This window comes from Lissotriton vulgaris, chromosome 3_1, assembly GCF_964263255.1.
Source record: "Lissotriton vulgaris chromosome 3_1, aLisVul1.2, whole genome shotgun sequence".
Taxonomy (NCBI): domain Eukaryota; kingdom Metazoa; phylum Chordata; class Amphibia; order Caudata; family Salamandridae; genus Lissotriton; species Lissotriton vulgaris.
Window position 1 is genome coordinate 513,985,847 of NC_141689.1, and position 288,358 is coordinate 514,274,204.

Genomic DNA, 288,358 nt, shown 5'->3' on the forward strand with positions numbered 1-288,358 from the left:
TTTCCACACTGGATTTCATCTCTACACATACTGTGAAATTTTGCTGATGTTTTTTTTTAGTTTTCGTGGTTGCTTTTACTCAGGGCGCCACTCAGCACGGGCAGCATTGTTTGGCAGAGAAGCGCGCTCTTCACAGGGAGGCCCCTCCCTGTTACGGTACTTCTTAGAGTTTCTTGTTGCTGAAATGGGTCTCATTTTTGATAATTATATGTTTCTCCATATGTTTCATGCTTGATTTTTGCTTCCGATAAAGTGTCACTCTTAGTTGTTGAAATGGCACTCGAAATTACAATGAAATTATGAAAATGGCACACACAGCAATTTGAAACCTTGGCAGCTATGCTGTGGCCTTTTGTTTAAGTATTGCTGTTAATCAGAGCCCCTTCATGGGTTCCGATTAACAGCAATACTTAAACACAAGGCCAGAGTCTGCCCCGCGCTTTCCTAACAAAAGCGTAGGCAGTTTCCAAACACACGCTGTGTTTGGAAGCTGTCTACTCTTTTGTTAGGAAAGTGCGGGGAAGACTCTGGCCTTTTGTTTAAGTATTACTGTTAATCGGAGCCCGTTAAGGGGCTCTGATTAACAACAATACTTAAACAGAAGGCCAGAGTCTGCCCCGCCCTCCCTCATAGCCTCAAGCACCACAAGCCCTCCCCCCACCTCCTTACCTGCACGCCGCACGGCGCTCGCCCGCTCACATATTCGCGCCGCTCTCTTCTATCAAAGTGGCCGGCGGCGCGATGTCCTGACCGTGTGCGCGCTCCACGCTAGGTGGTGCGCGGTGAGGTCAGGAGTGATGCGCGCGCGCGCGCGCGCCTTAGAGGGAACGGTGGTCGTGTCATGGGGTCTTTACTCGGGCCTGATTGGGCTCCACAGTGTGGATGCCGCATCATGATTGATGCCTCACTGAGTTCCTGCTGTTTGTTTGTTACAATTGAGATATTCACTGACGTTTGGGGTTGACATGGGTGGAGGTGGGGGGTTATGTGTTTGAGGTGGTTTTGTTTTCTTCTTTATTTCTTGCAGTGCAAATAGGGATTGTTTCATGATCCATATATGCTTAAATACCTGGGGGGCAGAGCTCCTTGGTATCACTTAAGTGCTACTCAGTTTACCTAAAATGCTGCCAGAACACTGGTCAGTCCTGCTCACTCTGGAGAATGCTTCTTCACCACATTTCTTAGCTGGTGGCAGTAGGGATCTGAGTTATGGAACCCGGTTTTCTGCTCTGAGGTCAAAACTGTAATTCTTTACTATTTCAACCTCAATGAACACTCACTATCTACTGTGGAGACCTTATGGGAGACCTTAGGTCTATATCCATGGGGTCCACATATTTCAGGAGTTAGGTATCCTTAAGTCCCTGTGGGGCACACTTGACTCAGACCTAAAAACTGCATAAGGAGTTTCACTCAGTAATCCAAATAGGCAGCTGGAACTTTTTTTCTACATTACTATACACTTTACAAACATCAACAGAGGCACTCACAATGCAGTCGGACAAGCTAGATATCCAAATAGAGCTAATGGATATCCTAGCTTCTTACATTGCTTGGATAAACTCTAAATTGGGTAAACCAACTAATTTTATACCAAGAGTTGAATCCAGAGACTCATCTCTAGACAGATCCAGTGTGTATACAGATAGTAAGCTAGAAGAAAAGCTCAAACCTACCATAAAGCAACAAGATCCACGTTTAGATGCTCACAGCCATTGGAAACCACAAGTAACTTACAAAGACAACTGGAAACAAGGGCAGCAACGCCAGGGGTCAAACAAACCGAAGTAGACAAGGATACTACAGACCAATTTAAAGCCTTGAAACAATTGAGGAGACAAAAAAAACCGTGAAAGGAAAGCAAGAAGAGAAATGCTACAACTGGAAAAATAGCATGCACAAAAAGTATTTCCCATCTTCAGTTCAACCAGGGAGGGAATATTTAAGGCTGGCCAAACCAAGCCTTTAATCAATGTGGACAACGATTCAAATAGAAGCATAAGGGTCTGGGAGCTGGAGAGTGACAGCCTAGACAGGCCAAACCAAAGTAAGTTGACGAGTACTGACCACCCAACCATCGATGGCATGGACCACCTGATGAAATCCATCACACAGATGGATGGAGCAGTGAGTACAACTGCAAAAGAGGCAAGGAGAACAACATGGGGGGAGATAACAACAAAGAGAAGTTATGATACCAGTAGGAAGGACGATACAAACCTAAACAAAGACCCCCATAGCAACCACTCTCATGGCCTACATATGAAGGCTAAAGACCTACTATTATCACAGCAGGAGTGGGAAAGGGACCCATTATCCGATAACATATGGACGCATTGCTGTACATAGGTTTAACATATACTGTTCACTTACAGGCATAAATGACTGCATTGTACGTTTTTGCAGCACCAGAGTGTAAGCCATATTTACCCCAATGCCAATATTGCATGTAAGAGATGTGGTCGGACCAATGTGGGCATTGTGCATATGGCGTGGTCTTGTGCCAAATTATTTGCTTACTGGGTAAAAATATTTGAGACATTACAATCAATGGTTAAAATTTCTATTGTAGCAGATCTGAAGCTGGCACTGTTGGGAGCTACTGCTGATATTCCCAGCACAGTGTATCCCTTTGTCAGTATGGATCTTTCGCTGGCCCAAAGTTGAGTAGCAATGCTCTGGATGAGTAGCCTGGTCCAGACAAATACTCAGTGGATCCAAGAAGTAACCTGCTGTAGGACTCAGAAGGACTCCATCCACAATTCAAACCTCAGGACATCTGAGGCCCCTCCGATCCTATCTATTGGAGTACAACCTGTTGACGCCACACTGAGCACTGACATATTGATTGTCTTCCTCGTTTGTTAATATGCATCACTGCAATACTATGCATTTCCTATAGTGGTCACATACACAGCTGTACTTTTATAATCATGTATGGAAGGGGCTTATTGGAGCTGGATAGAAGAGAGCAAAGCAAACCAATGTGATAGGGCTGGTTGTTAGGGAAGGGGAAGTGCTGACAAGGACAGGTCTTAGGGCTAATACCACTGTAGTTGTGGTGGGAATGTGAGTCTGTTCTCACAATAGGCTTTCTTGACAGAGATGGGTTTGATGCTTCAAATGTTGGAGAGATTAGGGCTCTGGCACTTCTCTTTGCCAATGACATGCTATTAATTAAATACAATTCTCCCCAAGGGCTTAAACAGCTATTAAATTATTTTAAACATTATTGTGATGAGTGTGGTCTGGACCTAAATGACAAAAAAAAGTATATGGTATTCTCTAAAGGTAACTCGAAGACATCCAGGAGATGTATGTATGTAGGGGACTGCACTATTGAACTAGTCTCTGCATTTGATTATTTGGGGATCCATTTAACGCCGAATCTGTGTTGGACCTCCCCATACATAGAAGGTACACCTACACCTGTCCTTAAGTCAGCAGACAGCCCACATAACCAAGATCCATAAAAGTACAGTGTCTAGGAAAGTGGCTCCAGCTCTAGAAATATACAACACAAAAGCTCTAGGATCGGCTACGTATGATGCTGAATTGCGGGGGAGAGGGAACTAATTGCCTCTCTGTGACTGAACATCGCTTCATAAGATCACTCCTTAATTTAACAGCTAGCACTCCGCTGAACCCCATCTTTCTAGATCTGGCCCAAAGAAAAATTGTTCATCTATGGACAATTAAGGAGGTCGCTTCCTATCGAGTGCCAGTTAGGGATCTTATGATACTGCCCAGGATAAACAAAATTCCCTGGTCCCGTTCTATAAGGGAAATACTGAGAAAATAGGAGATTGAGGAATACTGGACAAGTCAGGAGAAGTTTGCTTTATCATGAAGAGTAGGGTTAACCCCGTCTATTGGAAATGTATTGTGGTCAAGAATGTGTCAAACCCCATGGGTTCACTCACAGCAGAGTTCATGGACTTCAGACCCTTCCCCGTCTTTTAGGAAACCATCAAACAAATTGTTCCTCCTCTTGCATGGAAATTGTTCCTTCAATTTAGATATAAGACTCTCACCACCAAACTGTTTTGTTGTAAGTGGAATAGTTACGCACCCTTTGATGTTCTCTGTCCGGCTTGTAAAGGAAGCCCCAAATCCCTAATCCACTTGCTATTCTTTTGTCCATACTATGAGAACTTGAGGGCTGAGTGGATCATTCCATTGTGCAGGCTCATTGGACCTCAACATTATCTAGAGGTTCTTTGGATTTTGAGCACAGACACTAGTAGAGTAGTAGTTTTTGGCCTAGCAAAATTTTCGTTGGCATTATGGATTAGACGCTCTAAATGCCTTGTGTAATACACCTAGCATGTATTATTTATTAGCATATATTTTTTATTAACGACGTATTTTTATATAGTTTTATTCTGTCTGACTTGGTATTTTAGTGTCTTTTTTTATAAAATGTTGTATTTTTGCATTTTATAATCATCCTGGCACTGGTAAATGTTTTTGGTTGTGACATACTTTTTAAGATCTTTGTGATAGATAATAAAGTTATAAAGATGATGAATCTGTTTTCCATCACCTTTGAGTATGAGGTCTGTAATGCACACAGGGTACACTTCTGCCCACCACATGCATCAACCATCTTCTGTCACAGCCCAGCACTAGGTCAGGTCTGTAATAGAGGAATAAAAGATGTGCCAGCCACAGATTACTGCAAAATGCGAAATTGATGGACAGAATGCAGAACAATGTCAAACATTCACCCCAATACAATTATCTGGGCCTAAATCCATCGTTTTTTTGCTCACCATGCCATTCCAGGTTAAACCCAGCCATATGCAAATCAGTCTTGACCCTACACCCAATGGGAACAGTCCAGCCCGAAATGTCAGGCCAGGTCCTCCCTGGACTGGAAAAAAGCATCCTAGGACCGGTTTTTGGCTTTCAGCCCTCATCAGCCAGGATAGCTTGACTCCAGTGGCATGGAGAGCACGGGGCCCACGCCTGGGCATACCCGTCCCACTCGGGAAGACAAATGCAAAAAGAACAATTGATGGACAGAATGCAGAACTGTTAGATCTGGGGGTCTCTAGTTGACAATGGTATTCACCTTTGTCCAAATAGGGACCCTTACTTCTAAGTCAGGATAAGGGGATTATACTCCTAAATAACCCCTACTTACCCCCTTGGTAGCTTGGCACGAGCAGACAGGCTTATCTCAGAGGCAGTGTGTTAAGAATTTGTGAATATACACAGTAATACAGTGAAAACACTACAGATGGACACAACACAGGTTTTATAAAAATAAGTATTCTTTATATAGACTTAACACAAGACCACAAACCACAAAAAATCCACAACACTATACTTAAGATTGACTTAAAGATGATAAAAGTTGCTTAGTTCAAGTTGATGATAAATGCGACACGGTTCTCAACAAAGTACCTGGATGCGTTACACAAAATGAACAAAAGGCTCGCAAAAGGGGAGATGCGTCAGCTCCGTGATCCAGGGTAAATGATGCGTCGTGCCTCAGTGCTTGCGTAGAGTAGGGAATACGTTGTGATCCTTACCGGTGCGGGGTTGATGCGTAGGTTCTCTGCTTGCGGTCCGATTGTGTTGCGCAAGATGGCGCCACAATGCGATGATCCTGATGCGATGCAAAACGATGGCGCCCTTGATGCGATGATGCAATGACGCTGCGATGGCGATGCGTAGGCGCCTTGGCAGCCTTGTGACGACTCTGTACTTTGGAGCCATGACAGGCCCTGCGACACGCTTTCTCCGGTGATGCGATGGCGACTCTCTCGATGGTGTCACGCTTCTCCTGTTATGCTACAGCAGGCAGCTTTGACAAAGACACGCTTCCAGGGAGATGCGGAGAAGGCTCGCATCTCCGGCGATGCGGCGATCTCAGCTGCGGTTCCGACACGCTTCCTCTCGATGTGTCGCGCTTCCAGCTTCCAGCGACACGCAAATGTCTGTAAATAGAATTACCAGCAAGGAAATTCACAGGGGGAGCTGGTAGTGAAGTAATTTATCCCTGAGACTTCAGCAGGAGGCAAACACAGTCCAAGCCCTTGGAGAATATTCTGTACAAGATGAAAGTCCTTAAAAGGTTCCTTCTCCTTTCCTTGGCAATGAAGAAACCACTGCAGGACAACCCAGCAAACAGCACACTGGCAGAGGGCGTTGAAACTCCTGCAGCTTCCTTGGTTCTTCTCCTTAACAAAAGGTTTCTTGTTCCAGAAGTGATCTAAAGTTCTTAGGACTGGGTCCCAATATTTATACCCCAAAATCCTTTGTTCTCTGAAGGCAGAGAATCCAAACCAGTTCCTGAGCACTTTGTTTACATGACTGCTTCCTTCCTGTCACAGTGCATGGCAGAGACATCAGCCGCCCCACAGGAGGTGGAGCCAGCATAGGGAAGGGAAGGCACAGCTCTGGAGCACTTTGTTGACCAGATTCCTTCTTTCCCTTCACAGTGCAGGGCAGATACATCAGACACACCACAGGAGGTGGAGCCAGCATTGTAGAGGGAAGGCCCAGCCCTATTCAGGTCCCAGGTGCAACTCCTCCCTCCCATCTAGATGCAGATCTCTCTATTCACCACTCGCAGAGACAGGTCTGGACAGTTAGGCAAGAAAATACCTACTTTCTAAAAGTGGTATTTTCAAAAAAAGAATATTAAAACCAACTTTACTAAAAGATGTATTCAGGCATACTAAATTCGAATTTCTACCATGTTCCCTGAATCAGTTAGGATTATAAGATGTAATAATCTAACTGCCCATTCTGGCCTATGGAGAACAGATAACCTTGCAATAGTGAAAAACGAAAATGGCTGTAATTCACTATTAGGACATGCTACACACACCAGGGCATGTCCTACCGTATACTTACAATTCACCCTGCCCTTGGGCCTACCATAGGGGTGTCTGATGTGAAGCAAAGGGAAGGTTTAGGGACTGGCAAGTGGGTGCACTTGCCAAATCGACATGGCAGTCACAGACTGCACACAGGCCTTGCAATGGCAAGGCCTGAGTCACAATTTACAAGCTGCTTCTGTGGGTGACACGACCAGTGCTGCAAGCCCCCCAGCAGCATTTGATTTACAAGCCCTGGGCACACATGGTGCACTGTACTAGGACCTGACAAGTGAATCAAATAACCCAATCATGGAATCACCAATGAGTACATCAATTTAACATAGGGAGCACTTGCACTGTGGCACTGAATAGCAGTGGCACAGTGCCCAAAGCATATAACCAGCAAAAACATATCAAAACAGAGGAGGTAATCAGTAAAAAATGGAAGGGAGACTCACCCCAATGATGCCAGGTCTAACAAGAACAATGTCATACATTCACCCCAGTACAGAGATCTGGGCCTAAATCCATTGTTGTTTTGCTCACCACGCTCTAAGTGCCTTGTGTAATACTCCTTGCACGTAGTATTTATTAACATATATTTTTATTAATGACATGTATTTTTATATGGTTTTATTCTGTCTGACTTGCTATTTTAGTGTCTTTTTATATAAAATGTTGTATTTTTGCATTTTATAATCATTCTGGCACTGGTAGATGTATGTATTTATGTATTTGGTTGCGACACACTTTTTAAGATCTTTGTGATTGATAATAAAGTTATGATGATGATGATGATGATAAATCTGTTTTCCATCACTTTTGAGTATAAGGTCGGTAATGCACACAGGGTACACTTCTGCCCACCACATGCATCAACCTTCTCCTGTCATAGCCCAGCACTGAGTCAGGACTGTAATAGAGGAACAAGAGGTGTGCCAGCTGCAGATTACAAAGCACATCACTGTGATCAAGGATGCACTGAATTCTACACCGGTCACAACTATTGGTTATGTTATGTTATGTTGAGTTAGCAAGAATTTCTTTAGTGCACATATACCGAAAGGTTTCATGGCGCTTGCAATGGGCAGTGTCAAGGCATCCCCATCTCCACATTTTCCACAGTTACAAGATGTATATGTGCACGCCATTTTATACTAGCAGATCTCATTTTATGCAGGCGCAAATTCTTTTTGTTTTATATCCACGTGCAATAAAGTGCCTATTTCTTCGTCTGCGGTATTGCGAGTGGGAAAAGTGTTGTGCTTCAAGTCCACCGTTTATGAATGTTAACCGTCTGCCCCAACAGGAGGCAGTTTATGGCCTACAGCGTGGTCTTAATGAACCCTGAAAATGTCATCTCAAATGCAAACCTTCTTGCTTGGCTTTGAACCAGCTGCTGCCAAACATTTCTAGTTCATCCTTTTACATGATTTCATTGTCAAAAAATTTCAAAGCTTTATTCGACAGCATGTCATAAAAGCATTTATACATCCTAACACTACACAATAAATACTACAAGGTTAAATTCATTATTTAAAAAACTCATTAAACCATAATGCTGTCTTATTCCAGATTATGATCAATTTGTACAATATAATTAAAATAATTCGATTCAATAAAACAATTCGATTCAATAAAACATGAATTTAAAAAGTTAATCTGGAATTAAGCGGTGTCATAAAATTCATTGGGCAGCATCTGAGAGCTTCAAAGTGGGGGTGCGTATAATCCAGGCCCACCCTAGAAATTTTGCAACAGCAATCGCCACGCAGGGTGTACAATCTGATTCCAGTACTCTTAACGCCTCTATGTACCTACGCGTTCCTAGATTTAAACACACAGATTTTATCCACTTGCGGCGGGGGCTTGCATAAAGGGGACATACAAACAGCAGATGAGGAATGTTCTCAATCAAGTCTTTAAAGTAGTGAGATTTGTCATCCTTAGTTGCTGACCATTTGTTGATAAATACCTTTAAAGGAAGGGTCCCGGTTCTGAATTGAAAATACAGTTTTCTATCAAACAGCCTTTTAATAATGTCCCAGTAGGGCTCACAAGATGGTAACGGTTTGATATCAAGAAAACGACCAGTTAAATTAGTGTTGGATCCATTACTATAAGCAGTCAACCAGACCATATCCCAATACATTTTTTTCAAAGTAGCCTTTGATGGAAAGCTTAAGGCATTGGGAGTGATCCATAGGTATTCTAATTCCAGCTTAATTAGCATACCCCTTAATTCCATAATCCATGGGATGGAATGAAAGCGATCTGCCCTTGTGATGTCCTTTAAGGCAGTAGCATAATGGGCTAATTCAGGGGTAGTCATAATACGTCTCCAGTACAATAAAGGTCGTAGCCGTGCCAAATCCTCTATGGTCTTCCTACCAAGATCATATACCAATGGGACGGTAGGAGTACTTTGAGGAACCCCGACTAGACGGAGTAGGAACCTGTTCTCCGCCAATGTTAGTTGTTTCAAATTGGAGAATCCCTATAATTCCGAACCGTACAAAGAGGCACTTAACACCTTCATAATATACATTTCTAAAGCAGGGGTGATTGTCCTAGACAATGAAGCTTTGTGCTTAAGTGCTACTACTCCCGCCAGCTGGTTGAATTTTAAAACAGCCATGTCAATGTGGTTTTCCCATCTCAAGTTGCACTGTAGGGATATTTCTAGATACGCAAAGGCCTCAACCTGTTCTAAGGGAGTTCTATTAAAATTAATTGAGCCTTTAAATGTATTACGCTGGTTCAAACACATGAACTTGGTTTTGGAGTTATTTATTTCAAGTCCACGCGTTTGGCAGAACTCACCGAACGCATTAACTGCCTTCTGGAGCCCACTCGGAGTTCGAGAGACTATCAGCGTGTCGTCCGCAAACATGAGAACTGGCACGCTTGCCCCTGCTAATACAGGAGCATTGGTGGGAGAGCGGCTTAGATGGTCTACAATGCCATTGATGTATATAGAAAACAGTGTGGGTGCCAAAACACACCCCTGCCGAACACCACGTTCGACAGGTAAAGTGTCGGTCACCTCACCCTGAGCTCCCCACGTGATTCTGGCATAATTGTTCTCATGCAAGCGGACAAGAAGTGTTAGTAGTTCCGGGGCCAACCCAACGTTGGCAAGTGCCATCCAAAGCTTAGAACGAGGAACTAAATCAAAAGCTGATTTTAAATCTACGAAAACAGCGTAGAGGGTCCCATTAGTTAGCGTCACGTTCCTAAAGTATAGAGCTATAAAAAAAAGACCTGATCAACTGAACTTGTACAGGGACGAAAGCCAGCTTGATATGGGGACAACATATATTTTTCTTCTATCCAAGATTGCAATTTGTTTTGCACTAGACGATCTATTAATTTTTGGGCCGAGTCTATAAGACTGATAGGTCTTTAATTGCTAGGCAGTGATTTGTCTCCCTTTTTAAAAACCGGAATTATTTCAGCACCCTTCCATGAGGTCGGTATTGGTGCACCCCTAGCAACAGAGTTGGCTAACCACTCGAAATATTGACACCAGGATAATCGATCACTTAAAAACACATCAGCAGGTATGCCATCCATTCCTGGGGCTCTGCCCCCTATCACATAGTCTAGCGCTATGCTAACATCTGTTGTTGTGAATAACTGACATTGATAGAGAACTGTGGGGGGTAGTATACACTCTCCTTCAGCTAGATCACAAGCATATTGTGGTTTGAAGAAGTCTACCCACTGATTTTTGGCAACGTTATTTTGCGGGGGTTGTGCTATCCCTCCTCTGTCCCACTTAACAATGGCCCAAAATTGCTTTTGGTCCTTTGCCGCACAGGCGAGTTTCAAATCACGCCAGTGATTCTCGTCCCACTGTTTCTTGGCTTCCTTCAGGGTCACCCTATATGTGTCCCGCGCCATTCTCACACCTAGGATGTTCTTATTTCTGAGTTCGATGCTAAGATTCCGGCAGGCTACTCTACAGGTCTGGTTGTACCACCCCACCTTGGGTAATTTTTTATGGACATTATCTAGTTTTGTAGACTTCATGAAAAACCCTTGGAGCTTGACAAAGAAGTTCGTGTGAGCCTCAAGCATAATTTCTGGAAAATTTTGTTTTTTACTGTGCGAGTTTATCTTGCCCACTTCTTCGACCACCACTTTTTTAAGATCCTCTAGCCTCCCCAGGTTCTCAATTAATCTACCCCATTTTATGTGCCGCTGGTTATTCGAGGCTTTAATATCTAGGGTGAATTTACCACCCCCATGAATTGGTTCTCTTACCCCCACGTTGGCTTGGAAGTCCATACAAAGAGGGTTGTGGTCACTCTCCTGCCTATTTTTTACAATCATATCAATCAGCCTATGCCATTCTCTAATGTCCACCAGGAAATAATCTATTCGGCTGGAAAATCTACCATTATCGAATGTTTTATCCCCCTGGCGATCTGACGGGGTACGCCCATTGGCAGCTCTAAGTCCTCTTGCTAAACATAAAGCCTTAAGTTGAATGGCCACCGCTGTCCATCTTCTAACTGCGGGTAATTCGAGCTGAGGGACACCCCATTTACTGTCCTCCTCTGCAGCTAGTATTTGTTCCTCTTGGCCAAGTGGTTCAAAGGTAGTGTTGACATCACCCCCCACAATAATGGACAGCTGTGTTGGGAGCACCTCAAGCTCGAGGTCGAGAGCGGTGATTACTTCAGATGTTTGACCCCCCGCTGCTCCCCTAGCATAAATGTTGGAAATGGCCAACCCCTGTCCATTAGCCCAAGTAAGGTTAACTGATAACATGTCATTTGATGGGGAACTCCTTTGCTGGATTCTACGGCATAGTGATTGGCGAATCCAGATTATGAGGCCCCCTGATGGGCGATCTTTAGGATTTTTCGTAGCTGGTACTTGGAAGTTAAGGAACCCAAAATGATGTACTGGGGTCAATGACCATGTTTCCTGGAACAGAATGATGTCAAATTGGTCGATAAAGTTACACCATTCTGGAGATGTTAACTTGTTAGCAATTCCGGCAAGGTTCCAAGAAAGAAAAGACAACCCTGCCTCCGCTGCTGGGACACGTAAAGGAACTTGAGTTGTTGTCATACCTAGGGTTTCAACCTCCAGCCCAGGATCAGGTTCTGTGTTGATAGAGTGATGGACTGATGATTCTAATAGAGGTACCTCTGGATCAGGGCTAATACATGTCTTCAACAAATTGGAGCAGGACTGTTGTTGGAATCTTTATTCTCTTTCCTCACCACTGGGAAATTAAGTTCACCCACCCGTTTTACTTGGGTCATAGGGATAACATTTGTAAGACCAGTCCCCTCAGCTGTGAAAGTACACGTTCTATCTAGGTCGGCTAATTCATTGAACACTACGCTGTCAGCCCTCCCAAGTCAGTCGCATTTGTTCAAGTCTGACAGTGCCGCAAACCTGTTTTCAAGGCTAATACCCCATTCACTCTTTTGGCCACCCCTTCCCCACTTATTTGGCATTGAATTCCACTTTGTCCTTAATATGCTTGGATTCACTGTACTACCTCTACAATAGAAAAAATCTAGGGTTAGCGGAATTATATCTGTGCTTCTACGTTGTGGGGGAAATATATTTGCCAAGACATTAGGGAGTACTTCTGGACATGAAAAATTCAAAACTACACAATCTCCTCCAAATTTTTTCGCACTATTCCCTATCCAGTTTACCCTTCTAGCCATATTGATTTCTCCTGCTAACTGCTTTTTACCCCATGGAGATATCAACATATTATTCGATAACCAGTGGAACACTTTGCTGATCAAAGAGGATGTAGATTCCACTTGACGAGACTTCAAGGGGGGTACGTTGGCCAAGACCAGGACAAGGGGAGATGCCTCTACAATGAGTTGGACAGGGCCTTTCTCTAGACACGATACAGTGGGATTTAATGGCAGGTCTTCGTTGGCCGTTTCCTGGTCACCTATACCTCCTGAGTGTTGAACAGGGGGAGGATTCGATACCATTTTCTCCTGACCCCCCACCCCATTCCCAGTAAGCTCCTCGTTAGATTCTGCTCTACTTGAAACTAAGTTTGTGTGTTACCCACCTCCTCTACTGTCTTATTTAAAAGTCCTCCTAGTCTGTTTACCTCAGCTGTCAACTGGTCAATTTTAGCTACCAATGGTTTAATAATACACTTAATCTTTGAATCCATCATGCTCACTAACTTCTTAATTTGATCATCATCCATGGTCTCCTTCCCACCACACACCCCGTTTTCTACATTTATAGCCATATTTTTAGGTGGAGAGGCTATCCTTTTTCTACCAGAGCGTACCCCACCGCGTTTAATCTGGCCTTTCCTACACGCTCTAACTGCTCTGGTTACGGGCACAGACACAGGGGGGGGTGAGTTTTCTTCTATCATATGCAGCTGATCTTCGGAATCATTCTCTAGGTCAACAACGGGATGTATACTTTGGTTAGGAATATCGTTTGGGGGAAGATCAATGTCAGGGCCATCACTGCTGTTATCCTGTACCGGGAGTTCTATCAGGGAGGATTCTGGCAGAGAACTTTGTGTAGGGGTTATAGGAGGAGAACTCAAACCCAGTGACTTCCTTCTCTTGGTGTTGATTTTACTAACAACCTGCACTAAGTAATTGTCCATGGTGTTGGATACTGAGGGAGTCTTTTGCTTGGACATGTTACACACAGTTAGCTGATAGCACGTTGGTACTTGGTAACCCCAAGTCAAACAATAAATAGCCGTTTCGAGTAAAATGAAAGCACAGGAGGTCCACAATAAATATGGAAAAATGTAAGTCTCACTAGAGGGATACCACAGGTGTCTCACAGCAACAGCAGGCAAAGATCCTGGCCCAGCCCAGTCACGGTCAGTCTCGGACGGTCTCAAACGGTCCCGCCCTTGTCCCGGGCTTCTCCCGGCGCGTCCCGCGCGCGTTTCCGCGACGCGGGGAGTGTGTCCGTTTCCAAGCGCCTCCTGGTACTGGAAATTGCGTGCGCGGCTTGTGCGCTTTGCCCCCTGGGAATTGCAGTCCTCCTCTCGGCGGCTGCGATGATGTAAAACGCGGCGGCGGGAGGACTGCAGGACTGGATGCAGGGAGACTGTCAGGAACAAAGTAGAGCCACAAAAATGCCCAGGTAGGATTTCAGAAGCACCCGCTCCACCGGGAGTGTGTCCATTTTTAAGCGCCTCCTGGCGCTGGAAATTGCGTGCGCAGCTGGTGCGCTTTGCTCCCTGGGAATTGCAGTCCTCCTCTCGGCGGCTGCGATTATGTAAAACACGGCGGCGGGAGGACTGCAGGACTGGACGCAGGGAGGCTGTCAGGAACAAAGTAGAGCCACAAAAATGCCCAGGTAGGATTTCAGAAGCACCCGCTCCACCGGGAGTGTGTCCGTTTTTAAGGGCCTCCTGGCGCTGGAAATTGCGTGCGCCGCTTGTGCGCTTTGCCCCCTGGGAATTGCAGTCCTCCTCTCGGCGGCCGCGATGATGTAAAACGCGGCAGCGGGAGGACTGCAGGCCTGGATGCAGGGAGGCTGTCAGGAACAAAGTAGAGCCACAAAAATGCCCAGGTAGGATTTTTCCAGTGCTGCAAGCCCACCAGCAGCATTTGATTTACAAGCCCTGGGCACACATGGTGCACTGTACTAGGACCTGACAAGTAAATCAAATAACCCAATCATGGAATAACCAATCAGCACATCAATTTAACATAGGGAGCACTTGCACTGTGGCACTGAATAGCGTGGCACAGTGCCCAAAGCATATAACCAGCAAAAACAAATCAAAACAGAGAAGGTAATCAGTAAAAAATGGAAGGGAAACTCACCCCAATGATGCCAGGTCTAACAAGAATAATGGCATACATTCACCCCAGTACAGAGATCTGGGCCTAAATCCATTGTTGTTTTGCTCACCATGCTCTAAGTGCCTTGTGTAATACACCTTGTACGTAGTATTTATTAACATATATTTTTATTAATGACATTTATTTTTATATGGTTTTATTCTGTCTGACTTGGTATTTTAGTGTCTTTTTATATAAAATGTTGTATTTTTGCATTTTATAATCATCCTGGCACTGGTAGATGTATGTATTTATGTATTTAGTTGCGACACACTTTTTAAGATCTTTGTGATTGATAATAAAGTTATGATGATGATGATGATGATGATAAATCTGTTTTCCATCACTTTTGAGTATAAGGTCGGTAATGCACACAGGGTACACTTCTGCCCACCACATGCATCCACCTTCTCCTGTCATAGCCCAGCACTGAGTCAGGACTGTAATAGAGGAACAAGAGGTGTGCCAGCTGCAGATTACAAAGCACATCACTGTGATCAAGGATGCACTGAATTCTACACCGGTCACAACTATTGGTTATGTTATGTTATGTTAAGTTAGCAAGAATTTCTTTAGTGCACGTTTACCGAAAGGTTTCATGGCGCTTGCAATGGGCAGTGTCATGGCATCCCCATCTCCACATTTTACACAGTTACAAGATGTATATGCGCACGCCATTTTATACTAGCAGATCTCATTTTATGCAGGCGCAAATTCTTTTGGTTTTATATCCACGTGCAAAAAAGTGCCTATTTCCTCGTCTGTTGTATTGCAAGTGGGAAAAGTGTTGTGCATCAAGTCCACCGTTTATGAATGTTAACCGTCTGCCCCAACAGGAGGCAGTTTATGGCCTACAGCATGGTCTTAATGAACCCTGAAAATGTAATCTCAAATGCAAACCTTCTTGCTTGGCTTTGCACCAGCTGTTGCCAAACATTTCTAGTTCATCCTTTTACATGCTGGCATCGTCACTCTACCAGTATTATAATGTAACAGTAGAAGAAATAACATCACATTCTTTTCGACGTTCAACCATGGCAGACTGTTTCAGTGACCAACCCTACTTGTGCCTCTGTGCATACTTCTTCAGTCAGTGACATAAATTGTCCCTGTGGCTAATGCAGCACAGCTGTGCGTGCATTTTCTTATAAATAATGCCACAGCAATAACAGTGTCCTTCATATGTGGCTCCCATTATATTGATTTTCACTGTCTGTATTAGAAAACCTATTTTGATTCTCTGGTCCTAAGAACTACAAGAGAGTATTGTGCATCTTTGTCGACAAAATCGAAATCTTTCAACCATGCCTCTCTACTAAATCTGCTTTTTTCTTTACGTGAAAAAAACGGATGTTTTTTGAAAATATCTATGTACAGCCATGTAAGAGGTCCATTATGGTATGCGATCGCGCTTTTTGGAATGTTTGATATTAATTAGGGATTTTTGTACCTTCAAATACAATTCATGCAATGAAAGGAAATAAAATAGATGTGCATTTAGATCATTATGCTTCAAAATTACAATTGTTTGCTGTAATCATCAGAAAACAATGATTTGGGGGATTGTCTGCACTCACGGGGGGACTATTGTAAACTGTTACTGCCAGCTCAGCGTCTCTGCTCTAAACAGCAAGTATCACTTGCTGTTAATCCAGTCTATTTAAAAGGAACGAAAGGTCAAGCCACGGTTAATTACATTTCTCTGACATTATGGAGAAAATATGGGTTCTTTATGCAGCTTGAGCACGCGGAAGGAGACGAAGCCCTGCTGCTGGGAGGCAGGCAGGCTGAAAGTACCAATCGATGCTCTGACACAAAGAGAAGCCCCTGTTAGGCTTAATTAGTGCAACGCCCCCAAAGTGTGCAAATTAGAGCGATGAGTAGATAGCACATTACTGCTGATTAACTAGGGGGGTCGGTTGTTTACGCCTTTTTTCGAATTCAGAAAAAGGGGAACGGGAATGCTGGTCTCGTTGCGACCAGAGCTTCACAGTGGGGTCCTGGGCGGAGGGGAGTCAGGTTCCCTAGCCCCTTGGGGACGTTGAGGGATCAATCAATCAATCATGACATTTGTATAGCGCGCTACTCACCCGGATGCGTCTCAAGGCGCTGGGGGGAGGAGGGTCCGTTACTGCTCAAAAAGCCAGGTCTTGAGTTGCTTCCTGAAGGCGAGATGGTCCTGGGTTAGCCGAAGGTGGATGGGGAGGGAGTGCCACGTCTTGGCTGCCAGGTAGGAGAAGGATCTTCCTCCGGCGGTGGCTCTGCGGATGCGTGGAACGGCGGCGGGGGAGAGGCTGGTCGACCGAAGCTGGCGGGTGAGCGTGAGAAGGATAGGCGGTTGTTGAGGTACTTGGGGCCCAGGTCTTGGAGAGCCTTGGGTGCGTGGGTGAGGAGTCTGAACGTGATCCTCTTGCTGACGGGGAGCCAGAGCAGGTCTCTCAGGTGGCCGGAGATGTGGCTGTGTCGGGGGATGTCCAGGACGAGTCGTGTGGAGGCGTTCTGGATGGTTTGGAGTCTTTTCTGAAGTTTGGCTGTGGTGCCGGTGTAGAGGGTGTTTCCGTAGTCCAGTCGGCTGGTGACGAGTGCCTGGGTGACAGTCTTCCTGGTTTCGGTAGGGATCCATCGGAAGATCTTTCGGAGCATGCGCAGGGTATTGAAGCATGATGATGAGACGGTGGTGACTTGTCTGGTCATCGAGAGGGTGGAGTCCAGGATGAAGCCCAGGTTTCGTGCGTGGTCCGTTGGCTTTGGAGTGGTGCCCAGGGCAGGGGCCACCAGGAGTCGTCCCAGGCGGAGGGCGATGACCCCAGGATCAGGACTTCCGTCTTGTCTGAGTTCAGTTTCAGGTGGCTGTTCTTCATCCACTCTGCGACGTCTTTCAATCCCTTGTGTAGGCTGGTTCTGGCGGTGGCTGGGTCGTTGGTGAGGGAGAGGATCAGCTGGGTGTTGTCGGCGTAGGAGATGATGTTGAGGTTGTGTTGACGTGCGATGGCTGCGAGGGGGCTCATGTAGACGTTGAAGAGGGTGGGGCTGAGCGATGATCCCCGTGGTACGCCGCAGATGACTTTGGTGGCCTCGGATCTGAACGGGGGGAGGCGGACTCTATGGATTCTTCCGGCGAGGAACGAGATGATCCACTCCAGTGCCTTCTCTTGGATTCCGATGTTGCTGAGGCGCTGCACTAGGGTGCGGTGGCAGACAGTGTTGAACGCTGCGGAGAGGTCCAGGAGGATGAGGGCCGCTGTTTCCCCATTGTCGAGCAGGGATCTGAGGTCGTCAGTGTCTGCGATGAGGGCGGTCTCGGTGCTGTGGTTGGCTCGGAAGCCGGACTGCGAGTGGTCGAGGGATTTGTTCGTCTCGAGGAAGGCGGCAAGCTGTCTGTTGACGGTCTTCTCGATGACTTTGGCAGGAAAAGGGAGGAGCGAGATGGGGCGGAAGTTCTTGAGGTCGCTGGGGTCCGCTGTTGGCTTCTTCAGGAGGGCGCTGAGCTCGGCGTGCTTCTAGCTTTCCGGGAAGGTGGCGGTGTTGAAGGAGGCGTTGATGATGTCCCGGAGTTGGGGTGCGATGATGGAGTCGGCCTTGTTGAAGACGTGGTGGGGGCAGGGGTCGGTTGGGGATCCAGAGTGGATGGTGTTCATCGTGCGGGTGGTGTCTTCGATGCTGACCGGGGTCCAGGCGCAGAGCGTGGTGGTGGGGGGCGTTGGTTTGGAGGTTGGGTGCGTAGTTGGTGCGCCAAAGCTGTTGTGTATTTCCGTGATCTTGCGGTGGAAGAACGGGGCGAGTGAGTCGCAGAGGTCTTGCGAGGGAGTGATGTCATTGTTTCGGGCGCTGGGGTTGGAGAGCTCTTTGACGATGCCGAAGAGTTCCTTGCTGTTGTGGGCGTTGTTGTCCAGACGTTCTTTGAATGCTGTCTTCTTGGTGGTGCGGATCAGCTGATGGTGTTTGTGGGTGGCGTGCTTGAGGGCGGTCATGTTGTCTGTGGTCTGGTCATTTCGCCAGGCTTTCTCGAGGGTGCAGCAGTTCTTCTTGGAGTTCTTAAGTTCGTCGGTGAACCAAGAGGCTTTCTTGCTGCCGTGTCTGCTGGGAGGGGTCTTCAGGGGTACGAGGTCACCTGCGCAGTTGGTGATCCACTGTGTGAGGTTGCTGGCTGCTTCGTTGGGGTCCGTTGTGCTGGCGGGAGGGTTCTGGCTGAGGGAGGTGGTGAGCTGGTTGCCGGTGCTCTTGTTCCAGTTCCTGCGAGGAACCTGTTGCGGGTGGTGGTGGGTCGTGGTTCTTCTGAAGCTGAAGTGGACACAGCTGTGGTCAGTCTAATGAAGTCCGGTGGAGTGGCTGAAGAAGATATACTTGCTGGAGGAGAAGACTGGGTCAAGCGTGTGGCCGGCATAGTGGGTGGGGGTGTTTACCAGTTGCTTGAGACCGAGGTTGGCGAGGTTGTCCAGCAGGGTGGTGGTGTTGCTGTCCTTGTTGTTCTCCAGGTGGAAGTTGAGATCCCCTGGGAGGATGTAGTCAGCGGAGGGGAAGCCGTGCGGGCTGATGAAGTCTGTGATGTCTTCGCTGAATTGTGTGCGTTGTCCCGGGGGTCTGTAGATGAGGGTGCCTCTGAGTGTGGTCTTGGGGTCGGTGTGTATCTGGAAGTGGAGGTGTTTGGCGGCGGTGAAGGTGTCGTCGGAGCTGGTTGTGATGCGGATGGTGTCCTTGTGTACGATGGCGATGCCACCTCCAGTCTGGTTGATGCGATCCCTCCGGGTGATCTTGTATCCGTCCGGGATGGCGATGTCGGGTGCTGAGGTGGCGTTTATCCAGGTTTTCCGTGAGGAAGGCGACGTCTGGTGATGTTGTGTCGAGTAGGTTCCAGAGTCGACGGCGTGTCTGTGGACGGAGCGGGTGTTGAGCAGGATGCACTTGAGGTGGTTGATGCTGGTGCTCGGCTTGGCGGGTGCGGTGCAGGTCCAGAGGTCGGTGAATTTGCAGGCTTGGCAGGTGAAGGCTCGTGGGTGCGTTTCGGGGTGGCTTGGTAGCAGGCGGGGGGTTCGGCCGGCATTGAGTGCGTAGAGGGTGGTGGCGTCGTAGGTTCGTCGTGTGGTGTGGCATCGTCGGGGGCCAGGGGTTCTGGCACTGGGCGCGGTCCAGGCGCTGACGGGCGTAGAGGCCCGCGTCCGCTGCCCGCGGTCGCGCAGCGGCCGCCATAAGAGGGAGGGAGGGGAGGAGGGGTCAGCTGGGAGGCGGGAGGGAAGATCCAATGGGTGCAGGGGGGCGGGGACGCACAGGAGGTAGCGGCGGGAGAAACCGGGCTGAGGAGCCAGTGGAAGAAGAAGAAAAAACCAGAAGGGAACAATCCGTCACAATCAATCACTCAGCCACAGAATACTCGGGGTTCAGAAATGAGAAGGGGGCGGGCAGGCACGCGGGGTACAACCAATCACTCAGCTACAAAATACACGGGGTACAGAAATGAGAAGGGGGCGGGCAGCCACACGGGGCACAACCAGGGGCTGACGCAGTACAGGCGGTGATCGAGCAGGGGCAGGAGAGCGCCGATCAGGATGGAGGAGCAGGCGGCAAGAGGTTCAGGCAGGGCGGAGCTGCAGCGGTGGGGAAGGGATCTACCCGAGGGTCAAGGGTCACTGACTCCGCCGCGCAGCGGCTGCCATATGAGGGAGGGAGGGGAGGAGGGGTCAGCTGGGCGGCGGGAGGGAAGATCCAATGGGTGCAGGGGGGCGGGCCGCATTGGAGGTAGCGGCAGGAGAGACTGGGCTGAGGAGCCGGTTGAAGAAGAAGAAAAAAACAGAAGGGAACAATCAGTCACAATCAATCACTCAGCCACAGAATACTCGGGGTACAGAAATGAGAAGGGGGGCGGGCAGGCACACGGGGTATAACCAGGGGCTGACGCAGTACAGGCAGCGATCGAGCAGGGGCAGGAGAGCACCGATCAGGATGGAGGAGCAGGCGGCAAGAAGTTTAGGCAGGGCGGAGCTGCAGCGGTGGGCAAGTGACCTACCCGAGGGTCAGGGATGGGTGAGAGAGCTGTTTGGTCGGCGAAAGTGTCACCAAAACACAGAGGCAGATGGGCCAAAAGGTGATGTCTCAGTCATTGCTTGAAATAGTAGTCGATGGTTTCTGGGCAACACTTAAACAGAATTAGAAGAAGTGAGCTGCAGTGGCGGCTCTCTGCTATGGCGGAGGATCATTGTCCCACTGTTTTTAAGCAGGGCGAAGTAAAGGAGACATAAAATTATAATAACTCTGAGTTATAATAATGTTTTGTTTGCATGCAGGTGGGCGGGTTTGCTCTGCTTTCGGAGCAAGACAGGGGAGGAGTGGTTTACCCACTCCTAAGTGAAGGCTGTTTGGCCGATCCTCTCGGGCTGCCCAAAACTGTCATGCGCATTTTCCCTGTTCTTCATGTAGGCTGCATAACATCCTGCTTGGAGAACATAACCAGGCCCCCATTCCCTGGCTGAGCATCTAACCAGGACACTCAGACCAATCATAACGCTGCAGTGCAGCATTGTGATTAGTCAGGGGAGGCTGGGTGCTTACCAATCACAACGCTGCATTGCAGCAGTGTTGTGATTGGTCAGGGGAACCTGGCTGTGCTTCCTGTTCCTCGACTACGACGAGGAGAGCAGGAGCAGTGACGCGTGGCCCAGTGGCAAGGAAAGTGTTTATTCATTTTTTTTATTGTTTTTTACATTGCACCCCCCCCTGCCACGCGCATTGCCCCTTGTGCCTTCCCCCCCCCCCCCGCTGACCTGCTAGCCATGCCGCCCGCCACTGGCGAGGTGGAGGGAAGTCCGGTGGGAAAGAGAGGTGTACACAAGATTGACACCAGCATTACTAGTTCATGAGATGCCAGCATCAGCAACGATGAGGGGACGACAGGCAGTCAGAGATCTTGGGCATAAGTGACCAGTGTGAAATTCCAAATCGCTGATCAAATCAATTAAAAAGTAATTGGAATTTCTCCCTATCGCAGCAAGGAAAACTGCAGCCCATTTGCTCATTACTGCTAGGGTAGGCTATTGCAGTAGGCTTCATGTAGGCCTCACGAAGCACCTACTTCACAAGCTGCAAGTTGTCCAGAATGCAACGGTTAGGCTGATGCTCAAGCTTCCCTGTAAGAGCTTGGCTTTCTTTGGGGCTTCGGGACCTGCACTGGCTGCAGTTCATAAGTGGGTGCTTTTTACATTTCTGACCTAGTTTTTAGAGCTTTTCCTTCAACAGGCCCAAAGTATCTTTCGGATCATTTCGTGAATTACAGCACTCAAAAGACTCTTAGAACCTCTAACACTAATCTTCTATGAATTCCAAATTCCAAGTTTAAAACGAGAGGTGAAAAGTATTTCACTGCCTTGGGTTCCAACGCCTGGAATCAGCTCTACTCCGCCTTGAGATTAGTGAAGAAGGAAGCAGATTTCAGGAAACTCGTGAAAACATGGCTATTTTTGATGTCAGAGATGCTATGGGGCGAAGGATCAAACTAGCTCGGATTTTGTTCCTTTTCAAGGCTGGTTTATAGTGTTGGTTTCTGCGTGCGGCTGTTGTATCTGAAATAGTGTCAGGATGCTCTGTTTTGAGCGACAGTGCACTTTGTAATTAATTCCTCATTTATTCATTCATTCAAATCGAACTGCTGCAAATTTTGTCCATGTAGCATATACAATTGTTGGCTGGAACAGGTCAGTGCATGGTAGAGTCTAGAAGGGCACTGGTAGTCAAACTGAAGTAGGTCAGGTGGCAAGGATGTTCAAGAGGCCAGCAGGATGGTTTTTGGAGATGAGAGGGCATTGTTGGGCAGAAACCATACATAATAAAGAAAATTGAATATGAGGAGTTCTGAATTAATTACCCAGGCCCTGACAAGTGGTAATTGCTAGTGGCTGGGGCATGGTCAGACAATCACACTTGCTGACCACAGCTGGAGAGAATAAATCTCTGGACAGTGGGGGATGGGGCAGGTTGAGTTGAGAAAACCCTAACCCTAACAAGGTGAATAGTAGGTGGATGGAGAGACATTGTTTACAACGAATGCGATACAATGCATTCCATTACAAAGCGTTGTTACAACAACTGCGTTGTTATATCACAAACTGTTCTATGTGTGATGAACAAACGACTGTTCTACCTTTACTTTATGTATTTGAGATGAGCAAATCACTGTTCTACCTGTACTGGATGAATTTGTGAGGAAATGAACCCCTGTTCTACCTGTACTGTATGTATTTGTGAGGAAATGAACCCCTGTTCTACCTGTACTGTATGTATTTGTGAGGAAATGAACCCCTGTTCTACCTGTACTGTAAGTGTTTGTGAGGAAATGAACCCCTGTTCTACCTGTACTGTAAGTATTTGTGAGGAAATGAACCCCCGTTCTTCTACCTGTACTGTATGTATTTGTGAGGAAATGAACCCCTGCTCTACCTGTACTGTATGTATTTGTGAGGAAATTAACCCCTGTTCTACCTGTACTGTATGTATTTGTGATAAACAAACCACTTTTCTTACTCTAGAATCATCAGCCACTGAATCAGGGACGCGTGATTAGGCTTCACTTATGACTACCACAAGATTCGGTTAGATACATTTACAGAGAATCTTGTCCAGAACAGAGAGATCTGCGGGCGCATGAACCTGCGGGTGATGGTGGGAGTCTCTCTGCCTCTGCATGTGTCTTCGCCACGCGGTTCATTCTTGCTTCTTTTGTCTGCCATTGAATACTTCCCGGCAAGGACTCCGGTAATACATGGCCGAATCTCTTCACAGCCGTATCTTAATGTTGCTGCAGTCTACACTGTGCCAGAAGGGCCAGCGGTTCTGATTTAGCATCATATCAATGCCTCTTGGCTGCCCTCCACCACTGATCCAATCACATTTCATCTGCATGCACAGCAAACACGGTATACATCAAGCAAAGGAATATAGGAGAGAAATACAGTGGAAAGTTATGAGTGTGGCCGAGAGGGTAGAAGGACGCAGAGGGCACAAGAACTGAAAGGATGACAGCGTGGGCCGGGCAGCGGACTCTTCATCATCTAGGAAGAGCAAAAACGCCATGAATGAAATGCTTGAATCAATCAAGATTACTGTGGTGCTCTTGGTATCTTTCAATTACACCGCAGCAGCAAAGCACAGGGGTTAGAGGGGTTTTAAGTGGCACTTCCAAAAAGATGAAGGGATGTAAAGGAACTGTCCAGGGAAATCGGATGGCCAAAGATCCAATAAAAGGGCGTGCAATGTTGGCTCGAACCTCTGACAGATTTTCAGGAGTTTCACATTTTTAAAAATGTATGCAAGTAATCAACATGGGATTCATTTACATAGTCAGTAGGGGCATATTACCAACAACTAGCGATAATTATCGCTATGTTGGCTTAGCGGCAATATTTTTATCGCCGAGCTGCGGCGATTTTTATCGCTTAGGAACCTTGCTATTATCAAGGTTTATCTCCTAAGCGATAAAAATCGGCCGAAATGCATGAATATCGCTGAAAAGTCAGCGATATTCATGCATTGCCGAGCTAATGCTCTTAGCCATGTTATCCACCTACCATTGGATAACATGGCTAAGAACTGCTCAGGGGCAGGTGTTAGCTTTTGGAGATATTCGCTCTTAGCGCGAATATCTCCAAAGGTTAGTAATAGGAGATAGCGATGTTAGCGACTGTTTCCAGTCGCTAACATCTTGGCACGCCCACTTTGCATGTCATTACTGATAAATTTCACTGACATGCAAAGCGGAGCCCAAGATGGTCGCTGTGTCCTACTAGCTGTCGCTAACTGGTGTTAGCGACAGCTAGGTAATAGGGAGATAATTTTATCTCCGCTTTCTTGGCTTTTAAAGCCAATAAAGCGGAAATAAACCCCCTTGATAATATGCCCCACAGTACCTAAAAATTCTGCCCTGGATCTGACCGTTGTGGTGCAATGTAGGAAACCCCCAATCTCAGAGACAACCTGTGGAGATCACAATCCTGCCTTTAAAGGTTAACACATTAACAATGGTGCATTCTTTAAGAGCAGGGCATTCAAGCAACGGCCATTATATACATTTGGTGTACTTTGTAAATGATAGCTGTACCACGGTTGCGGTTGTTGGGCCGAGACCCGAACAGAACGACTGTAAAGCCTGGTGGCAGAGGAGCTGGGGGTCTCGCGATGGGGCGAGGAGGGAGTACGGCCTTCCCTGCATCCTTTTGCATCACCTGGGGTACTGGCAAAGTGATGGGGCCTGGCAGCTGTCAAACACTAACAGGGATTGATAATAACAAATGGGCACAGTGGGTTGCCGCCAGGGAATATTAGAGCCGATTTATGACAATGACAATCATAACTCGTGATAGTTCCTGCCCCTTCAATTAGCTAAACGATATTAATCACTCTTAGTGTTTACCGAGAGTGATCAAGGCTATCTGTAGAGTGCCACCATACAAAGCTGTGCCCAGAACATGGGCTTTCATATTCATGTCAAATAACAAGACCAGTTCCTGAAATAGGACAATATCTAAACAGACTGACTGGGGTCAGACAGGAAATTCTAAATGGCACCATTTTCAATAGAAGACATTAAAAATGCCATAATCTGCGTACCTAACTGCATTGCACCAGGAGTCAATGGACTGGCAGTTAGCTTCAATGAAAGATACACACAGGAACTTGCCCCACATATCCTAGCGATGCTGTAAGAGGTGTTTTGCAGAGGGCAACTCCCTCTACACTCATGGAGGCAATAGTATTGACACTAGACACGCCTGCCAGGGGGTGCTCCTCATATAGACCTAGCTCTCTTCTGAATTCTGATCCTAAACTCTCCAAAAGAACATAGCAAACTGGATTCTCCCACCAACAAGCCAGGACTAGTGCTATCCAAACAGTCTGGATTTATACCAGGTCGGTCAACAGTGCACAACTTGCATACTTTATCACAATATCATAATAAAACCAAGACACGAATGCTGAAGCAGATTTTTAGATGCTGAGAAGGCATATGACTCATTGAAGTGGGAGGTAATGATGGCAGTGTTCCAGAAACTAGGACTCAGCAATATATTAATCAAATGGATCAAACAAATTGATACTGATCCAATTTCTAGGTTCCGTGTCCATGGCTACCTTCCTGATCCTATTCAAATCAGAAGAGGCATGCGACAGGGCTGAGCCTTGTGACCGTTGCTGTACACCAGAGCATCAGAGCCACTGGTGTGTGCACTCCTGAAATATCACACTCACAGGAGATTGAGATTTTCTGGTAAAAACTTGTTGGTCATATCCACAAATGCGCATAACATCCTAATTTCCATTAGAGACCCAGAAATCAATCTTTCCCCATAATACAAAAAATGCTAAAATATGAAGGTGCCCCAGGATTGAACATACATTGGAATAAATCCCTGATATTCCCATTCACAAAGATCACCAAACAGTGCTACCTAGACTTTTTGATGCAGTGGACCAATGAATGTATTTGCTATCTAGGTATAATAGTGCATTGAGACCCAATTTGGGTGTTCTGTGACAACTATGGGGTGGCAATGACTAGACTGGTAGAGAAAATTGAGCAATGGAATAAATTACCCTTATCCATAGCATGCAGTGTCGTAGTAATGAAAATGACAGTTCTCACAAGCATGCTATACATACCCACAGATTATATTGCAATAGCCACTAAGATGCCATTTTTCAATACACTAAATAGTCTTTGTTGTTGTAAAGCTTTATTCGAGATATATACTCATAAAAGCACAAACATACATTTAAAAATACATGTTAATTAAAATCCATATTTCATACATATAAATACATTTAAAACAATTGTGCAAGCTTTAACAAAAAAAGAAAAAGAAAGATGTAATTTAAACTTATATAACAATATCAATTCATATTAGCAGATAAAACCCTCTGCCTAATGGACCATGCCCACCCCAAGTACTTTGCTGTTCCCAGCACAATGGGCATATCAGTGGAGGTACAAATGATTCTTAGCCCCTCAACACCACTAGATTCCCCAAGGTTTCTACAAACTGGGGCCAGCCATTCTCTCCTTGGAATAGCATAGGCCTCGCACAAAAATAAAAAGTGGCCTACGCTTTCGTTAGTTGCTCTACACACCGGACAGCATGAGGTATTCGAGCTCCGCCACCTACCCGTCAAGGATCTCAAGGGAAGGGAACCCGACCTTAACTGGAAAAATAACTTCCTGTCCATTGGGACAGTAATGCTGTCCCAATATTGTTCTAATACAGGTCTCATTTTAATTTCCAAAAAGCTTCCCCCCGTTGTTTCAGATTTTGTACTCCTCCAAAGTCTTTCTTCTATGTAATCCCAATAAAGGGTCTTAATGGTGTTTTTACTTGGGAATACTTCCCCAGATGGATTATCCCAAAGGTTAGGGAGGCCAAGCTCACCCAGAACGACCCTGAGTTTCTTCAACCATGATATTTTATGGAAGGTATCTGCTTTAATCAATGCTAGAAACCCGTCGGCATAGTGTCGAATCTCTGGGGTTGTCCATAGCCGTCTCCAATAGAGAATAGGCCTTAATCGAGCTCGGTCACTAACAGATCTCCTCCCTAGATCAAGACCGAGCGGGATTAATGGCGCACTCTGGGGGAGACCCGTAATTCCCCTAAGAAACCTATTCTCTGATGTTTGTAGAGTAGGGAACCTCTCGAAACCCCACACTTCTGACCCTATAGCTTTGGCATCATAGACTAGAAGAACCGGTTATATAGGCTTGGTTTTTGATTTTGCTTGCTCCACCCGAAGTGCCCCTGCAATCTGCTGGTGCCTCAGTGCCGCCTTTTCTATATGGTGGGACCAACCTGGCTTACTAGATATCTCAACCCCAAGATAGGTAAAGACACTTACTACCTCGAGCTCAATGTTGTTCAGAGATATCCTTGGTCGGGGTCTACCCCTTTGGGAGAAAGCCATCAGCTTGGTCTTGCCAACATTAACTTCAAGGCCATACTCCCCACAGAAAACATCAAATATGTTTAGAGCACGCTGCAGTCCAGCCGGGGTTTTGGACACAATTAGAGTATCGTCAGCGAACATCAGGATCGGGACCCTGATGCCCGCTAGCGAAGGTGCATCCACACTTGCGTCCAACATTCTACCCACAATTCCATTAATAAATAGGGAGAAGAGCAAGGGTGCCATTGCACATCCCTGTCGTAACCCCCGTTCAACCGGGAAGTCGACAGTGGATTCCCCATTCAACCCCCATTGGACTTTGGCAAAGTTGCACTCGTGAAGCCTCATTATCGGAGTGAGCAACTCAGGCGGGACCCCCATTCCATTCAAAACCGTCCAGAGCTTGCTCCTTGAGACCAGGTCGAAGGCAGCCCGCAAGTCGACAAAAGCGACGTATAGGCTGCCTTCGCCAAGGGGCACCGTCCCCCACCTCAACATAGTGAAACGGAATATTTGGTCTACCGTACTGGTTGCTCGCCTGAAACATGCCTGGTAAGGGGAAAGAGCATTGTTCTCCTCTACCCAGTCCATCAGTTTGTTTACCACCATCTTCCCTACCACTTTTTGGACAGTGGCAATCAAACTTATTGGCCTATAATTGGCCGGGAGTGACCGATCACCTTTCTTGTAGATGGGTATAATTATTGCTCCCTTCCATATTTCTGGGATTACAGCCCCTTTTGCTATTGCATTTCCCAGTAGGGTCACATACCTGGCCCACCGTACTTTATCGTTTTTGAATATGTCAGAGGGTATCCCATCTAAACCCGGTGCCCTTCCCCCCTGTAAGGAGCAAATTACCAATTCTACTTCTTTAGGGGAAAACAAACTTTCCGTACAGAATACCACTGGAATTGCTTCTAGAGCCACGGCCTCCCTAATCTCAGCGTACTGGGGTTTAAAATACTCCACCCAGGATGCCTCGTCAAGATTGTTATCTGGTTTATTTGGGGTGCCACCTCTACCCCACTTCAGAACTTTCTAGAAAAGCCTGGAATCCCTTACCCCTGAGGCCTCCAGCAATTCATCCTAATACTCTTCATCCCATTTTTTCTTAGCCAGGCGAACACTAGCATTATAGTGTTTCCTGGCTACACCAATCATAGCCCTATCCCTGCTTCTAATTGCTCTACCCAGTTCTAATCTAGCCCTACACTGTTTGTTAAACCACCCAGCCGGTTTGGGTGGGACTTTCCTATTTGCCTTGGACGATCTCATGAAGTGTGGTTTTAAAAGGGAAAAAACTTGTCATGTATGGCTGTGGTTACACTAGACCCAGGAATTACGGGGCTTGCTATCTCCATGGCGGCGATTGCAGCATCCACCTCGGAACTTATATAGTCCATAGATGCAACATTCGCCAGCACATTTGGCCATTTGACTCTACGCATGTCATTGGCCATAACAGGTAATACTCCACCACGAGGTTGCGAACTGCCTGGCATGGCCGTCCACCAAGTGTGGGTGACACAAAGGGGATTGTGATCGCTTTCCAATCTTCCCTTTATTTCCATATCGCATATCCCCTGCCATAAATTGAGGCTACAAATGACATAGTCTATTCTACTTTTATTGTGGCCATTGTCGAATGTACAAACACCTCCCTGGTCACTCTTTGTCCTTCCATTAAGGGCCCTCAACCCGTATTCCAGGCACATTGCATTTAATAGCAATATATCCTTCGTCCACCGTTTGACCGAAGTTAGGTTTAGAGTCGGGACACCCCATTGGGCATCTTCCTCTTGCCCTAGTGGATTTTCCGTGTTATCCAACGGTTCAAAGGTCCTATTAAGATCACCAGCCACTACCACTCTGTTTCCCAGGGACTGTGATTTGAGAAAAGTGGACAGGGCCTCTAGGGTGGGGGAGCTCCTGGTATTAGTACCTCTAGCATAAATGTTGTATATGTCTATCACACCCCACTTATCCGATGCCATTCTTAGCAATTGGATATCCTTGCAACCCAGGTCCAGCACTTTCACTTTAATTTGTAAACCTTGCTTAACCCAAACTGTTAAACCTCCCATAGGTCGACCCCTGGCACCTCTAATCGCTGGAATGGAAAAATTTAAATAGCCTGGGAGGAAGGTGGGATCGCAAGCCCATGTCTCCTGAAATAGACACACTTCGAACCTGCTGACAAAATCTATCCAATTTTGGGACAATAGTCTACTACCTAGCCCGCAATATTCCATGAGAAAAACTTCCCAGGGCTAGGGCCATCTCTGATTCCCACCTCAATAGCTAGCGTGGATGGAAGGTTGGTCGGACTCTCAGAGTTCCCTTCCTGGTCTACAACAATATCCGCAGAATTAGCATCAGTTTCCTGGGTAACAGTGGTGCTTGTTATGGACGATTCGTCACCCCCCAAACTTTGCCTACACGCCCCACTGTCTCCCCTCCAATTCACAATCTTCCCACCACCGGTCACTTCTTTTGGATACACTATTGTGTCCAAGGTGGACCCCACAGAATTCCCACATGCGTCCCCCCCTTACCACACTACCCCCGATATTCAGGAAATCACCAGACTTTCGTCAACAACCCCAACCCGAATTTTTCATCCCATCATAGGAATTGTAGGTTTGGCCATTGTAAAAGTTTGGTTGTAACAAAGGCACAGTAAAGGGGGTGATCCCTGACAGTGATAGATAGCTAGAACTGCCTAGATCACTATTCCCACCAAATTGGGCACCAGTTGGTCTTGGGTAAATAAAGGTGAGATCCACAATACCAATCCCACCACTGCTAGTGCCCCAGCCCGGCCTCGTGATCCAACCTACCACCCTTGGAGCTTGGAAATTAATTATAATACATTCTCCTCCCAAATTTTTTGGAGTACAACCTATCCAATTAACCCTTCTTACCCCGATAATCAAACCATCAACTTCACCGGGCAATGGTCTATTAGCCCTTAACCAGTGCATGACCTTGTTTTTTAACATCTGGAAGGTTTCTCTTTGGCCTACCAATAAAGGTGGAACATTAGTAAGGACAGCTACATAGGTGTAAGAATCCGGGGTAGGATTTATGTGGGGTATCCTAGGGGGAGGCTTTGTCACAAGGAGTGTGGGGCGACTTGTATCTGGAACAGCAGGGCGGGGTATTGGGACATTTTGTGAAACCAGGGAAGCCTGGGAGTTATTTGGTACAGCATTACTTTTTCTAAAGCTGTCATTACCACCAGTTACAAGAACAACATTTTTGGAGCCTGGGGAGCCTTGGACTTATTCAGTACAGCATTGTTTTTTCTAGGATTGCTGTTACCACCAGCTACAGGACCTTGACAGGGTATCAGGGTGCTTGGTAGGTGTTGGATACCATTACTTAGAGGGGTGACATTTTTAGAACACTCTTTACTACCTTTAACCACAGTATCGGGGAGCTTAGTTTTCCCCCCATTGTTATTGCTTAAGATAACTGGCAGTTCAGTGGTAGTCTTACGGCTTTGTCCCTTTCCCTGTGTCCCAGTTACAGTGCTAACTACGGGAGAATGGAATTCCACCGTGGGAACACCTTCATCCCGCCCAGCAGGTTGCTGGGAGTTCCTACTCTCACCCGTCCTAAAATAGGACTTAATTAATGATTTTGTGGAGAAAAAAATATCCAGACTGGCCTGCTCCAAATGATCTAATTGGTCTGCTAGCTTTTTAACTCGTTCCTCAATGGGGGTCAGAAGAGACCGCATTAGTCTCTCCAACTCCAGGAACAATGGCGGAACGGGCGATACTATCACTATGGGGTGTGGACCTGGTGAAACAACTTCCCCATCGCCTATTGGTGGCCCACTAGGACTACTCCCAGTAAGATCCTGGGGTCGTGTACATATTCCTAATTTTCAAATTTTTTTTCGGGGGTTTTGGAACATAACATTTCTTTGGAACTACACTCCTCTTCCTTTTAGAACAGGGTTTAGATTTTACTACATGTGTTAAGACACTAGGTTGAGCCGTGGATAGCTGATCAATAGATGGATCCATAGAGGTACTAGAAGAAATTACAGGCAAAATAGGGGTTTCAGATTCCAAAGGCAAGACTACCGGTAGCTCTGTATTTGGAGGAAAGAGGTAGGGAGTTTTCCGATGCAACCGGCAGTGTAATAGATGATAAAGGGGTAACCAGTGCCGGAAAGCTTTGAGGGGGAAGTTTATCAACAGAGGTTTTCAAAAGTTCAATAGATAACCTACGTTCTGCATGTCTTGCCGCCAGGGCAATTTCTCTATCAATATCTTGAGGTACGGTACTCGTTTGAAATAGGTGTCCAGGGGACCCATAATGGCTGACCCTAAATAGTCTAATGAGCAAGCTTGCCTGGGCCAACAATAACTCAGAATTACTTGGTCTACACCTATCTTACCATACGAACCAGATGGGTTATCAAAACCATATTTTGAATTATATTTTTACTCAGCTCAAGCACAATATTCATATTACTGGGTCCATAGTCCATTAGATGTGACGCATCTCATGCCAGAGGAGGAGGCCTCTGCTCCAGCTGAGCTTGCGACAACGCTATTGCTTTAATCAGGGAGCCACTTCTGAGCCTTGACCCAGTACGATGTCCAAAATGTGCTTTGGTCTGGCTAATGAAACGTTACTCAATGGGTCTATTTTATTCACCTTCTTTCGCATGTGAAATGGTTTGCGTGCCTTTCACTGCTGCAGTACATGGCTGGCCCTTCTTCTCCAGTATCTTCATCCTTCAATGTCTTAAGCTCCAAGGGCAGACCTCCTGTGCCCACAAGCCCAGCCCCTACAGAGTGTCATGGTCCTGATGTTGTAAGTCTCCAGAGTCATGCCTCACATTCTGACATCCCTCCAACCCATCCTGGACGGCTTCAAGCAATAGAACATACCTTGATTTCCCTTTGACAATAATTATCAGCCTAACCGAAAACATCAATATGTACTTAACATTTTTTCCCAAAGTTTTTTTTACAGTTTCAAATGTGCTTCTTTGCTGTTGCACTACCTGGATGTAAATCAGTGGCAAACGTTCTTTTGTGTTGTCAAGCATAAAGGGGCCTTAGGTCCAAGTATCCTGTAGAAGAACATCACTGTCCTATTTATTGAATATTCATGCTATTTGTCATGAAAAGCTTGGTCTGAGGTCGTAGGGTGTCAGGCGCCAGCATAGACTGTCTCAGATGACCCGAATGCAAGATAATTTTTTGAGAACATTGCTGTTCCTTAATTTCTGTTCCCGCATCCAGTGCCTGCCTTCTTTCTCCTTCTCCAGGCATCGGGTTGATTTTGGTACAACAATTCATAATTCTTTGGGTGTGTGTGAGTGCCAAGTGTTTTCAAGGTTCTGCCAGACAGGGCACGAGATCTCAAACAATACACAACCCGATAGCCATCTTCGTTGCAGCTCTATTTAAACAATGCCCAGGTTAGAGAACAAGAAAGTGAGGAAGTCAGAATCAACTCCAGATCTGGAGAACTTACTAAGAAACTTGGTAGCCAGCCATTTTCACGCAACGAAAATTCTTGAAGACATGAAGTCGTAGAAAGAAAAGGCTACTGCACTAACCATTTGTCAATATTTTGTTACAGATCAAGAAACAAACCTCTTATTAAACTCCCCAGTAAGAAATCTGATTGTAACTCGGTCCCTGAACTTATTTACTAAAGAAGACAAAACGAAATGCAAACTGGCAACGCCTTAAGATGTGAAGGAACAGCTGGCCACTAATTTAAACCTGCAGCTTTGATGATTTTATTACACCAAACATCGTGTGGCTTCAAGTTAATGTATCAATATAAAAAAAGGTTAGACGTATGTGTATATATGCTTGTCAGAAATCCTCGATGGATAAATGGTTAATAAAAAGTTTTAGTGAAAGAGATGATTGCAACTCAACTGCGTGTGATCTAGCACTTATTACCTGATGACGGGAAGACTCTCAAGAGAATGACTGAAAACACTGTGACCACTGAGAATACAAAAGAGCTCCATTTCAGACACACACCTTGGTGCATCCTCCCTTCCCAGCTTGACTTTTGGATGAATTCACAGTTTTACTTGATCTGCTTCCGTAGTGAGATGGGGATAGGTGGGATTGCCATTGCTCCTGCTTAGTGGTCCTTGATGCTACGCTTGCCCTAGGTGGTGCACAAGTTCTTGGAGGAAGTACAGGAGTACAGTGGGCACTCTTGACCAAGAAGAAAGATGACAGACTCCTAGGCTGTAACCTCTGTTAAATTAATTCCTCAAAGAGTTCAACCTTGGGACCCTCAACTCCTGCACGAAGCATGACAGTGCATATAATAATACACCTTGAACTGTCTTTGGGCTCCTCCACTTTTGTCACAAGTTGTTGAGAGAGCGATAGTAGTCTTGGGATGGCATCTTGAAGCAACTTGGCCTCCACCCTAGATTTGGTAGAAAGGTTATCGACCATTCCGACTCTCTAAAAAATGTTGTGACATCAGTGTGTAAGAGATTTATGTCTTTACAGTTGAATCAATGTTCTGCATGCCCTAGGGTCTAGAAACACTTCTAGCACATCAAGTTGTGTGTTTTCAAGGATAGCTTTCCGTTCATGTTGTTTATTTAGAGTGCTTCCCTGAGGTATCTTCACACTGGGAGCAAATAGGAAGGTACACTTCAATGGTTTGTTTTGTTGCTGTGATCTGTTTTTCCAATGAGAAGCCATCTCTTTATATTGTATTCCAGTATGTAGTCTCTACAAATACTTTTCCAAAGTCTGAGGTGGTTTTAGGTTGATTATTCTGGTGGAACAGGCTACTGACGGTATCCTTCACTGTTATCTAGAGACTTCCAGTGTGAACAGCGTCAATATGGCAAGTGGCAGGATGGGGAGAGAAGAGCGGGTCTGAAGAAGAGGGGGCTGTATGTAAGCATGGGCGTAAAATCCGTTCCGCTCGTGGATTTTGCGGATTTTCGGTAAATCCGCAATCCGCGAACTCTTGCAGATTTACCGAAAATCCGCAAATCCGCGCGCTGTGGATTTTTTGCTTGTGTTCGCACTGCTCGCGGCCCGCGGCGTGGGCAGCAACAATCTCGCACTCGCGAAATTGCAAAAATTACAATTCTGCACATGAATTGAAAACCACCAGCAGGCACCATAATCAATTACACTGGTGAACCAGAGGGTGCTGTGATGACACAGAGGGTGACATGGGTGAGCCAGAGGGTGGCATGGGTGAACAAAGAGAGTGCCAGTGGTGACAGAGGGTGGCAGTGATGAAGAAAGGCTTGCAAACAGGCTGGGCACGTAGAAACAACAAGTTCGCAACACTGGCGACCCGACAAGTAAGTTTGCAATTTGCGAAATTGTACGAAACCCTCGCGAACTTGCAGAAACCCGTGCGAACACACAAAAAAAAAATCCGCGAGAATTCGCGGATTTTGCGGATTTTCGCAATCCGCAAATTCGCGAATCCGCAAAATCCGCCCATGCTTAGCGGTATGCCACCTAATGGGACAAACCGGTTTTCCTCCTGGTCAGCCTGCCTGTGTGTACTTTTCATATTACCTAAGGTTAATTTCCAAAGCCATATCTCTCTCCACTTCAGGTAACACCAGCGCACTCCAGGGTTCTCAGAGTACAACTAATGATAGAGGGAGCCCTGGGACCTAAAGAGTCTGACCTTTCTAGTGAGGTCTCAACAGTTGACCTTTCACAGCACTCCGTAACACAGGGCATACCAGACCTTAGCACTATTGTGTCAATTGTGGGAGTGGTCCTTCTGTGCCTTTTCTTCACAGCTGCTTCCCAGTTCAAGATGGTGGTAGCGAGCCTCACCGGCATGTGCTTTCATGTCTTTGAGACCCACTGGCTCCCACATGGTTCTTATCAGAGCGTCATTCACCCTCACCACCTTGAGTCTCTATCCTGGTCTCATCCTCCAATACTCACAGAAGGCCCTTTTGCTGTTTTCCCCCCACTGAATGCATGACCTACTTGCTGCTGAGCACAGGAGCCCAAGGCATATACTCATAGACACTGCACCAAGCAGGAAAGTGTTCTCAGCACCTTCTGCTGCAGTTCACCTCTCCTTCCCTCTGACCCCAATCTTGGCCTCCTCTGCCAACCACCACAGTTAACATTTCAGCCAGCCCCACCCCCTGACTCAAAGGGCATATTCATGGCTGAGTAATGGAGCCACAGCTCATCAACACGTAAGTTCCTATCTGAGGCAGGAAAAGTGTTGGTGTGTTGGTGTAAGTTAAGTGTTCTGCACTGTTTGAACGGGGTGCTAAAGATTTGTTGGACCTTGTTTTGTGACCTGAATCAGAAGCTTTTCTAAAATGTGGTTCAGTCCTTAACTCATTATTACTAGAGCTCCCAGGTCATCAGCTATTCCCATTTCCAAGAACCAACTACTACCAACGCTAAACTGGGAATTAGGCTTATCTTCATGGATGTTGTAATACAATTTCCCAAAGTCTGAGACTTATTTGTTTCCTGTGCAGTGTTATTGTAATAATACTCTTTAATTTGCTACTGCGTTGCTTTAGCTTTTGCTGTGTTCATCATTCATGATTACCAAAATCACCAGTGTAAGATTTGCAAATCCATATCAAAGTAACAAGTATTTGTGGCAAGATTGTGATACTTAATTTTAACTCATGATTCCGAACTTTACATGTTTACAAATATTGTAGGTGTAGTTTACTGTTGTTCTGTAGGCGATATGAGTTTCATTTGTTTCTTGTTCTCAGGATGTTCAGTGTTTTTTATTATCTAGCGATTCTCAACGATACATAGTGTTTTATCAAGTGCTCATATATTTATATAATGTGATTGTTAGGCCTGAACCCTTCAAGTAGCGTTTTCCCAAACATTTTGCTTTTTCCTCCTGGGTTTTGCTGATTCTCTAGTAGTGCCCTTCGGGTTCTGGGCACTTTCCCATTGTAAATGGAGTGTGTAAGTGTGCATGCCCTTCCTACACACATTAGGAAGTGGTGCTTACTGGAGGTTTCGAAACATAGAATAGATCTGCCATTGCAGCCCTGTGTTTCCGCAGTCGCACATAAGGTGTTTGTAAATCAGTGTCCAGCCTGTCAGTGCAGGCGGGTGTGCGCACTTGCACCTACTATGTTTTATAGCCTGTGACCCACCTGTCATTGTAGGTTGGTTTGCGCATTGCACCGATGGTGTTTCTAAACATGTGTCAAACCTGCCATAGCAGTTCAGTTTGTGTTCAATTGCGCGTCTACTCAGGCTGGCCCGCTTAAACGACTAGCCATTCTTAGAGGACCTTTCACTACCACCAGAGAACCTCAAATGTATGTCTTAAGGGGTCAAGCAAGTTGTAAGTGAAAGGCAGGGCAGGTACACATGGGGGTTCTCTGCCCAGGTAGTGAGGAATACCCATGTGTGTTACCTATGAGGTTTGCTCTTCCCATAGGCTAACATAGGGGAGTAGTTGAAATTACTTCAGGCTGCAATAGTGGATTGCAGTTGAGCAGCCCCATAATGTTTCCTGTCATTGGATTTGCATTGACAAACCCTTTCCAGTGGTAAAGGTGGTTTTGTCATGAAATGCTGCGACTAGACAGTGGGTATTTCTCTGCTCTGAAACTCTTTGTGTGAATTGCGCTTGGCTCCAGTCCACACTGGAGGCTGGGGGAGCACATCGGGTCATACCCCATTGACAGCTATAAAACATTGGGCATGCAACTGGAATGACAGACCTCTGCCATTTGTGGGCCTGGCTGGATGGATTGGAGGTTGAGGTTTTGACACTTACCCTCCGGAGCCAGATCATGGCCCCCCTAAAGATTAATATCTGCAGTCCATGGACATCTGGCAGACAGGACTGAAATTTAGGGGAGACATCTGCGGTTCAAAGGGAAACCATTTGACCGACCCCCAACCTCAAAGCCACACTTCAGTATAACTGCTGGTGCCATACTTCAACAAGACAGAGTTATACTTGTGGGGACATGGGACCGGAGATTCTGGAACTGCGTGGTGCACACTGTCAGAGGAGCCATTGAAAGGAATGTGTCCATTCCTGAAAGTGGATGGCCTGGGCCAGCTACCTGCTGCTGTATGCACCCTAAAGTAGGCTCTCCAAGGGCTTGTTGACTTGCCTCCTGTTCTTTCAGAGGTCTCAGGGACATCAAAGATCTCCTACGAGGGATCTACACCAACTACACCTGGGGAGCGGTGCCCTCTCAAGTGCCCACATCGTCTGCTGGAACCCAACTGGAAGTGAGCTGTGAGTGTGAAACAAAAAAATGTGCCTGCAGACTGGATTGCCTGGAGTGGAGCCCCAAACTCTTTCCCACACCTAAGTCGTGTGGCCCCCACATCGTGGGGACCTTGGCAAGCATATGCATCTTCTTGGTGGTGAGCAGATTCACCAGTTGCGGGCTCCAGGGTGACCCGTTTTGTCGATCATGTTGCATCTCTATCATCCGACACACCGACTGCATGCTCATTGTGTGTGGTGTCCAATTCACAGGTTGCGGCCCTCAGAAGTGGGGGTGTAATCACAGTAATTCCTCACTCTACCTCATGAGGTATTACTGAACTTGTGTCTGTGTGTATGACTGGAGCTGTCTGGTGCAACCAATATCAACTTGCACCAGATGTTGTGCTTCATTTCCAGGGAGGTACGGAAATTGCAGTTCATCATTATGTATTCTGTTGAGGTGTCTCCTTTTTCCATGAGGCTCCCATATTTCATTTTCCACTCATTGACTGTTCAATTTTTGGCCCTCAGCATTGTGGACCAACTGCCCTCCTCTCACCCGGCCTTTCCCGAGAACAGCATGTTGCCAGGTAGTATTGCTCGCTTGGGACTGGGTGGTGAGAGTGATTGACTGGGATGAAGAAATGATCGGAGGATCCCCCTGTGCTTCACAGAGCTGGGATGGTGCCGGAAGCCCTTGGTGGACCCCTTTGGTGTGACCGACTATTGTCCTGCTCTCGAGTGGCTGCCAAAACCCCTTTGATGACTGCCTCCTAATTAGTCCTGGTACTAACCCCCACCTACTTCCATGGGACCCTGACTAAGAATGACTTTGGCTCCGGGCATCCTAGTGCCTGGGGGTAGGACTATTTATCGGCAATCGGTGGGTATAGGATAGTCATGGTGAGCTGGAGGGTGGAGGGAGGCTTGGGGCCATGGGATCTGCAGTGTGTAATCAATTGACCTGCTGGGTATCAGTGCCTAGCATTAGGGTGCTGAGTGCATACGTGTGCAACTGCGTTCTGTACAGACCTGCCTGTGGAGAACATTTTGCATTGCATAAGGGTGCTGGGGAGTGGTGAAGAATAGCTTCTTTCCCAATTGTGCAAATTACTGATATCATTTGAATACGGTTGGGACTAGTACTGCTAGTAATAATTTCAAATGTGATTTATGCCCAGGAAACATAATGGTCATGTTGTGTTGATTATTATATGTGTGGAATACAAACATTATTTACATAATCCAGTGTGAAGTCTCTTTTGTTACACTCAAAGTATTTATCGTGAGTGAGTGCTGTGCAAATGCTTTACACACCATTTCCTCTGTCATAAGCCTAACTATGCAGTGCCAAGCTCCCCAAGCGTGAGCCCGGGTTATACAATGTGTGTAATCACCCTCCCCTGACGGGTGTGATAGGTTCTCCCTGGCTAGGGCCTCGCCTCAGCCAACCAGAAAGTGCCAGTTCCAACAGTGATGTTTTAAAAGTGTTGTGTTTTAACAAAAACTCATCATCACCCATAGGACAGTCTGACATTTATTTTGACTGTGTTGTACTACCCCTTGAGTAAACCCTACGTAACCTATTTGAGTTAAGATAACCTATTTGAGTTAAGATCTGCCTACATATCCATGTCTACCACAAGAGTTAAGTAGGCTTGTAGGACTATAAGTCCTTCACAGCCCCAGTGGCCAGTGTCCTGGTTAGTGGTGAAGACCATTACTTCAAACAGTGCTTTATTGTCCCTTCGGCTGAAAGAATCAGAGAAACTCTATCTGAGCAACCTGAAATGAACACATTACATTGTTTCAACTAAATCTGACTATTTTCAGAAGGCGTGGCCTAGAGATCCATCATGGTGGACGTGCGTTAGGCGAGCTCCACTCAGCCCGTGCCAAATGTTCTTTATTTATCCTGTCTCATCTGATTTTTTTTTTCCTGAAAAGTATCCCGCAGTAGTTGTGGAGTTAGGCGTTGGCAATTGTGGCACACATGCGAGCCGGGACACGTGTGATTGCAGCAGTGGTGTAAGAATTTGGAGACCTGGCAGGGGAAGCTGAGGTGGAGCCATCTCGGCAGCAGCCAGAGCAGTGATTGACGGATGTGGTAGCACCGAAGTGCTCCATCCGAGAAAGGGCTAGTCTAAGACTGTGTCAGAACCTGGCAGCCGGCTCAGAGTGAGGGCGGCAGCCGAGAAGGCATCCACAGGGCTGGGAGGATTTTTGCGGCGGCTCAGTGTCTGCACCTCATTCTCTCCTCCTCCATTTTTTCATGCAGGCGGGCAGATCGGGCCGCGTAGGGGTTGGTCCGGTGGACACATAGGGGGCAGGAGTCAGGCACAGGACTGATGGAGCCTGGGCTGATGGTGGTGAGGCCCCGAAGATTGCACGGAGACCCGGCTGGTTGTACATGGGCCAGCGAGTGTGATTATGTTCCTCGGCTGCTACAGCATACAGGTTTGCGGCGTGAGGGCCGGCTGTATAGCCGCGGGACAGTTAGACCTGCTCAGTGGAGAGACGTCCTATGCAGTGTTGTAATAATGAAGCACTAAACCTCAGATGCAGAAGTCAGGGCCAGGAGAAACAATCTACGCTTTGTAGGATTCCCTGAAGGATGTGAAGGGTGCACATTGAACAATTCCTGACTTAGTGGCTCACAAACTGGTTTCCCCCGAAACCTGGACCTGTGTGCCCTTGTTGAAAGGGCACACAGGTCCTTGACGCAGAAGCCACCTCCAGGAGCCAGACCCAGGCCTGTCATCACAAAGATCTTGAATTATCATGACAGAGACACAATCTTAAAGCAAGAAAGAGCTAAAGTGCCCCTGACATACGACAACTCCCTCATCCTTGTATTTGCAGACTATACGCGACTAATCCAACAGTAACGACAATCATTCATGGCAGCCCAGGCCCGCCTTCGAGAACGAAAACTTCCATATTCCTTGCTGTACCCCACCATACTGAGGATGGTATACCAATCACGCCCACTTTGCTTTGAGTCACCTGAGGACATCTTCAGCTGGACAGACAAGGCAGTGAAGATTCGGCCCCACACGCCACCCAGGATGTAATCCGATTCATCGTCCAGCGATGTTGTCCGTAAACCACCCAAGCCCAAAGTTAAAGGAAACAGAAGGTGACGGTCAAGACGCCAATCTCAATCCTGCAGCGATCCTAACAGATCCACATTGGTGCCCCAACAAGGGACTTCATACCAAAGTCCCAGGATCCACTGATGGCAGTTCCAATCGATAGGGCACGAACCGAGGACCGGGATCTTCGGATATTGAGTTGGAAAGTCAGAGGAGCGCTTGACAAAGTAAAAAGAGGAGCTATACTCCATGAGGCCAAACGCTATCGTGCGGACATCCTGATGCTTCAGGAGACACATTTAATGGAAACGAAAGTGCTGTGTCTCCTTAGATATTGCTATACTCAAGTGTTCCACTCTGGCACTCTGGCTTCACTAGGGAGTCTTGTGGAGTTGCGATTCTAATCCATCTCAGGGTCCAGCACACTAAGTCATGGACAGACAGTCAGGGGAGATACGTATTTGTTAGGGGCACCGTTTATGAGAAACAGGTAGTTTTGTGCTGTGTATATGCCCCCGCCGCTGTTGTGGGCACTAGTTGAGCGCATTACGACCCTGTGGGCAGGTATACCGGAAGGGTTGGTGATAGTAGGGGGGGACTGGAACGATGTGATGGACATGGCCAAAGATAGATAGAGACCAGGGGGATACTCCAATGTTCATCAAGCTATCAAAGTGAACTCCTCTCGACGACGCAGGATTCCTACTTGCACCTTGATTACATATTCGTACCATCAGGTGCCGCTAGTAGAGTAAGGCAACAAGAAGGGGGGGTTTGGCCCAGTAGGGAAGAGGGTAGGTAGGGCCTATTAATACCAAAAATGCAATTTACCTATGCCTCTATGTACATGATTGTGACATTTAATGTAACTCAAAGAGAAAACCACACTGTTAGTTAACTCAGACAATTGATTTATGTCAATTATTTTTCGAACTCATAAATTGTCAATGATTTGCGACAAGAGAAACACAAAACAAGATTTTTGCAAGGGAAAAAGCATAATAAACAACGTGTAAAACATAATTGTAATTGTGTGCATTATAGTGAACATATCACCAAAAAATACATACACTATAAATGCATCATCTGATGCAGCATACCTTTTACGACCAAAGAATTAGGGTCGATTGGTTCTTTTTAGGAAATAGTCATCATATGCCAAGGGAGTCGACCTGCAATGTAGTGACATTGGCGTGGTAAATATGTGTAAATTGCAGTACAGGCAGGCACTAAACCGTGTATACATTTATGAAAATTACCTCTGTTTGTGGAGCAGCCGCTCCGAGGTCGAGGCCAGGGGGACTAGTTCACGGTTCAATAATGTTCCTTAAAAAATCTACAAACTCGGGGGGCGTGTCCGAGATGGCGGCGTGATCGGACGCAGGTTCCGAGTCTCCCTGCCCGATCTCGCCGATTTGCCGATTCTACAGCCTATTTCTCTCCCCAGAGTGCTCAAACACTGAGGGGAGCACCCAGCGCTGCCTGGGGCCGAAGATATCACCGACGGCCCGCTCGGATGGGACGGCGGGAGCTGCTGGCGCTTGTAACGACACTGCCGGTAATGGCGCCCAAGCTACTGGGCTGAGGCCTGCCTGGAGACGGAGCTGTGCTCGCTTGCCTGGCGGCTGCCTCGGAGCGGTGCAGTGAGGAGGAGTTCCGGTCGGCGACACTGCGGCGGGTGACCCGCGGCGACGCCGCGCAGCACAGGAGCTTCGACCGGGAGCTGCAGAGCCCGGCCGGGGCATTCAAAATCGAGCCCCCGGCTTGGGGCCTGGTGCCGGTCCCCTGCGGCCGCGGAGCGGGCCGCTCACGGAGCACTGTGGGGTCGGAGGGCGCCCAGCCGCCAGCACTACATCGCCGCAACTGAGCACCACCCGGTGCAATACTTGACGAGGTACTGCCGGGGCTGCCGAGATCAAACGCGGCCTGCGGCCTCACCCCGCCGAGCCCCACACACCGAGGCGGGCGCAGTGGCGCTCGTGACCTGGGCCTGCTGAGGCCTACTTTGGAAGGCTGCTCCGGACCCCTGGTGACCAGACTGAGGTGAGAGGGATCTGGGCGGAGGTGTGGGCCTTGGCTGACTCGGGGGGCATAATCGAGCCCTCGGTGCGGGCGGCTGCGTGGGGCCTAATAGAGCCACGCTTTGGGCCTGGTGTCACGAGGGTGCGCCGCACTGGGGTACTGAGCACAGCGCTGTTAACTGTGGCCTTCGCCCCGACTGGCCTGGGCCGGGGACCGCCCACGGGGGCGCTGACCGGACTGCACCCACTGTGGACCTACGCGACACGGTGCAATACGGTGGGGAATTTCACAGATTGGCGGAGCGGGGGAGGACAACGTGGTCTGCACTGAGACTTTACTGCAACGCTAGCACCGACCTACTGGGGCCCCCAAAGCTGCATAGCCACCTGTAGAAAGGCCCTGCAGGAGTGGATCGCGAGATGGCGCAAAGAGGGAGGAAGGGAGCCCAGACGCTGCCGGAGATGCTGGCCAAGTCGCAACCCAAGGGGAGCAAAGATCCCCCCTCCCCGATACCAGCTAAACAGTCGCTGACCCCCGCTGATGACCAGGTACCTGTCACCAGGTCCTTCTTGGAGGGTCTGTTCAACTCACTTCGGGACGACTTCCGATCCCTGAAGCAGGAGGTGGCCGGAGAGGTCCGGGAGCTTCGCCGTGATGTGGAGGGGCTTGGAGAGCGGGTGGCCTCTGTCGAGGAGGCCGATCAGACTCGGAGCGGGGAAATCGAGCTGCTCCGGCAGGAAATCCTACGCCTCTCTGACCAACAGATGGACCTGCAGGCCCACACAGAGGACCTTGAGAACCGTTCCTGCCGAAATAACATTCGGGTCCGGGGAGTCCCTTCGAAAGAGGAGGGGACGGACGTCGTGGGCTACCTACAGTCCCTCTTCAGGAGCATCTTGGGGGAACCGGAGGACTTTGTCATTCGTATCGACAGGGCCCATAGAGTTGGACTGCCGCGGAGGGCCCAGGCCCCGACGCCTGACATCTTGGCGTATCTCCCAGATTTCCCACTTAAGGAGAGAATCCTCCGGGAGGCCCGTAGGTCCCAGCCCTTTCGTTATCAGGATCACCCCATCGCTCTCTACCAGGATCTTGCGGCCACCACCCTCCTAAAGAGGAAGGAATTCAAGCCGGTGACAGACTTTCTAAGGCAGAAAGAAATCCCATATTCCTGGGGCCACCCCTTTCGGATCATATTCAAGTGGGAAGGCCGGCTGCAACAACTGCGCTCTCTCAAGGACACATGTGCACTTTTGGGCCTTGAGCACACTGACACTGAACCGGTGTTCAGAAGTTCCCAAGGGACACACGGGGGGGTTGGCAAACTGTACGGCGCAAACGTTCACCGGTGCACCGCCTCAGGCCGGATGCCTCAGCCATCTCCCGTGAGAGAGAAAATGCACTAGCGGAGGTCGCCAAGGAAACCTCATCCCCTGAATGATAGCCCTATAGCGGGAGAGATTTCTTGTCGCACTTGCCCTGCCAGGGCGATGGGCGGGTCGGGTGGGGAGACCGGGGGTGCCGCCGTCGGTGATGACCCCTTCATTATTCCTTACCACGGCCCTGTGTGGACTAACAGGACTGGGACTATATGTTTCAAGGGATGTTGGGAGGGGTGGGGGGAGGTGGGGTGCTGGGGGGGGGGATTGGGCTTTCATTTGCCTTGACCTTAGCTTTCACACCCGGTGTTGTAGCCTTTGGGGTTTTTTGGTTGTTTTGGGGGGGATTGTTGGGCTAGGGAGGGTTTCGGGGTGGGGACCAGTGTGCCGATCCGATTTTGTTACTGATTCAAATGCCATGACCGCGCAGCGCTGCCTTGGTGGTCTCTTACATGCTTGGTTGGCGGATCGCTGTGCTTGCCGGGATGGTCCGACGTTATTTTCACTGTTCATCTACGACTTGTCTAGCTGTTCCCCCATCCAGACGGACACTACATGCCGAATAGACCATTCAGTGGCGGACGGTTTCATGCTGCGGGGGGCACGTCTGCTTAGAACACCTGCTAGGCGGGGGGTTGCACCACTACTCCACACTACGGCCTGCACTCACTCTGCGCTGCACCACACACACACTACACCATGACAGACACGACCCTTAAGGTAGTGACACTTAACGTGAAGGGGCTGAACAACCCGATCAAAAGGAGGGCTGTCATCTCCTACCTTGAAAACTCGGGGGCGGATGTTTGCCTGATACAGGAAACTCACCTACTGCAGAAAGATTGGCATAGAATGCGCTCCCGAGTCTTTCCACATCAATTTTTCTCTTCCCTCCCTACGAAGACCGCAGGGGTTGGCATTTTAATATCCAGGGGCTTCCGGGGGACTGTGGGGGCCAAGGTGGGGGAGATCAGGGGCCGACTCTTGGCGCATACATTCCAATTAGGCAACACAACTCTCACTATAGGCTCCCTCTACGCGCCGAACACCAGACAGGAGCCCTTCCTGAAGAGTGCTATTTCAGAAGCCCTTCAAACCCCGCAGACGCCCCTACTCATAGGCGGGGACTTCAACCTTGTTATGGACACGAATGCGGACCGATCAGGACACCGCTATGGGGAGACAGGTGCTCTTTCAGCCGATGGCCGAGAATGGCTTAAAGATAGAGACTTAACAGACCTCTGGAGAGCCCACCACCCGAGCGCCTCGCAGTTTACATTTTATTCACATGTGCACCACACCTATGCCCGACTAGATCATTTTGTGGGCTCCTCGGATCTTCTCAAAACCCTGAAAGAGGTGGATATAGTCCCGGCGGCTATCTCCGACCACGATGCGGTGGAACTTTCCCTCGCGCTCTGTGCAGACCGCCGCCCCCGGGGTCCGTGGCGCCTACGTGAAACCTTGCTGCAGAGACCTGCCGTTACCAAGAGGATCAGTGACTGCATCACTGACTACCTGTCCGTCAATGACACGCCTGGGATCTCCGCTGCGGCTCTGTGGGGGGCCCTGAAAGCGGTCGTCCGTGGGGAGCTCATAGCCATCGCAGCAGCGGAGGCCAAAGAACGCAAATGTAAGCGGGACGACCTTACGGCGAGGGTGGCTGAGCTGGAACGGGTTCATAGCCGCACCTGCGCCCCGAGGGTCTGGAAACAGTTGAAGGCGGCCCGGGCCCAATTGGCCAGCCTGGACACGGATCGAGCGGAATTCGCGGCTCTTCGCCTTCGGCATACGTATTATGTCGGGGGCAACAAGACGGGCCGATTACTGGCCAGCGCTTTAAAAGCAAAAACCCAGAGGGCCAAGATCAATACCCTCGTGGGGGGCGATGGAGCGGTGCTATCCACTGACACCCAGGTGGCCGAGGCGTTTCGCTCCTACTATGCTTCACTGTATGGGGAGGAGACGGCCTCCTCCGAGGATATCGAGGCCTATTTGGCCACGACAACCCTGACCGAGATCTCCAAAGCCGATGCGGAGGCCCTCGATGCCCCTATCCGCCAAGACGAGGTGTTAGCGGCCATATCCCGACTGCGCCCACTCAAGTCCCCGGGACCAGATGGGTTCTCAGCAGGCTTTTACAAACTTTTTAGCCAACAGCTGGCCCCGGTGCTCACGCGCCTGTTTGATTCTTTCGAGGGGGAGGGTGCCATACCCCCGGACATGCTGGCCGCGGAGGTGGTGGTACTACCGAAGCCCGGTAAGAAACCCACACATTGTTCTGCATTTCGCCCCATCTCGCTGTTAAACCTCGACCTGAAGCTTTTCACGGGCATTCTTGCTGCGCGACTCGGCCCATGCCTGCCTGGACTCTTGGAGCCCGATCAGTCGGGCTTCGTCCCCACGAGACAATGCGGGGATAACACCAAACGAGTGCTGCATCTCATCGATAAATCGCATTTTCGGGCCTCGGACTCGGCGCTGCTCGCCGTTGACGCTGAAAAAGCGTTTGACCGTGTCAATTGGACCTTCCTGCAGCATGTCCTCCGTCGCTTCGGCCTGGGCGACCGCTTTTGCTCCCGCGTAGCGGGCTGTTACCATCACCCACAGGCTAGGATCCGCCTGGGGGGCCTGCACTCACGACCATTTGACATTCAGCGAGGTACCCGTCAGGGGTGTCCTCTCTCCCCCCTCCTTTTCGCTATGTATATAGAGCCGCTGGCACAGAAAGTCAGGGATAACCCTCGGATTAAAGGCATCGAGTTCGGACGCGAGCCCCATGCCATCAGTCTCTACGCAGACGACGTGATTGTTACACTAGACCAGCCCCTCTCCTCTATACCCGCCTTTATGGAGGAGATTGCCTCATTCGGAACTGTTTCGGGATTCCGCATCAACATAGGTAAATCCCTGATTTTGCCCCTGGGCGGCAATGTGGGGCTGCGGAACCCCGCCATGGGCCAGGGGACTGGTCTTCAGCTGGCCACCCAGGTGCCGTACTTGGGGATCACTCTCACTCACTCAACAGACCTCACGGTCTCCACTAACTATACCACCCTCACGGCCCAGATTCGAGCAGACTTGGCGAGATGGTCCAAGCAGCCTCTCTCCCTGCTCGGGAGGGTGGCGGCGGTGAAAATGTCGGTCCTGCCACGGATCCTATACTTGTTCCAAACTATCCCTGTGATGCCCCCGGCGGGAGCCCTGACGGCCCTACAGGACGCCCTGAATGCCTTTGTCTGGGGGGGAAAGCGGGCACGAATCAACAAGTTACTGGCGTATAGGAGCCTGGACGAGGGCGGCCTGGGTGTCCCGAACCTCATGAGGTATTTCCATGCCTCTCAACTTCGATACCTGGTCGAATGGTACCGCCCTGAGTCTGAGAAGAGATGGCTCTTCCAAGATAGAGCCATGGCACAGACACCTCTATGGAGGGTTCCGTTCCTCGCTAAACAGCATAGACCGAAATACATGCTACGGTCGCCTATCACGCGCACGACTCTGCGGGTGTGGGATAAGGTGGCACGCAAACACGAGCTAACCTCCTTCCCCTCCCCATTCACTCCCATTTTTGATAATCCCGATTTCCCTCCGGGCGTAGGTGCGAACACATTCTCCCAGTGGCGTGGCACGGCGTGCCGGGCCGCTGGTAACCTCTTTGACCTGCAGGGATTTCTCCCCCTCGCGGATATTAGACAAGGGTATGGCGTGGAGAGGCCTCATTTATTCCAATACCTCCAACTTCGTCACTGGCTCAATCACCCCGATGTAGCTGCCCTGGTAGGTCGCCCCATGACGACTTTCGAAAAATGGCTGCTAACTAAGGACACGGATAAGCACCTCATCTCTGACCTATACCAAATGCTCACACCGCAGCGCGCCCCGGCCAAGACGCCGAGCCAGCGGCGCTGGGAGGCTGAACTGGGTAGGGCCCTGACACCTAAGGAATGGGGACACGTCTATTACAGAGCCTCACACACCACTCACAACACCACAGCAAGAGAATCGGCAGTGAAATTAGCAATGTACTGGCACCTCACCCCAGCTCGGTTGCACAGGGGTAACCCAGCGCGTAGCGAGCTCTGCTGGAGGGGGTGCGGGGAGCGGGGCACTCTGACCCACATACTATGGGAATGCACGGGTCTCGGGGACTTCTGGAAAGTCGTCTTGGATGATATTGACACTACGTTCGAGACTGAGGTCCCTAGATTTCCTGCATACACTCTGCTGGGGCTGCCTAACGCATTGACCTTCCCATTGCGGTCGCTGCGAGGCCGGCAAATGGGCATCGCCATGCAAGCGGCTACGCAACACATTTTGTCACTGTGGGGATCCCCAACTACACCTACGCACACAGGCTGGCTACATAAACTCTGGTTCACCCTCGGGATGGAGCGCATCCATGCTACACTCACTAATTCTACCGAAGCCTTTCGGAAGACGTGGCTTCCTATACTGAACCTCCTCTCCAAAGAGTTCAATGAAATTACGTGCCCTAGGTATCTTCGAATCCTACGTCTCACTGACACCACGGCTAACCCTCGGTGAACTACCGGACGGCCGTGCGGTTCGTCCCTGGTGCACCGATGATTCTACTACCTTTTCGGGGCACACTGGTCGGGGTGGGGGGAATGGGTCTGGGGGAGGGGGCGGGGAGTTCCTGGTTGTTGTTGTTCTTCTTATGTTATTTGACTGCCTCACAGCTTCATGGCACTTAAGATATCACATTGCTCCCTCGGCATGCGTCTATTGCATTATCATTCATGATAGGGAAGACATGCTTGTCTGTCCCGACCGATATGTATGCCACTTGCCTGGACTTATGATAGAGATGTCTTGTTATATGCTTGCTGATGCTTTCAATAAAAATACATTTGAAACTAAAAATCTACAAACTCAAGGAATTGTGTATTAGCGAGGATAAGTGGTGTTTCTTGTGCCCCAGGAAAATGACAAAATTGGTGGATCTCTTACTTGTCTCCAACCATTTGAAAGGCGAAATGTATCATCACCGTGTTTCTGGAAAAAACGGGACAGCGGGGAGCTGATCAATGCCCTGTCTAAAATTATGAAAAACAGAGAAAACAATGCGGTTATGCGCCGTGCGGCGTCTTACCGTGAAATGCGACCCTCAGTACATCGGGTCACCCGTCTGCTTGAAGGGGAATTTTCTTATTCAAAAATTGAATGAATCCTGTGAGAAGGGAGGGGAACCAAGCGGATTAGTGCCCGGTTACACCGTGAAGAGCGCGCGTATGTGTGCGCTAGTTGCACAGTGGGTCTCACCTCAGATTGATGGATGACAGCTTTGTATATTTCAAGTTTGGAATGGACACAACAGCTCGCCGCCGCGAGTAAAATGAACTAAGTTGTATCTGTTGGTCACATGATGTCAGAAACCAACCAGAGCGTCGGGCCATCTCGCTAGGGATTGTGGGAGATGTAGTTTATAGGGACATAAGTTAAAACAGGATGTAGGAGCCAACCAGAGCGACGGACCATCTCGCTAGGGATTGTGGGAGATGTAGTTTATAGGGACATTGGTTAGAACAGATGAAAAAGAAGCCAATTATATTCTGGTGACTTCACTGAGTACATTTAGCCCGTTGTTAACAGTATTAAATTTCATGATGAGATAGGCCTCCTTGCGAAGTAGTGCCGCCTCAATGTCCTGTACATACTGTTTAGGGTCCGCCCATGCGAGGACCGTCCACTTAAAATCATTTTCACCATGGTTATGACTTGTAAAGTGTTCAACCATGGGTGCAGAGGACACTTTTTTCTTTATTCGAGATCGGTGTTGTGTGATGCGTGAATTGACAGGTTGACAAGTTTTGCCTATGTACACTTTGTCACAGGGACACACAACGGCATAGATGACATTTTTTGTACGACAATTGGTAAACATCTCATGCTTCCATGTGACCCCATCATGGTCAATTATATTACCTTCCAAGGTAGAGGAACACGATATACAATTGCCACACTTGTGATGCCCGCTTATAGGTTTTAAGTTCCATTTCGAAATCAGGTCGCTTTTGGGTTTCGGAATGTAGCTGTCTGCCCTAATCAATTGTTGACCAATGCTTTTATTTTTGCGCATGGCAAAAATGGGCTTTTGTAAGGGACTTGGTAAATCTTCCAATAGATGACAATTTCTCAAAATAATGCGTTTAAACTGATTTGTGTGTGATCCATAAGTTGTAACACACACCAGTTCATTTGGTGCATTTTTGTCTTTTTTCACCAGGAGATTCTCCCTGGCGGTGCATCTGGCACGTTTCTTAGAATGGTTAAGAAGTTTCTTTGGGTAGCCCCTTGTTGCCATTTCTGCGCAAAAGTTTGAGGCATGTTGATCAAAGTCAGAAATTTCACTGCAATTCCTTCTTATTCTTAGCAGTTGCCCAAAAGGGAGATTTTCCTTCAGGCACTGTGGGTGCGAGCTTTTAAAGTGAAGGATAGTATTCCTGTCTGTAAGTTTCTTGTGTAGGGTCGTTGTGAGGATATTATCGCGGACGCCTACAGTGATGTCCAAAAAAGTCATTTTACTTGTACTGGATTCTATGGAGAAACTAATGTCTCTGTGCCTGGAGTTAAGCCAATTGTAGAACTGGTCTAGTTCCGTCTGGCTCCCCTGCCACAGGAGCCAGACGTCATCAATATATCTAAGCCATTTGGTTATATGGCCAACAAATGGATTGTTCTCAAATCTGAATCTTTGTTCATATTGTGCCATATAGAGTACCGCCATCTCAGTTGCGTATGGACAGCCCATAGCGATGCCTTTTACTTGGATGAAGAACTCATTCTCAAATTTAAAATAGTTGGTGCGTAACGTGATTTCAGCCAATGAAAGGATGAAAGAGGTGGGGACCCGGTGCGGTCTTTCCCGTTGTTCAAGGTATATTTCCAAGACCTGCAAAGCCTCATCCTGAGGGATTTGGGTGTAAAGTGAGGTGACGTCTAGGGTCACCATCAGCTGAGTAGTTTGATTGAATGATTGTCCCTCGATCTTGTTAATGAAATCAGTTGTATCTCTGAGATATGACTTGACCTGCGGTAGAAAGGGTTTGAGAAAAAAATCAATATATTTTGAGACCGGTTCAAGTGCAGAATCGCACCCCGACACGATTGGTCGGCCAGGCGGTGTTTTGTCATTTTTGTGAATTTTTGGTAAAAAATACAGGACAGGCGTCCTTGGTGCTTTTTTGTTCAAAAATTCAAATTCCTTAGGGCCTAGGAATCCCTCATCAAGTCCTGTCTTGGTGATGCTTGCGATCTTGCTTTGTATGGCATGCACAGGATCCTCCTTAATTGGTCTGTACCAATCAGGATTGTTAACATGCATTGTTCCTTCCTCCAGATACATGGTGCGGGGCCATATCACGACTGCCCCACCCTTGTCTGCTTGTTTTATTAAAATAGACGTATCTGATTTAAGGTTCTGAATGGCAGATGTTAACCCTTTAGACATGTTTTTATGGACAAAATTTTTTTGTTTCTCAAGTTTTGAGAGGGAGGAGAGGACGGCTTGTTCAAAGGCCATGACCTGCTTAGGAATGTTTTGGGTCGGAGTGAATCTGGATTTAACTCTAAGCCCTGTGGTTTCTGAATGGGACATCATTTCGGCATCCGCGAAAAACACCTTCAACCTAATCTTACGACAAAAATCTAATGCCTCTAATTTCAGTTGGGTGAAGTCGGTTCTTTTATTGGGGACAAACTTGAGGCCCAGGGATAAGAGTTTAACTTCATCCTGGGTAAGTTGTTTATCGGAAAGATTGACTATTGCTGATTTCTCTAGCTCTTGTAGGTTTTGTTGCGTGTGCGCATCTCCCATGGTTGTTTGAAGCGGACCCGTGACTGTCCGCCTCTGCCTAAAAAAGGAGATGATACAGCAGCCCCTCGTCTTTTAGAATTATCTTGTCGAGACTCAGATGAGAGTCAGACGATGTTGTATCTGAGAAAGTGAGGAACCTATTCCTGGATCTGCCTTGGAATGATGTTAAAGCCCCTCTTGATTCACCTGACGTGTAGAAATCCTCTTTCAAGAATGGATAAACTTGTTCCAATTTGAAGGATTTAGAATCCCTTTCAAATTGTGCTACTTTAGCGTTAAGTGTGTTGTCCTTGAAAAGTTGAATTTCTTTTTCAATCTTATCTAGAAGATTCTTGGCTTCAGTTACCGTTTGATTGTCAGATATGGTCTTAATTAACTCCTCAATTTCTTTCTCTTCTTGGCTACAGATACGTTGGGCTGTCTGTATAGTGTGGACCATGAGGTCCCTGCTGCATTTAGTATTGATTTGACTAAAACCTTTTTTATAATCTGCGTCCTCGGTGAAAATCACCGGGATGTTCTTCACCTGGAGTCCCCAAGGGATAGTCCCAGCTTTGAGGTGTTTGAGTAGAAAGTGGCCGTGTAATTCGGTTCGTATGTGTTTTTTTTGAAGACGAGTCAATTTATCTGCCTCATTTTGTTGTTTGGCTGAGGTACTCAATGTTATGTTAGAAAAAGGGGATGATTCAATGAGACTCGCAATGTGGCTCTCCGTAAAGGACAGCGTGTCTTTCTCTGCCATAGTATACAGGAGACGTATCCCCTGCAGTGAAATGAATCAATTGTTGATAAGGATGACGAGCAGTGTCAATCCCTACCCACTCGGGTAAAAACCCGCGCTAATAATGCAACAAGAAGGGGGGGTTTGGCCCAGTAGGGAAGAGGGTAGGTAGGGCCTATTAATACCAAAAATGCAATTTACCTATGCCTCTATGTACATGATTGCGACATTTAATGTAACTCAAAGAGAAAACCACACTGTTAGTTAACTCAGACAATTGATTTATGTCAATTATTTTTCGAACTCATAAATTGTCAATGATTTGCGACAAGAGAAAAATACATAGTCAACTTTACATTGAAAACACAAAACAAGATTTTTGCAAGGGAAAAAGCATAATAAACAACGTGTAAAACATAATTGTAATTGTGTGCATTATAGTGAACATATCACCAAAAAATACATACACTATAAATGCATCATCTGATGCAGCATACCTTTTACGACCAAAGAATTAGGGTCGATTGGTTCTTTTTAGGAAATAGTCATCATATGCCAAGGGAGTCGACCTGCAATGTAGTGACATTGGCGTGGTAAATATGTGTAAATTGCAGTACAGGCAGGCACTAAACCGTGTATACATTTATGAAAATTACCTCTGTTTGTGGAGCAGCCGCTCCGAGGTTGAGGCCAGGGGGACTAGTTCACGGTTCAATAATGTTCCTTAAAAAATCTACAAACACAAGGAATTGTGTATTAGCGAGGATAAGTGGTGTTTCTTGTGCCCCAGGAAAATGACAAAATTGGTGGATCTCTTACTTGTCTCCAACCATTTGAAAGGCGAAATGTATCATCACCGTGTTTCTGGAAAAAACGGGACAGCGGGGAGCTGATCATTGCCCTGTCTAAAATTATGAAAAACAGAGAAAACAATGCGGTTATGCGCCGTGCGGCGTCTTACCGTGAAATGCGACCCTCAGTACATCGGGTCACCCGTCTGCTTGAAGGGGAATTTTCTTATTCAAAAATTGAATGAATCCTGTGAGAAGGGAGGGGAACCAAGCGGATTAGTGCCCGGTTACACCGTGAAGAGCGCGCGTATGTGTGCGCTAGTTGCACAGTGGGTCTCACCTCAGATTGATGGATGACAGCTTTGTATATTTCAAGTTTGGAATGGACACAACAGCTCGCCGCCGCGAGTAAAATGAACTAAGTTGTATCTGTTGGTCACATGATGTCAGAAACCAACCAGAGCGTCGGGCCATCTCGCTAGGGATTGTGGGAGATGTAGTTTATAGGGACATAAGTTAAAACATGATGTAGGAGCCAACCAGAGCGTCGGACCATCTCGACCATTCTAAGAAACGTGCCAGATGCACCGCCAGGGAGAATCTCCTGGTGAAAAAAGACAAAAATGCACCAAATGAACTGGTGTGTGTTACAACTTATGGATCACACACAAATCAGTTTAAACGCATTATTTTGAGAAATTGGCATCTATTGGAAGATTTACCAAGTCCCTTACAAAAGCCCATTTTTGCCATGCGCAAAAATAAAAGCATTGGTCAACAATTGATTAGGGCAGACAGCTACATTCCGAAACCCAAAAGCGACCTGATTTCGAAATGGAACTTAAAACCTATAAGCGGGCATCACAAGTGTGGCAATTGTATATCGTGTTCCTCTACCTTGGAAGGTAATATATTTGACCATGATGGGGTCACATGGAAGCATGAGATGTTTACCAATTGTCGTACAAAAAATGTCATCTATGCCGTGGTGTGTCCCTGTGACAAAGTGTACATAGGCAAAACTTGTCAACCTGTCAATTCACGCATCACACAACACCGATCTCGAATAACGAAAAAAGTGTCCTCTGCACCCATGGTTGAACACTTTACAAGTCATAACCATGGTGAAAATGATTTTAAGTGGACGGTCCTCGCATGGGCGGACCCTAAACAGTATGTACAGGACATTGAGGCGGCACTACTTCGCAAGGAGGCCTATCTCATCATGAAATTTAATACTGTTAACAACGGGCTAAATGTACTCAGTGAAGTCACCAGAATATAATTGGCTTCTTTTTCATCTGTTCTAACCAATGTCCCTATAAACTACATCTCCCACAATCCCTAGCGAGATGGTCCGACGCTCTGGTTGGCTCCTACATCATGTTTTAACTTATGTCCCTATAAACTACATCTCCCACAATCCCTAGCGAGATGGCCCGACGCTCTGGTTGGTTTCTGACATCATGTGACCAACAGATACAACTTAGTTCATTTTACTCGCGCGGCGAGCTGTTGTGTCCATTCCAAACTTGAAATATAGAAAGCTGTCATCCATCAATCTGAGGTGAGACCCACTGTGCAACTAGCGCACACATACGCGCGCTCTTCACGGTGTAACCGGGCACTAATCCGCTTGGTTCCCCTCCCTTCTCACAGGATTCATTCAATTTTTGAATAAGAAAATTCCCCTTCAAGCATACGGGTGACCCGATGTACTGAGGGTCGCATTTCACGGTAAGACGCCGCACGGCGCATAACCGCATTGTTTTCTCTGTTTTTCATAATTTTAGACAGGGCATTGATCAGCTCCCCGCTGTCCCGTTTTTTCCAGAAACACGGTGATGATACATTTCGCCTTTCAAATGGTTGGAGACAAGTAAGAGATCCACCAATTTTGTCATTTTCCTGGGGCACAAGAAACACCACTTATCCTCGCTAATACACAATTCCTTGTGTTTGTAGATTTTTTAAGGAACATTATTGAACCGTGAACTAGTCCCCCTGGCCTCGACCTCGGAGCGGCTGCTCCACAAACAGAGGTAATTTTCATAAATGTATACACGGTTTAGTGCCTGCCTGTACTGCAATTTACACATATTTACCACGCCAATGTCACTACATTGCAGGTCGACTCCCTTGGCATATGATGACTATTTCCTAAAAAGAACCAATCGACCCTAATTCTTTGGTCGTAAAAGGTATGCTGCATCAGATGATGCATTTATGGTGTATGTATTTTTTGGTGATATGTTCACTATAATGCACACAATTACAATTATGTTTTACACGTTGTTTATTATGCTTTTTCCCTTGCAAAAATCTTGTTTTGTGTTTTCAATGTAAAGTTGACTATGTATTTTTCTCTTGTCGCAAATCATTGACAATTTATGAGTTCGAAAAATAATTGACATAAATCAATTGTCTGAGTTAACTAACAGTGTGGTTTTCTCTTTGAGTTACATTAAATGTCACAATTATGTACATAGAGGCATAGGTAAATTGCATTTTTGCTAGTAGAGTGAGGGCAGTAGAGATCCTCCCAAGAGGTTTGTCAGATTACTCCCCAGTTATTCTTATGGAACAGTTGGGTCCTGAGAAACGGCCCTTTCGTTGGCATCTCTCCCCCTGGAATGTGCAGGATGAGAAATATCGGGAGCATATGGGGCAGGCAATCAAGCAATACTTGGACACAAACGTAGGGTCGGTAGCGGAGGCTGAAATCCTGTGGGTGGCCATGAAGCCAACCATACGTGGAGTAGACATTTTGTTTTGCGCTGCAGCGCATCAAACCAGGAGGGAGTCACTTCTGAGATCGGAGGCCCACATATTAGAACTTGAGCAGAGTAGTAGGGAAAAGGGAGGAAGTCTGATGCGCCGACAACTGGTGCTGGCGCGAAAGACTCACACCAACCTTTTGATGGATGAGGACCATCTGGCGTGGCTGGCATCCCGCAGTAGAATTTACCAATGGGGCGACAAGTCCAGTAAACCACTCCATAGACTGTGTCAGGGAGCCTTGCACCCTCAGGCCCTTCCCAGTATGCCGGGCCCGAATGGAAGGCCTCTCAGTGACCACTCTCTAATAGCAGAGAGCTTTGCCAGTTACTTTGCAGAGCTGCCCACCCCTAACAAACTTCTACAGGAAGGCATAAAACGCCGCTTTATAGATGACTTACCACTCAGGCCCTCTCACATGAGGCACGCGCAGAGCTAGACTTCCCGCTCACTGAGGAGGAGCTTTGCACAGCGCTGGGGGACTTAAATTCTGGAAAGGCACCGGGTCCCAATTGATTCCCATGCAAGTTTTTAAAGAAATACTTCCCTAAGTTGGGGCCCCATTTCCTTAGAGTTGTTGATGAAGCAAGAGACCGAGGTTGCCTTCCGCAAGACTGGAGACACGTGGTAGTTGTTTTGTTTTATAAACCGGGCCGGCCACCAGACCAAAACGCCTCATGCCACCCCATTTCACTGTTGAATGTTGAGACCAAACTTTTGGCCAAAGCATTGGCCAATCGCCTCCAACCCCATATAACCATTTGATACATCCTGACCAGGACGGCTTTATGCCCCAGAGAGCTATGCACCACAACATCCGTCGAGCGCACATTGCCTTAGCCACCATCTAGGGATTAGAAGAACAGGCTGCCCTATTGCTGCCAGATATTAATAGGGCATTTGACTCCTTCAGTTGGGTATCCTGTTGTTATATTTAAAATTACTGTATACAGACCTGACAGCATCGGTGCGTGTAACGGGATCTGCCCTCTTCACATTCTCAATTGGAGGGGGGACCCACCAACGGTGTCACTTGTCTTGTCGCCATATCTTTTTGCCTTGGCAATGGAGCCCCTGGCGGCAAGGGTGCCGATGGATGCACAGTTAGCAGGCTTTGAGTGGGCACATGGGCTCCCGGACAGCATCTTATTATATGCAGATGATATTCTATTCTTTTTAACTGATATCAACAAGACAGGACCGAGGCTACTCTGTATCATGCAAATCTTTGGGGAGTCCTCGGGTCTATTGATGAATCCCAGTAAATCCACCCTATGGGTGCTTGGGGGAACGGCAGGATTGGGGCCTTGGGCATCAGCAGTACAGGGGACTTCGGAGGGAGTGAAATATCAGGGTGTTTTCTTGTCGGATTTGCCAAGCGTGTCATGGGACAAAATATTGTCCCAATATGGGCGCGGGTACGCGAGGAGAAGAAGGCTTGGTCGCACATGCCCCTGTCCATTTATGGCAGATCGGCTATTTTTAAAATGGTATCATTTACGCATTTACTCTACCAATTGCATAATCATCCATACTCAGTTCTCTCAAAGTGGTTTCGCCAAGGTAAAGCGGCATTAGGCCAATTTCTGTGGGCGGGGGGCGTCTAGAATTGCGTTGTGGACTTGCTTTCAATCGACGTAATGTGGCCGTTTGGCTACCTCAGATGTCCAATCGTACTATATGGCATTGCACCTGCTAGAACTAAATGAATGGTGGTATGGGGACCCCGCATATGCAGTGGAGCGAAGGTGCATGGGAGAGTCTACCATCCATACCATATTGTACTCGGCACACCTGCGCAACTCTCTACTGACGGCCACGAGGGTAATATTTCAGGTGTGGAAACAGTCCCTCCATAAGATGGGATGGTGGGACAAGCTGACTGGGGAAACTTTACTGTGGCACAGTGGACGACTGCCACAGCTGGCTGCTCTACCTGGATTTCGTGGGTGGGCCAATTATAGGAATCTTTACACTAGGAGATATAATGCGAGGCTCTGTCCTGAAATCCTTCCAAGACCTCCAGCAAGAGTATAAGATGCCAAAAACTTATTTCTATAATTACCTCCAATTTAGGCATGTCATCTATCCTAGCATTTCAGGGATAGAGGCTCTTCCTGAATTTAGTCCTATTGAAGCCAAGGTGTTTATGGGTGATCTACAGGACCATAGAGTCTCAAACATTTATCAGTCTCTGGTGACAAATAGCTCTACTACATTAGATAAACTTAGAGAAACATGGGTGGGTGATCTTGGCCCAATTGATGGAGATGATTGGATGGAGGCACTGGTTTCCCCTCAGGAGGCAGCGATCGCAACGCAGCTGCATCTTATCCAATTTAAATACCTGCACGGGTTTACTATACCAGATTATGGTTATGGAGGGCGAGTCTAGTGTCATGCCCGATATGCTTACGGTGTGGTCGAGAAGAGGGATCCGTCATACATACGATTTGGCATTGCACAGCACTCATGAGATTCTGGCGAGGGTTTCCGGCTTATCTTGCAGAGGTGTTAGGGTGGGAGCTCCCCTCCTCACCAAGATTGGTAATTCTACATATTATGGGGGACATTGGGTGCATTATGTATAAAAGGGAGATGTTATTGTTGGGGCTGAAATTGGCAAAAAAGGCTATTGCCAGGTTGTGGAAGGCATCAGCCACACCTTCTCTTCCGGCATGGAAGAATGGACTTGGCTTTTGTATGGGATTGAAGATACCAATATTTAAGGCCAGGGGTTGCCCACAAAAGAAGCCCAAGATCTGAAAAAGATGGGCAGACTACTGGGGACTATACCTGGACCCAGTGCCCCTAGCAGATGTCTTCATATCAGGATAGTTATGAAGGCTTATAGGGTGAACGACCAACAACATAGTGATTTAAGTCATTTGTTGGGGTGGGCGATGTCGTGGCAACCAAGATGTAGTAGAGGAATAGTGCAACGGGGGGGTTTATTACATTCATGTTGTCTTGTTTTATATAACTATAATTATGATAAAGTATAAACTGAATGTCAATGACAATACTTTGCAATGTATAATGTGGCAGATGTTTCCTGTGTTAAGGAGCCCTGCAATGTGCTTGTCGTTTAACACAATAAAATTTGTTCTAAAAAAAAAAAAAGAAATCTGTCTATTTCCAAGGAGATCTCGCAAATGCAGGAACCTTGATATCAAGATGACAAAAAAGCTACTGGGCTCAAATTTAGGTACATATTCACCATCTGCTGGGACTGGTATGGTGTGTGTGCGCAGGTGCACATGTGTGAGAGATCAGGCCCAGGAAATCCCTTCCTGCATGCAAGTCATTCAATCCTGATCAAATGGCCTAGGATTTTAAGGACAATGTTAGGCTGATTCTGTGAAAGAATGTCTCATCGCAGTGCTCGATTACCATGGCTCGAAGAAGCTGCGCTTCATGCTCGATTAATCCATCTAACATATAAAATGATAACTCTCGCTGCCTGCCTACGTCCCGCATGAGGCCATTGGGATGCATTGTGTTTTTGATGAATGTTGCAATCCCTTTTACTAGTGGATGTGACAGCAGATACAGATTAATGGTGCCCATTATGGTGCAGTCTCTGATGATTAAACAGAATCTATCAGCACAGCATGAAATTCTCAGGCAGCCAAAGCTTGTAAGGACATCTAGAGCCCTAACTCTAACTACCAACACTATCATTAGAGAATTTTGAGAAAAATGCTGGATTTCAATGTAATGTTGAGGCCTTCTAGAATGCTCTGTAAAGGTGATCTCGCGCACAAGGACACAAGATATGTGATATTCCCCATACCATGAACAGAAGATTAGCAAACCCAGAGTTGGTGTTCTGCGCACACCAAGGACCTCTCGTTGGCAGAAAGAAGGGTTTGCACTGATGCTGATCCTATGGGTTGAAGTAGAATGGGTCCCTTTACGTAGGCAGTGTCATAAAGTATCCTTGTTCAATTTGCACCCCCTTTCATAATACGTATGTTTGTAGATACACTCCGACTGCGTATATCATTTGTGAAAGGTGGGGGGTTTCAAATATTTCCCTTACTGATACTGATATATTTAAAAGAAGAGTATCTTAAAATAAATGTAATCAGTAAAGTGATAATAAGGGCCCGCTTACAAAGGAATTGTTCTATGGATTTTTATGGCTGCGAATAGCAGCAGATTTCAGTTGTATATGTTTCACCGTATTTACACTAGTTAACAAACCTGTTTAAATCACTGTAGCGAACGAAAGTGACATACATACGAATGCGTAACATTGTCATGCGCTGCTGGTTGGAATCCCATTGGCGTGTTGAGAAGCTCTCACAGATAATATGCTGCCCACTTACCCAAGTGTGACATTTTGGCCATTTACTACCATTTGTGTGATGTTTTTCCCATGATGTTTTTCCCACCCAGCATTGCGATTTGAGCTGGATTTCCAGTTGAAAGTGGTACAGAAGTTGGCTGGGGAGCACGAATTACTACTGTCATACCACTGATCTAATAACGTACATGTTATTGGAAAAATAGGTTTATGCCTGTTTGGGAAGGCAAGATTTCTAAAAACACACATAGGGGCATATTATCAAGGGAGTTTATCTCCGCTTTTTTGGCTTTAAAAGCTAAGAAAGCGGAGATAAAATGATCTCCCTATTACCTAGCTGTCGCTAACACCAGTTAGCGACAGCTAGTAGGACATAGCGACCATCTTGGGCCCCACTTTGCATGTCAGTGACATTTATCACTAATGACATGCAAAGTGGGCGTGCCAAGATGTTAGCGACTGGAAACAGTCGCTAACATCGCTATCTCCTATTACCAACTTTTGGAGATATTCGCGCTAAAAGCTAACACCTGCCCTGAGCAGTTCTTAGCCATGTTATCCAATGGGAGGTGGATAACATGGCTAATAGCATTAGCTCGGTAATGTATGAATATCACAGACTTTTCAGCGATATTCATGCATTGCAGCCGATTTTTATCGCATTTGCGATAAACCTTGGTAATACCAAGGTTTATCTGTGATAAAAATCGCCGCTGCTCAGCGGTAGATTTTTGGCTCTAACCAAGCAATAGCGATAATTATCGCTATTGCTTGGTAATATGCCCCATAATCCGTAATTGAAGAGGAGACCCTGATGTACTTACCAGAGTTGCAAACTCCGCATTTTCCAGTAAATTTGGCCCTAAGTGTTTACATTCACAGTTTACCTGTGTCTACATTAACGTGACTGGTAGAGTGTATCAGTACTATAGATACTGTTAACCTAACTTAATGTAACTGATACATCCCCCCTCGCTCTCATAAGCCTGTGCATGGCCTTCACTCAGCAAGGAACTGCCTATCCAGAACTTCTAAGACATCACTCTATGCTATTTATGTGCTTTAGTAAGGCGGCTTTTGCATTCAAACTCAGGTGCAGCTGTTTATAGATGCTTCTCCTGCTGGCCCAGAATGCATCTCTTTAGGTTGTTATCCTTGTGACACTACAAGTGTTCTCATTGTTCCATGCATGTAATCTTTCCTACCACATATTTACGCTGACCTTGTGGAGGGATTTCATACTTTGTGAATAGCAGACGCAGCCCTGCAAAGCCTAAGAAAAGCATGTCTGCTTCCAAAATATTGATTGAAAATGCTTCAGCAAACTTAATCGCTCCGTTTCATAATTACGCAATTCATAGAGAAATGCTGGCCAGTATACAACTTCTCGTATTTATATACAATTCATAAATAAATGACTCACATATAAGCTTTAACTCTTTCAGAATTATTTGTGCCTGTACAATTTTCCTAAAATGTTTGGGGGTGACCCACATTTCTGGTCACAATTTGGACCTCAAATTTGCATCAGCACATTCATTGGAGGTAAAGAGAATCGATCTCCCAGCACTGACCGATAGTTTGGACTTGGTACGAGGAAACCAGCAGTATTGCCGGGACTTGGTAAGAACAAACCTGGAGGATTTTGATGTCTTGTCCACATTCTGATGTGTAGCCCACAAATTCTTGGTAATGACAACTCTGGCTCTGTCTAGTAACCAACTATATGAAGGTGTATCATATGTGGGGAAAAGTGTGTAAGGTATATAGATGAAAAGAGAAACACAGCTAAGGAAAACTCGTCTAAAAAAAATAAATCTCTTGTGATCTGGTAATTGTAAGCCAAGCACAAAAATGGCTAATCGACCACGAGGGATGTCAGTGCACTTTCTAATCTAGAAAATCAAAACTGTGTGATCTCACGAAAACTCATAAAAAAAGATAAACATCCAAATCAATAGAAAAACTTTGAAAGTAATAAAAACACAAGTGGAGAGACCATAAGTTAGAGGAGGAGTGAGGAAGGACGGAAAGTGGAGGACTGAGAGGGAGAAAAGGGAGGCTGTAAGTAAAAAAAGTCATGAATTTTTCTTCTCTTCTTTAGCAGGAAGATGATGCCGTTAGACGATCAGTTTAATGCCCAAAAGTATGGTTTTCTGTCTTTTTTTGCAAAACAGACCAATATTCTCCGGGCATCATAAGTATTTGGGTAGAAAGTTACACAAATATATGGAAGTCCCGGAAAAAGATGTAGATATGCCTGAGTTAGATTTTAATCTTTTGGTTTTGAGTTGTAGAGTCTGCTTCTGATGCTTCTGTCCCCTATGCTAATGTTTAATGCAAAGTGGAGACTTGCTGTGACTGTTATTGCTTGATAAAGATAAGTACCTTTTGCTTCATCTCAGCGCCAAGAGAAGCAAGATTTATTATGGATAGAATTTGAGATGAGGAGATCTTTCCCTCAGGATAAAGACCAAGTGGACTGCAGTTTGAGAGAGAAAGAGCAGTGAAGATAGAGAACGCCTGACAAGAAGTGTCGAGGGGATCTTAAACCAAAGGTTAAAGTCAGTGAGAATCAATATAGTTTATTTTTTAATGGCAGACTCCTCTTGAGGTCGTTATGTTTGACTAGGATGGCTCTAAGTGTTGAGGGATGGCGATATACCTGTACACAGACAACTCTGTAAAGATTTATAAAAGAGAAGCTGATAAGTAATCTTTCCTTTAATGTATATATGTATGTATATCTATATATATCTACATATATCGATCTATCTATCTATCTATCCATATATATATATATATATATATATATATATATATATATATATATATTTTCGCTCCAAATCACCTCTCAATCCAAGAAGGTCACCCAGACACTCAGAGCTTGCTTGTGATCCTTTATTTCGGCAAGTAAAAAGTCCCGACGCGTTTCACCATTACGGCTTGTTCACGCTCGTCAAGCCAAGCTCTGAGTGTCTGGGTGACCTTCTTGGATTGAGAGGTGATTTGGAGCGAAAATAGAGGTCTGCCAGTAACCTGACCTGGACCGCTCATGACAACCGCAACGCTCATACTGGTATTGAGGGATATATATATATATATATATATATATTGCAGCTCCCGTGTTACTTGAACACACCACACTCGCGGGGGTTGTTTCAGAGGCGTTTATTTACAGCGTCATGCTCGATAGCGCAGGTCCATGGAAATGCCTCAAGAGGATTCAAGAGGCTGAGAGTTCGTCTTAGATCCGACGCGTTTCAAAGGTCCATGCCTTCTTCCTCAGGGATAGACGAACTTGGCTATTGGCCGCAGCTGCAAGTCCACTTATGATGAGATGACACGCCCCCCAATGGGCAGTGCTGTTGTCGCAGTGTCTTGTGGGACTTGTATGCTGACATGAATAATTTGCATGATGCGTTTCTCCTCCGGGTCCTGTGACGCTGTTCGTGAACCCCATCCGAGCACCCCCTCGCCTACCGCTGATCATGCAGATTATTGGAGACCGGCGCGGTATATATCCGACATCCGGTGAGTCTGAATGAATCCCTTTGTGGCTCCAAATTCCGGGTGATGCAGTGGCGGTGCTGAGCATATGCAGTATTGCTGCGACGCTCCTGTTTCCACCAAGATGCTCCGTGCACTCTTCATGGCGGGTGCAGACAGAACGGTGGTGGAACCGTTCCTGACATTGCAGCTCCCGTGTTACTTGAACACACCACACTCGCGGGGGTTGTTTCAGAGGCGTTTATTTACAGCGTCATGCTCGATAGCGCAGGTCCATGGAAATGCCTCAAGAGGATTCAAGAGGCTGAGAGTTCGTCTTAGATCCGATGCGTTTCAAAGGTCCATGCCTTCTTCCTCAGGGATAGACGAACTTGGCTATTGGCCGCAGCTGCAAGTCCACTTATGATGAGATGACACGCCCCCCAATGGGCAGTGCTGTTGTCGCAGTGTCTTGTGGGACTTGTATGCTGACATGAATAATTTGCATGATGCGTTTCTCCTCCGGGTCCTGTGACGCTGTTCGTGAACCCCATCCGAGCACCCCCTCGCCTACCGCTGATCATGCAGATTATTGGAGACCGGCGCGGTATATATCCGACGTCCGGTGAGTCTGAATGAATCCCTTTGTGGCTCCAAATTCCGGGTGATGCAGTGGCGGTGCTGAGCATATGCAGTATTGCTGCGACGCTCCTGTTTCCACCAAGATGCTCCGTGCACTCTTCATGGCGGGTGCGGACAGAACGGTGGTGGAACCGTTCCTGACATTGCAGCTCCCGTGTTACTTGAACACACCACACTCGCGGGGGTTGTTTCAGAGGCGTTTATTTACAGCGTCATGCTCGATAGCGCAGGTCCATGGAAATGCCTCAAGAGGATTCAAGAGGCTGAGAGTTCGTCTTAGATCCGACGCGTTTCAAAGGTCCATGCCTTCTTCCTCAGGGATAGACAAACTTGGCTATTGGCCGCAGCTGCAAGTCCACTTATGATGAGATGACACGCCCCCCAATGGGCAGTGCTGTTGTCGCAGTGTCTTGTGGGACTTGTATGCTGACATGAATAATTTGCATGATGCGTTTCTCCTCCGGGTCCTGTGACGCTGTTCGTGAACCCCATCCGAGCACCCCCTCGCCTACCGCTGATCATGCAGATTATTGGAGACCGGCGCGGTATATATCCGACGTCCGGTGAGTCTGAATGAATCCCTTTGTGGCTCCAAATTCCGGGTGATGCAGTGGCGGTGCTGAGCATATGCAGTATTGCTGCGACGCTCCTGTTTCCACCAAGATGCTCCGTGCACTCTTCATGGCGGGTGCGGACAGAACGGTGGTGGAACCGTTCCTGACATTGCAGCTCCCGTGTTACTTGAACACACCACACTCGCGGGGGTTGTTTCAGAGGCGTTTATTTACAGCGTCATGCTCGATAGCGCAGGTCCATGGAAATGCCTCAAGAGGATTCAAGAGGCTGAGAGTTCGTCTTAGATCCGACGCGTTTCAAAGGTCCATGCCTTCTTCCTCAGGGATAGACGAACTTGGCTATTGGCCGCAGCTGCAAGTCCACTTATGATGAGATGACACGCCCCCCAATGGGCAGTGCTGTTGTCGCAGTGTCTTGTGGGACTTGTATGCTGACATGAATAATTTGCATGATGCGTTTCTCCTCCGGGTCCTGTGACGCTGTTCGTGAACCCCATCCGAGCACCCCCTCGCCTACCGCTGATCATGCAGATTATTGGAGACCGGCGCGGTATATATCCGACGTCCGGTGAGTCTGAATGAATCCCTTTGTGGCTCCAAATTCCGGGTGATGCAGTGGCGGTGCTGAGCATATGCAGTATTGCTGCGACGCTCCTGTTTCCACCAAGATGCTCCGTGCACTCTTCATGGCGGGTGCGGACAGAACGGTGGTGGAACCGTTCCTGACATTGCAGCTCCCGTGTTACTTGAACACACCACACTCGCGGGGGTTGTTTCAGAGGCGTTTATTTACAGCGTCATGCTCGATAGCGCAGGTCCATGGAAATGCCTCAAGAGGATTCAAGAGGCTGAGAGTTCGTCTTAGATCCGACGCGTTTCAAAGGTCCATGCCTTCTTCCTCAGGGATAGACGAACTTGGCTATTGGCCGCAGCTGCAAGTCCACTTATGATGAGATGACACGCCCCCCAATGGGCAGTGCTGTTGTCGCAGTGTCTTGTGGGACTTGTATGCTGACATGAATAATTTGCATGATGCGTTTCTCCTCCGGGTCCTGTGACGCTGTTCGTGAACCCCATCCGAGCACCCCCTCGCCTACCGCTGATCATGCAGATTATTGGAGACCGGCGCGGTATATATCCGACGTCCGGTGAGTCTGAATGAATCCCTTTGTGGCTCCAAATTCCGGGTGATGCAGTGGCGGTGCTGAGCATATGCAGTATTGCTGCGACGCTCCTGTTTCCACCAAGATGCTCCGTGCACTCTTCATGGCGGGTGCGGACAGAACGGTGGTGGAACCGTTCCTGACATTGCAGCTCCCGTGTTACTTGAACACACCACACTCGCGGGGGTTGTTTCAGAGGCGTTTATTTACAGCGTCATGCTCGATAGCGCAGGTCCATGGAAATGCCTCAAGAGGATTCAAGAGGCTGAGAGTTCGTCTTAGATCCGACGCGTTTCAAAGGTCCATGCCTTCTTCCTCAGGGATAGACGAACTTGGCTATTGGCCGCAGCTGCAAGTCCACTTATGATGAGATGACACGCCCCCCAATGGGCAGTGCTGTTGTCGCAGTGTCTTGTGGGACTTGTATGCTGACATGAATAATTTGCATGATGCGTTTCTCCTCCGGGTCCTGTGACGCTGTTCGTGAACCCCATCCGAGCACCCCCTCGCCTACCGCTGATCATGCAGATTATTGGAGACCGGCGCGGTATATATCCGACGTCCGGTGAGTCTGAATGAATCCCTTTGTGGCTCCAAATTCCGGGTGATGCAGTGGCGGTGCTGAGCATATGCAGTATTGCTGCGACGCTCCTGTTTCCACCAAGATGCTCCGTGCACTCTTCATGGCGGGTGCGGACAGAACGGTGGTGGAACCGTTCCTGACATTGCAGCTCCCGTGTTACTTGAACACACCACACTCGCGGGGGTTGTTTCAGAGGCGTTTATTTACAGCGTCATGCTCGATAGCGCAGGTCCATGGAAATGCCTCAAGAGGATTCAAGAGGCTGAGAGTTCGTCTTAGATCCGACGCGTTTCAAAGGTCCATGCCTTCTTCCTCAGGGATAGACGAACTTGGCTATTGGCCGCAGCTGCAAGTCCACTTATGATGAGATGACACGCCCCCCAATGGGCAGTGCTGTTGTCGCAGTGTCTTGTGGGACTTGTATGCTGACATGAATAATTTGCATGATGCGTTTCTCCTCCGGGTCCTGTGACGCTGTTCGTGAACCCCATCCGAGCACCCCCTCGCCTACCGCTGATCATGCAGATTATTGGAGACCGGCGCGGTATATATCCGACGTCCGGTGAGTCTGAATGAATCCCTTTGTGGCTCCAAATTCCGGGTGATGCAGTGGCGGTGCTGAGCATATGCAGTATTGCTGCGACGCTCCTGTTTCCACCAAGATGCTCCGTGCACTCTTCATGGCGGGTGCGGACAGAACGGTGGTGGAACCGTTCCTGACATTGCAGCTCCCGTGTTACTTGAACACACCACACTCGCGGGGGTTGTTTCAGAGGCGTTTATTTACAGCGTCATGCTCGATAGCGCAGGTCCATGGAAATGCCTCAAGAGGATTCAAGAGGCTGAGAGTTCGTCTTAGATCCGACGCGTTTCAAAGGTCCATGCCTTCTTCCTCAGGGATAGACGAACTTGGCTATTGGCCGCAGCTGCAAGTCCACTTATGATGAGATGACACGCCCCCCAATGGGCAGTGCTGTTGTCGCAGTGTCTTGTGGGACTTGTATGCTGACATGAATAATTTGCATGATGCGTTTCTCCTCCGGGTCCTGTGACGCTGTTCGTGAACCCCATCCGAGCACCCCCTCGCCTACCGCTGATCATGCAGATTATTGGAGACCGGCGCGGTATATATCCGACGTCCGGTGAGTCTGAATGAATCCCTTTGTGGCTCCAAATTCCGGGTGATGCAGTGGCGGTGCTGAGCATATGCAGTATTGCTGCGACGCTCCTGTTTCCACCAAGATGCTCCGTGCACTCTTCATGGCGGGTGCGGACAGAACGGTGGTGGAACCGTTCCTGACATTGCAGCTCCCGTGTTACTTGAACACACCACACTCGCGGGGGTTGTTTCAGAGGCGTTTATTTACAGCGTCATGCTCGATAGCGCAGGTCCATGGAAATGCCTCAAGAGGATTCAAGAGGCTGAGAGTTCGTCTTAGATCCGACGCGTTTCAAAGGTCCATGCCTTCTTCCTCAGGGATAGACGAACTTGGCTATTGGCCGCAGCTGCAAGTCCACTTATGATGAGATGACACGCCCCCCAATGGGCAGTGCTGTTGTCGCAGTGTCTTGTGGGACTTGTATGCTGACATGAATAATTTGCATGATGCGTTTCTCCTCCGGGTCCTGTGACGCTGTTCGTGAACCCCATCCGAGCACCCCCTCGCCTACCGCTGATCATGCAGATTATTGGAGACCGGCGCGGTATATATCCGACGTCCGGTGAGTCTGAATGAATCCCTTTGTGGCTCCAAATTCCGGGTGATGCAGTGGCGGTATATATATATAATGCCTGGAATACCATTTGAATGAGCCAATAAATCTTCCCACTATATAAATCTGCTGCTTCGGGGTCCTTTATCTGTTTGGTGTGGAAAATCGCCGTGTGAACAGAAGGTGTCGAATGATATATATATATATATATATATATATATATATATATATATATATATATATATATATATATATATATATATATATATATATATATATATATATATATCCACGTTGCCTCCTCCAAAAGAAAGAGCAGTGACCCAAGGGGGAAGTTGAGGAAGCACTTTATTGCAGGAAAGTCCCGGGTGAATGCATTTCGGCGTGTCGGCCTTCGTCAGCACCCCTCTCCAAGTGCTTTCTTCGCTATTACGTAGGTAATCCTGTCTCGTGGTGAAGATATGCTCCTTGCTCCGCCCCCAGGTGTGATTGAGCTCTCCTGTGCAGTCCCTTGTGGATGGACTGCAAGACCCAGAATGCCGCAGTGTGGTTCATTCGCGGTCGGAGATGCTTGCGGGGTGACACTTGTGAATCAGGAAACGGGAACAGGCACAGCGGTGGAAGCAGTATGGGAGGTGAGACAGTCCAGCAGTCCGGTGCCTCCTCAGTCCCCCTTTGGTATCCGACGCCACCCTTCCGTCAGGAAACTTTTGCGGGGGCCCGCACAGAACACCGTGCTTGCCCAAGAAGGAGGTTTAAATACCTCCCGGCCGCCGTATCCTCCTGGCGTTGTGGTGAGTACTGGGCGCGATTGCTAACGCAATAGTCTTTGGGGGCTCAGCAGAGCAGGCCAGATCGTCCAGACCACTTATGCGTCGGGGGTGCACTGAAATGCGCTCTGGCTATGCGCATAATATATCCACGTTGCCTCCTCCAAAAGAAAGAGCAGTGACCCAAGGGGGAAGTTGAGGAAGCACTTTATTGCAGGAAAGTCCCGGGTGAATGCATTTCGGCGTGTCGGCCTTCGTCAGCACCCCTCTCCAAGTGCTTTCTTCGCTGTTACGTAGGTAATCCTGTCTCGTGGTGAAGATATGCTCCTTGCTCCGCCCCCAGGTGTGATTGAGCTCTCCTGTGCAGTCCCTTGTGGATGGACTGCAAGACCCAGAATGCCGCAGTGTGGTGCATTCGCGGTCGGAGATGCTTGCGGGGTGACACTTGTGAATCAGGAAACGGGAACAGGCACAGCGGTGGAAGCAGTATGGGAGGTGAGACAGTCCAGCAGTCCGGTGCCTCCTCAGTCCCCCTTTGGTATCCGACGCCACCCTTCCGTCAGGAAACTTTTGCGGGGGCCCGCACAGAACACCGTGCTTGCCCAAGAAGGAGGTTTAAATACCTCCCGGCCGCCGTATCCTCCTGGCGTTGTGGTGAGTACTGGGCGCGATTGCTAACGCAATAGTCTTTGGGGGCTCAGCAGAGCAGGCCAGATCGTCCAGACCACTTATACGCCGGGGGTGCACTGAAATGCGCTCTGGCTATGCGCATGATATATCCACGTTGCCTCCTCCAAAAGAAAGAGCAGTGACCCAAGGGGGAAGTTGAGGAAGCACTTTATTGCAGGAAAGTCCCGGGTGAATGCATTTCGGCGTGTCGGCCTTCGTCAGCACCCCTCTCCAAGTGCTTTCTTCGCTGTTACGTAGGTAATCCTGTCTCGTGGTGAAGATATGCTCCTTGCTCCGCCCCCAGGTGTGATTGAGCTCTCCTGTGCAGTCCCTTGTGGATGGACTGCAAGACCCAGAATGCCGCAGTGTGGTGCATTCGCGGTCGGAGATGCTTGCGGGGTGACACTTGTGAATCAGGAAACGGGAACAGGCACAGCGGTGGAAGCAGTATGGGAGGTGAGACAGTCCAGCAGTCCGGTGCCTCCTCAGTCCCCCTTTGGTATCCGACGCCACCCTTCCGTCAGGAAACTTTTGCGGGGGCCCGCACAGAACACCGTGCTTGCCCAAGAAGGAGGTTTAAATACCTCCCGGCCGCCTTATCCTCCTGGCGTTGTGGTGAGTACTGGGCGCGATTGCTAACGCAATAGTCTTTGGGGGCTCAGCAGAGCAGGCCAGATCGTCCAGACCACTTATGCATCGGGGGTGCACTGAAATGCGCTCTGGCTGTGCGCATGATATATCCACGCTGCCTCCTATATATATATATATATATATATCCAAACAGCTTAGCGAAAATCATGCCGGCGCCTCTTCGTTTGTGGCGGGCCTCGACGGGGTTTCGCCACACCCCTTTCAATCCAAACAAATTACCGTCTTTGCTTCACAGACAGAGAGTCGAGGCCCAGATTAGCTTTTCAAGTGTTTTTATTCCGCAACACTAACACTCAACGCGTTTCGCAGCCTCCGCCGCTTTCTCACGAGTGAATAGCAGTGTAATACAATAAAGTTTTATACAATAACAAAAAAAGGCTCATCATGTGACTTTTCAAATAAAAGTGAAAACATACTCTTTTGTCTCGTTTTTTAACTTTTTGCATATTTAGTCACGAGTAGCTTAACATTAACTAAACATAAGCGTGAAACATATTTAGTGATTTAGCAGTACATTTCGGGAAATTCAGTCCGTTTACCATTCACGGACTACTGTTCCCACAAGTCAGTGTTTCTAGAGGTTTACTTGCCTCACAGAGTGATTATTTCTCCTGAATTTCGTCATTCAGAATTAAAACTGTAAATTGCCGAGTATTGTGCATTCATTTGCGCAGTACCCCAAAAGTGTTCGCATTAGCGGATGAACATTTCATTTGCTCATGTGGCATTAAACCCGTTCCTTTACGTGGGACTAGATTGAGTTCTTTCACCCATTCTGCACACACTGTAACTACACTGATAATTCATCTCAGTGGGTTAACTTTCTAGTGGTATTGGCTTCTTGCATGAAGCCCCAGTGGGCATGATCCGCTAAAATGCTGCTGCGCGCACTTAATCCTCACTGATGATTGACAGTTTTATAATCACACATTCATAGGATAGTGTCCTCTTGCATAAAGCCCCAGTGGGCTTAATCCATTCGTATACTGCTCTTTCATTTTATGCTTGAATCATTCCGAGTTGTGCTTGTAACTTTCATTACATTCATGCCTTTAGCTCACCCCTCGTGACCTGCAAGATAAGAGAGCATATTCATTAAAATCATAACCTCAGTTATCATAAGTGCATTAAAACAAACATATGTCATAGAATACTCTGTAGGCTTAATGGTTAGATTCAACATCAGTTTCAACTAGACGCTTCTTAATGTCCCAAGTGAGATGCCAGTCCTTCATCAATATTGTGCCCTAAAGGAGACAATGTCTGGAATCCAATTATAAATCTGGATTCAAGTCTACGTAATTCTTTCATCCTGTCTCCCCCTCTCTCTCTTTTGGGAACACAATCCAACACCACAAACGACAGAAGGTTCGTGTTTTGGTTGTGCTCACTAAAAAAGTGACGGGCAATGGGGTATTGTTGGTCATGGTGGTTAACTGGATTCATTTTTTTGGGTACAAGTTTGGCCAACCTGCCCAAACTTGTACCCAAAAAAATGAATCCAGTTCAGGGGTTTTTTATTTGTGGCAAGTGCAAAGCTTGTAAAAACAGCAAAAATTGCAAAAGTGTCAGGTTATCCAAGAACACTAAACCTTTCAAAATTCACAAACATTTATCATGCGAGACTGAATACGCAGTGTATGCCCTCAAATGCCCGTGTGAATTGTTTTACATAGGGAGTACGATTCACAAAGCAAAGAAAAGAGTACTTGAACACCTGAGGGCCATTAACCACCATGACCAACAATACCCCATTGCCCGTCACTTTTTTAGTGAGCACAACCAAAACACGAACCTTCTGTCGTTTGTGGTGTTGGATTGTGTTCCCAAAAGAGAGAGAGGGGGAGACAGGATGAAAGAATTACATAGACTTGAATCCAGATTTATAATTGGATTCCAGACATTGTCTCCTTTAGGGCACAATATTGATGAAGGACTGGCATCTCACTTGGGACATTAAGAAGCGTCTAGTTGAAACTGATGTTGAATCTAACCATTAAGCCTACAGAGTATTCTATGACATATGTTTGTTTTAATGCACTTATGATAACTGAGGTTATGATTTTAATGAATATGCTCTCTTATCTTGCAGGTCACGAGGGGTGAGCTAAAGGCATGAATGTAATGAAAGTTACAAGCACAACTCGGAATGATTCAAGCATAAAATGAAAGAGCAGTATACGAATGGATTAAGCCCACTGGGGCTTTATGCAAGAGGACACTATCCTATGAATGTGTGATTATAAAACTGTCAATCATCAGTGAGGATTAAGTGCGCGCAGCAGCATTTTAGCGGATCATGCCCACTGGGGCTTCATGCAAGAAGCCAATACCACTAGAAAGTTAACCCACTGAGATGAATTATCAGTGTAGTTACAGTGTGTGCAGAATGGGTGAAAGAACTCAATCTAGTCCCACGTAAAGGAACGGGTTTAATGCCACATGAGCAAATGAAATGTTCATCCGCTAATGCGAACACTTTTGGGGTACTGCGCAAATGAATGCACAATACTCGGCAATTTACAGTTTTAATTCTGAATGACGAAATTCAGGAGAAATAATCACTCTGTGAGGCAAGTAAACCTCTAGAAACACTGACTTGTGGGAACAGTAGTCCGTGAATGGTAAACGGACTGAATTTCCTGAAATGTACTGCTAAATCACTAAATATGTTTCACGCTTATGTTTAGTTAATGTTAAGCTACTCGTGACTAAATATGCAAAAAGTTAAAAAACGAGACAAAAGAGTATGTTTTCACTTTTATTTGAAAAGTCACATGATGAGCCTTTTTTTGTTATTGTATAAAACTTTATTGTATTACACTGCTATTCACTCGTGAGAAAGCGGCGGAGGCTGCGAAACGCGTTGAGTGTTAGTGTTGCGGAATAAAAACACTTGAAAAGCTAATCTGGGCCTCGACTCTCTGTCTGTGAAGCAAAGACGGTAATTTGTTTGGATATATATATATATATATATATATATATATATATATATATATATATATATATATATATATATATATATATATATATATATATATATATATATATATATATATATATATATATATAACTTTTTACAAGACTTTGTCCAGAAGTTGCCTTCGTACCTAAGAGACACAGGAGACTTTTTGGCTAAAATCAGTAACTTAACATGGCAACCAGACTATTTACTGATTACGATGGACATTACCTCGCTATATACGAGTATTAGCCATAAAGATGGTATGCGGGCAACGGAATTTTACCTTAGACAAAGACAGGAAACCCACAAACAGCATAGCAGAATGATTCTTGATATGATGGACTTTTGTTTACACAATAACATCTTTCTTTTCCATCATGTTTTATACCAGCAAATACGTGGTGTAGCTATGGGGCCAGTTTCTACCAAGCTACGCCTGTCTCCATATGGGGTGGTGGGAGGAACTGGTCCTCCATAGAAAATTTGAAACCATATTGAAAGACCATGTAAAATGTTGGTGGCGATACATCGACAAGTTGTTCATTGTGTGGAGGGGCACACAGACATAAGCAGAAATGTTCATCAATAAACTGAACCAGAATGAAATCAACTTACATTTTACTTCAGAAATTAGTCCTTCTTGTGTAACATTCTTGGATGTTGAGGTGTCTATAGAGGGGGGTAAATTGGAGACAAAACTACACAGGAAACCGACAACGGTAAACTCCATTTTACATGCTAACAGTCACCACTCCAAACATCTAATACAAAGCATCCCGTATGGGGAAATGCTCAGATTGAAACGCATATGCAGTACACCACAAAAGTTAAGAATAGCCCAACAAACAAGTAAAATCTGATTCCTACAACGTGGATACTCGATATCATGTATTGAATCTGCCATAAGAAAAAGTAATGAGGTAGATAGAACATCACTCCTACAATCAGCCTTAGCACAAACAAATACGACCACGGAAGTACCGAACAAATCTCCACAATCAGCAGAGGATTTTAGGATGATTGTGAGGTACAATAAACAGCATAAGGAGATCAGACATATAATTCAAAAGAATTGGCCTCTAGTAAAGAATGGCCCAAAATTGGGTCCTCATTTACCCAATAAACCGACTATCAGTAATAGGAGAGCGCCAAATATGAAAGATCGTCTAGTGGTCAATAATCCGATAGAAATCCCCAAAAAGAACTGGTTTCATCAAAGGCAGGGCTTCTATAAATGTCAAACCTGCAAGGCATGTTTAAATGGAGTAAATACAAAGAGTTTTGCATTAGCATTTGGAAAGGAGAACATCAAATAAAACAAAGGCTAACCTGCAAAACAGAATATGTAATCTACGTCTTAAAATGCCCCTGCAAGCTAAAATATGTGGGAAGCACAAAGCTGCAGGGACATAAAAGAATTTTACAGCATATACGTGCAATCAAGAATCGAGACCCAACATATCCTGTAGCCCGTCATTTCAACGAGAAACACCAAGGGGATATCATACTTCTTAAGTACTTCCTAATAGACACTATACCCCCAAAGTAAGAGAGGTGGGGATAGGGAAGAAAAACTCAGAAAATTGGAAACCAGGTATATCCTGGAATTAGATTCCAAACATCCTCATGGATTAAACTTAACGGAAGACTTATATACTGGGTTATAGAAAACAGCAATAGACTTGGAGAAGTGAATAAATTTGATAATCCAATTATAATGAATTTAAAGACTGACATAAACCCCGAAGAAAAAATTGGTAATTACTCCAGTAGATTAAGTTCATTAATTAAATAATCTCACGAAATGGAAGAAGCTCTTTTTAAAAAAACAATGTCATCTTTTAAACTAATGCACACAAGTTATTGTTTATGTTTTTTGTTTTTTAAAAATCTTTCTTTTTCTTCCTCACCATTTAGATTTTAGCACAAAATCACACCAACTTTACTTTTTAGTCACTACTATATATATATATATATATATATATATATATATATATATATATATATATATATATATATATATATATTAAGCCTGGGCGTAGTTCGCGTAGCCGCACTCCGCGAGCTACGCGAAGATGCACTTGCACTCCGCGAACTACGCATAGCTCCGCGAGCATGCGTAGTAGCTTGCTTGACCCGTTCGCAAGCCATTTTTCGTCTTCGGGAGCGCCGTGGAACTCTGGAACCTGCTCGACACCACATCTCCAGACGTCGCCTTCCTCACGGAAACATGGATGAACGCCTCCTCAGCGCCCGACATCGCCGTCGCCATCCCGGACGGATACAAGATCACCCGGAGAGACCGCGTCAACGAGACAGGAGGAGGCATCGCCATCGTCCACAAGAACACCATCCGCATCACGACCAACTCAGACGACACCCTCACAGCCGCTTAACATCTTCACTTCCAGATACACACCGACCCCAAGACCACACTCAGAGGCACCCTCATCTACAGACCCCCAGGACCTCGCACACAATTCAGCGAAGACATCGCAGACTTCATCAGCCCGCTCGCCCTCGCCTCCGCTGACTACATCCTCCTAGGGGACCTCAACTTCCACCTGGAGAACAACAACAACAACACCACCACCACCCTGCTGGACAACCTCGCCAACCTCGGACTCATGCAACTGGTGAACACCCCCACCTACTACGCCGGACACACGCTTGACCCAGTCTTCTCCTCCAGCAAGTACATCTCATTCAGCCACTCCACCGGACTCCACTGGACAGACCACAGCTGCATCCACTTCAGCTTCAGAAAGACCACAACTCACCACCACCCGCAACATGTTCCCCGCAGGAACTGGAACAAGATCACCACCGACCAGCTCACCACTTCACTGAGCCAGAACCCGCCCGCCAGCTCAACGGACCCCAACCAAGCAGCCAACAACCTCACACAGTGGATCACCAATTGCGCTCGCCCAACCAGCCTCGACCACTCGCAGTCCGGCTTCCGCGTCAACCACAGCACCGAGACCGCCCTCATCGCAGCCACTGACGACATCCGAGCCCTGCTCGACAACTGGGAAACAGTGGCCCTCATTCTCCTGGACCTCTCCGCAGCATTCGATACGGTCTGCCACCGCACCCTAGTGCAGCGCCTCAGCAACATCGGAATCCAAGAGAAGGCACTGGAGTGGATCATCTCGTTCCTCACCGGATGAACCCAGAGAGTCCGCCTCCTCCCGTACAGATCCAAGGCCACCGAAGTCATATGCGGCGTACCACAAGGATCATCACTCAGCCTCACCCTCTTCAACGTCTACATGAGCCCCCTCGCAGCCATCGTACGCCAACACAACCTCAACATCATCTCCTACGCCGACGACACCCAGCTGATCCTCTCCCTCACCAACGACCCAGGAACCGCCAGAACCAACCTACACGAAGGGATGAAAGACGTAGTCGAGTGGATGAGGAACAGCCGCCTGAAACTGAACTCAGACAAGACGGAAGTCCTCATCCTTGGATCATCACCCTCCGCCTTGGACGACTCCTAGTGGCCCCCTGCCCTGGGCAGCGCACCCAAACCAACGGACCACGCACGCAACCTGGGCTTCATCCTGGACTCCTCCCTCTCGATGACCAGACAAGTCAACGCCGTCTCATCATCATGCTTCAACATCCTACGCATGCTCCGAAAGATCTTCCCATGGCTCGCCACCGAAACCAGGAAGACGGTCACAGAGCCACTCGTCACCAGCCGACTGGACTACGGAAACACCCTCTATACCGGAAGCACAGCCAAACTCCAGAAAAGACTCTAACACATCCAGAACGCCTCCGCACGACTCATCTTGGACATCCCCCGACACAGCCACATCTCCGGACACCTGAGAGACCTTCACTGGCTCCCCGTCAGCAAGAGAATCACGTTCCAACTCCTCACCCACGCACACAAGGCCCTCCATGACCTGGGCCCCAGGTATCTCAACAACCGCCTGACCTTCTACACTCCCACCCGCCAGCTACGATCGACCAGCCATGCCCTCGCCGCCGTGCCACGCATCCGAAGATCCACCATGGGAGGAAGATCCTTCTCCTACCTGGCAGCCAAGACTTAGAACTCCCTCTCCATCCACCTCCGCCTGACCCAAGACCACCTCTGCTTCAGGAAGCAACTCAAGACATGGCTGTTCGAGCAGTAGCGGACCCCCCTCCCCCAAGTGCCTTGAGACCCTCTGGGTGAGTAGCGCGCTATACAAATATCCTGATTGATTGATTGATTGATTGCCTGCATGCTCGGGATGTGTAGCGCGCGAAGTTACCCACGAGGTTTGTCCCGCCCGCTCGCGTCCCCTTATTTCCGGTCAGTACTAACGTGTTTGCGAGTTATTCTGTGCCAGATTGCAGTTTCTGCGTGTTCGGCAACTCGATCTTACCGACAAGCATCCTCGCGGACGCGAAAATGCTATTGAGTGCGCGAGAACTACGCTACGCAGCAGTTTGCGGAGTATTCGACAACTTCGCGTTCTCCGCGCAGCGCGGAGTTGCCGAAACTCCGCAAACTCCGCGAACGGAGCGTAGTTCTTCGCCCAGGGTTAATATATATATATATATATATATATATATATATATATATACATTACCTACTGGCGTGTCGCCAGTAGGTATATATAGTTAGGATTTTTTCCCTATGGGATTTTTTTAAAATTCTATGTCTAATAACTTTGGCGTTTGTGGACGGAATCGGCTGAAATTTTCAGGATTTTTCAGGAAAATGGCACATTTTGTTTCTGAGCAGCCCCTGAAAATTTGGGGGGGTTTCCTCAAGGGGGGGCCGAGAAAAAAGGGGGGTCCCAAAATGCGTTTTCCCCATGTTAATTTCCATAGGGCGGTTGGCCTCACTTTTAGCTCGAACGGCTGAATGGATTTGCACGAAACTTGGCAAAATTGTAGGGACTGTTAGCCCGATGTGCCTTTGCTAGGTCTCAATATATGTGCTCCAGTGGATTTTGAGAAATTAACGTTCAAAACAAGATATATATCTGTAACAGCGCTCCGGGCTGCGCTCCGGTCCGCTTACTTTTCGCGAAACGGAACTTTGCGATGCGAAGCTGATTGGCTCCCCGGTGTCTGTCAACATTCTAAACAGTCCGGAGCGGCCGCCATCTTATCTCTCGGTAGGATCGAGAGAGAAGAAGAGGTGAAAAACCAGAGGCTTCTTTAAATGCTCCAGCTGTAGGGCCTGTAAATTTGGAATTTCCACTACACACTACCATACCCCGTTTAGCTCAGTTGCCAAGACCATCAATGGCAACTATAACTGCAAAACAGATTATGCTGTGTATGTCCTGGCGTGCACCTGTGGGCTTAGATACGTTGGCAGTACTAAGCTCCAGGTGCACGCCAGAATACTACAGCATCTACGGGCTATACTGCACAGTGACCCTACCTACCCGGTCGCCCGGCATTTCAAGCGGGTCCATAACAAAGATTTAAACTGCCTCAGTTACTTCGTAATCGGGGCTGTACCAAGCTTGAAGAGAGGGGGAGACCGTGAGGCAGAACTAAGAAAACTGGAGTCTAGGTTCATATTGGAACTCGATAGTCGTTGGCCCAACGGGCTCAACAACATTGAGGAAATGCATCACTTCTTATAATGTACTAGACATATTTTGAGTGCATTCTGTTGGTCTTCTCCGTATTATACACGTACTTCTAGTTAGGTTCCCTATTAGAAGTACCTTGTGGTCCCTATATCTCCTGTCCCATGATCTGTTTTTACAACTAGTGAAGGTTTACATCATACTCACTCATGGTGACATACTCCGCACACTTTGTTCTGTCTATGTAATACCATGCAAATTTTATTGTATTTATTCAATCCTACTCTTTGATTGTAATGCTAGAGTTCCATTAGATTATTTCAAAGGTATAGCATACAGTGATTTGTTTTTTCAATATACTAGAATTTTGTGTACATATATTTTCTGTACATTTGTAAATACATAGAATTGTGGTTTAACATTTGACATGTAATAAGGAGGTGTACATATGGAGATATGCGGGCAGTTCATCTTGTATATATGGGCTTATGGGATGGGTGTGTATATAGTGACCATTTCGGTGATACATATTTTGTTGTTTTTTTGGGGGGCCTCTTTGATCTCTCACCTTTAGTCTTGTTATTTGTACGTGCTGTTTATTTCAAGTAGTATTATTGTTTCTGGTATATATTTTTTATGGTATGTTTGGTTAGATGTGTAAGTAGGCGCAAAGAGTGTATATATATGAAATATGGTCTTATTTATACATATTGTCATTTTTAGCTTCTTAGATGATAACCCCCTCCTTCTTTTCTCCTTACTTGGAACCCTTTGAAAGAACTCGCAATAGAATAGGATTTTTCTAATGAATTTAATCATATCAAATTGTTATACAGAGTATATGACTGTTCCAATAGGAGTTTGCCATGTTCCCGCACCTTTGCACTTTAGATCTTCATCACTTATGCACTTTTTTATCAATGCACTTTAATATGATGGCTGCCATATTCTACAATTTGCATATTTGCACAAACATTGGTATACATGTCATTTGTATTTTTACAGTGAGAAAAGGTGTTTCGATGTATCTACATCTGAAAAATTCTTTTAACTCAATGTATCAATTCTGGGATTTAACCAGTCAGAACTTTTGTGTATATCAGCAATTGAAAGCAACATTGTATCAGCGATTAGTGTTTTTTCACTGTTTATACAACATCACGTGATTTTGGTGGACGCCTCCAGGGGGCGGTGTCAGTTTCACTGCATACACCTATAAAAAAAGCATAACGTTTTGAAACATGTTGCAGCGTGATCAAGGGCTTTCCGCCCGAAACGCGTCGCTGGTTCTGTTAAAAATAAAATTCCATCTTGCTGACTTGTGATGGTCCGGTCCTCTTTCTTTGCTGGCGTGGAGGCGGTGTCTGCGAGCGCAGAGCAAGTTGCTGAGGAATCCCTGGTATATATATATATATATATATATATATATATATATATATATATACACATTACCTACTGGCGTGTCGCCAGTAGGTATATATAGTTAGGATTTTTTCCCTATGGGATTTTTGAAAATTCTATGTCTAATAACTTTGGCGTTTGTGGATGGAATCGGCTGAAATTTTCCGGAAAATGGCACATTTTGTTTCTGAGCAGCCCCTGAAAATTTGGGGGGGTTTCCTCAAGGGGGGCCGAGAAAAAAGGGGGGTCCCAAAACGCGGTTTCTCCATGTTAATTTCCATAGGGCGGTTGGCCTCACTTTTAGCTCGAACGGCTGAATGGATTTGCACGAAACTTGGCAAAATTGTAGGGACTGTTAGCCCGATGTGCCTTTGCTAGGTCTCAATATATGTGCTCCAGTGGATTTTGAGAAATTAACGTTCAAAACAAGATATATATCTGTAACAGCGCTCCGGGCTGCGCTCCGGTCCGCTTACTTTTCGCGAAACGGAACTTTGCGATGCGAAGCTGATTGGCTCCCCGGTGTCTGTCAACATTCTAAACAGTCCGGAGCGGCCGCATCTTATCTCTCGGTAGGATCGAGAGAGAAGAAGAGGTGAAAAACGAAGGGGGAATTTAATGAAAGGGGGCAAGGTATACCCCTCTTGACCCCCTAGGAATGTTGTTGGGGTTATTAAAGGGTCCCGTGGGGAAAATAAAAAAATATATATTTTTCACGGTAGAAGCGCTTCCCGGGCCGCGAACTGGGCCGCAAACTGGTAGCGAAACGGGAATTTGCCATTTTGTGCTTCGTTTTAATCAAATTACTAGGTATAAGGGGGTGCGGGAGACGTATCCTAATCCCTTATGTTTTCTGAGGGTGGCTGAGGAGGCTCATATATGTTGATATATGTCTTCCAGCGGCTGTGCGTGCGCCATCTTGTCTCTCGGTAGGATCGAGAGAGAAGAAGAGGTGAAAAACGAAGGGGGAATTTAATGAAAGGGGGCAAGGTATACCCCTCTTGACCCCCTAGGAATGTTGTTGGGGTTATTAAAGGGTCCCGTGGGGAAAATAAAAAAAAAATTATTTTTCACGGTGGAAGCGCTTCCCGGGCCGCAAACTGGTAGCGAAACGGGAATTCGCCATTTTGTGTTTTGTTTTAATTAAATTACTAGGTATAAGGGGGTGCGGGAGACGTATCCTGATCCCTTGTTTTCTGAGGGTGGCTGAGGAGGCTCATATATGTTGATACATGTCTTCCAGCGGCTGTGCATGAGCTTTTTTTTTTTTTTGCTGCGTGACGTCTGTTAACGTTCGATTCGATGGAAATCAGGAAGTGTTGACCGCCAATTTGTCAGTGCGATAAAATATTTTGTTATAAATGAATCCTTATTGATAAACATTGTCTGCGGCATCTTGCCTTTTTTCCAATGCCACAATTTTGTCGTGCACGGCAGCCATTTTAGATGCCAGGCCGGTCCCAGGCTATCACCTAGCCCTGCGGATGTAGTTTATGGCCCCAGCTGTAGAGAATCCAGACATGCCAACCCTCCCGATTCAGGCGTGAGACTACTGATTTCAGTGCTAGTCTCCCGCCTCCCAATTTCTGCAAGCAAAAACCCGGGGGCATATTACCAACAACTAGCGATAATTTGTGTCTCTAACTTGTTTAGAGACAAAAATTATCGCCGCACATCGGAGATTTTTATCGCAGATAAACCTTGCTATTAGCAAGGTTTATCGCAAATGCGATAAAAAACGGCCGCAATGCATGAATATCGCTGAAAAGTCAGCGATATTCATGCATTATCGAGCAAATGCTCTTAGCCATGTTATCCACCTCCCATTGGATAACATGGCTAAGAACTGCTCAGGGCAGGTGTTAGCTTTTGGAGATATTCGCGCTTAGCGCGAATATCTCCTAAAGTTGGTAATAGGAGATAGCGATGTTAGGGACTGTTTCCAGTCGCTAACATCTTGGCACGCCCACTTTGCATGTCATTAGTGATAAATATCACTGACATGCAAAGCGGGGCCCAAGATGGTCGCTATCTCCTTTTAGCTGTCACTAACTGGTGTTAGCGACAGCTTGGTAACAGGGAGATAATTTTATCTTCGCTTTCTTGGCTTTTAAAGCCAAAAAAGCGGAGATAAACCCCCTTGATAATATGCCCCACGATTCCTCGGGGGTTTCAGGTGACAGGGCTTGGTATTGTGTTACGTGGTAATTCTTCCAGGAAACGTCAGAGGGTCGATGCAGGGGTTCTAGAAGGGGTGATAAACCATTTAAGCCTCATGAACAAGCGCATGGTCTTTTAAAGATCTGTGAAGTACTCGGGGCGGCGGTGTGTGTGTGTCCTCTTTCAGGAGCGAGCGGGGGGGGGGGGCACTGCCAGCAACTTTCCAGGCCAGGCAGTGTTCAACACTTGCATCACCCTTTCTCTGCCTGCTATTGCGCTCCATGCTTCGGAAAGGTAAGAAAAAGAACGTGCATTTGAGTTTGAAATGTCCGATCCTGTAGCAGTACACTTGCAAAGCCCACACATGACAATAACCCGATTCAAGGCCCCATTCACCCGATTTTTTAAAAATATATAGCACTCCAACAAAGTAGGATTATAAAACTTTATTAACTTTTAAATATAACGAACGCAACAAAAACTGTAAATACATTTAAACATTTTTTGACAAAAAAAAGCAACAATGGTCAGAAGCTGTCTTTTGTGCGAATAGTCCCAAGGCAGCACAACGTGCTGAGTTCTGGACGGCACCCAGGTGATGTCACCTGGGTGCCGCACTGGTTTTTGGTTTCCTACAATGCAGCTCAGAAAAACAGCGTGGGGCGTCCCGGGTGGTGCGGGGGGAGGCCTCGTCAGTAGCGGTCTGTTGTGCGAATAGTCCCAAGGCAGCAGAACGCGCTGAGATGTGGATGGCACCCAGGTGATGTCCAGTAAACTGCTGCACTGGTTTTGGTATCCTACAATGCTGCTCCGAAAATTGGCGTGGGGCGGCCCGGGGGGGGCGTGGGGGAGGCGGCGTGAACGGGCCTCCCCAGGTGGCGGCCATCCAGCTGAGTTGCGCCCGCTCTTGCGGCTACAGCGTCTCGCTCACCATGTAGTTGACTTCCGCCCACTCCTGCAGTGCAGCGATAGGCGGCTGCCACAGGACTCTTAAAATGGCGGACGGCTCTTCGGTTTTGGGCCTGTCCACTAAATTGGCCCTGGGACACCTTGGAACTCGGACGCTTGCCTGCTAGGGCTTGGGCTCCATTCTCGAAAGCGTCCCCTCAGCCGTGAAGATTCTAGAAAAGTCTTGGGGGCCCTCGACTCCTGCAGGCTTCCGGTGGGGAGCGGCTGCCATGATTGCTCGCGGAATGACCACGACGGAGCCACGAGATGGTGGTGCTCTCATGCTGACGCCAGCTTCAGTCTGAAACATCCAGAAACAAGGTGGGGCTTTCATCGTTTGGGAAAAAAAATGTTCTAAACCAATGAAAAGTGTTATTTTTAGGTCATATGACCAAGCCTTCCATCTTTAGGAAACCAAAAGTAAAATGAACCAATGAAAAGTTTTATAAACAAGTCACATGACCTGTTATGCGGCATAGGGCTACAAAAAGCGTAGAAAATCCGTTGGCACGTGAGGCGGCGCCAGTAGCGGACCGATGTGCGAATAGGCCGAAGGCAGCACAACCCGCCGAGATCCGGATGGCACCGAGTTAGTGTCCAGCAAGTTGCTGCACTGGTGTGGCTATCCTACAATGCTGCGCCGAAAGTCGGCGTGGGGCGCCCCATTGGCCTGTGAGGTCGCGTCAGTCAGTGGGGGCTGTGCGTCTCCCCCAAGATGGAGGCTCCTCGGCTGCAGTGGGGCGCCCCTTATCTTTTCACTCGCCGTCCAACTGAGTTGCGTCCGCACTTGCGGCTACAGTAGGCCGAAGGCAGCACAACGCGCCGAGATCCGGATGGCACCGAGGTGGTGTCCAGCAAATTGCCGCACTGGTGTGGCCATCCTACAATGCTGCGCCGAAAGACGGCGTGTCCAGCTGAGTTGCGGTCACTCTTGCGGTACAGTGACTCGAACGCGCAGAGATCCGGATGGCACCGAGGTGGTGTCCAGCAAATTGCCGCACTGGTGTGGCCATCCTACAATGCTGCGCCGAAAGACGGCGTGTCCAGCTGAGTTTCTCCCGCTCTTGCGGTACAGTGACTCGAACGCGCCGAGATCCGGATGGCACCGAGGTGGTGTCCAGCAAGTTGCCGCACTGGTGTGGCCATCCTACAATGCTGCGCCGAAAGTCGGCGTGGGGTGCCCCGTTGGCTTATGAGGTGATGTCAGTAGTGGACCGATGTGTGAATAGGTCGGAACCAGCACAAGGCGCCAAGATCCGAATGGCAAGTCCTGGATGTTGAGTGCCATAGTTGAGAGTTCTGAGCAGTGCTTGTAAGACTGTCTGAAGCTTATTTGCACCTGCTGCAGCTTCACTATTGCCCTGGTGTGGCCAAAGATCGCACATGACATAGGCGGCCGGCTCCCGAGGTCTGGCGGAACTTTTTTCCTTTTCCTTTTTGCTTCTTGTCCCACAATCCGTTTCAACTGAAGACACGACCAGGTCCCTGAATGTGTGCAGGGGGACGTTATTGATTGAATCAAAATGGCGGCTTCACACAAAGCTGACTCAAGCGTTGCTGTTGATGCTATACAGACAAAAATTGGTTTTCAGTTTGTACATTCTTCAGGATTTTTTTTTCCATCCAAGGCTGATTGAGAGTTTGTAGAAAAATGGCTTCAGATTTTCCACATACTACTCTTCAACATTCTTCCTAAATGTAACAATGTGAGACTCACTAGGAGAACGGCTGTTTATCTTTCCTTTCAAAATGCTGCCAACAATATTTTCTGAATGGAAGACACCATCTTGTAGCATAAAGGGCCGAAATGGGTTCTGGTCTGGCCGATGGTTGGTGGAGACATTTTGACTATATCTTGGACCTGCCCGGCCTCGCCCAAAATGGCGCCGGTATAAATGGGACTCGTAACTCCTTGTTGTGTACTGGTTGAACAACTTTGATATCACGAGATATGAATGCAGTTTTGATGCTCATGGCGGGCGGGGACGAGAATTGATTGAATATTTTGACATCCCTATTGATATTAAGTTCTGATGTGTTATTGATTACTGTAGTATTGAAAGTTCGAATTAACGTCACCCATGGTACTTGCCCGCAAATGTATATCTAGATGATTTTTTTGTAAGTGGCCCTGTCGTAATTTAATTACAAAATGTACGTCCACCGATTCCGCAACTGTTAGACACCTTAGTTCTTGCAACCTAATGGCCCGCTCGTTACGTTCCTCTATAATGTAAATGTCTCCTCATCATATACGATTTCAGTTTGCTCCGTGGCCGGCCCACGTGGTTATAGGCCCGTATTTGTATACTGACATTTTCACAATAAAGGTTTTTAAAAAAAAACATGGTAGTAGTATTTACATTGGTAAAGTTTTTACTTTTAGTCACTGTTTTCGAATCAGTAAAAGGCAAGTGAAATAAAGCAGTCCAATTACATGACGGATAAAAGGTATAATACGTAGGAACGCAGTAAAGATAAATGGTCAAGGGCAGTTGTGTTTTCCACTCCTGCAACATAAAGTGATCGATAAGAATCTGATAATCAGGCGTATCGGCGACTAAGACAGCAGGCCGAGTCTCTTTTACTCAACGGCTCCGTCATGGAACGAAGAAACGCCCTTTTTCTCGAAAAAGGAATATATTTTACTTGCAGGACAGTTGTAAATTTTCCGGGAAAGTACATTAGCCTGGAATATTATAATATATATGTTTAAAAAAAAAAAAGTTCGAAATCATATGACCAAGCTTTTCATTATTAAAATAACAAAAGTAAAATGAACCAATAAAAAGTTTTATTAACAAGTCACATGACCTGTTTTGCTTACGTTACGCGCTGCGCGCCGCGCCCCGGATCACTTCCGGGTGCGCTAACGCGGCGTGTCATATAACGCATTACGCGACAACGTAGGTCAAGAATATAGTCAAAATGTCTCCACCAACCAGCGTTCGGAACACAACCCCTTTCAGCAGTCCAAAAAGTTCTGTTAAATGACAACAGAGGGGACAGGCAACAAGAACCATCAGTCAAAGAGGGGAGGGCAAGTTCTTCTCTACCGGGTCATGTTGGGGCTATACCGGAACTGATCGAATTGGTACTCTACAGTGTTTCTGGATGTTTCAGACTAAAGCTGGCGTCAGCATGAGAGCACTACCATCTCGTAGGTCCGTCGTGGCCATTCCACGAGCAAACATGGCAGCCGCTCCCCACCAGAAGCCTGCGGGAGTCGGGGGCCCCCAAGACTTTTGTAGAATCTTCACGGCTGAGGGGACGCTTTCGAGAATGGGACCCAAGCCCTATCAGGGAAGCGTCCGAGTTCCAAGGTGTCGTAGGGCCATTTTAGTGGACCACGCCCAAATCTGAAGAGCCGGCCGCCATTTTGAGAGTCCTGTGGCAGTCGCTTATCGTTGCATCGCAAGAGCGGGAGCAACTCAACTACATGGTGAGCGAGACGCTGTAGTCGCAAGAGCGGGCGGTAAACAGCTGAATGGCGGAAGAGGCACAGTGTAGCAAAAGCGGGCGGAATGGCAACTAAAACGGTAAAGGGGCGCCCCACTACAGCGTGTCTTCAGGTCAAACGGATTGTGGGACAAGGTCCAGAATAGAAGAGTCATCAAAAGGCAAAAAGTTCCGCCGGACCCCGGGAGCCGGCCGCCTATGTCGGGGGCGATCTCAGGCTAAACCGGTGCTATAAGACTTGGGGAGGGGGTCGGAGCCAAGCGTCTTCTCCGAGTCCGTGCCTTCACACCACCCCTCGGGGGCCTCCGTCAAGCGGTTTAGGGAGGTACCATATCACATTGTTTTCAAATGCAGTCAGGTCCACAAACGACCCTCACTTACTTTGAGAATAGTGAAGCTGCAGTAGGTGGAAATAAGCTTCAGACAGTGTTACAAGCGCTGCTCAGAACTCTGAACTATGGCACCCAACATCCAGAACTTATGCCATTTGAGAATGGCAGTGACATCGAAGCAACTCAGGGACCAAAACCATTAACGTACTTTCACGTATGAAAATCTTACTTGGGGAGGGGGCAGGAGCGAACCGCCCCCTCCCAGTCCGCGCCACCACACCGTATGTTGAAAATCTGAAGCCATCGTTCTACAAACTCAACCAACCTTGGATGGAAAAATCTAGAAAAATGTACAAACTGAAAACCAGTTTTGGTCTGCATAGCATCAGTAGCAACGCTTGCTATCAGAGTGCATGAGTTTCATGCTCGATCGATTGAGCTAGCCGGATCGGGCAATAAAAAGTATAAAATAGTTATGTAAATAGTTATTTAATAAAATGTTTTACCCTGTTTCTTTGCTGGTGTGTTGTATATATTTTTAATATTTGCATAGGGTTTGTCGTATTTTGGGCGGGGTGGGTGACGGAGCCGAGCTGTCTTGCAGCCCTCATGGTGTGGAGCTCACTTCATCTCACTATTTTCGTATTTCTCATGAAGGGTTGTTCCTAATATTTCTATTTTAGCGAGGTCAAAAAGAGATCCAATTAGTGGCCTACTGATTTTGCTCGATTAATTTTATTTTTTTACACGATTTTTCACGATTTTTCACTATCTGCAAAGACTAAACAGAGTATTGCGACTTTGTGCTTGTTTGTAAATAGAGAATGAACCAAAGAGAATCAATTGTAAAACAGTAAATGCTTGGATAACAATCAATCAAATGGAGAGACAAGCAGGCACAACGGATTACAACAGGGGTAAAGGCCTGCGTTAACTACTCTTCACTATCTGCAAAGAGAGAGTACTACTAAGAGAAAAGAGGGGGGGGGGGGCAGCGTTCAAAGCGCATCAGCGTGCATAAACACGAAAAAGTTTTTACCTATCACGTACTTGACATTTGACAGCTTTTGATATTTGCTATTAAAAAACCATTGAAATTCACAGAAAAAACCATAGGTTTTAGGCCATACTAGGCCAACTACAATGCTTTTAAATGAGGTGCTATCATGTATATTGGTCCCAAGATGGCTGCCAACACTTCTTGGATAAAGTGCTGACAGCCAATCAGATCAGATGTGTGGTTAGGCTCCGCCCAGATATATATCTTTTTTTGAACCTAAATTACTCAAAATCCACTGGAGCACATATATTGAGACCTAGCAAAGGCACATCGGGCTAACAGTCCCTACAATTTTGCCAAGTTTCGTGCAAATCCATTCAGCCGTTCGAGCTAAAAGTGAGGCCAACCGCCCTATGGAAATTAACATGGGAAAAACGCGTTTTGGGACCCCCCTTTTTTCTCAGCCCCCCCTTGATGAAACCCCCCCAAATTGTCAGGGGCTGCTCAGAAACAAAATGTTCCATTTTCCTGAAAATTTCAGCCAATTCCGTCCACAAACGCCAAAGTTATTAGACATAGAATTTTCAAAAATCCCATAGAGAAAAAATCCTAACTATATATACCTACTGGCGACCGCCAGTAGGTAATATATATATATATATATATATATATATATATATATATATATATATATATATATATATATATATATATATATATATATATATATATATATATATATATATATATGTATATATATATATATATTCACAGAAAAAACCATAGGTTTTAGGCCATATATAGTTAGGAATTTGCATTTACAAAACCTTGAAAATTCACTGAAAAAGCCATTGGTTATAGACCATATATAGTTAGGGATTAGCCTTTTCAAAACCTTATTTTACTCACACAAAACCATTGAAATTCGCATATATAGTTAGTTGCACTAACTATATATCGCGCACCTGCAATCCACTGCTGATGATGTCACATATTACATCATTCATGACATGGTTAGTGACATCACTGATGACATCACTGATGACATCTCAAATGACATCACTGATGACATCACTGATGACAACATCCAGTGACTGTATGTTTCTGTAAAGTTAAAATATGTCTTACATATTGAAGAATGAGTGGATGTATAAGTGTCTGGATGAAGGATTTAGTAGGTGCATGACTGACTGTATGAGTGAGTGATTAAATGTGTCTCACTGAGTGCATGGGTTAGTGACTAAACTGTTTTAATTTGTGCATCATTATATCTGTTGTTCTACAAACTGCTGCATATGTTGATCAGTAGCTATATGAGTAACTATATGGGTTATTCATTGGTTGTCCAAGTATTTGTATGGGAAACTGAGTGTGTGTGTGGGTGGCTGGGAGGTGTGTGACTCTGTACATAGATGTGTGAGTAGTTGATTCACTATATGTATGGGTTCAAAAGTGCATGTGGAAACAGCTGTATGTGCGGTTGACTGTGCATGAGTGTATTAGTGAGTGAATGGATATCTCAGTGCTACATGTCAAAGTAAGTACATATGTAAAACACAGTACATGTGAAAGTTGACATATATAAATAACTGTGCAAAAGAGCCAGTGAATGTGTGAGTGGCTGTATGGATCATTGTGAACATGTATCAGGGATTGTATAAGAGAGTAAATATGTGTTAGTATATGTTTGAATAAGTAAGGTGTGTATAACTGTATAATTGAGAAAATGGAGGTGTGATTGATTTTTTGCATAACTGACTAGGTGTGTGAGTAACTCCATGGATGAGTGACAGTCTGTGAGTGTCTGTTTACACTGATAGTATCTAAGGTTATATTAGAGTCTGAAGAGGTTCGTCGTATTATCACATGAATGATATCATCAGTGATGTGATCAGTAATGTCACATGAGATGTCATCAGTGATGTCATCAGTGATGTCATTTGAGATGTCATCAGTGATGTCATTTGAGATGTCATCAGTGATGTCATCAGTGATGTCACTGACCATGTCATGAATGATGTAATATGTGACATCATCAGCAGTGGATTGCGGGTGCGCGATATATAGTTAGTGCAACTAACTATATATGGAATTTCAATGGTTTTGTGTGAGTAAAATAAGGTTTTGTAAATGCGAATTTCTAACTATATATGGTCTATAACCTATGGTTTTTTCAGTGAATATATATATATGTATAAATACATATATATTTACAAAATGTGACGCCATGCGTAAATCCCATCTAAAGAAAGGAACAATACAAGTCACCAATATAACTAGTACCCAGAAGAGAAATGAAGGTAATAGCGATGCATCTTCGGTGGGTCAGTGCTCTTCGAATAGTGAATCAGAAACAGAAATACGTGATCTCAGTGGGGGAGCAACCAAAAACAAACCATCTCCGGGTGAGGAGATGAATTTTTGTGTGAAGAAATATTGGCAACTCTCTGGCCCGAGGTCCACGGAATACAAGCGCAAAAGGGCAAACTTCAAACGGGGCCAGAGACGCAAAGCAAACCGAAAACAACGGAAGCAGTTACAAGAAGAAAATAAGGGGCTACTGGAGGAAAAAATAAATCAAACCGTAGTCAATTTATCCCTGGTCAAACTAACTGCAGAAGAAATCAAAACTTTAAGTCTGGGCCTTTCGTATTGTCCACCTCACAATTTTGACTATGCTAATGCCCGGAAGGACATATATAAAGGGGTGCGCCAATTGAAACTTACGAAATTCCACATACTAAGGAGTAAACAAAACGGTGAAATCAATCTGACACAAGCAACAACACAATCCAGTGATTTATCCAAAACTATATCTGACTCGAATCTCCTCATGGAATTAGAGGAACTGTGGAATGAGACACCATACTTCAAGACTAACACTACACCACCACCTACTGCAGTGACCACTAAAGGGGATTCTCAAACTGCTGGGCTTACGAACTTTAAACCCAAATCTACATTCACGCCCATCACCATACATGACTCAATAGATACCTTTCATGATGTGGTAACCAATAGAATGAAGAAATTTAATAAAATAATCAACATGACTACAAAACACTACCGAAATCAAGATATGAAGTTTTATCTATTGATGACTAAATTGAAAACAAACAAAGACATTGTGATAAGGAACAGTGGCAAAGGCGGTAACATCGTCTTGTGGGCACAACAGGACTACAAAACAGAGGCATTTAACCAGCTAAATGATAGGAACTGCTATGCACGGACAAACATAACAACGTTGAAAGCTACATACCAAACTTACTATATTAAACTGTCTATGTGGCGCCTCAAGAACTTGATCAGTGAGGAGGAATACAAATATTTGAGGAAAGACAATCCACTATACCATCAATTTATTTTATTCCAAAGATCCATAAATACTCTGAGAAACCTCCAGGCCGTCCCATTATCACCGCCTGTCACAGCCTATTAGAAAACACCTCAGTGTATGTGGATTTTTTCTTCCAAGGATATGTAAAGACTTTGCCGTCATATGTGCGTGACACAAGCGACTTCATAAGTAAAATCAAGGACATAATATGGAGTCCTGATTTGCTACTCATTGCACTTGATGTATCATCACTTTATACAAGTATTTTACATGATGAGGGTATCAAAGCTATTCAGTTCTACCTGGCACAGAGACCAACAATACATCGAGCTCATAGTGAAATGCTGATAGACATGATTACCTTCTGTCTGCACAACAACATGTTTATGTTTAATAATTTGCTGTTCCAACAAATTCAGGGAGTCCCAATGGGGGCCAGCTTCTCCCCCAGCTATGCCTGCCTTCATATGGGCAGGTGGGAGGAGCTGGTCCTCAAGGCACAACATGCAGAGGCTGAGGAAAATAAGGTTAGAGCCTGGCTCAGATTTATTGATGATTTATTCATCGTATGGCAGGGGACCAAAGATGAAGCGGAATAATTTATCACTCAAATTAACCATAACTCTTTGAACCTACATTTCACAGCCACCGTAAGTGATGCAAGTGTCAATTTTCTAGACACTCAGGTTTACATAGAGAACAATAAATTGGAAACAAGACTTTACCGCAAAAAGACGGCAGGAAACTCTGTATTACATACTATGAGTGCCCACCCACGCCATTTGGTTAATAGCATCCCCTACGGCGAAATGCTAAGGCTCAAACGTATTTGTAGTACTAACAGTGAATTAGCAGGGGCTCAAGAAGAGAATAGGCAGCGATTTTTGAATTGCGGTTATTCTCCAAAAACTGTGGAACAAGCCATATCTAAAACCCAAACATTTGATTGCAAATATGTACTTGTTGGTACAAAAAGTATTGAACAGTAACCAGCACAAAGAAATTGACAACATAGTGCAAACTAGCTGGCCATTAGTCTTCAATGACCCGGTAATAGGACCCCTGCTACCGCAGAGGGTGTCCATTACCCACAGTAGGGCCCCATCTATGAGGGATTGGTTAGTCACCCCGAATACAGAAATTATTGCCAACACCTCATGGCTACAAACTCACAAGGGATTTTACCGGTGTAAAATATGCAAAGCAGGTACCCATGGGGTCAACACCGTTACTTACACAACGCCCTTTGGTCAAAAACGCTACAAAATATCCAAATTGCTTACCTGCAAGACTGTCTATGTTTTATTCTGTCCTTGTGGCCTACGCTACGTTGGTAGCACAAAACTCCAGGCCCATATCAGAATCCTCCAACACCTTCGAGCGATCAATAATGTTGACAATACATACCCAGTAGCGAGGCATTTTAAAGAATGTCATCAATCCAACAACAGCTACTTCCTGATTGATACTGTCCCTCCAAACAGAAGGGTTGGTGTCGGGAGGGCAAACTCAGGAAGTTGGAGACCAGATATATCCTTCAATTAGACACCAAGCATCCCAATGACCTCAATATCACGGAGGACTTATACACATGTCTTTAACTGTACATACTCCTCTTTATATACAAACTACTTCTGACCCTCTAAACATAAATCCTACTTCTACTTAGAGACTTCATTTTATCTAATTTAAGCGCAGATGCGCTTAGTAATCCAATGTTGACAATTTGCACATACAAGGAAAGGCGAGAACCAAACTTTTATATTAAAAATGTTTATATAAAAAAGTATATATGTTTGATATGCACTTCCATATTTAACATGTAATATTTAATATTTAATATTTAATATTTATTACTTAATATTTATTATCTATTTTATATTTAACAATTTAGGTACTCACTGTACATAGCAACCGAATTAATTGCAGTGTATATATATTAATTCCTTGATGTACTATTGCACTTTACATACATCATAGAATGCGTTGGTTCTCTGATTTAGGTTTTACTACGATTATATGGGTCATATCTGAAAACCACTGTAGTGTTTATTATAATATCACAAACCTTGGGAATTTTGGCGATGTCGAAACTTCATGCAATGATTTATAATGACTGTTTTAGGTGTTAATCTCCATATGCCTAATCACCAGAAGAGGGGATCCGCGGTGTGGCATTAGTATTATCTGTCCAATAGATGCATGCATATTCAATCACTTAAATCAAATCAGTACAAAATCCAGTACAATTTTTTAATGATAGATACGGTATTCAACATTGATATGCACTAAACTACTGCTATGTTAACAAAGGCAGAGAAATGTCTACATATATAATACACTACACTTTCACAATTCTGCACTTTTGCACAATAGGATCTTTATTCCACGTGACATAAACTGTAGTATGGTATTCAATGTGAGGCAATTTATTAGGAGAATGTTTATAAATAATGATGAATATATATTTATATTTTATATATATATATATATATATATATATATATATATATATATATATATATTATATATATATATATATTACCTACTGGCGATAGCCAGTAGGTATATATAGTTAGGATTTTTTTCCTATGGGACTTTTGAAAATTCTATGTCTAATAACTTTGGCGTTTGTGGACGGAATCGGCTGAAAATTTCAGGAAAATGGCACATTTTGTTTCTGAGCAGCCCTTGAAAATTTGGGGGGGTTTGGTCAAGGGGGGGGCCGAGAAAAAAGGGGGTCCCAAAACGCGTTTTTCCCATGTTAATTTCCATAGGGCGTTTGGCCTCACTTTTAGCTCGAACGGCTGAATGGATTTGCACGAAACTTGGCAAAATTGTAGGGACTGTTAGCCCGATGTGCCTTTGCTGGGTCTCAATATATGTGCTCCAGTGGATTTTGAGAAATTAACGTTTTAAAAAATTTATATATCTGTGACAGCGTCCTGGATAGCGCACCAGTTCGCATACTTTTCGCGTAACGGTGCTTTGCGAAGAGAAGCTGATTGGCTCTCAGGTGTCTGTCAACATTCTAAACAGTCCGTAGCGGCCGCCATTTTGTCTCTCGGTAGGATCGAGAGACAAGAGGATGTCAAAACGAAGGGGGAACTAAAGGAAAGGGGGCAAGGTAGACCCCTTCTGACCCCCTAGGATTGATGAGGGGGATATTAAAGTGCCCCGCGGGTCCCCCAAATTTTTTTTTTTTTAATTTGTTTTTTTCGTGGGGTGCGCCCGGTTCGCGTACCGGAAAGCGGTCTGGGGAGCGTACTATAAGGAAACAAGAATGATTGACTTTTAACTTATTGTATGTTTATCAATTGTTCGTTTTGTTGTTTTTTTTTGTTTATTTTTATTTACGTAGCTACATGTAGGTACCAATGCAGAGTCTATAAATTAATAAACGCCGTCTCCTTTGTAGATATCTTGCCTGTTGTTAAAGAAGTTATTGTGGTATATGGAATTCATACCATAGTCTGTCTGGAAAGCCGAAACAACATGGTGGCAGGAGATGATAAAGAGATGTTAAATACACATTGGGGATTATATAGTGGGAGAAAGGAAGTAACTATGAACAAAGCTAGTATGTAACACCAAAAAGTTGCACAGTATATTTTAAGTCTGACTTCACGTTATAATACATTTGCTACTAGTTTTCAATATACACATAAAAATAAATAATGTGTCAAACAATTTTTGAATTAAGAAATTAAAATTTATTTTTCATTTTGTTTTTCAAAATTTAAAAGAAAATCTAAAAAATCGTGATCATTTTTTTCTTCATTTTTTAGTAGAAAATCTACTGCATCTACACATTGCACAAGTTCATTATTTATTGTGTCGTCGTAGAAATCAATGTCAACTTGTGTCTCAATTTTTTTTTCTGTTTCAGTTTTCATGTTGTTTTGTTGTTCTTCCATTTTCAATTCTGTAAAATGAATTTTTTAAAAATATATCAGTACAGAAAGGGCATTGTTGGGTTTCAGTACAGATTGGCAGTTTGGTTATTTATATAGTGTTTTTTTCTTTGGGCAGTGTATGGTATCAAATTAGAAGTAGAAATATGAAGAAAATCATCAAATAAACTCTTCGTCAATTCTGAATTATACTATAGAAGTCTAACTCTATCCTTAACTCAGGGCCGGCGCTAGGCATGGGCAGCGTGGGCTGCCGCTCATGGTCTCGCACTCAGCCCACCAGCATGGGGCGACGCACTGGTGATGTGTCCTTTTGTTTTCCTGGAGATCTATCATAAAGAGAGGTGTCGCTTGCAATTAAGGTCCATTGGAGGGGGCCCCCTCCTTGGGCCTCCCATGGATGGTGTCAGGAGGTATAGGGGAGGGAGAAGGAGACGCTCCTTCAATTGCAAGGAGAACATTCACAGACACTGAGGGGGCCCCATTGTCCAGCATTTTTGCGCACCCACAGTTTTAACTTTTAGACCACAATCAATTCTCACACCTATGAAGGTGTGAGAAATGCGTGTGGAGTAAAAGTTAAAACTGATGACATCATCCAGTGGCTGTCTGTTTCTGTAAAGTTAAAATATGTCTTACATATTGAAGAATGAGTGGATGTATAAGTATCTGGATGAAGGATTTAGTAGGTGCATGACTGACTGTATGAGAGAGTTGATGTAAATATATAATTTACCGTCTTAATTTCTATGCAGGTAAGTACTTTAATCAATAATAACTCAAATCGGAAAGAAAAAAACAGAGTCCGTGGTGTTAGAGTTCTTAGGGGTTTTATTCCTTAAAAAGGAATGGTCAAGACCTGGATATCATGTTCTTCCCACCGCAGGGGTGGAAGAAGGGATAGAGCGCGCTCCAGTTTATTAACAGTACATAGCTTATATACTTAATTTACATCATAGGAAGCAATGCAATAGGCGTAACAGCTGAGAGAAGACAAGATAACAGTATCCACGTGTTACTAGTACGTAATCAGAAGGCGTGGACTAGGCGTGAACTAGAGGTGTGTGCTAGAAACGTCACAGGGAGGTGTCACAAGGGGGTGGCACTAAACAGAAATGTTGCAATGTCAGCAGAAATCGGAAGCTTGGATGCGCGCGCAGCTGCATGACGTGTGATTAACGTGAAACTGGAGGGTGCAGGGGACTTGACATTTACACTGACGGAAAGAGACAGAAGTCTGGCATGTCAGATCAACTTGTACTTCTATCATATCTGATATCTGATGTTTGGGAACCATATTATCTGAACGGGAAAGGTCTCTGGGGCAGAAGCTATTCTATACTGACTATGAATGCGTGTATAAGCGCCTAAGTGTCTGCATGAGAAACGTGGGGGCATGGGCCTTCCAGGGGAGCATGGTAACGGAGGCTATGAATTACTTGCATGGAGACAGGCCGGCCCTTTGCTCTGCAGCTGAGGGGGATGTTTACTGGAACCAGTAGGCAGGAATGTATTTTCGAGGAGCGGAACAGATAATTCGAAGGTTGTAGTCAGTCTTGGCAGGCAGCAGGCTGAGCTGAGCGCGGTGGGCCGCGCTGGGAGTAAGTCAGAGTTCACGGGTACAGAGGCAGCCTGGGCTGAGGCTTTCAGAGTCAGAAGCCAGAAAAGAGGCTCGATGGCAGAAATTCAGGGCCTACTTTGCCAGAGCTGAAAAACGTGTAAAGTACACTTACAAAAAGACGTTGGCATAGCATACTTAGGAACGGACTATTCAATCCATTCAGGGTGGATCTGAAAGAGGACATGTTAACGTTGGACGCAAATGTGTTTGCGTCTTCATAGCTGAGACGGGAGGGAAGTTACATGTACTTTAAGCTGGTACATGGAGACGGTGGGGTACTCGCTAGGGAACACAACTTGACCATAGAATTTATATTTCCTCATTCCCTCCTTGTTCCCTACGGACCCTTCATGATATATCGATCCTCATGAATCGATCGGTTTGTTCTTGTAACATCATTTGCTCTTCTTTCTTCCTCTCACGCTTTGAGAGGAAACTGGAATGTTCAATACAAGATGTGGCACACAGTCCACAAATCGCTGGCCCACACTGTAAGCACAGGCAGCAACTGAATACTAGGACTAGGCCAATGCCTAGGAAGGATAGGATCTTCCATCCCCAAGCGGTTAACGTTGTCCAGAACCAACCGGACCAAGTCCAGGTGCCTGGATTCTGATGTATCTGATTTGCAATTTTATGGAGACGTGTAATAGCTTGATTTACAGATGGTGCGTTCTGTGGAATGAAAGCACAGCAACTTGACCCGATGACCTTACAGGCTCCACCTCTATCTGCCAAGATGACGTCAATAACAAGAAGATTCTGAAGAACAACAACCCGCATGGCGGACTGCTCTTCTGTTAAGTTACCTAGGGCGGAGGCAGTTTCGTTCACTACTGCTTCAAGTGTTCTAGTTAATCTGCGTATTAGTTTACTATTTTGGACAGGGCCTAAAAAGAAAAAGAATCCTTTATTAAAATCTGTGTATTGCTCCCATGCTGTTTCAGTGTAATCGACAAGTGAGATATCTCTTCTGAGTCTATTCTTTACTAGATTTGTATTTCTGTGATAATCAGGAGGAGCTAGGAAAACAGGTGGCAGAAGGAATGCAATGTAACAGGTACCATCCCAATCTGGAGGTAAACGTATGTATGCGGTATGACCACAAACAAAATAGGAATGACTGGTAGCTTTAAAGGACGATTTACCATGATCACTGAATTCGAACACAGTAGTACATTTACTATGACCCAAGTGTACTGAACCTTTCTTACTGACACATAATTCTCCAGTGACTGGTAATACTGACATAACGGGCAGAACTGGTGCAGCTTCAGATTCAACAGTAAGAATCATAAGGTTAATTGTGTAATTACCTAATCCATATACTTCATTTTCTAGATCAGTTCCTATTCTAGTGGGGAGTCCCTCCTTATCAGGGGAACAGACGTCGAGCAGGACCAAGTTCAGGTTTCCCCAAACCCAGCCCCCATTGAAAACAGCAATATCAGGATCTAAGGAATTAATTATTTTAAACCAAGCACCACAGGAGCCATTGTGAGTGAACGGGTACGGAAAGAGGGGCAGAGCTCCCTTGTAATTCTGGTAGGGAGGGAGTCGGCCACATATCCAGCAGTTTGTAGCATTATTAGTCTGATGGGAATGATGTAGCATACTAATGAATGTGTTATTGCGCAGCGCAAGTCTATAAGAAAGTTCATGTGGAGGTAACTCGCTAAAAGAGTGTTCAGCAGAAACATTGTAAGCAGATTGTTCACGCTTGAAAATAGGGTAATAGATAGGGAGAAGTATACTTGCAACTATTATCAGAAGACTTAGAAAAAACATTATTAACAATGTCACTATACAGTGACTACGCAGTGATTTGCAATATGTACGTTTCTTGAGTTGTCTCTCTCTCTCTCTATCTCGATCTAGGGGATACATGTCAGAAACTATTTAACCGATTCACCTAGGGGAGGACTTAAACAATTAAACTGTCTGACTTGCTAGATCGAAGCTTGAGTCGATACTCCTCTTGGGGAGTTTTCTCTCGTTCGGAAATTTTAAAGTCACTAGGCTTGATACAGTCTTTGGTAGGGGTGGACGAGCCTGGGTCGGATTTCAGTTCATTACATAGTTTAACATGGCTCGTGTGGATCCACCCCTTTCTTCCTTCTACCTTTACTGCGGTCCTCGTTGTAAGAAGGACGGTCTTTGGCTCCTTCCAGCGGGGCTCCAGCGGACTTTTCCTGTCAAAGTTCCTTATGAGAATCAGGTCGCCTGGACGGACATCATGCGGCTTTACATCAGTGTTGTCGGGAAAGGCTGCGGCAACCTGTGAACGACATGATTGGAGTGCAGACATCAAGGAGGCAAGGTAATCTGTCAACATATTACAATCAACATCAGTAATTTTCTTCGGAATGGGCGTCCCCCACATATTCGGTGGTCTGCCGAAGACCACTTCGTACGGGGATAGTCCTGATCTCGAATGGGCAACCATCCTCATATAGAACAGTGCCACTGGCAGGGCGACTATCCAGTCGACCCCTTTCTCTTGACATATTTTAGCAAGGCGTGTCTTTAATGTCTGATTATGCCTTTCTACAAGGCCTGCGGCTTCAGGGTGTCGGACACAATGGAATTTCCATTGATATCCTAGCAGCAAGGAAACCTGCTTCATTAATTCGGATGAGAATGGCTGGCCGTTATCTGAGTACACGACACGAGGCATGCCGTACCGTGGGAAGAATTCACGAACCAACTGCCTGGCAGTGGTCGGAGCAGTGTAATCTGGGACTGGGTATGCTTCGGTCCAACGGGAAAGTGCACAAACAATTACGAGGACATATTTAAATCCTCGACAACGGTCCATCTGGATATAATCCATCTGGAGGACTTCAAAAGGGTGATCGGGAAGATGAAATCCACCTTGCTCTACAGGGACGCTTTTACCTGGATTGAACTGACAACAGATCATGCAAGTACGCACTTTCTGTTTTGCTGCTGCTCGTAAGTGTTTATTGCTCCAAAGATTTTGTAAACTGTCTAACATCGCTTTTTCTCCTAGGTGTGCTGGACTATGTGCTGTATTGATCATGACTTGAACCATAGAATCAGGGAGAAACCATGTAGATTTTCCCTTCGTCATCCAACCTTGATCTGTCTGGATCCCTCCTAGTTCAATCCATTTCTTTATTTCATCTGCGGTAGCATGTGTCTGAATATCTATAACATCTAGTGTGGGATCCCTGACTGTCATACAATGTGTCGGTCCTATTGTCTTTGTCACATCGGTTGTCTGAGTGTGAGTCAGTGCTGTATGTTTTGCTGTCTGGTCTGCCAGGTCGTTACCCTGGGAAACAGAATCTGTAACTTTAGTATGTGCTTTACACTTCATGACGGATATTCCTGAAGGCAGATGTATTGCTTCTAACAGTGCTTGAATGAGGGGACCGTGTTGGATCTTGGCACCATGAGAGGTCAGAAAACCTCGTTCTTGCCATAACATGCCGAAGTCGTGTACAACTCCGAACGCATAACGGGAATCAGTGTATATGTTAACATTTCTGTTCTTGGCTAGAATACAGGCTCTGGTCAGAGCAATAAGCTCTGCCGCCTGAGCGGACAGTGTGTCAATACGATGTGTTTCTTTAACTTCGGTTTCAGTGGTCACTGCATATGCGGCCACTAATTCTCCTGTACTTGTTCTCATACATGAACCGTCCACATAAAGTGTCAGGTCTGGATTTGTCAGTGGAACATCTGTTAAGTCTCGTCGTGGCTTTGTTACTGCATTAATGATTTCTATACAATCATGCGGGGCTGGATCTGTCATAATTGTAGGTAACAGTGTTGCGGGGTTCAGAATGCTGCAGCGTCTGATTTCTATGTGTGGCTGGAATAGCGTTAATTCGTAACCTGTCAGTCGTGCTATAGTCAAGTGTTGAGTCTGGGTTCTGTTTAACAGAACCTCTACAGAGTGTGGAACTTGTACTGTTAACTGATGTCCTAAAACAATTGAATCGCTCTGTCTTATTGCTAACACTGTTGCTGCTACTGACTTTAAGCACGCAGGGAGTGCCTGGGCTACTGAATCCAATGTACTTGAAAAATAAGCGCAAGGCTTATGTGAACCTGCATGGTCTTGAGTGAGGACAGACAATGCTGTACCATCACGTTCTGTAACAAAAAGTGTAAAAGGTTTGCTGTAACATGGTGTCGCTAAAACTGGTGCTCGACATAATGCTTTCTTTAATTCCTCAAAGGCTTGTGTATGTTCCTGAGTCCAAGGAAGGACAGTCAAAGTCGCTGCCTCCTGTGTCGTTAACTGGATGAGTGGTTTAGCTAGAAATGCATATTGAGGAATCCATTGTCTGCAGTACGAGGTGAGGCCTATGAAGGCCCGCACTTCCTTTTGTGTCTGGGGTCGTGGCATATTTACAATTAACTGAATGCGATCGGGAGTGAGCTGTCTCCCCACTTTGGACAGCAAGTGACCCAAGTACACAACTTGCTGAACACAGAATTGTAGCTTCGAAGGAGACACCTTGTGTCCCTTGTCTGCCAGGAAATGTAAAACTGTCAGTGATGCTTGTTCACATTCGGGCTCACTTCGTGCGGTGATCAGCAGATCATCGACGTATTGCAGTAAAGCGGTGTTAACTGGCATTTGAATACAATCTAGTTGTCTTTTCAGTGCTTGACTGTAGATGCTGGGGCTTTCTGTGAATCCTTGAGGTGCGCGGGAAAATTTGAAACTTCGTCCATTTAAACTGAAACCGAAAAGGTATTGGCTCTCTGGGTCAATAGGTACACTAAAGAAGGCGTTCTTGAGATCAATTACAGTAAAGAACGTTGCTTCTGAATCAATAGCAGTCAATAGAGAAGAGATATCGGGAACCACAGGGTACTGTGGAACAATGCATTTATTTAGCTCTCTTAGATCAATCACCAGCCGATATACTGGCGGTGCATTGGGATCAGTGCGTTTAAGAATCGGAATTATTGGCGAATTACAGATATTGGAGTCGGTCTCTACGACCACTCCTTGGGCAATGAGCTCTTCAATGATTTCCAGTAAAGCCACTACAGCATCGGGTGGTAACTTGTATTGTCTGATTCGCGGTAGAACAACTCCTGTCTTGAGTGTAACACGGTATGGTGTGATATGCATACAACCTACATCAGTTGGGCCTGTTGCCCACAAGTGATCTGGTACATTTTTCAATCTGACATCGAATTCTCGTAAAACATAATGACCCTTGAAATCCCGCAGAAAGAGTCTAACCCCCTCCGGGGAACAGCAGATTATGGCTCCTATAGCCTTCAATGTTTTAATTCCTAACAGATTTTCTGGGCATGATTTCGTAAGTAACAAGTCTGTAACTCGTGATAATGGACCCACAGCCAGGGGAACTGGTTCAGATACTTCATTTACAATGGGCTGTCCTGAAAAACCAAGGGAAACATTCTGTGAGCCTGAGAGGGGTGCCACTGGGACTTCATTATGACTGATTGTTGTGCGGCTTGCCCCTGTGTCAATTAAAAACTTTCTATCTTTTCCCAATACTTGACTGTGTACATAAGGACCTTCTTGATCTACAGGAATTTCAATAAGAGGCAAGCCAAACTCCCTCTCTAGGCTGTTTCATGTGTATCGTTGATACTCAGGATAAGCAGATTGGGCATACTGGTACATCTGTTGAGAAACTTGTTGAGTTGAGGCAGTGGGCTGTGGTACCGCTACTGTCTGTGCTGTATGAGATGAAGCATGCATAGGCTGTGTGTTCTGCATGGGCTGTACGTTCTGTGAAGTCTGTTGCTGAACCTGATCTTGTCTAGGTGGATGCGGTCTTTCTTTAGTTTTACCGGTGGATATGTTATGTTTCAGGACTGGACATTCATGTACATAGTGACCTGGCTGTTTACAATAGTTGCATGTCCCTTTAACGGGAGCTGCGGCGTGACCAGTCTGGGTCGTACCCTTTCTGTTTCCGTCGGTATGGACCGACTGTGCTACTAACATTTTCATTTTCGTATCTTTCATACGTTTCTGTTCCTGATCCTGTTCTTCTCTAATTCTATTCTGATGGTATTGTAACATTTGTAACATCTTGGAGTTCTGGACTTTTTGGTTCCGTCCAGAGGTGTCAGGGAACAACACCCAAAGACCCCGGAGTTCCACCTGCCTTGGTGCACAAATGAACAGAAACACGGGCTTCTCGATGGTGGCGTCAAAGACCAAAGGTTTATTACTGCAGGGACACAGAAGTCTCAGATACTACACACGGGCAGTAATCAGGAGCCTGTTCGATTTGTACAAAGTGGGTTGCTCCTTATATACGAAATTTTAAGCTGGGGGGCGAATTCTTTACATGTAATACATTCCCAAAACCTTTGTGTCTAAAACAATAAATATTTGGTGTTACACAGGAACCGTCGATAATATCTGAGGCCAAACATTGCGAAGAGAGGGGTTCCCACTAGTTCGTCACAATTCCCTGTCAATATTGCATTCAGGACCCGGACCGCCTCATCGTAAAGTTCGTTACCTCCCCCTAATAAAGATTCAGAAAGAAAGAAACAGAGCCAGGTGTGGAAGATAGAAAAGTGGGATAAGGGATGTTTGTGGGTTGTAAATGGGCAAGGCTACCGGCTTCGGCAGCCTAATCATGATCAGGTACAATGGACACGAAGACCAGTTTGGCAGGGCTGGCCTCGGGCAGAGGAGGTAGCCTTTGTCGAGTCATGCAGCTACAGCGTGATCTGGTTTAAGGTGCACGTGTCATAAAAGAGGTGAATCTCCGGCTAAGGCTACGTGTCCTTAATTGAAATGGAGTGATCAGAGGCTATTGCATATGTGAGGGCAAGAATCACAAAATGGCGGCCATGATCTAAGATGGATGCCGTGGGTAGATTAGAAATATGTCAATAGAAGGAGTGCTCTTGCTCGTAGCGTAGCGAAAACACCAGGATATACTAAATGGATCATTTGCGGTTCACTGATACCAATATTATGTATTTCCGACAAACTTGAAAACACGGGTTCAAATTGTCACGGAACCTCAGACCCTCCTTTTGCCCTTACATAGGCAATTACTCAGTCTATGTCTGAATCTAGTTCTATGCTCATCAGGTCAGTGACATGCTGTTGTATCATCATCCTTTCTCGTGTCTTTTCTCCAAACGCAGGTGGTTTTCTGAGGCAAGTTGCAGCACAAAGACTACACAGAGCAGGACCACACTGGATAATCAGACAACATGAGAATAGGAATACTAAGATGACACCAATGACCATTAGAACCTTCCATCCCCACGCTGATATCAGAGTCCAAAACCACTCCATGAAGGACCAGTTTCCCTTGTCTACATGTATGGAGTCTGAAATTTTGTGCAACTTAGAGATCGCCTCATAGACTGTTGGAGCATTATTAGGAATAAAGACACAGCAGCTCGATTGGATCATTCTACATACCCCACCTCGATCTGCAAGTATAACGTCTAGAACCATACGATTCTGCAACGTCATGAGCCTATCCGCCTGAAGCTCACCTGTCAGATTGCTAAGGGCACCAGCAGTTTCGGTAATAGTATATTCAACTACCCGTGTTAGCTGACGTATGTTTCTACTATTGGCCATAGGCCCCCAGAATGGAAGGAAGCCTTTGAAGAAGTTTCCAGCTTCCTGACCAGCGGTATCTTCCTTGCTGAAGACACCTCTCGCTACTCTGGTTCTGTGGTAATCAGATGAAGCAGTGTATGTCGGAGGCAACAATCGAGCAATATAACATGATCCTGAAAAGTCGGCAGGCAACCATGTATAAGCTCTGTCTCGACAAATGAAGTAGGTACCCCTAGCAGTAAGGAAGGCAGGGGAAGAGTTAGCCGGAAACACGTAAGTCTCTACGCACTCACTCCTCCCTAGCTGAGCTTTCGGATTTCTCCCATTACCTTGCAAACAGACCTGACCTCGGTGAGGTACGACCCAGATTGGAGTTGAGCTTTTGCGCTTGCTTTCTCCTAAACTAAGGCGATACTCTGAAGTATTCCAACTTAAATATACTCGCAATTCGTCTCTAGGGTAAGATGGAGTATTATTGACGTCCTTGACCATGTCAATAATTCCCTGGACTAAGGCTTTGTTGGCAGAGTTATATTTAGTGGAACGCGGTGGACGTGGAGGATAGGTTTCAAGGGCATAAGCAAAGATGGTTTGGAAGGCCTGAAATGATCCATTATAGCTGTAAGGCAAAACCAGATAGGGAATACCTTTATCCATAGTGTGGGGTATCAAGCCACACACCCAGCAGTCTGTAGTGTTAACTACCAGTTGGTGTTGATGCAAGAGCTGTACAAAAGTGTTGTTAATGAACTCTGAGCGTCGGGCTTGCTCATGTTCTGGAAACGAGTGAAAAGAGTGTATAGAAGAAACAGTAGAAATAGCAGGATCAAGGGGAGGTACTGTAGTAACTGGTACAAAAATCAAATTTATACTAAATACGATTCCACCCACCAATGTTGCTAAAACAATCAAAAATGTAATGGCACATTGCATCAGAAAGCATTTGCTATGAAGGATTCTATTAAGTCTGTTTCTGCGAACATAAATCACATTTTCTCGTTGCAGCGCAGGAAGCTCCATCTTCTACAATCCGCTCGCGACCACTGATGATGTGTACGTAGATGAAAATGCCTCTATCAGCCCTGGGAGTTCCCAGAACCAATAGAAAGATCGACCTTGTGTCAGACCCCTGCAGATTCAAACTAGGCACACAGCCACGACCCTACGGCTACCCAGACGGCAAGGCAATTTGAAAAACAATAAACAATAGCAAACTTCCTGGCTGAAGGCAAAAGTTCAATATATATATATCAAAATCACAATATGCAGTTGCCTGCTTTATTTGTCCATTTTATGGCTTCTTAGGTTGTATCTCTGCTTCGCTGGTACTGTCTGATCGGAAAATAGTGTATCACTAGCAGCTGTTGCAGAGTTTAAGTTCGCAGATAACAAAGTTTCTTCTGATGCTGGAGACAAATGTTCAATGTTCAAAGGAGTCTTTTCTGGAGGAGAGTCAGGTTTGGAAGTGTCAGTAATCAATTCGGCATCGCTGAAAGAGATGAACTTCGGAGTGATTTCAGATTCGGAGGCACCAATTCCCTTTTTCACCCAGCCGTCGTAAGGGAGCGGCAAAGGAACACGCTTTACGTGGGAGGCGTGAATCCAGTGCTTGCGGCCAGCGACACGAACTGCTGTCCTCGTCGCCAGTAAGATCTGAAAAGGCCCCACAAATCTTGGTTGAAGGTTCTTCGTCCTCGCAAAGTTCTTGATTACAATAAAATCACCCGGTTTCAGCTGGTGCCCTGGACTCTCCGGAGGTTTTGGCAAAGCATCGAAAACCTGTTGATGAATAAGACTCAATTTAGCAGTCAAGTCGTAAAGGTAGTCTATCAACATAGGATATTCAATGGAGCAAAATTGTTTAGGCCTCGGCACACCCCAGATATTTGCCGGGCGGCCAAACACAATCTCGTATGGACTAAGCCCTATTCTAGAATGTACTGTTGCTCTCGTTGATAACAAGGCCAAAGGAAGTGCGTCTGGCCAGGCTAAACCTGTGGATGCTTGTATTTTGGCTATTTTTAGCTTGAGGGTGCCATTGTAACCTTCGACTAAACCAGCAGACTGGGGATGGTTTGCACTGTGAAATTTCTGTTTCAGTCCTAGACCGGCACACACACTCTGCATAACTTTCCCTATAAACTCACTTCCGTTATCTGACCATACAATCCGTGGCATTCCATACCTAGGGAAAAATTCTTTGAGAAGAATTTTGGCAGTAGATAGGGCAGTGTTGTCCTTTAGTGGGTATGCTTCTATCCACCTGGAAAAAGCACAAACTACCACCAGGACGTACTTTAGATTGTTGCAGCGTTCCATGTGAATGAAGTCTAACTGAATCACTTCAAAGGGGCAGGACGGAGGAGCGAAATGACCAGCTGGAGTTGGAGTTCCCTTGCCAGGATTATGCATCAAGCACACCATACAATTTTTCACCACTCTCTCTGCACACTTACTTATTCCCTCATTCTTCCAGACCGGAGCTAACATCTTACATATCCCTTTAGAACTTATATGCGCTACTCCATGCGCCATCGTCACTACTGCAAGCACATACGCATCAGGCAACATCCAACGCTGCTGTTCTGTCAAATCAATCCAACATCCATTCGAGTCCAACTTGCCCGTACTTTCTCTCCATACACGTTTCTCTTCCTCAGTTGCTTCTTTCTGAATCTCTTTCACACTTTCCATAGTATCCTCACACATTCCAGACTCAGCAATCCATCTTGCAGACGTAGCAACATACATTCTACTCATCGTGTCTCTAGCTGTCTGTTTAGCGATTTCGTCAGCAAAGGCATTCCCACGACCAACATCATCCGTGATTGCTTTATGAGCACTGCACTTCACAATCGCAACTTCAGTCGGCAAGGTTAGAGATTCCAACAAGTCGTTAACTAGCTGACCATGTTGGATCTTAGTCCCATGGGACGTAATGAACCCTCTTTCTCTCCACAACCGGCCAAAACTATGGGCCACGCCAAATGCGTACTGACTATCTGTAAACACATTCACTCTCTTTCCCTCAGCTAAAACACACACTCTCGTTAGAGCTATTAATTCTGCAGCTTGGGCAGAATTCTGACTTACTCTTGCAGTCTCCACAATCGTCTTCAAAGTCGTTACCGCGTAAGCAGCAGTCACATCACCATTCTCCAATTTAAAACATGACCCATCCACATACAGTGTACCATCCGGATCTGATAGGGGAGTATCTTTCAAATCGATGCGTCCTTTTGTCTCTTCCTCCGTTTTGAAATAGCAGTCATGTGGCTCGGAATCACTCGACTCTTGATCAGTCGGCAACAATGTTGCTGGATTCAATACATTGCATCTTTTAATCTGAATATGACTCGCTAGTAATGTCAGCTCGTAACCAGATAATCTCGCACTAGTAAGGTGTTGAGTCTTCGTTCGGTTCATGAGTGTATCCACTGCATGAGGAACCATGACCACTAGCATGTTGTTCATCACCAAACCAGCAGATTGTCGAATGGAAGCTGCAGCTGCCGCTGTAGCTCTCAAACAACTAGGCAACGCTCTAGCTACCGGATCTAATGTTGATGAAAAATACGCACAAGGGCGTTGTTTATCACCAAACTTCTGTGTCAGAACACTCAACGCGCAACCTTCCCTTTCATGAACGTAGAGCGTGAATGGCTTACTGTAATCAGGTGTACCCAATACAGGAGCTGAACACAATGCTTTTCGTAATTCAGTAAAACTCTCTTGGCATTCATCAGACCATGGCACCGGACTCGGAACATTCTTCCCAGTCAAAGCTACCAATGGTTTCGCTAACAGAGAAAAATTTGGAATCCACTGCCTACAGTAAGAGGTAATACCTAGGAAGGCACGTACTTCTCTCTGTGTGCGTGGAACACTCATCTGCGTAATTGCTTTTATTCTTTCTGGGGTCAACTTCCTTCCCTCCTTTGACAAGAGATGACCTAGGTAGGTCACTTCTTGGCAGCAATATTGCATTTTGGAAGGAGACACCTTGTGATTCAGATTAGACAAATGATGTAATAGGGAAATTGTAGCCGCTTTGCAAGTTTCCTTGTCATCGGCAGCCACTAAAAGATCGTCTACGTACTGTACTAGGGCAGAACCTGGAGGAAGGACAAAAGAATCTAACTGGCTTTTTAATGCTTGACTGTAAATGGATGGACTTTCACAATAGCCTTGTGGAGCGCGTTTAAATCTGAAACTGCGACCTCCTAGACAGAAGCCGAAAATATCCCTACTTTCTTCAGCTATCGGAATGCTGAAAAAGGCATTCTTTAAGTCAATAACTGAGAACCATGTGGCTGTGGCAGGAATCAATGTTAGCAAGGCAGTAATGTCTGGTACTACAGGAAACTGCGGGACTACAATCTTATTAACTTCTCTAAGGTCTATGACAAACCTATACACTGGAGGTTTTGTAGGATCAGTTCGTTTCAGAATCGGCAATACAGGACTGTTACAGACATTTCCTCTAGTTTCTTCAACCACACCTTTCTTAATCAAATCTTGCACAATCAATAAAAGTGCACGCTCACCTTTACTCGATATTTTATATTGGGGAATTCTTGGAAATTTCACATTCGCTTTCAAAGTTACCACATACGGTGGAATTTCTAGGAGGCCTACATCATTAGGACCAGTCGCCCAAAGAGAATCAGGGAGTGAACGTAGCTCTGGCGGGAGTGCATCCATTGACAAGTACATCGGAGAAGTGATATTATTACCCAACGTAAGCTGTACTCCTTCCGGAGAACAGTACAATGTCGCATATAGTCGTTTTAACAAATCTAAACCAAGCAGATTTTCATTACAACCTGTCGTCAAAATCAGGGGTGCTTTCAATTGGCACGGTCCAACAGAAATAGACAAAGGACCAGATATCGGGTTGTAAACAGGGGCGCCTGAAAAACCTACGGAAACATTTGTTGAGCCAGACAAAGGTGCGCCAGGGAGTTTCGCATGAATGATAGAACTTTTTGCGGCACCAGTATCCAACAGAAACGGTTCGACTACACCTGATGTTGCTACTGCGACATAAGGCCCACTCTGATCCACTGGAACTGATACTACTCCCTCTCTTTGTCCATGGCTGTCCTAGTACCCATTTTGTTGAAAACCCTCATCTACTTCATTATAATCTTCAACAAGATACTGTTGAGATCTATTTTGCTGAGCAGATTGTCCATTTCGTTGATCGAAGTGATTGGAGGGACGATCATTCGTTTGTGGAGGCATAGCACCTCGTCCTCGACCTCTAGAATTCTGCACAAAACCACCACGACCTCTCTGAGCTGCTGCTGCATTATTTTGCGCTAAGATCGGACATTCATTTTTATAGTGACCCTCTTTCTTACAGTACGCACACTGATTCCACTGGTATTGAGGTCTTGATGAACCATAATCTGTCCTTTGGTATGAACCTTGCTGCGTATTAGTCTGATTTGTGCGAGGCGGATACGCCTGCTGCAAAAGAACTTTAGTTTTTAAATCTTTCGTTTTCTTCTCTGATTTCTCCTTTTCCTCTTTATCTCTATTTTCGTAGTACTGTGCAGTCGCAAGTATTTGCGCTGTCGTAGATACAGCCCACGCACTTTCTGAGTCTTTTAATTTATTGCATAATTCAGGTAATAAATTATGTACAAATTTATCTACAAACAGTCTTTGCCCTCCTTCTGTACTCATGTCCTGACCACTATGATCTACAAAAGTCTCTTCAAACCTCGTGAAGAAGTCAGAGACACTTTCGTCTTTCTTCTGCCTACATGCTGACAACTTGTCCCAATTTACACGCAATGCTGGCATCAGAGTCTTCATTAGATCAATTATTCTACCTGGAAGATTAGCAATTAGAGGTTCGGGTTTCGCGCCACCTATTTGCTGACCATCTGCTGCAGTGATAGCTGCCCAATCACCACCTAAAGCAGCTTGATGATCCTCTCTACGAATTTTAGCCCACACTGGTTGCGGAACTACATTACCAAACAACATATCTATGTCGGCTAAGTTCATTATACAAGCCTCAACTGTCTGTGTTAATTCCTTGTAATATCCGGCTGGATTCTTACGTGGATCTGGCAAGGCCTGTTTCACCGCTAACACTTCTGCTCGCTTCCATGGAATGTGTATCCACACTCGTTGAAACTGTGCTGGAGCAGCTGCAATACCTGCATTATCATCACGTTGTATTGCTTCGCGCCAGATTGGAGGAACCTCCCTCATAGGATATTGGCGACTTGGCTTCACTTTACCTTTTTCTAAATCTCTCGGTGAACGAAGAGATGGATCACTCCTAAAACTTAAAATAAGTTCCATCGCTTCCTTTATATTCTCACCCACTATCATTCCAGCAGCAAAATCTTTTTGAACTCTAATTAAATCTTCCAAATCTGATTCAACATCATCTTCTTCTATTTCTTCACGTAACAACGAGCACATCTCATCAAAGACGTACCGTTGCGTTGGTTCCCCCCACTGCATAAATGTGTCTAGTACATCTCTCGTACTATATCTTCTACCCTTCGAAATCCATCTGAGAGCCGTGGAATCTAAAATTCCCCGTTCCTCAGTACTTGGAAGCTGACTACGTCTCTGAACTGAATCAGGAGTAGGAGTCTTGATTAAAGTTTTATATAAAGGAGACAGCATATTAGTAACAGAATCAGTGATTCTTCGACGAACAGAAAGCGGAGTTAGTACACTCGCAGACGTAGAGAATGCAGTAGAGGTAGGAATAGATAATGGAACAGTAGGAGTATCGAGGAAAATAGTTTGAGGAACAGTGGGTACAGAAGTAGGTATAGAGGCTGGCAGTGTAGGAAGAGGAGGAGCTGTAGGAACATTCACATTCATCACAGGAGGTACAGGAACTTGATTCTGAGGGACAGGAGCAGGAACACCAGGTTGACCAGCAACCGGCAATTGAACATTCGGGACAGGCGGAGCCGCAGCACCTTGTGCATACGGTGGAGGTGACCTTAACAGATAAGATAGCAGAGGATCGTTTTCAGAATCCTCCAGTATCTTAGCCATCTTCGATGGCAAGGCAGGATAGCACTTGTCAATCGCTAAGTTATGCTCTCTAATTGCTACATCTATAGCCTTCTCACACTCGTTAGCCTGCAACTGTTTAGCCGCTTGCTCTAGAGTTAACTCTTCTTGTTCTTTCTGTTCTTTCTTCAACCTTTTCATTTCTCTCTGTTTAGATTCTTTTCGCCAGTAACGGAAAGAATCAAACATTGCCGGCCGGGCTTTCTTCCTAAACAATTTCGCTTCTAAGTTGTCGAGAATCTCTGGTTCAAAACTACCATGCAGTGGCCAACTAAGGACACCATCCTTCTTACAATAACGGACCCATATCTCATTATAAGATATAGGACCCACGCCATACTTGCAATATAAATCATATAGGGGAGTCCCAATCGGAGGAACCAGACAAGAGTCCTCCAATCGTGAGTCACTGTTGCAACTAAAACAAGACAACATTTTCCGACTTACCATTTTCAGTCCGGAACACAAAACAAACAAACACGGAACAAATATGTGCACTCGAACCAAGAACTTAGGCCTACCAAAACGAACTGATGTATTGATACCCAAACTAAACCAAAATAGATTATCGTAACTAGAACAACCAGTGATAATCTGACAAAACCAAACCAAACCAAGAACCGATCAAGGATTTTTAACAATCCTCACAAAGTAACCAGCTAGCTATCACTAAATACTTAACTGAGTCACTGAAGACGTCACCAAGGAGAAACCCGTCACGTTTCGCCGTACTAAGGACTGCACCTCGGGTCCAAGACAGGGCGACGGTCAAGGCAACGGCCCACTGCAGCCGTCCTGAACGGGAAACCCTCGTGGAAGAGAACTTCGGGCCACTTTTGCGATATGCCGGGATCGATGAAGTGGGGCGCCTCCCTCAGGAATCTTCACACGAAGCTTCTCGAACTCTTCAGGCTTTTGGACCGGTACCGAATGACGTCGCCCCACGTTGGGCGCCAATTGGAGTTCTGGACTTTTTGGTTCCGTCCAGAGGTGTCAGGGAACAACACCCAAAGACCCCGGAGTTCCACCTGCCTTGGTGCACAAATGAACAGAAACACGGGCTTCTCGATGGTGGCGTCAAAGACCAAAGGTTTATTACTGCAGGGACACAGAAGTCTCAGATACTACACACGGGCAGTAATCAGGAGCCTGTTCGATTTGTACAAAGTGGGTTGCTCCTTATATACGAAATTTTAAGCTGGGGGGCGAATTCTTTACATGTAATACATTCCCAAAACCTTTGTGTCTAAAACAATAAATATTTGGTGTTACACAGGAACCGTCGATAATATCTGAGGCCAAACATTGCGAAGAGAGGGGTTCCCACTAGTTCGTCACAATTCCCTGTCAATATTGCATTCAGGACCCGGACCGCCTCATCGTAAAGTTCGTTACCTCCCCCTAATAAAGATTCAGAAAGAAAGAAACAGAGCCAGGTGTGGAAGATAGAAAAGTGGGATAAGGGATGTTTGTGGGTTGTAAATGGGCAAGGCTACCGGCTTCGGCAGCCTAATCATGATCAGGTACAATGGACACGAAGACCAGTTTGGCAGGGCTGGCCTCGGGCAGAGGAGGTAGCCTTTGTCGAGTCATGCAGCTACAGCGTGATCTGGTTTAAGGTGCACGTGTCATAAAAGAGGTGAATCTCCGGCTAAGGCTACGTGTCCTTAATTGAAATGGAGTGATCAGAGGCTATTGCATATGTGAGGGCAAGAATCACAAAATGGCGGCCATGATCTAAGATGGATGCCGTGGGTAGATTAGAAATATGTCAATAGAAGGAGTGCTCTTGCTCGTAGCGTAGCGAAAACACCAGGATATACTAAATGGATCATTTGCGGTTCACTGATACCAATATTATGTATTTCCGACAAACTTGAAAACACGGGTTCAAATTGTCACGGAACCTCAATCTGGGATGGCGTATTTGCTTGCCATGTACTCTCAACCTTGTATACACGATTCTTGACTGCTAACAGGGAATTCTCAACTAACTTGGATACAAAAAGATGCGGGTACGACTCGCTACTTGGTTTAAGACCACTATTAATAATAAAACATTTCTCGAATCTTGAATAAAAGTCACTAGTATCTTCGTCGGGTTTCTGTTTACATGCTGAGATTGCATCCCAGTCTTCTTTTCTAGTTGTCAATAATCTTGGCAGAACCTGTACTATCAAACCTGGTAATGCTTTAGTTTTCTCCCCAAGGCCTACCCCTGGGACACGTTTGTTCTCTTCATCTTCTATTTCTGCCCATGCAATCTTTTTGTCTCCCACCTCCCATTCTTTTTCCTTTAATTTCTCGTAGATGCCCGTGGGCAGCAGTACCTTTAACATTTTCATGATATCTTCATATGTGTAATCCCCCATCAGTAACATGTCTTTAAGTTCTCTGTGAAAACCTGCAGGGTCTTTATCATGGCAGGGTACTAGTTTCTTCATTTCTAACAGTTCTAACTTAGTCAGTGGCGTGTGTACATACACACGTTTCAAGGTACGATCTTCACCCATAACTGGATGTACCTCTCGTAAGGGGTTCTGACTTTCAAGACCATGCAGACGCTCTATATGATACATTTTTCTTTCTGGGGGCGGGGCGGGAACATATTCGGAGCTTACAAAAGTGTTATATCTATGTCGTTGTTCTAGAATTATTTGTATTAACTTGGTACTGAGACCTCTCCATCTATCCATGAGTAGTGCTTCTAATATTTCGGGTAAGGGACCTGGATCAGAATGTTTGTTTCTGTATTTCGTGAGGAGGTGCTGAATCATGTATACACCTGCTAATTTCTGCTCGTCTGGGGAAAGGTTCAGAAATGTCTGCGCTAAGGTGTCATCATTGTATATGTCTGGATTTTCAGACCATAATATGGCTGACCGGGCTAGTCCTTGTTCATCCATAGAATTGAGTACGTGGTACCCCATTCTCTCTCGGAGTCTTTTATCAGTTTCCTGGAACTGATGTTCAGAAGAGTTCGGGTTTGTTAAGGCAGAGAGGAAAACTCTCTTGCTTTCTGGACGGATACCTTTCCTAAGGTAAGTTCCCTTACCTACATACGCTATAGTATCTGTAGTCTTTTCTGGTTCTTCAAGTTCTTCTTCCTCCTCGGAGGAAGCCTTTTCTTTTTCCTTTTGGTGTATATCTATCACTGCCTTTCTAATTTTCTTGTACATACTGGCTATGCAAGTCCCCTTGTCATGTTTTCCTTCAGATATATTTTGACCCCACTTGTTTAGTGCATCTAATTCACTCTGATCTGTCCCAGGCCTGTCTCGTTCTCTTATTAGGCAATTTATGAAAAAACGTTGTATCTGTGCTTGAACGTCAACTTTCTGACGCTCCATGGCATCCTGAATACTGTCAGGGTCTTTCCCAGTCTGAACAAACTCATATATTCTATCTAGGCGCTCCTTCATTCCTGCATAGCACAGCAGGAAATCAGTAGCAGATCTTAACCGTAGTGATGCCATCATCATTATATCGTCTTTGCCGGGTACTGGATCATATCTGCAAACTGAAAGGTTTTCTTTGAATATGTCAAGGCGGGGTGACTTGAACGTAAAAGGATTCCGCAAATCCCCGAGTTGTAACCTACGTGTTAATGGCGGGGTGTGAAGACCCCCGGTCGCACCCCCTGAGGCGGAAGCTTGGGCATTATCTTTCTGTGGAGTCTGTACCTGGACTTGAATTTGTCTTTTAGTAGGATCAGGTAGAAGTGGTTTCGGTAGATCGACTTTAGGTGCGGGAAGTGGTGGAGGTGGTGGAACAGGAGGATTCTGTTGTGGTACTGGCGGAATATGATCTTGGGACGGGTTACCACCCCCGTCCCTGTCGTTAGGCAGGGCACGGACAGGCAGATTGGTGTAAGCGGGTGCTACATCCTCTAGATAGGAATTCAGGAATATGTCTTTAGTGGTCCTATGAGTTACTTTAGTTGGAACCAATGGTGGCGGTAGATTTTTCGGTATTTCTGAAATGGCCTCAGGCGAACCCTCGGCCGCGAGATACATGCCGTTTACGAGGTTATTTCGTGCGCGGTCTACTTGCTCTGATTTTACTCGGATCCCCTCGGTGACTAACTCGTTTTCTTGGGCCTTGTCTGATTCTTTAAGTCTGTCTTCTCTACGTAGTGCTTTTTCAGCACGCTTATGTGATTCCTTACGCCAAAACTCTATGGCGTCTTTCTGAGATTGTCTGGCTTTCTTTTTCCATAGTGCTTCCTCTACCTTCATGATGCACTCGGCATCCCATGTTCCGGTAACAGGCCATCTGTGTCTTTCGTCTAGATGCTTAGTATAGTCGGCCCATAAATCTAGATACAATATGGCATCTAAGCCATGCTTATGATACATAAAATTTCCAGGAGTGTCCCTAGGGGGGATAGGAATTGCTTCCTCTAGTATCCCTTTCCTAGTTCCTATCTGCTTTAATTTGTCGAAAAACGGCATCTTGTTTACTTAATACTGAGTGCTCAACCCTAACTACTTAATACTGAATACAGCTAGTTATACAAGAACACAGTAATGCACATTTAAAAACGGTCACATTCATACCACGACATTAATCACATGAAAAGACATTTTGAAACATATATGACTACCCCCTATACTGGATGTACTGCCAAACAGTACAGATACACTGGTAAACAGTGCAGAACTTCAGAATACTAGATATACTGCTAAACAGTACAGATACACTGTCTAAAACAGTGCAGACCGCGTTTGTGTACCCAAACCCGTCTTGATACGTCCCAGCAATGGTACTCACCGGGAAGCACGGAAAACAGAAGGCCTCGGAAAACTCGACTGGACTGGACTCGACTCGGCTCAACTCGGCACGTGGATACTTCGGAAAACTTCGGAAAACTGGTGGGCCTCTTGACACCTCGGACCTTGCTTCTTTCGGCTAGGCTCTGGTCGGGATCCTCCGCACTCCTCACCGCCTCGTCTGGGTACTGATCGCAGTCTTCGTCACCTCCGTGGGCCAGAGGGAGATGCAGGAAATCCTGCCGGTACGCGTAGTTTTCCTTCTAACTGATGGCAGGGGACAGAGCTTGCAACGCACCAACCGGCGCGTGAGGTGGGGGAGGGGTCCCTATTCGGGCGCCAAAATGATGTAAATATATAATTTACCGTCTTAATTTCTATGCAGGTAAGTACTTTAATCAATAATAACTCAAATCGGAAAGAAAAAAACAGAGTCCGTGGTGTTAGAGTTCTTAGGGGTTTTATTCCTTAAAAAGGAATGGTCAAGACCTGGATATCATGTTCTTCCCACCGCAGGGGTGGAAGAAGGGATAGAGCGTGCTCCAGTTTATTAACAGTACATAGCTTATATACTTAATTTACATCATAGGAAGCAATGCAATAGGCGTAACAGCTGAGAGAAGACAAGATAACAGTATCCACGTGTTACTAGTACGTAATCAGAAGGCGTGGACTAGGCGTGAACTAGAGGTGTGTGCTAGAAACGTCACAGGGAGGTGTCACAAGGGGGTGGCACTAAACAGAAATGTTGCAATGTCAGCAGAAATCGGAAGCTTGGATGCGCGCGCAGCTGCATGACGTGTGATTAACGTGAAACTGGAGGGTGCAGGGGACTTGACATTTACACTGACGGAAAGAGACAGAAGTCTGGCATGTCAGATCAACTTGTACTTCTATCATATCTGATATCTGATGTTTGGGAACCATATTATCTGAACGGGAAAGGTCTCTGGGGCAGAAGCTATTCTATACTGACTATGAATGCGTGTATAAGCGCCTAAGTGTCTGCATGAGAAACGTGGGGGCATGGGCCTTCCAGGGGAGCATGGTAACGGAGGCTATGAATTACTTGCATGGAGACAGGCCGGCCCTTTGCTCTGCAGCTGAGGGGGATGTTTACTGGAACCAGTAGGCAGGAATGTATTTTCGAGGAGCGGAACAGATAATTCGAAGGTTGTAGTCAGTCTTGGCAGGCAGCAGGCTGAGCTGAGCGCGGTGGGCCGCGCTGGGAGTAAGTCAGAGTTCACGGGTACAGAGGCAGCCTGGGCTGAGGCTTTCAGAGTCAGAAGCCAGAAAAGAGGCTCGATGGCAGAAATTCAGGGCCTACTTTGCCAGAGCTGAAAAACGTGTAAAGTACACTTACAAAAAGACGTTGGCATAGCATACTTAGGAACGGACTATTCAATCCATTCAGGGTGGATCTGAAAGAGGACATGTTAACGTTGGACGCAAATGTGTTTGCGTCTTCATAGCTGAGACGGGAGGGAAGTTACATGTACTTTAAGCTGGTACATGGAGACGGTGGGGTACTCGCTAGGGAACACAACTTGACCATAGAATTTATATTTCCTCAGAGTGATGAAATGTGTCTCACTGAGTGCATGGGTTAGTGACTAAACTATCTTAATTTGTGCATCATTATATCTGTTGTTCTATGAACTACTGCATGTGTTGATCAGTAGCTATATGAGTAACTGTATGGGTTATTGATTGGTTGCCCAAGTATTTGTATGGGAGAGTGAGTGTGTGTGTGGGTGGCTGGGAGGTGTGTGACTCTGTGCATAGATGTGTGAACAGTTGATTCACTAGATGTATGGGTTCAAAACTGCATGTGGAAACAGCTGTATGGGTGGTTGACTGTGTGCATGAGTGTATTGGTGAGTGATTGGTTTCTCAGTGCTACATGTCAAAGTAAGAACATATGTAAAACACAGTACATGTGAGAGTTGACATATATAAATAACTGTGCATAAGAGCCAGTGAATGTGTGAGTGGCTGTATGGATCATTGTGAACTTGTATCAGGGATTGTATAAGAGAGTAAATATGTGTAAGTATATGTTTGATTAAGTAAGGTGTGTATTACTGTATAGTTGAGGAAATGGAGGTGTGATTGATTCTTTGCATGACTGACTAGGTGTGTGAGTAACTCCATGGATGAGTGACAGTCTGTGAGTGTCTGTTTACACTGATTGTATCTAAGGTTATATTAGAGTCTGAAGAGGTTCATCGTATTATCACATGAATGATATCATCAGTGATGTGATCAGTAATGGCAAATGAGATGTTATCAGTGATTTTATCAGTGATATCATTTGAGATGTCATCAGTGATGTCATCAGTGATGTCATTTGAGATGTCATTAGTGATGTCATTTGAGATGTCACTGACCATGTCATGAATGATGTAATATGTGACATCATCAGCAGTGGATTGCGGGTGCGCGATATATAGTTAGCGCAACTAACTATATATGCGAATTTCAATGGTTTTATGCGAGTAAAATAAGGTTTTGTAAATGCTAATCCCTAACTATATATGGTCTATAACCTATGGTTTTTCAGTGAATATATATATATATATATATATATATATATATATATATATATATATATATATATATATATATATATATATATATATATATATATATATATATATATATATATATATATATATATATATATATATAGTAGTGACTAAAAAGTAAAGTTGGTGTGATTTTGTGGAATATTCACCTCTTTAAAGAACACTACATCACAATGCATTAGTGGTCGACAACTCAGATTATATATATATATATATATATATATATATATATATATATATATATATATATATATATATATATATATATATATATATATATATATATATATACATATAATATATATATATATATATTTTAAATCTTTCTTTTTCTTCCTCACCCTTTAGATTTTAGCACAAAATCACACCAACTTTACTTTTTAGTCACTACTATATATATATATATATATATATATATATATATATATATATATATATATATGATATTTGTATGGCATAATCCTAGCCAAAATGCAGTTAAGTGCTTGGTCGAAGACATGCTTAAACTCAATGAGTAATAAGAAAGAAATCTGAGTTGTCGACCACTAATGCATTGTGATGTAGTGTTCTTTAAAGAGGTGAATATTCCACTCTTTCCTAAATTGGAACATTGTTGTAGAGGCCCTGATAGATAATGGGATGTTAGTCCCCAAGCTGGATGCATAGTTGAAAAAAGCCTGTTTTATTGCTTTTTTATTTTTTTACACTTTATAGTCTGCAGTCTCATGGTGTACGGCCTGCAAGTGTGCCGAGAACCACCATCCTTGGTGAGCAAGATAAACAGGGTTGCTGGTTGTGATGGCTTTGTGAATGATGCAGCTGCTTTTGAAGTTAGTTTGGGCCGGCAAGGGAAGCTTCTTCCGGTTTGGAGTGATGTGATCATATTGCTTCAAGCTCTGGATGAGATGTGTGTGGCTTGTAAGATGTCCCTAAGGGGTGCCAGTGTGGAGTGTGGTAGGCCATGGAGTGTGGTACTACCACTATCCAGATGCAAGAATACAGGGGCATGAACAGCAGTTCTGAAGTTGGTTTCTGGAAGATACAATACGACTTCCTTTATAAGAGAGAGTTTGTACCAGGCCTCCTTTGATCTTTTAGCAATGTGTTCCCCGAAGGGTTAGGGTGGTGTCCTGGGTGAATCCAAGTGACTTGGCAAACATGAGAGTAGGTTTTGAGGTCCCAGGAATTTATTTTTTAAGATTATGTTTTTCAGGTTGTTTATTTTATTTTAACAGTGTTTTACCCATTAAAAAAGATAGGTCTCTTCGTGCTTGATGGCATTTATTTCACATTAGGCTTCAACTCCTCATGGAGAACCTCTTCAAACCACTAGCACCTCTCCAAACACCTCTTATAAATGCCTTACTACAACACCCTTTTCAATAATATAGTCTGAAAAGATGCCCACAGCAATGCTTAGCACTTCAAAACTCGATCAGGAGGTTGATGTGCTATATAAATGCAAAAATACAATGCAACAAAACAGCTATAAAGATAGCAAATGACAAGATGCGCGAAACCCAGGAATCAAGAATTGATTTTATAATGGTTTCTAACTCTATTGAGGGTAGTTTTAGACACACAGATTCCCAATTTACTAGTTTTAGTGATAACGCTATTTTAACCTGTAAATTAACTTTGAATCTTGGGAAGAAACCCAAATGGCAGAACACTGATCTCCCTATATTGGCTAGGAAAAATAGTTAGCACTTATCTGCCGAAAAAAAGACAATAATGTTAATGGCAAAGGGTGGTTTGATTCCCCCTGTTTAAAGGCCAGGAAAGCCCTTACCACAGCCCTCAAAACTCGACAGAGAAATCAAGTAGAAATTGCACTATTTCGCAGTCAGTATAACCTGGATAGAAGGGAAAGGGAGAGGACCCTGAAGGAGGCGATTTGGGAAAGCTTGGTCAAGTGATAACGACGGGTAACAGCAGAGAGTTCTGGGGAATAATCGAATCACCCTATTCCACGACCCACAGGGAGCCCACGTTAGATACTATTGTAGGTGAGAAGGAGTGTGTGGAGCACTTTGTAAATATCTTCTCCCCCACCTCCTCTCCTGCCCACTCACCTGTCATTCCATTCTCCCGTGTGCAGGTGTACCTATCATTTACACTCATTGAAGTGAGGAAGGGGCTAAAGGCATGCAGTGCACGAATGGCCCCGGGGCCTGATGGGGTCCTGATAGATTTCTTCCAGGACAACTTCGATCTGTGAGCTCCTCTACTGACCAATGTCTTAACAACATAGGTCCCCCTCCCTCTTGGAAAACGAGTGCAATTGTGCCAATCCATAAAAAGTGAGATAAGGGAAGCCCAAAAACTACAGGCCAATTTCACTCCTAGATACAACAGTGAAACTTATGGGCCGACTACTTTTATCTAGGCTAGAGGCTTGGACAGCAGATAAGGGAATATTAATGCAGCCTCAGTACGGGTGTGTGCAGGGAAATGGCACCATAGACCAGTGCCTGAACCTGTCCTTGATTATGGACAAATATACCTTGGTTAAGGGTGGGAAAATCAATCTCGCCTTTATGGATCTTTCAGCAGCATTCGACTGCGTTTTCCAATCTAAGCTCTGGTGTATAATGGAAGATATGGGGATCGATCTCCTAACAATTGATTTTATCCGGCAACTATTTACTGAGGCCTCTGCATTGGTCAGATATGGTAAGAAAGGGTAATGCACTCGCCCATTTAAGATCTTAAGAGGGGAAAGGCAGGGCTGTGTCCTTGTGCCGTTCCTTTTTTCTATCTATACGAACGGCGTGGAGAAGGCCCTCTTGGGCGTAACCCCTGACCTCCCTGTATCTGATACCATCAAGCTCCCAATTCTGCCTTATGCGGATGACGCAGTCCTTATTGCCAGAACAGGGATAGGGTTGCAACGTCTAATTACGGCTTACACAGCCTTCATGAACTCTCTGGAATAGAAGGTTAACCAGACAAAATCTATTTAAATTATAGTTGGGGGTGGCGTCCGAGGTAAAACCTTATCTTCATACAGAGACAGGGAAAATTGAGGTGGGTGAGTCTTTCCTACCTCGGGATACTTTTTGACAAGAATCAAACCTGGTCACGGTTAGTTGATGGAAGGGCCATGGGTATGGAGAGGAGCCTAACAGCACTAAAGGCATTTGTGTCTAGGATGGGGCAAAACCCATAGCCGCAATTAAACACATCTATCATGCGAAAACTAAGTCTGCGAGTACTTATGGCGCAGGTGTGTCGGGCATGGCTCATGTTGATTTCCTAAAGACCATTGAGAATAAATTTTTAAATCATTGGCCTCTCTCCCGCAGCCTACTTCATACTATATATTACATATGGAGCTGGGTTTGCCCTATATTATGGATGTAATTAGACTGGCCCCAATCCTTTTGTGGTTTTCCATTTGGCGTAGGGACACAGTGCCTTCAACTCAAATTATAATAAAAGACTGTCTGAAACTAGAAAACTACAGAAGGATCAGATGGTTAAACTATGTCGAACTAGAACTGACTGCGATTGGGCTGAAAGACCTATTTAAGGACCCAATGACCTGTAGGTTAATCTCAAGACAGAAGCTGGTGGATACATTTATGCTGAAGGCTAAATACACGCCCAGGGAAAAGAACTACAGGAAAAAGTTGGTCCTTACCATCTATGTTAGAAGGAGGATCATTTTACCTAGAGGAGGTCTCAATACCCAAAATAAATTCATACCTGATACCCCTGATGTTAGGGTTTCCAGCAAAAAAGGTTTAATCACCTAGAATTGACCAGCTGCCCCTGTGATATGAATTCTGCTCAAACTGTTCTCCCTCTACTATTTTTTTGTGGTTACTATTATAGGGAAAGGAAAGAGTATATTGCACAGCTCTTAAAGAGGCATAACTTTAAACAATGTAGGGTTGCATTGTTTTTCTTAAAATCCCTCCCCGACCATCTAGTTTGCTTTTGGGTAGCATCATTTTTATGGGACTGCATGAAAAAAGAAAGTCTCTGTGATTATAACTGTTTTGGGTATTTATTGTTTTAGCTCAACACAAATTGTTTACTACGTACTGTATTTCATCCCATATTTAATCTGGCATCTGTGTATGGACATACTGAAACCCAGAAAGAACTCTGTATTTTTTTTATTTTAAATAAGGTTTTATAGGAATGAGGAACAGTTACTGTATGTTGATTATGGGAGTAATGTATAGTTTATTGCACTTTTATGATCTTATTTGATAAGGATCGAATAAAGTTTCTAAAGAAAGAAAGACAAGATGCGTTCTATTAATATTATAAGTATTACAATCAAAGATGGCAAGTATTATTTAGAAAAATGGTGCTTAACGCATTTCTTAAACAGGGCTAAAGATGGTGGTAAACAAATATATAAAGGGTGCTCATTCCAACTTTGAGGACAAAACCACTAAAGGAATGAAAGTGAGTAGGTACACAAGGTGAATGAGGTTTTGGTACAAAGAGCTAAAATAGCATAACAAAAAGATCTACACAGATTGTAAAGAGTTAACAAAGACCAGAGAAAGTGAGCTAATAAGAACAAATTATTAGAGCAATTATTATGAGCAGAAAAGCATACTGCACATAACATTTTCATAATATTTGTATTTATTTGCAGTTTCATATAGGAAAACCCAGCCCCAGCAGTGCAGCACATCACTTTACATAAGTAGTGACTGGTAATACAAAGTCATAGGTCTGGTTAAAATATATAGTGTAAAGTATTGAAGATTAATTGTTTTAAAAAAAGGAAAGGGTTGATTTTCAGGTATCTTGAGTTCAGTGTGAATAGGGAAGGCTCAAGTGGTAAATAATTATAGGGATCTCAGCCCACTCACTTATAATTTAGATAACTCACGATGATATTTCTCATTGATGGTTGATAGAACTTGGGAAGAAAAAATATGCGTTCAGGATTAGTAATACTGAGAATTGATGATAAGGTCAAAGTTGTACATGAAGTAGGACAAAGATTTATGAACTATGGCAAAGGAGATTGTCATGGGAGGTAATGTGGTGTTTGAGGGCAGACAAATTAGCGCTGACATTTTCTCATGATTCATTTTCATAAATTTGAATGCCATCGAAGCCCCAGGCATTCAGACTCTGAGCACTTTACCACTGCTAACAACTGCTAAAGTGCATGTGATATCTCCCTAAAACATGGTAACATTGGCTTAACCCCATTTGGCATATCTAATTTACTTATAAGTCTCTAATAAAGTGTGCTACATGTGCCCAGGGCCTGTGAATTAAATGCTATTAGTGGGCCAGCAGTCATGATTGTGCCACCGACTTAAATAGCCCTCTAATCATGCATGGCTCAGGTCTGCATTTGCAGAGCCTGTGTTTGCAGTTTACACTGCCATGTCGACCTGGCAAGATGCAACTCTTGCCAGGCCCAAACCTTCCCTTTTATACCTATAAGTCAACCCTAAGGTAGGCCTTGGATAACCCAGAGGGCAGGAGGCAATGTATTTAAAAGGCAGGCATATACATTTAAGTTTGACATGTGTGCTAGTGAAAAACTCTCAAATTCCTGTTTTTAACTATCGCAAGGCCAATTTCTCCTATGGTTAACATTGAGATTACCTTATTACATTTTTTATATCTAATTTCCAATTGTGAGGAGATTGACTTTTCAAATTTGATGTCTCTGGAATCACAATTTCAAATACAATTTATGGTGTTCAGATTTTAAATTGCAATTCTAAAAATGCCAGTTTTGGAAAGCTGGTATTTTCTTACTGCAGCCATTTGGTCCTGCTGCCTGTCTCTGATATATGTCTAGAAGGGTGATAGCTGGGGTTTCTGTATTGCTCTTAGACAGTTATACAGAATGGGAGCTTAGGTGTGACTTGATGGACATCCTGGAAAGACGGGAGGGAGGAGCTGGACCCAATTTCACTTACACCTGAATGGGCTGTGTCCTGTCCCCACGCAAAGGCCTGCATACCCACCTGTAGTGAGTCTGGAGCCAGGGCAGGAAGGGAAGACCTCTGTGCATTTCAGAGGTCTCTCTTCAAAGCCCCCCTCCCACTTCAAAGGCACAACTGTGTATAAGTTCCAGACCTCTGACATCACCACTTCAGGACACTTCTGGACTTGTGTAGACTCTGTCAGGAAGAAGTACTGCTGTGCTTCTGAAGGACTGCCCCTCAGCTGATCTGCTGCTTTGCTGGACTCCTGCTTTGCTGTGGTGCCCTGGTGCCTCCTGTCCCCCTGCCTGAGTGAGAAGGACTTAACCTGCATCATTTGAACCCAGATTAACTCTAAGGGCAAACTGGATGGCCTCCTGATCTGAAGTCTTAGGGACATAAAACACTGACAACTTACCTGCTTCTTCACCCGGACTCCGCCATCTGTGAGTCTGTCCTGCCAAGTGGTCCCACCCCAGAACTGGGCCCTTGTAAGTGAGGCCTAAGGCTCTTCCTTCAGCGAAACCCAAGCATTCTGTGTTGAACTGGCGCATCTGCACCATTGCATGATTCAGAATGGGCGTATTGCCCCTGTTGTGTGGATTGGAACTGGAACATTGCCTCTGTTGTGTGGATTGGAACCAGGGCCTCACTTCTGTTGTATGATCGGAACCAGCGTATTGCCTTTCGCGTGCGGATCTGCACCAAGGCATTGTCTTTGGAAGCACCACTGCACAAGGTCTCCACATCTCAATTTACGGCATCTTTGACGATGATGCTGAATCTCCACATCACAGCTCTGCACTTATGAGGGCCAACGCATCGCAGCTGCTGCGTGGATCAGGACTGGCGCATCACAACCACTACATGGATCAACACTGACCCACAGCTTTGGCTTTGCCCTGCATCTTCGACATCGATGAAGGCAGGAATGAGGTACTTTTGTGCAGCAGGCCTCACTGTGTCCCTGTATCCAGCCCGCGATTTATCGTGGTAGGCCTGAACTTTTAACTTTGTCCCAGCCCGGTGCAGCCTGATAGCCTAAGTGCATGCTTATTGTTTCCAAGTGCGATTTTTCTGTTATTCCTTAAAGATTCACATCTCAAGTTCTACTTACTGGATTTTATTGGATTTTTGTCAGTTCGGTCTTGTTTTATTTATTAAATTACGTTCTATTTTTCTAACCTGGTGTGGAATATCTTTGTGTGGTGTTTTCACAGTTTTACTGTTTGAAGTGTTGCACAAATACTTTACATATTGTCTTTACCTAAGCTTGACTGCTCCGTGCCAATGTACTAGAGGGTGCGCACATGTTAATTTAGGGATTGCCTGCTTCTTACCATAACTAGGATTGTGGTTGCTGCTTGACTAGGGTTCAAACCCCAGTCAACATACAACCCCATTTCTAACAATTACCTTTGAAACTGAAAGATGAGATAACAGAGTCGAATAAAATGGCCAACAGTAAAAAAGGAAGGCAGCCTTGTGAAACACCATAGCAAGAACAATTAACTAAGAATACAATCAATTAGATAATTAAATTAGATAAAAATGAAACCAGTCTAAGAAAGAATAGAGAGACAGGAAGCAGAAAGAGCAGAGTATGGAAAGCAGATGTATGTGTTAAAAGCTAGATACAAGACAGTATACCGTTTATGTTGATGATAACTAGGAATAAAGAAGAGCTGTTTTGGTAGAGTGTCCCAGTGAAATGCAGATTGCTCAGGGGCAAATTGATTTTTAAAATGGAGTAAAGCAGGTAGTTGAACATTAACAACTCTTGAGGACTGGATAAAGATTTGCAATGAAAACACAGACACATATGGTGATACCTCACCTACAAGATCATGTACTATAGACATCTGGGACCCCCTGTGCGCCTACTTGGCAATTAAAGATGACAGACATAGGGCTGATCAGGATGTGGGCACGAGTGGCACCTTCAGGCTGGTATGACATGAATATGTCTCCAAAAGCACGAAAAGTTGGATGCTCGAAATTGATTATAGAAATATACATGAAGTATGTCTGTGAAACATGTGTGATCATGGAATGTCAAAGGGATGATAAATGTTGGGATTGGTGGAAATAGTCCTCTTTGCTGTTAACTGCATGCAGGACCGCTCAGGGCCATGCAACTTTCTGCAATACTATGTACTTAAAAGAATTGTGCAGATGACTGGTAAAGATCAACTTGTTTTAGCAAGGTAACTTCTCTTTGACAAAAATGAAATATGAATGTAACATATGATATTAAGTACTGTATTGTTATGCTTGAAAAGTTTCATAGAAAACAAATATGACAATTCGTTGTAAATACATTTTCTGTTCAGGGAAAATGAGAAATAGGTCTGACTTTAGAGGAATCCTATAAGTTTAATGAAGGATTCTGATAAAAGAGGAAAAAGGCTGGTATATTTGAGCCTGAAGAAATTCTAGCAGTGAGGAAAGAACTGAAAATGTGGTTAAGTAGGTTAGTGAACTTGGAGTACTTGGCTTAACCAAATTAGGAAGAAAGGGGTCTGTTGGACAGACAATATGGTTAGTATCGGATTAAAACAAAGAAACCTGAGTTTCAGTATCAGAACAAACGGTAAATTACAACTGGTTTATAAGTAGGTGTAGCTAAAGTTGAAAAGTTATCAAAGACAGGAGAAGGGAACAAACTGTAGATACCATCTATTTTGTCTTATAAATAGGAGAAAATGAGATCAGCACTCAATAATGACCTTAAAGAAAGATTTGGGGAAGGAGAAACAACTAAGGAAGGGAAAAAGGTGGTGGGAATTACTAGATTAGGAAGACATATCCAACTGATTAAAACATTCTATTAGCAGTTTTTAATATTGTAACATGCAGCTTGAGACATTGGGACAAGAAAACGTAGCTTTGGGCAAACTCCACAAATGCTAAAAAATTACAGCAACCAGTATGTAACTGAAAAGTTCCTTGATGAGCAATGGTTACAGAACTTTTGAAGAGGGTTTAAAGATGATTAAAATAAATGAGCATTGAGCAGAAGTAATCTCATTACAGAAAGATTGAGGAATTTGATCTACAGATCACAAAAATGGTCTACAGAAGGATGAAGATTAGGAAGAGATCGGGGATTCTAACTGAAAGAGTAAAATGGATAGTGCACACTATTATTTCTAGTGGCATCTGGTACAAGGATCGGATTAGAGTCCAGAAAAGAAGAAAGTATGGCCTGAAGGATATAAAAAGCAACAAGGATTTGAGATGTTTTCTGGAAGTAGCGTAATTTGGCTGTCTGTGACGAGTGAACAGAAGAGAATTCTAATGGTTTGTCGCTACTATAGTAGAAAAAGACTAGCCACCTATTCTCAACTTCTAGATTTTGAGAAAAATGGCCAGAAAAGTGATAGTGGAACGTAGTAGAGAACACTGGCATAACAAAACTTGAGGGGGGCCTCCCTTTAAGGTACGTGGAGGTGCCCCCTCTGGGCTCAATCAGGAGCTCTGCAGCCAGTAGGCTGAGGGGCCCCCCGGAGCTTGGGGACCCCCAAACCGCGGGGGCTGCGGGGGCCTGTGTTACGCCACTGGCAGAAAATCTGTCTGTACCACAAATGGCTCTTTGGCAGGTGTACATGGCTTTGAAGTTGGGTCTTTTGCTACTCGAAGCCAATGAAGAAGAAGAAGCTAGTCTGAGATGGATGTATCGGCTGGAAGGCCCAAAAGGCATTGAACAACAGAATTCTGAACAAGGTTATCCTGCTGAAAAATCACATCCCTATAATTGGCCACTTAGATCAATGTTAGCTAAAAGCAATACTTTGCTAGACAGATTATCCCTCTTTAATGTGGGGGCTGGAGGTCCCTGTCAATGCTGAAATTTAGGCAACTGCTTAATTTACAATCTAGAAGTGGTTTCACAATAAGGATCAAAAATGCCTGTCCAATTTTAGGAAATTTCAACCATTTCCTATATTCCGGATATATTGTTGTAATAACTTACCATCTAAACCTATGCAAATGATTACAGTATTATTTACGCTAGTAAAACTGTCATTTTTAAAATATGTAGTACTTCGATTTGGGTACTGCGGGAGTCAAGATTTAGGAGGGTGTGTACCATAGAAATAGTTTCCCCAGAATATTTGTAATTGTGGGTTTCTGTGATGGTGATGGCGGCGGATATAGCTCACACACGTGGCCGCTAGCGCTACTCAGCACACCTGTGCCCACTGGTGTAGCTAGGGGGGCACGGGGGGCACTGGCGTAGCTATGGGGGAGTGGGGGGGCGGACCGCCCCAGGCGGCACTGTTTTGGAGGCGGCAAGCCAGTGTACAGTGCGTGCGGGTGAGAGTTATGTAATCTTCAGAGCGCCTTGCTTCTGCTCCTTTGTATCCACGCCCCTTAAATAGATGTCCAGGGCAGAGATGGCTGTGGGGAGAAAAAGTCCCCGCGCACAGATCCCACCGTTAAAAGGGAGGAATGTGAAAGGCCGTCTGTGTTTTCCTTTTCAGCCCATACGCATTTCCACATGCAAGTAGGGGGGGTGGGGGTACAGGGGTGGGCAGGAGGAGCTCGGAGGGCCTCATGGCTGTGGGCCCTCAAAATTGCCTTTATATCAGCAAAAGGAAGGACAACTGCAAACATGACAAGACTATCGATTGGGGTTGCATGTAAAAGCATGAAAACATGGACGTCAATTCAAGAAAATGCTGGGGTAGCATAAGTTACATCATATGCCATTTGACCTTTAACTCCACTCACACACATTCACTGATACACACACTTTCTCTAACATAAACACACTGACCGCAGGCACACACAGCACATATTTGAAAGCATTTTTCACTTACCACAACTGCCAGTTAGTGTCATATCCTAGCTAATTGTACTTCATTTATTTTATTACATTTATAGTGAATGATATGATAAAAAAGTATAGAAAACTAGGAAAGTGGAGCCCCAACTTTCATCCATAAGAACGAGCTGTCCCTGTAATCCTGGGACTGACTGAGCTTGCCACCTTTGAGGCCAGGGTCCCCAAAAGCAATGCAGGGGTCGCAAGGGTCAAGCCAAGAAATAACAGCTGCGAACCATAAATTATGTCTATAATCCACCTCCAACTCAGCACTTGTGTACATGAACATTTCACACAGTCTGTGCAGACACAGAACCCCGGGTTCTCCAGTGTTGCTAAGAGTCTCCCTGATTTAGACAGTGCCTCACAGCCCTGAGGTCGAAAGAAAGGGCAACCAACAATGGGGAAAGAGAAGGGTGTAGAGCACCATTTCCCAAACTGTGGGTCGTCACCTGATTTCTGGTAGGTCGTGAAAGAGCAATAAATAAAGATGCCCTTACATTCTGTATTTATCTTGTCACCATCACATTGTTGTTCTTCAAAGACAGAGGACAAATGTCAGGCTATGGGTTCTGACAATTTGCGGCTTCTTCTTTTAACGTGTGAATTTGTATTTACTTTTCTTTCTCTGACTGCAAAATGAGAAGAGTTTGCAAAGTGAACTATGTAACAATCTTGCTGGGGTACAGGGAGTGTGAAAGGAAAGGCACAGTAGGATGTCGTTTTTTTGTGGCACACAAACTATAAATACCTTTAAATAAACTGTCCATATATTTCAGAATATATAAGCAGTTAGAAAAGCAAAAAAGAAGCACTTTTCTAATTCTGAAGTGTGATGGAAACACAGGGGCATATTATCAAGGGGGTTTATCTCCACTTTTTAGGCTTTAAAAGCCAAGAAAGCGGAGATAAAATGATCCCCCTATCACCTAGCTGTCGCTAACACCAGTTAGCGACAGCTAGTAGGAGATAGCGACCATCTTGGGCCCCACTTTGCATGTCAGTGATATTTATCACTAATGACATGCAAAGTGGGAGTGCCAAGATGTTAGCGACTGGAAACAGTCGCTAACATTGCTATCTCCTATTACCAACTTTTGGAGATATTCGCGCTAAGCGCGAATATCTCCAAAAGCTAACACCTGCCCTGAGCAGTTCTTAGCCATGTTATCCAATGGGAGGTGGATAACATGGCTAAGAGCTTTAGCTCGGTAATGCATGAATATCACTGACTTTTTAGCGATATTCATGCATTGCGGCCGATTTTTATCGCATTTGCGATAAACCTTGATTTTCCAAGGTTTATCTGCGATAAAAATCGCCGCAGCTCAGCGGTCAATTTTTGTCTCTAACCAAGCAATAGCGATAATTATCGCTATTGCTTGGTAATATGCCCCAAAGATTTTAATAGGATCACGGACACTTTTACTTAGTGATGCGCAAATTATAAAGATTCACTGAAGGCTGATTTCATGTGTGCTATAAGTTTTTATCTGTAAAACTGTGGTTCAGCGCAAAGTTGGCCACTCTTTACACATCACAAAAGTCTAATGAGAATGATATCTGGTACATAAAATGAATGTGCACTTTGCACATGATTCTTACGTGACACAATGATTTCTGAAACGTTGCATCTGACAATTATATTTACAGAATTTACAGTTTCTCACAGAATGTTACTAATGTTGACAGAACTATTTCTGATGTTTAACTTAGGGACTTGTCTTCACTAAATAGAGATGAGTAAATATAAATGATTTCGAAATAATTATTCGGTGTTTATGAATTTTAACGTGAACTACATTTCAAAGTTAAATATTAGTAATAAGTGATTTACTTCAAGTCAACATCTTCCATGTTAACATGCTTAACTGTTGAAACTCTATTCATGATTGCTAAACATTTGCTATATTGTCTGTGTAACTTATAGGGATTTTGTTATTCGTTCACAACTATCCTAATATGTGTAGCATATTAGTGAAAGTCAAACGGAAAGAGTATGCAATGTGTGCATTAATGTTACATGTATGTACTTTGAAATGTAGTTCTCAGTCATAATTATTATTGTGCAATTTGATCATTTACTGTGTGCTAATACACAAGGAACTAAAATTACCAAAGAAACATTATATTTGTATATTTTTAAAATTGTATATTAAATATGCACCATTGATCCAGAGCCTTAAATACAATTTTACTCTGAAGGCCTGTATTTCTACATATTTCTTATCATAAAACCATTGCACTGCTATTTCTGCCTGCTCGACAATCTTGTAGGTGTTCTCATGCATTGCTAGTTTAGAATAGATACATTTCTTGTAACAGGAACAGACAACAAAAACACAAGAACTGAATTCTTAACAAAGGACTGTTTAACTTCGACATGTGCGTGTGAAAGGCGCTGTTCTCAAGTCAAGTGTTGGATTTTTCTCTACTGTGGTCTTCTGCAACGTGTGGACACTATGAACAATGGACTGGCTATAATGATGCGTCTAAGTGGGTGTCGCCGATGAATTTTATGGATATAATATACTGTACACCCTGACTGACTTCAGAACTGCATTCCCAGATTTCTCTTCAGAACCCTTCCTATCACTTTGAACAGGAGAGCTCTTTTCAGAACTCTGCTTACTGACTCTTTCAGGACTTCCTTGCCGAACCCTTTTGATAGAACCTTTGCAGAATTCCCCTTGAAATCTTTGCAGACTTCACCCCTTATTCCCCACTGCCCTTTGAATGGACTTTAATGTGGTTTAGACTTCAATGATCTCTTTGGGCTTTGTCTTAAGTGTGGCTTAAGCCGACATTTGTTTCTGACCCTCTGAAGACTCTTGATTGAGCTTCTGATATGCAAATACTTACTTACTCAGCCCCCTTTGCCTTGTCCCCTAACATGAAATGTAATTCTTTGATTTCCGAGACTTTCTGAACTTACTAAACCATTGTTCCCCTTTGACTGTGTTTGCATTATTTAGTTTGCTAATGTATAGAAAGGACAACTTGAGATTGTTTTCTGAACATCAAATATTGTTTTTTTTTTAAAAAAATTATTAGTCCTCATCACGCAAAGTTTTGAATAGTAGAGTGTTATAGCAAAGTGGCCACCTAAAAAGAGCCTTTCTGGCTAACTGTGCCTTCCGTGACCCTTCCCTGACACTAGGATAATTCCTTAATCTTTGTGGGGGTAATCCTCCCAGGGGCGGCAATCTGAGGGATAGCCCCGGGCGGCACAAGCTCTAGCTACACCGTTGCCTGTGCCCTGCTCATTTCCCTGCTTCCTGTTGCCTGCTCCTGCTCTGGCGGTTCCTCGAGTGGAGAAGGATTGAGATGGTTGCCCCTTTGCACAATGGATTCGGAAAGGGGAACGCGCAGTAATGAAAATCGCCTAACAGCCGTTATTTGTTTTCTATCTGTTGCTGAACGCTGGGCGCTCCTGCTTGGCTTTTTCTCTTTCTTGGAGGCAGACGCAGCAGACGCAGAGTCCTGTGAGTCCTGTGAGTCCGACACACTGTAGCTGCAGCTGCAGCAGCTACATTTCGGCTGTTTTGAGCTAATAGGTACTGCTCCCATGCGCAGGGAACGCGCTTGAACCGGGACTGGTAAAGACTGGTAAAGACGCTGATGGTATTGCTCCTATGCGCTGGAAACAGGTACTGATAAGACGCAAATGGCATTGCGAGCCCCTGCCCTGATTCTCTGCAAAGCTGAACTGATCTGAGTTAATTGAACGAGAGGACCCCATAAGGGGGAGGGAAAAAGGAAGGAAAAGGAGGATTAAGATATGGGCAGTACCAGCAGAGTGGCAGAGACTCTTTTCACCATCAGCACCTACGCCTCAACTGTTAGCTAATTGTAAGCTCTACCTTCTACCTTCTACCTCCTACAAGGACTATCAGGACTATCAGAACTGCTGCGTAGGTTTTTATATTTTTTTCTGCCTTCTCTTAGTATATTGGATTGGATTTTGCAGACCTACAGTCTCACATACAGCTCACACACATCCCTATATCCACTTGCCAGCTGGAATTTTGGGTCGCTCTACCATCTTCTAGACAGAGTGCACTAAGTGAAATTCATGCTCTATTAATAGTCCATTAGCAGTTCAAATTAGAACACATTGGAGCATTATCATCTGTATTATATTCAGCCTCCGGATAGGTGGTTACTTGCTCACTGCTGTGTGGTCTCGTATTTTATCTCAATCAGGGGGTCCACCTTAAAATGCTGAACAGCCAATTTTGAGATTTGATGATACTAGCCTACGGAGGCACTCAAGCCCATACATCCCTGCTTGATTTGTCTGTCTTGTTCTACACCTGCCCCCCCCCTGCTCCCTCTATACAATCTATATATTTATACAATCGGAGATGCGCACGAAACAAACTAAGGCATGTCATAAGAAAGACATTTCAGAAATGTCAGAGCAAGCAACAACACCCTCTCTGGCACCAAGAGGGATGCGTAGGGGGTCAGAGGAATGCGCAGCAGAGGAAGGAGCTGAAGGCTAAGGCTTTGGCCGAGAAGGAAAAGCAATCTGAGCAGAATGTGCTAAATGACACATCGGACGATGGCGAGTGTACACAGGAGGAAGTAGTGGAGGAGAAGGTAAACATGGTAAACATCGTTTACCACAAAGTTTTTACAACGCGGTACCTTTACCATGCATCCCTTACAACGCAAGTCGTTACCACGACTTGCGCTGGAGGGCGCTAAAGGATTACAAATAGTAAATTTACTATCCCAACACCTTCCCTAGGGTCCACGGGGACTGGTGTTAGAATAGTAAATTATACTATTCGAAATCCGCACCCCCAACGGAAGTCGTGGTAACGACTTGTGTTGTAAGGGATGCGTGGTAAAGGGATGTGTTGTGATGGTACGCGTTGTACCGTCATACATCCGGAGGAGAATATTGTCAGCCAATTATCAGAGAGCAGAATAGCGGCACAGACCTGTAAAAGACCAAGCTGCGGATGGAGAGATGGAAAGACTTAATAATAAGATTTTACCTAGCCCTAAGCAATACCCTGTTTTCATAAGTATCCATCACATCAGACTCAGATTAAGACTAAGTCAAAAGACACTATGCAGGTCAGCTATGAGGTGACAATGAGCTCAGCTCTACCAGCTCAACCAGCCCTTCCCCAAGTTCTGATGCAAAAAGTGGCAAACTCACTACAACCCGACCATAATGTTCCCTCTATTGTATGTGAGCAAATAGCAGTGCAGTCCACAGAGGGAGCAAGAAGTGGCAGTCAAGAAATTACTGAAGAGGTTGAATCTGAGTCTGAGTCTGATCAGGATCAAGTGCCTCTGGGAAGTGAGATGAACGGAGATGACTCGGTAAAAAAATGATAATAACTATTCTAAAAGAGATCAGGGATTTTAAAGTTTCTCAGTCACTTGTGAATACACAGCTACATGAAAGACTAACCAAACACAAAATATCTGCGCACAATCCTTATGAACTTTTCGGGCTACAGAATTAAGGAGAAAATATTAAGCACAGCAATTCAGAAAAAAGAGAGTTCTTATGTATGTGCTCAAATCGTCTTTTGGGAGTCAAAATATTACAGTTCCTTATTCTTCATAAAAGGTAACCAAAGATTGTTTGCCATAGCACAGGGCACTTTATACACTAATAAGCTAGATGTAATTTGCGCCAGCACAAGTCACTTTGTGTCACAAGCCACTTTGATGTTATATAGGTACTTTTTTCACAAGCTAGAGTCACTTTAGACTTCATAGGTATCGATTTCACAGACACTTTTGATATTCAACTGTTTAGGTGACTATTGCTAAGGAGTCTACTTCATAGAGATTACATAGTTAGTAGCTTTATAATCACTACCACTATTTACTTTAGATTGTCCAGAGACCGTAAAAGCTATTGCTATGCATTCTATAGATGCTGCATTTTAGAGTATTATATCATTCCATTTTTAATACCATTGTTATTTGTCATCTTAAATAGGTATATAGCAATGATCATTGTTATTGATTATTAGCTATTATTTCTTGGACTTTTTGACTCTCTATGAATGATATTGTTCTTTATCAGCATGTGTCACTTTAAAAACATTATGCACTGTATGCGTTACTCTTTAGTAGTTTTTTATCAGCATGTGACACTTTAATTACTATGGGGTCGATTCCGATCCTGGTAAAAAACCCTCGGTACGATTCGTATCCGGAGCCCTTTCAGTACGAATTGTGCCCGTCCATCCGATTTGCGTAGTACGATCCACATTCCGTGAATCCGTCAGAATCGTCGCGATCCGTACGTATTGCAAGGCTGAAACAGTGAACCGTACTACTCATACACACGCCGTACGACCCGACGAGTACGATCCGGACCGGGGAATCAGGACGCGATTCATACGGTCCACGTCAGGTAAGGGCAATTCATACGGAAAAGCGCACAATGATATACACACCGTACGATCGTGGTAAAAAACCGTCCGTACGATTCGTATCCGGAGCCCTTTCCGTACGAATTGTGCCTGTCCATCCGATTCGCGTAGTACGAGCCGAATTCCGTGAATCCGTCTGAATTGTCACAATCCGTACATATTGCAAGGCTGAAACCGTGAACCGTACGACTCGTACACACGCCGTACGACCCGACGAGTACGATCCGGACCGGGCAATCAGGACGCGATTCGTACGGTCCACGTCAGGTAAGGGCGATTCGTACGGAAAAGCGCACAATGGCGCATGGGGTACGTGCTGTATCCCTGCGATCATGGGGGGTACGCGCCATACCCGTGGTCCGTTCCGTACCTGTTTCGGGGCGAACTCTGCTTTTACGGCTGTCTCAGCTCTCGTAGGAAAAGGGTCGTACGGTGCATACCCGACACGAATCATACTTGCCGGGTCGGAAAAAGCAGCCGCGATCCGTACAGATGTCGCGTACAGCGGAGTCGTGCGGTCTTTGTACAATTCGTACAGAGTCCTGCTCCTGGTACGAATCGTACTTCATCATACGTACGGGGACGTTGCAGGGTACGATTCGTACAGGAAAAACGCTCCGTACGGCTAATCGGAGCGCTTTTTCCAGGATCGGAATCAGACCAATTATGTACTGTAGGCGTTACCCTTTAGTAGCTGTGCTTTTAGACCTTGATCTTTCTGAAATATGTTTATAAAACAAAGTGTAAAAATATTTGACCTTCAGCTGCACAGAGTAGAAAGGGGCATTCATTCAATATTCTTAAATTATGATTAAGGAAAATATTACAGGACTCTTGTTTAACCCTAATGGCCTGAATAACAAACGCAGGACTCAGGCCATTGAAAGCTGGCTTAGAAATCATAATCCAGATGTTATTTTCCTACAAGAAACACATCTCCAGACTGCATCTGATGCAAGTAAAATATTTCAGAAATGGTCTAGCATTCAAAGTTCAGCAAATGCAGGGTGCTCGCAGAAGGGTGTAGGAATCTATATAGGGAAACATATACATTTTCAAATTAAAAAATACCCAGTCAGAACTGGGATGTAGATGGGCTCTTGTTCTTGGAATTTTAAATCAGTTAAGTATTACACTAGTTACAATCTACGCCACAGTTCTAGATAATCTGCATCCCCTCCTACAGTTAAAACAGGTACTCTTGTGCTATCTGGGATCTGATATATGGGGGTGAGATTTTAATTTCCAGCAAAACCCAGCAATAGGCTACTCAAGGAGAGACCGTAAGCAAAACAAACCACAGGTAGCTATTGCTCTGGTTAGCTGTAAAAAATCTTGACTTGGTAGATCAATGGTGTTGTCAACATTCAGGAAAGCAGGAGTTTTTGTGCTTCTCTGCAAAATATAATACATCCTCAAGGATAGATTTCTTTGTGACAACTTATGGCCTTAAGGCTAATAAATTTGATCACATCCCGAATGCATCTTCAGACCATGCCCTAATTAAGATAGAAATAGGGGGAATATATGCCAAGACTGAAAAACCAATGAGATGGTATTTTAATAAATTGCACTTGGAAGATGAGAACTGGTGTGCCGAATTAGCCAATGAGATCAAAGCTTACTTCTCTCATAATGAAGACTCAGCGTCAATAAATATAGTCTGGGATGCCTTTAAGGCTACTTTACGTGGCCTGATAACATCTAAGGAAATTCTGAAGCAAAAATTCAAAAACAAAGAAAGGTTCAAAATTGACAAGTGTTTTGCGCAGGCAATCAATGAACATATGAAGTTTAGGAATTATTAAACTAAACAAGAATTTCTACAGGCAAAAATACAAATGCAGGAGTTCTATTACCAAATGGGAGATCGACTAAATAGGTCATACCTTCAAAAGACATATCAGGAGAGCGAGTACACCTGGAAGCAGGTAAAAAATAGAATCGAATACATCAGAGATGAGGTATCCAAAACACAAATATTAGACATTAAAGAGATCGGAATTGCCTTTTTGAAACACTATAGGGGAATATGTCAGTCCAATATACAACCAGTGCCAGAATGCATTATAGACTTCCTCGATAAGTTGTCCATCCCTTTACTCAATAGTGGGTTTATAGAATTTCTATTAACAGAATTAACACTTGAAGAAGTTGAAACAGTAGTATGCTCACTGGCTAACTGTAAAGGGACTGGGGAAGATGGGCTACCAGCAGAATTATATGAAAGGTTAGCCCCTACACTGAACGTATATTTTTTTAAACTAGCAAACCATATAATGAAAGGAGGAGAACCGCCAGACACTTTCCATACAGCAGTAGTAGTCATTGTTTTAAAAAAGGATAAAGACAGAAAAAATGTTAACTCTTATAGACCTGTCAGTCTTCTCAATGTTGACTATAACATTTTTGCAAAACTTGCAACAAATAGGCTTAATAAGTTTGTAGGTTCTCTTATCCACACAGACCAATATGGATTTGTGGCAGGGAGGCAGCTCTCGAAAAATACAAAATTTTTAATAGAGGCACTGGACTATTTTAATAAGAACAAAATTACAGCACAGATTTGGCTTCTAGACGCTGACAACGCCTTCGATCTAGTTTCCTGGGACTCTTTTTATTATTTTATAAAAGTTCAGATTCCCAGAAGGTTTTATACAAATAATAAAAACACTTTATAAAGGCTCTCAGGAACAAATATTGATTAATTCTATAAACGTTGGTTCATGTCTTATACATCGGGGGCGCAAGACAGGGTTGTCCCCTTTCTACCATTCTGTTCGCCCTTTTTATTGAACGTTTAGCAATAGCTATTAGACAAAAGAGAGAACAAACGACAAATTTACAAGATATGACTAATATAAAATTATATGCAGATGACATTGTCCGGTTTTTAAATACTAAAACTGGAAAAAACACCACAGGGTTCTGGCTTTAAACCCAGTAACTCCGCAATTAGGGGTTTGAAAAGCGTCGACCTGACTGGACTCTTTGTCAACTAGAAATGGTAATAGATTTGTTTTTGCTTTAAAACAAGGATTTGCTTTCTAAGTACTTTTATGACAAAACAAAACTGCTAATGTAGAGAGATAATACCATTTATATGGATACAGGATTGTTTTTTTTTGACAAAGGGTCACGTTATATTTTCTTTTGTGTATAGCTGTATGAATGAAGTATGAATGTTGTTGGTAGGATGTGCAGAATTGTTTGTAAATATATGTAAATCTGTTTGTTTTGATCTGCATAGTTTTGTAAATCTTTGTACATGCATAAATATTCCATGATATGATCTAAAAATTAAAAAAGTTCTACTAGTGAAAAATAAAAATTCAACTCGTGACGTAAGTTAAAAACGGACCGGTATGTTTCACTCATAAAGGTTAAGGTTTGAATACATAAAATTAAGTCCAGTATTGGCCATTGTATTGTTCTTTTGTTTAAATACTAAAGACAGCACCCAGGAAGAGATACTCGGGGTGGGGGGTGGGGGAGTATGGGTGGAGGGGGATTATCCAAGAAATAGAAGGATATAAAATAAATAAGGCAAAGACAGAAATTATTTTATGTTATTGTTCCGTAGATACTCTATTGCCCAATTTTAGATTAACGTATAATACTTACCCGAAAAGATACCTGGGGGTATATGTAACAGAAGAAGTAGAGGAGCAATTTCAGTTAAATTATATTCCCTTGAAACAGAAAATTAAACATCTTTTAGCACAATGGAGTCAATTACCTTTATCGGTTATCGGCAGAGCAGCACTTATTCAAATGTTTATTTTACCATTGTTCAATTTCTTATTCGCAGCGGCACCATGTGCTTTGCAAATTACTTTTTTAAGGAATTAGATACTCTTTTTTCTTCTTTTGTATGGGCTAATAAAGCACCAAGACTAGCACTTAGCACTTTATATTATTTAAAGGAAGAGGAAGGGTTATCCCTCCCAAATATGAGAGAATATTATTTAGCAAATTTTACACACAATAAATATAGATTCTTTACCCTATTTGACAATTCGGAAATAGATAATTTTTTAAGAGTACAAAATTAAAGTCCGCACTAGAATAGTAAAGGATCCAAATAAAGTGCGGTACAAAGTACTCCAATGGATTATTAAACAGCGATCTCAAATATTTGCCTTTTTCATGGTCCCTAGAATCCATGTTATGACGGCTCTGTCAGACCTATATGCAGGGAGGTGGAACTACTGCAGCCCGCTGAAGTGAGTAAATTAGAGGAAAATGGATATAGGCAATTAAAGGACTTCCTTAGCTTAGATTTATGAAAAGAATGGTCTGAGATAGTAATAAGACTATCCCATTCCAAGGATGTGCTTAAATGGTCTTATATAAAAAAAAACATTTCTTAGGAAAGATTGATATAGTGTCCTCGACAGTAAGCTCTGGTATAACTGAAAGTTTAAAAAATCCTGTAAATAGGTCAGTAAGTGCATGGATAAAAAAATGTAATGATAATAAACTGGTTCCTAGCTATGAGAAATTGCAGGATAAAAGTTAAAAAGAGGGAATGCAGATCAACCTGGAGAAGAATTAATAAGCTTAATGCCACATTAATCCGAGGAGCTAATTTTAAAAGAATGCAATTTTATACAAAATGTTACTTTGTAGGACCCTGGCATTCTTACATAATATTTATTCCCAGATAGAAGATAGATGCTTCCGATGTGCATAGGAAGGAGAAGGCACATGGTCACACATTTGTCTGGAACTGCCCAAAATAAAAAAATCTCTGGATAAATTGAAAAATATCTTAGAAATACCCTCGACCAATCTATAGTTATTGATGAGCATATTACAGTCTTGGGTAGCTCTCTGAATCAAATGCGGAGTAATGTGCAAGAAGAATGTCTATATGTATCTGCCCTAGTGGCAAAATCTCTTATCCTACAAAATTGACGCAGTAAAAATATACGCTCAGTTCAGGCATGGAGAGCTAAATTTAGTAAAGTCAAAGAATTGGAAAGGAAATACGCACCTAGAACGGGATCCCTTATAAAGGTTGAAAGATGCTGGGGTTTCATAAGAAATTAATGCTCTGTAATTGATGTAAGTGTGGCCGTGTTGGCACCGATGTAATTGATTCCCAAATAATTTGCAGAAATCACTTTATGATATGTATTTATTTATTATGTGTAGGGGAAGTGTGCAATATATGATTATCTAATATTCTTTTAAAATTCTATCAAGTGTAATGTATGTTGCAGAATATATTTATATATTTATATATATTTGCATTTAAGTATTCTTGAACAATTGTAAAATAGGATAATAAGTACCGCTGTATATTGTATCTTGTAGTGTTACGTCTTGTTTCATCTCCCAATGTACAACGACTTGAACTCTCAATAAAAAAACAACAAACTCAACAAAAAAAGAATATACGTAATTTTGCAATAATTTGTCGGTGAGATGTCTGACTAGATATGTTGATCACTTTTTTCAGGTATGTGAATTCTACTCAAATATTGAAGCCCTAATGTAGCTACAAAAAAGCACTAGAGCCACAACCCGCATTATGAGCTCTCCATCATTGCATTAGTGATAATTATTACACTCAATCTAAACTTAGACAAAGATGTTTGGTATTTCTTGGGTGCAATAATTATTGACTATCACAAGTCTTTTGGGGAAAACGTGGCGAATTTAGCGCTTCCCGTACCCAAACCCATATGTTCAGGATTTATAAAGGACTTTCCTGGATAAATATCGATGTGGTTGACCTGATGATATTTAACACAAAGCTCATAATTCAGATGAGTGCAGTAACAGTGATTAACCTGAACCTGTGTAGGAGGGCCCATTAAAATATTTTTTTCTTCCATTTTACCATGCATCTCTTACTGGTGGAGGTAGGCTGTGTGTGAGGGCCTATTAATCCCTGTACCCTCTGTCTCATCATCGTTCTCTTCTGTGGGGGTTAGTGACTTTAGTGTGAGAGCCCTGTGAGCCTCTTTAAACGCACACTGCCTACACACAAGAGACCTCTGATTTAACGCTGCATCTAGTGCCACTTTCCTCCTCTGCTTAGACTGAAACCTCAATATTCTGCAATTCTCATTGCAAAGTGCTGCAAACACAAAGAAAGACTGCTTCATAGTACAACCAGTGCCAGTATAGTGTGGCCTTCATTTACATTCAGCTGAATTCGTCATTCACCGTACAATCCAACAAGAATGGAGTAAGCCAGTAAAACATTTCAGTGAGGAGAGTGCTCATTGTTCAGATATTTGTATGATCTACAGTCTGCAGGTTTAGATCCTGAGGTCCTTTCATCCTATTGAGATTTGAAAAAAGAGTACCAATTTCAATTCAGTATAATAGTAAACTACCACCAAAAGCTCATTCAAACCAGATTCTGCACTTTGGCTAACTAGTAAATACTTAAACTTGAATTGAAATTGGATGCTTGCAACAATCACATACAGAACTCTCGAAAGATTATTCTGATGGAAACCATTATTCAGAACATGTATTAATGCCATAACATTTCCAGTATTTACTAAGGGCATTATAATGAGTGTGGCTGTCCATAGGACTTGCTGTACTTGCTGTGGCGGTCCAACCATGCTACACTGCAGGCTCACCCGCAGTTTTATGAGTGAGGCAGTCGGACGACCAGAGGACCTCTGCGTCCATCTGGGATCCAGGATACCTCGTGGTCAGGCAGTGGTCAGGAGCAGGACTATGCTGGCGTTGCTGCTGCAGCAACACCAAGCATATTCTGAGTTTCCTGTTCACCACCCATTTTATGGCATTCAGCCCACAATGAAAAAGGTGGCAGAGAGGCAATTTAGGGGGCTCTAACAAGGCCCCCATGCTGCACCTGACCTGGGGGTGCATGCACATGCTGTGCCACCCTGGAATAGTACCCCTGTTACTGCACGTTGTAAGATGCATGCCACACCATGCAGAAGCATGCATCAAGTGCTGTCACGGTGTCAGGCTGCATGTTAGGCTCTCCTTTGAACGTAACGGCCCACTGCTGTGAGACCACTGCAGCACTGCCCCCCCCAACCACGATTAAACTCCTAATCTGGCAGGCGGTGCACCACGGCTTGATATGTGTCACCTAAAGGTAAAGATGACCAAACAAAACCACTGGTTAATGCAGATAATTGTTTATTTTGGGCATTACTCACAAAGGTAAATGTACACAGGTATATTTACTCATAAATATATTTACTCCTACACCTAGTTGTAACTTGCCACCCTTTTGCTTTTCACCATTTCTAAGTGGAAATTTACACTGAGTTATAGATTAACATGTTTCCACCCCTCAAATCTGGGGTGGAGCCTCCTACTACCGAATTTTCAAGTGCAAAGGTACTACTAGTAGCTTTGTACCTTTTGTTGGAGATCATTGCCACCCTAGCTGAGTTCTCCCTATTGACAAAACAGAGGACATTATTAAATTAGTATTCTTTAAAGAGATATTAACAATATTTCAAAGCATAATATAAATGTTAAATGATGTAAAGTAATTATTGTTATGTTAAGACTAATATAGGAAAATGCTACCGCACATACTCATCTACTTAAATGTATATTAAATGATAAATATATTTAAATATATTAATTTAATTTAGACATATTTTTACAATAATTAAAAACATTACCTATCCTCAGTAACATTTATTTTTATTCAATATTTAGTAACTTTTGTTATAAATTGTGTTTAATTAAATGAACTAGTGTATAATGTTATAACACAATCTTAATGTACCATAGTAATTAAGGGCCTGATTACGAGTTTGGCGGTGCAGAACTGGGCCCACCCTGCCATCGCACCACCAAAGCTGTGGTAGGGCCGCCCGCCAGATTAGGAGTTTCCTTCTAACGGGCGGGCTTTTTGGGAATTCCTACAACGGTGCCTCTAAAACGCGAAGAACAATGGGAACACCAAAAACTGTTCCTGCACGGTTCGAACTGAAAAGTACATGCTGTGCAGGCACATTAATGCACCCCAGTGCACAGAGGCCTTTTTAGTTCCTCTCTGCCAGGGTTTTCATGTAGGAGGAACAGCCATAAAAACTGAGGCAGAGAGGAAACTCCTAATATGCTTGCCGGCATCACAGTGGTCCGGCCAAGTATATTGATGCCTACTGACCGGCGCAACATCACCAGGAAATGGCGGTTTCCTAGCAGCTGCAGTCTGACTACCCTAATCGTAATACGGCAGTTGGGAGACCACGGCCGCCGCGCCCCATGAGTCTGGCGGTTCGTGGACCACCAGACTCGTAATTGAGCTCTAAGTGTATTAATATGTAAAAAAAACAGAATAATGAATCAATAATTATATAAACTTTTTGCCAGTAAAATATGTATAGATATATATGTATATAACTTAAATGTCATACTAATTTAATTTATCTAGCAATAGTTTCTTTGGGGTGTTTTGTATTTCCCTGCCGTCATAATTTTCTATGCGAGTATGTTGTAGTGCAGGTGGTTGGCATGTGTTATCGTTAACATACTCGAGGGCTGGGCTGGAGTATATTTAAGCCTGTTTTGATACTTTTGGACCCGTAGTAACTTTAGAAGTGTATTTTGTGAGTGGAAATATTTTCACTGTTTTTGTGTAAAAGTAACTTAATGTCTTCCTTTTAGCAGGAGATATTCCTCATTTTCCCACTACCCCCTCATTGCTCATATTTAATACTAAAACATTTACCTACGTGTGCTGAGATTTCCGCTCCACTATCTTGGAGGTCCCTAAAAGAGGTGGAGGTCTCTGGTCATGGGCTTGTGAAGTGCTGTCATGACTCGCTTCCTGCATTCTCGTGCCCACCACCAGGGTGCTGAATTGTGGGGCTTTCCAGTGTTCTAATAAGCTTCCAGACCCTCCCCTTTATGCACATACTGACTTCCAGTCATTTGGATTCTACTTGGAAATGGCCATCAATTCCCAATCCAAGCCGGGTTTTGTGGAAGCCAGCAAACTCATGCCTGAAACTCCATTAAGTAAAATTCCCTGCTCAGTGCTTCATCTCCACCCCTGCAGGTCAAGGATGGGCAGAGGAATTCAGCTCACCTGTGGCTGGCTGCTGCTAGTCTGCTCACATCTGATGCATGTGATTACTGGGAGTTCATTTAAGCAACAGCTCCCTCCAGTCCAAGGTTGGTCATTGTAGCTGTGTTCTGGTGAGACTGACCCTTGTTTTCAGTGTTTCTTGAGATTTTGATATCTTTGTTTCCAGTGTTTCTTGAGCTTTAGTTATTCATTATTCCTGAGCTGCTGCGGTTTTCCTTGTTCCTGAATTAGCACTGCCTGCAGTGTTGCCTTGGCTCTCTAACCTTAGCAGTCCTTGTTCCTGATCAGCAGCAGTTTCCCTTGGTCCTGAACTAGCACTGCCTGCAGTGCTACCTAGACTTTTGAGCTTTTGATCAATTCTTGTTCCTGCTCCAGCACAGCCGTTAGTGATATTTTGTTTTCTTATTACCTTGTATGTTTGTTACTTAATTTCTGCCAATTGTGCCTTGTGATTTCCTTCCTTTCCTGTTAAGCACTCCTCTTTGCTAGTTCCTTGTCTATTGTGCTTGTATTTAGTTCTACCCCCTTGCTGTTACTGCCTTGCGTGTTACTGTTTGATTACCAGGATCCATGAGCACAGCTGACAACCTAGGTGGTGTTTCTTGTTCACTGTGAGTATTGTCTTTGAGTTACATTTATAACATCACCATAGGTTTCAGCAATTGTGGGTGAGGAACTTACCGAGCTTCAGTATTACAGTGTGTAGCTCCTGAGTGCTTTACCCCACATTCCCTTCCCATCCGACTTCCTGTGTGATCCTGGGCAGCGATGTACTCCTCTTTCTGTGTACGTTTTTTACCCAGTTGCCAGTCTTTGCCCAAGTCCCTGACTGTGTACCAGACAGTCCCTAACAATTGTATTTTGTAGTACATGAATAATACTACTGCATTACTACTTTAGGTAATGCTAAATACAGGTTGTGAGTCAGGCCCATAGCGCGCGTCTAACCCTAAAAACAGTGTGGTGGAGTGCATTCACAGAAACCAAGAATAACATCTACTACAGCACAACTGGTAACAAAAAAAGAAACATGCCTTCTTGTACACATGCATATCTCACCTGCTGCGCCATGACAGAGCGAGGCCCATTTCAAGCAAAGGCCCTGTGGTACCACATCACTTTACATGCTCTAAATGTGCTTTTTTCCTCTTCAGTTAGTCTATTTTTGAGACCAGTTCAGACTTTTGTGTTCAGTGAGTCATGCACATGCAATCCAGGGATCTATTTGCAGGTACACTTAACATATATAACACATAACATGTATATTTGTAAAGTGCGCATTCACTCAGGAAGTTATCTTGGTAATGAATAACAGATGTTTATTGCTATGGTACTCATTTTATTGACCTCAGAAAGATGAAAGGCTGTGCGGACACACTGGGATTTGAAATTGTGACCCTGAGGTGAAACACAGGCCCCTACAGTGGGCGTGTTAGTCCACTGAGCCATCAGACTTGGCTTCCAGTGCTTAATCATGTGAAAGGATCTGTGTTCTGGGCACAGATATCTAGCTGCTTGATTTGTAATCTGATTTATCTTTTGGGAATACGATTATTGCAAAGTTTTGTAAATACCTTATGGAAACCAGGCAGGCTGCCATGTTTGTATCAAGCAACAGATAGTTCAGTAGACGCTAGATGTTTGCAGCAAAGGAACATTGTTCTTCGTTGACATGTGCACTGCGGTCAGAAAAATAATAATTCAAAAACGTATGAGATGTATCAAAAATGACGCAGGGAAAGGACAAACCAATTTAGCTACCGACTCCCCGAAGCAGAGGCAATGAATATATTTTATGGATGACTTTGAGAACATCTTTCCCAACAACCAGTTGCCATGCAGAAGAAAGCTGTAAAAACTGGAGCCTGGCCAGATTGATAATTTTATTCCAGACAGACCTAAAAATACACCAGAGAACGGTGGGCCAGTTTGTTTAATCTCAGTAATGGAAAACAGTCATAGCAGGCATGAGTAATGAAAGCACTTAGGAAAACATAACCTGATTAAAGTAGACATGGAAAATCGTGCCAGCATGCAGATATTATGGATCCTTTAAGACGTCAATGCAGTGCCTCTATTGCAAGCATGAAACTGAACTGTGCTGGTCCTTATAAAAAATGCACTAAAAATATTTAGAGAAATCACGTTGTTCATCAAAGCAAACAAAATAAATGTACTCAACTTGAGAGAGTTTTGTGGGATAATTCGTGCCAGCAGTCCAGAAAAGGTCTCATTCATTTGATGGATCTGCACTTGGCCAACAATTTTGTTCATGGTGTATCTAAATACTTGCAAAAAAAAAGAAAATACAAAGGTGCCTGTTCACAAAGGTAAATGTACATGTGAATACATCTCCAAAAGCATGTTTACTCCTAAACTTTGAACTAAATGTACTAATTTTAGCCGATCACCATTTATGAGTGAAGATTTAATGTAAAATGTAGGCTTACTTGTCTTCCCCCCCTGGAATTCAGGGGGGGTGAAGCCTAATTTACATGTGTAAAGTTACCATTTGTAACTTTTCACACATAGATGGTGATCCTTGCCATTGTGTTGGAGGTCTCTCTATAGTAAATCATATGGAAAAGTTAAAAAGTGTATTAAACCTAAAAAATAAGTGCCTACATATTTGAATGTTAAATAATAATGTAAGTTGATGTAATACATTTATTGTAAATGTAAAAAAAATATTTAAAAAATGCTCCAGTACTATCAACTTAATTTTGAATGAAATATTGATTTAATTTAAATATATTGATAAATTAAATTCTCTTTAAAAGATTTAGTAACACAAAAAGCACACCAAAATAAAAATGTTTATCATTATTTATGTACTAAAAAGTATTGAGAGTTATCTATAGAAATAGATTAAATTAATTTAATTTTGTTTCTAATAAATGACAATCATTTAAATAAAAATAATTTTTAAAATACAAAAATAATATTTATTAGTTATCTATCATTTTTCTAACATTTAAATAAATATACATATATTATGAAGTAAATGTTTTAAATATTATTTCTAGTGGGCATTATTTTACCTCCCTATATTCTTTATTTTCAATTGTAGGGTGTTGCTGCACCAGCAGTTGACTCTCGCGGTTGGTCCTGGTCAACTTTTCTACATTCGGACTTAGAAACTTTTACAGAGCTTTTTCTTGCAGGGTCCTTCAATGCTCTTCACCAGGCCAGATTTGGTGAGGGTTCACCGGCGTGGATTTAAGCTTACTTCCAGTCAAACTCTGGAATTCGGACCTCTGGAGCTTTTCAGCGGGACGAAGCTGGACGGCAGGTCGGCACGCGGTTGAGTGTCGCCGGATTGGCTGGTCCGGTTGAGTTGGTCCACTTATGGAGCTTTTATTTTAAAGTTGGGACTTCAGTTCTCACGATCCAATTGGGCAAAACCCTTACAAATCCACTGGTAGTACTCCGGGATGAGGATTCTTGGTGGTGATGCTCCAGGTGAGCTATGTTAACCTGTAACTTGCAGTGAATCCATTCTTTAGTCATTGTGAGGCAAGTTAGGTCCACAGGGCTGTAGTTCCAGATTTTGCAGAAGGTGCAATCTTCAGAGTTCAGGTCCTGGTTGGTGCAAATGAGGCTCTGCCCCTCTCAGATGCTTATTCCAAGTGCTCTGGGTCACGCAGGAGGGCACTCCTCTCAAATGAGGTGCAGGGCAACACCCCAGGGTATGACCACATCCTCCAAAGTGTGGTAGTATCTTCTCACCGAGAGCACCATTTCTCCAAAATTCATAATGGCTGATTGTCCATCAGAGAGAGAAGAGCTAACTAAACTATCTCACAGGATGGTTCATCTACATATGCTCCCTCCTCTTTGCATCTGGAAATACCTGCTTCAGCCTGCCATCTGGCTGTGTTCAGAGCATATGGCTGTAACTGGACCTGACTCACACTGTCTGTTCCCTCCTCTATTTGCAGAAGATGTTTTACAGCCCCCTCCCCCTGCCATAGTATTCCTATGTATAAACAACAATTGATGGACAGAATGCAGAACAATGTCATGCATTCACCCCAGTACAGAGATCTGGGCCTAAATCCATCGTTTTTTTGCACTGCACACCATCCTAGTTCAGACATGGCCATATGCAAATCAGCCTTGACCCTGTGCCTCATGGGAACAGTCCAGCCTGAACTGCCTAGCCATGTCTTCCCTGGACTGGAATCAGGGATCCTAGGACCGGTTTCTGTCTATCAGCCGTCATCAGCAAGGATAGCTTGACTCCAGTGGTTGATTTTGCAATGGTATTCCTATGTAGCAGAACCCAGTATGGCTCCCTGACTTGCTGGGCTACCTATCACCTTATCAAAGCAGGCTGGCTAATCCACTTCACTCTTACCAATCAGACCAGAGCAGTAGAGGGCTGAATTTCAGCTTGCAGACAAGAAAGTCTTAAAACTTCTTGTCTGCACACTTTAGGATAAATTCAACAATACCATATTGTTGGATTTATCAATGACATTTTAGGAAGTCTTTGAATGATATTTCTATCACCTCCTTGACATTAGTTATTATTTAATAACTTCTTGCCATGTTAACCTATGTGGTTGGCGATCTGCAATGGGGAAAATGAACTGGGCAATTTCTCCAAGATCAGGGCTTATAAAACATATTTTATAAGGACCATGGAGCATCTAGGGTAGTCTTTAGGGGTTCTAAATAGGTATACATATTGCAGATTCTCAATCCACAGTGCTCCTAGCACAAACATTGATTTTGGGAAGCACTTTACCACAGTGTTTGGAGTGAAATGTGCAATCTCACTAATCACAGGGCATCAAAAACTCATTATGTAAGGGTCCTCCTTATAAATACCTGCCCCCCACCCCTAGGACACATAGGGGAGCCCTGGGGGGTACCCACTATCCCCAAACATTGTAGTTTATTAATTTGTAAGTGCTCCAAATACCAAAGTCGAGTTTGGGCACAAGGGCTTCTGGCCTCTAAACTACCATGCCCTATTGTATACTATGGACTTAAAGGTAGTGTTGATTCCCTCTGCCCTATTATGTACTAGGGCCTTATAGGGGAGGTCATGCCAATCATAAGGGTACCATATCCCATAGTGTATCCCAGTGCATGTAGGTGTTTTCACTGTATTCTGAGTGTGGTTTCAGCATAGCCCTGGCCCTGGACCTGGTTAGGCAGAGTCCAGGGTCAGTCAGAGTCAGTTACCACCAGTACAAGTCAGCATAATGTTGGTGGTGCCAAGGGTACAAGATGACTTTGCAACAGTGAGCACACATGCAATCCACATATATACACACTAAGCCAAAATACCGTTTTATGTTGAAGACTGAAGTTTCCCAAAAAGTCCAGTTAAGAAAGGGCCCAAAAACACATCAGACAAGCACAGAGACACATCAGAATTACAGCAGGCACAATAATAAAGGATGCTAATTGGAGTGGATGACCAAATACGAAGATGCATCAGCAACATGCGAGAGTCGGATAAACTTCACACATAAACTTTGGTGAGGAAAAAACATGCATTTAATTCCTAAAAAAGAAATATGTAACATTTAAATAAGCAACAACATGGACACAATCAATGTATGGCTGCACAGCCAGCTTTCTTATTATGGAGAAACACAAACTTCCACACGGAACACAAGAGGCTAGATGTATAGTGTCAGTGTTGGTGGTCTAAGAACCACACAAATAAGTTCTAATCCTGCCTTAGATAAGGCTGAAAATTGGGTGATTTTGGGAAAACAATGTATTTTGTTCATCTCAAAATTGTAAACATGCCTCCTGCAAAATATGTGCAACATAAAAGTTGTGGTGTCCATATTAAAACCATCCAAATTTAATGCTCATGCACCATTCGTCCCTCCCAGTATGCTTTCTGTAATCTGAAAACAGCAAGGGGAGGGTAGTCAGAGTCTGGCACCTGTTCTCTGGAAAGCATTGTGCTTCTGTTTGGAGCTATACAATCCATTAGACCCAATCTGGAGTTTGTTGTTGTGCTGAACATTTGATGTTAGCTATGTTGCAAGGGTAATAGGTTGATTCAGGAATTAACCAGCTGGTGCTTTTTAAACTGATTTCAGATGAGGCAATTATTAAGCCAATGGGCATACTCTGTATTGCAACCACTGCTTAATAATGAAATTCAGCTGACTGAATAATATAACTGTAGTGAGAAGGTCCATACAAGAAGGTAGTATTTAAAGATGATTTATTCAAGCAGGTAACAAGTAGCTTATTTCCATACAACAGGTAGTTCAGTTGTGAAGGGAGCAGCCTGCCTGCTGCTCAGCCCATGTCCAATTGTCCCTTCACCTCTCTGTGTCCCAACATTCCGAGGCTCATCACGACTCCAACATTCTATTGGGCACAGAGCACAGCCACTGGCTCCGCAGGAGGTGTAAAACACATTTCATTACAAATGCAGGATACTAAATATCCTCTTTCCTTCCAACAGAAGCACAAATCCAAAAATGAATAAAATATAACAAGAGTGAACTAAGGACAGATAGCAAGGAAGGAGCAATGGAGTGACGGAGAGCATGGCAAGGAAAAGTGCAAGCAAAGCAAAGCGAGGAGATAGATGGGAGAAGACAAGGAGGAGAAGGTAAAGTGTAAGTAATCAAATAGAAAAAACTCATCCTCTACAACAATGAAATAGAAAGAAGGAGACAGTGAGACACAAGAGAGGAAATAAGAAAAAAGAGAGAGACAGACGTACCAAAGACAAACCCTACACACACCCACTGACCAGGCAGGCAAGCAAGGAAAGAAAGAAAATGGCACTGCTGCCACAGAACAGAAGACATACCCAAGCACCGGGAGAAGAGAAGGAAGAGATTCCTCCTGAACAAGGAAGAACAAGAAGAACATTGCAGAAAGGGAAAGGCAGAAGACCAAAGAAGAAATAACCGCAAAATGTGTATGGTCCAGATTCCAAAGATGGAAAAAAAAACAACATCAATAGGAAAGCTGAACCGGAGAAAACAGAGAGGAAGTGAAGAGACACAGATAGTATCACTAAACTCCTCCCTATTTCCAAATGGAAAATACAAATAACGATTGAGTGTAACATTACGTAAATAAAACTGCAACGTAACATCATAGAAAATGCAAAGGAAAAAAACATCCAATGGGACTAAAACTCATGGCCGTCCTCTGCTCCCAGGCAGGAGGGAGAGGAGCACTGTGAATGGGATGAAAGCCCATGCCAAAGCAGGCTGTGCAAAGTAAACCCCCAAGTTCAGGAAAACAGTACTGCCCTGTAAAGATGGGACAATAACCCATTAGACACCCTGTGTAAGATTAAATATGTAACTGTAAATCGGAATGAGACTCATAAAATCATGCCCATTGTAAGGGTACCTGTGTAAATGTGAATGGGACTGTGACCCATGAAACCGTGCCCTGTTTAAGGATACCTGTGAAAATGTAAATGGGACTGTGACCCATGCAACAGTGCTTTGTGTAAGGGTACCTGTGTAAATGTGAATGGGACTATGACCCATGAAACGGTGCCCTGTGTAAGGGTACCTGTGAAAATGTAAATGGGACTGTGACCCATGCAACGGTGCCCTGTGTAAGGGTACCTGTGAAAATGTAAATGGGACTGTGACCCATGCAACGGTGCCCTGTGTAAGGGTTAAAACTGTATATGATCCATGTAGGCAAATGTATGTGGGGGAATTGGGCTAGACCCAAACCCATCCCTGTGTAGAGAAAAATACTGTGTAAAACATACACATGCAAATAGAACTATGAATCCAATGAAGGTAAGTACCCAGAGTCCATACATGCAAGATGTAGTCCATGTATCCAAATGTGTAGTAAGAAAACTAGGAAAGAAACCATTTCTTTCCCTATGTGTATGCATGTGGTGAAAACACAGCAAAAAAACACTTGGCTAGATAACTACATCACATTAACGCTTGGTGTCTGTCCAAGATAAAGGTGTGCGTATCACTGTGATACTGAGACACACCGCAACGTTTGTAAGTGGACATACTAGAAGAGATAGCAGACATCAAATCTTGTCAAGTAACAACCACGTGGACAGCCATTTCAAATAAATGTCAATTCCCATTGTAAAAAACAAGGAGGACTTGCCTCTAACTGGATAGGGTGTACGTGTCTCTGAAAACTGTCAGTCAGGCGATTCAGACATGTAAGATGCTTATAAGCGCCATATGAACAAAACTTAAGGGACCCATATCTGCAGCAATACACTTTCCTCTGAGGGTTTATGTTTTCCCCTATTTTTCCAGCCTGGGGCAGAGACATGACTGTAAGCATACGGAGCTACAAATAGAAAGAGCTCCGTAGTGCAACTGAGCATTTTACCCAATAACAAAAAACATGGAGGCATGTAAAAGGCACAGGCCAGAAGGCTCACAGCACGCTCGGATGCCAAATTTTGTCATCAGAGCAGACTTAGCGTGATGTCACAGAAGGCTAACAGCGTCGCGAGTTTCTGCGCAATTCTACAGTTTGAGGTAAGAAGCGTGCACTGTAGTTCAACCAAAATAACGGTTGTAACTGTAAAAGTACTTGGAATATGTGGAAAAACTCACCATGGTGGCGTTGTGAAATGGGAAACATAACAGTAATAATGGCCCATCTGTGTTGAAAAAAAAATGCCAATGAAACTTGATACAGATTAAGGGTTACACATGTGGCACGCTCCAGCTGGCAGCAAAAAGACCGCAGAACACAATGGAAATGTAAAATATGTCAAGTGACTGTAACACGCTCTCTGAGGAAAGGATAATGCCTTATCTTGATGCTAAACACCACGATAGTCAGTCACAGTAAAACCTTAGTTGAGAAGAACACTTCCAGTCAGCATGACACACAACTCACTGGCACTGTTCTCTCAGCATAACGTAAGATAGAAATAAGGCGTCCCAAATTTCTTGCATTGCCAGGATATCTATGCCATATTTTACAGAGACGATCCAAAGCCTTTCTTAGAAAATAGAACTCGGCCAAAAAGTTGTCTAGATGAAACATAGGAGTTGTGAGAGATGTGAGAACACCCACACTAGTGTAACTTCTACAATGTTGATTTAAATCCATCTCACAGGAGAGGAATAGAGGAAGTTGGTTGAAAGAAAACAGCAACACTGTGTTTTAGGCAGGACAATTTTGCACTGTGTCACTTGCTGATGAAGAATGAGGGAAATGGAAAAACTTCCCATCAATGTTGACAACCGAATAATTGTATTGGTGACAGGATAATGGTAGAAAGATTGAAAGTCCAAACAGAGTAAACCATATAAACATGACCCACCTGGGCTGTTCTGTCCGATGGTGAGGACACTGGTGGGGCTGAATGGCGTAGTGCTTCATCTTACTTGTAATGTTGTCTTCTTTTCTTTTCTGTGAAATCGTCTTTGTAGTTCTGTATAGAACACATATATTTCTATTTCATGTTTCTGTGGATACCTCCTCGTGTACTTCTGGTGGTTGTCGCAGCTGTAATCTCTGTAGATTGCGCCATCTCCATGTCCTCTTTTGTTCGCCAGGTTCCTGAGATCCGCTTGTAACACGTAGATTCTTCGCCAACTCGTCGCCAAATAAATGTAGTGAGGAGGTCCACGCAAGATGGTAGTATTTAAAGATTATTTATTCTAGCAGGTAACAAGTAGCTTAGTTCCATACAACAGGTAGTTCCGTTGTGAAGGGGAGCCCCACCTGGAGCACCCTGTCTGCTGCTCAGCCCATGTCCAACTGTCCCTTCACCTCTCTGTGTCCCAACATTCCGAGGATCATCAAGACTCCAACATTCTATTGGGCAAAGAGCACAGGAACTGGCTGAGCAGAAGGTGTAAAATACATTTCATTACAAATGCAGGTACTGCAATAACTTTAGAGGTAAAACACATAAGTTGATTCTCTTATGGTTTAGTGTTTTAAGTTGTGTGCAGATTAATGAACAGTAACTCTCAGCAACAATTAATGAAATGGAGTCTTCAAGTAAAAGAATTGCTCAAGAAAACATGTTATGGCCATTTTTTTTATAGAAAGTGATGTGATGCACAGAATTAAAAACAAAGACATTTTATCCTGATGAAGTCATAAATAGGCCTGGGCGAAGCACTACGCTACGCTCGCGTAGTTTGCGAAGTTTGCGCAACTTCGCACGTAGCACAGTGCGAACACGCGTAGCGTAGTGCAGCGGTATTTTTTGCTTGCTCGCAGTCCTCAACAACAAGTTGGCGACCGCAAGCAAGCAAAATGACATCTTGGCGAGACTTTTTCCTCGTTCGCGATCAGCAACATCAAATTGCCGATCGCGAGCCTGGAAAATAAACCTCCCTGCAAGATTCTCAACACGGGGAGGTCTGTTTTCTCATTGTGAGTGGTCGCATATGCTCGTGACCACTCGCAATAAGAAACTACCAGTCCGCATTGAGAAAGCTGCCGCTCAAGGAAAATTCTCCACGAGCGGCAGAAAACTACAGCTCGCACTGTGCACGATGCCGTTTTCAATGATTGCACAGTGCTGGATGCTTGTCGGCACTGTGCACTCATTGAAAACGGCATCTTGCACAGTGCGAACATGCTACTACGCAGTTCGCGTAGTGCTACGCGTAGCTCACGTAGTGCGAAGTGCACTTCGCGTAGCTTCGCAAAGCGCTACTTCGCAAATTACGCCCAGCTCTAGTCATAAATGTTATTCCAGACTGAAACAATTCAGCCGTATGTGAGCTGAATGAATTAGTACCTATACTATGACTAAATGAGGACAATATAAACTCGACAGGAACCGTCAACTGATGGGCAAGAGATATCTGGACATTACATATAATACCTCTAACAATGTGTTCCATGAATATTCTTAGTACTGTCTTTATTTGTGTTATGTTGTTGTGCTATTCTATATCCCCTTTCAGCTCTTACTACCCTGCAGTGGCCAGTGAACAGCATCTAGTGCGTGAGAAATTGCCAGCAATTCAAATATAAAAGCGCATGAAAAATATATGAATCACGTATTTTTCTGATTCTTCGCACGAGCTGAAAGAAGGAACAGGTTAGAATATTGGCTCTGAAAAGATCACATACCTGTCTCAGTACCTTCAGCAGTTTCTTAAGGCAAACAGGATTCGCATCCACATAACTAATTTGATTGTGAAAAAGCTGCTCTGGCTATTGTCAGGCATCAAGGATGCTAATGTGGAACCACAGATAACAGCGTGGGAGTTCTGCTAATCCTCTTATGACTCTGGTAATTACGAATGAGCCTTTATTGCTGGGCTAGGTTGTGTGTTCAACAAAGGCCCAGTAGTGTTAATCTCATTAAAAGAAAACAATTAAGCATTGGCATTTAAACTTTACACCACCTGAGGTAGCCACTGTGTTGTTGCCATCTGCTTAAGAAATACCTGGCCCGTGGAAGCCATGATAAGGCTTCAGTCGAAAAATAAATGAAAGAGTAAGTCATTTTGTTGTAGCATAGCATTAAGAGAGAGAGAGAGAGAGAGAGAGAGAGAGAGAGAGAGAGAGAGAGAGAGAGGTAGACAGAGAGTGAGAGTATCGCCTGGAGATAGGAGACAAATGTGTACCAACTTCACATAGAAAGCCTAATATAGAGCCTTATGTTACACATGCTGTGAAATACTGCACACATGACACATCCGGGTTTATATTTCCGCTAGGCATTTCTGCAATAGTTCGACACCTCTGAACTTTTTCATTGATAAACCTCTAGACACATTTCTGGAAATTAAAGGGAAAGTGTGTTATTACTGGCACACTTCCCAATAATTAAAAGGTGTGTGATACTCCAGAGAAGGAACAGTTAGTAGTAACATGGTTAACAGCATTTTCCTTCCTCCTGGAGCATTATCGCTATTTTTAGCATGACCACCATTGCCGATACATTTTGTCAACGGGAAGAGATTGTAATGGTGAATAATTCTTATGAGAGTTGTTCTTGAAATGAATTGTTCACCTTTGATAAAGTGACATATATTTCACTAAGTAGACCCATGAATCTGGTACTTAAATCACTGAACAATTGTAGTTTTGCAGCTATAACTGCTTGCTTTAAATGATTGGTCATCACAATGAAATGTCGTGAAAATAATATTGTGTCCACGGACCGTAGTTTAAATCTCCTGGATAACATCTTCCCCATTATTAAAGAACAAGTGGATAATCCCCAAGCTGCCCTTCACCGAAACATCGCATGCTTCTTCCATCTAACATGGCAGAGACTACATCCACACCCCCCATAGCTACTGAAACCACTCAGGGCACGACCATAGCTCCTCAACCCTCCTACACAACCACTTCCCTACCCCATCTCCCCCTCACAATACTACACCCAAAACTGACTCCTCCCAGCTCAACCTACCCCCACCCAGCATGACCGAAACTACATACACACCCCCAACAGCAACTGAACTCACTCCTGGAACGACCATAGCTCCTCCCCCAACTCACAGAACACCTTCCTTAATCATCTCTCCCCCACCTCATCCCCTCCTCTCCATAACACACCTAATTTCGGACTCCTACCAGTCCACTCAATCCTCATCTAGCATGACCAAGTCTACATCCGCACCTCCAATAGCAATGGAACCCAATCCGGGAACAACCATAGCTCCCTACCCCTCTAACACAACCCCCTCTAATCATCTCTCCCCTTACCTCTTCCCCTACTCGCAATAACACACCTATAAAGGACTCCACCCATGCCAGCCAGTCTCCCACAGCTCAGTCGCCTGCACTTTACGGGTCACCCGTGAACTTTCAGACAACAGTGCACCCTCTGAACTCTCACCGCCACCAACCACACTTCACACACCTGCCCACCACCTACCCACTACTCAGCCACCCACATCAACATCCCGCCCACACAACTGCGCTTACTAACCCACTCACTCCTGTACCAGTCCATACACACAACCAGCCCACACTGCAGACACACACACCCATGTCACCGCCTCCCACTCCAATCATTACCACATCTGACACTATATTAGATGAGATCATGTCCACACTTCACTCAATCAAAGAGGACCTCCACGTTTTTAAAGTGATGCTATCGAGACAACCAGGGCTCTCCAGATCCTACAGAACCTGTATACCTAGCAAGCCCCCCCCAACCCACCTACCTAACACCCCCAAACATAATGTTCCCAGCTGGAAATCAATACCCTTTCGTAATCTATCCTCCCGCCCAATGCGTTCCACCAACCCTTTTTCGGGAGTCGATCTTCACTCTCTTCTACTCTCCTACGAAACCTCCATCGCGATTCCTGCTTTTCTCACACACATGCCCATCCCTTCTATCCCCTCCAACCCTCATAGGCCCTCAACCCATAACAATAGAGGAATCATCGACAACAATCTTAGTAAAGTCCCAATCACGCAGGACTACACCACCTCCCTCACCACTCCCCGGCTTAAATGCACCCTCCTGAAATGCAGATCGGCCTCTAAGCACGCAACTGGCATAGCGGACCTCATTATCTCTACTGACCTGGACCTGATAATTCTTACTGAAGCAGGGCTTGCAGAATCCTCCTCGCCTCTCATCGACATCCTAGTACCCCTAACTATGACATCATCAGACTAGACAGGAATGGCAAGACAGGAGTAGGAATTACATGCATACACCGGAGCAACATCACCGTAAACAGAGGCATATCCCCTGCACTCCCCTCATGCGAATACATATGCCTTGACATCAACAGTAATGGCAAACCTGTCTGTATGTTACACACCATCTATCATCCACCTGGTGACAAACCAATCTTCACAGAACACCTCATGGACATGGTCACAACATACATCGGACGACAAAACACCCACATTTTCCTTGGTGACTTCAACCTCTACTGGAACGACCTCAACGATACTGTGGTCAACAGTCTCAAAAACATCCTCAACGCCCTAGACCTCATACAAATTTGCAACAGCCCTACACACAATAAAGGTGCAACTCTGGACTTAATAATCTCCAAGAGCGATTCCACGCATCTGGAGTTGATCTTCCCCAGTGATTGGTCAGACCATCACATCATCACCTTCTTTATCAATGAAACAGTTAAACTCAACTCGGCTCAATCCACAAAACCTAAAGTATGTAAAAGAGACTGGAAAAAACTCAACCCAAATACGTTACCCGCTTCAAGCCACAATCTACTTTTGCCCCTTGCTGATTCCTCCAACGTCCATGATCTCACCAACCATTACCTCAACTCTATGACCTCGATAATTAACGAATTTGCTCCCCTTCAACTTTAGAGAGTTTCCACGAAAGACTCTAAACCCTAGTTCAATGGTTCACTGAACGAGGATAGACGATCTCTCCGAACTGCTGAACGCAACTGGAGATCGATCCCTTCCGACAAGCTGCTCATGACTCTAAAAAGAAAGAGAAATGCTTACTACCGAAACATCAAGCGCACTAAACCAGACTTCTTCAGTCACCAACTTGACCAAGCAAGAAATCGTCCCCAAAAACTTTTTTAATTAATCAAAACCCAATCTAAAGACGCACCTTAAAGTCTACAAGACCTAACTCATACACAACCCACATGTAAAGAATTCTCTACCTTCTTTAATCTAAAGACTGAGAACATCAAGAAAGATCTCCTCAATGATCTAATTTCTCACTCTTGTTCGCACAACAAAACCTCCCCTCTACCTACAAGTGCAGCACAACAAATCCCGTCAAAGTTTGTTTTAACAAACGACGCTGTATGGTCATCCTTTTACACCTATTCTGAAGACGCTATAGGCAATTTTCTCAGTGCCCTGAAGCCTGACAATCACCTCACCGACCCTCTCCCCACAAATGCAGTTAAAGAACTTACCCCTTTGCTTCTTCCTCTCTGGACCAAAATCATCAACAGTTCACTCCTACAAGGTTGCATCCCTGACTCCCTTAAGGTGGGGCAGGTCTCTCCCATCCTTAAGAAACCCACAGTTGACCCCACAGACCTAAATAACTACCGCCCTATCTCCAATATTCCCACCCTGGCCAAACGTCTGGAAAAATGTGTTCACCACCAACTGACAAAACATGTTGAACCTTGTCAACAAACACCAATCCGGCTTCCGAGCAGATCACAGCACGGAATCAGCCATGACACACATCATTGATGATGCTCTACAAATACTTGATCAAAACAGAACATGCCTTCTTATCCTACTAGATCTCTCATCAGCCTTCGATACGGTCAAACACAAGAACTTGATAGATCTGTTGAACCACAAAATGGGTCTATCTGGATCAGTGTTTAACTGGTTTACCTCTTTTCTGCAAAACCGGACCCAAAAATTCAAGTTCAACAACACACTATCCAAACCCATTACAGTTACGCTAGGAGTACCACAAGGGTCTTCGCTATCCCCAACACTTTTTAACTTATTCATGGAACCACTCACAGATCTGCTACAAGCGTCCAACATGCAATTTCACATGTACGCAGACAATACCCAGCTCTATCTTAAGATCAACACTCTTGAAGACATTAATTTGCTTAACACTACTCTTAAGACCACCCAAACATGGCTGACAGAGAATCACCTCAAATTGAATGCTTTAATAACTGAATTCCTCCTAATTGACCCCCTCTGCCAAAGTCCCCATAAGGCACGATTGGATCAAACACCTTACAGCACTCAACGTTCAACCAACCATTGTGAATTCAGCGAAATTATTGGGTATAACACTTGATTGCAACTTCAATATGCAGAAACACATTAGTAACACAACGAAGGGAGCAAACTTTCAGATTAATACACTGAGGAAGCTGAAACCCTTCCTACCTGCCAATGACTTCAAGATGGAGGTTCAAGCTCTAGTTCTACCTCGGCTGGACTATGGAAGTGTCTCGCTATGTGGTATCCCCAAAGCTACTACTGCTCCCCTAAGAGCCTCTACAAATGTGACTGCAAGACTCATCACTGGCTCAAAAAGAAGGGCTCAGATCTCCCCTGACCTTTAATCTCTAAACTGGCTGCCGTTTGAAGCCAGAATTCACCTGAAAATTGCTTGCATGACGCATAAGGCTATACATCACAATGCACCCAGCTATCTCATACAGAAACTCACAATATCCGGTGGGATAAGATCCACAAGAAGTGCGGAAAACCTCCTACTGAAGCCACAAAGATTCAACAAGAAAAAAACATACTAACGATCCTTCTCAGGAATGGTGCCCAGGATATAGAATGCCCTTCCCCCGGAAACAAGACTGAACCCCTCCACTGCATCTTTCAAATTGGAAGTAAAAGGCATTCTTATGGCAAAATTCACTCAAACACAGACCTATGATTCCGTGAGAACATCCGTACATGGTATCAAACTAGTCAACCTATTCAATCTATTTGCCGTTACCATGAATCTTCAGTTCGCTCTTGTTTTGCACCTTATTGCTCTGCTTTTTGTTGGCTCAATGATGTTATTTTCATTTGACTTACTTATCTTTACTGTATTACCCTCACTCATCAGGTCGCTCCTGTTCTGCTTCTTACTGCCTTACTCTATGTTTTCCCTATGGTGTTATACATACTTCACTGACCTACCTCGTATGTATGTTATAATTATCCCCATGTACTGTAAAGCGCTCTGATACCCGCAAGAGTCTTGTCTGCGCTCTATAAAACTCTAAAAATAAATAAATAAATACATTCATTTATACTGTGAGATGGTAAGGAATTCTGGTTTAGGCACGTAATTTTATGTGTGTGTGAATTGGCATGTTTAACACACATTGTGGGGACTGGACCAGTTCTCCCTATGTTGGTGATGCCGCGTAAAATGCTGATTCCTCAGTTCATGACACATATCCTGGATGTGACAATGAAAGCCTTCTTAAGACAGGTGGACTTTGAATGACTTTTAAAAGATTTAATGAAAACACAAGAAACTTGTAGTACAAGCACTGTAAAAGCCTGCTTTGATTTAGAAATAGAGTAAACAAGAGTGTTCCTAACTTTCTAACAGTTCATACTCATATAAAGTTTGAAATTGTTAAAACGAATACATCATAAAAACGTATTTTCTGTATTTATGAAAGTAATGAAGTATTATCGTATTAATACATTATAAGGTTCCTTTTGATTATTGTGTGAAAACTCATGACAAAATATTAACGTGTAAAGGCCAGAGCCTATTCTCCCACTCTCATTGTAAAGAACCATTGTCCATTTGAAATAATGGTGCAAATCTGTCAAATTAGGAGACAGAAATGTAAAGCTTCGCACACGTTCATTATAACCCTAGTAACATACGAAAACGAATTTCTTATCTATAAGTTAACCTATAGTTGTCATGTATAGACTTTGAATGTGGCATTAGGTCACAGTTAACAGTGAACATTTACAATGTGTAACTATTTTACCAATTTATTAATTGAATTATATCGCTTATTTCTACACACATATCTATGCACTTCGAATTCTGATTCAAACACTTTCATTTTAAAAGCAAAAGCTGGCATCTTCTTCGACTCATTGATACGATGACATTGCACTTTCATTCTGTTCTCTTAAGCTTAAAATGGTCCTTTTGAACTGCAGCTCTCTGCCAAAGCACATGGCAGAAATGAATCTTCTACTCAGCGAGGAGCATCCAGAAGTGCTATTCCTGACGGAAACATGGCTACATAAAGATACCGATCCGGATGTGGTGCAGGCAATTCCCCTCGGGATATTTTATCCTTAGGAGGGACAGGAATTCTAGGATGGGTCGAGGGATCGCAATCATATAGAAGGAAAGCATAAAGGGGCAGAAAGACCCTGATATTATTCAAGTCTGCGAAAGGCTGGGCTTTACCCTTACCTTTTCACCTACCTGTACCTTAACCAGAATTCTGTTTACCGCCCCACCAGGCTCAAGCGGTGAGTTCATTGATTCCCTCACAAACACGGCAGCATCTATGCGTGCTCGACCGCCAATTTTATCATTCTGGGGGCTCTTAATCTTCATTTCGAAGACCTTACTGAGGCCGATAGGCAGAAGGTTATTCAGAATCTACTGGCCATTCAGCTACAACAAAACGTTTCTAGCCCCACACATGAGAAAGGTCAAATATTAGACCTAGTATTTTCCAATGTGGATAATCTAGTAACTGACTGCCAAATCCCTATTCCTTGGTCAGACCACTATAATTCCTATTTGGTGGACAGTATCAGCCCTAACAATCAACACCCAATCCACCAAGAGTCGGGACGTAAATGGGCGAATTTGGACACAGAACAATGGGCCGACATCCTCGTCAACTCCAGCCCCACAGCGGATCTCAACCCCCAGTTAGCCTCAAACAATTTCAATGAATGGATGAAGGATTCTCAGGATGCCACCATCCAGCAGAAATTGATCGCTAAGAAGCTAAGAGACAAACGATCCCCTTGGTATACACCTGAGTTTCATGAAATTAAACAAAAATGTAAAAAGCTTGAGTGGGCTTGGAGGGAAGACTACAGCTCCCCGAAAAGAAACAGACATATAGGGAGGCGATAAAAAGGTACCAAATAGAGATCAAGAAAGTCCAGGCACTCTACTACGTGGAGAATATCAAGGGATCAGCTAATGCCCCTGAGGAAATTGCAAAGATAGTAAAAACACTCATTAGTCCCCCTCAGTCCGACTCATTTCCGGAATCCTCACTGCAAAGATGTATGGAACTGGCAGAATTTTTCAATAATAATATTTTAGATATTTATAATACCTTCCCCCCACAGTATTAGAGAACCCACTCCGGACCCTAGAAACAGTGGTGGAAAACTTGGCGGTTCTAGAGGATTTCCCCCTACTAGACCTTGCCACGCTCTCCCAACTATGGAACTTCATTAAATAAGGCTCCCCTTGTGGCGCAGCCCCAGAGCATCTATTGAAGGAAGTAAGAGGGGCTATCCTACCAGCTTTTCTAAACGTTATCAATGCCTCCATTAACACCTCCCAAGTGCCCAAGACATGGAAACATGCCTTGGTACAAGCAATTCTTAAAAATTCCAACCTTAACTAAGACGTATGGAGCAATTACCGACCAATCTCCTTACTCCACATGACCAGCAAAATTCTAGAGAAACACATCAATAAAATCCTCACCAATTTCCTAGAATCCCACGAGATCCTGCACTCCTCCCAGACAGGCTTCCGCCCCAATCATGGGACGGAAACGGCTCTGCTCAAAGTTATGGAGGAAGCACGTCTTATGCTTGATCAGGGAGAGATGGTGGCGATTATCCTCCTTGATTTATGCGCCGCTTTTGATACTGTAAATCACAGCACATTACTGGACAGACTTAAAGCGGTGGGAGTGGCAGGTAAATCCCTGGCCTGGTTCAGTACTTTTCTGGGGAGAGAACTTTCCAGGTCATTGATGGTATTTACTCCTCAAGATCAATCACACTTACCTGTGATGTCCCCCAGGGTTCCTCATCAAGCCCGACCCTCTTTCATGTTTATCTCAAACCTCTGGCCGACATCATCCTCCCTTATAGAGTACAGATCATGGCGTGTGCGGATGACACACATCTTGTTCTGTCCCTTAACCACCCTAAGAAGACTGATATCGATTTAGTCATGTCCGAATACAGTAGCTGCTTGGATGGATCGCTCCTTCTTAAAATTGAATGGAGAGAACACAGAGCTTATGATCCTAGGGGATAAACACCACAGCTCCCCCCAAATACAATGGCCCAGCCGCCTAGGGGCTCCCCCAAATCTAAAGATAGAATCAAAAGTTTAGGTATCTGGCTTGATACCTCCTTAAATCTTGAACACCAATCTGTTCAAGTTCGGCTACTTGCTACGGCATTCTTCGGAAAATACTGCCTTTGCTTCCAGACACAGCACGCAGAACACTGGTACAATCCCTGGTGCTGACACATTTGGACTACTGTAATTCCCTATATTTAGGGGCCCCGAAGACTACCACCAGCAAGTTGCAGGTGGTACAGAACAGCGCAGCGAGGCTTCTATACAACGTCCCAAGAAATGTATCAGCCAAACCGGTACTGATGGGACTGCACTGGCTACCCATCACAGAACAAATAAAATTCAAAGCTCTATTCATAGCACATAAATCTCTGTGGGGCACCAGTCCCAAAATACTAAAAAAACTGCTGTCATTCTACCATCCATCTCGGACCTTGAGATCCTCCAATCAACTCCAAGCTACAGTCACTAAGATTATGAGGACTAGAACGGGCAGCCGCCTGTTCTCTTTGAATGCATCCACTCTATGGAACTCCCTCCCCATCAATATTCGGGCAGTGACTCACCACCTCGAATTAAGGAAGAAACTTAAAACCTGGTTCGTCCGACACTTGCAGTGAGATTGGATACGTACAGTACAGGTAGCTGCTTTGGGTTGATTAGGATAACACGGAAAATAATTCCTCTTCTCCCCTTCCCGGCAAGGAAAGTGGTGGTCCAGTCCCTTATTCTTTCTAGGCTTGACTACTCCATTGCCCTATACTACGGAGCACCATGATCCACGGTTAAGAAACTACAAACTGTTCAGAACTGTGCGGCACGACAACTCCTGAATATTCCCAGCTGACAGTCAGCAGGGGCTGCCTTGGCTGCCCTTCACTGACTGCCCATTCAGCAGAGGGTGCAGTTTAAGCCCCTCTGCATCTCACATAAGGTAATGTTGGGTGCTGGCCCACCCATTATACGCTCCCTCATTTCTTCCTACCATCTTAAGAGAGTCCTGCGATCAGGCGATAAACAGATGGTAGCTGTACCTAGAATTAAGAAAGCACGCACAGGGGGTCGCCTTTTTTCATATAATGCAGCAAGGCTATGGAACTCCCTCCCCTTTAACATACGTTGTGAAACCAACCATATGGTCTTCTGGAAACGCATAAAAACCTTTCTGTTTCCATAAATTGACAATTGTTCATGAAAATGGCCTCTAGCGCTGGGATGCCTTTGGTACCCATGCACTTTATAAATGTTTTACAATTACAATTGTGGCTCTGAGCGCTATGACGCCTTTGGGTAGCCATGCGCTATATCAAGAATGCATAATAATAATAATTCTCACAGACATTCTTGTGACAAAAAGTTACTTTTGTATCCTTATGAGGAACGCTCATATGGGACTGCAACTTTCACTATTTTCCCATGAAAAAGTTGAAGGATCAATGAACCGTTGTGGATTCACCTGTGTGCCATGGAAAGACCATTGGTTCCCATGCATTCTTAAACTATGTACTTTATTGCAACTTTTGCACTTCGTGAGCAGATGGTCATCACCTGGAATGTCGTACCATAATGAGATTCTTTCTGACCTCACCTTTGGACTTGTTAAAATATATCAATAACGCTATTGGAAAGACTGTAGACTATGGGCTGTTGCTGATGCTGATCGCCTGTCCTGTGGATGACTTAGCCCTTAGTCCTCTTCTTTGGCTTTTTTCTCTTCTGCTAGTCTCTCTGCCTGTTCGGGAGACCTGACATGGACTCACTACTTGGTGACACACCTGAATGCAGAGCAGGTGCGAAGAGCATCTCCTTGCGAACTATGTGGACTTGCTTAACTGTCATCTTAGCCACTGCTCTTTTTTGCCCCAGAGCAGTTGCTGCCCCTTTCCCTTGTTGTCCCATGGACTTGTGCTGGCAGGCCTGCTAGAACCTTCATTTTCTCTTTCCACTTAACTAGAGCCCATGTATTTTGAGAGAACCCGTAGAACTGTCTTCTGGCAGTTTTTCTAGCTTAACAAACGTATTATGTATCCCTCATTCCAGACCACAGCTTTCCAAACTCTTTTGTGACAAAGTTTGCTTGAAAGTTGTCTTTATTATACTGATTGTATTGATTATGAACTATTTCTTTGAATCTGTATTTGAAGTGCAGTTTCATAATACTGCTTTACTAGGCTAAAGTCCGACTAAATTCCTTAAACCAATATTAATTGATGTGACTGAATTTAATACAAATCTTAATTAAATCATAATTGACAGATTCTCAATTTTATTAATGTTTTTCCTCTGAGAGACTGGACTTATTTTTTACATCTTAATGCATAAAAAGGAGAATCATAGGTTATTTTCAGAACAGCAGGTTTTACTTTTGTTATTTAGTACTGCGGTAGCAGAACTTCTGGTCTGTATGATTTTGGCCAGACTGAACCTCTTCAGGAGGTTTGGATTACCTATGATTATTTTGGATCTCTACAGTCTTGTTCTGAGAATTGTATACATACATTTGATTTTCAATTTATAGATTGGTTACCAATTCCTGGTCCTCATTGTGTAATCAACAGTGTGCTTCCAGAGCCTCTTCCCCTTAATGCGACAAGCAAGATCCTTTGGATGACCAAGCTGGTTGTATTGAATTATTAATAGAATAAACAATCTTACTGGTACTGATGAAGTGAAAGAGTTGGTATCAGAGAATAGATAATAGACTAATAAGAAATACTGGTTTCTGCTGCAACAGAACTTGCCAGCATTCAGATGGTTTTGTGCAATAGCATAGGGATATTTTGGGATGCTTTGTCTAGAATTTGCCACATTAAAAGTCCAGCCCAAACCCATATGTCCAATAGTTCAGCAGAAGAAATGATGGAATACCAGTGATGAATTACAAAACTCGACCAGCAAGCAGCAAACGAGTGTGAGTGTTAATAGGGTTGTGCTTAATTGCTTATGCTAGGATTGCAGTGTGTTTTTTAAATGGCTGAATGTTATTGAGCAAAGTCCATGTGATGTCTAAAGTCCATGTATGATTTTGGCGCTTGATGCAAAGAAGTGGATTAGGTTATCGGGTCTGACTTGGCCTAAGATCCTTGAATACATTAAGTTATGCCTATGTGGTGGGGTCAGTGCTGAAGACACTGAGTAATATTGTGTACTGTGTTTTGGTGTTTGTCATGAGACTTAGTCGACAACTTCTTAAGGAAAGGGAACTTTATCTTGTGTGTTAGTGAAAAGTTGTTGATACAGTTGATCTCAGTGCACAGGGACTAGCTGTGTCAATCAGGGTGAGACTACACTGGTCGAAGTCTTACCTGAAGTGAATGCTATAGAGAGATATAGAAATAAGATATTTGCCTTACCTTTTGAATGAGAGGTCTTTATTTTCTTTTAGTGGAGCAAACAGATTTTTGTTGAAAAATGCTTGCATTTGAATTTTGTGTGTTGCTTGGAAAATGCACTGAGAAAATTGTAAAGGAGTGTAAATTGCTACAAAGAGTGAGATCTACATCACAGGGTGTTGCGCTGGTACTGGTCGGTGGGTGTAAAGCTGCACTAAGATTGGCTGAAAATGTCAGAAGACCGTGCTGAGATTGGTCGCTATTTCTGAACTAGAGGACTGTGGGAGAATTTCATTTCCTAGTTTCACAGAAGGATTATTTGTGAAGAACAACATTTAAACAAAAATGAACATTGTAAAGGCAAAACAAAGAATGGTACAGGAAAATGTGATCATACCTGTTAGAGACGTAGAAGAGGTACACCAGGATACATTGTAATGATGGATAAAGGTTTACATCCATGTCTTTGGCTCACACAATTGCATAAAATCACAGAAAAGGATGAAGCCTTAAGGTTTCTTAGGTACGGGACATTTAAAGTGAGAATTAATAATTTAAAGAGGAAATTATATGAGATAATACCACTTTCTAGACCTGTACAATTTGAAGCACTTAATACCTGGGAGCATATGAGCATAAAGAGAAAGATACTTATGATTGCCCCGTTCCAGTCGGAAATGGCGTCCCCAGATGCACACAAAGTAGAAAAATTTCCTTTGTAAACTTGGTACTTTCAAAATAAAGTTTTATTGAGACTTTAAGTTTCTCTTATTGTAATTCTTAATTTTTCGCATGATTCATAAATCAAAATTATATTTGGCCCAATGTATTTCAGGCAATGATGCCCTTCATCAGGGGAATTGATTCTCTGTTAAGAAAAATGAAACACAACTGTCATTTGTTCCCTTTCAAGTACATATGAATTTTATAATGTCATGACACTGTTCACATGTTATTAAGTCTGCACATTGGTATATATAAAAAGACAACTTGCATGAACATGCACAAACGTTTATCAACACTTATAATGAGTGACGCTGATGTTGATCACAATGCGTGAAATTAATAATAATAGGACAGCTTGTGCACTTGTGGTCAGTCTAGATGTTTAACCAAAACATGTGTCGTATAATGAGTAAACAAAAAAAGTGGACGGACAACCGAACACATACCTTCCAAACTGTCAGAAATGTTTGACAATATATTTAAATGATTTGATTCAATGCGCGTGAACCCAAGACCGTTAACCTAAAAAATGAGAGAATTTGTCATACTCTCGCTATTCTGAGTATTAATGACGGTGGGTGTCAGAAAGAATTAAAGGTGTATTGACGGTTGTACCTGGAAATGTGAGAAGGCTTCATCAGGCTAGAAGCGTAGACGGTATCATTCGGGATTGCGAGCCATTTTCTGAAACAAGAACCATATTGGTTCAGTGCCGAATTTCATTTAAATGGTTAACTACCTGCGTGGGTTAAATGGTGACTTCGTAATGCTCGAAACACTCACCTAATGTATGGAGTTTCGTTGGACGCTAAAACGATCCTGCCGTGTACTCAGAATGGTGTTGGACAAGGTTTTCGCCGATGTCAGATGTTTAACCCTCCCGACCCGGAAATGATGCACAGGGAAGAGAAATGAAAATAAACAACGGACGGTGTGTAGTTTCTAAACGTAAAAGGGAATACGGACTTCATGTTTTGACAAAAGTGTTAAAAACGCGATGTGAAAACTTGTGTATGTAAACAAGTGCAACAATCAGTGCAAAATTTGTGGTACATGTCTGGTTTTTACATGTCAGGTACTCATAATCAATCATAGCGCAATTCGTATTATTCTGAACATATACCAGAACTTAAATCATGGTCACATACATTACCACATTTTTGGTGTATATTTCAAGAAGTTCAAAAGACCGTAAATGGACGGTTACAGTAAACAAGATTACGTGGCAAAAAGTCTTACAGTTTTTCTATGCTCACGTCTTGTTCAATAAAGTTTGTACGGTGTGTAAGTTACAAAAAACAGTTCAGATCCACACGTTCGTTGAGACCTTTCGGTTGTGCCGTATTTAAGTGAGAGATCCAAAAAATGTCTCTTCTTAGTAGGCATTGAGTATTGTCTCTGCCTGGTAGAAGAGAAAGAGAAATATCAAGGAAGGTATAGGACAGCCATGCATTCCTATACAGATGATAGGTGTGGTGCACAACAGAAAGCTTCAAGAGCTGATATTATGACAGGAGCGAGAATATACCCTGTCACAGAGGTAGGAAATGAGATCAAGGGAAAACAAAAAGAGAAAAAGAAACATTTGTAATCAGAAAAGACAGACCTTACAAATAATGGAGAGGAAAGTGATACAGATAACGATCTCTAAAATAATCTATTGTTGAATCATCCACCAACTTACAATGAGATCTCATCAGAAAAACAGAAAGATGAGAGTTTGAGAGAAGTTGCATGGTTTCTACTGTACCTATGGCACTGAATGCACCTCCTGTACCTGTAAATCTGAACAGGACTAACATTCTTACTCCTATCAGGAGAGAAATGGGAAGGGTAACTCCATTAAACCCGAATAGTTTAAATGCTCCAGATGCTTTATCTGTTCTTGCCACAATAAGTCCCTAGTGCCCCTGTAAAATCCTGGGTCACAGAGAAATAATGTCCACACATTAGCTAAACTATGGTAATAAGCACTTCTACTAATAATCTTTTGGACGTGACTACGAGATCAGTAGTACAAACCCCTATGGTCCCAACACAAAAGGTTGTTACACAATTAACTGGTGCAGATTCAATATTAAATCGGACTTTATCTAATACCACAAACAAAGCGCTGCAGAAATCACCACCATTTCTTTTGACCAAAACAGATGAACCTCCACAGATAAATTACACTGCTACAGAAAGGACAGCACTTGTGGGGTCCCCAGATTCTGATTTATCCCTATTACACTCATCATCTGAGGTGAGAAAGGATTAGAACAAGGAAGAATCATCTTCAAAGACTCCAATAGAGAAATTAGGACTTACTTTCCACGAAATAGATGAGTGGCTTAAAGTATTAAGTATACCTGTTACTGCAAGGAGTTCCAAAACTGTCTCAGTACCAGAAAAGGAAAAGGATTTAGATGTAGCTAAATTAAAAGTAGAATTGGAAGAAATGACACAGGAAACACATAGCCTATCACAATTAAATGCATACCAGGATGAGGAACTATTGTTCCTGAGCAAAGAATTTATAAGATGTTTAAAACAGACTCACGAAAAGTTGATTCAATTGGTAAAGAAGTATGATATCGAAGAACAGAAATCCAAAAGCATTGCAGAAATCATACAGGATAGATTTTAGTGCCAATGATTTGGCAAGCATGAGGCCATCCTTAATGAAATGACAAAATAAAGAATTAATGACTTTACTAAGAAAGTGGAGAGAATTTGACAAATGTGAAGGTAGATGGTCTAAGAAAAAAGAAGTGAAAAGGATCAGAATGCACTCATGTTTGGTGGTGATCGATGGAGAGGAAGAGGAAGTGAGAATGTTGCCCATGAGAGAGGTACCTAGAGGGAGGACACACACACACATACCTTGGACAAGAACAGATCATTTGTCTTTCACAAATGATTACTCAAAACTGAGAGATAATCCAGTATAAAGATACAGACAAAATTGAAAGATTCATGAAAATTTAGAACGTTTTGTGGATAGATTTGAACACTTTATTTGACATTGTGGATCCTGGAGATTTATGGACTTAATGTAAGGTATCTGTAGATTGTCCTGAAACAGAACCACCTAGATATTCAAAAACAGGAGCCCCATCTCCAGCGGTATTGAGAGAATATAATCAAATGATTAATTTCCTGAAAACAAAGACTCCTCCAAAAGAAATCGATTAGCTGAAGATTGCCCGAACGACACAGGAACTCAAAAAAACAGTTCATGGCTATTATGAAATATTGGTTCAGGTTTCAGACAATACAGTGGAAATGAAAATCTAGCATATGAAGATATGGATCACTTTGATTACTGATTGATTTGAGACCTGAGAAGCCTTCGATGACTCAACAGCATTTACTTTGTTGGCAGAACATACTACTGGATGAAATCCTTCGATATGCAAAGTATTGTGGTGATAAGATTGAAGTGAAACACAAGAGATTGAAGGAGAAGCTGATGGTTGCACAAAATAAGGCTGTACAGAAAGGTTAGATTCAAAAGGGTTTTTATAGCATGGTTTGATTGCAGGAAGGAAATAATCAGACTCCAATGATGCAAGGTGTTAATGGATTTCAGCAGAAGAAATTCCAGTCGCAGGGCAGAGGTCAGAGTGTTGCAATTAATTCACGACCAGGTGTTGACATGTCTATGTTGAAAATGACGAACCCATGTCACTTGTGTGGCAAGTTCGGGCATTGGCAACACAAATGTCAATTTAATCCTGCAGATATTGTCATGGGTATTGGAAATCGGGTTAAAAATGGAGGATGTGTACAGTCTCAAGGGAATAACATGGTTCAGACTCAAAAGGCACATAGACCAAGAGTGCAAAATCCTAATTTTCAACAAGCCCCGATGCCATAACAAAATACCCCTGTCCAAAGATTCAATATAAATCAGGCTCTGAATGTGAACACGAATTCTTTTGTAAATCGAGGAATGGCCCAACAGTACTCAATGACTCTAATGGCTTTAGCTCAGACCAGTCGGCATGACAGTGCCTGAGGGGTGAGGAAGACTGTGGGCTTGGCGCAGCCTTAAAGGTAGACCAAAGTTGTCCTTATGTGGATGGAGAGGAAAATATGACTCCTGTCATCTTTGTTGACACTGGTGCTACCTGGTCTACTTGAAGAACGACAGAGGTTCCAAAACGAGCCTCTCTGAAGAAAGAATCCAAGTTGTAAGAAATACAAATAAACATCTGTCCACACCTGTTTCAGAAACAGTTCCAGTCAAAATACAACACTGATTTGTGCTGTGTGATTTAAGTCCAGTGAATTTGCTTGGACGAGATTTGTTCTGTAAGCTAAACGGTACTATTTATTGTACACCAAATGGAATTGAGTTTCACACAAAGGATGAAGACATTGTCTTTAAGCTTGCCCAACTGATATCCAATGTTGATAAAGTACCCTTTACTAACTAAAAATAACTTACCCATTGAATTATGAGACACTGTTTTATCAAAGGTGCAGGACTTCCCAGAAAAAGACATTGGACTCATCAGAGGTGTGGAACCAGTCTGAATCACAGCGAAGCCAAATGCTGAGTTTTCAATAATCCTGCAATATAATTTGACACCTCACTCTATTGCTGGGATTACTCCTGTGATTGACTCAATGATTGAGCAAGACATATTGTAAGAGATCATGGGAGGTCCTTGTAGTTTACCTATCATGGGTTTGCAGAAGCCGAATGGTAAATATTGCATTGTTCATGATTTGCGACGGGTGAATTCCATTGTCATTCCTTTTTGTCCTGTGGTACAGAATCCAGATTTGATTTATTTCAGATTTCATATGAGGCAGAGTGGCTATTCATCTCTGTGAAGCCTTCTTTTCAATACCCATGCACAAGGATTGTCATTTTCTTTTTGCTTTCTGTTTTAGCAGTCGTGTCTTGGCATAGTGCTGAGTCCCACAAGGGTATATGGAAAGTCCCTCAAAATTCAATCTGATACTTATAAAGAATTTAGGGCCTAGTTACAAGTTTGGCAGTCCATAGGACCATCAAACCTGCGGTGGCCTGGCAGCTGCCACAGCACCGGCTGTCCGACTGCCATATTGCAGATTTGGTGTTCAGACCGCTGCCACCGCCGGGATTCCTCGGCGTTGGCACAGCGTCCTTAGGCAACAATATTCTGCTGGTGCCACTGCAGCACTGGCAAGTATATTATGAGTTTCCTGGCCTCTAGATTTTTCATGGTGGTGATCTGGCTATGAAGTGTGGTGGTCAGGAAAGTCCATGTACCCCTGTGCATGGGGGTGCATGCAGGGGGAAACATGGTGTTCCCCCCTGTTAGCATGTACCCCAGTTCCTGCACGGCATTGACTGCATAGTCCCTTGCTTGCAGGAACTTGGTTTGGCGCTTCCTCTTCACTGCAGGTCAACACCGCAGGACCACAGCGCCACCCGCCAGCCAGACCATGAAATGACTATTAATCTGGTGGATGGGCGGCAGTTGATTTTGGCATTTTGGAAGCAGAATGCTGGCATGGCATCACGCTCCCACACCACCAAAGTCGTAATCAGGCCCTTAATGATACCTCACCATTCAGTTTTAGTGCAACATATTGAGGACCTGTTGGCAGTGTCAAATATAAAAGAGGCTTGAGCAACTGACACACTTGCATTACTGAACCACTTAGTCTGGGATTCTTTATGTCCATTCTCAGCTAAGTTATAAGGAAATGTAATGCAACACAGTGGGGTGAACTACTTTGCATTACGTTTTATTGTTGTAGACATTCCATTGGTGGAGCATGGGTGTTTCCATGCACCTACCCATTGAATTTTATGCAATCCCAGATTTACTTAAGGCAGTAAACCTAGGATTATGGCAAACAAGGAGACATTTCTTAATTTCTCCTCGATATTTCATCTTTCCATGTGTGCTTCAGACTGCAGCACACATGGAAAGATGAATAAGCCTCTAAGGATTGTTTTTGTGCAGGAAAGGGTGCCTTCCTGCACCAAAACAATCTTGCCTGTAATGTAGTGTGCCTGCATCGGTGCTAGGCAGCGCACAGTTTGCCAGCTTTAGGAGGGAGCAAAAGTGTGTCATATCTAAGTAGATATTGCATATTTAAGCTTTCTCAGTTTCACACAACACGTTGCCACGAGTTTCCTTACTGGGTTGCCTGAAACAGTGGTAAATCTGGCCTATTATGCAGTGTTATATTTGCTTTGGTCATAACCTTCCCTAGTATCAATGCATGCATGGAGTTAGTACAGGGGCATTGCTTCCATTGTTACAGAAGGTGTAGTAGCACAGGGGGCTTAAGGGGCCCACTAAACCCTGGTTATTGTGGAATTTAATATTTCTAACAACAGTCAAAGGGCCTTCCTTGCACTAGGGCCAATGACACACTCTCTGCATCACTGAATTAGAATAGTAAATATACACCCAATTACAGTCAATGGCAAAATAGTAAATACATACTCCATTAAGGTCAATTGGCGGTCTTGTCTGTGTGTGTAACCTTACTCACCGAACATATCTATTAGTTCTCTTGGAGAACTGTCATCAGAGGTGCAACAGAATTTTTTTATAATAATGAAATAATGCATAATTAAGATGTGGTTAAGTTATCTGTTTGAGTGTTCAGGATGTTTTTTCTCCCACGAGCATCCCAAGTTCAAGGAACAACATTGATCGGAGTTGGAGTCTTAAATGTTGGGCAGACAAGAACCATGCAATAGTGACAACCTACATGTCATTAGCGATGAGCTATGCCTTATTCACTAAGGCAATAAGGTTGGACTCTTTTGTCCCATAAGATAAATGTCATGACTTAGTCACTAGGCCAAGCCCCCACAGAACCACCTACATAATATAATGCAAGATGTTTGATCAGTTCACCTCTGCCTTCAGGTTTTAACAGGTGCCCCAAGAGGAGTCCACACAATGGTGGCACTTTTCCTTAGCCAAGGGCATAATGATTCTGACAACACTGAAAAGTGACTGGCCCAGGTGGGTCACACTTGTGGTCAGGCACCTCAAAAAACGCTGCACTCATGTAAGCCAACCACCACTCTCATTCACTGAGTAGGGTGCCCCAGAATGACCCGTGAAACAAAAACTGCTTCCCTGTCCTTAGACTCCTATTTGCTTTGATGGATCTACAGGCAACACAGCTCCAGAGCTGGTACGATTATCAGCACCTGCAGCTCGACCATGCTCTAAGGTAGTCCATCTCAGCTGTCTGTAGTTGGCGATACCTACCACATTCCCTACAGTCACCGTGATACTTTCTGCTGGTCATGTCTCCCTCATTGGAAAGTAAAACAAGGCTTCTGCTTCCAGACCCGCAGCACACATCTGCTAGTGCCAATGAGTGATGCAGACATAGGGCTATCAGAAGAGTTTTGGTTTTGAATGTCATCGCCACTCCCTCCACCTTCACACCGCCATACAGAATCTCTGTTACACCTGGCATCATTGGTGTGGTTTCCCCCCTAACCTTTCCCCTTCAACCCTCCTGTTTTGCTAACATTGTTTTTACTGGCCGTAGGGCCCTGCATATTTTACAACTGCTAACCATTGCTAAAGTGCTTGTTCTCACTCTTTAAAACATGATAGAATTGGCTCATACCCTATTGGCTTATTTAATTTACCTGTAAGTCCCTATTAAAGTGACACTGCCTGTGGCCAAGGCCTGTAAATGTAATGATACTAGTGGGGCTGCAGCACTGAAGTAGCCCATTAAACATCTCTCAGGTCTGCCGTTGTAGTCTGTATTTGCATTTTTAAACTGCCATTTCAAGCTGGCAAAATGAACTTCTTGCAGGTCAAACCTTTCTTTTTAATACACATGTCTCTCCTAGGGTAGGCTCTGTACTGCAAAGGATGAACAGGTTCAGTTCAGTTCATAAGCTTTATTCGATTATTCACAAACAATCATAAAAGCACACAGAATTAAAAGTGTCACGTTAAAAATGTTACACAGCAAAAAAGTTACATATATTACGATAATTGGAACAACTCAATAGAGGGAAAGTCATGGACCAGGCAATTATTTTATACAAAAGGTAGGAAAGCAGTATTAAAATTCCAGACTTTTTCTATGGGACACTGATTTTAAAATAACAGGTATTTTTTAGTTTTATATGTCCTGGTACTGAAAAACTCTTACATTTGTTTTTCCCTAGTGCAAGGCATGCCTCTCCAGTAGGATGACATTATATTTACCATATTACATCTATTAAGTGATACTTTCCAAATGGGAGCAGGTAACTAGTGCATGTTTGGTGTCTTTGAAATTGTAATAATAAACCCTCTCTCACAGTGGAGTCACATTTTCGATTTGAAAATGCCACTTTCAGAAAGCTGCAAAAACCATGGGGGACCTTGTATCCTACTTAATTATACCCTTGATTTATCACAACAACCACACTCCTTTAGTGATTGGGTTATTTATTCACCCTATTTTTTCAATAACTCTGTTTTATATTTTGTGTTAGGACCTCACATCCTTATAGTGAAACACATATCAAGTGACATATACATATTTACATATATGACAATTTAGACAACATTTATCACATTTAAACAATAACCACAATTAACATAAACATTAATTTGACATCATAAACATAAATATAACACAAAAACAATGTATCATGTATTCCGAAAGACACCACTGAATTTTTTTTGGTGTTCCTACAATTCAGTCCATTATTTCCTGAATTATGCGTGCATCCATATCAATATTTGCCATCTTAATTTGCCATTGCCACCAATGTAGCATATGTATTCCAAAAGACACCGCTGAATTTTCTTTGGTGTTCCTACAATTCAGTCCATTATTTCCTGAATTATGCGTGCATCCATATCAATATTTGCCATCTTAATTTGACATTGTTGACGCGTTTCAAGCCACACAGTTTCTCAATGGGCTCTCATCAGGGCTTCTTAGTAATAACACCTTAGGAAAATCTATAACACAAATAGAACGAATAATCACTCTTTAACCTCAGCCCTTCTTGATATTTATAACATCGTTCACTTGCATTATGTTCATACCTGCCGTTTTTTGTCTCTTAACCAATTCTGAATGACCAAGCAGCTCTCCGTATTTAGTGGTGGATCAACTGTTGTAGATCCTATGCAAACAAAAAATGTCATTGAAGTATACCTGGGCACAGCTATTCTTTTTAAGCCCCTTACGTATTCTTTTGCTCCACATACCTTAAATCAGTGATCTGGAGATGCTGAGGCTGCTGTTTTGAGGGACTCGTTTTTGATATTACACCAAATCTGCCAAAGGAAGCAACACTCTTTTATAGCTTCCAGCTTCACCAATTGGCGCTTCATTTTTACATAGTGCTATTATCCCAAATGATAGTATTTTCGTACCTTAGTTATCTGCAGTACGTGAAGCGTTTCAATGATGCTTCTCCGTTATCTTCCATTTTTATCAATAAAGCTTGCGTTTCTGTCAAAAAGAATGACAATGCGGATACGAATAACACCACATTCAGACCTCATACGGCATCCGTATTCAAACTAAGAATACGTTCCTCACCTCACTCTCCTTTCTCGCGGGCAAAACTCCTTACGCTATTCCGCACTGCCGCATCAGTTGACAATGGAAGTGTTTCCCTAGCAAACCTTCCGGTTTTAGCGAAAATTGGAGCGGGCTTCTGGGAGTTGTAGTTAACCACTTTTTATGCATGACTATTCACTTGTTTGTATTTACCGCGCGAACATTGAATAATTACTGACACTGACATTCATACGGTCCTCTGGATTATTAATTACAAAGTGAAAGGACAGTTAAATTGTTATGCGTATCAGAATGATTTCTTATATTTCCTATTTATCGCACTTCAATACTTAATTACTATACTAAAGCATTCACATCTTTTCTCGAACTATTAGACATATACAGCACATGACAATTTATATTATCATATTTCAAGCAATTCTAATTTCTTAACACATCAAGAATTGCACCCAACCCTTCTGAGATTTCTTTTCACATAACCATGTGTATAGCTGACACATCACAGTCCCATATATTTTATTGACTTGATGCAAGTTGTCCAGAAAATAGCTGCTCATCTGGTTTTTAGAATTTCCCAAGCTAATCTAAATCTAATTATAGGAAATCTCTGTTCCAATCCCTAATTAATAATTGAATCTTATTTAAAACAATATGCATCTGGCATAACACACTTTCTAACACAGATCCCTGTTTCTTCTGCTCATATTTTCATTGCTATCCTGCTTCATAAGCTCTTTGGTCTATTTCTGCTAATTCTTTGAGCATTCATCAGATAAACAGAATAAAACAGGGTAGGGTGGCTGTACATTTTCCTACATTAATGCAAAGTGACATAATTCGCTATCTGCCTCTTTGAGGGCCATTTGCAATCATGATGCCTTTTCAGAGACTCTTTAACTGACCTACCTTGGCCTCAGCAATCTCAATATAGCACTAGGTCCCTTGGTGAAGTCACTATTTCATTGAAGTACCTAAATGTTATTTCATTCAATCATTCAAGCAACTGACAGAGCACCCACACCTGATATCACATGGAGAGAAAAGTAGACCTCATGCAAGATGCTGGAGCACTAAGTCAGACCCAAAAAGGATCTGAAAGACCTGGACTAGCCAACTTACCTTGATATTGTCTAAACCTCGGATTCCCTTGCAGTCAAGAAAAGAGGATGGGATTCTTCCCATGAGCCCAGCTGAAACATGATCAACCCCAGATACTTGAAGCAAGAACACTCTGCCTGTTGATCTATGCAATTGTAACAATATTATGAGAATGCACCTCCTCGTAATGATAACCCTACAACTGAAGGCAGGGGGACTGCAGGCAGCTCCTACCAGTGGAACAACCTCAAATCCTCTAGCAAAGACCACCTGACTGTAGAATGCCTCCAGCAGAGCACTTCACCAAGATACACTCCTTTCTGTAATCAGAATAAATGGTTCCATCAGATGGAGTGGCACATCCCTGGATAGGGCAGCTGGATCCAACCACCCCTGGAGATTCAAGCCCACATCTGGTGTTAACAGAATCATGGCCCTGAAGCCCTGAAATACCAGAATGCAGTGAACATGGCACCAGAACAAGAGAGGACATAGATGCAGGCAAGCCCGAAGACACTCAACACACAGCAAGCCATGCCACACTAGATCTGAAGTCAGACATTGGACAAGCCATGGTGGTTTGGCTTCTGCCTCCTAAAGAGCTGAGAAATGAATGCTTATCTGCCAAAGAAGAGGCTAGTATTGGTGCAGGAAAGAGATTAATGCATTGTCTCCTTAAGCAGTCTATGAATCTTGTCTTTCGAATCAAACCTGAAACGTTGTGTACCCTTAAAGGAAGACAGATGGCAGCACACTTATAGGAGATTTCTGTAAGTCATTCCTTCAGTCGGTTGTGCTAAGCAGCTAGAGTCCTCTTGGTCAAGGCAGATGCAAAGTCAAAATTGTAGGAGAGATTGGAAAGGCAATCTATCTGCTGTTTCATTACCTCCAGAAGAATGGAACACTCACGCCTCTTGTCCACTGCCTTGAATAGCTCTGTAAAGATCAGAGGCTAAGAACATAGCTCCCATAGATTCCAGCTGAAAGAGCGATAATGGACTAAAAGACATCTTATAGATGGAGGAATTTACCTTTTTAGCAGTCACGTTTTTTTAATTAGTCTCATCATCCTACAGAGTTGGAACCTACTAGGCTGGCAACCAATGAATCAACAAGAACAGAGTGTAAATTAGTCAAAATTGAATATTTAGCTATCAAGGTGCAACCTGCCAGTTGGGCTACCAGAAAATGGACAGAAACAGATGTTCTGTACATTATGTCTATATTCAACACAGGTAGAGATGTGCAATTAAGTGTAGTAGGCTGGACTTGCTGCAGATTTCCACAGCTCTTTCCCTATGTACTTGTCCCTATCATCCACCTTCGCATTACCCCACAAGGACGTGGAGCATAGAGTTCTGGTTGGATGGTGGAAGTTCAGGCGATGGTTGAGGTAGGTGGGTACTTGGTTGTGTAGGGCATTGTATATGTGTGTGAACAGCTTAAATAGTACTCCCTACTGTACTGGTAGCCAGGGGACTTCTCTGAGGTGAGGGGTGATGTGGGTTCATCAGGGAAGGTTGAGGACAAGTCTGGCTGCCGCGTTCCGCATGCTCTGTGGTTTCAGGAAATGGTGTGCAGAGATCCCTGAATAAAGAGCATTGCCATAGTCCAATCGACTAGTGAGGAGGGCTTGTGCGACGGTCCTCTTGTGCGCTGGGGAAGCCATTTGAAGATTTTGTGTAGCATGCAAAAAGCAAAGAAGCATGTGGAGGAGACTATGTTGATCTGGGACTTCATGGTCAGTTTGCTGTCCAGGATGGTGCTAAGGTTTCTGGCATCATTCGACAGGTTGGGTGAAGCTTCTAGCTCCAAGGGCCACCAGGAGGCATTCCAGGGAGGGGGGGTTGTTACCGAAGATCACAACTTGTTGAGCTTCAGGCAGTTATCTCTCATTCAGTTGGTGACGATTGTCATGCACCTGTGGAAGTTGGTTCTTGTGGTAGTGAGGTCTTTGGAGAGGGAGAGGATAAGTTGAGTGAGGTCACATCATCCCTGCAAGATTAAGCCTAAGGTGTCTATTTCAGGCCAGCTACAACCTCCACCACCACAGGCCAGAATTGACCTTCAGAATCTCCATCACACACAGCTAGGCATGATTGTGGTGCTTACAAAGATGTCTGGGAGAACTGGAAGAAGAGGACGGGGCAGTCCCCACATGCATGGACTTATGAAGGAGTGCTTAAAACAGCATGCACTGCCAATCTGCACTGCCAGCATTGTAATGGATTGAAAAATGTCCTCCCGGAGGGCCTTAGGAAACAAGCACTGTGCTGTAATGCCCGGAACCACCAGAATCATAGCTGCACTGGACATTAATCACCACCAAGATGGGAGACTACAACGCCCCAAGCAATCCCAGTCCGTGGCCTAGGACCAACTGCTGCCACAGGGGAGAAGGGGACCGGTTAGCAAAAACCAAATTCAGTTCCCAAGAGTTCCTAAGTGGCCTCTGCTGGTATCCACAAAGGTAGGGATTAGTCTGAATCTCACTCCGCAGCTCCTACACAGTGCAATCATATGGCCAGCAGGAGGTCGATCCGGCAGATCGAGAGCCATGTCCAGTCATCATGGAAGACACGTGGAAATAGGCAATCGTAGCCCCTCTGTAGACTCTTACGCTGCCTCAGTAAGTGACACTAATGAATGCCTGTACCTTATGGCTGAAGGTGCGGCATAAGAAAGACAATTGGAACACATACAGGTAGTAAATAAACAAGACATCAAGAAGACAGCAACGGTGAACCTCAGGATAGGGGGTCATGCAGCACTGTTTTTGCTCAACAGTGAAGCCGCATGCAACATCATGTGTGCGTCAGAATACGATAAAATAGACCCCAAGCCACAAATATCGCCATCCCAGATTGACATCTTCACAAACTCCAGGTAAGAAACTTAGGCAAGTTCAAAGCAATGCTCTCATATAATGACACATTATTGCAAGAAGAGATACATGTCTTACTGTGAGACATCCCTGCACCATGTTTGCTAAGCAATGTCGCAGCACAACTAATGTGACTGCTGGCCATGATATGCATGTGTCATAGCATTGTGGCATCCTGAAGGACTACTAAGCACTTTTCAGAGGGATTTAGAAAGCTAAAGGACACACAGGTCACTCTTCATAACAACAAAGCAATAAAACACGTAGCTCAAAACCATCGTCATGTTCTAGTACACCTTCAGCTGCAGGTGGAAGAAGCACTGAAGAGAGCATACAAGCACAGGACTTCTTTTATTTTTATTGAGTTTTCCAACTTGCAAAAATACAAAATATACATCAATGTGATGTATAAATGCACAGCATGGACAATAAGTATGTATACTACAAGTGGTCTTTCTACAATATAGTATCAACATCAGACCGTAACAGCATTTTGTCAGGCACTTGCTAATTAAGCAAAGATCTTTACGGTAATATGGGCACAGCATTGTAAAATAGGGCCACATCAACTGTTTGCTCGTAAAGCGGCATAGGCAGTCAAATGATGTATTTCAGCCATGTAGCCCAGTAGCGCCAGCAGGGGCTTCACAGGAAGAGGGGTGCCTATCATTTGGGATAGGTCAGCGATCACCTCACACCAATACCCAAGAACTTTGCAACATTGCCATGCAAGGTGTAAGAAACCCGCCCCCACCTGCCGACATCTCTCGCATAGGTCATTGTTTCTCAGTTTGTACTTGTGTAGCCGCATGGGTGTAAAGTAAGTTCGGTGTAAATATTTAAAATGTATGATTCATAAACGACTGCTCACAGTAATAGCTTCCATCTGTGTGCAGCAGTATGTCCATTGCCCGTCTGTCAGAGGTAGCTCCAGGTCAAGATCCCATGTCGCCCTAGGCCCGTGTTTCGGCTGTGTCTCTCGAGCAGAGCGGCCCGATATATGCTGGACAGCACGTGCGCCATTCCAGCCATTCTAAAAAGGGTGTGCACTGTTTCTGTATTGGGGGTTTCCTACGGGAATCCCGGGTCATTGGCCCTAAGTTTGTGTTTCTGTCTTATGTATAGAAATATCTACAGTGGAATGACAATGTCCCAGTCAGAAGCTCCTGCCTCTCCCCGAATACACCCCCCGATAAAGGTCACCCCAAAAGTTTAGGTTTCTCCTTCAGGGCATCTTGGGGCACACAGACTAATGAGTGACTGGTGCACATGCGAGATATGGGTGGGGCACAAGTGGGGGGGCTACAGTACAGGTTTGCCCACCATTCTAGCTAGGCGCTCCCATGTGTGGTTGGTGCAGGTTACTGTGTGATGGGCTACCGCTTCTCCAGGGACGCGTGTTCCCAGAAAGGAGGTCCTGGGCGTCATATACCCCTGCTCAATGGCCAGATGTGGCATTAAGGGTGGCAGGTGGAGCCACTATATTGCGTAGTGGGCTTGAGCAGCCAGAAAATATAGTTCCATATCTGGGTCTTTAAAGCCCCCGCTAAAGAATGGTTGTGTTGTGGTCTGCCATCCCACCTGGGGCTGTTTCCCACCACATGCTAGTCTGATGAGTAGTGATCAGAGGGTGTCGAAGATTGGGCGCCCTGGGTTATAGGGTATATTAGTGAATAAGTATAATAGTTTAGGTAATATAACCATTTTCATCAGGGCCACTCTACCAGCCAAGGAGAATGGCACCACAATCCATGGAGACACCCAGTTGGTGATGGTTTCGCCGGCAGTGCCATGGTTTGCGCGAAGCGTATTTCTTTTTTTCTTGTTATTATCACACCTAAACATTTCATTCTGCTTCACACCATTTAAATGGGAATTCAGGAGTAAACTGAACAATGTTTGGCATGAGTGGGAAGATATGCGATTTGCTCCAGTTGAGCCTTATTCCGGAGAAGAATCCAGACCATATGAACTCTCGAAGGATCGGGTTGAGGCTAATCCGTGGCTCCCATAAATAGAGGGTGACATTGATGGCATACAGTGATATTAGTATCTGACGTGAGGGATATGGTATAGCATACTCTCTATGATGTTGCTGTATTCTGGACACTAGGGGTTTAATGGTGTGAGCAAAAAGCAGCAGGGACAAGGGGCAGCCCTGGCATGTGCCTCGTATAATGGGGGTCGGGGTGGAATACAGACCAGTAACCTGTATATTAGCCTAAGGCTGGGCATACAGTAGCCTTATCCATGCAAGGAATGGCTGGGGAAAACCCATTCTGCCCAGTATCATGAACATGTAGTCCCATTCCAGTGATCAAAGGTTTTTGTTGCATTTAAGAAGACTCAAAAAACAAAGAGGATGTGTGGAGGGTCAGGGGGAAAGTTTAATGACCTGTTTGCTCGCTCCCCAGTCTTACATATACAAAACACACGAGAGCAAATCAAGTCAAGGGAATGTGTGTGTCTGTAGTATCAACGCGCAACACCAATGGTGAGGCGTGAAACAAGGGTACCAAAACATGAAACCTCTTGGCGGCACGTGGCTGATAAAATTCCCATCAGACCACCCATGTGGTGGAGTTTACGTCATGTGGGAGTTTCATGATCATGCCATCCAAAAACCAACCAATCAGTGTCGGTACAGGCAAAAAAATCACAAAACTGTGATCATAATGTGTATCCTTAAAGTGGTGCAAACTGAAAAAGAGGGGAGTAACAGTGCTCTAAATAATTAAAATTGGCTACCCAGATTTCAGAGGATGTACTAGGAGTCCGAGTGTCAAGGAATAAAAACACGCTAGGTAGTGAGACTACCCTCTGGCGCTAGATAATGTGATCAAAATGTGGTCGACATGTTTCAGCCGTCAGGGCATCTAGCCCGGCTTTCTTCAGGACCTCTATATAACAATTCTTACTCCTGCAACACCAAATAAGACGTCACAGTGAAGAAGTGACAAACATGTACTATAAGAGTTACAACCATATCTAGAAAACTTAGAATACTTAAGCATCCACTCAAGAGGAAGTGATATTTCTTCTTCCTATCAAAAGAGAACAAGAGAAAAATGTTAAAGTCACACCAAGTCCCACAACAACACCTTAGTGTTCACACGCAGAGACAAAACAGACACACCTGCATGAATAATTTACATTCTGCATACGGGACAAGCATATTAGCTTAATCACATTGAGGCATTTCCTCAACAGTGATACTCACCCAGCTTTGTGTGGGTGATGGCCTCACCTCACCCGGCAACCGCTCGGGAGTATGAGGCCCCGCTCTAAAATGTAGAAATGTTGAGTGGATGCTTAAGTATTCTAAGTTTTCTAGATATGGTTGTAACTCTTATAGTACATGTTTGTCACTTCTTCACTGTGACGTCTTATTTGGTGTTGCAGGAGTAAGAATTGTTATATAGAGGTCCTGAAGAAAGCCGGGCTAGATGCCCTGACGGCTGAAACATGTCGACCACATTTTGATCACATTATCTAGCGCCAGAGGGTAGTCTCACTACCTAGCGTGTTTTTATTCCTTGACACTCGGACTCCTAGTACATCCTCTGAAATCTGGGTAGCCAATTTTAATTATTTAGAGCACTGTTACTCCCCTCTTTTTCAGTTTGCACCACTTTAAGGATACACATTATGATCACAGTTTTGTGATTTTTTTGCCTGTACCGACACTGATTGGTTGGTTTTTGGATGGCATGATCATGAAACTCCCACATGACGTAAACTCCACCACATGGGTGGTCTGATGGGAATTTTATCAGCCACGTGCCGCCAAGAGGTTTCATGTTTTGGTACCCTTGTTTCACGCCTCACCATTGGTGTTGCGCGTTGATACTACAGACACACACATTCCCTTGACTTGATTTGCTCTCGTGTGTTTTGCATTTAAGAAGACACCTGCTGTGCTAATCTCCGGGTCAATGTCATGTAGTAACGCAAAAGTTGTGCACAGATTATGGGAGGCGGCTCTGCCGGGTTTGAAACCTTCCTGGTCTGGGAGGACTAGGCCATCGATGAGCAATTTCAACCTATTTGCGACGACTTTGGCTAGGATCTTGGTGTTGCAGTTGATGAGCGACAGGCCAGGCAGCTGCTGGCATCTTTGCCCAGTTTGAGCAGGGATATGATCATGGCTTGCCGGTCATGGGTAGAGTCCCGATCTCTCTGGCCTCCTCAAAGACTTGTGTGAGGAAGGGGCTAGCTTGTCTATAAAACATTTATAAAAGTCCATCGGTAGCCTATCAGGGCTCGGGGCCTTGCCAGAGCGCATGCCCAATATTGTGGCCCGGATTTCATCCTCCTCGATATCGATGGACAAAGACTCTCTACGAGGTTCGTTAATCCACCCAAGGACAGCATCCTGCATGTAGGATGCTATGTCAGGCACCACAATCCATGGAGACACCCAGTTGCATGCGTGCGGTAGAGTTTTGCATAGTAGATAGTGAAAATATTAAGGATCTCCTGGGAATTGACATGCCTAATGCCTTCCTCGGCTATTAATTCCAAAATCTGAATGGCAAATCTAGAGGATTTGGTTGGCTTGGCAGGGCCATACCGGGACTCTCACCTTCGCCATATGATCTGGCCGCATGATATTTAGAGTGGAATTTAGTGTCACGTTCCGCCTCATTTGTATATTCAATTAGTAGTTCTTTAAGCTGAGCCCTCTGCTGTGGGATGGGGGCGGTAGTCAGGAGCTTCTCTGTTTTTTTTAATGTCTTTTTCTAGTCTAGTTAGGGTCCCCCCTAATGGAACGTAGGATCCCTCCGCTTTTGGCTATACTTCGGTTAGTGACTTTAAAGCTTTCCCATACACATACAAGTGTTAAGACACTGTCTTTGTTGCTGGGGAAGAAGTCAAAACTTTCCTGACGAATTTCCTGACAGAAGGCTCTTTCTAACATGTTTGTGGGCTGGAGTCTCCTGGAACGGTGAGGGGATTCATTACCCGGAGGGGAAAGCCTCATGAATAAGGGGGAGTGATCTGATAAGGTTCACGCCAAGTGTGTCACTGCGCGAAGCCATGTGTTTAGTCCCCTTGAGAGCAGCTTTAAGTCTATTCGGGGCCAATTGGAGTACACACTAGAATAAAAGGTTACCTTCCCTCGTGATGGATGGAGGGATCTCCAGGCGTTGAAGAGCTGGTGATCCGACATGATGCCTGTGGGGTGTTTGGGTGCCTGTGGATGTGGATGTGAGGATGAGATATTGTGCGATCAATCTACAAGTGTGTCTTGTGCTTAGTTGAAATCCCCTCCCCATATAATAAAGGTGGATCCTATTGCTAAGATGTGACCCCATAGTTTATCAAAGTAGCTGGTGTCATCAATGTTGGGGGCATAGCAACTCACTAGGGTTATTGTGTGCCCCACCAGTCTGCCCCACATCATGCTGAATCTGCCCTGTTTGTCCTGTAGCGCCTCCAGCAGGCAATATCTTATGCTAGTTTTGATGAGGATTGCTGTGCCACTAGCATGTGTCGAATATTAGGAGAAACAGCTGTGAGCCGCCCATTTCTGTCCAAAGGTGGGTGCTGTTTTAGGGTCACCTGTACCTGATGTCTGTCTAAATATCCTAGGATCTGCCTGCGTTTGCAAGGGTCTCAGAGCCCTCGCACGTTCTATGTTAGGAAGGTGTAGCCAGTGGCCTTGTCTGCTCTTGGCTCCGCCCTGACTGTCCTGTCATCTCTAGAACTGGAGGGGTCTGTGTGATGTGTCATAGTGAATTTGTGTGGAACGTGCTCTGTGCATTCGTGGCTGTATGTGTTCATTATTATTCCATGTATTGCTGCCGGGTGTAACAAAAGTAAGTCCAACCCACCCCCTACCCACACCTGCAGCCCAAACCTGTAGGTGAATAGTGTCCCCCAAACACCCCACTATTTGTCCAGCCTATCATGTTGCTCAGAGATGTATGCTGACACCTCCAGAAGGATAGAATCCTTAAAGGCAATGAGATAATATGCAAGAGGTGTGTCTCTCAGCAGACTAAGACCGGTGCAAACAAAATACTAACATATGAATTAATTAATAACATAACTTCAACATAATACAGCATTTGGGGAATTCCCACTGTGGAATGGGGGAATGCACCAGAGAGGCTGTCAGCCCGCCTTGAAGGAGTGATGGGTGCCCAGGAAGTGATTATTGCTTAGTGATGTCATTAGTTCTGGCAGTATCTCACATGTAGGTTCCATTGTGGTCTGTGTTTGCCCATTTCCGTCATGGCCCACACAGAGTTCCCAACTAATCAGCAATGGAATAGGGATGCATAAGCTTACCGGTGTTTCAGGTTACCAATACCATTCAATGGCCCGGTTTTAGTCCTCTTCAGGAGCAGGTGACGTCCGTCTGGAGCCAGAGTTGTCATCTTGAGTTGTGGGCAACCATCTCTCAATGGTTTTTAGGTAGTCCTGAGCTTGTTGCGGGGGGTTCTCCCCGTAGGAGATTCACAATCTGGCGGGGTAGACCATTGAATATTGTATATTGTTTTGCTGGAGCTTCCGCTTGACCAGTAGAAACTTCATGCATGCTTCTTGTACTGCTGTGGTGAAGTCTGGGGAGATTGAAATTTTGTTCCCTTCATAACTAGTTCTGGTTTTTCCCTTGCTAGCCTCAGGACCGTATCGCGGTCCTTGTAATTGAGTAGTTGCGCCAATATGGGGTGGGGAGGCACGCCCGGTGGCAGTCTGGCTGCGAGTGAATGATGGGCCCTCTCAACCACCATAACCTTGGAGAGTGCTTCTGTGCCAAAAAACCCAAGCAGTAGTCGTACCACGTAGTCTTCCATGCGGCAAGTTGCTGTGGACTCCGGGATCCAAACTATGCGCATGTTATTCCAGCATGAGCGAGCCTCCAGGACTTTATTCTTTATAGCAATAATTTTTGTCCATCTCTTCGAGTCGCTCACGGCTTTCAGAAGAACAGTCTTCGAGACTGGATATGCACTGTTCAGTTTCGCTAATGCGGCCATCTTGTTTTCCAATCTTTATGTGATGAAGTCCATGCGCATATTCATGTAGTCCATTTTGGACTTGATGGAAATGAGGCTCTGGCGCATCGTGAGAAGAAGTTCTTTCATATCTGTATCTTGTGGGGCAATTGATACAGTGCTTTTCTCCTCCCTTCATGAGTCAGTGTACTCAGTCGTATTAGTATTATTTTTTCAGGCCGGGAATTGGATTGTGTCCTGTTTGCCATCCGTGCGCTCCATCATGCGCCCCTTTACGTGATGAGGGGGGGCGCGGTGTGTCTCTCAGAAAGACGAGGATGTGGTGATCAGCACCGCCTGACCCTCGGGTGTGAAGATCTTCCTCAATCAGCAAGTGCTAGTATGTACCCTTGTGCGATGTATATACCCAGCCACCACTCCAAGATGGCCCCCATGTTGCTAGCCTCACCCGCCCCATCAGCACCACATACACATGTAACCTTTCCATCACTACTAGAACACGCTCAGCCACGCTCCCACCTCCTCGCCACTCGAAGCACACAAATACTGCTACATCAACATAGAAAACTCTACGAGCCGGTGAGAGGTTGGGTAGGTCTAAGAGCGTCATAACTGTAAGTATGGATCTATCACTGCACCCGCATGCTCACATTCTCCCTGTCTGTGGTAGAATAGCAATGAGTAATATTTACCTTTTTAAACAGATTGTGATGGCGGATACCTCTGTTGTGACTCATGGGATTATACACCCATGAACGAATAGGTGAGCTGCCACACCCTTTTTATCACAAACAGCACAGTGGGATGGGAGGGGATTTGCCATCAATGGATACTACTCTTAGTTTAAGTATAACTCTTTAAACTTCCACTGTCTTTTTTGGACCATTTGAACTGCATACCAAGCGCTATACATGTATTTTCTCATAATATAAAACCATCTGTGAGATTTACATTAATACACTCTCTATGAATGTTTAGCATGTCAACATGACTTCCTTTTAATATTTTTTTATCTATTTGTTTGCCCACCTCCTCCCCTTGTAACTTTCAACATCACGTTATTCACCCACCGATAAGTATTACTGGGTGCTTTGTGGGCGTGTCTATGAAAAAATGACTAAGGTCCACTGAACGGGGACCTCTGCTTTGCATTCATATAGCGCTACTCAATGAGATTACTCGCATTGACTATATGTACCTCTTTTTCTCTTTGATTTGTCGTTTTAGATAGGACCACTACACAGGTCCATTGAGTGATACTATGATACTCAACTAGACGACTACACTTCCCCATCACTTATTTCACTTCCAGTAGGTCCTGAAGAAGTGCAAAGGATCTCCTCCAGGGACCACACTACAGTGCGGAACATGTCGACCCCGTACTGTCTATAAAAGATTTTGCACTTGCCTAGCTACTTAGGGCCATTATCACCCTCGAGCGGTACATAACCATTTGGTTTTTTAATGATGACAGAGGGATTTTTCATTAAATGTATTTACCTCACTTCCCCTCTAGTCACCTTTTAACATTTTCACTTCATGTACCTCTGCACTCAGACCCGCACACAACTTATGGCTAGATTCCTAAAAGATCTTCAATAAAGTAACCCTTTGGGGGACGCATAGGGCATTGCAGAGCCGGCCCTACGAGGAGCACCGCCTAATGATGAAGCATGACATCCTTCAGGGTCAGCCACAGCCCTTGGAGGGAGTTGCGGTGGGGTGATAGGCGGGGCAGGGGAGGGGCAGGGTGGGGGATGCTAAAAACTGGAGTATGGATAATTGGACGTAAGTAAACAATTTAATTAATAAAACGAATTTCGTAGCACGCCCTGCATCGCAAAATGCAATGCAGCCCGCGCTACGAAATTCATTTTATTAATTAAATTGTTTACTTACTTCCAATTATCCATACTCCGGTTTTTAGCATCCCCCACCCCACCTTTCGCCCCACCGCAACTCCCTCCACGGGCCGTGGCTGTTCAGGGTGCGTGAGGGCATCAAGTAAAGGTGCCTCCGACCTTTCTATAGGAACAACTCCTTCTCTTCTCTCTCTTCTTACTCCCATCTTAGGAACTTTGACTCTATTCAATGATGACATCAAAGATTTTGCCACAGTGAGCACCCCACTTCAAGAACTGACAAAACAAGGGTAACCGTTCACCTGGACCCCAGAGTGTAAAAAGGCATTTGCAGACACCCGGCACACTGTAACAGATGTGGATCACCTCACCTACTATGAAACTTCCCTCTGTACTGAGCTCAGGGTGGATGCTAGCCTAGCGGGGCTAGGAACCATTCTAGCCCAACAGAAGCCACGGAGCTACACACTGAGGCTCATTGTTGCGTATGCTGGTAGAAGCGTAACAGGTGTGGAAAGGACATACTCTTAACCAGAGACAGAGAGCCTCGCCATGGTGGGGGCATGTGAGCATTATCACATGTCCATATACGGAAATTAATTCACAGTTGTGACTGATCGCCAAGCTCTAATTATGATATACGGCAATCTGAATGCAATAATACCACAATTCATTGAGAGGTGGAGGACATGTTTGATGGACTATGACTTCAAAATTGTTCACAAACCAGGGCAGGACCACAGCCCTGCCGATTGCATGTCGAGACACCCCCTGCTGAGTACAGACCAGACACAAACACTTTACATTCGCTACAACTCAGATTATGGTGGAGGACCTGACACAAGAAACAATGAAAGATGTAACGCTGGAACTGGTGAAAGACATTATGAGGCAATAGAGGTGGAGACACATGAACAACAACAGCTAAGTCAGCGAAGGAGCCAATAGAGAAGAAGTGCTTGCAAACAGGTGCAGGAAGAACTGTCTGAAACGGTCCGAGGGATACTTCTTTAAGGCACCAAAATAGTAATGCCCAGTGGGAAGTGTGGGCTCACATTTTCAGCAAGATTCTTTAGCTTCCTTTCCCAAGGTGGAATTCGCATCACAAGAAAAGGCTGGGACGGAGAAAAAACGCATTTTACTCTATATGTCTACAAATGTATATCGCTCTTACTCTGTCCGCTGTATTGCTCGGACTTCAGAAAGCGTAGAAAACAAGTACAATATGCAATTGTAACAAATGCTGTTAATTCAGGATTGGTCGCCCGAGAAATATTCAAATATAAATGTTCCCTACTTTCAGTAGAGGAACATATCTGAGCAGCTTTCAGCGGAAAGCAACAAATATTTACAATAAACTGACAGCCAGGTTCATCGTTCACCGAGTCATGTGTTATTCTTGACAGGGAGTAAATGAGAATGCCTTGTCAGCACGTCGGCGAGCAAAAACGCTCATCACATTTCCTCCTGTCACGTCATCAAACCCTGCTCACTTATTCTGAAATATTTGGCAGCAGCGGCGATTCCTCAGCTATAACATTTCTCCCGGCAGACACAGTGCCAACTAGATTTTGCATGTGTATAAATGAGGCCTATCTGGTCACGCGCGGTGCATTTTGGGTCTGGTCTAGTTTCAAAGGATGGTGTCTCGAGCGAACCTCGGAGCTTGGGCCTGATGCAGGCCCTGCGGGCGGGGAGGCAGGGCTGACACTGTAAATTACTGATCCGCCCGAGGTGACAGAGGTGACGTGATGGATGAGAAAACAGGATGCATTAGAGGATTGCGGTGCATTAGGGGGCTGGCGGCTTCTTTGCAGAGTAGGTAGCAGAGGCTTGCATCGAGCAAGTCACGCGTAGCAACGCGGAGAGAAAATACCCCTTTAATGGATGCCTTGAATTAAAATCTCAAGGGGGACGTGCAGATAAAATGCGACATAAAAGAAATCGAAGACACAAGACTAGAGAGACAAAGAGCTGCCCAGCAGCACTTTGATTACAAGATGGACCCTGCGGTGTAGTAAACCTCAATCCCACATCTGCAAGTGAATAGAAAAGACAGCTGTTACTGCACTGGGACCAGTTCTGAAACAATGTGGCTAAGAGTAGAGTTTCATTACACTCCGCATGAAGCTGACCTTTTATACAGAGCACACCATGAACTCGTTTATCTTGGGAGGTGAGCTGATGGATATATATCATTATGAAGAAATCATTCAACCACACACGTTTAATCAAACTCTGAGGGATGGACTCCTCAGTCAACACTGCCTTGATTCAAAACTGTGACCTGTCGGTGACACACTGATCTCTGCAGCAGGCCCTCAACCCCTTCTTCAATGTACGATTTACAAATTAATTAAAGAAATAGAGGAATTAAACTATTTTGCCAGCCAGGAAAGTAACAAAGTAACCCTGTCCATTACGCAACTTACAGAACATTTCAAATACACTGTTGCTTCAAACAGCGAGGCACTCTCAAATTAGAGATTCTGTAATAAAATAATTACAGAATCTCTAGTTTGAGTGTGCCTCGCTGTTTGAATGCATTTCGAAATACTATGCCACCGGGTCCACCTACAAAATATGTATTATTCATTAAGGGTGGGCACCCTGCCCTTTAACAGCTCGGAACTGACAGGCTGCGTTTTGTTGCCTATTTCCCATTTATCTAGTGTCAGAGACTGCTGAGCTGGAACAGAACAGTGGCAGACAGGTCTGTCCTTTTGACCCCCACTGGCGTCTCTAAGGGAGGATCAGATGTGCCCAGGCTCAATTTTATCTTTCTTCAAACATATATATGTTTGCTTAAACTATATATATATATATATATCCGTATATATATATATATATAGGTCCGGAAACACCACAGCACAAACAGGGTCCAACACTCGATTTCAGGTAAGGCAGACAAGGAGGACGGTCTCGACTGGACCATAGAGTCCCGCAGTCCAAACAGTCCATTTAAAGTGAAAAGTGCTTAAAGTCCCTTTTTCATTTCCTTTAAAAACAGACTAGACTGTTAACCCTGCTAATCTATTGTTTTTCAGTGGCCATTTTTGAACATTCATTTCTATTCACAGTTTTATAAAGAGAGAAACATATTGGTAAAGTACCCTATGACAAAAAAGGCAGGTAAGATCTCATTTGAGCAACGTCACTCTCATCTTAACTTCATGATTAAAATACAAGTTTTTAAGAATTACATAAATAGGGGAAATGTAGGTATAAGATGTAATGTATTCACAATAACTATCTCACACAATTTCAATAATTCATAGTAGAACTAGGGAGAGTGAGAGGGAAGGATAGACGAAGTAAAGGGAAAGGTGATGATTATCTATTGGGTCGGTCAATCAGCGATAGTACTAATAAAGTGCAAAGTACTTTGTTAGATGATTCATTGAAAAAGACACTTCCACCGACTCCTCAAATAACTTACAGATAGGTATATTGATGACTTATTCGTTTTGTGGGAAGGAGACCAAAATCATCTGTCGGAATTCTTAGATGATCTAGACCACAACGATTTGAACCTAACATTTACATCATCTTGTAGCAAAACCAGAGTGTTCTACCTAGACGTGGAAGTCTTTATCAAAAATAAACGGTTCTGTACAAAAATACATAGGAAACCCACTGCCACCAATAGTGTTCTTCATGCTAGCAGCGGACACCCGGACCATTTAAAGTGGAGCATCCCGTATGGAGAGATGCTCTGCGTAAAAAGAAACTGCTCAGAAGATGAAGACATAGAGAAAACTATTGAAGATGCCAGCTTCAGATTTTTGGCAAGAGGATACCCTATGGAGATCGTTGAAAAGGCAAAAACAAAAATTAAGGAAAGACCACGATCCGCATTACTGGAAACAATGGAGAAGGTGGAAAATGAAGAAACAACTCGTATCATCATGGATTTTAACGCAGAAAACCGAAGTCTTAAGAAAATCATAAAGAAAAATTGGAAAATCAGACACCCACCATATACGTTTAAAAGGTAAAAGAACTGTGCCAACAAAGTAGTCCCTTGTGGGCGTGTGCTGGGGGCGTGACAAATGCTGGGGGCGTGTGGTAGGTTCCGCCCTTCATGCCATGTCTCATATCATGTGCTAATCCCACCCTGCTCCCTTTAAATACCCCTGCACCCCATAATCATAATGTTATGTTATGTTATGTTACGGTAATTTATTATGCGCACAGATACTCCAGCCAAGGAGCGTCCCGGCGCAGAGACAAGGTAGAACGTAACACAACAGGAGAATAAAAACCAAACAGCTAAAACAAGAAGGTTTTTATAGCCCTCCGGAAGGTCAAAAGGTCCTCCATCAGACGGATTTCAACAGGCAGGGAGTTCCATGCTGACGCGGCCATTACCCTAAACGAGCGGCCTCCCTTGCGACTGAGCCTGAATCTGGGGACCACTGCGAGGGCCAAACCCTGGGAACGGAGGCTACGGGTGGGAACATAAAAGGAAAGACAGCTCGACAGGATTTCCGGGCCAATACCTCTCAAGATCTTAAAGGCAAGACACAGAACCTTAAAGAGGATGCGCTTCCTAACCGGAAGCCAATGTAGGGAGCGAAGGACACCTGCCACCGAGCTGAATCTGGGCAGGCCAACAATCGCCCTTGCCGCAGCATTCTGAACCCGTTGCAAGCGGGTTAGCTCGGCCTGGTTAGCCCCAGCCAGGAGAGAGCTGGCATAGTCCAGGCGAAAGATGATAGTAGCCTGGATCACCAGCTGCCTGGTTGGGGCGTCAAAGAACTTGAGAACAGGTCTCAAGCCCCTCAGGAGTCCAAAGCAGCAGGCCGCAGTTTTTTTTGTGTGCCCTACAAAGGAGAGGCCCGCATCCAGCCATACCCCCAGGTTTTTCACCTCCGATACCGGGATTGGAGTAGGTCCAAACTCTGAGGGCCACCAGTGGTCACCCCACAGCTCCACTCCCTTACCGACGACCATCACCTCCGTTTTTGTGGCATTTAGCTGAAGGCAATTGCCTGTCAGCCAGCTAGCCACCGCCTTCAGTCCAGACTGAAACCTGGGGGCCTCAATCTCCGCATCCCCGCTGAGAGTAACCGCCAGCTGTGTGTCTTCGGCATATGAGACCAAAGTTAGGCCCCACTGCCTAGCGACATCAGCCAGCGGTGTCACGTAAAGGTTGAACAACGTGGGGCTCAGCGAGGACCCTTGCGGAACCCCCATGGCCAGCGGTTGGTAATTGGACTTGAAGGGAGGGATGGCAACACAGAAGGAAAGGTCATCTAAGAAGGAGTGGAACCATTGCAGCGCCTGACCGCCAATGCCAGTCTCCTCGAGCCGATGCAGGAGGATGCTGTGGTCTACCGTGTCAAAGGCGGCGCTAAGGTCTAACAAAATAAGCGCCGCCGTTAGAGCTGGGGAGCTACGTTCGAATCTCGGCATCAGCTCAACATCCTGTGATTCCAGGCAAATCGCTTTGTCTCCCCATGCCTACCACAAATGAATGTGTTCTCTTGAAATGTAAATTGTGCTCATGCCATGTTGTCGAGTTTCGCTATATAATGTTGCAAGGAAAAATAAAGTAGGGAAACTCGAGTTCACACACTACTGAATGCGCACTCTTAAGTGCATCAGCAGTGCACTGTGAATCGGAGCTTTTCACAGGCCTGTCACAGATAAGAAATGCTATCAAAACGAAATCCTACAAAACAATTTACTACTGGCCGGCAGCAATTCATACCCGGACAACGTCGGGACGGGCTGCTAGTATATATATATATGTAGATTATATATATATATATATACACTGGTCCAGTGGAAGGCTAGGAGTAGCTGAAACGCGTAGGCCGTCCAATTTACTGCACGGAAAACTTTTGCACATGGTGTGTAAAATAAAATAATTTTGAAACAACTTACCTGCTTGCTGTGCCGTGACTTCCGTCGAGAGGGGATGAAGAGGCGAGAGGACTCTAAGAGATATATATAGATATATATTGCTTTGAATCTTCTTGCCCTCTGGTTCCCCACCGGCAGAAGTCACGGCACAGCAGCAGGTAAGCTTTTCACAGTTCTTTATTTGTTTTTACACACCATGTGCACATTTCCGTGCAAAATCGGATGGCCTACGCGTTTCGGCTTCACTATTCTTCCACTGGAACATAGAGTCCTGATGTCTAGACCTTCTTTTTATACTAAGTGAGCGTGCCCTTTTACCATTTCTAATGCTCCTCTAGACAGTCAACCTTGTTTACACACTACGGCCAAAAGTTAAACGCCATTTTCTTGAGTGGAAACAAGAAATTCTCACTTATTTCAAAACATAATCAAGATATTTACAGTAAAGTACATGTAAAATCATTATCGTTATTGAATCAAATTATTATGATGTTATTCTATGCAGCATATTCTCCAATCCATATTTTAGTGGTCTTTTCTCCTTGTAAAGTACTCAAAGTTCATTATTTCAAATTAAAGTAATTTCATATTGTGAGTTTTACCACTGCTTTTGGTGTTTCTGCACTCATTAATTTTGACCATATTTTCCAAGATTACATACACTATGTACACTATCTACAATTATCTATAACGCTTCACGAGTTCCATAGTTCCTAGATGATGTTATTACATCTGATATAACTGTAAAGTATCCAATTTCTAATACTCAATGATAATATATAAATTGTCCTGTCAGGTTCAATTCAAATTCTATATCATTAGTGCAGTCTTTACAGTTTTCATATAGTGGCATTTGTGTGCAATCAATTATTCTTCTTCTCTTCCTTCTATTTCATGAGTGCATCATTTACCAAACAATTTAACTCACAGCTGCAATAATTCATTACCACTCAAGTTCTCGGGACTAGTTAGATCACTCCTTCTCATCATATTTACATCTATATACATGCAGTCAATTGATTTTGGAAATCCATGTTTCATCTTATTTTCTTTTCCTGATGTTTTAGTCAATTTACAGATGTACATACAGTTCTGCATCTTGGTTATGTCCATAAGGGTACTCAGTCCCCATTCCCAGAATCATTCTCGATTCCAGCTTGCGTAATTGCATTGTGCGATCTCCCCCTCTTTGTGAAAGTTTGCTGATTTTTATTCCTGAATATTTTAGTTGGCTACAATCACTTTCATGACATTCCTCAAAGTGTTTAGCCATTGGATAATTGGGGTCCTTGTTCTTGATCGCGCGTAGGTGTTGGAGTAATCTACGTTTTAATTTGTTGATGGTACTCCCTATGTAGGATTTCCCACAAGGGCACAAGAGTCTGTAAATTACGTACTTTGATTCACAAGAAATATGATCTGTAATTTTTTCAGATCTGCCATTTTGCAGTTTATACTCTGTAATGGTAAGGCCATGTTCACAGGCCTTGCACTTCGTGCATTTCCAGAATCCAGGGGTATTGAACCATGAAGTTTTTAGCAATGGTTTGATCTCCAAATGACTGTTGGTTAGGATATCTCATAATGAAGACGTTCTTCTGTAGGTAACACTTGGAAAGGCTGTTAGATTCACTTTCAGGGTTTCATCTGATAATAGGATTTTCCAATGTTTCCTCAATGCCTTCCTCAGTTCAACACTTTGATTATTAAAATCCATGATTAGACGAATTTCATCCATTTTCTCTCCTGTTCCATATTCTACATTTTTAGTGTGTTTAGCTGGTGTTAGGAGGTCTGTTCTTTCTTTTAGATTCATTCTTGAAACTTCTATCGGATACCCCCTTTCCAGAAAACGATCGCTCATTTTCTCAATTTCTTGTTTGAGGTCCTCTTCTTGCTAGCAGTTCTTTTTAGCTCTTAACATCTGACCATAGGGTATGCTCCACTTCAATTTGGCTGGATGCCCACTATTGGCGTGGAGGATACTGTTGCAGGCAGTTGGTTTCTTGTGTGTCTTGGTACATAGTTGATTATTTAATGTGAAGATTTCTACATCCAAGAATACCAGATTGGTTTCACTTATGACCGATGTGAAGTGGAGATTGTAATTGTTGGTTTCCAATGAATCTATAAAGTTTTGGAGTTCCGCTTTGTTTCCGTCCCATACGACGAACAAGTCGTCGATGAAACGACACCATGCTATCATTTTTACATGTTTCTTCTTTTCTTGTTCCACAACTTCATTCTCCCAGACAGCCATTAGGAGGTTCGCATATGTTAGGGCAAAAGATGTCCCCATTGCGGTGCCCTGTTTCTTTAAATACAGATTTCCCAAGAAAAGAAAGATGTTGTGGGTTAAACAATAGGTCTGCATGTCTATTACCCTTTGGCGGTCGCCAGTAGGTAGTTATAGTTAGGACGTAGTTACCATAGGAAAATCGCAACATTCTATTCCCAATAACTTTGGCGCCGATTGACGAATGTTCGCAACATTTTCAAAATTCATGGCCCGCTTAGGTCCGCTCCTATCTTGAAAGTTTCGGGGTGATTCAACAAGCGAGGTTGAGAAAAAGGGGGGTCCCAAAACATGTTTTCTCCATGCAATTTTCCATAGGAAATTTTAGACACGGCTACGGCCCGAACTGCTGAACGGAATTACACCAAATTTGGCAAAAATGTAGCCCTTGGTTCAGAAAGAGCCCTTTTTGTTAAATGGTGTAAATCCATTCAGTAGTTTTTTAAATATTAATGGAAAAAGAAATATATATCTGGGCGGAGCCTAACCACACATCTCATCGTGAGATCTGATTGGCTGTCAGCATTTCATCCAAGAAGTGTTGCCAGCCATCTTAGGACCAATATACATGATAGCACCTCATTAAAAAACATTGCAGTTAATAGAAGGTTTTAAGACTTTAGTTACATTATAAATCATTTGTTGATGGTACCATACTCATTTTAGGAATTGTGATGTGTTCTAAGGTGATTATACCATGTGAAAAAGCCTTCTGCTGGGATATCAGGAATCATCTTTGAGAGAAAACTATTTTCTCATGCTTTTCCCACAGAGGTTTGGAAGGTGATCTATAAGCTAAACTGAGAGCATATTTTCTGTAAATTCACATTATTTTTCTCAGTCATGTGAGAATGAAGTCTGACATTCTCAGTACAACATGTACATCCAACAAGGGCAGCGATTGTCAGTTGATTCCTTTGTGTTCTACTACAGCTTCCCAGAGTATTCTAAAGAACAACTAGAGCGCTAACAGTCCTATGTATGACATATGTATTGCACACCTGAAGCCATCTTGATTGGAATAAAGTGGTAACTCTTAAAACATTTAATTTAAAAAGGAGGGGGTTCATTTTGGCATAGAAAGTGTGATTAGTGCTGCAGAAAGAAAAATTAGGGCACATTTTGAGTGACTTCTCAATTCCTCTTCTATTTCATAAAAAAATTCTCACATCCAGACTGAAACATGCACTGTCAATACCAGCAGCAGACTTCCCTGGTGAGCAGTAGCTTTACTACAGTGATCTAATAAGCAACTAGAGTGCTAACATTCTGAATTTGTGGCAAATGTGTGACACAGCTGAATGCCTTCTTGATGGAATCAAAGTAAAAAACTGAAAGTATTTCCTACTGAGGAGACTGTAGTAAATGAGAATATTAGGAAACTTTATAACAAATAAGTCTCTCAAGATGGCCACCAGAGACTAAAGAGCCCAAATGTAGCACAAATATCACCCAGATGTAGCCCAAGTATAGTCCAATGACAGAATGTCCCAGAGTGTGCTAAAGAACAACTACAGCGCTAACAATCTTACTTATGACAAAAGTATGGCAGACCTGAAACCATCTTGATTGGAATAAAATGGTAACATTTAAAACATTTAATTTGCAAAGGAACAAAATGAGGGAGTTCATTTTGCCATATAAATTATGATCAGGGCCGGACTGGGAACGAAAACAGGCCCTGGCAAAGTGCTCGGGGTGTTGGGGTGCAACCGAGTTCTTTGCCGGCCCCCACCCTTGCGGCGCACCGGGGGATTGCCCGGTGCCCGCTACGGCCAGTCCGGCCCTGATTATGATTAGTGCTGCAGAAAGAAAAATTAGGGCACATTTTGACTTCTCAAATCCTCTTCTATTTCATAAAAAAATTCTGACATGCAGACTGAGACATGCACTTTCAATACCAGCAGCAGACTTCCTTGGTGAGCAGTAGCTTTATTACAGTGATACAATGAGCAACTAGAGTGCTAACATTCAGAATTTATAGCAAATGTGTGACATATCTGAATACCTTCTTGATGGAATCAAAGTAAAAAAGTATTTCCTACTGAGGAGATTGCAGTAAATGAGGAAATTAGGAAATTCATAACAAATAAATCTCCCAAGATGGCCACCAGAGACAAAAGAGCCCACATGTAGCACAAAAATCACCCAGATGTAGCCCACATGTAGCCCAATGACAGAAGTGTGCAAACACCTTTTTATTTTTTGTGTTTTTGCAGTTTTATATAGTGCAGACTTGTCAGGTATTGGAGTACTTTACATGATCATTGGTTAAATCACACAAGAACAAATTCATTTTTGGTTTTAGATTAAGTGATTTCACTAGAATCACAGAATGTCGAGCTGAAGCAGAAACTCCAATCTGGTTCCCCAGTTGCAAAGTCAGCAGCTCCGGAAGTAACACCACATCCTCTCTCCTAAGTGCAACATTTAATCACGTGGTCAACTGGATAAAAAAAACATAAAGATAACAAATATTTTAAAAGTGCTTTGTCACTATTTGAAAACTCAGAAAATATGTCCTCATTTAAGTTTTTTTGAGCACTAACCATAATTGTGATGCAAATAAGACCCTCTCATATATGTCATTTCTAAAGGAAATGCTCTAGGTATTACAGTTTTGATTACATCAAGATGACGTCAGGCGTTCCACACTTTTGTAATAAATATGGAATGTTAGAAATCTAGTTGCTCTTTAGGTTACTGTTGAGAGGCAGAGGCCAAGGGCACAGGCTCTGAAAATTAAATTCAGGTAGGAATGAATGAAGGAATGAAAGCCATCTTATAACGCGCAACTTAGCCCGGTGGGCATCAAGGCGCCTAACCGCAAAAGAAAGGAGTTGTGGCCTGGGGGCCAATTTACAAATATGCCTCTGCAAAGAGCCATATCTTAATGCTTTCCTGAACAGCGAGATGGGTGGTTGAGTTTTTAATTCAGGGGGGAGGGTATTCCACAATTTAGGGCCAAGAAGGAAAAGGCCCTTCCTCCGCATCTGATTCTGCGAACTCGTGGCACCGACAGGAGGTTCTTGCTGGAGGAGCGAAGGCTTCTGCTGGGGACATAAGGAACCAGCAGGGCTCTCATGCCCTCAGCACATTCGCCGGATAGGGCCCCATACACCAGGCACAGGATCTTGAAAGAGATCCTGGCCTGGATCGGGAGCCAATGCAGGCTCTTCCTAGCAGCTGTGGCAGATGAAAGACTGGGGGCGTCGAGCACAAACCTGGCTGCCGCGTTTTGGACGGTCTGCAGACTTTGTATCAGGCCTTTATTTATGCAAGAGTAGAGCGCGTTACAATAGTCCAGCCGTGAGGCAACTAAGGCAACCACGATCTGTTTGCGGGCTTGCAGGGAAAGGTAGTGGGTGATTTTCCTGAGAGTCCAGGTAACACCCCAGCAGGTGGCGACCGTCCTGTTCACCTGTTGTGTCATAGCAAGTGAGGGGTCAATCATCACACCCAAGTTACGGGCTGAGTTCGTGGGCAAAGAACAGGCTCCAAGGGATGGTGGCCACCAGTCACCTGACCAAATGTCCTGATCTTCACCGAAAATCAGGACCTCGGTTTTCTCTCCGTTCAGCTTCAGTGAATTCCAAATCATCCACTGCGAAACTGCCTCCATGCAGTTCCTGAAGTTGACAGCGGAGGTACTTACTGAGTGAGAGAGGGACACCATAATCTGGGTGTCATCGGCGTAAGACACCACCTCCATCCCATAAGATCTCACAAGACAGGCAAGTGGGGCCACATAGATGTTAAATAGCATGGGGCTCAGGGCTGACCCCTGTGGGACCCCACATTGCACAGGAATGGCCGGGGATGGAAACTCTCCCAATTTGACCTTCTGTTCCCTTTGGTCAAGGAAGGAGGCCAGGAGACTCAGCGCTGGGCCTTCCACCCCTATCTCCCTAAGACGAGCTGTTAGAATAGAGGGGGATAGGGTATCAAAGGCTGCTGTCAGGTCGAGCAGGATCAGCAGAGTGGTCTGGCCCTGGTCGACCTTAGTGCAGATGTTATTTAGCACAACAGTGAGAGCTGACTCAGTGCTATGGAACCTCCGGAAACCATGTTGTGAATGGTCCAGGAGGCCAGAGGTGTTCAGGAAGGCCGTCAAATGCTGGTTGAGGTGTGTCTCAAGCATCTTTGCAGGGGCCGGAAGCAGGTACATGGGGCATAAGTTCTTTAATATCTCTGGGTCTAAAGTCGTTTTTTTCAGCAGAGGCCTGACCATTGCACTTTTCCAGGATAACGGAAACATGCCTTCCGTTATAGCGCGGTTCATCACGTCGAGGAGGGGGGGCAGTAGGACTTCCCTTCAGTCCTTAAGAATTTTGAGAGGGCAGGGGTCTAATGGGGATCCAGATTTAGTCTTACTCAGAAGCAGATCTAGCTGCTGGAGGGTAAGGAGGGGGAAATTGTACAGACTCATAGGAGAGTCCGTTGTACGGGATTCTGTGAGAGATGGAGCCAAGGGGAAAGGAGAGCGTAGCAAGTCCCTTTGCAATTTGAGACCGGCATAAATATCAGCTATTTTAGAGTGAAAAAATAGAGAGATCTTATTGCACAACTCTTGGGAACCTACAATGGGGTTGGGAATTTGCAAGGTACACACGGAATCTACAATTTTAAACAGTTCCCTAGGGGAGGTAAGGGAGGCCGTTAAGTTGGAAAAATAGGCCTGCTTTTCCTTGATTACCTTTAGTTTAGTAGGAGGGTGTAGAGGCAACAATTTGATCACACAGGGCAGGCAGGAAGGGCAGTGGCAGCACAACAGACTAGTGAGGGCAGTGGAAAGGTGGGCAGGGGCAAAAAACCTACAATACAGGACTGGCACGAGAGGTTGTGGCAATATAATAGACCATTGTGGGCAGAAGGTAGTACAACCATAGATGTCAACAGACCCGATTCAGCCAGGAAACATCCAATGTTTTTAAGCCCAAATGGGCTTTATTTGATCTGTCTCTTGTCTACAATCTCCTCTTTTTCATTGTAAGTCAAAGGGGAAAATTAATACCCCATGTTTTTTTCGAAAGCTCCCTCTTACCAAGTTCAAAATGTTAGCAAGTATGGTTCATTGGATCATGGAAGGCAGGAGGAATTGGGGTAGGGACATGGACCCAGATAACAGAGGACAGGAGGGACATGGAGAGGTGCACTAAACTGAACCTACAGGGCAGGCATAAGGGTTTGCAGTAGCACAATACACCACACAGAGCATGCGGGAGGGGAGTGCAGCACAACAATCCATAGAAAGCAATAGGGAGGGGACAGGACCATGCACATGGACAACAGAAAACAGAGGGGAAAGAGGCAATGGTAGCTAGCTGACCATAATGGACAGACAGGAGAGAAAGCAGCGGCATAACGGACCATAAAGGGCAGGAGGGACGGATCAGGGGCATTACAATGGAACAGATAAGCCAGGAGGGACGGAATAGGGGTCTGCTAATGGAAACAGAGAGCTGGGGGCAAGGGGGCAGGGCAGGAGCAGCAAGATGACCATGGAGGTCAGTCAGGATGAGCACTAGAAACAAGAAACACCATGGAGAGCAACAGTGAGACTATAATGGCATACACACAGACCATGGAGGGAAGGTGGGAGGGGGTCAGGTGCAGCTAGCTGACCACAAAAGGGAAGGTGGGAGGGCCGTGGCAGCACAGAAGACCATGCATGCCAAGCGGGAGGGTTAGTGGCAGCTATGATGGGCAAGAAGGAGGGCGCAGGGGCATGCACAAAGGACCATGGAGGATTGAAGGGAGGGTCAGGACCTGGGCACAGGCAAATTATTTTAGGGGAAGGGACCTCACAACAGACCATGCGGGCAGGCAGGAGGCGCAGTTGCAGCACAACAGACCAGGGAGAGCAGAAGAGTGTGGCAGTAAAATGGACAATGGAGGACAAGAGGAAGGGGATAGGGGCATGGAGTGAGGACAAGCAGGGTGTAGGTGGCAGGTACAGGTTACAGTCATCTGACAATGCTAGGCAGGTGGGAGGGGAGTGGCAGCTCAACAGAACCATGGAACATGGTGGGTAAAAAGGATGGAGCGGGGGCATGCACACAGACATCGGAGGGCAGGTGGAAGGAGAATAGGGGCAGCAAGCTAAGCACAGTGGCTAAGCAGGAGGTCAATGATGGGGCATAGAATTGAGCAATGGAGGGCAGGAGGAGTGGACTGGTACATCTTGCTAAATGGAGGGCAGTGGTAGCACATTAGACCATCCATAGCAGGAGGGAGGAGGCTAGTCAATGGATTCAGACAACAGAGGTTAGGGAGGAGGTGGCTGGGGCAGCAAGCTAACAGTTCAGAGAAGACTGGAAGGCCAGTGGCAGAACAAAGGCCACACGTGGCTGTAATAAGGGAGCAGGGACATGGACTTGGACAATGGATGGCTAGGAGGAAGGAAGGCAAGAGCAGCAAGCTTGGACAGGGGCAGCACAATGCCAGGCCTGCTTCCAACTCCCCACCATCCATTGTGATATGCATCTTACTTAACGTTAAAAAAAACTAGAAATTTGCTGAAAAAAACAAAGATTACAGGGACGGTCTAGTTAGACTCAGATTTCACTCATACACAACCAGTGAAATTCAGCAGTTATAGTTACTTGAGCTAACTATAACTTACGCCCACGCAATGTACTGCTAATGACCTCTATACTCCCTAGAACTTTAATTAGGGATAGTGTGTTTATATTAACGCCCCTTCTTTTCTTTTCTTTCGTGTAAGAACCATTATAATATGCAAAGTGCCAAGATTAATATGGCCGATAGCCTTTCACTTTGTGAAGTAATGTGTAGTCCATTGTTTATGTTGAAGTTTGCAATCCTAAGTATGTTTATTATGAATAAGTCACGTTGACGAACATACTGGTATGGCGGTCACAGGGCAAGATATGCTGAAATGACATTGTGTGCATATTAACACTTGTTTTCTTTTCTTTATTGTATCAATTCCTGAATTTTCACATCGTGACCAGGCCAATATGGCCACCAGCTTTTTGGATTAAAGTAATATGTAGTCCTTTGTTAATGTTGGCAACTTTAGGCATTTGTACATTTAAATAAGGATGCTACAATGACATCTTGTATCGTTATCAAAGTTCGGACAAGCCGAAACGCATGGATCATGTCCTTTGCAGATTAAATACTTCCAAACTACAACCTGAGTGCTGATTCCTTCCATGTAAGAGTGAGAGGAGATTAAATACATATATATAAAATTCACTGAAAAAAACAAAAGTTTCAGGGACGTTATAGTTAGAAATTAGCATTTAAAAAAACTCAGAAATTCACTAAAAATTCACTAAAAAACAGAGGTTTCATGGACGTCATAGTTAGTTGGACATTTCACTCGTACAAAACAAGAGAAATTCAGCCATTACAGTTAGTTGTGCTAACTATACCTCGCGCCCCCGCAATGCACTGCTGATGACGTCACATATTACATCACTCATGACATGGTCAGTGACATCACTGATGACATCACTGATAACATCTCAAATGACATCACATAGTACCATTCTCAAAACCATAGACACATCAATACTAGTACAGCTACAATATTCTGTGCACTATGCATGCAGACCTCTAACCAGCTACATACTATTGATACGCTCTTTTAAATACCCAGTTAGTACCTATGCAGTCTAGGAATCCTTCTGTCTGACCCATGAACTTCTCTAATTCAGCCATCAAGCACTATCTACGAATCCTATCACTCCACCAATACCTAAGCACTTATAAATTCAGCACGCACTTTCTTTTCAACACTGAAATAACTCCAGGTATTAGTCATATACTTAAGGAATGGCGTGGTCACTAACACAAATGCAGGTACAATATTTTGTACACTATGCATGCACACCTCTCAACAGCCACAAATTATTGATACACTCTTCTAAATGCCCAGTTAATACCTATGCAGTGTACGGATCCTCCTGTCTGTCCCATGCATTTCTCCAATCACCCATCCAGCACTATCTACTTATCCTATTACTCCACAAATTCCTAAGCACTTATAAATTCACTATACACCTTGTTTGTAATACTGTAATTATACTAGTTACTAGTCATGAACTTATGGTATGGCCTAGCTACTAACGCAAGTACAGCTATAATATTTTGTGCACTATCCAAGCATTCCTCTAACTAGCTACATACTATTGATACACTCTTCTAAATACCCAGTTAGTACTCATGCAGTGTAGGAATCGTCCAGTCTGTCCCATGCACTTCTTTAATCACCTATTTACCACTATCTACTTATCCTATCACTCTACCAATACGTAAGGACTTATACATTAAGAAATTCACTCTTTTTGCAGCACTTTCATCATTCCAGTTACTAGTGGTATTCTTCTAAAATGACCTAGGCAGCAACAAAAGTACACATAAAATATTCTGTGCATAATCTCTACAAATCTCTAAGCAGATACATACTATTGGTCCACTCCATTAAATACTGAAGTAGGACCCATGCAGCGTAGAATACCTCCTGTCAGTCTCATACAATTCTTCAATCACCCATCCAGCATTATGTTCTTATTGTATCAGTCTGCCAATACCGAGGCACTTTTGGGGCAGATTAACAAGCACCCTCCACCACCAGTACGTCTCTTTTTGTAACGTAGTAATGGCGCTAGGCACTCCTTCACATTTTCAAGGAGAGGAAAAGCCACCCTTCATGGTTTTTCCTCTCCTTGTAAATACCACCCCTTCATAAACAGAACTTTGCGTGGAAGGGGTGTTGCTGTGGGTGTACCCACGCAACACCCATAGAACAAGACACATTTCCAGATTTATGAGAAATCATAAATCTGGAGATGTGTGTGAATGCTGGGCCATCCTAGAGTTGGTGTAGCAAGGCGCAACAAGGAGAATCGTTTAAATTTCTCCTCATTTTTCATCTTTCAATGCATGCTGCATTTCACAGCATACATTGAAAGAGGAAAATGCATTTACTGATTGTTTTTGTGCAGGAAGGTGTCCCTTCCTGCACAAAAACAATCTTCTCATGACACAGACATCCTTGCACCATGGTGCAAGGGTGCCTGTGTCACCGCATGGCTGCAGTTTGTGCAGCATTGCAGAGGGAAGCACAGAGTTGCAACATATTCATGTACATATGTCACATCCCTGTGCTTTGGAAGTGCCACAGTGCAGTGCAGCTAAAGAGCTTGCAGTGTCACGCTGCAGTACATCCTCATAAATCTTCACCTATAAATTCACCATACACTACTAATGCATTCTTTCAGTAAATCATGCTGTATACATACATTCAACCAAACATTCACACACTACCTTGCATTTTTTGAACAAGATAAGGTAGTTCTGGAAAGAACTTTTATTTTCTTCTTTTTTCTTTTGTATTTTTTTTTACAATTTTGTATTTTGTTGGTGTTTTTTCAAATAGTGAACAAAAAAGAACAAATAAAACAGGAAACTTTTAGAATTACTTATCATTCCAAAAACAAAACAAAAAAAAATTAACAACGATGGTTGCGTTGCGCAGCACAAACTGCATCCACCAACTGCTCACCGAAACATATAAGTTTCTTACACTTCACGCAGTGTTGCTCGAGGAAGGCGAATTCTGACCTAATGTCCATTGCAGGTGTTCCTAGGGATGCTCCAGACTTACTTGCCACAGCAGGTGAGGGGTTCAAAGCAGCTCGCATCATTTCCTCCCGAGCAAGATTGAGAGGATGTGTGGTCCGGAGATGCTTGTACATAGAAGAAGTGCCACAAGAGTATTTTTTTCACTGCCTCTTGACAGGACTCGTTCACACATTTTGCACATCACCTTTCTCGCATTTACTTTCTTCTCTCCAGGTGGAAAAGTGAAGAATTTCCACACAACAGATTTCAGCCTCTGCGGACGTGGTGCCTCTGCAAGAATTCCTCATCATAAGATACTTCCTCCTGCTGCCGCTACTGTCCAGATGCCATTTTGTTTGATTTTTTTTTTTAAAACAAAAAAAACAAGCAAAAAGGGTTCTTGTAGGAAAAGAGATGCCTTTCTAAAGATGCTCCAACAAGAATGATTAAAATATGTGGGGTTCTTCAATAGTTACAGTGGGAAATGTTATGAACCAATAAAATCTTTTTTATTTTAGGTCACATGGGATCCACGCACTCTGGGCTCACGAAGCACGCACCCGACGCGACTTTGCGAAAATATATTTAAAAATAATATGTTTATTATAAGTACAAATATATTATTTCATTGAATATCTTAGATAATCTCTTTCCCTAATATGTATATTAAAGACACATACATATCATTTTAGAACATACATTTATTTTGCGGGAGTCGCACACCCAGCGCGCCCCAGCACATATATGACGTCACGCGGGCCCCCCCACCGCGCAAGCTTCACGCACCACAATGCGCATGTGTCACATATGCACGGGAGGAGGAGTCACGGACTGGTCCATACCAATTGCACACATCACATAATATTAAATGTGTATAATGTAACTGAAAAACACGCAGCAGTCGCACCCCGTACGCGGATCCTTCACAACTTTTCTAAAATGGTGGCTAGGATCCACGCACCCACCGTGATGTGTACGCTTTGGGTGAGCGACTCCGAACATTTTTTATAAAAAAAAATAATAATATAGATATATTACAATTTTTAACCAATAAAAATAAAACAATATTTCAGTTTGAAGTTTTAAAAAAAATTGTTTTAGCAATTTTCAGGAAAATATATAATTTTATTTAATGAATAAAATATTTATAAATAAACAGTTAACAACTGTTGAAAATCAGTACAAAAAATAGGTATAACTACTATTACACTTAAAAATTAGCATTTATTTAAAAAACCTTTGAAATTCACTGAAAAAACTATAGGTTTCAGAGACGTTATAGTTAGAAATTAGCATTTAAAAAAGCTTTGAAATTCACTGAAAGAACCATAGGTTTCAGAGACGTTAAAGTAAGAAATTAGCATTTAAAAAACCTTAGAACTTCACAGAAAAAAACATAGGTTTCAGGGGTTTATAGTTAGCTGGACATTTCACTCATACAAAACCATAGAAATTCCTCTGTTATAGTTAGTTCTGCTAACTATAACTCGTGCACCCGCAATACACTGTTGATGATGTCACTTATTACATCATTCATGACATGGTCAGTGACATCACTGATGACATCACTGATGACATCTCAAAAGACATCACTGATGTCATCATCCACGTGACAATCTGATACACCTCATCATACACTAGTATAACCTTTCATCACTCACTGTAAAATACAGAGTACCATATTTGAAACCATTGACACACCAATACCAGTTACTACATACACACTCGCTGATTCCTAAGTCTACACACACAACTACCCATTCAACAATAGAATCACTTATACCTGCAGTCACTAATTAATAGAACACTATCAAATGCACTTATACACATTTATAGACATTGACACATGAGCAGTCATCCTAGTCGATTATGCAGTGATGCTACTCACTCATGAAAATAATCAATCACACTTACATTTACTCACCTACACAGTTATACACACAACACCTCTTATATTCAAACACATAGTAACCCATAGTTAATATGTTAAAAAATCACAATTACAATTATACACTCATTCATATAGTTACTCTCACAATCACTGACTCTTACATGTACTTATTTATATACACCAACTCTTACATACAATGCCTTTTATTTTTTTACTTTGTTGAAGATGTACAACTAAAACATATATTCGCTCACAACACACAAATAAATACACTCAGTCACCCAAACAACTGTTTCCACATGCACTCTTAAACCTATACACCTAGTCAATCAACCAGCCACACATCTATGCATAGAGTTACACAAATCCCATCCAACCACACACAAACTCAGTGTCCCATACAAGTACTCACCCAACTAATCAAAAACTAATATACACACTCATGTAGTTAGTGGCCAACTGATGCAGCATATTATACACCAACAGAGACACTGATGCACACATTCACATAGTGAGAAACTTTTAATTACCCACTTAAACAGACAGTCAGACAGCTACTAAACAGACAGTTATATATCCACTCAATCTTCAATACAGATTGGTATATATATAATACATTTTGCAGTTTCAAACTAAACCACATTCATAGGATGATGTCATCAGTGATGTAATGTGCGTTGTCATCAGTGATTACACTGACCATGTCATGAATGATGTAATATGTGACATCATCAGCCGTGCATTGCGGGTGCGCGAGTTATAGTTAGCATAACTAACTATAAAGGAGGAATATATATGGTTTCGTACGAGTGAAATGACCAGCAAACACCCCTGAAACCTATGTTTTTTTTGGTGATTTTTTTTTCTAAGCTTTTTTGAATGCTAATTCCTAACTATGATGTCTCTGAAACCTTTGGTATTTTCAGTGAATTTCCAAGGTTTTTAAATGCTAATTTTTAAGTGTAATAGTAGTTATACATATTTTTTGTACTGATTTTCGATAGTTATTTAACTGTTTATTTATAAATATTTTATTAATCAAAATAACATATATTTTCCTGAAAGTTGCCAAACAATCCAAACAGAAATATTGTTTAATTTTTTTCTTTTCTTTTCTTTTAATATATTTATAATATAATATATATATACATTACCTACTGGCAGTCGCCAGTAGGTAGTTATAGTTAGGGCCTATTTTCCATAGGAAATCCGCAACATTCTATTTGGAATAACTTTGGCGCCGGTCGATCAAGCTTCGGGAAATTTTCAAAACTGGTGGGGTGCTCCGGTCCGCTCTTATCCTGAAAGTCTTCGGGTGATTCGTGAAGCGGGGGCTGAGAAAAAAGGGGGTCCCAAAACGTGTTTTCCCCATGCAATTTTCCATAGGTACCACTCATCGCGGCTACAGCCCGAACGGCTGAACGGAATTACACCAAATTTGGCAAAGTTGTATTCCTTGGTTCAGACTCCTGCCTTTTGCTTATATGGTGTAAATCTGTTCAGTAGTTCCTGAGAAAATTACAATTGAAAGTACATATATATCTATGGCCTCGGTGGATGTGCGGATTATTAGCGCACCATCCCGATCATGCGCAAAATGATGATTGGCTGTCAAGTGGTTGTCAACATTCGACACCAGGAAGTTTTGGCAGCCATTTTGTACCCCTGTAGAAGCGAGGATCTAGAAATTAGTGGAGCAAGTGTTTAAAACATATAAAGGGGAGGAAAGAAACATTTTGACCCTTTAGAGATGCTTACGGGGTCCCACAAGGACCCCTAGGGACCAAAAAATATATGTGCGGTGGGTGCATGGATCCACCGTAAAAAGAATAAAAACGAAGCGCAGGCTCCTGTGCTTGTTTAAAAATTAGCTACATGGGAAGGAGAAATCCTGGGGTCTAAAATATTGCATTTGAAGTGGGGATGAGAAAAAAGGGGGGTCCCAAAACGTGTTTTCCCATTGCAATTTTCCATAGGAATCATTCATCACGGCTACAGCCCGAATGTTTGAATGGAATTATACCAAATTTGGCAAAGAGGAAGTCATCGGTTCAGACTCGTGCTTTTTGCTTAAATGGTGTGAATATGTTCAGTAGTTTCTGAGAAAATTAAAAGTAAAAGTACATATATATCTATGGCCTTGGTGGATCCGTGTAACTTGCGCGCACACTAAGCGCACCATCCCGATCACGCGCTGAATACTAATTGGCTGCCAAGTGGTTGTTAAAATTCAAAACCAGGAATTGTTGGTAGCCATTTTGTGCCTCGGTTGAAGCGAGGATCTAGAAAATAGTGGGACAAGTGTTTAAAAGGTTTAAAGGGGGCATGTAAGAAATATTCTGATCATCTAGACCTGCTTCTGGGGTACCACAAGGACACCCTGGGTCCCAAATATTTTTTTGTTGTTGTTGAAAAAACTGAGAAATGTTGTTGGGTGCATGGATCCGCCGTAATAAAAATAAAAACAAAGTGGGGGCTCCTGTACTTGTTTAAGCATTAGCTACCTGGGAGGGCCAAATCCCGGGGTCTAAAATATTACATTTGATGGGTGTCCAGAGGGGCCCTGTAGCCCGGGGACCGCCATTCCTCTGTGCTAAAAAATAAATGGGCGAGGGAGCTCAAAAGTCCATCTAAGCCCCGGGGATTACCACCCTCAGGGGTTTTTTAATATTTTGGGAGGGGGGCCGCGTGGTTTGCATTCTGGAGCAGTCGAAAGCCTTGGGGAACACCACCCTGCAGTAGTGGCTCCTACTGTGTCTCGGGGTGTCTACCCCCGGGACACTGCTGTTTGCTATGGCAGGGCGAGAGTCGAGTTTCCCGCTCTGTCATAGGAAACTTGAGGGCATATTATGAAGTTCCATTTAGATGCAATTTTTTTAAAAAGCCAGAAATGTGGTGAAAATTATATCTTCCTATTTACTAGGCGACACTAAGATGCATTAATGCATGTTAGCAGCCGGTTTGCTAAGGGCTCGCCTCGTATCTCCAATGATTTGCAATGTAGGTGTTGTCAGTGGGAAGGTAGGTGTTTCTATGAGAATATAAAAAGGAAGAGGGAGGTATGACAATAGCATTGTATTTACAAGGAGGCCCTGGATTTGTGGACCGATAGGAAAACTCTCGCTAATTGCGGTTTATGTCTTATCGTAACATCTGTTCTGAAGTAGCAAATTAAAGACAAATTTGTCCACGAACAACCTTTGACCACCTTCGGTGCTCATATCCTGACCACTATGATCGATAAACGTTTCCTCAAACCTAGTGAAGAAATGAGACACACTTTTGTCTTTCTTTTGTGTACATGCTGCTAACTTATCCCAATTCACTCGTAAAGCAGGCATCATAGTTTTCATCAAATTAATAATTCTACCAGGTTCAGGTTTGGCACCTCCTACCTGCTGACCATCTGCAGCAACGATATTAGCCCACGTATCTCCAAATTCTTGCGCATGATTCTCGTGACGAATCTTCGCCCACAAAGGTTGAGGGACTACATTACCCATCAACATATCTATATCAGCTAAGTTCATAATACACGCTTCAACTGTCTGAGACAACTCTTTGTAATAACCAGCAGGATTTTTACAGGGGTCAGGTAAGGTCTGCTTAAGAGCCAAGACCTCTGCTCTTTTCCAAGGGACATGTACCCATACTCGCTGAAAATGAGCTGGATCAGCTTGAATACCCTGATTAACATTAGCCTGAACTGCCTCTCTCCATACAGGGGGAACCTCTCTCATGGGATACTGCTTCACTTTCCTCCTAACGAAGGAATCAGGTTCGTACAATGTCTGAGGCGGTAGCCTAGACCTGAAGACAAGTATCGTCTCTACAGCATCTGTAACATCAGACTCCACTATCGTCCCTTGAGCAAATTCTGACTGGACATCAAGCACTTCCTGCGGAATCAGACCCAACTCATTATTTTCCCATTCTTGATGGAGAAAAGTACACATCACATCAAACACATACCTTTGCTTCGGTGGTTCCCACTGAAAGAAAACATTCATAATTGCTTGTAAATTATACCTCGAAGCATTTAAAACCCATCTTCGAACCAAAAGATCCAACACTACCCACTCTTCGGGACTAGGAAACTGACTACGACTCTGCCTACGTTCTGAAACGGGGGTCATATCCAATGACCCAAAGAGTGGAGACAACAGATTAACAACAGTCTCATCATTCGTTTTCGAGCAGAAGGAGAAGAAGTAGCCATAAGAACAAGAGTAGCAAGAGTCGAAGGTACAGAAGTAGTAGGCAAAGGAGTTTGAGGCAAAGCGGGTGACAATGTTGGCGATCCTAGAGGGGGTTGCGCCGTAAGAGGGAGAACCATCTCTGCAGCAACGGGTAGCTGAACAACAGCAGGAGGCTGAACAGCAAGAGGTGCAACAACCAGGGGTAATAGAGGTGCAGTAGCACCCTGTATGTAAGGAGGTGGTAATCTCAGTAAATGAGAGATCAAAGGATCTTTTTGAGGGTCTTCATTCAATTTTGAAAGGGAAGGCGGCAAGGCCGGATAACATTTATCTATAGCCATGCAACGCTGTCAATCTAGGACTTCACTCGCACTCTCTTCTCCATCTTCCTTAAACTGCCTAGCAGCTTGTAGCACTGACATATTCTTATCTTTCCTATCTCTCTTTGCTTGCTTAATTTCTCCCTGTTTGGCTTCCTTACACCAAAGGCGGAAAGAGTCAAACATCGCCGGCCGGGCTTTCTTTTTAAATAGCGCAACTTCCACATTATCTAAAATATTTAATTCGAAGCTACCATGTTGGGGCCATCGTAAAACACCATCTTTTCTAGTATAGCGGACCCACATTTCATTATACGTAATGGGACCCACTCCGTGTTTTGAATAGAGCTCGTAAGTTGGAGTTCCAACCGGAGGTATCGCACACGAATCCTCCAATCGGGAATCCCTGTTGCAACCACAACCAAACCATTTCCCAAATTTGCCAAGACCAGGCATCTTATAGCTCACTAATCTAGCTTCAAACTTCAAGGGGTTATCAACTATCGATACACTCGCAAATATACGAGCCCCTCGGCTTCAGCTATTGCAATATCTGAATCAAAACCAAGGACCAAAACAAAGATCGTGGGAGCGACCCACTTATACTTAACCAAGGTATCTGTCACGCCACCAGAAGACAGTCTATCGTCTCGCTCTAAGTGTAAAATGGGTCCAAGACAGGGCGACAGTCAGGGCAGCAGTCCTTCGTAGCCGCCGGAAAGCGGGAAGCCTCGCAGCAAAAACGTTCGGACCACGACGACATACAGGGGTCGAGGAAGTGGTTGGCCTTCCTCCAGAATTCTCTCATGTGGCTCCTCACGATCCTTGGGCTTGGACCGGTACCGCTGAAGTCGCCCTATGTTGGGCGCCAACTGAAGAACCGGGTTTTTAGAACCCAGCAGTGCCAGGGACACGCCCGAAGTCTTCAGATTCCCCTGTCTTGGCAAAAAGAGACACGGAATACTTCTAGGTGGCGTCAGAAAACAAATTTATTAGCTGCAGCTAGTAACAGTAATCCCAGCAATACAACACAGTGTACAACTCAAGAAACTGTTCAATTTTCGTAGAGCAAGACATTAGTATTTATCCACATTTTGCTCATTATTAATGTACACCCACTGCGACAAATACTGACGAATAGAATACTTTTTCCCACACATTATCACATCATAGAAAGCTCACTTTACATTGTACCAACCCACAAGTTAATTATTAGGAATGTCCCAAATTCAATTTCCACAATCGGACAAACCTATAATTGAAAGCACTACCCATGTAATGAAAAGACATAAGGAAAGAAGTAATTCAGATATTGAGTAGGATAAGATATGTGCAAGCGAACTAAAAGTTAACGATATCCTGAACAGTGATTGGCAATTTCAGACAACGATCAGCCAGGGAAATTGGCTTCGCAAAGGGTCAGTTTCAGGTGACCAGGTCAGCATCTTACAGTCCACTCGCAAGTCAGAAAGGGCCTAGTTAATATGTACATGAACAAAGAAGCCCATGCAAATTTGTTCGTTCGGTCACCTCCACGGCCTACGTGAGGGCAACACAAAAATGGCGGCACAAACAAAATGGAACCCATATTCAGAGACAAAGTCTCTTAATACGTAATGAACTCGCTAGTTAACTCCACAAATTCATTCCATAATGGCCGTACTTACTAGATACGGTACAACATCACCAAAATCGTGCCGGGACCATAACCTCACAGGACAAGGCAGAATTTTACAGAACCTCAGCAAGACACCACCAACTTATTCGAACGGCCAAAAGGACCTCCTTCAAGGAACACATCGACAACAACGCACACAATAGCAAAGAGCTCTTCAACATCGTGAAGGAACTCGCCAAACCCAACTCCAGCTCCAACGACATCCCGCCATCACAAGACCTCTGCGACTCTCTAGCTACCTTCTTCTACTGCAAGATCGCAGACATCCATGACAGCTTCAACACCCAGACCTCTCCGATAGCCGCTGACACCCCAGACCCACCACCCCTCAGCCACACTGGCCTCCTGTTCTCCTGGAACCACATCAATGACGAAGACACCATCAAGACCATGAACACCATCTACTCCGGATCACCATTAGACCCCTGCCCCCACCACATCTTCAACAAAGCGAGCTCCAACATCGCACCCCAATTCTGTGATATCTTCAACAGCTCATTCCAGACAGCCACCTTCCCAGAAAACACACAGAGATCAACGCCCTACTCAAGAAACCCAAGGCAGACCCAAAAGACCTCAAGAACTTACGACCCATCTCCCTGCCCGTTTCCTGGAGAAAGTCATTGAGAAGATCTTCAACAGACAACTGACCCAATTTCTTGATGAGAGCAACCCCCTGGACTCATCCCAATCCGTATTTTGCAGCAACCACAGCACCAAAACCGCCCTCATTGCCGCCACCCACGACATCAGGGCCCTGCTGGACAATGGTGATACTGCGGCCGTCATCCTCCTGGGCCTCTGGGCTGCCTTGGACACTGTCTGCCACCACACCCTGCGCACATGCCTCCGCAACGCGGGGATCCATGACAAAGCTCTGGACTGGATCACCTCCTTCCACACCGACAGAACCCAGAGAGTCCACCTCCCTCCATTCCGATCCGGAAGCCACTAAGATCACCTGCAGCGTACTCCAAGTATCATCCCCCAGCCCGACCCTCTTCATCATCTACATGACACCGCTCACCAACATCATCCGATCACACGATCTCAACATAGTCTCATATGCCGACAACACCCAGCTGATTCTCTCCCTCACCAAAGACTCCCCCACTGCCAAAACCAACTTCCACACAGGGATGAAGGCTGTTTGGGTCTGTGTGTGGATATGTGAGTGGTTGTATGGGTGTGCAAGTGGGTGTGTTAGTGACTGTGTGGGTCTGTGAGTGGGTGTGGTAGTGGGTCTGTGAGTGGGTGTGTGTGGCTTTATGGTGTATGAGTGGGTGTGTGAGTGGATGTATGGATGTGTGGCTGGGTACATGAGTGGTTGTGTGGGTGCATGAGAGAGTGTGAGTGGGTCTGATAGTGGGAGTATGTGTGTTTTTTAATTTGGGCCTGGATCCATAGATCGACCATAGATTCATATTGAGGGCCGCACTGAGTGCCTCAGTGGATCTGCAGCTCCTCATGCACCACAAATAAAGTGTGGTTGGGCAGTTTCTTTTCCATGAGGGGTCCCTCACAGACCCCTCTACCAGTCCCATGGAGTCAGGATGCCAGTATCTTGACCCCATATATCCTAGTTCTACTTTATTCCCCCCTTCTGATTCACAAAGTGAAATCCACAACTTTTTTCTCAGGTTGTGGTCAGCTAATTGCGGCATTGCTGTTGACGCGCGAGTCTGCGGATCCTCCCTGGTGAATCTGCATCTCTAGATATACATAAATCTTTTTTCTGTAGTAACTAAAAATCTAATAAACAGATTTACACTAAATTACAAAAAGCACTCTTTCTGGGCCAAGATCTAGGTTTTTGCAAAATTTTGTGTAATTCTGTTTAGCGGATTGGGCGGTAGTCGTGTCCAAAATCTCTAAGGGAAATTGCATGGGGAAAACAAAGTTATTTGAGACCCCTTTTTTCTCAGCACCTGTGTGATGAATCACCCCAAAACTTTCCAGACAGCTGCTAAAGTTATCTTGTCACTGAACATTTCCCCTAACTTTAAAGTTAATTAAACATTTGCTTATTTCAGTGAATTTCTAGTTTTTTTTAACATAAAATAAAAATATTTAAGTACCATACCTAAATCCAACCCCCGCTTCGCATGCCCTTTGGCCGTGCATGGTGGGGGTTAGCTGCAGGGCCTGCAGCCTACCCCACACATGCAGCCAACCACACGCTGCGCACAGTCGTGACCAGGTGCAGTGAGGGTTTAGCCACTCCTTGTGGCTAACCCACATAAAGGCAGCATGCTGGGGGTTCCCCTACACATAACGTTACTTTAACCTTTGAGTTTTCCAGGGAATTACTAGGGTTTTTCAATATAAAATAATATTTAAGCACCATTCATAAATCCAACCATTCCTACGCATATGGCTTTCAGCCGTGCAAGGCAGGAGTTTGGCTGTAGGACCTGCGACCAACCCCCACATGCAGTTAACCCTCACGCTGTGCACAGCCTTCCGTTGTGCGCAGTGGGGTCTTGGCCACAAAGCCTGGCCATAGGCCAACCACGTGAAGACAGCCAACCCCACACTGCACAAGGCCTCCCCCCACCTGCAGCCATCCTTAAGCATCACAGGGCTTTTGCCTGTGCACAGTGGGGGAGATGGCCACAACGCCTGCTCTATCCTTTCCAAGCCAGCCAACGCCACATAGCACACAGCCTTCGGCCATGCATGGTAGGGGGTTGGTAACAGGGTCTGGCCCTGAGGATCCCATTCCCTAGGGCTATTTTTTAAAGAGAAGGGGTCCATGTGCCCTCCTCCCCTAGCCTCATTAGGTCCTGGAGACCCCATCCCCCAGGACCATATATTTTTTATAGAGGAGGAGGGCCACAAGGCCCCCATCCCCAAGCCTTATTGGGCCTCAGGACCCCATCCGCCAGGGTCTTTTTTTTAAGGAGGAGGGTTGCAACGCGGCCCTCCTCCTGGAGCCTTATTACACCCTAGGGACCCCATGGCTGGTTAGTTAATTAAAGGGGAAGAAGGCCACGTGGACCTCCTCCCCGAGCCTCATTTGGCCCTGGGAACCCCATTCCCTCAGGGCTGTTTTTAAAATTAATGGATAGGGGGCAAAGTGGTCCCCCCTCCATGAGCCTTGTTATGTCCTAAGAACACCATCCCCCATGGCATTACTAAAAATGAAGGGGAGTGGGGGGTCGTGCATCTCCCCAAGCCATAATCGGCCCCTGGGACTCCAAACCTGGGGCCCATATTTCTAAAAGGTTGGTATTCTGCTGCCCAACCCAGGACACCCACTATATACTCAGGGGCCACTGATGAGCTCGAAGACCTCCGCTAACCCATCCAGCTCCCAGCATTCAGCGGGAGCCGGCATTGCTCCTCCCCAAAGGGAACAGCTACTAATGATGCTGCCTCCAGGCAGATGCAAACTTTTGATCTGTTTTTCTGCTACTGCGGGTGGGGAAACAGACCAAAAGTCTGCTCCCATCCGGTGGGAGCATTTCAAAGTTCCCGCCTGCTGGGAGCAGACTTTGTTTTCACTCCGGCATGACTGGAGTTTTGAAAATGCTCCTGCCAAGTTGAACCAAACACAGGTTTTCCTACTCCTGCCGGTGTGGGAAGGGAAACTGCTATGTCCTGAGGCTGGGCCCCCCCGAACATAGCTAGTGAACCAGCCTGGGGCAATTAATGGCCTCCCTTTCACTTATTTTCATTTCCCCATAGATTAGATTCCCAGGGACAAACACGGCCCAGGGAGGAGAGTTATGTGCCTCCCTCCCCCTCAAAAGCATGTCAAGCACTGAGGGAGGGGTGTCCCCAGGGCTTGAAATGGCACAGGGAGGGTGGCACATGCTCTCGTCCCTTTGTGAAAGACACCAGGGGATGGGGCCAAAAGCAGCCCGGAGTGGGTGGCTGCATGATGCCCTCTCCCTCATAAAACACACAGGACCTTAGGGAATGGGGTCTCAATGGCCAAAAACTGCCTGGGGAGGGTGCCACGCATGCCCTTCCCCCCAAAATAAACTCCTCTTCCCCCCTGGTGGTGGCCCACCTAAAGGTTTTTTTTTTTTTAAAACAAGCCTGGTCTCATCCATGAATTCGTGGCAAAATTAAAAAAAAAATTGGCCCCAGGCTGTGGTCCATCTGGGACCTCATCCCTAGGCCTAGAGGGTTAGGGTATTACTTAACTGCCCCTTGTGGGTTTTTTCTGTGTGCTTTTTTTAGGACTCGAGGTTTAGTCCTGAGTCCTAAGATGGCTGCCACCACTTCCTGGATGAAGTGGTCATAGCCAATCAGATCTCAGCTAGATAATCAGGGGTTTTAAACATTAATTGCTCAAAAACTACTGAACGAATTTACACCATAATACAAAAAGCACTCTTTCTGGATCTAGATCTATCTTTCTGCCAAATTTGGTGAAAATCCGTTCAGCGGTTTAGGTTGTAGCTGTGTCTCAAGTTCCTATGGAAAAATGAATGGGGAAAAACGCCTTTAGGGATTCCCCTTTTTTCTTGGCCCCCACATGACAGAGCACCCTAAAACTTTCCATGCGCAAACTAGTTACAAAGTACCACTTTTAAGAAAGTTTTGTGTCAATTTGCCATACGGTGCTAAAGTTATTAGCAACACTGAAACTGCAATTCCCATGGAAACACGATCCTAATTATGACTACCCAGTGCCCTCCACTGGGTAAAATATAAATATATATACTATTTAGTTGAAAAGGCATGCATGGTAAAGGCATTGGATGGTAAAGGATATGTGGCAAAGCCATTGTTTAGTAAATGTTGTGCTATGAAGGCTTTTTCTGGTACCACAAGGGTGTTTATTCTCTGGTCCCCAGTCCCGGGAGATTGGTGCATTGCCATCACTTGGTAGGCTAGAGCAGTTGGGATATATGCTAGATTTTTGAAATTATTGTTCCTCCCCATCACAGGCAATGTATTCCTCTAATGGGCTCTGACTGCAATTCTGGAATGGTTATTAAGAGAGGGTAACATATGAGAGGCTTTCAGTCAATGTAGCCTATGTCGTAAGGTGTGGGTGACATTACAATTGTCTAAGCAGGAGTGGACCACCTCTGAGTTAACAATAGCACCATCAGCTTTATCTGTCCTTCCCCTTCGAGAAGTAGCTGGGCAAGCCTGAAGGTTCCTTTGAGAAGCAATGGTATGTAGAAGGTCACTGACAAAGCCTTGGGGCTTACTGAGGAGATTTTACCCCTGAAGGCCACGTACTTTTGATATTACAGTAGGGTGAATGGGAAAGGACAGATAAGTTCAAGCCTCAAATGGGATATTGCCATCTATACAGTGTTTTAATATGGGTTTAATTTTATTTCACAGACATGACATCACTGTGAAGTATGGATTTCAATCAGTAAAAGGGTTTTCTCAGTCCTTTTCTCCAGCTCCAACCACATTTGCGGCCGCAAAACACTCGCAGTTTACCACCTAATTCAAGAATGTAAGTATGTTGGAAAATATTTTTTAAGAGCAGTGCCCTCCCGTCGAGAGGAGAACTGGCGGTCCAGATCGCGGAGGCGCTCCGGTCCTGGGGGGGGTCAGTGGACCCGAGACCTCCGGCCTCCGAACACTGAGCAGGGACCTTGGACCTGGTTTGATATTTACATTTTGTGATGATCTGTTGGGCCCCTTCAGCGGGCAGGACCTGGCTTTGATATTGAATTGCTGGCTGTGGAGAGAGATTTATGACGTGGGACGCTCCTTTTCCGCCCCATTCTTAGGGTTTGGTGGTGGGTGGGGGTAGGCACAGGAGATATGGTTTGTTGGGAGGGGATCCATTGGCATGGGGGACCTCCGGGCTCACGTTTGGGCTGGGGTACCCGCCTGGCCGCGACAGATACTTCAACGGTTTTGAGGTATAGGGGGTGGGGGTGGGGGCTAGGAGTTTCTGGTTGGTGGGGGGCCTTGTTGGGGTTGGGGCAGGGTTGCACAGCTCGGGGGTCCAATGTGTTGGAGTTTGTCCACATGTACGTGCATTCCATGAGAAGACTGCCAGATGTCGCGTTGGGTTGATGCGGCCCCAGGACCCCCTGGTAGCTTGCGTGTCCTTAGCTGGAATGTCCGGGGTATCCTAGATAAGATCAAACGGGGGGCGGTTTTGTGGCAGGCGAAGCGTCTGGGGGCGGATGTCCTTCTGCTCCAGGAGACGCACCTGTTGGGCACTAAGGTCCTGTGCCTGCACAGATTTGGCTACCAACATGTTTACCATGCTGGGTTTGCAAAGGGGTCCAGGGGTGTGGCTATAATCATACACCGTAGAGTCCCTTACACTCACACGAGGCTCTGGCAGGATGCACAGGGTAGGTATGTAATGGTACAGGGGGTGGTGGGAGAGACTCCTCTGGTCCTCGGATGTGTGTATGCCCCGCCGCCTTTGCAGTGGTCCCTGGTTGAGAAGCTGTACACGATCTGGGCTGATATCCCTGATGTACTGATGGCGGTTGGTGGTGACTGGAACGATGTCATGGATGTTACTAGAGAAAGATTTCAGCGGGGGGGGCGCTGCGCCAGTGGGCCACCCCACGAGACTACAGGGTATGTGAGTACCATGGACTGGATAGATACAATCACGGTGCTGCGTGTGCATACATGTATGTCTCCGCGGTGCATGGGTCCTTCTCGAGACTTGACTACATCTTTATTCCGAGGGCAAAAATGGGCTGTCTGGAATCGGCGACGATCCATCCCCGGGGCCTCTCAGATCATTCGCCGGTATCAGTGGAGCTGCAGCTGGGTTGGGGGAGGCGGCCATTTAGATGGCGCATGTCGGTACGGCATCTTCAACAAGAGGACTATAGACAGCACATACGCGAGGCGCTCTCCACCTACCTCACGTGTAATGTGGGCTCTGTGGTTGGTGCCACTACCCTATGGGAAGCCTTGAAACCCACGCTGCGAGGCATGGATATCGCCTGGTGTGTGGAGGCGCGGAGGCGCAGGCGTGAGGCATTAGTGCGAGCGGAGGCAGAGGTAGGGGGCCTGGAGCATAGGGGTCGTCAGTCAGGTGAGACATGCGACTTGAGCCAGCGCAACAGCCTTATGCTGCACTGCTCATGGATGAAGCTCGCCAGGTGTGGCTGGCCACACGCAGTAGAATCTGCCAGTGGGGGAATAAATCTAGCAAAATGCTACACAGACTCTGCCAGGGGGTTTTCCATGCACAGAAACTACCCTGGATACTGGATGACACGGGGGAGCCGTTGATGGACCCCAAGGGATTGGCAGACAGTTTTGCGTGGTACTATGCGGAGCTTTATGCCCCGCGGGTGTATCTTCCGCCCGATCAGATTGACAAATTCTTGGCGGATCTGCCCACTAGGGCAGTGACGGACGACGTGCGAGATAAACTCGACCTTCCACTAACAGCTGAGAAACTGGACACTGCACTGGGAGAACTGAACTCAGGGAAGGGCCCCGGTCCCAATGGTTTCCCCAGTGAATTTTTTAAGAACTTCAATACCCAATTGGCCCCTCATAATCGGGCAGCTTTGGAGGAGGCTAGGGATCAGGGCAGGCTTTCCCCAGACTGGAGGCATGCGGAGGTCGTGGTGTTCCACAAGCCGGGACGACCCCCAGAGCAGCACTCCTCCTATCGTCCCATTTCGCTCCTCAATGTATAGGCCACAGTACTGGCCATGGCTTTGGCTAATAGGCTCCTTCCATATATCTCGGACCTGGTGCATCCAGACCAGGCTGGCTTTATGCCAGGTAGAGCGACCAGACACAATATTCGACGGGCCCATGTGGCGCTGGAGGTGATTAGAGGCACAGGGCGGCAGGCGGCGCTTCTTCTAGCCGATATTGATAGGGCGTTTGATTCCCTTAGCTGGGTATACCTGTTCTACTTGCTCCCGCGGCTTAATTTGGGCCCTCGCTTCCTGTCCTACGTACGTCTCTTGAATACCCATTTTACGGCCTCGGTGCGGGTGGTGGGAGCCGTGTCTTCTACATTCAACATTCGGCGCGGTACCCGGCAGGGGTGCCCGCTATCGCCCTACCTGTTTGCCCTGGAGCCGCTCACTGCTTGCGTGCGGATAGACGCACAGCTGAAAGGGTTTGACTGTCTGCAGGGCCCGTCGGACAAAATAGCACTTTATGCGGACGACGTCCTCTTCTTCCTTACTGAACTTCATAAGTCGGGCCGCGTCTCCTTGAAATTCTATGGATTTTCGATTAGTCCTCAGGACTGCATATCAACCCCGGCAAATCTGCCCTGTGGGTGTTGGGAGAGCGGACCTCGGTGGTGGGGGATTGGGCCGCTCCGCTTAGGGTTGCGGTCGGAGGGCTACAATACCTGGGAGTCTTTCTATCGGATGCCCCGGCCGTGTCTTGGGAGCGGAATTTGGTGCCGGTGTGGGATCGAGTACGGGCAGACCTTAAGACCTGGTCGCGTATGCCGCTTACCATCTATGGTAGGTCAGCAATTTTCAAAATGGTGGCACTTCCGCGTCTGCTAAACTAACTCCAGAACCACCCGTATCCGATTCCCCTTAGCTGGTTTCACCAGGTCAACTCCCATCTGGGGCAGTTCCTGTGGGGGGGGGCGCGGTTCGGGTGGCGTTGCGCACGTGCTTCCTCTCCACCTACTGTGGAGGATTGGTCACATCGGATATCCTCTCCTACTACCAGGCCTCTCATCTATTGGTGCTGAATGATTGGTGGTATGGTGATCGTGCGGATCCGGCCTATGCCATGGAGCGCTATTTGATGGGCTCCAACATGCTCCATGCCTTCCTTTGCTCCGCTTCCCTGCGCAGTGTACTGCCGGCGGTCACCCGGGTGGTGTTTCTGATTTGGAGGCAGGCCCTGCGCCATGTGGTGGTGGAACGTTCTGACAGCAGAGACGCTGTTATGGCACAATGGCCGCTTCCCCGCGCTAGCCTCCTTACGGGGATTCACGGGGTGGGACACCGTGGGCATCTCGACCTTGGGCGATGTGATGCAAGAGGTGTTGGGGTGGGAGCTCCCGAACACGCCACAATTCGCCCTATTAAATGTCATGTATGGGGTTGGGGTAACATATACAAGAGGCACTTGATGTTACTAGGCCTTACCACTGCTAAGAGAGATATAGCTGCTGGGTGGAAGGACCCCCGTGCCCCTAAGCTGACGGTCTGGAAGAGGGGCTTGTACTTTTACATGGGCCTAGAGCACCCGATTTTTGTAGCCAGGGGCTGTCCGCGAAAGCATTTTAAGATTTGGAAACACTGGGTGGGTTATAGGGGGTGTGGCTGAAGCCCCCAGCAGATCAGGATGACCTCCCTCAGGATGGGTGAGAGGGGATATGTGGGAGGGTCTGAAGCATGGAATGGACGGGATGACTGGTTTGTTTTTAGCTTATTATATGCATGATGTACTACATGCCGGAGTGGTTTTTGGACTTATGGTGAGCTGTGCGACCGTTTGGGGGGGGGGGGTGGAGGGGGTGTGTTGGGTGGGTGTTTTGGGGGTAGGGGGAGTTGGGGAGGGTGGTTGGCAGGGGAGAGTAGGGTAGGGGGGTGGTTCTTAGTCTCGTTTATACTGTTGGTTGCTATTATGAAAATGTCAATTGCAATGGATGTTGTGCTCATTATTGCTGCAGGCTCCCTTGGATGACAGGGTCCTGTATTGTTTATGCAAATATGACAATAAAAACGTGTTTAAAGGGGAGGAGCCAAGATGGCGATGGGAACGGACGTGTAGTCTCTCGGCTCCCCGATCCTTTGTTCCTCTCGCCGAAATCCTGACCTTTATCCTGCCACGGAATGCTAGCGAGGGGACGGGGACAGAGCGCTGAATTGACTGGTGCTCTCCCGATGTTCCTGCCTGCCTGGAACCCACTGTACTGCCGAGTGAACTGCGGCGTTCGTCTCTACCCCTGCGACCGAGACCCAGGCGGGGATGCTGGCATGGCGGCTGCCGGAGCTACCGGGGTTACGGAGGCGGAGTGAACCTAGTGCCCTGACTGGCGCCTCTAACTGCTACTGTCTGCGCCTGCCCTTCACTTGTGCACAGTGTACCTGCCGACCGGGAGTTCTCACGGGCGCCTCCGCTGCCGGGATCTACAAGTGAGGTACGCTGCGTCACCCTCATGATGGCGGACATTTGAACACCGCAGCTCCCCCTCAAGCCTGCTCCCGACCCGTCGTGATCACCGTGGGGCTTCCATTACGGGTCGCCCACTGCTTGTGGGTCCGCGCTAGGACAGCGACCTGAGTCCCTGTGGTCTTGGTGGTACTTGCGCCCACGCGCCCCTGTGCTTCCCCCGGTGGGGCTACTGCGATGGCTGATCCGGCTGCACTTATTGCCAACGCTGCCTCGGATAAGACCTGGACTGTGCTGAGGTCCCCTGGGCACTGTCCTGCCTTGGGAACCGCGCCTGTGATCGTGGCGAAGATGAAACCCCCGGCCGCCCCAACTTATGGCTCCATTCTCGATGCAATTCACGACTTGCGGGCAGGGATGCGTGTGGGCTTTCTATCGCTGTACGAGAAGCTTGAGGCTGCTACGCCCGGGGTGGATTGTACACCGCCGATTTGCCTCTCTCACTGGGACGCTTTGTCTGTCCTTACTCCTGACCAGGCTACATTGTTGCCGCACGAGTGCTCTACACTTCAGCTCCCCGGCAGTGTTGGCGGACGCGATTTGATGCCCGTTTACTTCACCAGTGCTACAATGTTTCTGCCTCTACCAGTGCTCATGGTTTCCTTCGAGGCTTTGCTACCTTTGGTAATGGCGCCACAGACGCAGCAACTATTTAGCCTGCTTGCCCGCTCTCATTTGGCCCTGCTTCTGACTTTCATTCTTTCGCTGAACTGGGAGCAACTGCTGGCGCTATCTAGCGGGGTACATGGAACTGGTCGAGGACGGACCCATCCATTTTGTTTTGGAACAACATCTCCCTGCCGAGGGCGGCCATCTTGTCCCTTTGTTCAGCCCGTGGGGGTTGCCCTACGAGGGTTTTGGCTGGGGGGGCGAGTACGGACTGGCCAGGGTTAGCGGACTTCTCTTGGTGGACTGTGCATTCCTGGCTGGCGAAATCTCAGATTGAAACGCTTCCCCACATTGTGCGAGTGTAACTCTCCTTGCGTTGTACGATGTTCGCAGCTCATTGTTTTTGCTGGTACACATGAGGGGATGTGATGAATAGACTTGATAGGCGGGTGGGATCTCGGGATGGGACACCCTTTATGTGCGTGCTGATATGATACGTGTGATCTCTCCCTATTTTACTTTGTACTGCATATTCTATACTCTTTATGTGGCAAATAGGGTGGGTGTTGCTGCATGGATGGGGTGTCCGAGAGACTTAGTGTTTGGTGGGCTCCTCCCCTCATTTCTTCTTTATTGGGAGTCATAGATTAGAATTTTCTGTTCTTCCTCCCTATATTTCAGAAGTTACATTTACTCTTTCTTTCTCTTCTTTCTTAGGGATTTCCCTTTCTTTTCTCTTTTCCTTTGTCTATATTTCGGATTCTTTAGCGGGCGACAGACACACTGCGGGGGGGGGGGGGTAGGCCGTAGCCTCTGCAATGATGTAGGGTGGGGGAAGGTTTTAGTTCTCTATATTGGTTTCTATGGGCCTTATTTCTATTATTTCTCTGCGCTTTTCTTACCTTATTTCTGTTCTGGGTCCGGGATAGGGACTAGTAGGGAGTGGGCTGCTCTGTACATGGCGCGTAATTGCTAACTGACGATCTTGTTGTTTTACTCTGACCCGCCATACTGCCTGGGAATGGCTTTCACGTTTGGCTTCATGTGATGCTCTTGCCTGCTCATGCTGTGAAGTAATTGTACGGACTCAGTTCTCCTTGGTTTCTACTCTTCACTGTTATATATTTTAAGACCAAAAAACTTCAAAATTAACCTTCAATGCTCCTGTTTCTCGGCAACACGAATCTGTCTAGTGTACTGTTAATTGATTGCTGCTCTTTAACCTGGTGCCGCTGAGGAATTATATTGTTTGCACTTGTGCTCAAAGTACCGTGGCCGGCCTGACGGTTGTGGGCCCGTATTTGTTATATTTTCATGCACAATAAAGGTTTACAAAAATTTAAAATAAAAAAAAATAAAAACTTGTTTAAAAAAAAAAAGAAATGAAATAGAAAGTTTGCTCCATTCTTTGACGTACAAAATTAAATCACACATTAACACAACCATTTCCATACCTCTACACAGCCAGCATCAGAATATGCCAGTGCACCCATCATCACATAGCAAAACATCGACAATTTAAGGGCCATACTACCAACAGAATATAACACCAAAACCAACCATTTTATACTTGCGCAACCACACTGGCTTATGCACTCACAATGACACAATCATATTTATGCTCCCAACAACATCCAAAAGCCTGCACGCACCACCCACACAACCATCATCATTTGCTAACAGTTGGATCATTGTCTAGGTAAACACCTACCATCTTACTCACACACAATCAGCATCACACCCACAAAATCAACACCTTAAAGCAGCAAAAATGCATCCATACAACCACTATTTACCAGTGTCATTACAAAAAAATTGTAGCAAAATTATATTAACTTTTATACACTTAAAACCATAATGAAATGATTCTTTCAAAGATATCACATTCCAAGCTTTCTTAAAAAAAGATACAAAACAACATTCATACATGAACACAGCCCCAATCATACAGCAACACAAATACTGTCATACATCGAAACAATCATCATCAGGCATGCTCACAACAAGCATCATATACACACACCTACCCTCGCATGTCAACACCACAACCATCATTCACTATCATTCACTATCACTCCTTAAAATAAGTGAAAACATCATAAAAGCTCTTTTCTACACCTATAAACATAGTCAATTACTCTACATCTAATTTAATATTGGCATAGTGACATATTGATATAGTGGGAGTTAAGGCTAACTTAGTATGGTGTGGTTTGGAGATGAAGTGGTTTTCAATTTGAACATTTCAAGGGTTTTTCTCTTTTATAGCAAAGCCATGGCTTAAATATCAGTAAACATCTGATATTTATGGATATGTATATATTCACTGAAAAAAAATGATGTTATGGGTAAGTGAAATGTAACATTTAAAATTTTAAAAACCACTGAAATTCACCAGTCAAAGTGATCTCAATAACTCATGCCCTAAAATAACTATAACTTGTGCCTCGCAATGCACAGTGTTGTTAGCAATTATGCCATTTCAGAACTCATTGGGGATGTTATGAATGCACTCATCGAATGTGTCATGGGTGATGTAAAATGTGAGGGTACAACCAGTGCACGGCAAGGGTGCAAGTTAGAGTTAATTTAGGGCATGTGTTATAGTTACTTTAGACTACAACAAATTGGTGAATTTCATTGGTTTCTAGAGTTTAAAGATTTTCACCTAAATATAGCGTCACTTAAATCTTAGTTTTTTCAGTGAATTTCTAGGGTTGTTTTGAATACGTAATTATAATTGCCACTTCAACCTTTGTTTTTTCAGTGCATTTCTCCTTTCTTATGTAAGTAACAATATAATGGGTGTCATTTTATATAAGGCAGACCTGCTAGCTTTTCCAAAATGTCAGAAAACCAAAATATAAAAGGCAGGCCTACTGACTTCATCAGGAGGTGCAAAAGACACACAATTGATGGACAGAACGCAGAACAAATAAACACATTCAGCCCCAGTCAAGAGATCTGGGTTAAATCCATCAGGCCATACTGCCAAGCCAGGTTCTCCCTGGACCAGAAACAAGCATCCGAGGACCTGTTTCAGGGTTTCACCCCTCATCAGCCAGGATCCAGTGGCATAGTGAGCATGGAACCCACATCTGGACATACCCGACGCACGTAGGGCGAGAAAGCAAAAGGCAAACAATTGATGGACGGAATGCAGAACAAATCAAAACATTCACCCCCAGTCAAGAGATCTGGGTTAAATCCATCATTCTTCTGCTCACTATGCCACCCCAGTTTAGACCTGGCCATATGCATATCAGTCTTGACCCTGTGACTCATGGGAACACTCCAGCCCAAACTGCCAAGCCAGGTCCTCCCTGGATTGGAAACAAGCATCTTAGGACTGGTTTCGGAGTTCCACCCCTCATCTGCTAGAATATTTTGAATCCAGTGGCTGATGATGGGTGAAACCCTTAAACCCTTAAACCAGTACAAGGATGCTTGTTTCCGGACCAGGGAGGACCTGGCAGTTCGGACTGGACTATTCCTATGAGGCACAAGGTCAAGACTGATTTGCATATGGCTGGGTCTGAACTTGGGTGGCGAAGTGAGCTAAAGAACGATGATGGATTCAACCCAGATCTGTGACAGGGGGTGAGTATTTGAAATGTTTTCAGCGCTCAGTCCATCATCTCCTTGTGTTCACATTTGTTTAATTAAACACAGCGGCTGGGAGATCAGGCAACAGAGTTCAGGTTTGAAGACTGTCTCAACGTACATTAGTTATGGCCGTCATTTTATACTTTTCATGAAGCATCATAAACCAATTTATGCATTCCTCTGGTGACAGATTCTTGGGCCTAGTCACTGGGCCATAAATCGTGGGTTTGATAAGGAGCGCAGGTGGGCCTCATCCTTGTGTGAACATAAAGCAGGGCAGGTGGGTACATGTTCAGATGTCCAGCATGTTGAGCATGTGATCACTCTGTGTAATGTGCATGCTGTGTGCTGATTAGCTATGTGTTCCTAACTTAGGGGCTCATTACGATGGCCTGAGTCTGTCCGCTATCATCACTGGAATTGGGACCGTCCTCCTATGTGGCAGCGGTCCCGACTATGGAATTACAATGCGGCCGACACGGAGGCGGTTGCATTGAGCATGTTTACCATTACCGCGGGTGCTGCAAGGGATAAAAGTCCAGAGAATGCACCGATCTTGGCAAACACCCCACCCTCCATCACATTCATCAAGTCCAACATATACTGATTTTGCATCACCATGAGGCGAATGACTACTAGTTCTTCCTTGATAGCGTTTAGGAGGAGCTCAGTATTGTTCATCATTTTTAACATCTTTCACCTGGCTATTTGTAACCAGCATGTGTTTGCCTTCGTTTGCAAGATGAAGAAGGGTATGGACCCACCTGTGTCAGAAAACAGTGTAAATTCTTCTGGGATGTCTTTGTACTGAGCCCAGCCAAAGTAATCAGCTGTTCTTTTTTCTCGAGCCTGATACATTAGATTTGTTTTCTTCTGTAGCGGATGTTGGAACAACTCAGACAGATGCTCTCCAGCAATGACCAGGTTTAGATGTATATGGTAATGAGCTTGCAGGGATCCACCATCCGGGGACTAGCTGGGTGTAGGCAAACTTACTTCACTACCAGTATATATCCATCAACACAAAGGTGCCTTATTGCAGATCTGATTCATGCAGTAATGCTCCACAATTTTCATTTGCCTCTGAAACAAAAAGAATACAGTGTAAGATTCAGTATAATTAGGGGTTGCCCCTCCCCTTCCATCCATGTGTACCAATCTATTTTAGTGTCCCAGATTTCCTGACATGGGGCATCAGTGCTGGAATTAAATCTATCCCATCTAGACTCATTTCCTCTTGTATCATCAAGGTGAATGGCCTTGCACTGCAACTCCATGTGCTATTAAAGATTATTGACCCAGAAATGCCAACGGCCATCCTGGGACCACAGACAGGGGTGGAAGCAGACAAGTTTGTGCACTGGTGCGGTGGTCTTGCTACCTCAAACAACCTCTTCTCTGGAAAAGCTCAGGGCCAAACAGTGTCCTCATCTATGGTGCCCTGCCTGCGCATCCTGTCTAGATCGGTTTGCATGTTGCTTGACTCAGTGAAAAGGTGCAACTGTGTGGGGTTGGTTTAATACCAGGTAATGTTTACCACTGCTCTATCGGGTTCTACTCTACTGGGTTGTATCTTGGCTCTAATCCTACATAGGTATAGGTAGATGAGGCACTGTGCTTTTTCAGGGGCTATTTCTTATTGACAGGTAAAATCTGTCTGCACCCAAAGCATGGGGTATCAGCAAGCAGACGTAGCATGACCTAGCCGACCTCTGCGCACCCAAGGCGGCCATGTGTTGGTACCATGTGTTGTGCAAGCGTGCGCTGTGTAGTGCTTGTGGAATACTGGCGCTCGGTTCAGTGTAAGTGTAATTGAGGTGGGAGAGGTCCCTACCCAAGCACTGTAAAAATGTTGAGATAAGCTCCATGTGACTACGTAGATTTCTCGCTGTGGATGGATGCGGACAAACTCATGCTAAGCAGACGATATACAAAGGTGCAATATTATGTAACTTGGGATAGTGTCTGGAGGGGTCATCTGCAGCTTTCTGGCTTCCGGGGGTGTTTACTAGGCACAGTGTAGAGTCTGTTGTCAAAGAATAGTCTGTAAATAAATTCCCTGTGGTATTTTTGACTTGAACCCTTAGGCCTCGTTAGGACTTTGGCGGTTGCTACTGAAGAGGGAGTATTTGATACATAAATTTTTGCATAGCGTTTTTAGTGGGGTACTGGAAGGTGAGCCTGGTTGGGGAGTCATTTTGGGCAATGGCGAACATTTAATCATGGAGCTCCTGGGTTTTGTTTTGTGGTTTGTTAGTCCTCCCCTCTCCATGACAGAGGTGGGTGTTTTAGTGGGGTGATCTTTGTGAGTGTGAGTATTACTCTTATTATCTAGCTAGCATTTAATGGGCGTTTCCGGCCCTCTAATGCCTTACTTTTCCTAATGTGTGTGTGTAGTTTTACAGATGCAGATGGTACCTTTTGACTTACAAATGTGTGATGCTCTGTGAAAGGAACGGGGGGTGTTGCAATTTGGGGTTGGGTGTAATTGTAACTTGTATCGAGGATATGTGTTTGCCCCTTTGGTACCTGCATGTGGAATGCAAAGACGTTTTCCCTACTGGGTTTTGTTACTTTGGCTACGCCCTCTTTCTGGAACTTTCGGTTTTGGGCTACTTTTGGGCTTCTTCCTGCATGTCATTGGGCTCCTTTCTCTGTTCCCATTTAGTGTTGGTTCAAATGCTGCATACCTGTAGGGGGAGATGGCATTCTATCAGGAAGAAGAGCAGAAGGCACTGCCACTCTGCTGCTTGCTTTGCTATGTCGGCCTGCTGCTTCTTGCCTGGGAGGGAGGACTGGTCTTGACTCTCTGCATCCTGAATCTCTAAAGGTTCTCTAAGGGCAAGTTGGGCTTTCCTGCTGTTTTTGAAGTCTCAGGGATATCAAAGACTTCACCTGCATCTTACCGCCAAGTGGAGACAAATCCAGTCTTGGACCCTTGGAACTGAGTTTTTGGTGCTGGACCCCAAGAGACAACTGCATCAACCCTGAAGCATCGTTTGGAACTGGTACATTCCCCATGAAATGTACACATTGCCACTGCCTGCCCCAAAGCTGTGGTCAATCAATCAATCAATCAAACATTTGTAGAGCGCACTACTCATCCGTGAGGGTCTCAAGGCGCTAAGGGGGGTGGGGGGTGCTGCTACTGTTTGGACAGCCAGGTCTTGAGAAGTCTCCTGAAGGTCAGCAGGTCATGGGTCTGTCGCAAGTGGATAGGGAGGGGGTTCCATGTCTTGGCGGCGAGGTGGGAGGATGATCTGCCGCCGGAGGTCGTTCGGTGGATGTGTGGAACGGTGGCGAGGGCGAGGTCAGTGGAGCGAAGCTGGCAGTTCGGGGTGTAGAAGGTGAGTAGTTTGTTGAGGTATGTTGGTCCGGCATTATGGACTGCTTTGTGAGCATGGGTAAGGAGCTTGAAGGTGATCCTCTTGTTGACAGGGAGCCAGTGCAGGTCTTTTAGGTGGGCAGTGATGTGGCTGTGGCGGGGGATGTCGAGGATGACTTGTGCGGAGGTGTTCTATATGTGTTGAAGTCTTTTCTGGAGTTTGTCAGTGGTTCCCGCATAAAGGACATTGCCGTAGTCCAGCCTGCTGCTGACAAGTTCCTGGGTGACCGTCCTTCTGGTTCCGGTGGGGATTCATCTGTAGATCTTGCGAAGCATGCAGAGGGTGTTGAAGCAGGAGGATGAGATGGCGTCGACTTCCTGGGTCATTGATAGTGATGAGTCCAGGATGAACCCCAGGTTGCATGCATAGTTGGTGGGAGTAGGTGCGGCTCCCAGTGTGGCCGGACACCAGGAATCGCCCCACGCAGAGGGAGTGGAGCCAAGGATGAGTGCCTTCGTCTTGTCAGAGTTCAGTTTCAGGTGACTGTTCTTCATCCATTCGGTAACGGCCTTCATTCCTTCATGGAGGTTTGTTTTGACAGTGGCAGGGTCCTTGGTGAGGGAGAGGATCATCTGCGCGGTGCCATGTAGACGTTAAAAAGGGTCGGGCTGAGGGATGATCTTGGGGTACGCTGCAGGTGATCTTGGTGGCTTCGGATCAGAATGGAGGGAGGCGGGCTCTGTGGGTTCTGCCGGTGAGGAAGGAGGTGATCCAGTCCAGGGCATTGCCGCAGATCCCTGCATCATGGAGGCGTGTGCTTAGGGTGTGTTGGCAAATGGTGTTGAAGGCGGCCGAGAGGTTCAGGAGGATGAGGGCTGCGGTTTCGCTATTGCCCAGCAGGGTCCTAAAGTTGTCGGTGGCGGCGATGAGGGCAGTTTTGGTGCTGTGGTTGCTGCTGAATGCGGATTGAGACGAATCCAGGGTGCTGTTCTCCCAGAGGAAACAGGTCAATTGCATGTTGACCATCTTCTCGATGACTTTCGCCGGGAATGGGAGCAAGGAGATGGGCAGGAAGTTCTTGAGGTTGTTTGGGTCCGCCTTGGGTTTCTTGAGTAGGACGTTGATCTGGGCGTGTTTCCAGCTCTCCAGGAAGGTGGCAGTTTCGAAGGAGCTGTTGACGATCTTCCGGAGTTGGGGTGCGATGATGGAGCTCGCATTGTTGAAGACGTGGTGAGGGCAGGGGTCAGATGGTGAGCCAGAGAGGATGGTCTTCATGGTTTTGATGGTGTCGTTGTCATTGACGTGGTTCCAGGAGAGCAGGAAGCCGGTGTGGCTGGGGGGCGGTGAGTGTGATGTGTCGGCGTCTGTCGGGGGACCTGGGTGTTGAAGCTGTCGTGGATGTCTGTGATCTTGCGGTGGAAGAAGGTGGCTAGGGAGCCGCAGAGGTCTTGCGACAGCAGGATGTTGTTGTAGCTGGAGCTGGGGTTGGCGAGTTCCTTCATGATGTTGAAGAGATTGGGGAACACATACGGGCAGTCAAACAGGGTGACATGAGGTATCCGTTGACTGCGCATATGTCTATCTGTCCTTTCCAAACAACTAACAAACGTTTTGAATTCTATGGAATTGATCATACACCTAGACACCCCAGAGGGGTTAATAGGGAATTAGCACTACGCAGGAGAGAGGCATTTTGGATACTGAAGCTTAGAAGTACAGAATGCGGGCTTAATATTGACCAAGAATTGCATTATTTCTTGGGTAGGTGAAATGGAACTGAACATGGGATAGGGGTTCAGTGTGTCTGACTATACCGTACTTCAACAACTCGTGTTGAGTGTTTCTAACATGAAGATTGCTTGCTATGAAAATATATAATTTGTGGAAATATTTACGATTAACTGAAGTCTGCATGCAACGAAGCAATTGCTTTCTCCCTTTTTCTTCCTTTTTTAATAATTTGCATTTCATTTGGATAGGACAACTATTTTATGTCATGTTTACAGTGAGTGTTTATTTGTTTCTAATACTGTCAACAATATTCTAACCTTAGAGGATGGAGAGAATGAGAATATGAGATTACGTTCTCATGGATACACCCTATTTGGATGCCTACACCACTGCATGTTAATCCATGTATTTCATAGGCACGATACACTTAGGCTATATACTAAACGCAATTTTTTCTATATTTCTGAAACTTTACGTCATAGATTGAAATCCATATTTGGTGCATTACATTACATGTGTACGCTTTAAACTTATGCACACATGGTGTTTCATCCACTCATTTAATGGTCACAGTACACTGTGGCTTTCTGACTAAACGTGTTTATAATTATACTCTTGATTTTCATATTATATTTTATTCATATTTAGTGCAGATTTTAACAGCAGAACGTTATATACTAGCTGCTCGCGTTTACACATGCACATTATAAGATGGCGGCCATCCACGGCCGGTTCTGAAAGTCCGTTGTTAGTCACCAATACGAAATTAGCACCAGATGACGTACGCGCGTGCAATGCTATGTGAGGGCCGGCCTTTATAGAGGCAGTAGTCACCGGAATTTGGGAGCTTGTCACAGAACACGGTCGGAAACGGGAGCGGTGTGTCATCCAGAAAAATCACATACTGAGGTAAGATTGTGAACAGGCAGACGGGCGGTTTTGGTAATTTGGTCAAGTGTGGACCATGTTTAAAATAGCGAGTTTGGATACAGGGGCTATATGCTTATTGTAATGATGCAGTCACACTAAATGAAGGCAGGACACAGTGTGAGGAGTTATATAAATTTATCTAAATACACTCTGCTAGAGAGCGCCGAGCCGATGCGCTCTGCTTTCCGACTTTCGCGCCTCCGTATCAGGATGCGCGAGCAGACGCCAAAATGGCAGCCGGCACGTCGCGTCACTACGCGACGTGCATCCACTAGAGCTCTACATCACATATCTCCATTTTTTCCCAACAATGAAACTTTTAACTTACAGTCCGACGCTCATATCAAAGTCTTGAAACCTGGCTGGTCTCACCATGGTTCTTCCCCTCCGGGTCAGTCTTACCGGGGTAGGTGCGGTCTCCCTCTCATGAGTCTCTACACCTCCCCCTTCATTTCTCAGCGCAGCCGCGCTCTCTCCTTGTCTCCTCATGTCCTTTTCCTTCGCCGTTCCCTGGCTGCTGTTGTCACCTTGCTCCTCGTTCCATTCTCTTCTCCTCACGTCCAATTCCTCCTCCACTTGTTCCAGCTCTGCGTTGGGTTCCTCCACACCTTCTAGCTCTAATCCATCTTGACTCCATCGTAGTACCTTGTTGCATATTGCCATGCGGTCTTGGGACCATACGTTTTCGTCGCTCAACAAGGCCGCTCTGTCATACACCTCCTTGACCTGCATAGGTTTACTGTACTTGCTGTCCCCCTTCCTTTGCAGCGTTGCTAACTTGACTCGCACCCACTCGCCTTCTTCCAGTCCAGTATTCTTCACGTTCCTGCGGTTGTTGTAGTGTTTGGCATATATTGCCTGTGCCTTTTCTAAGTTGGCTTGGACCACTGCCGGGGACCATTTACTCGTTATGGTTTTCTCTTTCCATACTTGGTTGTCCTTTGTGAAGGGTTCACGACCCCTCAATATTTGGAAGGGGCTATATCCTGTCCCTGTGGGGGTGATTCTATACGCCCACACCATATACCATATCTCCTTCAACCCAGTCCTTGTTGTTTGATATCTCTGCTTGCACTGACCCCATCACTACTCTATTGAAACGTTCTACCAGACCATTTCCAGCGGGTGGTAGATTGAAGTGTGTTTGGAGAGGATGCCATTTCTCTGCATAAAGCTGCTCCACTTGTCTGAAGTAAACTGGGGGCCGTTATCACTCAAAATGGATTTGGGAATGCCTTCCCTCAGGAATGTGTCGGTCAAAAACTTTAAGATCATCTCTGTGTCCATCACCTCCTCCACTTTCATTTCGGGCCATTTTGAATATCTGTCAATGAGGACACACACAAACTTTTGGATGCCTTGTCCATCTAAAATCAGGCCAAAGATGTCTATGGACAGTTCCTCCCACGGGTTCTGTGGGGGGTCGAATTTTCCCAGCGCTGGGCGTAGGAGTTTGAGTGTCTTGTCTGCTCCTTGGCACTGTAAGCACTCTCTGATGTGCCGCTCAGCTCGTAGGTCATTGCCTGGCCGCCAGTAATTTTGCTTGGTTCTCAATTTCATCTTTCCTATTCCCAAATGACCTTCATGGAGCATTGTCAATAATTTGGGAATTATGCCTGCCGGGGGAATTACCTTGTCCCCCCATGTACACAAACACCCCTTGATCGTCCATTGGCAGCTCTTCCCTGACCTCGTAGTACGGTTTTAGGCTCTTGTTGGTTTGTCTTTTGTCCGGCCAGCCCCTTGTGATGTATGTTTTCACCTCCTGCATGGTCTGGTCTTCATTGTAGGCTTCGTTCCATTCATGATTGCTGACAACTCTTTCCTGGTCCTCTATAACTGCTACCATTTCTTCTCTACCTGCTTGGTCTTCTTCTCCCGGTTCCATGGCCGCCGCCCTGCTTAAGTAGTCCGCCACTCTGTTCCGACTGCCTGGGATGTATTCTACATCGTATCTGAATTCCAGTAGTTTCAGTGTCATCTTCGAAATCCTGGGAGTGGCACTCGCATGTCCGCTGGACGTTAGTACCTTCAGCAGAGGTTTGTGGTCCGTCTTCAACTGGAACCGTGTGCCCCACAGGAATTGTCTGAACCTTGTCATTGCCCATACAACTGCCAGCATCTCCTTTTCAATGACACTGTATTTCTTTTCTGTGTCGCTCAGTGTGCGGGATGCAAAACTGAGGGTTTCCATCACTCCTTGCCCTCGGTCCTGCATCAACACCACGCCCAATCCCTTGTCCCTGGCGTCTGTTGTGAGCACTGTCTTGCCCTGGGGGTCACATCCTTGCAGGGGTATGGCTCCTACTACATCTTTCTTGATGACCTCGAATTCTCTTTGAGCTTCCTCCGTCCAGCAAAACACTGAACTCTCTCTTGTCAGCTTTCTCATGTAATGCGTCTTTGTAGCAAAGTGCTGCACAAATTTACTGTAGTATTCTGCCATTCCTAAGAATGACCTGACATCCTCCTTGCTAGTGGATGGCGGCGCTTCACAAATTGCTCTTACGTTCTCTGTTTTTGGTGTGATTCCTCGCACTCCGATTTCGTGCCCTAGGTAGGTCACTGACTCCATGCCCAAACGGCACTTTGCCCATTCCGCTGTGAGTCCCTTATCTTCCAGGACCTTCAGTACCTTGTTTAGCTTTGCGTCGTGGTCTAGCTTGTCTCGCCCCATCACCAGGATGTCGTCCTGGAAGTACTGAAAGCCATCCATTTTTTTAAATAGTTGGTGCATAAGTTTCTGAAACACCGCAGCCGCCGATGCCAGTCCAAACGGCATGCGACGGAACTGGTAGCACCCAAATGGGGTAATGAAGGATGTTAATTTCCTGCTTTCCGGGTGCAATGCAATTTGGTGATATGCTGAGGTCAAATCTATGGTGGAGTACCACTTAATTCCTCTCGTCTTGGCCAACATCTCTTCGATCCTTGGTAAGGGGAACTTCTCCACAACAATGTTTTTATTCAATTTGCGCAGGTCTACGCATAGCCTGACCTTCCCGCTGGGTTTCATGACCACCACCAATGGCGCCAGCCACTCAGCGCACGTGATCGGTTCGATGATCCCCTTTCTTTCCAGTTCTTGCAGTTCATCCTGCACCGCCTCTCTCACTTCCAGGGGTACATTTCTCACCTTATGAGACACTGGTATGGCTTCTTCCTTCAGAACTATTTTATGTGAGAATTTTTCCAGTCTTCCTACCGTGCCTCCGAATACTTTGGGGTACTCTCTCTTCCACTTGTCCAGTTCTGGCCAAACCTCAGGTTCAGTGAGCAGTATCTGTTCTTTCCCTCCTGGATCCAGTTTGATGCCCAGATCGCCCTGGTCCAGCCATCCCAGCACGGATGGTCCCTTCTTCGATATATACAGTTTGCAGTATGCGGAGCGTCCTCTGAACTCAAACTTTAAAGGCCTGAATCCGACCATGGGTATGCGGTCTTCATTATACGTGACTGGTCGGATGTCTAATTTCTCCAAGTCTGGGCCCAAGTGTGGTTTGAATGTTTCGTTCCATACCGCTCTCTGGACTATGGTGTAGGGCGAGCCAGTATCTGCCACTATACTTATTGACGCTCCTCCAATTGTCATTTCCAGTACCGGTTTGGTCGATCTTTTATAGTCTACACTTAACACTTGGTCATAGATGCAGAGTACGGTGTCGACATCCTCCTCTACGTCTTCTTCTCGATCTTCTCGTTCGTGGTTGATGTATTTCACCATGCTCCTGGAGGATTTCCTGCGGCACACTTTCTCATAGTGGCCTACGATTCCACAGTACATACATTTAGCGCGAAATGCTGGGCACTTCCTGTCCTGCGCTTCGTGGGCCCAGCTTCCGCATCTATAACACGCTTTCTTGTTGTTCCCAGTCTGTTTTCCTGGGGGACCTGGATTGCCTTGCCACTTGTTGGGTCCCTTCGATGAGCATCCTTTATATTTATAGTCCTTGCGGGGCTCCTCGTCATCTACCTTGTTCACCATTGGGCTTGGTACCGTCTCTCTCTTTGCCGCCTCCGCACACCTGCGCACCAATTCTGCCCTCTTAACCATCACCTCTTTCAGCGTGGCGTCGCCACTGGCCCGTAGCTTGTCCTGCACAGCCGTGCTCGTGGTGTGCATCACGATTTGATCTTTGATGAATTCCTCTTTGAATGTGTCGTATTTGCACGTGGTCGCCAGTTTCCTTAGTGCTGCCACGTACTCTTCCACTGACTCCCCTGGACGTTGCTTCTGTTGCTGGAAGTTGAATCTGTCTATCGATACACACACTGCCGGCTTATAGTGTTCATTTAAGTCATCTATGGCATGGGCATACACGTCGTCATCTGTGCTTCCTCGTTGTTTGGGCACTAGATTCTTGTAGATTCTAAGCCTTTCTGGGCCTAGGTTCTGTAACAGAATTCGCTTCTTCCTCTTGCTGGTGAACTTTTCATCGTTTTCATCTTCGAGCACCTCTATGAAGTTGTCAATGTAGTCTCTCCAATCTTCCCACTTCATGAGGGGTTCCCCTGGTTTAGGCAGGAATTGCACTGGGGCTGTCGCATACACCGCTTGTGCGCACAACTTTTCGCGCTTTTCTGTGGGTGGCGTACCACTGTGGCTTCTGGGACTGCCTGGCGCGCTGTCTGCCTCCTGTTTCTTGGTCTCTAAATGGGGTCTTTCTGTGTCTGCCCCTTCGTTCTTTCCTGAGGCAGCCAGCGCTAATGCCCTTGGTTGTGGGGTAGCAGTTTCACTTGGGTGCCCTTGTCTCCGGCTCCTTCTTATTTCTTTTCATCACCCCGGTGCTTGTCTGGTGCCAGTGGGGTTGTGGGCTCTGCCGCGCTCTCTAGTGCTAGATATGGCGTGTGGTAGCTTACTTGCAGGTTGGTGCTTCAGAAAAGGAAGCGGTGATGGACAGAGTATCTGAATTAAACAGAACACTCGTACCCAGTCAACAGATCAGGGCATGATCCATCACCGATTTTTAGCTCACTGCACCATTCCAGCTCAGAACCTGGCTACATGCAAATTAGTCTGTCCCTGGCCCAGTGCATCATGGGAACAGGGCAGACCAAACTGCCAAGCCAATTCTTTAACTGGAAAGGAAACAAGCTTCCGGGGACCGGTTTCTGGCATTACAGCTGTCTTCGGCCCGGCTTGCTTGAATCCTGATGGTGCAGTGAACAAGGGACTCACATCTGAGTATACCCTTCCACGCTTATGGTGGACAAAACGATTCAGAAAAGGGGGTGGTGATGGACAGAGTATCTGAATTAAACAGAACACTCGTACCCAGTCAACAGATCAGGGCTTGATACATCACCGTTTTTTAGCTCACTGCACCATCCCAGCTCAGAACCTGGCTACATGCAAATTAGTCTGCCCCTGGCCCAGTGCATTATGGGAACAGGGCAGACCAAACTACCAAGCCAATTCTTTAACTGGAAAGGAAACAAGCTTCCGGGGACCGGTTTCTGGCATTACAGCCGTCTTCGGCCCGGCTAGCTTGAATCCTGATGGTGCAGTGAGCATGGGACTCACATCTGAGTATACCCTTCCACGCTTATGGTGGACAAAACGATTCAGAAAAGGGGGTGGTGATGGACAGAGTATCTGAATTAAACAGAACACTCGCACCCAGTCAACAGATCAGGGCTTGATCCATCACTGTTTTTTAGCTCACTGCACCATCCCAGCTCAGAACCTGGCTACATGCAAATTAGTCTGTCCCTGGCCCAGTGCATCATGGGAACAGGGCAGACCAAACTACCAAGCCAATTCTTTAACTGGAAAGGAAACAAGCTTCCGGGGACCGATTTCTGGCATTACAGCCGCCTTCGGCCCGGCTTGCTTGAATCCTGATGGTGCAGTGAGCAAGGGACTCACATCTGAGTATACCCTTCCACGCTTATGGTGGACAAAACGATTCAGAAAAGGGGGTGGTGATGGACAGAGTATCTGAATTAAACAGAACACTCGTACCCAGTCAACAGATCAGAGCTTGATCCATCACTGTTTTTTTGCTCACCACACCATCCCAGCTCAGAACCTGGCTACATGCAAATTAGTCTGTCCCTGGCCCAGTGCATCATGGGAACAGGGCAGACCAAACTACCAAGCCAATTCTTTAACTGGAAAGGAAACTAGCTTCCGGGGACCTATTTCTGGCATTACAGCCGTCTTCGGCCCGGCTTGCTTGAATCCTGATGGTGCAGTGAGCAAGGGACTCACATCTGAGTATACCCTTCCACGCTTATGGTGGACAAAGCGATTCAGAAAAGGGGGTGGTGCTGGACAGGGTATCTGAATTAAACAGAACACTCGTACCCAGTCAACAGATCAGGGCTTGATCCATCACCGTTTTTAGCTCACTGCACCATCCCAGCTCAGAACCTGGCTACATGCAAATTAGTCTGTCCCTGGCCCAGTGCATCATGGGAACAGGGCAGACCAAACTACCAAGCTAATTCTTTAACTGGAAAGGAAACAAGCTTCCGGGGACCGGTTTTTGGCATTACAGCCGTCTTCGGCCCGGCTTGCTTGAATCCTGATGGTGCAGTGAGCAAGGGACTCACATCTGAGTATACCCTTCCATGCTTATGGTGGACAAAACGATTCAGAAAAGGGGGTGGTGATGGACAGAGTATCTGAATTAAACAGAACACTCGTACCCAGTCAACAGATCAGGGCTTGATCCATCACCGTTTTTTAGCTCACTGCACCATCCCAGCTCAGAACCTGGCTACATGCAAATTAGTCTGTCCCTGGCCCAGTGCATCATGGGAACAGGGCAGACCAAACTATCAAGCCAATTCTTTAACTGGAAAGGAAACAAGCTTCCGGGGACAGGTTTCTGGCATTACAGCCGTCTTCTGACCGGCTTGCTTGAATCCTGATGGTGCAGTGAGCAAGGGACTCACATCTGAGTATACCCTTCCACGCTTATGGTGGACAAAACGAGTCAGAAAAGGGGGTGGTGATGGACAGAGTATCTGAATTAAACAGAACACTCGTACCCAGTCAACAGATCAGGGCTTCACCCATCACCGTTTTTTAGCTCACTGCACCATCCCAGCTCAGAACCTGGCTACATGCAAATTAGTCTGTCCCTGGCCCAGTGCATCATGGGAACAGGGCAGACCAAACTACCAAGCCAATTCTTTAACTGGAAAGGAAACAAGCTTCCGGGGACCGGTTTCTGGCATTACAGCCGCCTTCGGCCCGGCTTGCTTGAATCCTGATGGTGCAGTGAGCAAGGGACTCACATCTGAGTATACCCTTCCACGCTTATGGTGGACAAAACGATTCAGACAAGGGGGCGGTGATTGACAGAGTATCTGAATTAAACAGAACACTCGTACCCAGTCAACATATCAGGGCTTGATCCATCACCGTTTTTTAGCTCACTGCACCATCCCAGCTCAGAACCTGGCTACATGCAAATTAGTCTGTCCCTGGCCCAGTGCATCATGGGAACAGGGCAGACCAAACTACCAAGCCAATTCTTTAACTGGAAAGGAAACAAGCTTCCGGGGACCGGTTTCTGGCATTACAGCCGTCTTCGGCCTGGCTTGCTTGAATCCTGATGGTGCAGCGAGCAAGGGACTCACATCTGAGTATACCCTTCCATGCTTATGGTGGACAAAGCGATTCAGAAAAGGGGGTGGTGCTGGAGAGAGTATCTGAATTAAACAGAACACTCGTACCCAGTCAACAGATCAGGGCTTGATCCATCACCGTTTTTTAGTTCACTGCACCATCCCAGCTCAGAACCTGGCTACATGCAAATTAGTCTGTCCCAGGCTCAGTGCATCATGGAAACAGGGCAGACCAAACTACCAAGCCAATTCTTTAACTGGAAAGGAAACAAGCTTCCGGGGACCGGTTTCTGGCATTACAGCCGTCTTCGGCCCGGCTTGCTTGAATCCTGATGGTGCAGTGAGCAAGGGACTCACATCTGAGTATACCCTTCCACACTTATGGTGGACAAAACGATTCAGAAAAGGGGGTGGTGATGGACAGAGTATCTGAATTAAACAGAACACTCGTACCCAGTCAACAGATCAGGGCTTGATCCATCACCGTTTTTTAGCTCACTGCACCATCCCAGCTCAGAACCGAGCTACATGCAAATTAGTCTGTCCCTGGCCCAGTGCATCATGGGAACAGGGCAGACCAAACTACCAAGCCAATTCTTTAACTGGAAAGGAAACAAGCTTCCGGGGACCGGTTTCTGGCATTACAGCCGTCTTCGGCCCGGCTTGCTTGAATCCTGATGGTGCAGTGAGCAAGGGACTCACATCTGAGTATACCCTTCCACGCTTATGGTGGACAAAACGATTCAGAAAAGGAGGTGGTGATGGACAGAGTATCTGAATTAAACAGAACACTCGTACCCAGTCAACAGATCAGGGCTTGATCCATCACCGTTTTTTAGCTCACTGCACCATCCCAGCTCAGAACCTGGCTACATGCAAATTAGTCTGTCCCTGGCCCAGTGCATCATGGGAACAGGGCAGACCAAACTACCAAGCCAATTTCATTAACTGGAAAGGAAACAAGCTTCCGGGGACCGGTTTCTGGCATTACAGCCGTCTTCGGCCCGGCTTGCTTGAATCCTGATGGTGCAGTGAGCACCCCCTTTTCTGAATCGTTTTGTCCACCATGAGCTTGGAAGGGTAAGCTCAGACATGAGTCCCTTGCTCACTGCACCATCAGGATTCAAGCAAGCCGGAAGCTTGTTTCCTTTCCAGTAAAAGAATTGGCTTGATACTTTGGTCTGCCCTGTTCCCATGATGCACTGGGCCAGGGACAGACTAATTTGCATGTAGCCAGGTTCTGAGCTGGGATGGTGCAGTGAGCTAAAAAACGGTGATGGATCAAGCCCTGATCTGTTGACTGGGTAGGAGTGTTCTGCTTAATTCAGATACTCTGTCCATCACCACCCCCTTTTCTGAATTGCAGGTTGGTGCTTGGCTGGTCGTCTCAAGTGCCTGGTTCAGCTACCCTACCTCCTCTGTCCAAATTTCTTGTCTCCTTTAGTGCTTCCTTTTTTTTTTTTCTTTGGGTGTTCCTTGTTCAGAATCCCGTCCTCGTCGCCATTGTAACGATGCAGTCGCACTAAATTAAGACAGGACACAGTGTGAGGAGTTATATAAATTTATCTAAATACACTCTGCTAGAGAGCGCCGAGCCGATGCGCTCTGCTCTCCGACTTTCGCGCCTCCGTATCAGGATGCGCGAGCAGCCGCCAAAATGGCCACCGGCACGTCGCGTCACTACGCGACGTGCATCCACTAGAGCGCTACATCACACTTATGTATGACAATAGTAGATTGGTTTAAGTGTTGAGATGGCTGCGAACTAATCGGGACTCTAAACGGGGTCACAAGCAGTTATTTGGCCTAACGGAGATATGTACCAATATTCCCGGCTGTTTAGAAATGTATTTGATGGTGTTCATACACACGTAGTGGCTTACAGACAGTCACAAGCGGGCTGGTAGTACTTAATTAGCTTGGAAATAGGCATATGCCGGAAGAGGCATCACACACGTATGTAGGTGGGGGCATAACATGATTAAATGAAGATGTCACTTACCGGCCTTGGGTTTGCCTCAATACTATAGACATGGATTACCCAGAAACGTGGAACTGAGCATCTAAACACTAATAAAGCTGTTATGGTCTGCTTTATGTAGAATAGATGGTCACGCGTGTGACAGAAATATGAGCTAACATATTACGTATGGATTTCACAGAACCCAGAATTAGAGTTGGAAAGGAGATTGTACATCTGACTGAATGGACACGCCGCACACATCGGAACCCCAATGTGGGTCGGAAGTATCACCACATTTCAAGTAGGTGTTTTTATTTCAAATGTAGGGTGGTCGTATTTAATTGGATAATACATAGTGATTACGAGCAAGCTGACTAAAGTTTATTATACACTTGTTTTGTCTTTCTTTTGTCATATTACAGAATTTACTGATTGGAAGCATTCAGGTATTTATTTTGGATTTATGTTTTGTGGTACAATACCTGACTGTGTAATCACGACTTTCACTTCTCCAACGTTATTTGACATTGGGATTGTCTTAGTGATCACAAGATTTGTGGTCTCCACCGTGCACTAATCACTTTAGAGCACAAACACCCATCTAATGAGGGTGACAACATCTCACAATGAAGTGCACTTATGGGCAGTAAGGTTGCAATTGTAGCTTTAGGCGATGTATGAGCCTTTTTAATAATTCTCTCTCCATCACATTCAGGTTATAGTCTTCCTCTTTTCAAGAGACATGTTTATGTACAAAACATGATTCATCCAATCTTAACATACACATAAAGTACAATCGGGTTGGCTTAAACCTTGTGTGGAATAATTGCACTTTATTACATTAAAAATGTAGTTTGTATTGTATCTGTTAGAGGTCATGTCACATTAAGTACATAGGCATCTTGTATGTTTACATTTATGCAGCCTTGAGGAAGTCGCGGGACTACACCACCAAAAAGCGACGAAACACATGTTGGCTGTGGCTGTTGACAACTGATATGCAGGAACTCAGAAATAAAATGAAAAAAGAACCAGACGGAATTGTTCATAATTTATGTTGCATGATGATGATATAATGAAGTGTTCTCAATCATAATAGGGAAACCAGTTTGCAATTTGACGTGTACTGGGGAGTGAAGTATACCGTGTACAGAGTTGAGGCTCGAAATTCGTAGAGTTTTGTGGTTCTCTACACCTTATAGCACCGTCGTGTATAAATGTTATAAACCCTAATCAACCTGCGTTGCCATAACACTATTTGTAATACCACGTTTCGGAGGCTTTTTTTATGATGTTGAATAGCTTTTTGCTGTTGTGCGTGTTGTTGTTGATGCGTTCCTTGAAGGAGGTCCTTTTGGAGGTTCGAATGAGTTGGTTGTGCTTACGGCTGGCATTCTTGAGGGCTGTGTGGTTGTTCAGTGTCTGTTCATGGTGCCACTTCTTCTCGAGTCTTAGGCAAGTCTGCTTGATTGCCTGGAGGTTGGTGGTGAACCAGATGGCCCTTCTGTCAGAGTGTCTGTTTGAGGGTTTCTTGATCCGGATGAGAGTGTTGGCGCAGTCATCAATCCAGTGTCTGAAGTTGCGGGCGGCTGTGTCGGTGGGGTTGGTTGGTGGGTCTCTGGCAAGGGTGGTGTTTAGCTGGTCTTCGTTTCTCTTGTTCCAGCTGTGGTGTGTGATTCATTGCGTTTAGTTGTGCGTGGTGCATTTCGCGAAGGAGAAGTGGATGCAGCGGTGGTCGGTCCAGTGGAGTTCGATGGTGTGGCTGAAGGATACGTGGTTGCTGGCAGAAAAGATGGGGTTGAGCTTGTGTCCGGCAGGGTGGGTGGGTGTCGTGACGAGCTGTTTGAGGCCGAGGTTGTCGAGCAGGTTGGTGGAGTTGCTGTTGTTGCCGTTCTTGAGGTGGAAGTTCAGGTCTCTGAGGGGATCTGTAGATGAGGGTTCTTCTGAGGGTGGTGTTGGAATTGGTGTGGAAGTGCAGGTGTTTGGCAGCACTGAGGGTGTCTTCGGTGCTGGTCAAAATTCTGAGGGTATTCCCGTGGACAATGGCGATTTCTCCTCCTGGTCCGTTGGTGCGGTCACTGCGGGGGATCTTGTAGCCGTCCAGGATAGCTATGGCAATGTCAGGAGCCGAGGAGGGGTTCATCCAGGTCTCCGTCAGGAAGGCGATGTCCGGGGAGGATGAGTCGAGTAGGTCCCAGAGTTTGATGGTGTGCTTGTGTATGGAGTGGGTGTTGAGTAGTATACTTCTGAGATGGTTGCGACCTGCCCTGGTGTGGGCGCTGAACATGCAGGTGTTTGCTGGCTGGTGAAGCTACAGCATCAGCAGAAGAATGGTCCATGGGTGAGCTTCGTGGTGGCCTGGAAGAAGGTGGATAAATGAAAGGTGTTGAGTTCGTGGAGGATGTTGGGGTCATAGCTGTGTTGGGCGTTGTGGTGCTCGTGGGGGCCAGTGGGTCTGACACAGGGCACGGTCCAGGTGCGGACGGGCACAGACGGTCTTGCCTTAGGTGCACCAGCGGCGCAACCGTGCAGCGGTTGCTATAATGTAGGGGAGTGGGGAGGAGCTGGGAGGCGGAAGCAGGCGGTAGAGGGAGGGGTCCGCGACGGCAGGAAAAATACTGAGGTGAGGCGAAGGAGAGCAACAGCCGACAGCAAGCTCACCACTCACCAACTGCGCAACATAATGTCCTTGACTTACAATGCAGCCCTAACATTACCAACACAGTGCCTCAAAATCACCACGGCTGCATGAGTCTTGGACAACGCATCGCCGATGTCTGCGACATTCCGACCCTGACACAATCCTGGCCCTGCATGGCTTTGTGCCAACGCATCGCCACAGCCCAGCTGTTTGATACCTCGGAACCGATGCATGACGCACTTGACATCCACGCATCAACCATGTTGCCTGACTTCGGAGCCAACATCTTCACCTGTGACAATGACGCATCTCCTCCATTTTTCAACACATCGACCACGAGCATCAATGCATTCAAGGTACTTCCAGCGGGTCTGCATGACTCCTGTATGTGGCCCGCAGTCCATCACGTATGTACTGAAGTTTCAGATTTACGCCGATCTAGCACAACCAGATAGCTCCAGTTGGAGCTATTGATTTATAAGTACCGCATTTTGATTTAATCTTGCAAAATTCCTATCTTGACTTGTGTATGTTGGATTTTTGTTGTTTTGGTCTTGTTTTACTCAGGTAAAAATTGGCCATTCTTTTAAACTGGTGTGGAGTACTTCTGTGGTGTTTTCACTGTGTTACTGTGTGTATGTGTGTGTGTGTGTGTGTGTGTGTGTGTGTGCACAAATTATTTACACATTGCCTTATTAGTTTAGCCTGACTGCTCTGTGCCAAGATACCAGAGGGTGAGCACAGGTAAACTTTTAATGCGTACTACACTCACCCTGACTAGGTTTGTGGTTCCTGCTTGGACAGGGTACATACCTCTGCCAACTAACAGAACTATGTTAAAGTAATTGGTGGGAAATTAAATACTTATGTTGTGAACGCCTAGCTGGTTAATGCGATCACTGTAGATGTCTGAGTGTGCCCCAGTCACAGAACTGAATTTTGCTTTGTGCACTGGGGAACAGTGTTGTGAATATATATAGCTCTATGCGGTCCCATCCTGAAAGTACTATGAATATGCAAGTCATAATTTAAATTTTAAATTACATGCAGTATAAGATAGGCTGCCACAAAATGAATAAAAAGATATAGGCCGAGATTTACGACACTTTGCCCCTGGTTTGCATCACAAAAGTGATGAAAGCCCAGCGTAAAGAGTTGTAGTGCAAATTATGAATTGCATTGGAAAGTTGCCTAAATTAACACAAAGTAGTGCTACGCTATTGCGTTAGGATGGTGTACTATGGGCAGTACAGTGCAACTACCCATTGTTTTTGTCACAAATCCCTATCTACTATTATTGGTAGACAGGTGTTTGCTCCAAAAACTTACAACTTAGTGAGGTAGATATAACAGTGGAACAACTTCAAAAAGTTACCAAATGTTATCAAATTGCACTGCTGCACTGTACAGCACATGGGCAAAGCTAGCAAAAGAATTAAAGCATAGTTTTTGTACTGGAAGGATCCAATATAAACCTATGCTTGACTTCACACACACACCCTTGCACTATGGTGCAAGAGTGTGTGTGTTGGCACATGGTAGCCTAAAGTGCGCCAGTACAAAGAGAAAGAAAAACAGTGCCATATCTTAGTAGATATAGCACTGTTCTGCACTCTTCCTTTCATGCAACACAGCACCTTTGGTTGCTGCACTCTGTTCAGTGAATAGTGAGCAAATCTGCAGGTTTACAAAGATTTTGCATAAGGCTAGCTCCACTTTTTTTAATTTGGACCTGCCACAAAATCCATTTTGGTATTTGCAAAGCAATGCAATTATTGATTTGCATTTCTTTCTAAAAAAGAATAACACTGCGCCTTGTGCTGCCTTGTGTTTCTGTGTGCCAAGTAGGGCCTATGATGGGTAGTGCAGGGGAGTTCCATTGCATCCACCCATGAAGTTTGACGCAAATCCATAGTTACAAGATTTGTAGACCTTGGTTTGTGACAAAATGGTGTGCCTGGCTGAGGTTTACGTATCGAGGAGAAATACATGTACTGTTCCTTGTTATTTCCTCTTTGCATGTGTGCTGCATTCTGCATCACACATGCAGAAAAGAATTAGCCTTAAAGTATAGTTTTTATGCAAGAAGGTACTTCTTCCTGCACAAAATGTATCCTGATCTTAGTGCAGACACCATTAAAATATGGTGCACAGGTGCCTGTGTTTGTGCATGACACACCACACAAGTGCTGATGAAGGGTGATGCCCTGAAACTGGTCCCAGGATGCATGTTTCCGGTCCAGGGGGGCCTGGATTGGCAGTTCGGCCTGGACTTTTCCTACAAGAAACAGGGTTAAGACTGATTTGCATATGGCTGGGTCCAAACTGGTGTGGTGTGGTGAGCAAAAGAATGATGGATTAAACCCAGATCCTTGTGACTGGGGGTGAATGTTTGCATTGTCCAGCATTGCGTCCATCAATTGTTTCTTTTGCATATGTCACCATAAGTGGGAAGGGTATGCCCAGACGTGCCTTCCGTGCTCACTACCCCACTGGATTCAAGCTAGCCTGGCTGATGAAGAATGATGCCCTGAAACTGTTCCCATGATGCTTGTTTCCAGTCCATGGAGGACCTGGCTTGGCAGTTTGGGCTAGACTGTTCTCACAAGAAACAGGGTTAAGACTAATTTGCATATGGCTTGGTCCAAACTGGGGTGGTGTGGTGAGCAAAAGAATGATGGATTAGACCCAGATCCTTGTGACTGGGGGTGAATGTTTGCATTGGTCAGCATTCTGTCTATCAATTCTTTTTTTTACACCCCACAAGTGCACGAGCGCATGGAGAGATCAGAACTGTGCCATTTCTTTGAAGATATGGCGCAGTTCTGCTCTCTCCCATTCACTCAATGCAGCACAATAACTTCACTTGCTGTGCTGCATTGTGTGAACTTTTTGAAAATATGTCCCTTAGAATATAACATAAAGCAAGTGTGTTAAAAATAAAAAATAAACTGTACCTAGCTGTGAACATGTTATTTTGAAAGTTTCCATTAGAAGGGAGCACTCCAAAATTTATCTGAAGCACCCTTACATTCCTTCTAGAAAAGTATACATATTTGTTGCCATGAAGCCTCAAATGACTCCATCAATTAAAGCCATTTATGGGCTACCAAGCAGCATTCGCATATGTCAGTTAACCAACTGCACATGTTTGCATTTCTATCAAGGAACAGGAAAAATGGCTAGAAGGCTTGTTTCTTCTTTCACTGCTTTTCACTTGTAAGGTACTCATAAAAAATTGCCCCAACTGGCAACTGTGCAGAGGGAAATTCAGGTGTGGGATTCCATTTTGCACAATTAAAAGAGGTCCTGTGTTCCTGCACCCAGAATTATTTGAGGAGGAAACAACAAACCCAGAGTTACTGGCCAGAAACCTTACACGTCAAATCGTTGTGGGAAAAGGCTGCATTGTAGTCTGAACCCCTTCTATAACCCCTGTTCGAACCTCAGAAAAGGCACAAGGAGAGCATTATATTCTAATTCAGACATCCAATATTCTCCCCTTCTTCCTTCACCCTCCACAACCCCACCTCAAAATCCATTACAACAGCCTCATGTACACTTATCCCACAGTCAGCATACTTTTACCATCTGCTTTGAGCAGGCAGTACATGTTTACATTAAACCCCACCATAACTGCATGGTACTGAGGGGTTATAACCACACAGTACTAGTAATTACTGGTGCGGAGTTTGCACCCCAGCAGTACTATAGAATTTGTATTTGGGGTCATCGTGGGCTACTTAAAGTAGCTGGGGATGGATTTACAAAGATGATAGGTCCAGTTATCACATCTACAAATACAGAATAAGGGTACTTCAATACACTTTAACTCCAGCAAAAGTCAGAGAATGCAAGATTTCATCAAAACGTAATTGAGAGAGACAGTGGTATTATATTGTGCAGACATAGAAGAAATGCATTTTGTTTTATTTTCTGAATGCTCTAAACAAGTTCATAACATCAGGTATTCTTTAAACAGAAATCGAACAAAAAAACAATATAGTCTGTGCTTGTGTTTTAGTAAGATGTGTACCTGTATCTGAGTTATTATTTTGACTGCCCCTGTGGCTGTAGTGAATGACATCAGTCAAGATTACAATGATGGTATTTCAATTTTCCTCATCCTGTATTATTAATGCTTCCATCATTTCTAAATTGAACTATGCCATTGCAAGCTACATTGGCAGTCATGAGTCAGCTATTTACAAGCTTCAAGGGATTAAGAATATGGTAGCATGGCCTGTCATCAAGTTCCTTCTATTTTGTTGTTTCCTCTTTTTGGCCTTCTTATTCCACATAAAAGAGAGGACTATTGAATGCTGAGGAAGGCTATTATAATTAATCTATTTGACTGATAATATTAAATCTTTTCTGTTAATCAGTTCAGCACCAAGATGTTTGAGGGCATTGTTGCACTTTACAAGTAACAACTCAATTCATTTCTAGAGTGTATAGGTTTTCAATATATTTAACTGGTGCCCAAAAACACACTACACCGGGCTGGTGGCAGTTTTAGGCAACATCAAGCACAAATGATGGGCTGTGACCCTGTCATTTGGGGATGGAGCCATGTCATTGGAATGATAATTCGGGTGTCTGGCGTATGACATGTGTAGACTGAGAGACAGCACAGCTATGTGAATTTGAACATGTCATTTATGTATAATCAGAGCCATAACTCTGCCACCTAAAGTAAACACCTCTATGATCAGTTTATCAGAGTGCATAGTAAAACAGATGTAGAATTTGCTTCCACATATGGCTGGTATGTTTTTTTGCGTTTTTTCTGGGGTGATGTTTATGCAAAAGCATTACAGCCCACTCCCCTAGTGTGGGCATTGCATGGCTGTGCATGCCTTGTCTTTTCTTTTGTTGTATTCTGTTGTATCAGAAAAAAATGTAAACCATCGTTATTGCGATTTATAGATGTGGTCAGGCAGCATTACATCACTTTGCATCATTGACAATGCAACTAAGTGAACAGGTAGTGAGTAGGGTTCATATGGAGCATACAGGTAGGCTGTAAATGTAAACACCTAGGGCCCGATTTACTGGAACAGGCAGAGTTTTCAACTCTTGTAAGTAGCCAGGATCTCTTGTCAAGTTACCGCTTGTTTGCGTGTTTAGTATTCTTCTCTTCCCAAGCAGGCATAAATCATGACAGTCGTAAGTTTATTGATTGAATACAACAAAAATACATGCCTATAAGTTAAGGCGACGAGACACTTGTTGGCCGTCTCTACCATATGTATCCGGCGTGGAAGATTTTCTTGATGCCAATGTCTTTTTTGTGATCAATTAGAACATGTACCGCAAGACATTGGAAGATCTATGCAATTATTATATTTTGGTTGGACACCGAAGAATTACACACTGTCTTATGTCAATTGGAATACTAGTGTTATTTTTCTTGTTGCATTATAAAATATTGGGCCTTGTACATATATGTTTTTGGGTCCATTTTTATTTATTTATTTTTATTTATTTTTAGAGTTTTCTATAGCGCGAACCAGACCCAAGATAGGGTATCAGAGCACTTTACATAAAGAGAGAAGGGTGTGCACGTTTAATGGAGAACATTGTATACAACAACAAAAAAAGTGAATAGCAGCATTGAGAATTGTTCTGAACAAGCAAGTAAGATCAAGTTTGTGCTGGTCTTAACTACGCGGTCTCAGTGACCCTAGAGTAGAGGTAGTTAGGAAGTTGTAGAGCTGGTGTCGTGATTATGCGGCTTTAAGGAAGGAATTTGCTCATCATGAATAATTTTGCTTCTTTTTTGAAGAGAGAAGTAGAGGAGATTTTTCTGATGTATGGTGGAAGCGCGTTCCATATTCTTGGCCCTGCTCCGGAGAATGCTCTGTTGGAAATTTTTGTCTTCTTGAAGCATGCGGGTTCCAGGAGTAGATTTTCTGCGCTCCTTGAGTGTCTGTTTCCTCCCAATAAAGTACATTTTTGGGTTAGGTACTGTGGGGTGTTGTGGTGTAACACCTTGTGAGTGATGCAGGCCATTTTTAGGTGGATTTGTGCTTCATAAGGTAGCCAGTTGAGTGCTTTCAGGTGTGGCGACATGTGGTCATATTTCCTAGATCCTGTTAAGATTCTTGCTGTGGCATTGAGATAGGCATTTAGAGGGGCGGTTGAGATTTTGGGAAGCCCTGAGAGGGTGGTACATCCGTATTCCAGCCTCGAGATAACTAAGGACTGAACTGCAGTTTTGAGTTATGAGTTCTCGAGAAATGGTTGAAATTTTCTGAGATAGCTGAGGTGGAAGCAGGCATTTTTGTCCAACAGGTTGATGTGACTTTGCATGGTAAGGTTCTTATCCAGAGTGATTCCAAGTGATATGGAAGAGTCCACCAAAATCGGCGTGCAGTTCAGAGCAGTGATCATTTTGATCCACTCCTTTGTCTCAGTGGAGTTATTAGGGGGGAGATTAAAAGAAACTCTGTTTTTTGAGAGTTTAGTTTGCGGAAGTTGGTCAATAGCCATTGGACTGTCTTTTCGAGAGCTAGATTCATAGTCCTTATCTCTTCAATAGAGGAGATCTTGACGTCCAGTTGGGTGGCATCCGCGTACATGTGGAAGGAGATGTTCGCCTGCTGTAGTAGATCGGTAAGTGGTTCGACGTATAGGTTGAATAGCATGGGAGATAGGGTGGAGCCTTGTGGAACTCCTAGTAGGTTAGGTGAGGAAACCAAGAGATTTTTGTTGATCATTTCCGATTGCTTTCTGTTTTCCAGGAAGGATTTGAACCATTGAAGGACTTTACCAGATAAACCCATCCTGTTTTCTAGTCTTCTTAGTAGTTTGTCCTGATTGACCATATTGAAGGCTGATGAGAGGTCGAGTAAGACTACTAGGTAGGTTTTGTTGCTGTCAAGGGCTTGAAGGGCATCATGTACTATATGCAAGATGGCTGTTTCTGTGCTATGCCTGGGTCTGAAACCCGATTGGTGGGTGTTCAGTAGATTGAACTTCGCGATGTGTTGGTTCAGTTGTTGCTGAACACATTTTTCCAGGACCTTGGCTAGCATGGGAATGTTGGTTATTGGTCGGAAGTTGTTGGGGTCGGAGTTGTCTGCTGTTGGTTTTTTTAGGATAGAGGTGACTTGGCCCATTTTTAGGCAATTCTGGATGTGACTTTCTGCTAGCGAGGCGTTGATGATTTTGGTCCAAAGAGGTGATATGATGTGGAAGAGGTGGGGTTAGCAATTTGAGGTGACAGGGTTATTAAAGTTGTTGTTGAGTTTGGTAGTTGCTAGAATATTTGTGATGTCTTTGAGATCGTAGAGTTTGAAAGTAGACCAATGAGAGTTATTTTTGGGCAGCAGCAGCTCATGTAGAACAGAATTATCGGCTTCACTGCTCTTTGGGGTGGCTGAGTTAATTGCCGTCATACTAAGCTCGAATTGGAGGGAGTTTGTTTTATCTGTGAAAAATGAGGAAAATTCTTCACTATTCAGCTGTGTTTTCGATTTTAGGAGTGAGGATTTGGCTAATTTGTTAGATTGTTCTTTCAGAATTTCGAAGAGTTTCTTTGGTCTATTTTTGGCCTTGTCTAGTTCAGCTCTGAAAAAGTCTTTTTTTGATTGTAGGATGCTTTTATTGTAGGAATTTCTCAATTTCCGGAGAAGTTTAAGATGATGGTGGGAGGGATGTTGCCTCTATATCCGTTTCGTTGATCTGAGTTTGTGTCTCTTTTCATTCAGGGCTCCGCTGAACCATGGGTTTTTGTCTTTGTCTGGAATTCTTTTGAGTTTTAGTGGAGCAGCTTGGGCGCAATCTTTGGTCATTGAGGAGTTGCAGTGAGCAGTAAGGTCATTGATGTCTGACAAGTTATTGGAGGGAGTGAGAGCCTTCTCACAGTGGGAGGCAAGGTTGTTCTAATCAATGTTTTTTGTGTCTCTTATCCAATGTTTTCGCCTGCTTTGTTGAGAGAAACTTTTCTTGTTAGCTGAGGGAATTTGGAAGGTGATAATGTGATGGTCTGACCAATCACAAAGAGTAACCGAAAGTGTTTTAATTGTATTTTGTTTAGAGAGGATCCAGTCGAGAGTGGCACCCTTGGTGTGAGTCGGCATTGAGATAGCTTGGATCAGGGAATGATCTGCTAGGAGGATTTTGAGGGCGTTAACCTGCTTGTCCAAGGGGTTAGTCCACTGGAGATTGAAATTGCCGAGGAATATGTCGTTGGAGAGAGGGGAAGAGTTTGAAGTAATGATTTCCATAAGCTGTTAAGTGAATTCTGAGTTAGAACCTGGAGTATGGTAGAGAATATGTAATTTGTGGGAGTGGATACTTGAACAGAAATCCCAAGGTATTCACCAGAGACTAGGGGTTCAGAGTGAAACTTCTAGATGGTGATGTCGGAACGATGTATGCAGGCTATGCCTCCGCCTAACTTGTGAGTTCTGTCTAGTCTAATGATGTTGTAGTCAGGGGGGACTAGAAGGTCTAGGCATGGTGAGGATGATTCATTGAGCCAAGTTTCTCTGAGGATGATTATATCCATTTTTCTGTTGAGGGCGAGGTCAGCAATGTCAGAGGCGTGTTTTGGGGCTGAACGGCATCTTAGAAGAAGGCAGGAGATCATGTTTGAGGAAATCTTTAAAGTTGGCTCAAGATTCTCAGTGTTAGAGGTTAATGATTGTAGGTTATTCAGATTTATTCCTCTGTGTATTGGATGGGAAGTTCTCCTTGGGTTGATGGGGACTGTGAGAATAGTGTATTCTTCTTTATTTGTGGTAGGGCAAGCCAGGGTTTCATAAAACAGTAGTAGTGTTTGGATATCATGGTCCGTTATGTTGTTGGGGAGTTAGCATGTGCGCAAAAATCGATTAGTTAGAGGTCGGGGGATAGTGTATATCTCCTTGTCGACTGTTGCTAGTGATTTTTCAAGGTGTTTAAGTGTAGAGAGTTTTCAGCGAGTTGTAGTATGTTTCTGATTTTTCGGATAACGTTTTGTAAATTACGGGAGGTGACGTAAGGAAGGGTTTTGGGTGCGTATTGATAGGGAGGGGGAGAGATGACATTAGGTGTTGAGAGGGGGTGATGCTGTTGGTTCTTTAGATAGATATAGATGAGAGAGTCCATGTGGTGCGTGATAAGGGATGTGAGTTGTTGACGCTTCTTTCATCGGATTGTAGCTTATATTTGAATAAATGCTGCTACTGTCAGAACCCTGTTTGTAATACATTGTATATTAGGTGTTCCAGACACATTTGATTGTTCCTGGGCTCAGAAACAAGCCAATGTCCTCCAATCCAGGGTTGTTTAGTTTCACAGTCAAGGATGTGTATTACAACTCTTGACGATTCAAAATAGTATAGAGAAGGTCAAAATAAAGTAAAGGTAGCCAACAGCTGCTAAGAGCCTAGCCACACATCCTGGGTGTTTCAGAGTTATTGATATAGTGTCTGCAGGTAGTATCAATTTGCCGCTATAGGGCGTTTGTTCAGGCCAAGTATCTGCTCTTGTCGCAATGACATAGATTCTACCTCGGACCAGTGGACTACAGTATTCTGCCCTTGTGAAAAATCTGGGAGGGACATGGGTTTTGATCTAATTGCCATTAAAAGAGCGAGGTCAATAAAGCGGTTGGTTACACAATATAGAGGCTCGATGCAAACCTCACCCCAATAAATGTATGTTGTTGAACAATCCCAAAACATATGAAAAATGTCTGCTTGGTGATGTGGCAGTGGGGGCAGTTGGGTGATGCTGCAGGGCAAAGTTTATGGAGTTTGGCTGGTGTCAGATAAGCTCTTTGCAGGATGTTGTGCTGTATATACTGAAAGTGCTCTATCCACTTGGATGTCAAGGGGCGCATTATGTTCTGTCAAACTAGTGTAGTTTGGCCGGATAATGCTTATGAAACGTTATTCTGGCGTCAAACTAAGCCAGTGTGTCAAACTAAGCCTGTGTCTCTCAAACGCAGTATAGCCCTGATATTGTGTATAAAAGTTTTTCAATGCAAGTGCATTGCACAATGAAACACTACATTGTGCACTACTTGTTCCAGTGTTTCTATGACAAACTGATAACCATGCTGTCTGCCTGGTGTCTCTCTTGTGCTCCATTCTCTACCCAGGCCCGGCAAGTTGCTATAATTAGCATAGATATTTAGGAACAACCAATATGGAGAATACCATAGGCGGCCAGCATAGGTAAATGTGGTAAGTCGTTGGGGCAGGGCAGGGTGGGAATGGGGGACGTTGACAGATGAATAGGTACAATTAAAGAAAGAAATAATACCTATTCCGACGCCTGTCAGTATCACCCCCTGCCGCGCCCTGCCCCGCCCCACCATGCTTACCTGTGCTGGCCGATGCTGAAGAATCATTCCTGTCAAAGGGATTTTGCAGGAATAACAAGCATTTCATTTTCTAATGCAATATGCCTCTGCAGAATTTAAACATTGATTCGTTGCTGGATTTGAGTCCTTATATACTGATCTTCAGAACAGAAATGAAAGAATGTTTTTGTTTGTATAACATATGCTTTTATGAGACAATATTTCTCTTTCTGTTGGAGTGACCTCTTTGCAGGTTATTGGCCATCTGCCACACATTCAATGTGTGCTGAACCTTGAAGGATAACTTGCATTCTTGCAATGCTAGAACGCCTTATGTTGCATAGTTCTTTCATGGCAACGGACTTTTTTGCCAGTTCTTTATACCTGGTGGCTTACTGTATAGCTACAGCTCAGTCATCTCATGTAAGAACTGCTCAATGTTGGTTGCTACTTTACTATTTTATTATAATAGCTCAGATTCCTTGCAAAATAATTAACAAGCAGTATTAGTGGCCGCTGATTCACTCTCACTTAACTGCAGAAGGAATTAAAGATGTGTTAGGAATCAAAGCTGTGACTTACCAGTCACACATCTCAAAATCATGTGGGTTAACCTGCTAAGCTCAATATTTTGAGACCTGTACATGTGTACGGTCTCAAACAAGCACATGTTGCAAAATCATGATGAGCAGATTGAAAAACATACTGAAGTAACTAACATTCCATACCTTTGGTCAATCATACAGGAGCATCTTTCTGAAGATGGAATTTAAAATATTTCAGGATCTCATTGTCATTTCACAGAAGGAACTTTGTGAACATTGGTTGTAAAGTACTTCATATTGAAATCTGTAGAAGCTGCTCTTTAGTTGCCAAAACACTCATTCACCTTTTAAAAGATCTCTGTCAGTAGCCTATGAAATTTTTTTAATTCCACCAAAACATGTCAGCAGCCTATAAACATTGTCAAATTACCTACAACATGTTTGTTGTATTTGAATATGTTTAAAATATACAATGTGTCACTATTTACTTATATTGGCTCAAGTTTTAACAGTGTCTCCAGTGGTTGACCTATTAACGCCTCCCACAAAGGTTTGGGTCTAGTTGCCCCGTTTGTTAGACTAGGCACCCTTGGTATTCGGCAATGTCAACATGTGGCTGGGTCAGCAGCGGGCTCTTAAGAAAAACTTTGGGCCCCTGCACGGAAGTGTCTAGTTTTAGCACGACACTTTCTCTGGGCTCAGGGATGGTGGAGATGAGATTCTGCGCTCAATGGCAGATTCACACTGGTCCACAAAACTACAGAATAGTTCTTATAAAGGAAGTTAAGTGAAGAAGTGGAAAAAAGAGTAAAGGGAGAAAAACATATATTCAGCTGACAACTTTCTAACATTCAGTACGCCAGACTGAGCTTTGACAGAAGCTCAGCAAATAACACTGAGAAAATTGGCCTCATTATTTGTATTTTATTTTTTAAAAAAACCTCCATTTTGCCACATCTAAGCAGCATGAATCGCTATGGCAACGCGCGGGGGACTAATCTTATAAAAAATAATGTCAATTGACATTGCGCAGGTATTTTTTTCTCCCGCAAGTTATTCACATCGTTTGTAAAATATCCTCAGGGGTTGTTGGAAAACAGAGTAAATCCGAATTCGAAAGAAGCAGTGAATGAAATGCAAATCAACTGCATTGGCGCAAACGATTGCTTTTTAATCGCTTTTGCCGCAGAAAAGAGAGCACTTAGTCTTCAGCATCAACCCACACACGATGTGCGCCTGGTTTTAAACATTTGCTTCTGAAATATGAACAAATGGAAGTCAATCCGTGATAACCATTCTTCTGGCTATGCCTCTCTTTCATTGTATCTCTATTTGTGGTGAATAACATGAGCTTACTTCCGTGTAAATTGTGCCCCTTTCGGCTTTTATAAATTACAGAATAAAGAAAAATTGCCACATTCATTTAAAATCTCAGGCCACATTGTCAATGGTCCTGCAAAAATCTTAGATATGGGTGGTCGCGACGGCAGTAAAAATGGGACTTCTTTAAAGAAATCCTTTGGGGCAAATTTTTTCAGCCACACAGTCCGATATTATTTCAGTGGGCCTGAATCATTGCTGTTCAACGAGGAGCATGACCGTTTTAACAGTATTTGTAAAGCATGTACTACTAACCACATTTCACCCATGTACTACTAACCAATTTGCCTTCATGCACTATTAACCAAATTGTCTCTAGGCATAAGAATAGAAGAACCCTGGCCAAGATGGCGAAAGGGTGAGGCAGTAGAACAGGCAGGCTTGTAGTAGGGAAAGAAGGCTGAATCACAGAACATTTTTGATTGGCGGCATTTTATGCCTGTGGTGATTAGCTAAAGCACATTTTACCACTGTGTTAGGAAAACAGGGTTCAGGAGGTTCTAACGTGTGAGAAGAATGTGCACATTTATTGTGTGGCTCTTTGTTGCGCTGGCGACAAGTTCTGTTTTTGATGCCACTATTGTTTTTGTATTTCATTATTGTAATGTGATGTTCTTGTGTTTTACCACTGTTTTGTTGTTGTTTTGCTCCCTGTTACGTTATAAATAAAATTACGCATTTCTAAAGTGCAACTTATCAACCCTAAGGGTATCCAGGCACTGGGGGCTGTCTGAGAGATTAAGTGAGCTATTGCTTAGAGTCATATGATGTTGAGCGTGATCGAACCATAAGCCCTGCGCTCCAAAGTCAGCTGCTATGGCCGCTGCGCCACACCTCTCCCACCAATTGAATTTGGATGCTTTTTTAATGTTATTGTGGTATTTTCTGCTGTTGAATTTAGATACATCAATAAATGCTACAACATTTCCAGCCAAAAGCATCACATGCGTTTTAAGTTCCAATGACAAGCAACCATTTACCACTGCCATCTAAGATGGTGAAATAGTGATCCTCCAGATGTTCAACTATTTAAGACATCAGTCAGCCCAAAACTTTGTGTGAGACCCTGCCTCGAGTTAGCAATTGCAGTGCACACTTTATGCAACCTGGCCCTTGTTTCCAGAGGAAGTTGCTTCTACAATTTTATAGTTGAACCTGTGTGTCTGTATTTGGTGTGAAAATTAACATATATGTGGATAGATATTTAGATAAAAGAGAAAGCTTGGCAGATCCGAGGTGCCAGTTATAAATGTAAGAAGAATGTTTTCCCACAAATAAAGGAGGGAAGAGAGTTAATAAATGGAGACACTTGAATCTAAGACATAGAACCTTAAATATATTCCTTGTGGTAAAGATTTGTATGTGTTTGTACTTTTGTGCATTATTAATAGTGTGAAGTATGCATTTACACACACAATTTCCTATGTATAGAGAGATATAGTGTGATTTTATTTGAACTGAATTTCCTATGACATATAGAAGTGCATTTTTCCAATGTATGTTAAGTAGGCCACATTTGCATCAAAATACTATTGATCCAGTGGGCTACCAACCTGTGAACATCTATCACTAAATACTCATCTGGACCCATAAACACACTGACTCATATAGGCCGGTGAACACCGCTGGGGATCAATTTCTAGGGCTAATAAAGTATATTTGTTGCTTATCAATTCTTTAATCTATTATTAATACGAAGCCCTTTCTTTGACTATGGATCTAGTTTAGTTGATATTATCTGGTGATCATGACATAGGTCTCAATTACCAGATTTCCTTATTAAATAAATCACAGAACGGGTAAGGTAAGGTAAGGTTTAAATGTTTATCTAAATTAATCATAAGAGCAAACAAATTAGTGTTAACTCCACCAGTGTTTACCTAATTTAGAATAAGATTTACAGCGACAAGTACCTCGCAAAATTTGTGAATTTTCGGCCATTTCGTATCCGCGAATCTCACAAAATTGCCGAAAAATTCACAAATTCGCGAGCAGGCGGATTTTTTTTTGGGCCCCCAGGAAGCACAGTTAAGGCAGGTGCTCGAGTTGAAGCTAACTTTGTAACCATTTTAGAAAGGCGCCGGCAAGCTGCCAGAGTGCTTGCTGGCACCATTCTAAAATGGTTACAAAGTAAGCTTCAATTCAGGCACCTGCCTTAACTCTGTAAGTGCTTCCAGTGGGCCAAAAATTAAACCTCGACAGGAAGCACTTACAGATATAAATAAAGCAGGTGCCCGAGTTGAAGCTCAAATTCAGTAACGTTTTAATCAGCCCAAAACATTAGTGAGCACGGTCGAGGCTGGGCAAGTTTGCTTTAACCCCATATCTGCCGTCGAAAAATAGGTTTAATACACCAGGTAGGTCTTTGCATCCCTGAGTTTCTCAAGCGCAATCCCCGTCCCTGTGACCAGGAGGCTGCTTTTATACACATGAGGCATGTTGACATGCATAGAAGCCCGCACCACATACTAGCGGTATCAAATATCTTCCTGCCCTTTCCCAACTATGATGGACAGCTCACTCAAGGGACCTCGGCGCCTTTTGGCGCTGTGGCAAAGTTTTAGGCACACATGGTCAGTGGAGACAAATCTTCTGGCCCTACGCAGCTGCAGTGAAGGAAAAGCACTATCATTTACCCAACGAGGTAGCACTTACTGGATTAGCCAGTAGAAAGTACTCCAGTTGAGTAGAGGTATTGCACAAAACGGTGGCATCTTCGTGGATAACTATGCAGGGCAGGATTTATTCTGGCACGAGGCTCCTGTCACAAAAATTAAACCTCAACAGGAAGCACTTACAGATATAAATAAAGCAGGTGCCCGAGTTGAACCTCAAATTCAGTAACGTTTTAATCAGCCCAAAACATTAGTGAGCACGGTCGAGGCTGGGCAAGTTTGCTTTAACCCCATATCTGCCGTCGAAAAATAGGTTTAATACACCAGGGAGGTCTTTGCATCCCTGAGTTTCTCAAGCGCAATCCCCATTCCTGTGACCAGGAGGCTGCTTTTATACACACAAGGCATGTTGACACGCATAGAAGCCCCGCACCACATACTAGCGGTATCAAATATCTTCCCACCCTTTCCCAACTATGATGGACAGCTCACTCAAGGGACCTCGGCGCCTTTTGGCGCTGTGGCAAAGTTTTAGGCACACATGGTCAGTGGAGACAAATCTTCTGGCCCTATGCAGCTGCAGTGAAGGAAAAGCACTATCATTTACCCAACGAGATAGCACTTACTGGATTAGCCAGTAGAAAGTACTCCAGTTGAGTAGAGGTATTGCACAAAACGGTGGCATCTTCGTGGATAACTATGCAGGGCAGGATTCATTCTGGCACGAGGCTCCTGTCACAAAAATTAAACCTCAACAGGAAGCACTTACAGATATAAATAAAGCAGGTGCCCATGTTGAAGCTGAAATTCAGTAACATTTTAATCAGTCCAAAAGCATTAGTGAGGTCGGTCGAGGCTGGGCAAGTGTCCTATAACCCTATATCTGCCGTCGAAAATTATCTGTAATACCCGAGGGAGGTCTTTGCATCCATGAGTTTCTCGAGCGCAATCCCCGTTCCTGTGACCAGGATGCTGCTTTCTCCTCACCTCCTGCCCTGCTCACTCTCTGACCCTATATACACAGGAGGCATGTTGACACGCATAGAAACCCGGCACCACACACTAGCGGTATCAAACGTCTTCCCGCCCTTTCCCAACTATGATGGACAGCTCAAACAAGGGACCTCGGCGTCTTTTGGCACGGTGGCAAAGTTACAGGCACACATGGTCAGTGGAGACAAATCTTCTGGCCCTTTACGCAGCTGCAGTGTAGAAAAAGCACTATACATTTACCCAACGAGGTAGCACTTACTGATTAGCCAGTAGAAAGTACTCCAGTTGAGTAGGTGGAAATCGCAAAAAAATCTGCGATTTCGCAGGAAAATCCGCAAATTTGCAAACATTTTTGCGATTTTGCGCAAATTTGCGGACCGCAGATCCGCAAAATTCAACCATACTTAGACAAAAGGAACATTGACACAATACACAGATATATATTTACCTAGGATAGTGCGAAAATCAGACCCCCTGTCCTAGAGTTATGGGCCTCTTAGAAAGTTCAGCTAATAGGGACTTCAGGACAGGATAAGACAGGACAGATGACCTCTTCTGGATTCGACGCCTGCGTCTCACCCTTCTCTGATGCTAACTTCCTCCTCGATTCTTCCACAATCTTTTTCTAATTCTATTACCTCCTCGATTCTTCCGCGATCTTCTTCAAATTCTATTTGCTTGAATATTCTAAGCCTGCTTCTTCAGGTATCCGATTAGCATTCGGACAGCATCTCTATCTCTCAGCGTTCTGGCAGCAACTGCTCTCCCTAATCTAACTAGCTACCCCACTTATACTTTTTAATGGCAAGTACCACCCCTAAATGTTTCAACCTTATGAAACTCCTAATTCTGATTGGACAAGCTGAGGGGATGATCATCACACCATGCTAAGTTTAATACTTTTCTTAAGCTTATTGTTTTAAGGTACCGCCCATTAATTTGCTGTCCCAAGCTTTATTTCCCACTCATATTTGGAAAACATATCAACAACAATGTATACAATTTTCGCAGTTGTCTATTTAATCTTCAGGATGTTCAGCTGTTTCCAAGGACAAGTTTAGTGATCAATCAATCAATCAATCACTGAATTTCTAAAGCGCGCTACATACCCGTGAAAGTCTCAAGGCGCTGGGGGAGGGGGGCCGCTACTGATCAAAGAGCCAGGTCTTGCGAAGTCTTCTGAAGGCCAGCATGTTCTGAGTCTGTCGTAGGCTGGGAGGGAGAGCATTCCAGGTCTTGGCGGCGAGGTAGGAGAAGGATCTTCCGCCGGCGGTGGCTTTCCGGATACGGGGAACTGAAGCAAGGGCGAGGTTGGCTGAGCGGAGGCTTCGGGTGGGGGTGTGGAAGCTGAGTCGGTTGTTGAGGTATGTAGGCCCGGTGTTGTGAAGTGCTTTGTGTGCGTGGATGATGAGTTTGAAGGTGATCCTCTAGTTGACTGGGAGCCAGTGGGGTGTGATGTGGCTGCGGCGGGGGACGTCGAGGATCAATCGTGCCGAGGCGTTCTGGATTTGTTGTAATCGTTTCAGGAGCTTGGTCGTTGTTCCTGAGTAGAGGGCGTTTCCGTAGTCGAGTCTGCTGGTGACGAGGGCCTGGGTGACGGTTTTTCACGTGGCGGAGGGATACATTTGAAGATCCTGCGGAGCATTCGGAGGGTGTTGAAGCAGAACTCAGAGACGGCGTTGACTTGCCTGGTCATGGAGAGGGTGGAGTCGAGGATGACCCCCAGGTTACATGCGTGGTCTGTGGGTTCCGGGGCTGAGCCTAGTGATGTGGCCCACCAAGAGTCATCCCAGGCTGATGGGGTGGGTCCGAGAATGAGGACCTCCGTTTTGTCTGAATTCAGCTTCAGTTTGCTGTCCTTCATCCAGTCGGCTACGGCCTTCATTCCTCTGTGGAGGTTGGCTTTGGCGGTGTGGGGGTCTTCGGTGAGGGATATGATCAGCTGGGTGTCGTCGGTGTAGGAGATGATGTTGAGGTTATGTTGTTGTGCGCCGTGGGTGAACGGCACCATGTAGATATTGAACAGCGTGGGGCTGAGGGAGGATTCTTGTGGGATGCCGCAGATGATCTCTGTAAATGTACAGGAATTTATATATAGCGCAAATCACCGAGCGGTTTCTAAGCGCTTGCTTAGGGAACCCGTCCTGGTATTCCCCTGTGAGATAACCCCGGCAGGGTATCCACAAGGTGAAAGCCAGGCATCCCGCCGCGAGGGGCCGTTGTGGAGATTAAGCAAGCTATTGCCCAGAGTCGCAGAGTGTGAACCCGTGAATCGAGTAGGCACCGGAGCGAAAATTGTCGAGTCCATGGACATTTTTGGACTCAAGACCCCGCCGAGCCGGGAATTGAACCTTGGTCCCGGGCTGACCTCTGCTTCCAGGTCTGCCTCCTCTAACCAGTGAGCCACACTTCTCCACTCTCTGTGGTTTTTGAGTGGAAGGGTGGGAGGCGGACGCTCTCAGGTCTTCCCGAGAGGAAGGAAGTTGTCCAGGCCAGGGCCTTCTCTTGAATTCTGGCGTCATGGAGGCATGCTGATAGGGTTCGGTGGCAGACTGTGTAAAAGGCTGCTGATAGGTCCAGGAGGATGAGGGCAGCTGTTTCTCCCTTGTCCATCAGGATCCTGGTGTCGTCGGTGGCAGCGATGAAGATGGTCTTGGTGCTGTGGTTGCTGCGAAAACCGGATTGGAAGGGGTCCAGGATGTTGTTGTCTTCGAGGTAGCGGGTTAGCTGTTTGTTGACGATCTTCTCTGTCACTTTTGCCGGGAACGGGAGCAGGGAGATGGACCGGAAGTTCTTGAGGTCCTTGGGGTCCGCCTTGGGCTTCTTCAGAAGGGCGTTGATCTCTGCGTGCTTCCAGCTTTACGGGAAGGTTGCTGTCTCAAGGGAACTGTTGATTGTCTTCCGGAGGTGGGGTGCGATGTTTGTGCTGGCTTTGTTGAAGACGTGGTGAGGGCAGGGGTCGGATGGGGATCCAGAGTGGATGGAGCGATTGTCCTTGGACGAGTCCCAAGACTTGAGCTCATTGCTCCAGAGTTGTCTCTCTTGCACATGTGGCAACTCCACGTGGGTCTTAGACCTTAGCGTCTTAAGGAGGCCCAAATATGAATTGATTGAGAGGTCAAAAAGACAAAGTATTAGATTCAAATAAAATGATTTCACTGTATACCACCTATTTCTACTCTACTCTCAGTTACTTATAAAAATTATTTATGCATCAGCACTTAGTATATAACACAGTTTAGTTTCAGCAAAGCAGATGCTTAGCATGGCGGCCATATTAGATGTTATTGCACAGAAGCAGTGTTTTCACTCCAAGCGTTAAGATGTCATGCAGCTGACACATCCGCAGTATATTTATCCGTGTTAGCAGCCATCTTTAAGTACACTTAGGTTAATTATTAGTAAAACACATAGGCAAGGTTCCCTCTCTCCAGAAATATATGGAATGTTGTGTAAAATTAGTATTACAGACTTTATTAATATTTTTTTACGGGATTATATGAGAGGATTGCATCCAAGCAAGTCTCTTTTACATGAGTCCTTGCTCCATCTATACCCTCTCTGATGGCATTCATGCCATCATAAACTACTTATACCCAACCAAATGCCAACTTTAGCACATCTCGATTCCCTTCTGTGTCTTTTCACTTTCTACTTCATCTTTCTCTTTCATATTTTTCATCTTCTTGTATAATTCTTCTTTCCATCCTTCAAGCTTAATTTCTTCATATTTTCTCTTCTTTCCCTGTTTATTTACCTCATACTTTCTTCTCCTTCTACAACATTTGCACCAGATCATTATTATTAAAACTATCATTGTTATTCCGAGTATAGATAGTATACTTGAGCTACAGCTCCTTTACCAAAGTTAGCAAACCAAGACCCTATTAATGTTAGACTATTTGTTCATTTCTTCCTACACTGTCAACTTCCAGTGGTTTCAAGTCCTCTTCCAATTTTGTAATATTTTTAATTTATTTCACAATTTTTATACTTTTGTCGGAAATATAAGTGCAACAATGTTGCGCTTTGAGCATTTTACAAACTCCACCCTTTTTTGCCAATAATATATAATGGGCAAGTTGATTCTGCAAAACCATTGAGCTGATCGCAACCATTTCAGTATCGATCATCAGAAAACCTCCAGCAGTATCAGCTGATAAATGATCAACTACTGTAGACAATTGACAAATTCTTAGTGAATTCAGAATTACTCCCCCTCAAGGTATCAATGCACTAAATATGACTCCTACTATTTCTGCAAAACTAGCTCTCTTATTACAGATTAGTTCATTATTGTTTTCATTGTTTCCAGTGATTATCTTTACATGATAAACTATAGGGAATACTATTCCAAAATAGCAACTCTCGTACCATCTTGCAGGTAACCTGAAATAAGCCTTATTCTCACATATGTAATAAATTCCAGGAAATACAGGATCTGTTCACTCTTTTAGCCCCCTTCCTCCAATAACCAAGAAGTTATGTTCACATTTACTGGAACCAGTCTTCAATCTATGGAGACAGATTTCCCCTTTCTTTTCGAAATCTAGGGCCATCACAGCTTGAGCCCTACCAGATGTATAGATTCTTTCCATCTCAGCACATGGTGGAATATGACTTTTATGCTATTTGCCCTTATTTGGCCTTTTTCTGAAAATCCTGTCTCCTTTCTTCTACTAAATTCAATAATATATTTTCTTCTTTTTTTAGTGAACATGTTAAATTATGCCTGTGAGATTCTGCTTTATCTATTGCATTTTGGGTTAAGTAAAATTGCACTGCTAGACTACTAAGTACTGGTTTCATATTCTTGTGAACAGGAACTTCTAAAAATATTACATCTAAGTTTGAATAATAATACTGCAATTTGCCAGACTTGTTAATACACTACATGAAATACCATATGTTAGCGGTAAATGGTGACACCTTCTGCTACGGAAGCTGGTAATTTCATACCTACATAACATTCACTAGTCTCCACAGTATCTACATATTGAAACAATAACTTGGTGAAAAAATTTAAATCTGTGTTATTATCTGTTACTGTGTGATGTATTTCTGACTCATCTGATGCCTCTAGTTCTACTCTATCTCCCTTTAAGTTAGCTAATTTTCCCTTTCTTTCGGTACTATTTCTCTTTTCTATTCTCATCAAATATGGTATTGCTATGGTTAAGACTAACCATACTACAATCACTAATAAAATGCTACATTTACATATCATACAACACTTCTTTAAGCAATTTCATTTTGGTCTTTCAGCAACTCCATCTCTAGCCATTTTAAGAAGATTTCTCTTCTTTCTTTACTTTATTTTGGTAATTTCCAATGTCATTATTATTTCACAGGGCTCTCACTTCTCCTTCATCAATCTGATCTGCAATTATTTCTTCATCACTTTCTTAGTTTAAATCTAGGTTTTCTAGTTCTTCAAGAATCACATAGGTCTACTCGGGCAGTTGAATTTATTATTCAGTATTTTTAATCTTTGACTCTATTATCTGAGGTTTTCATTTGCCTGTCCTGACTGACTAGTGACCTCATTCACCTTGTCAGGTTCTTCATTTATTGTCTTTAGATGATATCTTAATCTTTTTACATATCTAGGCCAATGATTGCCTTTCCTAAGCCTTTTAGGTTGCACTGTACTTTCACTTTCCTCGTCACTCTCGAGTGTTCTTTTATTTACATTATGTTGTGGCACTATTTGATTTTCTTCGTCTTCCGAATCCCTCTCTGACTGACCTAGTGTGACGCCATTTGCCTGAACATGCTCTGCTTCTACTATCTGGCTCTGTTCAGGTTTTATTCTAGTTTGCTTTTCTTCTTCCAGAACTCGTTCTTCTTTTCCAAACTGGTCCTGTTCAGGTCTGTTAGAACTGGGGGTCTCTAGTTGGCAATGGAATACACCTTTGACCAAATAGAGACCCTTGCTTCTAAGTCAGGAAAGGGGATTACACTACTGGATAAACCCTGCTCACCCCCTTGGTAGCTTGGCACGAGCTGACTGACTTATCTCAGAGGCAGTGTGTTAAGCATTTATGAATATACACAGTAATACAGTGAAAACACTACAGATGGACACCGCACAGGTTGTATAAACATAAGTATTTTTTATATAAACTTAACACAAGACCACAAACGGCAAAAACCCATAATACTGTACTTAAAATAGACTTAAAGATGGTAGAAGTTACTTAGTTCAAGTTGGTGATAAATGCGACACAGTTCTCACAAAAGAACCTGGATGCGTAACGCAAAACAAACAAAAGGCTCGCAGAGTGGGAGATGCGTCGGTTCCAGACTTATGGGGAGACGATGCGCAGAGTAGAGGATGTGTCTTCATCCCTACCGGAGTGGAGGTGATGCCTAGATTCTCATCTTGCAGCCCAGTTGCGATGCGTAAGATGGCGCCTCGATGTGATGCAACAATCCGATGCCATTAGATGGCGCCCTTGATGAGACAATGTGAAGGTGATCGTGTACGCCCGGCGGCCTTGCGACCAGCTATGTAGCTTTGGAGCCGCAACAGGCCCTGCGTCATGCTTCTCCGGCGATGCAACGGCGACCTTGCGGCGGCGACACGCTTCTCCGGGGATGCATCGGGTAACAGCTTTGAAGAAAGCACGCTTCTCTGGTGATGCGGCAGCAACCTCTGTGGCGGCGACACGCTTCTCTGGCGATGCGATGGCAACAGCTGCAACTGTGACTTGCTTCTGTTGATGCTTCGCGCTTCCAGCTCCCAGCGACACTCAGTCTTCTGCAGATAGATTTCCCAGCAAGGAAATTCAGAGGGGAGCTGGTGGTGAGGTATTTTGTCCCTGAGACTTCAGCAGGAGGCAAGCACAAGTTCAAGCCCTCTGAGTAATATTCTGCAAGATGATGAAAGTTCTGTAAAAGTTCCTTATCCTTTCCTTGGCAATAAAGAAACCACTGCAGGCCAACCCAGCAAACAGCACACTGACAGAGGGGCAGTCCAAACTCCTGCAGCTTCCTTGGTTCTTCTCCTTGGCAAAAGGTTTGTCTTGTTCCCAGAAGTGATCTAAAGTTCTTGGATCTGGGTCCCACTATTTATACAACTTTTCATTTTGTTCTCTGAAGGCAGAGAGGCCTTTGCCTAGTCCAAACCAGTTTTAGTCAGTCCTGGAGCACTTTGTTTCCAGGACTCCTTCTCTTCCTTTGACAGTGCAGGCCAGGGACATCAGACACACCACAGGAGGTGGAGCCAGCATTGTGGAGGAAAGGCACAGCCCTATTCAGGTCCCAGGTGTAACTTCTCCCACCCATCTAGATGCAGATGTCTCTATTCAGCACTGTGCTGATTCACCCTGTCTCCTGGAATCCCCCAGCCCCTGTCACTCAAACTCCAGACAAGGAATACACAACCTAGCAGAGGCAGGCTTGGATTGGTATGCAAGAAAATACCTACTTTCTAAAAGTGGTATTTTCAAACACAGAATGTTAAAACCAACTTCACTGAAAGATGTATTTTATCATTCTGAGTTCAGGCATACTAAACTCGAATTTCTACCTAGTTCCCTGAGTCAGTTAGGATTATAAGATGTAATAATAAAACTGCCCATTCTGGCCTATGGAGACTAGGTAGCCTTGCAATAGTGAAAAGTGGAAATGGCTGTAATTCACTATTAGTACATGCCACACACACCAGGGCATGTCCTACCTTATCCGTGCAATGCACCTGCCCTTGGGCCTACAATAGAGGTGTCTGATATGAAGAAAAGGGAGGGTTTAGGGACTGGCAAGTGGGTGCACTTGCCAAGTCATCATGGCAGTACTAGACTGCACATAGCTTCTGCAATGGCAGGCCTGAGACACACTTTACAAGCTGCTTCTGTGGTTGGCTCAACCAGTGCTGCAAGCCCATCAGCAGCATTTGATTTACAAGCCCTAGGCATACATGGTGCACTGTACTAGGGTCTGACAAGTAAATCAAATAACCCAATCATGGAGTCACTATTTAATATATCAATTTAACATAGGGAGCACTTGCACTGTGCCCAAAGCATAGAACCAGCAAAACAGATCAAAAACAGATGAGCCAATCAGTAAAAAATGGAAGGGAGACTCTCGCCAATAATACCAGGTCTAACAAGCTCTTATTTTACTGGACTGATTTGCAGCCTGAACGTGTTCTTCTACACCCATCTGTCCCTCCTCAGATCTATGGATATCTTGGTTCACCTCCGTCTGAGTGTTTTTTTTCTTTCCTTGTCTGTTCCTGCTCAGGAACTCCGTCAATTTCAAATACAATTTCCTGAGCTTGTTCTTCTATTCCCGTCTGGTCCTTACTAATTTGTTGCTTTTCTAATTTTGTTCTGCTTCTTGTTTTTATATTTACATCAGATATCTGCAACCACTGGTACCCAATCCTCCTGACTATTGGTTGGTTGTTCTTGATCAGCTACTTCAAAGTCTGTTATTCCAGAGTCTTCAGCTGCACAACCTTCTGCACCCTCAGCTGCAGGTGTCTGGTGAGGATTTTCCTCATCAGGGGCTGGTACTCTCTTGGTATGACTGGCGTATATCCAGTTTGGCAAACCTGCACATTTCACTGCTGTTGTAACCAATGTGACCTGTCTTGGGGTACTCCACCTGGGTGCTAGACACGTCTCTCGGGTATGCTTCTTCACCACCACCCAGTCTCCAGGATTTAGATCATGTGCTTTATCCGGCTGCCTGGCATCTGCGTCTTCTCCAACCTGGTGAGAGACAGAACACACTAAGTCAGCCAATCTCTTACAATAATCTAATACGAGATCATCAGTTATACTTAACAGTCTGTGTCCTGGTATAAAGGCTAATCTCATTGTTCTTCCCATGATTATTTCACGGGTACTCAACCTTGTGTTTCTATTAGGATTGTTTCCGAGTCCCATCAGAACAAGAGGTAATGCACCTGGCCAACACTGTGATGTAGATGCGCACACCATTGCCAATCTTAATTTTATTGTGCCTTTCAGTTGTTCTACCACTCTAGAAGCCTCTGCGGGGTAAGTACAGTGCAATTATTGTTACATTTTAAATGTTTCACAGATCAATCCAATTATTTCATTATTAAAGTGAGATCCTCTATCTAATTCCACAGCTACTGGAAAACCAAAACGAGGTATAAGTTCCCTCAACAATAATTTGGCAACTGTTATACTGTCATTTCTTCTGGTAGGATATGCCTCCACCCATCGTGAGAACAAACATACTATGGCAATGATGACCTTCAATTCCATGCATGGTGGTAACTGAATGAAATCAATCTGCAACCTCAAAAAATGGTCCTTCTGCCTTTCCAAATCTTCCCCAACTGACCACTGTCTTTCTTCCTGGGTTGTTCTGTTGACAAATTAATCGTGTTTGGCAGAGGCTCTCTGTGACAGTCCTAAACTTCGGATTGTACCAGTCTTGTCTAACGAGTCTGATCATGGCATCTCTACCCATGTGTGTATCTCCATGGTACATTCTGGCCAACTGTGAGAGTAAGCATTCTGGCATGACCGGTCTACCATCTGGATAAATCCAGACACCATCTCCTTCTCTCCTTTGACATCCTGTTTTAATCCACCCTTCCCTTTCACTTCCTGTAAATATCTTACTTCATCCCATGTTTCTATGGCTGAGATAAGCATAAGTTGGCATCTGATCCCTGTTGTTTCAATTTTCTTGTTTGCCATTTTAGTTTTGGCACAGTACTGAGCATCTTGGTCAGCATAGCAATTACCAGCAGTCACATAGTCGTTTCCAGACTGATATGCAGCACATTTGACCACAGCTACTTCTTTTGGCAGTTGTATTGCTTCTAAAAGCTCTTTTACATATTTCCATTTTTGATAGGGGTTCCAGAAGAAGTCATGAAATCCCTCTGCATCCAAAGTTGGCCAAAGTTATGCACAACCCCGTAACCATACTGGCTGTCAGTGTAAATGGTTACTCTCCAGTTCTTCCCAAATTGCATGCATTAATTAAAGCAATCAATTCAGCTATTTGTGCAGACTTAACTCCTGGTAAATAGGATGCGATGACTATTCCAGCCAATGTACAGACAGTGTAAGCAGCACTTAACCATCCTTCCTCGAGCCTCATGCACGAGCCGTATACAAACAGCTTATTTTCACATTCTTTCAGGGGCTCTTTCCCTATGTCTGGGCGAGGTTTGGTGCAATATTCAGTAACATCTAGGCAGTCATGTTCAATATCATCCCTCACTTCTTCTCCATACATATCAGGTAATAGGGTAGCTGGGTTTAGAATAGTACACCTGGTTACTGTCACATTTTCTGCTCCTAAAATAATTCTTTCATATTTGATCATTCGATTTGGAGTAAGGTATTGAGTTTGTGTTCTAGTTAAAAGAATTTCCACTGAATTGAGGACATAAATCTTTACCGGGTGTCCCATCACAATGGACTCACAGTGGGCACGATTCACAGAATGAACTTAAGACTAAATCCTAAACTTACTACTATTTGGTATTCACAGAATGCACTTACTACTTTTGGGATTCACAAAGTGAAATTACTACTTTCGGGATTCACAGAATGAACTTACTACTTTCGGTATGCACAGAATAAATTTAAGACTACTAACTTTACGTCCGCACTCAGGCTGTAAATTCCGGCCCAGAGGCAGAGTTTCCAGCTTGGGGGCGGAGCTTATGGCCCGGAGGCAGTGCTTCCGGCCCGGAGGTGGAGCTTTCGGCTTTGAGGCGGAGCTTCCGGCTCAGAGGTGGGTATTTAGCCATGGCTAAAATCTCCACCTCTGGGCCGAAAGCTCCGCCTCCAAGCCCTAAGCTCCGCCTCCGCCCCGGAGCTCCGCCTCCGGGCCGTAAGCTCTGCCCCCAAGCCGGAAACTCCGCCTCCGGGCCGGAATTTACGGCCCGAGTGCGGACGTAAATTTAGTAGTCTTTAATCTATTCTGTGAATACCGAAAGTAGTAAGTTCATTCTGTGAATCCCAAAAGTAGTAAGTTCACTCTGTGAATCCCGAAAGTAGTAAGTGCATTCTGTGAATGCCAAATAGTAGTAAGTTTAGGATTTAGTCTTAAGTTCATTCTGTGAATCCGGCCTTTGTTCTGGACTTGTGCAAGCAGCAGCCACTAGCAGAAAAATATGCCATGTCGCTCAGTTAGTTCTGATAAAGCGCAATTGTCTTGTTCACAGTAAAATAATGCAAATTCTTTTGTATAATCTTGCATACCAAGAGCAGGTGCTTCGCATAGACAATTTATTTATTTCACAAAAGCCTCCATGCTTTCATCATCCCATTCTATAGGGTCCTTTGCTCGTTTTCTTGTCATTTGTTTTAGTGGTTTGGCCAATAAAGAAAAACCTACAATCCATTGTCTACAATAACCTACTACACCAAGAACATTCTTATTTCTCACTGAGTCTGTGGTAGCTGCATCTGTTTTATCATTTGAATTCTTTCAGATGTCACTTTCCTCACTCCTCTTTCTAATTGATGTCCCAAATATTTAACTCTGGTTTGATAGAATTACAGTTTCTCTTGTGACAACTTGTGCCCTCCATCAGCTAAATGGTTTAACAAAGCAAAAGAATCAAGGACCAAATCATCTCGTGATTTCGATGCAACAAGCAAGTCATCTATATATTGGACTAAAACTGAAATTCTGGGCATCACTAGTGTTTCTAAACACTTCTTCAGAATCTGAGTAAAAATGTAAAGGCTTTCTGTGTACCCTTGAGGAACTCGATTCTACACATAGATACAATTTTCAAATTTGAACGAGAAGAGATACTGGCTATCTGGGTGTAACGGGATGGAAAAAAATGCATGACACAAATCAATTACTGTAAACCATCCTGCATTCCATGGTATTTGATACATGATTACTGCTGGGTTTGGTACTACAGAACAACAAGCTAGCACTATTTTATTTATTTTTCTCAAATCCTGCACTACCTGATATTTTCCGTTAGGTTTCTTAATGCCAATTATAAGTGAATTACAAGGACTGACTGCTCATTATTTCTTTTAAAATGCCTTGTTGAACATATCGTTCTATATCTGTTATGACACCTGCTTTGATTTCTGGGCTCATTTTATATTGTCTCGTGTTTGGGTAGACAGCACCTTCTTTCACAGTCACCTTCTCTCGATCCACATTTGCCTTTAAACCTACTTCTTTCCCAGTGAAATCTCACACTTCGGGATTTACAGTCAATTTTAATTCATCAGGTAAGTCATCTTTTGTCATCATTGAATACATCTCATCTACCTCAGTACCTTTCTTCGCTAACATTATTTTCTAGATCCCTTCTTCATCAGGGGTCTGAATTGCAACACCATCCGGTGTACAATAAATTGTACAATTATTTTGCATAGTAAATCCTGCCTAACAAATTTACAGGACTGGAATCACATAATACAAATTTGTGCATTTCTCTAAAATTGCCAATGCATACCTCCATGGGTTCTGTGACTGGAGTTCTGATCTGTTTATTTGAAACGTGAACTCCTTGGATTGCCTCATCTGAGAGGGGTATATTTGGGATGTCTGCTGTTCTCAATGTAGAATGGGTAGCACAAGTATCCAATAAAAAGGTAATGTATTGTCCCTCTACCTTTCATCAATATATGGACCTGACTGATCTGCCGGTAAGGATGCCCCAAGTACGCACTCTTCTTCCTCTCCCCTCAAGCACCGTAATTGTTCATCTATGGAAGAACACCTGTTCTGCAAAAGAAATTGTGTAGTTACTGAATTTAGCTTATCACTTTCTCCTGGAAATCCGGCGTCCACACTTTACTTTGCTCTGTTCACAAAATTTGTCATTGGGACAGGTGGTAACTTACTCAGTGGATTAACAACTGGTTGCGAATGACTCAATATCACCTCATTCTGCTTCTGTGGATTTAAATTTTGATTTGGGCCATTATTAGTTTGATTATGTTTACACTCGTTTTTGCAATGCCCCAACTTTCCTCACCCATGACAAGGAAATTTCTTCTTTGCTTCATCTCTGCTCATTTTCCCCTTTAGTTTTCCCCCACTATTTTCATTCTGACCAGATCCTCTAGTTTGATCATTATTCTGATTATTTAATTTAAGTTCTTGTTGTTCTGCCAATTTTACTTGTGCCCACATTACTTTTTCTTCTAATTTATTGCATCTATTTTCTATCTCATCTCCATAGTATTTTGCATAATTTAAGACTTTATCTATTGGTTTCCCTTGTGAACACAACATATGGTTTTGAATCATCTGACAAATCTCAGGTCTCAGTCCAGATACAAACCGATACACAAAATGTCCTATGCCTTTGGCACCAATATTCTCAATCCACTATACTGTTTGAACACCAGTAGCAAACATTCATAATAAGCATGTACTGTCTTGTTTATTTCTTGTGTGGTTCTATCTATTTTTATCCAATCTGTCTCCTTTGGAGGAATTTTCCCTTTTAGTAAAGAGATCACTTGGTGATATTTCTTCATTACTTCCTCTGAAGGTGCTCCTGTTTTCTCATCTCTTGGGTACTCATCACTGGGCCAATCAACTGTGATTTTACATTCTGTCCATAAATCTGCAGGTACTACTATGTCAAACAGACCATCCAAATCCTTCACATAACTTTGGAAACTTTCACAAACCTTTCAACTTGTCTATACATTCAACTGGCTTCTCTCGTAATTTTAGGAAATCATTAGTAAATTATCAAATATCTTTCCTTGTCAACAGAACATGTACATATACTCCTCCTGGTACCTCTCTCATGAGGCACAATTGTTCTGCCTTTTTAGGTTCTCTTAATAAGTATTCTGATGTAGTCCTCTTTGCCTGTGCTTCTTCCTTTTTTTTGTCCACCTTGTTTTCCACCTAATTCTCCCCATTTCTGTAAAATTGTCATTAATTCCTTGATCTCTAATTCTTTTCCGGACACATTCATATTTTCTAAATCTTTGTCAGTAAATTCTGCTCTGTAGGGTTTCTGCAATACTTTTGAACTCCCTATTTCAATTCCCATTTCAGAAGCAAGCTCTGTCAATTTTCATGAAATATTTTTACATTTCTAATTACGCTCCTACATATGAACAACAATTCTTCTTCACTGTATGTATTCAGCCTGTCTCTTCCTACGTTTCCAGCTATCATTTCCTCCAATTCTAAAATTAATTGATATATTTCCAACATTTTTGGCTGTGGATTTGGTTTGTCTATTCCCTGTGCCCACCTTTCTAATTCTTCAGGCGACACTATTGTAGCACTTTTAGTTCCTGTGGAGGTTTCCATTCCTATTTCTTTTGGACAACTAGGTGTAACTCTTCTTGGGGTTTCGTTTATCTGCTCTCTTATTGGCAAATCCATTAGGGATATTACTGATTCACCTTCACTAGCTTGATCTTCAGTTATTATGTTCTCCTTTCTAGATTCTATTATGGGAGTGACCATGACTGGTGGATTTGGACAATTTCCTTTATCCCCATAAATTGGGACAACAGGACCTATAGTCATTGGTATAGTCAATGCTTCAGGGTGTCCATTCAATTGTGTTATTTTCTGTAGTAAGTCGTCTCTATTTTTGTTCATTGCTTCTCTTTCGTTTTCTTGTAATATCCTTTCATTTAATGAGTCATGCATAATCTGGGGAGCTAATGATGTTTCTAAAGCAGGGGCACTTGGTGTAGTTCTACTGGGTCTCTCTTGATATGGTGGAGGATTTTTCGTTAGAATATCTTCCATAAACTCATCTTCTGATTCCCCACAACCTGTCATATGTTTGGTTTTTCTTGTACACTCGCCTCCAGACTGTTCCTCTAACATTAATACAGGATACAGCCCTTCCATTGTCTGTCTCTGTTGTTTCCTCTGATCTTCATGTGATACATGCATCATTTTAGGATAAAATCCTTTATAACCCCTAGCACTTCTAGACCTGTCTCATTCAAATGCCTCTGTTTCCCATTCTTCTAAAGCTTCCTACTGCGTTAGTCTAGTCCATGGCTCTAATTCATTCATCCTTATCCACAAATTCTGAAGAATTCTCCCATTGAACGTACCATTTTCTGGAAAATCTAGTATTCCATCACCTTTTGTCTACTCAGTCCAATTTTCTAAGCAAACACAGGTATGATAACCTCTTTTCATCATCATAAATGAGGCAGGAGTCTTTGGTTGTGGGATAAGAATTCCTTCCCTAGTCTTAATGGGCTTATCTTTCTTGAAATAATTCTTAATTCTCTGCATAAGTGACATTTTTCTTTTCCCTCCATACATTTTAAGGGTAGGTCCTCTTATGTATTCTTGTCTTGCAAAACTTAAATATCTTCTGTCTGGTCGACTCCATATTAATGTTGGATCGTGTTGCAACATACAAACTCCATTATCTATTACTAATACCGCTTCTATTTTGTTAACCAAATAGTCTTTTTGTTTACACTCAGGTTTCTCCAATCCTATGGCAGCTTTTATTCTTTTATCAAATCACCCTAGAATTTACTGAATTCATTTAACCAATTCTAGCACAGCTCTATCTTGATGTTAGTATCACTCCACACTACTGACTCCTCCTTTACAAAGCCTTCGAAAATCACACACCTGCTATTTCGACAAATCCCAGTGGCACTCTGTGACGTCAGTGTGACAACTGACCCCTCTTTTACAATCCCCTGTTTGTTACACACACCTGCTGTTTCAACCAATCCAAGCGCTGCACACAGTGGCATCAGCGTTAATCTGGCAACTGACCCTCCCTTCCCAAGGTAATACGAAAACTTAATTTCCCTTTAACCTTTACCAAAATTCTCATTATTAACAACATAAAAACATTCACTACTCTGTCTGTTTCATAAAACTAAAAGAATGGTTGATTTTTTTTGCTGCGAGTAAAATCTTCTGATTACTCTTCATCCACTGAGAATAAAACCTTCCGTTTACTCTTCACCCAAAGCTTAGAAGAACCTGCTACTCCTTTAGTGATACCCTTTCTAGGTGATATAACTCCAAAGTTTCACCAGCGAACTCTTTGCCTACAATCACTCTCACTTATTCGCAAACTTCAATTATTAAACAAACGAATAACCGCACTGCAGTGTGGCTTCCATTCACTACCCGCTATACACTTCCCGGGAAGTTCCAGACAACATAAAACAATATACGAACAGGTTTGTTAGAACATAAATCAATCACCAACCCAATCAATAAAAACCATCCTCTGCTACCAGCAAACTGATCCAGCGGGCCACCAAGCTGCGAACATCTATCACTTAATACTCATCTGGACCGATAAACACACTCACTCATATAGGCCGGTGAACAATGCTGGGGATACATTTTTAGGGCTAAAATTGTATATTTGTTGCTTATCATTTCTTTAATCTATTAATAATACGAAGCCCTTTCTATGACTATGGATCTATGTCAGTTGATTTTATTTGGTAACCATGACATAGGTCTCATTTACCTGATTTTCTTATTGAATAAATCACGGACACGGATACGGTTTAAATATTTATCTAAATTAATCATAAGAGCGAACAAATTACAGTGTTAACTCCATCATTCTGAAGAGGTTAGATCGGTTTACCTAATTTGGAATAAGATTTACAACGACAAGTAACTCAGAAAAAGAGGATAGAGAGAAAAGGCACATTGACATTGACATAATCCACAGATTTATATTTACCTAGGATGGTGCGAAAATCAGACCCCTCTGGCCTAGAGTTATGGGCCTCTTAGAAAGTTCAGCTAATAGGGACTTCAGGACAGGATAGGACAGGACAGATGACCTCTTCAGGATTCAACACCTGCGTCTCACCCCTCTCTAATGCTAACTTCCTCCTCAATTCTTCCGCAATATTCATCTAATTCTATTACCGCCTTGATTCTTCCGCAATCTTCTTCTAATTCTAGTTGCTTGTAAATTCTAAGTCTGCTTCTTCGGGTATCCGATCAGCATTCGGACAGCATCTCTATCTCTCAGCGTTCTGGCAGCAACTGCTCTCCCTAATCTAACTAGCTACCCCAATTATACTTTTTAATGGCAAGTAAAGGCCCTAAATATTTCAACCTTATGAAACTCCAAATTCTGATTGGACAAGCTGAGGGGGTGATCATCACACCATGCTAAGTTTAATACTTTTCTTAAGCTTATTGTTTTAAGTTACCGCCCATTAATTTGTTCTCCCAAGCTTTATTTCCCACCCATATTGGAAAACTTATCAACAACAATGTAAACAATTTTCACAGTTGTCCATTGAATCTTCAGGTTGTTCAGCTGGTTCCCTGGACATGTTTAGTGATTGTCCTTGGACTAGTCCAGAGATCCGAGCTCATTGCTCCGGAGTTGTCTCTGTGGGCATGCGGCAACCCCACGTGGGTGTCAGACCTTAGCGTCTCTAGGAGGCCCAAATATGAACTAATAGAGAGGTCAAAAAGACAAAGTATTAGATTCAAATGAAAATTATTTCACTGTATACCACCTATCTCTGCTCTAATCTCATTTACTTATAAAAACTATTTATGCATTAGCGCTTAGTATATAACACAGTTTAGTTTCAGCAAAGCAGATGCTTAGCAAGGGATTTCTCAAGTGGCAAAATTAGATGCTATTGCGCAGAAGCAGAGTTTTCCCTCCAAGCGTTAAGGCATCATGCAGCTAACGCATGCGATGTACATTTTCCCGCATTAGCAGCCATCTTTAAGTACACTCTGGTTACTTGTTAGTAAAACACATAGCGAGCTTCTCTCTCTCCAAAAATATATGGAATGTGCTGCAAAATTAGTATTACAGACATTATTAATATTTTGTTACTGGATTATATGAGAGGATTGCGTCCAAGCAAGTCTCTTTTTCATGAGTCCTTGCTCCATCAAAATTTTGCCCAAATTGGAAGACATTCCTCTCACACATTCTGGGCTTCCCCCGCACTCATCCTCTCCCCACAAGCTCTGCAGCACACAGTCAAGCTGTAATATTGAGTTATTTCCAATTGTTATTTTTGTTCTTCTCCTAAATGTAACTTCACTTGATGTGGGTTCATTATCATACATGAATCTTCATTTTTACCTGCTTTTTTCCTTGTTATGTTCATTCAGGTTGCGAGCCCTGATGAGCAAAACAAAGTAATTTGAAAGTCGTGAAACATGTTTTGGCTTCATTTCATTCCTAAAAACGTAGAACAATAATAAATAGCACAAATAAAATCTGAAGACTACGGAGAATCTTTTGAATTTACTGACTTGGAAATCTATTTTGTTTCTATACAAATTTTGCAGAGCTTGGAAGAAGCTCCACAACAACTGAAGTCAAGTGGTTGGCACCACTAGGTCACCTTCCATTTTTTTTTACTACTTTAGCTCAGTACATTGATGACCTTATAGTTACCTCTGTTATTTTAAAACAGTGTAAGAATGACTATGTCTATCTCCTCTCTGAACTGGCTAAGAAAGGGCATTAAGCTTCAATAGAGAAAATGAAATGTTGTATTCCCCAGGTGCAGTATTCTATTTGTAAGTTACCACATTTTGTAACTGTTTCCAAAGTGTGAGCTTTCAAAGGTGTGGCTGGGTATTGTGGACTGTGCATTCTTGGGTATGCCACTTTTGGCAAAACCTCTGCAAACCTGTATTAACAAGCATAGGTAAATGGAATAGGTTTTGCCTATGTGATTCATTATAAGCATGTTTTGTTCTAAAGTGGCGTGGCTGGCAGTTGTGTAATTTAAGTGATATATTAGCAGTTAGAAGCCCTGTGGAGGAAGTCTTAAATCATTGACCACACTTGATGAGTTTAAACAGAGCGACAATGCTCTTCTGACAAGTAAACAGAATACTAGTGAAAGTAAACTCCATGCTGCAGCAAGTAGGAGCCCTGGCTTATAGTAGAAACTTTAAACAATAGACCCAGGTCCAGCTTTAGCATTGGTGGCGCCTGGTGCAACAGTGTTTGTTGGTGCCCATGACCTCCTTCTGAACGGATTCCCACATTACCACCCAACTGTGCCCTAATCTCTTTATGCCCACTCCTCACATTTTATGGCTCTAATCGTCCCAAATAGGGTGCCAGAGCACTTTACATTAAACACCCACATATTATAAGGCACGGGCGGAGAACTCCGCTACGCCAGTGGAGTCTGTGGAGATTTCCCTACTCTGAGCTACACTGAGAACACGAAGTAGGGGAAAAACTCTGACTCTGCGGCAGAGCGGAGTTAGCCAGCCCCGCTAAATTGGGCCCCCGCCTCCACCCCGTTTAAATTAAAATACTACTCCACATAATTTAAAAAGAATAAAAGTCACTTATCTTATTGCCGCGTCCCCGGGATGCCCTCCTCCTCTTCCTGTACATCTTGCACGAACTGTGCATGCGCATTCGCATGCGCGCAGTTCGTGCAAGATGTCACATGCGCATTTCTTTGTGAGAAAAGCGCACGCGCAGTTCATGCAAGATGTATGGCGTGGAAGAGGAGGGCAGCTCGGGGCTCCGCAATAAGGTTAGTGACTTTTATTCTTTTTAAATTATGTGTAGTACTATTTTAATTTAGGCGGGTGGAGGCAGATGGTGGAGCGAAGTTTCCCCCGAACTCCGTGAAACTCCACATAGCTGCACTTAGCAAACTCTGCCATGGGTTACATATTATACAGAGACAATGATTCATGCACATGTGTAAATCAACGTATTGGAAATATTACGTAAGACAACAAGGGATATAAGAAGCACTAGTAGGAATTATACGTTATGAATGCTTAGTGTGGAAAAACACAAACTCAGGATTTAAAATATAACACAGTGGTTGGGTCACTAGTAAGAATGTATTGCTACCCAAAAAACCTGTTTTAAGCAACCTTGGAATGGGAATGATTGAGAAAAAAAAATACTTTCTGAACTTATCCCTTAACAGTTTGCATGCAGCGCTTTAATGCCGGTTCATAACTCCCTGTGTTATATTCAAAGGATTGTAACTTATGAATTGCAGGTAACAAGAAGATCTCTGGGACAAAAAATCCCATTGACCTATCTACAAATAAATACAGATCTGTAACAGGCATGTTATAAATTGTGTTTTACAGCTAGCACATTAAACCTTTATGATACTTTATGATGAGTGAAAACTGTGACTGGACTGAACACATGCTGCTACAGCAAGTACATTAACCACCAGAGTTATCTTGCCATTAGTATAATCCTCTGAAAATTTCTTGGCACACAAAGATCTTTACAGCAGGTGCCTTTACAATGCAAGATATTTTATAATGAACCATCTTTGTGACCCAATTAATTAAAGTCAGCAAACACATTGCATAAAAAAGAGTTATTCTTCAAAGTACAGGGGTTCACTCAAGGCACGCGCATGAACAGGAGGCACCACAGCATGATTGTGCAGCTAATAGCGTGGCGGGCTGTGTCGGGTCGCAGGTGGTGGCCAGTGCAGTCACTATAGGCGTTGGGTGACAGAATGTCATGTAGGCAAGATCCATAATATAACCTAGTAGCTCAAATGTTCATCTATTTTGAAATCTGTGAGACACAGCTTTACAATGTCAGCTATGAACTTGTTAATAATAATAATAATAACAATAATAATAATAATAATAATAATAATAATGGTGATACTAATAATAATGGTATCAGTATTATTCGCAGCTGGCAGCTTAGCTGTCCCACAATGTTCTCCAAGATCTCAGACCAAGAGGACGTGAAATCTCCCACTTTCCACACTCACGTGCTATAATTTTAAAAGCCCATAAAGCTGAAAATTGACCAGCCTGCTGTTGATGCAGCAAAACCACAACAGTGGACTGTAGGGCCTCAAATGGTGGCCAGGATCACTTTACACCTGGCCCGGTTTAAAATAACAGAATAGCTCTTTTAATTGAATTTAAATGATTATAACACACTCGTGGTGCAAGAATTAGAAAATATAATATTTCACATATTTACATTTTTTTATTTGGAACGCAACATAAATAACAAAAAAACTTACTTTCAATATTTTTGAACAATAGTTACATAGAGGGCTACGACCTTATTGTGCTAAAAATATGTCAACTCAATAATTAGTTCATATAGTTCTCAGTGGATCTAAATATTTCTCCTCCTCGAAATCCTGGTGCAAAAGTCATTATTATTAATGGGAGCAACCCCCATTTTCTCTAGTCTGGTTATGCAAGCAGCAAAAATAAATACAAACTAGAAAATCCCTCCATATTTTAACAAGGGCAAAATTTAGCAGAGAGACAAATTAACAGAGAAATGCTCATATTGTGGGACCTAACAGCATGAAAGGGAAAGGAACTGAAGTGAAGCATCATGCCTGCTGGAGAGCTATGTGCCTAACGTGAAGGCCACCGACTAAAATATAATAGCTCAGAGGGTTAACACGGGTGTGCTACAGAGCTTAGGTGTGTAACTTCCAGCTCACACGTGCACATCTCGTGAACATAGCTCAGCGGGTTAATACTCCTTGCTGACAGTTTCCGGATCCACTAAGCATACTGGATATATTACATACTACTAACAAAATAATCCGGTTAAGGGCCACATTCCAGGCAGAGTTGATGCAGCTATAAATTGGGCAATCATTACTGCTATTAATTAAAGCGCCAAGAAACCATACCATTCGCGTCTATGTCATAGGAGGAAGGGAGCTCACTTTCAGCCAGATTGTGAGGATGTTGGCACCGAGAGGTTTGAGGGTGTCACAATGCTCGTGGAGGTGGGAGGCTGGTGGGTGCTTCAGGTGTCAGCAGAGGGTGGTCTGGGTTACTGAGTGCCGTAGGGCAGTGCAGCAGCAAGAAGGCCTGCTGCGCTGCCCTGCGGCAAAAAAACCATAAATGAGGCCCTACACTTTTGGCAGGCCTCGGTTATAATGAGGAGCACACAACGTTGGTGAATCTTTTTTGACTGGTCAATGCAGCACTTCTTGAGTCCTCTGCAGTGCCTAATTTGAGCCTGTGGTTGCAGCTGGGGTCCACCAGCACTTACTTATGGGCACCAGGGCCCTTATTTATGAGGCCTTGCGTCAGTTTTGCGCCGCCGGTGCGTCACTTTTTGTGACACACTCCAGCAATACGTCACTTTTGCGCTTACAGATGCGTCAGAAATACTGACGTATCTGTAAGTCCTTGCGACATGATGCGTCATACATTAAATATGACGCATCATTGGTGTCGCAAGGAGTGCGCAGTGAAAAGTGACGCATCGCTGTTTTCACGCAGCGATGCGTCACTTTTCATAAATGTGGCCCCCGTACTTATTTTTTACCAAC